This window comes from Schistocerca serialis, chromosome 8, assembly GCF_023864345.2.
Source record: "Schistocerca serialis cubense isolate TAMUIC-IGC-003099 chromosome 8, iqSchSeri2.2, whole genome shotgun sequence".
NCBI classification, from domain to species: domain Eukaryota; kingdom Metazoa; phylum Arthropoda; class Insecta; order Orthoptera; family Acrididae; genus Schistocerca; species Schistocerca serialis.
The window spans coordinates 400,745,471-401,033,828 of NC_064645.1; the positions used below are offsets into that span (position 1 = coordinate 400,745,471).

The 288,358-nt window shown below is 42.1% G+C and overlaps 1 protein-coding gene across 1 annotated transcript; it reads right to left on the minus strand.

Annotated features, from left to right (window-relative positions):
* Positions 1-62,333: 62,333 nt before the first annotated feature.
* On the minus strand, positions 62,334-191,572 carry LOC126416234 (endoglucanase A-like). The gene is made up of 8 exons (XM_050083845.1): positions 191,426-191,572; positions 169,174-169,341; positions 166,347-166,625; positions 151,238-151,424; positions 133,761-133,923; positions 110,253-110,417; positions 96,957-97,096; positions 62,334-62,727 (listed from the first exon to the last, which is right to left on the minus strand). The coding sequence occupies exons 1-8, from the start codon at positions 191,481-191,483 to the stop codon at positions 62,514-62,516; spliced, it is 1,374 nt and encodes a 457-aa protein (XP_049939802.1). The 5' UTR covers positions 191,484-191,572; the 3' UTR covers positions 62,334-62,513.
* Positions 191,573-288,358: the final 96,786 nt, after the last annotated feature.

Sequence of the window (288,358 nt, forward strand, 5' to 3'; positions counted from 1 at the left end):
CTATAATGATTTCAGCTTCGGTGCTTTCTATCAGTGCTTGAAGTTCCGGTACTTTACCAACGCAGCTTCGACAGTCTCTCCATACGCAAAGACAAACAACGGCACAGCTACTGCCATTTCGTCGTTGCCATCGATACATTTAAATAAAGTTCTCTTGGCTGTTGCCCATCAATTTACACTATTTTCATTATAATTACAATCAATTATATAAAATCAGGAATAAGTACATTATTACATCGATTACGTATTAAATATAGTTTCTGTAATAAAGCTTACAGACTCAGAATCAGAAATACAGTACAAGCTATGAACGGATATTAAGCAGCGAAACGTTTTGGATGATGCAGAAGGAGTTTTATCTACATTTTTGGAGTTACAATCTGCACCACAAATTGACTATCTACATAACCGACACAAACCAAATAAAAGCGGTCAAAATTAAAATCTATTCAAAACAACAGTTCATTAAAATCCGTGTCGTGACCGCTCAGTTTGTATGATAGGAAACATCATACACATGTATGTCAATTGATGTCGATACAAATTTAGTACAACATACAGCGCGCACAAAATAACTTGGCTCTAGCGCACATAAGCTCCTCGTTCTGAGAGCTGAGCGCTTCCATCCGCTTGTTCCAAAGCAGCAGCCGCCTCAGCTGGCTGTCACTTAGTGATCTGTGCACTGAAAATCTTATCGTTGCTGCCTCTTCACTATGTAGCATGGCACCGCAGTCTTCACGCACCACAGATGCACGAAAAGTTCTCCATAATGAAGTGAGTGCGATTATACGCAGTGTCAACAAATTTATGTCAGAAGAGGCAAGAGAGGAAGGAAAACTCATTAAACAGTTTGCTTATGGGTGTTGAAGGATCTATAACTAAATCCCCTTCATTCTTTTGTTAAATGATATGGGTTTATCTCCTTTCATGCAACGATAGCTGTTAATAATTACTCACTCTGATGTTATTTTGCCATTTGATGGGATTAATTTTCAGAACGTTAAATTTCGTTTCAGTAAAAGGACATGGTTTTGAGACTCAGTGAGGAGATAATCACTAATCTTTTCTGAATTAGAGTAATGTAACGCGGGTCGTTGCTGAATAAAATACACTTGAACACGACGAGGTAAATTTTGTAACCACCCTACTTACGCATTGCTACCAGCGTCTATGGTTGTATACATAGTGCATGCATGTATTATATGAGGCAATTAATGCAGACAAAATTTATTTATATAAGTGGTTAGAATTTTGTGTTTGGGCAAGAATACGAACAACGTCACCAAAAGAACAAAAAAAAATGGTTCAAATGGCTCTAAGCACTATGGAACTTAACAGCTGAGGTCATCGGCCCCCTAAACTTAGAACTACTTAAACTTAACGACATCACACACATCCATGCAGGATTCGAACCTGCGACCGTAGCAACAGCGCGGTTCCGGACTGAAGCGCCTAGAACCGCTCGGCCACCACGGCTGGCTCACCAAACAACAGAAGGCTCGACGTGACTCAAAACATCTTTAATAATAGAGCCGCAATAACCCTCGATCATTTGGACATATAACTTACCATATAAGAAGTAAAAAAAAATTTCGTCATATCGTCTGATTAATTATTTCTGAAAGTAATAACAATTACATAGCTAAGTGATAGGCTATCGGTGTAGCGCATTTATTTCACCGGAATTTGGTAAACATTTTTCTAAATCCATTGTCGCATAAGCATGACTTCATTTCGAACGACCGTTTTCGACACATTTCAGGTCTTGAAAATTTTTGTTAAAAAACTTGTTCATTGCGAGTTGGAACCTCACGCTAGTTGTCACGTTAGTGGATAAAATATCGCAACTTATTCAAAGGTTTGTCAGTAGGTTTGTATAATCCGCTACACGTTACCCGCTAAAGTTACAGGTCGTCGTCAGGTTCCATCTCACAATGAACACGTATTTCTTACACAAAATTTCAAAAACCTGAAGATGGCAGCAAAATTTGTTGGAACCGGTTTTCAAAGTAAAGAAATATCTTTGCTATTTTCGGTTTAGAATTCTATTTAACGAGTAAGACAGTCGCTTCTTCTCATTTCTAAATGAGAGAAAATTCGATTCATAGAAATTACAAATGGCGCTGATGTGGGCGGTAAAAATATCTGAATTACAGTTAGCTAAAAATAACGAAAAGAAGATGGGAGGATGCAGTTTATTCCGTGTTTACAGAGTGTTACAAAAAGGTATGGCCAAACTTTAGGAAACCTTTCTCACACACAAAGAAAGAAAATATGTTATGTGGACATGTATCCGGAAACCATTACTTTCCATGTTAGAGCTCATTTTATTACTTCTCTTCAAATCACATTAATCATGGAATGGAAACACACAGCGACAGAACGTACCAGCGTGACTTCAAACACTTTGTTACAGGGAATGTTCAAAATGTCCTCCGTTAGCGAGGATACATGCATCCACCCTCCGTCGCATGGAATCCCTGATGTGCTGATGCAGCCCTGGAGAATGCCGTATTGTATCACAGCCGTCCACAATACGAGCACGAAGAGTCTCTACTTTTGGTACCGGGGTTGCGTAGACAAGAGCTTTCAAATGCTCCCATAAATGAAAGTCAAGAGGGTTGAGGTCAGGAGAGCGTGGAGGCCATGGAATTGGTCCGCTTCTACCAATCCATCGGTCACCGAATCTGTTGTTGAGAAGCGTACGAACACTTCGACTGAAATGTGCAGGAGCTCCATCGTGCATGAACCACATGTTGTGTCGTACTTGTAAAGGCACATGTTCTAGCAGCACAGGTAGTATGAAATCATGATAACGTGTTCCATTGAGCGTAGGTGGAAGAACATGGGGCCCAATCAAGACATCACCAACAATGCCTGCCCAAACGTTCACAGTAAATCTGTTTTGATGACGTGATTGCACAATTGCGTGCGGATTCTCGTCAGCCCACACATGTTGATTGTGAAAATTTACAATTTGATCACGTTGGAATGAAGCCTCATCCGTAAAGAGAACATTTGTACTGAAATGAGGATTGACACATTGTTGGATGAACCATTCACAGAAGTGTACCCGTGGAGGCCAAGCAGCTGCTGATAGTGCCTGCACACGCTGTACATGGTACGGAAACAACTGGTTCTCCCGTAGCACTCTCCATACAGTGACGTGGTCAACGTTACCTTGTACAGCAGCAACTTCTCTGACGCTGACATTAGGGTTATCGTCAACTGCACGAAGAATTGCCTCGTCCATTGCAGGTGTCCTCGTCGTTCTAGGTCTTCCCCAGTCGCGAGTCATAAGCTGTAATGTTCCGTGCTCCCTAAGACGCCGATCAATTGCTTCGAACGTCTTCCTGTCGGGAGACCTTCGTTCTAGAAATCTGTCTTGATACAAACGTACCGCGCCACGGCTATTGCCACGTGCTAATCCATACATCAAATGGGCATCTGCCAACTCCATATTTGTAAACATTGCAGTGACTGCAAAACCACGTTCGTAATGAACACTAACCTGTTGATGCTACGTACTGATGTGCTTGATGCTAGTACTGTAGAGCAATGAGTCGCATGTCAACACAAGCTCCGAAGTCAACATTACCTTCCTTCAATTGGGCCAACTGGCGGTGATTCGAGGAAGTAAAGTACATACTGACGAAACTAAAATGAGCTCTAACATGGAAATTAAGCGCTTCCGGACACATGTCCACATTACATCTTTTCTTTATTTGTGTGTGAGGAATGTTTCCTGAAAGTTTGGCCGTACCTTTTTGTAACACCCTGTATACGACAAAGTGATAGATACAGATGTTTCATACTATACGACTGTACTTATAAACTGGTACGGATAAAGTACGAGAAATGTAGCTACGACAATCATTTTTCATATATACGTTCTGAGAAAGAAAGAAACGACGTACCACGTGCCACGATCGAATTATCCGAGTGGGGCGGAAATCGGTAGACGTGATGTGCATGTGCATAGAAAGCAATCGTTATGACTTTAGAAAAACTGGGTGATTCATTCAAGAGAAAGAGCTTCACAAACTGAGCTGGTCAATAATGCGTTGGTCCACCTTCTGGCCGTTACGCGGGCAGCTTGGCATTGACTGATAGAGTTGTTGTATGACCTCCAGAGGGATATCGTGCCAAATCCTGTTTAGCGGGTGCGTTACATCGTCAAAATCCCGAGCTGCACGGAGGAGTTTGCCCAAAATGCATCAAACGTTCTCAATTAGGGAGAGATCCGGCGACCTTGCTGGCCAAGGTAGAGTTTGCCAAGCACGAAGAAGCAGCGAGAACGCACGCAGTGTGAGGATGGTCATTATCTTGCTGAAATGTGAACTCAGTATACCTTGCAACGAAGGGCAACGAAACGGAGCGTAGAATATCGTCGATGTGCGCTGTATCGCTGATGGCAACCAAGGGAGTCCTGCGATGAAAATAAATCCTTGTTATCAGGCCGTATAGCGGGCGACTGAATGATATCACACCGGGGAGTCTCCAGACACTTCTTCGGCTTGGAATCTAATTAGCTAGAGTAGAATTGTCTTCAGTTATGAGTCCCGACTTTATATTTGCCTCGATGACCAACGATGGGATACCAAATTGACTGACGCCCGCCATATGGCGCGACAACCAGCAGTGATGTTCTGAGGAGCCATATCCTTTCATAGTAGGACTCCTTTGGTGATATCAGCGCCACCCTTACGGCACAGCGGTACGTCGACGATATTCTACGCCCCCTTTGATACTCTTCATGACAAGCCATCCTGGGTTTACATTTCAATAATACAATGCACGCACGTGTGCAAAGGGTGTCTCCGTTGCTTGTCTTCGTGCTTACCAAACCTGACCTTGGCCAACAACGTTGACGGATCTCTCCATAATTTGGAAAGTTTGGAGCATTATGAACAGAGCCTTCCAATCTTTTCAGGGTTCCGACGATCTAACGCACCAACCGATCAGAATCTGGTACAATAAATTTCAGAAGGACATCCAACAACTCTGTCAACCAATTACAAACCGAATAAGTGCTTGTACAAGGGCCAGAGGTGGACGAACGAGTCGCTGACTTGCACAACTGTTGAATCTCTTTCTCCTCTATGTTTTCTGAAATTGTTATCATTTGTTTGTCAAATGGCTCTGAGCACTATGCGACTCAACTTCTGAGGTCTTCAGTCGCCTACAACTTAGAACTACTTAAACCTAACTAACCTAAGGACATCACACACATCCATGCCCGAGGCAGGATTCGAACCTGCGACCGTAGCGATCGCTCGGTTCCAGACTGCAGCGCCTAGACCCGCACGGCCACTCCGGCCGGCCATTTGTTTCGCATCCATGGATTTCCGTTCCATTTGTACTATTCCCTCTTGCTGTTTGAGAGAGCATATTAGATCATCTGATAGTTTTTGAAAATCAGTTTCAACTGCCAGTTATTCCACATGCACAATAAAGAAAGAGGGAACATTCCGCACAACGATTCTCTGCCTCAGATATGACGCAGAAGAAGGTGAATAAAATTTTGTTTTTAGACGACACTGACAGACAGCCTGTCAGGCTCATTAGCAGTAGCTTACAAGTTATGCGATACACACGCACAGGCTTCAGCTATCGAACTGCATCTTCCATACCTCGCGGCTCCCTAATTGAGCCCCCAGCACTAACTTCGTCCGCTCCTCTACTGCGCCCTCTGCGCAGTTACGTGCCGACTTACTTTGTATGTAATCTGAGACTGTGAAAATATTTTTTTTTTATTTAACCGCGGCCTACCCTAAGAGAATTTTTTTCCTTTCCATTTTTATCATCCATACGTGTTTCAAAGTGTAGGTGGCATCTTCCGTGGAATGCGTTCCTATTTCTGTAAATGCATCATATAAATTTCAGCCCACAAACTGCAACATATGCGTTTATTCTGTAATGATGGTCCGCTTGTTGATAACTCATTTAAGACTTGGGTTTGCAGAATTATTTTCTTTTACGCACATTATTCCTTGATCTACATCCGCATCTGCATGGTTACTCTGCAATTCACACTTAAGTGCCTGGCAGAGGGTTATTCGAACCATTTTCATACTACTTCTCTACCATTCCACTCTCGAATGGCGCGTGGGAAAAAGGAACACCTAAATCTTTCCGTTAGATCTCTGATTTCTCTTGTTTTATTATGACGATTATTTCTCCCTACGTATGTGGGTGTCAACAACTATTTTCGCATTCGTAAGAGAAAGTTGGTGATTGAAATTTCGTAAACAGGTCTCGCCGCAAAGAAAACCGGCTTTGTTTTAGTGTCTGCCACCCCAACTCGCGTATCAGTGACGCTCTCACCCCTGTTGCGGGATAACACGAAACTAGCTGCCCTTCTTTGCACTTTTTCGATGTCCTCCGTCAGTCTTACCTGGTAGGGATCCAACACCGCGCAGCGATATTTCGTGTCATCTGAAATGTAATTAGAAATCTTAAGTTTCTATGTTCAAAGAATAATTTTTCTATAAAGTTCCTGAGAGTAACTGTAGGGCCCGTAGTCACATTGTTCGTCATATTGTGCGTCATTGGTAGGCTTACCCACGTAAATTTAGACAGTGTTATGGCTATGTTGTTGCCTAGAACAGCAAGTCTCAGTAACAAAACAAATTAGAAAAAAATTACAGCGCCACACTTATCGAAATATGTCACGTCAATGTCAGCTTTTCACTTCGTCTTCAGGTTCGTGTACAACATGAGTTTCTACAATGTGGGGATCAGAAATTATCATATTTGGTGTTTTGTGTGTGTGTGTGTGTGTGTGTGTGTGTGTGTGTGTGTGTGTGTGTGTGTGTTGGAGAGAGAGAAAGAGAGAGAGAGAGAGAGAGAGAGAGAGAGAGAGAGAGAGAGCAAGCAGACAGTTTGAATAGTTACAAAAGTCACTTGTGATTCGGAAACGTGGAAGAACCGTACCAAAAACTCTGAATGTTACGAAGATACTTACTTGAAATGAGAGCCGCTTTACTGAAGTGTTATATTCCGTTTTTTGGGTTACGTCTGTTGACATATATAGCTTGAAATTTTGTTATCGTTGACTTTTTTCTCGATTTGCGATACAGTTTGTTGTGTAGCCGAAATTTTTATATAACTTCTCTTCCGTTTCGCCGTTGATGTTTCGCCATTGTTGTTTAGTCATCAGGAAGAATTCATAATACAAGATGAGAAGCAACATGTCAAATTCAGAACTGTGTACTCCTAACCAGAGTTAAGCTTTTCATCACAGCAGAATATAATTATTTACGAACCCAGGGCGCGCTTGCCGTACATTGCCAGTGGTGCGCATGTAACTGTGGAGCATTTGTTATTTGCTCGAGCGCTCCATACTTTCGAGAATCTACATCACTGTTGATGAGAAAACCGCCATTAAAACGTCAGAATTCTGTCTCTCATTCGCAAAAAAGCTTCAGCAACCTCTAAAATTCACGGGCTGTGCTTAGTTCCTGTGGCAGCAAAACACTGCACCGCCAGGCTTCCCCACCGCTAGTAGTCACCGCGAATGTATATTGTACGCTGCCAGCGGACTCGTAACTTTAGTAAGAGCACATGACGTTGCCGAGTTTCATTTCCGGGCCGCATTCGAGTATGTGTGTGTGTGTGTGTGTGTGTGTGTTTGTTTGTGTGTGTGTGTGTGTGCTAGTGAGTGTTTGGCCATGGGTGACCGCCGGCGGCGTATATAAGCCGAATTCCTTTTTTATAATGAAACATGTCCGATTTCGTAATGAAATATTTAATTATATCTCGGGAAACGTTGTTATAAAATGTACCGTAGTGTTGGATGACAGGAACACAACTCAGTTCGCACTGGCGTCGTGTCTGCTGCAAGAATCACAGCAGTGCAAAGAGCACAGGACCAAATTACCAAAATTACCAACCACACTCTAACTCAGCGTCAGTTTCGGAGAAAACTGCAGAAGAGGCGTGTAGAGGCGTAGTAAAGAGGGATCGGTATCTGAGCACCCAGTAATATTAATTCCAACACCAGCATCGAATATACGGCAGATACTTGGTTTGTTTACTTAGTGTATAGTGTAGCAGCGGAGCTCACGGAAACTCTTCTCGTATCGCGTTGGCGATACTGGACTATTAAGATCTGCCACACAACATTATAGGTGCATATCTTTTTCATGAACTTTGCATTGCGTTTCACTTTCTGAGAACAACGGTTTTGGATGTTGTATTGCCTTTAATGACATGATAGTAGTCGACTGAAACTCATTGCGTGGCTTTCTGACAAGCACTCTACTACTTGGCGAAAAGTGGATGATAAATAGCTTAGACAAGATGAGAATTAAAGCTCTTAAAGTGTGGTACTGCAGATAATTGCCGAACATTACTTCCTAATATTAATGAGAAGATGTAATTGGAAGAAGTAACATTTATGGCACAACATCACTAACAGATGAAGCGGTTGATAGGACACTTCTTGAGGCATCATGGATCGTGAAATTTGCTGTCGATGGAAGTGGACGGGGTGGGAAATGAGTTGAGGGACCAAGTCTGTAGATCGAGACCGGGGCTCGGACAATCCAGATGACGATGTTAGATGTGTGATTGCCACAGATGAATGCTGTTTGTCTCTGTAAGACTCTGAGACCAATGAGGGAATCAAGCATAGGAAAGATGTAGATTGATCAACACTGAAAATGGTGAAAGTCCGACCATCGTCAGGCAAGGTGATGCTGAGAGTGTTTTGGGACTGATGTAGGTGCAGTACCGAAATATTATGTTCGTAAGGTGTGAAAAGTCGCAGGAGAGCACTATCGAAATATTCTGATATGGCTGAGGAAGGGAAGCTGTCCAACAGGTGGTTTTTGCTCAACGACTATACACTGGACAAAGTCACACATGTTGGTTATAAATTTTGCATTATCTCTTCCCCTCCCCCCCCTCTTCATATTGTTTCAACATAGCACTAAATGGCTTCTTTCACATTAATCACGTGAATAAACTACGGTATGGCAGGCATCTCCGGAGTGATGACCAAATAATTTTCCAGGCGGTATGTTTCCTCAGCAACCAGAATGTAGCCTTCTATAACCGAGGTATCCTTCAAGTCATCCGTCTCTGGGAAAACTATAGCGCATTGAAGGGAAAATATTAGAGATGGACTGACACCATCACCAATTTTCAGGGTTGCAGCTTGATTTTTTTGGTGGTGATAATTAAAACCTTATGAAAACGTCCCACCTAATCTCATCCCCAGCGATCCTCCAAGACCGCAAGAGTTCAAACACACGGCCACCAATCCCACAGTTTCGTAGTCGGTACCTAATACACGGGCAGTATCCACCAGCCGTGCTCATGCTCAGTACCAACTGCAGCCACGAACTGTGGTCACTTAGTGTTAATGCTCTCCTGACCGCAAGAAACTTTCAAAAGTGGCAGACCAGTCTCAAGATAACGTTGTTTGTGTTCGTAGCTACTCCCTTTCTTATTCTGATTGTCTACTGCCCATAGAGCTGTGCTACATCTTTGGTCTGCACTTTGGGTTAACCTTGCGAACCTTTCTGCCGTGCTACAATCAAATTACATTTCCTTACGACGAACTTGTAGTCTGCTTCGGGGACTGTCATTGACACTTGATTAATTAGGTTTGTCTTATATTATAGTTCAATTAAAGTTCAAAAAAGTTCAAAAACAGTTCAAAGGCTACTTATCACAGTTCTCATGCATTTCTCTAGTCATTTACAGTTCACTCGAATCACAGTCCTTACACAGTTCGCTGGTCACTTACAATTCACAGTTCTCACTAGTAAAATCCAGCCTCATGATTCCAAAGCACTTCGACTTCAAACATTATCTTCATGAAATGTTACTGATCTTACTTGTACTAAGATTGCACTAGATGTGAGGTGCCTATTTGCTTCCACTTCTCTGAGTGGAATGCATAAGTTCTAATTAATGTTCACCAACCTGCAGTCTTCTACAGTTTTTGTCCCCTGCACAGAAAATAGCATGTAGGTGATGAATCCGTTATCTTTAGGCTGTAAGAAACTCTTAGCGAAGAATTGACATTACGTGAATTATTAAATTTCCAATTAGTCTTTGTATTTGCGATGCCACTCGCTTTTTATTGGCAGAACACGAGAAAGTGCACAATTACATTCCACTTCAGAATCACAAATAATTTCCATTCCGTAACAAAATAATGAACTGCATATTTTCGTAATTACTATCACACTGTTCTCAGTTAAGTGTTCTTTTAACCATACATTGCTAATTAAGTCTTGACGGATACCGACCACAGCAGACAACACGTCTGTCCTCCAAGACTGTTGAACCAGCTATATTTTACGAACAAGACATTGAAAATTCAGTCTTAACTGATAGTGCAGCAGACAACGTGTCCGTCCACCGAGACTGCCGAACCAGTTCTGATCTTACAGCTGAGCCACTTTCGCCCGCCATCCAAGTTAAGCGTGATCCGAAGATGGTTCAAATGGCTCTGAGCACTATGGGACTCAACATCTGAGGTCATCAGTCCCCTAGAACTTAGAACTACTTAAACCTAACTAACCTAAGGACAGCCACACATCCACGCCCGGGGCAGGATTCGAACCTGCGACCGTAGCGGTCAGGCGGTTCCAAACTGAAGCGCCTAGAACCTCACGGCCACCCCGCCCGGCGATCCGAAGATCTCCGAAGTGCTTTGCTGCCTTTTCATTTAGCAGTTGTTTATGACTCTGTTGGTTACTAATATTTGTGAAATAATGGAATTTTAGCATGCTTTTGAGAAGTGCTTTAATTTGAAATGTAAGTAAATATACTGCTTAGTTTGTCTAATATTAATAACAGAAGATTATAATTTTGGCACGCAACTTTCGAATGCAGCAACCAATCGCAGAGAAAGACCACAATGTAGGTGATTTTTCTCATGGTATCCATACCAAACAAACCACCTGTCATCAGTATCTCACACCACATTACATCATCTTGCCACTGCTGCTGTAGTATGTCAAACACATAACACACCTTACACTGAATCCTTGAAACAATTCCAGCTAGCTAAATATGTCACAGAACAGAGTTACGTGAAAATGTACGAATTTTATTGATAGGGAAGGCGACCAACAAACCAACATCTCATGAAGATAAACCTCTAAGCCTCACCCTAGTACCTGCATGGAAGTAATTTCCCAGACACAAGCTACGATACGAGTTCTGGGGGATGGAGAATACTTATGGTGGCAACGCCTGTACCATACAAGTCAGCAGATCCAGAGGACTGCATAGACTGCTGCCAAAAGCAGCCCTTGTCCCTGCTTTTAACGATGATCCTTCGGAAAGCATTTTTACAGGAGTGTGGCGGGAGATTCCGGATAAAACTTCCAGAGAAACCCAACTGAAAACATTGGTGGCTCACTGTAGCCACCTGTGTTAAAATTCGCATGGAAGAAAAAGTTGTTGCCTTAGTATTACATAGCAAAAGTTAAACACTGTTATGCGAAAGAAACGACGCCTGTGATAGGCTGCAAAAACTCCAGTGGGTGGAGTTAAAACAAGTACGAATTCTCTGATATAGGCAAATTGCAGACAGAGTAATTCACCTCTTCTCTTGCAGGAAATTGTCGAGTGTTTGAGCAAGGTGAGCCGCGAGGGATTAGCCGAGCGGTCTAAGGCGCTGCAGTCATGGACTGTGCAGCTGGTCCCGGTGGAGGTTCGAGTCCTCCCTCGGGCATGGGTGTGTGTGTTTGTCCTTAGGATAATTTAGGTTAAGTAGTGTGTAAGCTTAGGGACTGATGACCTTGGCAGTTAAGTCCCATAAGATTCCACACACATTTGAACATTTGAGCAAGGTGACTCACGCCATGCTGAGACGATTGTGAGAGTCATTATGGGAACACTTGTTCACATGCTAGTCTTAACACTTAAGGAATTAAAGTGCAAAGTCCCCTAGTATGGAGAATCACACCGAGCACTGACAGTTAGCACTTGCAAGTGATTTGAAGGCCACAATGTGCGCACTATTCGAGCCAAATAGCGCTTACCATGCCAGTTAACTTAGCTAGGGAATAACTAGGAGTCTCAGGTTCACCAAACATGTAGGAAATGTATTAGACTGGTGTTTAACAGTCGAGAGAGTTTTTGAATAGATTGTCAGGTTCACAGCTCGCGCCAACAGCCGCCTCTGCCGCCGCCGACGCAAGCTAAAAACGCATGCTCATGCTATGCCAGCAAGTGATATTCAATTGACACTCAGAACTGTGGTTGTCTCCATCACTCCCAATTTTTTTATATTTAGCCATGACCTGTAGTTAAATATGTTCACGATTGTTGGGCTTAATTGAAGCAGAAGCGGGAGATATTTGTTCTAACGGAAAGGCTTGATCAGCCACTGCAGGTTGCTTTAGACTCTGTAATTACTGAACTGTTCTAATTGTGCAATTATCTTTTCAGTGTTAGTTACGTATCCTATACAGACACCATTCGGTTTGGGTATTTTCATTGTGCATTTTAGCGTAATTGATATCTCTGGCCCTAATTGCATTTAATTTTTTTGTATTTTTATCGACCCCCAGACATGGTCATCAACCACCTTACCATTAAAGAACCTTACGATGTTCAGGAATTTCGCTTCATAGTTATAAACACACAGTACCGATACTTTAACCAGTATTTTACCATCCTGTAAGTAATTCTGCTAACATTACTATATCAAGTGAAACTTAGAGAAAAATAAACCATAATAACGAAAATCTAAGATTTTCATTTTTGCTAACATGTAGTTACGCCTGAACCCATACACTAATTTCTGTTAACAATAATGTCCCCTTACAGGGAGTGTAATGAAACTGTCATTGAGATCATTGTCTGATTACATCACTGTCTGTACTGCTGCACTTTTCTGAGCCCTGCATATGTGAAATGGTATCTTCCTACCTTGCAGGCTGTAGGTTCGACACCAAATTACTAAAACACTCACAGAGCATCATTGCACAACTTTGGTACGAAGATAGACCAGAACCAGTCTCACAAGTGTTACACTGCCCTCGCAACTGCTCTAAGAAGAGCTACTTGTGAAAGGTTCCCTCTACTACTTCAGTTTAACACTACATGCAACGGATTTATTTGCGGAACCTTTGCATAAATGCCCTAACTTGAAAGCTATGTCAACTCTTCTTGGCCCAATAACTGACATTCAAAAACATAGTAAAATCATTAAACTAAATTTCTTTTTTCAACAGATAATAAAATAAAATAATGAAAGCTTTGTCCACTCTTGCGGAAAGCATGTTCCGACTCAAATTTGAATTTTATATAACAAATGTTTTATTCCTTAAGCATTTCAGACAATCATAAGAAGAAAAAAATCCACTTCTTTAACTAAATCTTATCGCATCTGATCTTCACACAGCATGAAATTTGCATCAGATTCCACAATGTAAATTAAACGCATCTGACTTTCTTATTAACAATGTAAAATTTAACGCATCTGACTTTGTATTTAAATTTATCGTTAACGCATCTGACTTTTTTTACTAAAACTATGGTCTCGTACAGAATGGTATCTCTTATTACCACAAATGCAGACTTTTGGATCGGAAGAAAAGGATCTTCCACAAATGCATGCATTAATCAACAAGCACACACAATAACTGCACCGACATATGCACAGGAGACTCGTAAAGTTCGAGCCGTTAGGAGTTCCTATATTCACCATTCAGTAACTATCTCTACTCAAAATCATATCACCGAAAACCAAAATTATCACATATAAATTCCACGCCTATTTCACAATTCACTTTAATAGCCACTATTGTGCTCCTGCCTACTCCCGACACAAATTCACTCACTGAAATAAGAAATCCCTTCCAAAATTACACATTCAAAATACACACACTGAAGTTGAACTACTTACTTTGTTGTAGCCATAGTTCACAGCTACGTTGTCCGTCTACTAATCTCTTTCCTCGCTTTGCAGTATTAATTATTCCTAAAATTTCCACACATGACTCTACATCCAAATAAACATGAATAAGCAAGCATTATCTTCACTTGGTTTGCTAAAATTTGACACACGCTTTCACTTGAGATATCCCATGTCGCTAGCAAAGGATCCACGATACTAAATTTTTCAAGAGTGCAGACATGTAAGAAAATTGAAAAATTATAACAGTACCTAATTTCACACGCATATTTAATGTAATAGCACACTTCCTACTTACATGCTTCAGGTCCCTAGCACTCGTGCCTCCACTAGCTATAAGATTCTTGATCAGGACCACGTGGTGAGTGCCAGGTGTAAGACTAGGTAAACTGTCACACGCACTTAAATATTTCATTTTTCCTAATGAACTTGCTTGCTCAACAAATTAAGATTAAATTATTCATCGCAAAATTGTTATAAAACCCCAAAACTGCGAATTACTATCACAAAGCAAAGCAACATTTCTACATCACCGACTTTTACACATTACCTACCTAAATAAATTTCGTTCCCCCAAAATATTAATATTACTTTACGTCTAGCTGCAAGAAAAGGATTGCTCACGTAATGTGAAACCATTAGTCATAAATATAGCACATTTTCCACACTGAAATAGAGCATCGCTCGGCCCATCTCAGAAAAGTGTCCTCTCTCGTCCAAGTCTTCAGCAGCAGCTTCTCGACTCGGACCCACGCTACTGTTCTGCTCGCCTGACCGCTCATGGTGGGGGTGGCTCCCAACCAATCATCAGCTCAGAATTTCCCCGGCTTAAAGTTGCCGGTCAAGCCTCCCTCCTACACAATGGGAAAGATCCCGCGGTTTGCCTCCCAAAGGCTGAAACGTAAGTTCTGCAGACTATCCAACTTTCCAACACCTCGCTACAGCTAAAAAGCTGAAGTTTCAGAGGTTCCATAATCGCTGCCTATCGACTAGTTGTTTTCTTTCATACATCTACAATTGCTAAATGTCGTTCGATCTTTATTCTATGCCCAAACATTCTTCCTGCAATTATTTTCATACATTCATTTCTCTCTCCCTCCTGCTGTGGACTCAATAGAACAAGGAAATATTGGAAACAGAGGACGTTCTTAACTTATTCAGTCAATAAAAACAGTTCGATTACTCTGGTCATTCTTTTATAACTTAGTGTTGGTATGCAGACACCGACTAAGTCTGTGCTAAGTAAATTAAATGATATTATGACGATCAAAAAACGACATTATTACGATCAAACTCGTGTTTTCAGAAGAACACGACCATCAATTCTATTAAATATTATTACATTATTAACCATATAAGGGAGAGTTGCCATTGCCGAAGACAATGGCCACCTCTTACCTGTACCTGAATATGACAGCTGCAAAGCCAGATATACAGGGTGATTCAAAAAGAATACCACAACTTTAAAAATGTGTATTTAATGAAAGAAACATAATATAACCTTCTGTTATACATCATTACAAAGAGTTTAAAAGGTTTTTTTTCACTCAAAAACAAGTTCAGAGATGTTCAATATGGCCCCCTCCAGACACTCGAGCATTATCAACCCGATACTCCAACTCGTTCCACACTTTCTGTAGCATATCAGGCGTAACAGTTTGGATAGCTGCTGTTATTTCTCGTTTCAAATCATCAATGGTGGCTGGGAGAGGTGGCCGAAACACCATACCCTTAACATACCCCCATGAGAAAAAATCGCAGGGGGTAAGATCAGGGCTTCTTGGAGGCTAGTGATGAAGTGCTCTGTCACGGGCTGCCTGGCGGCCGATTCATCGCCTCGGGTAGTTGACGTTCAGGTTTCATAACTAACCTTTTTCGTAGGACTCTCCATACAGTTGATTGTGGAATTTGCAGCTCTCTGCTAGCTCTGCGAGTTGATTTTCCTGGGCTGCGAAGAAATGCTTGCTGGATGCGTGCTACATTTTCATCACTCGTTCTCGGCCGTCCAGAACTTTGCCCTTTGCACAAACACCCATTCTCTGTGAACTGTTTATACCAACGTTTAATACACCACCTATCAGGAGGATTAACACCATACTTCGTTCGAAATGCACGCTGAACAACTGTCGTCGATTCACTTCTGCCGTACTCAATAACACAAAAAGCTTTCTGTTGAGCGGTCGCCATCTTAGCATCAACTGACGCTGACGCCTAGTCAACAGCGCCTCAAGCGAACAAATGTACAACTAAATGAAACTTTATAGCTCCCTTAATTCGCCGACAGATAGTGCTTAGCTCTGCCTTTTGTCGTTGCAGAGTTTTAAATTCCTAAAGTTGTGGTATTCTTTTTGAATCACCCTGTATTACAGCAGTACCACCTACAGTCACCAAAAAATAAGAATTTCAAAGCAGGTCCCTCTGCTGGGAAAGATGACAATCTTTTGGGATAGTGATGGTATCATTCTTATAGGTGTGTTGCAAGAAGAGTCAATCATTAATTCGGGGAACCGTCTGTGAGCTGTTCAGCCTGACATGAATCCAAAATAAATCTTGATCCTACATGACAATGTACGACCAGAGACAAGTCCCAGAATCTGGAAATACACAGTCAAACTGAGTTGGACATCTTTGCCTCATACACCAAATGAGCCAAATCTGGCACTCTCGGAATTCCATCAGTTTGGACCACTTAAGGCTTCTCTAGATGTTATCGGACTTGAAGATGACGAGAGTGTTATACATGCAGTAAGAACACAGTTACGAGCATAAGACAAAAGTAATGAATTAATAAGGTTTTGTTGGCCACTTGTTGACAAACTGCCTGTTGGCTGCTGTTTATCAACAGGGATTAAGTGCTCTTATACAACACCATCATGAGACCGATGCACTCGTGTTCAAAAACACCTTGAATCTTGAATGAGTGGAGATGGGATGTTTATTTTGACAGGACGTGTATATTAGTACTGCAGAAATGATTAGCATTAGCATTTGAACAACGTCGACACATGGGTTCAAGGTCAACATTATATCGAGGACCCTCGTGTTCCCGTTGTCGCTATAAACCGAAGGTAATGCATCTGTGTAACTTCAGCAGATATGCAGGATGGCCGGCCGTGGTGGCTGAGCGGTTCTAGGCGCATCAGTCTGGAACCACTCGACCGTTACGGTCGCAGGTTCGAATCCTGCCTCGGGTATGGATGTGTGTGATGTCCTTAGGTTTAAGTAGTTCTAGGGGCCTGATGACCTCAGGTGTTAAGTCCCATAGTGCTCAGAGCCATTTGAACCACTTATGCAGGATGTCTTGCAGACATAAGCGTGAACTATACCGTCAAATCAGTGCGCTTAAAAGAGGTCGGATTATTGGAATGAGAGGATGTGACGCATCCATCCAGGAAATTACTGCTCTTGTTGGACGAAGTGTTTTGGCAGTTTGAGATGTGTGTGCTGAATGGTTCACAGAAGGCCGTAGAACACAATGAGATGGGTCGGGTCGCACCATCCAGACTGCTCCCCGAGAAGATTGACACCTCGTCCGAATGACATTGCAGGGCAGATCTACGTCCGTCTCAGCTTTGGCGCGATAGCGATACAGTGTAACGCATTATACACTATCAGGAATAACAACCCATCGCCGTTTATTATGGCATGGGTTACGTGCGCATCGTCCTCTTCTCTGCCTACCTTTGATGAATGTGCAGGAACATAGAATGACGTTACTGGGGACAGGAATGGCATCACATAGTGTTTTCGGACGGATCCAGGTTCTGTTTATTTGAAAATGATCGCTACACTTTGGTTCACCGCAGACAGGAAGAGCAGTATCACAGTTACTGCATTCTCACAAGACATACAGCGCCAGCTCAAGGCCTTCTGGTGTTGTGTGCTAATGGGTACAACAAAAATCGCAGTTGGCGTGTGTCCAGGGCACTGTGAGCAGTGTAATCTACTTGGATGACCTTCTGCGACCCCTAGCCATATCCTTTTTGCACAACACCCCAGACGCCATTTTTCAGCAAGACAACACGCGTCCACATACAGCTGCACAAACAGCACAGTGTGTCAGATTTTTGCACTGGCCTACCAGATCGCCACACTTGTCACCAATCTAAATTGTGTGGGATATGGTGAAACAACACGTGCAATGCTGTGACCCAATGTCAATCACCACAGATGAACTTTGAAACCAGGGAATGCAGAATAGATGGCTATACCACAGGACACGTTGAAGCCATCACGCATGGACCCTGCGCATACTAGGCAACAGGAAAAATGCTGAACCAGAGTAAGTGAAACGATAATCGTTTCTGTAGAACGTACCAGTGTACATTTCCTTTGAATATGAACGTCCTATCTCTAATCGTTCAAGGTGCTTTTTTTCTGAATGGGAGTGTGTTACAAGTAGAAGAAATAATGACTGATATTGTCACCAAATTCTAGCGCTTAAGAACAAACATCTTCTGAGAAAAAAATTGTGGGTCAATATTTACTGAACCACTTTCGTATATAACTTGTGATAAAAGTAAGCTTTAATAGGGTTTTTACTTATTCAAAGTCTCCGTGTGACGGTTGAGAAAGAGAGAGAGAGTAGTCCATATTTACCTGTGAATTACAGGGAAATTTCCAGATTATAACAGCTCAGAGGTATCATTACATACGCGCAAGTAGATTTAGATGTATAGTTTTACTGGTAATATGGAAAGCGTTTTGTGAAACTGAACGATATACTGTACAAAGGCCGAGGTTATATTAATCTGGTTCAGTCTTTTGTGTGCGGTCAACAGCGTAAGACCTCTGCGGATGTGAAGCACATCAGACCCTTCTGTAAGTGTTTAAAATTTTCCGTGTGAAAGGTCTATGGACTTCGTCTATTTGCGGATTTAGAAAATTTTCCTACAGGCGTTGAACTGCAATGTGGTGTTCAAGACAATAAATAATATAAAGAAGTCGCACATTCGTAACAATTTCCGCTGTCAGATTAAAGGATTTACGATGATTTTCATAGAACACTACCGGTGAGGAGAACGTTAAATATTTTTGCTGACAGTTCGTTCCTCAGTGAAGACATCATGGCCTCGTTCCAGGGATACCTTAGCCCTGTTTCACTGGAAGAAGCAGTATCGTTTTTCATATTCAGTGAGTTGAGCACAAAAGTATCAAAAACTTCTGGTGCACACTACTGGCGTTATATTGAACATAATTCTCATGAAGATTTTTATCAACACTTGTCGGCCAAATAACTTTATCAGTTAGGTCAACAGGGCCTTAGATAATAAGACAAAACTTTTAAATTTGATAAAATTATTTCTAAACAGTTATAGATATTCGATCAACAGATTTATCAAATATTACAATGAGATCAAATAACAAAAGGTTATAGTGTTAATTCAAATACTTGCTCTCGAATCTCCAAAAGTCTTTCACGGGGCCATAAAGTATGAAAATTTAAATTTACAACAAAAGTTATTGTCTTTCCAGAAATGTACCATTTTATATGCCACTGGATACTACTGTTGAAATATTTACAGCGAATTCCAATAAGAAAAGCAAGATGATATTTCGCCAATTGAAGTATCATAACAATCTCCTCAAAGGTTCGAAGAAAACAGTCTTCAAATACGAAGACCACAAACATCTTTAGATTGAGGTTTGACTAAAATACAACAAATAATCCATGTTTCCCTGAAAAGAAGTTTATTAAAAGGAAACAGTCACAGCTGTTTGACATGAAACCACCACACATCGGGCAATGTGCTGAAGATGAATGGACCCGAAATTACATAGGGAAGGACTGATACGTTGTTCACCACATTCCTCCTTTTCTAAGCAACCAGTGGGGACACGCCCCAAAGCACAAACATACAGTGACAGCCTGATGAACAGAGAAGGAATTTTTAAGTAAGACGAGTAAAATTTAAGTCATAAGATTACATGCTGGCTCTGTAGACAAAAAAATTCTGCAAAGTAGCTAAAAGATAATAAGGTAACTGGCCAATCCAAACCCCTCCCCCTTTACACCTGATAATAAAAATGTTCAGCGACCAACCTTGACTAAGCTTCAAATCACGCCACGAGGCGGAAACGTAAATACTTAACCGCTGCGTGGATCAGAAAACATGTGGCAGGAATAAACACAAACTTGACTTCGAAGTATAATCCATCAAAATATAAGCTACAAATTTTGCCACGGTGATGGGCATAAGTCTGCAGACCACAAACAACTGAAGAAAGCGACTTGGCGATTTATTACACAAGGTACTAGGCAAGAGAAATCTTTTTGGATGTCATAATTAATGATATTAAACATAAAGTAAATTTACAAAACCCCAATAATTTAAAACACACAAACAAATTAATAAATGGAAGCTATTACGTTTTGATAGAGCAGCACGTACACAAAACACCTGATCAGACACAGGACATCTACATCTACATCTACGGTGTGTGGCGGAGGGTTCCTTGAGTACCTCTATCGGTTCTCCCTTGTATTCGAGTATCATATTGTTCGTGGAAAGAAGGATTGTCGGTGTGCCTCTGTGTGGGCTCTAATCTCTCGGGTTTTATCCTCATGGTCTCTTAGCGAGATATACGTAGGAGGGAGCAATATACTGCTTGACTCCTCGGTGAAGGTATGTTCTCGAAACTTCAACAAAAGCCCGTACCGCGCTACTGAGTGTCTCTCCTGCAGAGTCTTCCACATCTATCATCTCCGTAACGCTTTCGCGATTACTAAATGATCCTGTAACGAAGCGCGCTGCTCTCCGTTGGATCTTCTCTATCTCTTCTATCAACCCTATCTGGTACGGATAGTGGGCAAACAAGTGTACTATAATCTACTTCCTTTGTTTGCGGATTGCATTTCCTTAGGATTCTTCCAATGAATCTCAGTCTGGCATCTGCTTTACCAACGATCAACTTTATATGATCATTCCATTTTAAATCACTCCTAATACGTACTCCCAGATAATTTATGGAATTAACTGCTTCCAGTTGCTGACCTGCTATATTGTAGCTAAATGATAAGGGATATTTCTTTCTATGTATTCGCAGCACATTACCCAGGACCAGGGAACATCAAGAACATGAGGATGAAGACGAGCCCAATACAGGAACAGCAGGATATAAAAGTGCTCAGGAAGCGAACTAATCACAATTATCACGTTCACAGGGGGGACGAAGCTGATTCTTTACGAATACTGCGTCGTTTCTACACCCAAGCACCGAACTAAAAGCAGCTCACGGAGCATACAAAGCCACTATGGGCGGGCAAAAAGTGGAAGACGTAGAGCCTCCAGGAGATATGTGGATCTACATATACATCTACATGGATACTCTGCAAATCACGTTTAAGTGCCTGGCAGAGGGTACATCGAACCACCTTCACAATTTTCTATTATTCCAATATCGTATAGTGCGAGAAAAATAATGCACATATTGTAAGTAGGCTGTTTAGGTTTCTATATTGGTAACGCCACGTAGCGCTCTGTATGAAAATCACTGGCTGTGCTGTGTGCAGTCTATGGCTAGTTTGCATTGTTGTCTGCCATTGTAGTGTTGGGCAGCTGGATGTTAACAGCGCGTAGCGTGGCACAGTTGGAGGTGAGCCGCCAGCAGTGGTAGATGTGGGGAGAAAGATGGCGGAGTTTTGAAATTTGTAAGACTGGATGTCATGAACTGCTTTATATATTATGACTGTTAAGGTAAATACATCATTTGTTCTCTATCAAAACCTTTCATTTGCTAACTATGCCTATCAGTAGTTAGTGCCTTCCGTAGTTTGAATCTTTTATTTAGCTGGCAGTAGTGGCGCTCGCTGTATTGCAGTAGTTCGAGTAACCAAGATTTTTGTGAGGTAAGCGATTTGTGAAACACATAGGTTAATGTTAGTCAAGGCCATTTTTTTTGTAGGGATTTTTGAAAGTCAGATTGCGTTGCGCTAAAAATATTGTGTGTCAGTTTAAGCACAGTCTTGTACAATTTTTCAAAGGGGACTTTTCATATGTCGACCCTTAGCCGAGGATACCTCATTGGAAACTTCTGATTTTTTCTTCTAGTTTGTGTAATTAGAGTAGCTTTTGTTTACTGCTAGCGCGTAATTATAGAGAGAATTTCCTTTTTAGTTGTAGTTTTTCATTGTTGTATAGTAAAACAGTTGTGGCATGCATGTAGATTTGCAGCAAGTATTTCGCAGCTGCGCTTGCAATTAATGAGATATTATTTTCAGCGCTACGTTAATTTGTTCTCTTATTTTTGCTCTTCAAATTGGGCTTTTCTGTGTTATCGTGTGAAATATTGTGACAATAATGGCGTGTGAAAAACGTAACACTAGGCTCCAAAGTAGACAGAGAAATAATAGTGACGACGAGCGTAGCTTACCAGCACCGCTGTGTAATGAATTAACAGACATTCAAAGTAGTAATTTGGTAACTGTGCATAGGGAAATGGAGCGGGCGTCAAATAATGGTGTAGACAGTGAAACAGGTAGTGAACAGGGAAGCATTATCGATCGATCGGTCGGCAACAGCTCGCCTCAGGAATCGGGAATGACAGAACACAATATTGCAAATACTGTAGACTCAGGTTTTGGGTTCTCACCGTTTTCTCAAATGAGTCAAGACACATTTTCTGCTTATCAAAATGTGAATGTTGCCGGTGCAAATTCACTGCCGAGAAGCATTGAGGAACATGTTTCAGACACCAGTGCATTGTTATTACAATTAATGCAACAAATGGGACAAAAGCTTCAAAAGTTAGACACAATGGAACTAAATCTTCAAAAGTTAGACACAATGGAACAACACCAGAGACAAACACAGAAACAGTTAGACGGAATGGAACAAAATCTTCACACCACGCTTGAACAAACACGTGAAGATGTAACTACTGAGTTACATAAAATCGAATCGAAATGTCAAAAAGTCTGTAACGACGTAAAAACACAAATTTGTGAGCATTTTCAACCTATTTTTTCGCGGCATGAAAATGCATTACAGAATCACGAAGCAGCCATAGAAAACTGCGAATTATTGTTCACGAAAATCATGAGACCTTGCAAGCTAAAATTGACTCAGTTGCATCTACCGATTTGCTTACGCAACTTGCAAAAACTCAGGAAAACTTAAGGGACACAGTAGAAAGACACATGGAGGAAATTAGTTCATTATCAGAGAAAGTAGTTGAACTTTCGGATCAGCTAAATAATTTATCTACGAAGGTAGATGATAATCTGAATGACACAAAACCGGTAGTCTTTAATGACACAGAAGAGTGCGAACAAATTAGGAAATTCTGAAACGTCCCCTTTTGAACAATTATACAAGACTGTGCTTAAACTGACACACAATATTTTTAGCGCAGCGCAATCTGACTTTCAAAAAATCCCTACGAAAGAATGGCCCTGACTAACATTAACCTATACCTTTCACAAATCACTTACCTCACAAAAATCTTCATTACTCGAACTACTGCAATACAGCGAGCGCCACTACTGCCAGCTAAATAAAAGATTCAAACTACGGAAGTCACTAACTACTGATAGGCATTGTTAGCAAATGAAAGATTTTAATAGAGAACAAACAATGTATTTACCTTAATAGTCATAATATATATAGCAGTTCATGACAAATTACAAAACTCCGACATCTCTCTTCCCACATCCACCACTGCTGGCGGCTCACCTCCAACTACGCAACGCTACGCGCTGTTCACATCCAGCTGCCGCTGCCCAACACTACAATGGCAGACAACAATGCAAACTAGACACAGACTGCACACAGCACAGCCGGTGATTCTCACACAGAGCGCTACGTGGCGTTACCAATAAGAAAACCTAAACAGCCCACTAACATAGCCCCATGCTCCCCACAAAAAATTTTACAAATTGTTTTGGGCAGTGGCCAATAATGATTTGATAAAATTTTTCATAATTGAAATAACAAAGATATCAAATGCACACACTTATTGATACATTGTTGGTCAAAAGCTAAAATTTTCTCACAGTCCATAAAGACAGTCCTGATCATTCATCACAGTAACGTTGCAGTGTTTTTCCCAAAGTCTGAGCAGTAAAAGAAAATGCACACGGAAGTAGTGGATTTCCATGCGGTCTTGAAGCAGTAGTCTTGTCCTTCCAACGGAAAGACAGTGTTGACTCTTGACATGCAGACAGCTAATGGGCCACAACAGAGCAAACCCACAACAGAGTCAGTCGAAGTTTTGAAGAATATTGGTAAGTAGGTCATCACAGAGCAGACCCACTGTAGTCCTGGTAGAGATTACGGTATTGGTGGGTTCTCCAGAGACGCAGACCCACTGCAGTCCTTGTAGGAATAATGGTATTGGTGGGTCATGAAAGGTGTAGACCCACTGTAGTCCTTGTAGAGACGGCCAGCAGCCATCTGTTGCGACTGTGCAGGTGCACAATCACCATCGAAGAGTCTTGCGGAGAATATAGCAAGTCCATAAACCACCACATGTCCACTCACAAAAATTTGTTTGAAATGTCCTTAGAACCAGCAATGCTGTTATCCAGTCCCTTGCTGAATTATTAACACACGTGCAAACACTAACAGTCCCAACTTCTCACATATTGTGCATTACTATGACCAACAGAAATGTGTGCAGTGAAATGAATGCTTACAAGTTACTTAATTTGATGAACTGGTGTCAATTGCAATATTATAACATAAGAACACAATAATAAAGGTACAAAATACATCATTAAAGAACAAAACAATACAAATAACATTTGTAGTACAGGCTTTACAAAAGAATCGAACTAACTTATACATCAGTGTTACAGGAATTATGACATAAGTACATACATAAAAGATCAGAATAAATATTGAAACATTGACTTCACACATGAGCATTAAAACAGAACAGAATTAATAATGTCTAGCATCTTTACAAAGTAAATAACATATTATTAATGCAAATTATATTTGAGGATAACAGTATTCCTCATCATAGTGAATGTACCTTAGTACTAAAAAAATTCCACAACATAAATCGTATTAGCTAAACACATAAAGACAGGAAGAACACAAATATACCAGAGTACACAAACACATAGCGGAATAACAGAAAGGGAAAGGACTGGGTTTGTTTTACTGCAGTATCTTGCAAGCAAAACTTTCTTTGTTCTTGGAGATCTCCCTTCGTTCATCATTATTCCCAAAAAGTCCTATCTATACCTCTTTTCTGTATTCTTTTTTCGTAAAACTTCTCAGTGCATTTCTTCCAATTCATCGCAACTCATTCTCTTATACAGTCTACCCCCTCTTAAGCCAACTTAAATCTACTGAGCTCAGATGCTAAACTAAGGGACGAGGCAATGCAGCAGCACAAAACAATTAACACATACAGCAATGATCAAAAATACAAATGGCGAAGCAAGCAGCATAAATTACAACTAATATAAGGCAGTGAGCAGCAAACAAGAAAAATAAATCAGTAGTAAAACTGGCTTAACAGAGTAATGTATAGTGAAATTTAGTAGCACTGTGCCTGGCAAACAGCAGCAGTAAATGTTATAACATATACCTAAGCATGACAAAGCTCAAGCAGAAAAAATAGTACACTAGAGACAACAGTGCAGATAAGGGATATGTATATTCACATCTTAATGTCTATGTAATTAAAGTGGTGCACCACAAGAAGTTATTCTACCAAAAAAGTTACCAAGTACTTGAAAAGAAAATTATGAATGCAGTTCCTGTGAAGGTAAATGTCATTTTGTGCTCCCTCATTTTTTTTGAAAAAATTATTATTTACTCGATCTGTAGACAGAAAATATTTATATTAGTACATCTAAAAAATTTTATTTTAACCAATGCTGCAGTGCAGCTAGAAACTAGATATCAAATGAAATAAGCAACTATGTACAAAGTAAAGCATAAGAACATCATTCAGTAGTCATTAGGCATTTCATAAGTTAGTAGAAAAATCTCTCAACTAGAGAGGCAGTAGTCATAATCAGGTGTATAGACATAAAAATATTTCTCGTCATTTCATTAGGCAGTTCAGTAAATCATAAATTAAGAGCTCCACAGTGTAATCATATGTTATCAAGTTCGACCGTGTCGTTTTTCCGATGCTTTCTACAAAGGAACGTCAATAGCGAGGATAATGGCCTCCCTTTTTTTTCCACCCGTGCCTCTGGAAGGCACACGCTAATGGCTTTTTTCAAGGCGACTGTCGCCCAGCTGGGTGCCCATGACGCATTACGTGCAGGTGGTCACTTAACTTTCTTACCGAAATATTTACGACACCAGTTTCCGCTACAGTGACAGTCTCATATAAAAATCACAGGTCGAAAATTTGCGTTACAAATGTGTAGAAACAAAATCTTATGAATATAACAGTGTCCACAAAATTTTCGCTGGCAGTGTGATACATTCACGCATTTACACACATTTCATAACTCTTAAAGTACGATTCTCGGTTTCCAACATCATTTTTCACAAACCGGGGTCCCTAACCACTACTCATTTTCCTTACCTTATTCGTCGACACTTCTTCAATATTTCATGATAACAGATACATAACATAATCAAATAACTCATATAGCATCAGCTTACTGATTATAAACATACCTCAACAGCATAATATACATCGTCATCGTAATAATATCATAACACCTCAGTCAACTCTCAAAATCGTCGTAGCTTCCTCCAATAATTTCAAAACTTAAAAAAATTCTCTGCTCATGTAAAAAGTGTCATCTGCCTCAAACGCACTTTAAAAATCATGATCCCATACCAAATACATCATTCAAAGCTCTCATAGTATCACAATGGTTCCAAAAAAATATGAACAGTTTACAAAGTACAGACAAAATACAGTTTCATAAGTGTGAAGTTATCCAACTGTGTAATTGCGTAAACATCTGTCACTGACGTAGTAAAAAAAGTTTATCTCTCAGTTAAATGATCAGATAGCTGTGTAATTATATGTTAGAGAAATATGGTACCGATGTGTAAAGTTGTATAAGCAAATACCATATTAGCTAGGGCTCCTTGTGCTTGCCAAACACATGGTACACAAAGTAGGCGTGTACCCCCCTGAGGATTAATGTAATTATACCCTCAGGTGTTACAGATTACAGCAATGGAATGAAATATATCACGGAAAACCCTTGTATCATTGTACTTCAAATATCTTAAACAAATAAATGTTTTAAGTGCGAAATTAATCACTCAAATACATGTTCTGTAGCGCTAAATGTGCGTCTTGCTGTAAGATAATCTCTGTGGAAGTGTCGTAGTTATCGTCCTCCGAAAGCTAAGTTCTGCAGAAACCAATGTACTTACCTCATGATACACCAAATTTCAAGTAAACCAAAATGTTGCATTAAAATCTCATTAGCAGTACTGGTAAATGTTCTAAGTATGTGAGCCTTATAGTCGTTACGTAATCGTGCAACTAACAAGCAAGAATGCACACACACAATAACATTATGTCGTCTCTTCACAATAACAATGCATTCGTAATTTCTGTTTAAATAAGTTCTCTTGGTTCTTGACTGGATATTTAACTTCAAACATTGTTGCATGTTAACAATTCTAAGTCAGACAAAGTATACTAGAAATGTGAAGCGAAAAATTTTATGGCAAGACTAAGTTAAAAAGCAGATATATCTCAATAAACGGTTTTACATGTGAAATGTTGTGCAAGCCTTTACTCTTCCTACTATGCAAAGCTCGAGCTTCAACGGAATTATCATGTCGTATACGTTGGTAAAGAATACTGGAATTTTTCTCAAGGTTAGCTATGTTATTTTTCTCCCAGCCAAACGGCGAACGTGGCTGCCTGCGGTGCAAGTCATTGTCTGTCCCTTTGTTGTCACGTGTCGTTATTGGGATTAGGAGACCTAACTTCTACAAATTCGCCTTGCCGAGAGGGCCCAGCTCTGTTAGAATCCCGCCAGTTCTGATGAAATTCACGTCTATCGTTATGATTATATCGTCTGTCGTCATGTCGGTAGTTCCTGTCGTTTCTTTCTTGTCGGTCATGTGGTGGAGAATTTCTTCCTGAATCGTACCTGCGCGCTGAACTGTTGCGTCTGAAGATATTCTGTCTCCCTTGATAATAATTGTTTTGGTTCCCATTTTGTCTGTTTCTAAGGTAATCTCCGTCATATTCATTACTACGGAAATGCGATCTTTCTCTGTAACTATTATTACTCTGCCAGTGGTTGTCATATGGCTGGTGTCTGTTTCGGTCACGATTTGCGTTGAAAGAATAGCCTTGTCGTGTCCAGTTATTGTTTCTGTCGTCACAGAATTGTGACGTATGTGAACTGTAGTGATTATTTACCTGTTCTCGCATCCGGCGACTGTCTGTGTCAATTTCTAATTCTTGTAGGAGTCCCTGAAAAGCTTCAATGTCATCTTTGCAACGTCCTGCCAAAATAATATGTCGTAAATGTTCAGGCAATTTGATTAAGCAAATGCGGATGAGTTCTGAGGGGCTGTATGGGTTTCACAGGTACTGATTCTTGTGCAACATGTCTTCAAAATATTTCACAAGACTGGAAAATTCAGATTGTTCGAAATGTTTCATCATTATGATGCCATGTTTTACTCGGTCTTGTGTGGCCTGAGACCAATATGCTGAGAGGAAGGCATGGTAAAACTCTCCTTCACTGTGACAATCGTGAATGACCGATCGCATTCTTACAGCTGGTTCATTCACTAAGTAGCCACACATAAATTCTAATCTGTGCTCTAATGACCAGTTGGGAGGAAAACAATGAGAGAATTGATGGAGCCACGCTTGTGGATGAATGTCATTGCCAGAATTCTTAAATGTTTTGAATTTACGTGTAGTAATGAACAGCTTATAGTCAAAGTCATCATGTCGGCGAGTCGCATATCGGTCACTGTTACGTCGTTTCGGCGGTTCCATTTCAAAATTCGGTGCACCTTGCCAATTTCTTTCATAATTACCGAAATGCGCTGTGTTATTATTTTGTGGCTGTTCCGTATTTCTATGTCCCTCTTCCTGTATTGGGGCGCGAGTGTCCTCTGAAATACGTAATTCTTGTATACCTGTGTCAGCTGATCTTGTACTTCCCGGATTTCTCTTTGGTGTTGCGTATTAATTTGATTCTGATTTTGTTTGAATTTCCTAATTTGTTTGCGCTCTTCTGTGTCATTCAGATTATCATCTACCTTCGTAGGATAAATTAGTGACCTGATCCGAAAGTTCGGCTACTTTCTCCGATAGTGAACACATTTCCTCAGTGTGTTTTTCTGAGCCAAGTTTCAGAGTGTCCATTTGTATTGAAATCGAATCTACTGTGTCCTTTAAGATTACTTGAGTTTTTGCAAGTTGCGTAACCGAATCGGTAGATGCAACTGAGTCAATTTTAGCTTGCAAGGTGTCGTGATTTTCATGAACAATAGTTTGCAGTTCTTTTATGGCTGCTTCGTGATTCTGTAATGCATTTCCATGACGCGAAAAAATTGGTTGGAAATGCTCACAAATTTGTGTTTTTACGTCATTACAGACTTTTTGACATTTCGATTCGATGTTATGTAACTCAGTAGTTAAATCTTCACGTGTTTGTTCAAGTGTGGTGTCTAACTTTTGAAGATTTTCTTCCATTGTGTCTAACTTTTTAAGATTTTGTTCCACTGTGTCTAACTTTTGAAGATTTTGTTCCACTGTGTCTAACTTTTAAAGCTTTTGCTGTGTTCGTCTCTGATTTTGTTCCATTATGTCTAACTGTTGCTGTGTTTGTCTCTGATTTTGTTCCATTGTGTCTAACTTTTGAAGATTTTGTTCCATTGTGTCTAATTTTTGTAGCCTTTGTCCCATTTGTTGCATTAATTGTAATAACAATGCACTGGTGTCTGAAACATGTTCCTCAGTGCTTTTCGGCAGTGAAGTTGCACCGGCAACATTCACATTTTGACAAGCAGAAAATGTTTCTTGACTCATTTGAGAAAACGGTGAGAACCCAAAACCTGAGTCTACAGTATTTGCAATATTGTGTTCTGTCATTCCCGATTCCTGAGGCGAGCTGTTGCTGACCGATCGATCGATAATGCTTCCCTGTTCACTAATTGTTTCACTGCCTACGCCATTGTTTGCCGCCCGCTCCATTTCCCTATGCACAATTAGCAAGTTACTATGTTGAACATTAGTTAATTAATTACACAGCGGCGCTAACACACTGCTTTCGTCTTCGCTGTCATTTGTCAGTTTACTTTGGAGTCTAGTGTTACGTTTTTCACACGCCATTATTGTCACAATATTTCACACGACAACAGAGAAAAACACAATTTGAAGAGCAAAAGTAGGGGAACACATTAACATAGCACTGAAAATAATATCTCGTTATTTGCAAGCGCAGCAGCGATTTACTTGGTGCAAATCTACATGCATGCCACAACTGTTTTACTGTACAACAATGAAAGGCTGCAACTATAAAGGAGATTCTCTCTACAATTACGCGCTAGCAATAAACAATAGCTACACCAATTACACAAACTACAAGAAAAAAATCAGAAGATTCCAGTGAGGTATCCTCGGCTAAGGGTCGACATATGAAACGTCCCCTTTTGAGCAATTATACAAGACTGTGCTTAAACTGACACACAATATTTTTAGCGCAACGCAATCTGACTTTCAAAAAATCCCTACGAAAGAATGGCCCTGACTAACATTAACCTATACCTTTCACAAATCACTTACCTCACAAAAATCTTCGTTACTCGAACTACTGCAATACAGCGAGCGCCACTGCTGCCAGCTAAATAAAAGATTCAAACTGCGGAAGTCACTAACTACTGATAGGCATAGTTAGCAAATGAAAGATTTTAATAGAGAACAAACAATGTATTTATCTTAATAGTCATAATATACACTCCTGAAAATTGAAATAAGAACACCGTGAATTCATTGTACCAGGAAGGGGAAACTTTATTGACACATTCCTGGGGTCAGATACATCACATGATCACACTGACAGAACCACAGGCACATAGACACAGGCAACAGAGCATGCACAATGTCGGCACTAGTACAGTGTATATCCACCTTTCGCAGCAATGCAGGCTGCTATTCTCCCATGGAGACGATCGTAGAGATGCTGGATGTCGTCCTGTGGAACGGCTTGCCATGCCATTTCCACCTGGCGCCTCAGTTGGACCAGCGTTCGTGCTGGACGTGCAGACCACGTGAGACGACACTTCAACCAGTCCCAAACATGCTCAATCGGGGACAGATCCGGAGATCTTGCTGGCCAGGGTAGTTGACTTACACCTCCTAGAGCACGTTGGGTGGCACGGGATACATGCGGACGTGCATTGTCCTGTTGGAACAGCAAGTTCCCTTGCCGGTCTAGGAATGGTAGAACGATGGGTTCGATGACGGTTTGGATGTACCGTGCACTATTCAGTGTCCCCTCGACGATCACCAGTGGTGTACGGCCAGTGTAGGAGATCGCTACCCACACCATGATGCCGGGTGTTGGCCCTGTGTGCCTCGGTCGTATGCAGTCCTGATTGTGGCGCTCACCTGCACGGCGCCAAACACGCATACGACCATCATTGGCACCAAGGCAGAAGCGACTCTCATCGCTGAAGACGACACGTCTCCATTCGTCCCTCCATTCACGCCTGTCGCGACACCACTGGAGGCGGGCTGCACGATGTTGGGGCGTGAGCGGAAGACGGCCTAACGGTGTGCGGGACCGTAGCCCAGCTTCATGGAGACAGTTGCGAATGGTCCTCGCCGATACCCCAGGAGCAACAGTGTCCCTAATTTGCTGGGAAGTGGCGGTGCGGTCCCCTACGGCACTGCGTAGGATCCTACGGTCTTGGCGTGCATCCGTGCGTCGCTGCGGTCCGGTCCCAGGTCGACGGGCACGTGCACCTTCCGCCGACCACTGGCGACAACATCGATGTACTGTGGAGACCTCACGCCCCACGTGTTGAGCAATTCGGCGGTACGTCCACCCGGCCTCCCGCATGCCCTCTATACGCCCTCGCTCAAAGTCCGTCAACTGCACATACGGTTCACGTCCACGCTGTCGCGGCATGCTACCAGTGTTAAAGACTGCGATGGAGCTCCGTATGCCACGGCAAACTGGCTGACACTGACGGCGGCGGTGCACAAATGCTGCGCAGCTAGCGCCATTCGACGGCCAACACCGCGGTTCCTGGTGTGTCCGCTGTGCCGTGCGTGTGATCATTGCTTGTACAGCCCTCTCGCAGTGTCCGGAGCAAGTATGGTGGGTCTGACACACCGGTGTCAATGAGTTCTTTTTTCCATTTCCAGGAGTGTATATAGCAGTTCATGACAAATTACAAAACTCCGCCATCTCTCTCCACACATCCACAACTGCTGGCGGCTCACCTCCAACTGCGCAACGCTACGCGCTGTTCACATCCAGCTGCCGCTGCCCGACACTACAATGGCAGACAACAATGCAAACTAGACACAGACTGCACACAGCACAGCCAGTGATTCTCACACAGAGCGCTACGTGGCGTTACCAATAAGAAAACCTAAACAGCCCACTTACAATTCAAACAAAATCAGAATCAACTTAATACGCAACACCAAAGAGAAATCCGGGATGTACAAGATCAACTGACACAGGTAATACAAGAATTACGTATTTCAGAGGACATTCGCGCTCCAATAAGGGATGAGGGACATAGAAATACAGAACAGCCACAAAATAATAACGCAGGGCACTTCGGAAATTATGAAAGAAATTGGCAAGGTACACCGAATTTTGAGACGGAACCGCCGAAACGACGTAACAATGACCGACATGCGACTCGCCGACACGATAATTTTGACTATAAGCTGTTCATGACTACACGTAAATTCAAAACATTTAAGAATTCTGGCAAAGACGTTCATCCACAAGCATGGCTCCATCAGTTCTCTCATTGTTTTCTTCCCAACTGGTCGTTAGAACACAGATTAGAATTTATGTGTGGCTACTTAGAGAATGAACTAGCTGTAAGAATGCGATCGGTCATTCACGATTGTTACAGTGAGGGAGAATTTTATCATGCCTTCCTCTCAGCATATTGGTCTCAAGCTACACAAGACCAAGTAAAACATAGCATCATAATGATGAAACATTTCGAACAATCTGAATTTTCCAGTCTTGCGAAATATTTTGAAGACATGTTGCACAAGAATCAGTACCTGTGAAACCCATACAGCCGCTCAGAACTCATCTGCATTTTCTTAATCAAATTACCTGAACATTTACGACATATTATTTTGGCAAGACGTTGCAAAGACGACATTGAAGCTTTTCAGGGACTCTTACAAGAATTAGAAATTGACACTGATAATCGCAGAATGCGAAAACAGGAACACAACAATTACAGGTCACATCCATCGCAATTCCGCGATGAAAGAAATAATAACTGGACGCGACAAGGCTATTATCACAACACAAATCGTGACCAAAACAGACACCACCCGTATGACAACCGTTGGCAGAGTAGTAATAACTACAGGGAAAGATCACCTCTCTGCGGTAATGACTATCACAGAGACAATCAGAGAAACAGACAAGATGGGAACCAAAATAAATATTATCAAGGGAGACAGAATAACTTTAGACGCAACGGACCAGCGCGCAGTTACGGTTCAGGGAGAAGTTCTCCACCACTTGACGGACAAGAAAGAAACTATGGAATCTACCGACATGACGACAGACGATATGATCGTAACGACAGACCTGAATTCCATCAGAACTGGAGGGATTCAAACAGAGCAGGGCTCTCTCCACAAGGTGAATTTGTAGAAGTTAAGTCTCCAAATCCCAATAACGACGCGCGCCAACAAAGAGACAATAGGGAATGACTCATACCGCTGGCAGCCACGAAACGTACGTATGAAATTGACGAAGCAGCTGCCGTAGCTAGTAATTACGTACAAATGGAAGACATTACTCCAGGAACACGACGTAAAACATAACAACATTGCATATCCTGTGTTTCACATTACAGTAAATGTCGTAAAATTTACGGCAGTACTTGACTCTGCCAGTCCCATTTCAGTAATTAGTGATACAGCCTTCAGCAAATGTAACAAATCGAACGATTGCCCCACACTTCCGTTATGTAAGATTAAATTATAAGGTGCAATCTTTGGAAAAAGTATAGATGTACGCCAACAAACAAACTTAGAATTCTTTTGTCAAAGCCACAGCTTCTCTATGAGCTTTCTCATTGTTCCATTATTGTCGACGGAAATTATATTGGGAGTAGACTTTTTGAATGAATACAAAGCAATCTTAAACTTTCACGATGCTGAAATAAGTTTAGAGAAAGAAGGTAAGTCAATAGCTTTGAAATTTGAAGATTGGCTCTCAAACCATGACAAAGAAATTAATCGGCTTTACCTCCTGTTAGACAACACTTCGGAATTTTCTACGGAACTAGACACTAACAATCACTCTGCAAGTACTGACAGGGATGACATCGACGACATATTTGATACTAATGGGTTAATTCAGAATAAAATTCGAACATTGAGAATTGTAATGACACTGATAGGCAAGACCTTTTTGAGATTTTACAAGCACATTCCACAGTTTTTACTCACAAAACAGGAACAATCAAGGGATTTCAATACCAATTTCGTGTTCGTGAGCATACTAAATTTTGTGTTAGACCATACGTAATTCCAGCACATTATAGGGACCGTGTTAGAACAGAAATACAATCTATGCTTAATGAGGGCATTATTGAGCCTGCAGTAAGCTCATACAACAATCCATTACATGTTGTTGAGAAAAAAAACGGATCGATCAGACTTGTCTTAGATTCGAGACAAATCAATATTATCATTATTCCTGAAACAGACAGGCCGCAAACAATGGAAGAACTTCTTCAAAATTTTAATGGTGTAAAAGTGTTGTCTTCTATTGATCTCAGACCCAGCTTTTATCAGATCGAACTTCATCCAGAATGTAGAAAATACACAGCTTTCCTTTGTTTCGGCGTTTGTTACCAGTTTCGGAAACTTCCTTTTGGTTTGAACATTTCTTCGGCAGCATTCATTCACGGGCTAAATTCCATATTACCTGAGTTCTTAAAACGTCACATCACCTTATATGTGGACGATATTCTGATAGCAGAAGCCTCATGGGAACACCACAATCGCATCCTCAACAGTGTGTTACATATTTTTGCAGATTCTGGAATGACAGTTAACTTGGAAAAGTCTGAATTTGGTACAACAAAGGTGAAGTTTTTGGGACATATTATTTCTTCTGAAGGTATTCAACCGGATCCTGAAAAGTTAGAAGCAGAAAGAGCCATTACAGTTCCATCCACAAAAAAACAAGTCCGCCGTTTTCTAGGTCTCGTAAATTTTTACCGCCGTTTTCTGAATATGCAAATTCTAGTTGCACCAAAACTTTGTTCTCTCACTGGAAAAAATACTATTTGGAACTGGGACGAACAAGCACAGTTGGAATTCAATTCTTTGAAAGAATCGCTACTTAACGCTCCAATACTAGCTCATCCAGATCTGTCACAAGATTTCTGCCTTAGCACGGATTCTTCTAAAGTCGGTCTTGGTGCCCATTTATTTCAAGAAGCCATAGAAAATGACACTACTGTTCAGAAAACCATTGCTTTTGCTAGGCGAGCGCTAAAGAAATCTGATAAAAATTATTCCGTTACTGAATTAGAAGCTTTAGCTATCGTTTGGGCACTTAACAAATTCCGTTTCTTTCTTTCTGGCAAGCACGTAAAAGTATACAGTGATCATCGTGCATTACAATTTCTTATGTCTTCAAAATTAAATCATGACAGGTTAAAACGTTGGGCATTGTTATGCAAGAATTCCATTTCACAATAGTCTACATTCCCGGCAAGGAGAACATTGTTGCGGACGCACTGTCACGCGCACTAGCTGTGCTTGAGAAAAGTAACACAGGACGCAACTTCGAGAAAAATTTCAGTATTCTTTACATTCAGAAAGTCGCCTTTGAAAACTTCATCACCACATCTTTAAAGAACATTGCTCATGAACAAGATAAAGACCCGATTTGGAAAGACATCAAGGGCAAATGGCATGAAAAGACACACACACAGATTCGGCATTATTACCTGGTTAGAAACAACATACTCTTCAAACGCTGCACTGTCCATGACAAGCTATGGGTACTTTGCATTCCAGACGATTTTGTTAATAAGCTCATTTGGTACATTCATTTCAGCTACGCACATTTTGGTCCACGAAAATGTTATCATATTCTTCGAACGACTTGTTATTTTAACAATACGGAAAAGAGAATTCGAAGAGTCTTATCTATTTGTAAACTTTGTCAAAAGGCGAAACCATCTACTGTCTCACATCGTGCTCTGTTGTTTCCTATTATTCCTTCTAAATTAAAAGAATTTGCTGCTGTTGATCTCTTGGGACCGCTTGTCAGAACATCTAATGGATTTTCGTACGTTCTAGTCGCTGTTGAACTTACTTCAAAATTTGTTTCTTTCACTCCATTACATAAAGCCACTGGACAGTGTGTATCCAACGCCTTTGTTAAAAATTTCTTACGTGAAGCTGGACACGTTAGTAAAGTCATTTCAGGTAACGGACCGCAATTCAGATCTGCTGTTTGGTCACGCATGCTTCGGAATCATAAAATCAAACCTGTTTTTATTTCATTGTACTCACCACATTGTAACCCGTCTGAACGGATTATGAAAGAAATCAATAAGCTTTGCAGACTTTATTGTCACAGAAAGCATCAGCATTGGGACAGATATTTACACTTATTTCAAAACATGCTGAATGAAATGCCTCACAACTCCACTGCTTTACCACCTACTCTTGTACTAAAGAATGAAGAACCACCGATCAGAATCAGAGAGCTTGTACCTTTCCCGAATACACGTAAACTTCGACACAAAGACATAATTGATTTGGCTATTATAAATATAAAATCTGCAGCAGACAAAAGGAGAAAACTACACGGTAAAGCAAATGCAAAGAAATTATATATTGGTCAGAAAGTTCTCATTAAAGCTCATTCATTGTCACATAAGAAGAAACACTTGAGTCACAAATTCTTTCTAGTTTACAATGGACCTTACAGAATCCGACGTATACCACATGGTAATTGCGTTGAAGTTGAAACTGCGTACTAGGAAGAGTAAAGATTTACACCACATTTCACATGTAAAACCGTTTATTGAAAGATAATCTGCTTTTTAACTTTGTCTTTGTCATAAAACTTTTCACTTCACATTTTTAGTATGCTTTGTCAGACTTAAGAAACTGTTAACATGCAACAATGTTTGAAGTTAAATATCCAGTCTAGAACCTAGGGAAAATTTTTAAACAGAAATTACGAATGCATTGTTATAGTGAACAGACGACACAGTGTCGTATTTGTGCATTCTTGCTTGTTAGTTGCACGATTACGTAATGACTCTCAGGCTTATATACTTAGGACATATACTGGTACTGCTAATGAGATTTTAATGCGACATTTTGGTTTACTTCAAAATACATTCTGGATTTAAAGTACTTTCAGTGAGATACCAGATGACATAGTGGTTAGTTTATGTGACAGCTACACGATTTTATCACGACGCTACTAACGAGTGACAATTTACAATGTTGCTTTTGCAGTGTTTCTGTTTTATATCTGCACAGTTTTCTGTTTTATTCTGGAAAGTAAAACATGTTTTAGTAGTAACTTTTGTGGTATAGCAACAATGAGACAGCCTTTTCCATAGCACAACAATATGTTACAGTACAGTACTTTCTTCATCACAACAATAAGCGTAACAACTATGATATCTATACACAAAGCATTTCACTTTTGTTTATCATGAGGTAAGTACATTGACTTCTGCAGAACTTAGCTTTCGGAGGACGATAACTACGAGACTTCCACACAGATTATCTTACAACATGAGGCACAGTTTAGCGCTACAGTACACGTATTTGAGTGATTAATTTCGGACTTAAAACATTTATTTTTTTAAGATATTTGAAGTACAATGAAACAAGGGTTTTCCGTGATACATTTCATTCCATTGCTGTAATCTGTAGCACCTGAGGGTATAATTACATTAATCCTCAGGGGGTACACGCTTACTTTGTGTACCATGTGTGTGGCAAGCACAAGGATCTCTAGCTAATATGGTATTTGCTTATACAACCTTACACATCGGTACCATATTTCTCCAACACAGAATTACACTGCTATCTGATTATTTAACAGAGGAAAAAAATTTTTTCTTATGTCAGTGACACATGTTTACGCAATTACACAGTTGGATAATTTCACACTTATGAAATTGTATTTTGTCTGTACTTTGTGAACTGTTCATATATTTTTGGAACTATTGTGATACTATGAGAGCTTTGAATGATGTATTTGGTATGGGATCATGATTTTAAAGTACGTTTGAGGTAGATGACGCTATTGAAATGAGCAGAGAATTTTTTTTAGGTTTTGAAATTATTGGAGGAAGCTACGACGATTTTGAGAGTTGACTGAGGTGTTATGATGTTATTATTACGATGACTATGTGTATTATGCTGTTGCGGCATGTTTATGATCAATAAGCTGATGCTATATGAGTTATTTGGGTATGCTACGTATCTGTTATGATGAAATATTAAAGAAGTGTCGACGAATAAGGTAAGGAATAATGAGTAGTGGTTAGGGACTCTGGTTTGTGAAAAAGGTTGTTAGAAACCAAGAATCGTACTTTAAGAGTTATGAAACGTATGTAAATGCGTGAATGTATTACAATGCTGACGAAAATTTTTTTGGACACTGTTATGTCAATAGGATTTTGTTTCTACAGATTTGTAACGCAAATTCTTGACCTGTGAAATATTTTTATATGAGATTGCCACTGTAGCGGAAACTGCTGTCGTAAATATTTCCGTAAGAAAGTTAAGTGACCACCTGCACGTAATGCGTCGTGGGCACCCAGCTGTGTCAGACGCCTGGAGAAAAAGCAATTAGTGTGTGCCTTTTGAGAGGTACAGGTAGAAAAAAAGGGGAGGCCATCATCCTCGCTATTGACATTCCTATGTAGAAAGCATCGCAAATACGACACGCTCAAACTTGAAAACTGATTATACTGTGGAGCTCTTAATTTATGATATTTTCTAAAATGCCTAATGAAACGATGAGAAACGTTTCATGGCTATTGTCTTGCTAGTTGAGAGAAATGCCATATGGCTTGCTTTATGTATTTATTTACTCATTTTGTTTAATATCTAGTTTCTAGCTGCACTGCAGCATTGGTTAAAATAAAATTTAATAGATGTACTAATATAAATATTTTATGCCTATAGATCCAGTAAATAATTTTATGATCTATTAAAAAAAAACGAAGGAGCATAAAAAGAAATTTCCCTTCACAGGAATTGCATGTGGAATTTTCTTTTCAATTACTTGGTAATTTTTTTGGTAGAATAACTTCTTGTGGTGCACCACTTTAATTACATAGACATTAAGATGTGAATATACATTTCCCTTATCTGCATTGTTGTCTTTAATGTAATATTTTTTCTGCTTGAGCTATGTCATGTTTAGATATAAGTTATTTCATTTGCTGCTGCTGTTTGCCAGGCATAGTATTACTGAATTTGACTTTGTGTTACTCTACTAAGCCAGTTTACTACTGATTTATTTTTCTTGTTTGCTGCTTATTGCCTTATATTAGTTGTAATATTGTTGCTTACTTTGCCAATTTGTATTTTTTTTGACCTTGCTGTTTGTGTTAATTTGTTATGTGCTGCTGCATTGCCTCGTCCCTTGGTATATATATCTGAGCTCAGTAGATTTAAGTTAGCTTAAGAGGGGGTAGACTATATAAGAAACTAACTATGATGAATCGGAAGAAATGCATTGAGAAGCTATAAGAAAATTGTTTGGCCAAAAAAGTAGTGCACAGTGGAGAAAAACTATTTTTGGAAGAGGATGTGAACAGAATACAAAAAGTATGCTTGGATAGGAATTTTTTTTTTGGCTGGAGCAAATGTTGAAATAATAGGGACGATATATGGAATGAAGTTTTGTGTTGGACTGCAGTACCAAATGTTCTACTGAAAACGAACCCTGTCCTTTCCATTGTGTTATCCCCCTATGTGTTTGTGTACTCTTGTATATTTGTGTTTTTCCTGTCTTTATGTGTTTAGCTAATAAAAGTTATGTTGTAGAATTTTTCTAATAATATGTTATTTACTTTTTAAAGATGTTTAGACATTATTTATTCTGTTTTGTTTTATTGCTCATGTGTAAAGTTGATGTTTCAAAAGTTATACTGATCTTTTATGTATTTACTTATGTCATAATTCCTATAACACTGATGTATATGTTAGTTCGATTCTTTTGTAAAGCCCATATTACTACTAATGTTATCTGTATTGTTATGTTCTTTAATGATATATTTTGTACCTTTGTCATTGTATTCTCATGTTATAATATTGTAATTGACACCAGTTCAGCAAATTAAGTAACTTGTAAGCATTCATTTCACTGCACACATTTCTGTTGGTCATAGTATATGGACAATATATGAGAAGTAGGGACTGATAGTGTTTGCAAGTGTGTTGATAATTCAGCAAGGGACTGGTTAACAGCATTGCTGATTCTAAGGATATTCCAAAAAGTTTTGTGAGTACACAAATGGTGGTTTAAGGACTTGCTATATTCTCTGCAACACTCTTCGATGGTGGTTGTGCACATGCACAGTCGCAACAGATGGCTGCTGGCCGTCTCTACATGGACTACAGTGGGTCTGCATCTTTGATGGCCCACCAATACCATTATTTCTACAAGGACTGTACTGGGTCTGCACCTCTGGTGGCCCACCAATACCGTAATCTCTACCAGGACTACAATTGGTCAGCTCTGTGATGACCTACTTACCAATATTTTTCAAAACGTCGAATGACTCTGCTGTGGGGTTCCTCTGTTGTGGCCCATTACCTGTCTGCATGTCAAGAGTCAGCACTGTCTTCCTGTTGGAAGGACAACACTACCTCAAGACTGCATGGAAATCCACTACTTCAGTGTGCATTTACTTTTACTGCTCAGACTTTGAGAAAAACACTGCAATTTTACTGTGATGAATGATCAGGACTGTCTTTATGGGCTGTGGGAAAGTTTTAGCTTTTGACCAACACTGTATCAATAAGTGTGTGCATTTGATATCTTTCTTACTGTAATTATGAAAAATTTTTTCAAATCTGTATTGGCCAGTGCCCAAAACGATTTGTAAAATTTTTTATGGGGAGCATGGGGGCTATGTAAGTAGGCTGTTTAGTATTTTATATTGGTAACGCCAAGTAGCGCTCTGTATGAAAATCACTGGCTGTGCTGTGTGCAGTCTGTGGCTAGTTTGCATTGTTGTATGCCATTGCAGTGTTGGACAGCTGGATGTTAACAGCGCATAGCGTGGCACAGTTGGAGGTGCGCTGCCAGCAGTGGTGGATGTGGGGAGAGAAATGGCGGAGTTTTGAAATTTGTAAGACTGGATGTAATGAACTGCTTTATATATTATGACTGTTAAGGTAAATACATCATTTGTTCTCTATCAAAATCTTTCATTTGCTAACAATGCCTATCAGTAGTTAGTGCCTTCCGTAGTTTGAATCTTTTATTTAGCTGGCAGTAGTGGCGCTCGCTGTATTGCAGTAGTTCGAGTAACTAAGATTTTTGTGAGGTAAGCGATTTGTGAAACGCTTAGGTTAATGTTAGTCAGGGCCATTTTTTTTTTGTAGGGATTTTTGAAAATCAGATTGCGTTGCGCTAAAAATATTGTGTGTCAGTTTAAGCACAGTCTTGTACAATTTTTCAAAAGGGGACTTTTCAATATATATCTTTCCGTAAGAGCTCTGAATTCCCTTATTTTATAGGTGTGATCGTTCCTCCCTATGTAGGTCCGTGTCAACTAAATATTTTCGCATTCGGAGGAGAAAGTTGGTGACTGGTATTTCGTGAGAAGATTCTGTCGCAACGAAAAACGCCTTTCTTTTAATGATGTCCAGCCCAAATCCTGTATCATTTCTGTGACACTCTTTCGCGTTAACACAAAACGTGCTGCCTTTCTTTGAACTTTTTCGATATACTCCGTCAGTCCTATCTGGTAAGGATCCAACTCCGCGCAGCAGTATTCTAATAGAGGACGAACAAGCGTAGTGTAGGCAGTCTCCTTAGTAGTTCTGTTACATTTTCTAAGTGTCCTGCCAATAAAACGCAGTCTTTGGTTAGCCATCCCCACAACGTTTTCTGTGTGTTCCTTCCAATTTACGTTGTTCATAATACCTAGGTATTTAGTTGAATTTACGGCTTTTAAATTAGACTGATTTATCGTGCAACCGAATTTTAACGAGTTCCTTTTAGCACTCATGTGAATGACCTCACACTTTTAATTATTTAGGGTCATCTGCCAATTTTCGCACCATTCAGATTTTTTAAAAAATCGTTTTTCAGTTTTTGATCTGATGACTTTATTAGTCGATAAACGACAGCGTCATCTGCAAACAACCGAAGGCGGCTGCTCAGATCGTCTCCCAAATCGAATACACAGGTAAGGAACAGAAAAGGGCGTATAACACTACCTTGGAGAACGCCAGAAATCGCTTCTGTCTTACTAGATGACTTTCCATCAATTACTACGAACTGTGACCTTTCTGACACGAAATCAGAAATCCAGTCACATAACTGAGACGATATTCCATAAGCACGCATTTCACTACGAGCCGCTTGTGTGGTACAGTGTCAAAAGCCTTCCGGAAATCCAGGAATACGGAATCTATCTGGAATTCCTTGTCAATAGCACTCAACACTTCATGTGAATAAAGAGCTAGTCGTGTTTCACAGGAACGTTGTTTTCTAAACCCATGTTGACTGTGTGTCAATAGACCGTTTTCTTCGAGGTAATTCATAATGTTCGAACACAATGTATGTTCCAAAATCCTGCTGCATATCGACGTTAACGATATGGGCCTGTAATTTAGAGGATTACTCGTACTACCTTTCTTGAATATTGGTATGACCTGTGAAACTTTCCAGTCCTTGGGTACGGATCTTTCGTCGAGCTAGCTGTTGTATATGATTGTTAAGTATGGAGCTAATGCATCAGCATACTCCGAAAGAAACCTAATTAGTATACAGTCTGGACCAAAAGACTTGCTTTCATTGAGTGATTTGAGTTGCTTCATTACTCCGAGGATATTTACTTCTACATTACTCATGTTGGCAGCTGTTCTCGATTCGAATTCTGAAATATTTACTTAGTCTTCTTTTGTGAAGAAATTTCGGAAGGATGTGTTTAGTAACTCTGCTTTGGCAGCACTGTCTTTGATAGTATCTCCATTGCTATCGCGCAGAGAAGGCATTGATTGTTTGTTGCCGCTAACATACTTCACATACGATAAAAATTTCTTTGGATTTTCTGCCAGGTTTCGGGACAAAGTTTCGTTATGGAAACTGTTCTAAGCATCTCGCATTGAAGTCCGCGCTAACTTTAGAGCTTCTGTAATAGATCGCCAATCTTGGAGGTTTTGGGTCTGTTTAAATTTGGCATGTTTGTTTCGTTGTTTCTGCAACAGTGTTCTAAACCATTTTGTTTACCAAGGAGCAGCTCCGTCGTTTGTTACTTTATTTGGTGTACATCTCCAAAATGCTGCCGATATTATTTCATTGAATTAATGCCACATCTGGTCTGCACTTATATTATTAATTTGGAATGAGTGGAGATTGTCTCTCAGGAAGGAATCAAGTGAATTTTTATCGGCTTTTTTGAATAGGTACATTTTCCAGGATTTGGGAATTACAATATTCAATCTCGCTACGACAACCATGTGTTCACTAACACTTGAATCGGTTTTGATGCTCGTTATTAACTCTGGATTATTTGTTGCTAGGAGGTCAAGTGTGTTTTCACAACCGTTTACTGTTCGCGTGGGCTCATGAACTAACCGCTCGAAATAATCTTCAGAGAATGCGTTTAGCACAATTTCGTTGATGTTTTATGCGTATCTCCGGAATTAAACATGTATTTTCGCCAACATATAGAGGGTAAATTAAAGTCACTACCAACTATATCGTATGAGTCGCGTTCGTGTTTGCAATCAAACTGAAGTTTTCTTTGAACCCTTAAGTATCTGTATCATCTGAATTGAGAGGTTAGTAACAGGATCCAATTATTTTATTTCGGTTGCCAACAATGACCTCTGCCCATATTAAATTATAGGAAGTATCTACTTCAATTTCGTGACAAGTTAAACTACTTCTAAAAGCAACAAACACGCCACCGCCAACCGTGTTTAGCCTATCCATTCGGGACACCGTTAGGTTCTAGGCAAAAATTTTGGCTGAGCTTATATCCGGCTTTAGCCAGCTTTCAGTGCATATAACGATTTTAGCATCAGTGCTTTCTATTAGTGCTTGAAGCTCTCGTACTTTCCCAACGAAGCTACGACAGTACACAACTGTTACACCAATGGTTCCTGTATCTACGTTCTTCCTGTGTTCAGCCTGAACCCTTTGGTGATGGCGACCCACCCCTCGCATCCAGACCTGGTCGACCAAATGGATATTGTATCTACTCTCGTTTTCGATTCACGTCTCTCGTGTCCCGAAGATGCTCAGCCAGACCAATCAGGAAGTCACACGGGCGTTACTCGTAGAACAAACAGACGGCCCGTTTCCCCGTAGATGTGCGCTGTCCGTGCTGCTTCGCACACTTCCTCTGCCCGGGAAACCGCCTCTACGGCACTAGTGGCAGAGATTGTGTTCCAAAAGACGTGGCGTGAGCTATCCGTCGCCCAAAGTTTCAGTTTCGTGTAGACATCCGAATTAATGGTACTGCAAAGAAATTTCGGTCCAGTGACACGTGTTTCTGTTACACCGCACCAGACGCGGGTTTTTTAATCTTGCAATGGTTGGTTACACACATTGTTAGGGTTCTCCAATGCCCAGTACATCTACATCTACGTGATTACTCTACTACTTACAATTAAGTACCTGGCAGAGCGTTCAATGAACTACCTTCAAACTTTCTCTCTATCGTTCCACTCTCAAATGGCGCATGGGGAAAACGAGCACTTAAATTTTTCGGTGCGAGCCCTGATTTCTCTTATTTTATCGTGATGATCATATCTCCCTATGTAGGTGGACACTAACAGAATGTTTTCGCAATTGGAGGAGAAAATTGGTGATTGAAATTTCATGAAAAGATCCAGTCGAAACGAAAAACGCCTTTGTTTTAATGATTGCTACTTCAATTCACGTATCATGTCTGTGACACTATCTCCCCTATTTCGCAATAATACAAAAAGAGCTGCCCTTCTTTGAACTTTTTCAGTATCATCCGTCAGTCCCCATCTGATACGGATCCCACACCGCACAGCAATACTCCAGAATAGGGCGAACAAGCGTGGTGTAAACAGTCTCTGTAGTAGACCTGTTGCATCTTCTAAGTGTTCTGCCAGTGAATCGCAGTCTTTGGTTTTCTCTATCCACAATATTATCTATGTGATCGTTCCGACTTAGGTTATTTGTAACAGTAATCCCTAAGTATTTAGTTGAATTTACAGCCTTCAGATTTGTGTGACTTACCAAGTAATCGAAATTTATCTGGTTTCTTTTAGTACTCATGTGAATAACTTCACACTTTTCGTTATTCAGGGTCAATTGCCACTTTTTGTACCTCACAGATATTTTATCTAAATCATTTTGCAGTTTGTTTTGAACATCTGATGACTTTACAAGAGCCAGCCGGAGTGGCCGTGCGGTTCTAGGCGCTACAGTCAGGAACCGCGCGACCGCTACGGTCGCAGGTTGGAATCCCGCCTCGGGCACGGATGTGTGTGATGTCCATAGTTACGTTTAAGTAGTTCTAAATTCTAGGGGACTGATGACCTCAGAAGTTAAGTCCCATAGTGCTCAGAGCCATTTGAATCATTTTCATTGGCGCAATAGGAAAGAGCTATAAACATCAAAATTTATATTCAGATTCCTTTTTCATTGAAATTTAATGGAAACAGCATGCTGTATCTCATAAAGTAATATTTTTGTTGAAATTCATGATTTTCTGTTTTTGTGTCCTAAAAGTTCGGAGGCAAGTTAAGTTCAAAATGGGTCTAAGCACTACGGGACTTAACATCTGAGGTCATCAGTCCCCTAGACTTAGAAACTACTTAAACCTAACTAACCTAAGGACATCACACACATCCATGCCCGAGGCAGGATTCGAACCTGCGACCATAGCAGCAGCGCGGTTCCGGACTGAAGCGCCTAGAACAGCAGAAGTTAAATCTCATAGAGCTCAGAGCCATTTGAACCATTTTTGAACTTTACAGGAGGGTAAATGACAGCATCATCTGCAAATAATCTAAGAGGGCTACTCAGATTGTCTCCTATGTCGTTATTATAGATCAGGGACAATAGAGGGACCATAATACTTCCTAGGGGACCGCCGGATTTTACTTCTGTTTTACTCGATGACTTTCCGTCAGTTAATACGAACTGTGACCTTTCTGACAGGAAATCATGAATCCAGTCGAACAACTGAGGCGATATTCCATAGGCAATCAATTTGGTTATAAGACGCTTGTGAGGAACGGTGAGAAAGTCTTCTGAATATCTAAAAACATGGAGTCAATTTGACATCCCCTTCGACAGCATCCATTACTTCATGAGTATAAAGAGCTAGTTGGGTTCCTCACGAACGATATTTTCTGAATCCGTGCTGACTATGTCTCAGTAAATCGTTTTCTTCGATGTACTTCATAATGTTCGAGTACAGTATATGCTCCAAAACCCTACTGCAAATCGAAGTTAGTGATATAGGCCTGTAATTCAGTGGATTATTCCTATTTCCCTTTTTGGGTATTGGTGTGACCTGAGCAATTTTTCAATCTTTAGGTACGGAACTTTCTGTGAGGGAGCGGTTGTACATAATTCCTAAATATGGAGCTACCTCGCGTTCTGTGAATTCACATGACTGGAAACATAAAACGATGCTTCATAACTCATGATTTAATGGAAAGGGTATAGCAAATCATCGTTAATCTTTTCAAAAGCCACGTGCAGTTATCTACACGTTACTGAACGTCATCCTTAAGACTTTTCCATATACACTGGCTACTCCTCCTATTTACGTGCGCCTGTTGGGACCTCAATAATTCTTCGGCGAATGTCTGTAGTAACTTCTGTTGTGCAAAATCAAGGAATTCTCCGTCGGTTTACATTTTGCACAGATCCGTAAATTTTTAACAGACTCTGTTTTAATCTCTTTGCTGGTAGCGCTCTATCTGGTTCCTTGACCCCGAAAATTTCACGAGTTTCCTTAATCAAACTTGTTTCCACATATTTTTCCACAATTTCAAATCTTTCTTCTATCGAGAAAGTCATTTTGTCTACAAGAAGGAGAAACTTCTAATCTCACTGATGAAATAAACTGAAATGCTGAGAGAAGAGTGCTAAATATCGATTATTGTAATAAAACTGTCTGTTGCTGTAGCTGTGTCTTCTGTTTCGGAATTGGAAATATTGCATTCGCATTGAAAAGGGAGTTGGATTACTTTTAACTGCGACACCCTTTACTTTGCTGTTCTTCGTTTGAACTGCCGACGGTTTCATTCGCATTATAGATAGGATGATCAGGATGAAATTATATTTATTCTACTGTTTTAAGGATATCAAAATCTTGCCTACGTCGACATTGTTAAAAACTTTCCCTCTAACCATTAAGGTAGGCTTTCTAAGATTAATGTTAGGGGCTTCCTTGCCTGCCATAGGCGACTGTTTATTAAAACGATGTGGTATATTGATCCACTCTGCGAACTGAAATACTAATATCCACATGTCGTTCACTGTAAATCCATAAAATTGCTTTCAGATTTCAAAAACATGATGAAGGAGTAATTATTCCTGTTCCTCATTGAACACAATCCATAAGCTTACAATAACCATTTCACAAGCTAGCGCATCGATGTTTTTTCCAGGTCTCTTCTTTTCAAGGTATTACGTGGAACGTGAAATTGCTTTGCTGCTGTACAAGAAGTCACCTTATTACTTTTTGCAGCTTAAGTACCGTTTCTCAACGCAAATGACCCCACGTTTCTTGCTCTGACTTCTGGACGTGTTTTCTAAGCATGTAGATGCAGCAGGCCGCTTTCAATCCATTTTTTGTATTTCGCCAACTATAAGAGAACAGAGATGAATTTAAATATCATTATTTAATTGCTTCAAAATCTTGAATGCTGTAGATTTTTCATTTAAATCTTTATTTGCCAAGATCGCAATGTATAAATCGGTGTATACTATTATTCACCCCATACATAGTGTCTTCAGTTCTGGATATTGTTATTAGAAGTCACAAATTTGAAATACTGTAGAACAATATCGCCTTAACAAGATCAATTATTAAAAAAGCATTATTCATTAGTTTGTTTGTTTTCAAGACGCGCCCATACAACCATCTTAGATTAGATTAGATTAGATTAGTTTTTCGTTCCATAGATCCGTGCTGAGGAGATCCTCGTGGATGTGGAACATGTCAATTTTTTTTAAAGCTGAAATAACAGTATTAATAGTATGAATATATACAACACATCATTTGTTTATATTAAAGCATTCGTCAATGGAGTAGAAGGAGTTGGCCACTAGTAAGTCTTTCAGGCTCCTTTTAAACTGATCTTTATTTGTAACAAAATTTTTTTATGTTTGCTGGCAAATTATTGAAGATGAGTGCTCTGGAGTAGTGGACCCCTTTTTGAATTAAAGTAAGTGCTTTTAAGTCCTTGTGCAGATCATTTTTGTTCCTGGTATTGTATGTACGAACTTGAGCTATTTGTTGGTAAAAGAGATATGTTATTTAGGACAAATTTCATTAAGGAGTAAATATACTGAGAGGCAGTAGTTAGTATACCCAGTTCTTTGAAGAGGTTTCTACAGGACGTCCGTGAATTTACTCCACAAATAATACGCATTACACGCTTTTGGACTCTAAAAACTTTTGTTTGACTTGAAGGGTTCCCAAAAATATGATACCAAATGACATTATGGAATGAAACTAGGCAAAGTATGCAAGCTTTTTCATTTTGATGTCACCTATGTCTGCTAACACTTGAATTGCTAATACAGATTTGTTAAGGCGTTTCTGCAGTTCTGTGGCGTGCTCCTTCCAACTGAATTTATTATCAAGTAGTAATCCCAGGAATTTAAGACTGTCAACCTCTACTATCTTCTCTTCTTCATACTTTATGCATATGGTGTGTGGAAACCTCTTACAGGTTCTGAATTGCATATGGTGAGTCTTTTCGAAGTTTAATGTCAATTAGTTGGCTTTAAACCATTTATTAATATCTTTCTAGAACTACATTCGACATACTATTTATTGCAATACTTGTGTCATCTGCAAACAAAACGAACTTTGCTTCTGGCAGTGTAACTGATGAGAGGTCATTAATGTACACAAGAAGAAGCAATGGCCCTAAGATGGATCCTTGTGGGTAATCACATGTAATTTCTTCCTGATGATGACTGATTACATAATTCACCAGTCCCTTGCACTGACACCCTTTGTTTCCTGTTAGCGAGGTATGACTCCAACCATTTTGCAACACTGCCCATGATACCATAGAATTCTAATTTATTTAAAAGGATGCTGTGGTTCACACAATCGAATGCCTTTGACAAATCACAGAAAATACCTGCTGCTTGTAACTTGTTATTTAATGAATTAAGTACATTTTCACTGTAGGTGTAAATAGCCTTCTCGATATCATAACCCTTCAGAAATCCAAACTGTGTTCTTGATAATATGTTATTTGTGGTCAGATGGTTGAGAAGCTGCCTGTACATTACTTTTTTTAAAATTTTTGAGAATGCTGGCAAAAGAGAAATCGGTCTGTAGTTTGATGGTATCTCTTTATCTCCTTTCTTGAATAGAGGCTTAACATCTGCATATTTTAGCCAGTCAGGAAATGTCCCAGTTACAATTGACTGGTTACACAAGTAACTTAGAATTGTACTAAACTCACAAGAACATGCCTTAATTAACTTTGCTGATATTTCATCATAACCACTAGAATGCTTTGTTTTTAAATATTTTATTATGGAAATTATTTCTTTTAGTGAAGTGAGTGACATATTCATGTACCTGAAGCTATTTGTAAAGGCTAGTTTCAGATATTCAAGAGCATTATTTACTGATCCTGACAACCCCATTCTATCAGTTATGGATATAAATAACCTGTTAAGTAGATTTGCCACACTATGCCCATCGGTTACTAATGTGTCATTTACCCTTAGTGCTATTTGCTCCTCTTCCTTTTTGGTTCTAGCAGTCTCCTCTTTCACCATATCCCATATTGTTTTTATTTTGTTCCCTGACATTGCTATTTTCTTCTCGTAGTGCATTTGTTTGGATGTCTGAATTGCTTTTTTTTTAATATTTTACAGTATTCCTTGTATTTAGCTAAATCATCAGCATTGGAGCTATTCTTGGTCGACAGATACATTTCCCTTTTTGTCTTACAGGAAATCTTTATTCCTTGTGTAATCCATTGTTTTATTATAGACTTCTGTTTAATTTGAGTAACTCAACAGTGGAATGTAATTTATGACGACACAATAGCAAGGACAACACAACACCTAGTACTCAAGCAGAGAAAATCTGCCACATGACGGGGAATCGAAACTGAGCCCCTGTAAAAGCTGTTGGGAGGATACAAACATGTAGTATACACATCATAAAAACAAGTAACACACTTAGTTACATCATCGTTAACATTCTTAAGAAAACGTTAACTCCAGAACAAAATTGGATCAAATTACATAGAAATGAGCCAAAGCCAATGTAAAGAGCAATAAAATTACAGTAAAAACATGCCTTACAGCTATTTTTACAATACATGCAAATGAAACATACTGCGTAAATATCGTTGCAGCAAACTGAATAAGACGTAATGTAAGCCATCGTGCTCATTCACAGTGTCAGAGTTAACCAGACCAAGACTCGCGTTCCATATACGTGCTCACAAATTAGTGAAAGTGACACCAGGTGGCAGTAAAATACAATGAAGTGCAAATATAATGTAGTCTAACAATTAAAAGGTGGAAAATAACCAATAGGTATTTAAAGGCAAGTATTACAACCAACAGCTATAACTATAAAATTATTACAACTGGTGTAATTGAACTGAAGCTGCACGGACAGAAAGGGCGCGATATTACGAAAAACTTATAACGTTACATAAATATAATTGACACTAATAGTATTTTACTTTTTACATTCTTCATCACAAAAAACACTATTATATATCCAGAGGCTAAATGAACGTGCATTCAACTGCACTGTACAATACACCAACCAGGAGAAACAAACTCTACTGATAATAGAGGTTTTATAACTACCAGCCAATGTTGCACATCTAATGTTTTAAGGGACATAGAACAATACATACAACTTTCAGTTACATTTCGTCGTGTGAAATAAAATCGTTTCAATAATTGGCTTGTAGTGGAAGTGTTATGGAGCCTGATGTCTATGTGGGGCATTAAGTGACTTTCACGATATATTCTGGTTGTTCTTGGTAGTGTTGATTACATGAAGGTCATTTCTATATTATGAAACATAGAATAGAGTAACCGTCAAAGCAGGAAACTAAACAGCATTAACAACCCTCAAGTGCTGTCATCTCAGACAACCACTGACAGACCAACTATAAAGGCCTGTTGACCTTAAATTAATAAGTGGTAGCATAAGAAATGTGTTCAATAACAACTCTCGCCAAATACAGTATACAATTTAAAACAACAACCAGGCTCTAGATGTATTCTATTTTGTTCTGCACTTGATATTTCCTTAAGAACGCTAACACTGTTACCCATTCTCTTGATATTGGAACTGCATGGTTGTACCTCGCTACGCACAACAGTTTTCGCATAATTCCTCTCGTTAATGCAATTTCACTCCGGAGAATGCATAATTTGTCGCCTTTATTAACCATTTCCAGATGTGAAGATGATCATTTACTCGATTAAAACTCAAAATCAATGCATTGTGATGCAGGAAAGTAAAGAGTTTGTTAAAACAACTACATAATTCGCTCTCTCCATGCCGAATATGTCAGGTAATCACAATCATTCAAAAATCATTACAAAGGGATAGGCTGACGGATGGTAGTTTCGTATGTAAAAGGATTTAGATGTCAGTCTGTAAAATTATGTGATCAGTGTGGAAGTAGCTCACTCTTATTGGGGTAAACAGATTGAAAATGGACTGTTAGGAAAAGTGTCCACTTTTCCCGGTAGACACAGTATCGGGATTATTGGTTTCTCAGATGAAACTATGAAACTGAAAGAAACAACAAGCAACTACATTTGTAAGGATGCTGTTTAAACAATGATGCTTTAAAACGCTATTACCCTACGTGTATGTGAGGCTAAATAACTTACATCAGAGACTGAAAATAAAAGAACTCTTTATTAATAAAAAGAACTTTTTATTAATGTAACTTCAAGGCAAATAATTTGCTGTGGGTACTTTTCCCACCATGGTCATTTACCCACCTTCCCCTACACCTGATATGTGGTGTAAGGTTCACATCAGTCACATTCATTGCTTCATCTTTAAATGATTGTGTGTAAATAGCTTAGAAACATTGTGCTATGTGCCGTAAGCTTCCATAGTAAAGAGGCTTCCATTCTTACAATATGTAATATGCCAGGGTACAGGATTGGAAACAACGGCTACATATACACCAGAAGATAACCATACGACTTTCTGCCAAAATGCAGATCAGTACTGTGTGTGCTTAGAAGGAGAATAAATTCCAATAACTCGATGATTAAAGAATCTTTCGTACCAGAAGACAGAAAGAAAAACGAGTACGGCACTGTTCCAGCATCTGGGTATGTTGTTCTGTCAGCTGTGTAGTGTGACGTAAAGTGCCATACAATGGATTTTCGACGGTTTGATTGAACACATGTTGACGCAGCTCAAGAGATCGTATATTCTAAAAAAGCACAGGCATAGAACAGAGGAAGGAACCGAAGAAAGAAATAGTTCCCCTCGAGATAGTTTAGATACTTCCGTAGTACTTCAACAGTGCTCTGACGGTGACCAATCAACAGAATAGAAGTGTCTTACAGGAGGTAAGATCCTTAAATTTACAAGGGAAGGGGTTCACACGTACGTAGCCAGTTTACTGTATGGCTGCTTTGGAGCTGAAGCATGCAGAGATGTTCCTGGATGTGACGCCTCTTGTAAATGGCCAGAGTTTTAGCGGTTTATGGAAAATGTTGCATGTTTAGAAGTACTAGCACAACATAAAAGAATTTAGATTCCTCGTATAACTAACGTAGGCCACAGTTTTTCGTACCATATCCTTGCAATACGACTGCTTTAATCAAGCCTCACAAACTCAGAGAAAGTGGATGACAAGAGAAACCACGTCACTGGGGCTCGGGCGCCCACAACACTACTTACTCCCAGATCTCGCCAAGTATCTATGGCCGCAGAAGTTGCGTTGTGTAACAGTAATCCATAACATTCAGCAACCATTCTCATGAATCAGTCTATAAGTAAAAATTTTATCAAAATCTTTATAACGGCTCCTGAGATTAGCCATCAGACAGAAACAGAAAAAACTGCTGGGAAACAATAATTTATAATGTGAAAAGATGCATTTATCAGAGCGTTTTCCTCTGTAACTTACAAAATGGTAAGTGAAAGGAATATTTATAGATAGGTAAACATAAGAAACTTTACTCCTCTTATAGAGAAACGCACACGGTTTTTTTTTAATCTTTTCGCACGGAGTTACAGCAAATAAGTTTTCTAAATAGTATGTATTTGATCTGTCAGATAGCTGATGTATTTGAACCGGCTTTAAAATTAAAATTCAGTTTTTACCATAGTTGGTAAAAGAGACAGAAAAGTACAAAATTTTATGAGTGGATTCTACACGCTGAATTCAATGTTGCTGGTGTCCCGGAGCGACGAGCTTCCGGTATCCACTGTTTGACGTCATGTTGGGTTAGAGTGTAGCAACAGGTACGATGGAATCCGTAAACAAACGAAGTTACGTCTGCCTCATGTATTCACATGGTGAACATGGCGTACATCTCCAAAGACCACATTGACGTGTAGCTGATTCTCGGTGAGTAGCTACACGACGGCAATCTACCGTGAAACATCTTAATCGATGAGCTTCTTGAGTTATTGCGTTCTAACGTTCTGAAGCACGATTTTGAAAAAAAGTTGTTTCCGAAGGCATGGCTGTAACAGACGAAAACCAGCAACTTGTGATGAAATGCAAGTGTTCGTTTAAACTTCAATATACCACGGTCCTTGTGTCAGCTTGCGAGAAGTTCCTACAGTCAGTGGTCAGACCTATATCTGTATGGCGAATGCATGTGGCCCAAAGTTTCGTACGTACCTCCTGTTCCGTACACAAGGGGTGCATGGACACGATTTCAATCAGAGATTTACGCACCTTGAGTAGACCATTAATAACTTCCCTCTGGGTGTCTAAAATATTTTTATATTCTCTAATAAATTTACGTTTACAAATAACAGTGCAGTGAACCGTCATAATATGCATAACTAGGCCAGAGGAAATCCTATTTTATTTTTGGAGTCAATATAGATACACCATCAGTGTATAGACTGGAATGCTTGGCAACGAAATAATCGACTGACACTACTTCACAAGAACTCTGACATTTGAGAAGTGTGGTGTTTAGTTTTCAACACCGATCATTTTTTACATACTATGCACATGGCATTGTAGAGAATGTTTTTTTCGTAATATCGTCGTCGTCGACGTCGGCTGATACTCGTATTCGAGTTTTCATTTCTCTCCTGAGATTTCCTTTGTCACGGTTCAGGCGTGGAAGTGTCGTTGATGGCTTAGCAATCCAATCCTAGCGTGGAACAGGCGGCCACAGACATTACAGCTGATGGAAGTTGGAGGACGTGGCTGAGCCTGGAGGAGTTTACGTCTCCGGCGTTTGTCATCCTCCATTCTTCGACGTTCCAGCTCAAAGTTTTGAAGAGCATTTGAGGCAACTGATCGCCATCGACTTCGGTCTTCTGCTATTGTGGACCAGTTACTCAGATCGATGTTCAAGTTTTTCGGATTTTTCTTGTACTGATCCTTATAACGTTAGAGAGGGGCACCTCGTGGCCTTTTACCTGTGCTCACTTCGCTGTACAGCATTTGGCGTGGAAGTCTGTCATTTTTCATCCGCTGGATATGTCCGACCCATCTGAGTTGATGCCCAATGATAAGAGCTTCCATGCTATACATTTTTGCTTTCTCAAGAACAGCCGTGTTGGATATGAAGTCATCCCATTTCAGGTTCATGATATATCTTAGCTTCTGTTGGTTGAAACGTTCTAGTTTCTTCAGATCACAGCGATATAACGTCCAGGTTTCGCAACCATATAGCACGGTGGAAATGACTACAGCTTTGTACACCATCAGTTTGGTGTACAGTGTTAGGTCTTTATTCAGGAAGACACGCTTTGTAAGACGTCCAAATGCTACATGGGCAGCACGTAATCTATTCTCCAAATCTTTTCCAGATGAGCAGTTAGATGACAGTATGTTTCCCAGGTAGAGGAAATGGTCCACTTGTTCCAAGGGTGTATCATAAATGGATATGCTGTAGTCAGGAACGGAGGAGCCAGGAGTTGGCTGCGCCATCACCTTTGTCTTTGGAATATTGATGGAGAGACCAAATCGTTCGTACGCCCTGCTGAAGGAATCAACTGACAGCAGCAACTCTGCAGGTGAATGAGCTGGAGAAGCATTGTCATCAGCATACTGCAGCTCTGTCACACGAGTGGTACTGGTGAACCTTTTTGAATGGAGTCTGGACTGGTTGAATAATCCTCCATCAAACCTGTACTTTAGTTCTATTCCTGCATTGTTTACGGTTGTCTCGTAAAGCATAGCTGCCAGATACAATGCAAATAATGTTAGTGCAAGAACGCATCCTTGTTTAAGCCCACTTGTTATTGGGAATTCACCAGTCGTTTCATTCTGGCAGAGGACCTGTCCAGTCATATCATCGTGGAGAGCTTCAATCAGGTCAACAAAATGTTCAGGGCAGCCGAAGTGTTTTAAGACTATCCACATGGCTTCTCTGGGAACTGTATCAAAGACCTTTTCTAGATCGTAGAAAACAAATAGTAAAGGCTTTTGCTGTTCTCTGCACTTCTCCTGTAGTTGTCGTGCACAGAAAATCATGTCAATTGTCCCTCTTGAAGGTCGAAACCCGTATTGAGACTCAGGTAGTATTGTCTCTGAAAGTGTCTGGAGGCGATTTAAAAGGATTCTTGCAAAAATTTTGCCAGTGACAGAGAGTAGAGATATTCCCCGGTAGTTATCACAGACGCTTCTGTCGCCCTTCTTGAAGATGGTGACAATTGTGGAGTTCTTCAAGTCAACTGGTACCTTGCGGGTTTCCCACATTAATAGAATGAGTGAGAATAGTCTAGTTTTTAGAGACAAGCCGCCACCCTCAATAAGCTCCATCGGGATGCTGTCAGGTCCAGGAGCCTTCCCAGGTTTCACACTCTTGAGTGCCTTGCAGAATTCTTGAAAAGTTGGAGGATCAGCCATCCAGTGTTTTGGAGGGTGCTGTGGGACATTTTTGAGAAAATCTCTAGCGGCAGTAGAAGGGCGGTTTAACAGTGAGCTAAAGTGCTCTTTCCAACGATTTAAGATGTCCTGTCTTTCAGTAAGAATGGTGGAGTTGTCAGCAGCTTTCAGTGTTCGTGATGAGGAGCGGATAGGTCCATACAGCTCTTTAATACCAGCGTAGAAGCCACGCAGGTTCCTTGCATCGGAAAGATTTTGGAGTTTTGTGGCTTTCTGTTGCCACCATTTGTTCTTGATTACTCGTATTTCACTTTGACATTTCTGCTTGAGTTCTTGAAAGTGTGCTTTCTCTTCTGCGCAGGACGGATCTTTAGCAAGGGATAGGTAAGCATCCCGCTTTGCATTGATGATGGCTTGGATTTCTCCATGGTTGTCATCAAACCAATCACTTCTTTTCCGTGCACCAATACCAACAACATTCTCAGCAGTTTCTTTGATGATGTTCTTTAATGTGGTCCATTCTTTTTCGACGTCATCCGTGGTTGCTGGAGCTTTGTTAAGTTGTTCAGACAGTATGTCTTGGAAGTGTGAGCGAACGTTTTTGTTGTTCAGGTTGCTTATGTTGAATTTTCTGCGTGGTGGGTTTGCAAAGTGGGATCGTGGCCTGCGATACTTTGGTACTCTCAAACGGCTGACTAAAAGTTTATGGTCAGTCCAGCACTCATGGATGTTTAGTGCTGCTTTTTTGATGAGAATGTCTTTCTTGTCACGCTGTCGCGAAATAACGTAGTCTATAAGATGCCAATGTTTGGAGCATGGGTGTTCCATGTGGTCTTATAGCGGTTACGCAAACGGAATTGGGTATTGGAGATGAAAAGCTCGTGATCAGCACATAGACCAAGAAGTAACAATCCATTTGCATTGCAGTTTCCCACCCCTTGTTTATCCATGACCTCTCTCCAAAAACGGTTGTCCCTTCCCACTCTGTCATTGAAATCACCAAGTAAAATTAATTTATCTTGAATGGGTATTTTAGAGAGAGTACTGTTCAGTTGGTGGTAGAACTGATTCTTTGTGTCTTCATCACTGTATAAAGTAGGAGCATATGCAGAGACGAAGGTGATGAATCTGTCTGAACCAATGGGTACTCTAAGAGTCATCAGTCTTTCATTAATTGAGACAGGTGTAAGTCGAAGATCTTTCACTATTTTCGTTTTTACGGCAAATCCTGCACCATGGATGCGTGGTTCTCCTGCAGCCTTTCCCTTCCAGAATATGGTGTACCCTGAACGTATCTCACTATGTGTCTCTCACCTGAGAGTCTTGTCTCACTCAAGGCAGCTATGTCTATATCTGGCCGGGCTTGTTCTTGGGCGATAAGAGCGGTTCTTCTCTCTGGCCTGTAATTGTTCACGTCCAGGAGGGTCCTGACATTCCATGTCCCTGTTGTCATAATCATTTCATTCTTTTGTTTACGTCCGCAGTATAAGGAGTGACCTACTGGGTGCGGATTTCCAGCCCGGTTCAAGTGTGACTTCCGAGGTTTAGCCCACATTTTCTAGGGCCTTCCCCATTCAGGGTGGGCAGCGGCCATCCTAAATAGGCCTGCCCAGTCGCAGATGCAGGACCGGATTCCCGAGTAGTCACACGGGTTCTCAGGAAGGCGACCATCACGCACCTGCCGCCAATGTGCTGGTCCAGACTAGTAGCTTCCAGCCTCACTCGGAGCCTGCTACCATCGTCTTTATCCCATCGCCATTGGTCTTTAGAGAAAATGACAGGAGAAATTGCCATTTGCGTGAATTTGTTTAAGGTGGATTACAGCTTGCGAGGAAGTGACCCACACACTATGATTCTGGAACAATTCATCACGGCACATATGTATGTGACATGTGACTTCCGGTACCAGAACTGCAACGAACTGCCGCGATCTCAATGATGGCTGAGCGGCGCCTTTACAGCCAGTTCGTCTGGCATGACCTCTTCCGCCTCCACGATCGTTGAGAACCTGGGATATAAGATTCTTTTTCCGCTCGCTTCGCCGTTGGATCGAAGGGTAGATAATAGATACTAGAGAGGAAAGTGAAAAGACACCCTTGGGCCTCGGAAACCTAATACCGTTGGGGTCGAAGAAACCAAGAGTTGGCCGAGGGGGCCGGATAGGAAAGGAAACAGGAGAAGCCTGACACAAGTAAGTGGAAGTAATGCCAGGCTTAGCTAAGGGCCCGTGTGGTTGCCACCCACATACTCCCAAGACGGGAGCCCCCTGCACACAGGTCAATATTATTGTCACTACCTTTCATTTTTCTGACTAGTAATTCCAAGCTACGCCAAACTCAAAAAATATCCCAGCAAGGAATACCATGTATAGCGATCCTCCAGTTTCATTTAAACAAGGGTCATCAGTGCGATTCCCTTTTCTAAGTGGCCACAGATGGGACGCATCTGTCTTCATTTGTACTGGAATAACAGGACTTGTAAGAGGCCTAGTTGCATCTTCCTGTGTCAAATCAAAACAACGACTTTCTAATATTTCACCAACATGGCGTCTTTAAGTGACGTCGCCATCCCATCACAGAGGTAACACGCAGATCTTGAGTTTGCTGCTTTTGCTGTGAGGCTATAATGGAAGTACAATGAAACAAGCTAAGTTTCCTTTTCACTGAAATAATGAGTTCCGTAGCTTATAGGGATGTCAACTACTTTTTTTTACTCTACTCGTTCTTCTTTCTCATGAAACAGTAAACTCGACAATAATTTAGCGTAATAATGCGCACACCTATAGAGATCACTCGAAAAGTTAGGAATCATTCTTAACGGGCACAGTACAATTCTTTGTCAGCCTCAAACCAAGTAACAATATTATCGTACCACAAGTCAAATTACGCTTTCCTCAATAATAACTGCTCACGGACTCTTCAACTTAGACGCACCCTGGATTACATCCAACTTAGCAAAAGAACTATACTCTCTTCTGACTTAATACTGAACTGTTTGGCGTGAATGAACTTGCTAGTCACTCCATTGACAAGAAGCTGATGACACATAAGTGATTTGGCTCTTCCTACTTCCTCAGTTGTCTACGGCACGCACCGAGCGAGGTGGCGCAGTGGCTATCACACTGGACTCGCATTAGGGAGGTCGACGGTTCAAACCCGGCCCAGGTCATCCAGATTTAGGTTTTCCGTGATTTCCCAAAATCTCTCCAGGCAAATGCCGGGATAGCTCCTTTGAAAAGGCACAGCCGAGTTCCTTCCCCATTCTTCCCTAAACAGATGGGACCGATGACCTCACTCTTTGGTCCCCTCCCCCAAATTAACCAACAACAATCTACTGCACGCCGTGTGGTTGTTTAGTGGACACAGGAGCGAGAAGCACATACTGTTCATGAACAGAGAATTCCGGCATTAATTTATTCTGTACCTGATAACAAATAATAAAAACAATACATAACTTTGTTACTGTAGTCTGCAGCGTCATATTTGAATGTAGAAGTATATACAGATAGAAATGATTTATAAATCTGTCACCTTTTCTATTCAGAAAATGTCGAGGCCTGACCAGTATGAAGGTCTGTAAATGTTATTCAACTGGCGAACACATAAAATGGACTCAGTGCATGAGCGTTCGAAGTTAATTAAGAACACCCTCCGCTGGAGCTCCGGAGAGGGGCTGTTCGCACATCGTGGGCAGCGGTGTAATCGTTCATGGGAGCTCTCTCGTGCCGCGGTGTCGGCTGTAGGAAACGCGGCATTGTAACTGGCGGCGAGCCTATTTGAAAGTGCGGCCGACTGGATAGCGACCAATACCAGATAAATGTTTGATGAAATCATAGCAGTCGCAGTGTTTCGATGAGTTGCCTACTCGTCATCGTAAGGCGGAGTGACTTGGTCTGAAGATGTTGTGTAGAACGATCTTTGAAACTTTGCGAAAACACAACGCCACCCACGACTTGGTCATAACCTGGAAATATTTCATAAATGAAAATCACCAAGACAGCCTCCGTTCACGTATAATAAAGTGGCGTTTTCATTACTGTATCTTTACTGAACTGAGATGTGATATGTGGGAATGAAGCCATGGCTCCAAGTACCAGATATTTTACAACCTGAGGTTTTAGGAGATCTCAAGATAACTTTAAAGAAGTATAGCCAACAAACAACACTGGCATATTAGAAATATACTGTTTTCAGTAGGATCTGTATCTAATTGGGCTCAAATTTCACACAAGAAATGGCAGAAGCATGATGGGGCAATACATTTTGTTCCTGCTGTGAGACAACTAACGAACCAGTATGATCCAAGGCCGAACACAGCTTTTACCACGCCCACGAAAATCACCTATGTTAATCTTCTGGATTTTCTGGATTGGGTCGCCTGAAAAGTGATTCGTACAGCTCTCTTGTTGGTAGGGAGAGAATATATTTATTCTTTAACAAATTTGTCATTAAAAATATATCGCTTTTTCAAACCAACAGCTCAATTCATGGAATCAATACTAGAAATAAGAGTAATCTTCACAAGGATTTAAAGTCACTTAGTCTAGTACAAAAAAGTGTGCATTATTCAGGAACACACATTTTCAATAACTTGCCAGCAGCCATAAAAAGCTTAACAACCAATGTAATTCAGTTTAAGAGAAGCCTAAAGGATTTATTGATGGCCAACTCCTTCTACTCCATTGATGAATTTCTCAGTAGAACCAACTGATTTGTGTGTGTATATATTAGTACAATATAACTTTTGCAGAATTTCAGTGCAGTAATGTGTTCATTGTAATTAAGTGTGTGTGTGTGCGTGTGTGTGTGTGTGTGTGTGTGTGTGTGTGTGTGTGTGTGTGTGTAAGTACAATCTAACTTCTGCACCATTTCAGTGCAGTCATGTGTTCATTTTAATAAGTATTATAGTAGTTATATTACACGCTTATTATCTTATAAATAAATAAATAAAACTTTTTTATTTTAAATTCAGTGCATTAGTATTTGTGAAATGCTTCTTTCATATAGTGTTCATTAAAAAACGACGATCATTCCACTTGGGACCTGTGGAATGGTGCATTGTTTGAGTTGTAAATATTTGTCATGTATTGTTGTTTTTCTGACATGTTCTACATCCTACTCAGTACGGATCAATTGGAATGAAAGTAAATCTAATCTAATCTAATCTAAACCGGAAATGCGAACTGTACAATTTAGCAACATTTACGAGACGACCTTTGGGTTTTATAAAAATTTCTTATCCTGCTGCAGAGAAGATTGCAGTATTGCATAACAGTACGAGAGTGACACGTGTAAATCTAAGTTAATATGAACAGTTAATGTACTTGTTTACCTTGTTAAGGCTGGCAATGTTTCATATTCGTGCCGAACTTGAAGAGGTCGTAATGGAGGAGATTACGTATCAAATACGTGTATACTGTCTAGGCCAATAGTTAATAATGAAGTCAGTGGCTCCTCCTAATAACATATTCTGAGATTGTGGACACACATTTTAGTAAGTGTGTTTTCAGTCATCTTATTTTTCATTGTTAATTATGATTTCCTGTGTAGATTGTGTCATTCCAGTGATGGTGCTTCAAGGTGTGCACTTTTAGTGGTTAAAAACAGTCTTGGTTGCAATTTTAGTTTTTTATTTTTCAACGACGCGTCCATCTAGAAAAGATAACCTGAAGATGCCTAAATATGGCGAAACGCGTCGTTGAAAAATAAAAAAACTAAAATTGAAACCAACACTGTTTTTAACCGCTACTGTTAAGCACTGGTTTGCTGTATGCCACACATGGATTGGAAGTTCTTAAGTGTGCGCTTTTCACAAGTAGAGCAACAAAATACCATAATAGTGTTTCACAAGAAGATTTATTAATGTTGACACTAGCCTTTTTAAAGAGAGGTGACAAGCTTTTCTTCTGAGATTTAGTTGTTAGCGGTAACACAGCGTGGACGAGGCCCATATTACAAGAAATAACGATGAGTCATTGAGCCGGGCGCCGCTGTCGAGATTGCAGGGCGCCGGCCGCTCAATAGCCCAGCTGCTTGAGGGCGGCCAGGACGCCCATGAAGGGGGCGTTGTAGACGATGCACACCTCGTTGTGGACGTAGTCGGTGCGGTCGTCGTTGTAGTCGTCGTTCTCGCCGGGCCCGCCCACCAGGGCACCGGTCACCTCATGCGGGTTGGGATCCGTGGTGCTGTACTGCGTCCAGTCACAGGTGGCGGGCAAGTCCGGGCACGACCTGTGGATGCGTTTTTCTGCGGTCAGCAAAAGTAGCACGTGCTTGCAGTACGCGTCTTCATAGTTCTCCGAAAGGCACGCGACAGTGTACCGAATTAAGGCATGCGTTCAGTAAGTAATGCAACACACTTTTTTCTCGGCCAGTTTCGACTGAAAAAATGCTGAATTTATTGTGGGACATCGTAGAACATGCCCGCTTCATCCCCTATAGTTTCACGAAGTCCCGACAGGTGGCAGCATTAACGTAGCCTCCAAAGTGGTGTCTGTAACAGCGATGCGTTCCAAGCCGCTAGCTGTCACTGAGTTCCTTTTGGCGGGAAACCAGAGCGTGGCAAATATTAGCAGGAGCTTGCAGAACGTCTATGGAAAGCTGGCAATGAATAAAAGCCCTGTGAGTCGTTGGGCGATGTGTCTGTCATCAATGCAACAATATCACGCAAATCTGATCTCCCGCGTACCGGCCCGCCGCAGGCAGCTGTGAATCCCGCAATGTTGGAACATGCGAACACTCTCATTCGAGGTGATCGATGGATCGCAGTCGAACACCTCACTCCAAAACTTGCGGTCTCTGAGACATTCACCCACGAGTTGGAGAACTGAAAGGTATGTGCCCCCTGGGTTCCTCGGCGCTTTACAGAAGACCATAATGAGCAACGAATGACCATAGGCGCGAAGCAGCTTGCGCTTTACGAGTCTGGTCGTATCAGTTTTTTGTCGAAAGTCGTCACAGAGGATGAAACATGGGTTCATCGCTTTGAACAGGAAACACAATGGCAATAGATGGAGTGGAGCTTAGCCGTGTGCAGCTCACGTTGATACCGTTCATAGCTTGGCATCTTGTAATAGCGATAGTGGCGTCTCGTTTTCTTCGTGTCTTCACTGGCGCCAATACGTTTGCTCGCCTTGTCTGTCCGTGAGTGGCAGCACCAACGCTTATCGATTTGGGTAGCTGCGAGAGCGATGTCTTCGTTGCACACCGAACCCTGGAGGTTTAAGTTGGCTGAAGAGTTAAATGCTGATGCAACCTCGACTATTCTAAAATCTCACCTTTGATCGGCCGGTTGTTGCTCCCAGGGCCGTTGATCCTGGCAGCAACGAGTGAGGTGTTTCGAGGCGGTGAAATATTAAAGCCGTCTTTCTCTATTTGTTATTCATGATTGAATTTAGTATTTTTCTTATTAGTGAAGTGCAACCAGCAGTATCTTCTGCATTGTGGCCGGCTAACGCCCCAGTTACCTGCCCTGGAGGTTAGCGTACTTCTCCACCACTGTACCTTTCCTCATAGTGTTGATGCTGTCTGACACGACGTGTAGTTCGACAGCCTCTTGTATTGTGCTGCGCATATTTTTTGGGAGGTTTACCTTGGTTCTAGTTTTTCCTTCCGCCTTGGGTGTTTTCTGAAGACGTAGTGCTGTCTGTCTTTTCGCCCTTGCCTAAGAATATTCCCTCGTTGTAGCGGTGACAGGACATTAGGCGAATTGGTTAGTCGGTCGCTAGCCGCTTAAGCTGCCCCTAGTTGAGTCGCCATCCTGTTACGTGAGTACAACTCTTGAATGCGTGTCTCACCTTAGCTTATGTATGAGTTATCCCAGGCCGACCCTTGGAACACTTGCTGAGAACCGCTTGTCCTGATTCCTCAGATTGTGATGTTTATTTTAAGGATATTTGTGATATTCTAATTATTGTTGGTGTGTTCTTCAGCCGAGCAATAATTTCAGTTCTTTCGCAATAAGGCCTTCAGCCGTGTTACAGAAAATTTTTTTCCATACAAACTTGTCTTACGGGCAAATTATTTGTTGAAATGTGTGCTATTTGGAATTGTTCTTCTAACTTCTAATTCAAGCCTTCAGCCGTTTGTTGTTTGAAGCTGTTTGTGGCCTTCAGCCGAGCAATTATTTCACTTCTTTAGTGATAAAGCCTACAGCCGTTTTACAATAAGTTTTTTTAAGCAAATTTGTTTTAAAAGCAAGGTATTTATTTTGAAAGTGCTGTTTGGAATTGTTTTCCTGACTTCTAATTGAGGCCTTCAGCCGTTTCTTCTTTGACATTGTAGTGGCCTTCAGCCGAGTAATAATTTCACTTCTTTTATAATGAGGACTTCAGCCGTGTTACAGTTTGTTTTAAAACGAAGTATTTATCTTAATATGAGCTATTTGGAATTGTTCTTCTAATTCAGGCCTTCAGCCGTTTGTTGTTTGAGGTTATTGTTGGTGGCCTTCGGCCGCAAAATAGTCGACCTTTTTCCCTGTGATAAGGCCTTCAGCCGTCATACAGTCAATTGTGTTTTTTAAGACTTCGTTTTAAACTTTTAATTTCTTTAAATAAAGTTTACGTATTTGTTGTGAAACCGAGAGTAACTGATTACGGCCCCGTCCACAATCGTAACCTTATCCTGTCCCATCCTGAGAAACCAGCTCTCAGGCACCACACCACTTCCCCTTCGAAGGAAAAGCTCAAAGCCGCAACATTGCTGGTAAAGTCATGGCGACTGTCTTCTAGGACTCTGAAGGGACTATTCTGTTTCATATTCTCCCTCAAGGCGCAACGATCAAGTCTGAAGTGTGTTTTACTACCCTCAGAAAATCGAAGAAATAACTTCAGCGTGTTCGTCGACGCAAAAATGGAAATGAACTTTACTTCTCCATGAAAACGCAAGGCCTCAACCAAGTCTACGCACCCGAGAGAAGCTCCGAAATCTTCACTGGGGTCATCCACTCTACAGCCCGGATCTCTCACCTTCTGACCTTCATCTGCGTGGCCCAATGAAGGATGCGTTCCGTGATAAGCAGCATGTGAATGATGGGGAGGCTACTGATGCAGCAAGACGTTATCTGCTACGTCGACCAGGAGAATGGTGCCTTACAACCATACATACATACCACTAAGGTGGTGTAAGGCCGTCACGCTGAACGGAGATTAGGTTGACAGCACGAGTCACTAACGTTATTGGTACACGCCCGCTTCCACCGCAATTTCAACCTTGGGTTGTGCTTAGACTGTTCTGATGGATGGCTGCGAAGCACTGCGTTCTAAAGACCGCCCATCTGTATTCATGCGGAGCCATACGTGGCGCACTACTAAGCCCGGACCGTTGTTATCCTCTATACGAGGCTTTCTGGCAAATCTAGGATTGAAGAGGATATTCTCTTGCATCCCATTTACCAGAGGTGCTCTATTTTAATATACTTTTAACCTATTTATCCCCAGTCATACATCCTTTGTAGACTCACATTTTAATATGCACCTGAAGATGGGACGTATGTCCTAAAACCGGGTAGTGAGTTCCCTTTTAGAAATAAATAATTTTTACAACTATAGCGGATTTTATCATTGACAATGTGCAACAGTTGTGGATGTCCCTTGAATAGGAACGTGCGTAAAATAGGAATTTGTAGCCATAAAAGTGGGGAATCACATGGTGCATTGGAATCCTGAATGAAATTAACCTGCTTCAGGAGAAAAGAAAAGTGTGTTACAGTACTTCCTGAACGACCCTCGTACGAGGTGATTTCCAAATTTTCAACTTCACTGTTGTTTAACATTACATGTAAGGATGCACGTTTTCTAGTTGTTTGCGCAATACACGCAGAAATAGTGGGGCATGCTTCCCTCAACCTAGGAGTGACACGTCACTAGCAAATAACGATAGTGTTCGTAATAATAAATACATAAAGCTATAAGCCTCTTTGAGAGAATGTGGAACGAGACACGGAGCAGTAGGGCAAGCACCGCTACATCTGGTGGGAGCCACAACTGCAGCTTAGGGGAGTGTGACTGACTGCAGACACAGACCAAGCGTGTTGGCTTCTCCAATGCTCCAACTGCAGTTACAAGTCAATCTTGCTTGTGATCTGCGGCTACAATAATTAGACAGGAGTCAGTCTAGGAAATAAAGATCGCTGCTGTTTGCAGCAGTGCATAAAGTGAGTATAGCACCACATCTCAGAACACTTCAAAAATTCAGAAACAGTCCGGAAAGCGATTTTTTTTTCAAACGAAAAAAATTGCCCTTCAGTTTGTAGCGATGCTCCGTATGTCTACCCAGATACTTTTCGATCTTTGCAGCACACAATCCAGCATTATATATATATATATATATATATATATATATATATATATATATATATATATATATATATGCAAAACGAGGATAATGGAATGTAGTCGAATGAAGTCGGGTATTGCTGAGGGAATTAGATTAGAAAATGAGACACTTAAAGTAGTAAAGGAGTTTTGCTATTTGGAGAGCAAAATAACTGATGATGGTCGAAGTAGAGAGAATATAAAATGTAGACTGGCAATGGCAAGGAAAGCGTTTCTGAAGAAGAGAAATTTGTTTACATCGAGTATAGATTTAAGTGTCAGGAAGTCGTTTCTGAAAGTATTTGTATGGAGTGTAGCCATGTATAGAAGTGAAACATGGACAATAAATAGTTTGGACAAGAAGAGAATAGAAGCTTTCGAAATGTGGTGCTACAGAAGAATGTTGAAGATTAGGTGGGTAGATCACGTAACTAATGAGGAGATATTGAATAGGATTGGGGAGAAGAGAATTTTGTGGCACTACTTGACTAGAAGAAGGGATCGGTTGGTAGGACATGTCCAGAGGCATCAAGGGATCACAAATTTAGTATTGGAGGGCAGTGTGGGGGGTAAAAATCGTAGAGGGAGACCAAGAGATTCATAAGGATGTAGGTTGCAGTAGGTACTGGTAGATGAAGGAGCTTGCACAGGATAGATTAGCATGGAGAGCTGCATCCAAACAGTCTCACGACTGAAGACCACAACAACAACATATATATATATATATATATATATATATATATATATATATATATATATATATATATATATTGTTGACATATTTCCCAATACCATTGTTAGCATCATATAATTCACTCGTTTCCGAACTTCCTTTCTAAATACAAAAGTAACAGCGAATGGCCAAAGAGCTCCATCGAGCGGGGACCACCGACAACAGTGTGTGACTTAATAGAACTCTACTGCCAGCATTATGTTCTCTCAGTTTAAATGACACTGTCACTTTAACTGTATAAAGCAATACTGGAAGACCAATGATTATTTACAACCAGTTTTGGTTGAGACACTAGTCACTGTTCTAAGTAACTAATGCATGTTATAAGCTGATGAGACAAAATCCTATAACTACTCTTACTAAAACATTCAGTGTTATTATGCAGTTGTCGGATAAACTTCTTTTTGATACCCAACTTACAGTCTGGATCTGTGGAGGACATATTCAGCGGGATTTGCAGATGGACACTCTCGCTCGCTAGTGAAGTCAAATTCCGTTTCGACCCGCTCCCACGCAAAAACGTGACGTCACATGTTTCTAATGCTCAAGCGCAACTGGTCGCTATCAGTTACTATCCGTAGCTATTCTGATCCCATGGTGTAATACTGTTACACATCTTCATCACCGTAACACAAGTACCACTCGGTTTCATACCATTCATTGTATGGCCTTTGGTAATACGAGTCAGGAGGGATACCCGTGGTCTAGGGCTAGCGTCTTTAATTCATAATCAAAACGTCTTCCGTCCCGGGTTCGATACCCGCCACTGCCTAAATTTTGATAAATAATCAGCATTGGCGGCCGAAGACTTTCGGCATAAGAAGTCAGCCTCATTCTGCCAATGGCCTTGGCGGAGGAGCGGATAGAGGTTCAGGACACTCTCTTGTCCTAGGGGTGGGAAATTGCCAATAAAGGCGGAAGAATCAGCAATGATCAATGACATGAGGATGCAGAAGGCAATGGAAACCACTGCATTAAAGACACGTAACGTGTATCCACAGGACATGTGGCCTGTAATTGAAGATTCATTGGCAAAAGATTCCGGAATAATCCCCCATTCGGATCTCCGGGAGGGGACTGCCAAGGGGGAGGTTACCATGAGAAAAAGACTGAATAATCAACGAAAGGATAACGTTCTACGAGTCGGGGCGTGGAATGTCAGAAGCTTGAACGTGGTAGGAAAACTAGAAAATCTGAAAAGGGAAATGCAAAGGCTCAATCTAGATACAGTAGGGGTCAGTGAAGTGAAGTGGAAGGAAGACAAGGATTTCTGGTCAGACGAGTATCGGGTAATATCAACAGCAGCAGAAAATGGTATAACAGGTGTAGGATTCGTTATGAATAGCAAGGTAGGGCAGAGAGTGTGTTACTGTGAACAGTTCAGTGACCGGGTTGTTCTAATCAGAATCGACAGCAGACCAACACCGACAACGATAGTTCAGGTATACATGCCGACGTTGCAAGCTGAAGATGAACAGATAGAGTAAGTGTTTGAGGATATTGAAAGGGTAATGCAGTATGTAAAGGGGGACGAAAATCTAATAGTCATGGGCGACTGGAATGCAGTTGTAGGGGAAGGAGTAGAAGAAAAGGTTACAGGAGAATATGGGCTTGGGACGAGGAATGAAAGAGGAGAAAGACTAATTGAGTTCTGTAACAAGTTTCAGCTAGTAATAGCGAATACCCTGTTCAAGAATCACAAGAGGAGGACGTATTCTTGGAAAAGGCCGGGAGATACGGGAAGATTTCAATTAGATTACATTATGGTCAGACAGAGATTCCGAAATCAGATACTGGATTTTAAGGCGTACCCAGGAGCAGATATAGACTCATATCACAAAATAGTAGTGATGAAGAGTAGGCTGAAGTTCAAGACATTAGTCAGGAAGAATCAATACGCAAAGAAGTGGGATACGGAAGAACTAAGGAATGACGAGATACGTTTGAAGTTCTCTAACGCTATAGATACAGCAGTAAGGAATAGCGCAGTAGGCAGCACAGTTGAAGAGGAATGGACATCTCTAAAAAGGGCCATCGCAGAAATTGGGAAGGAAAACATAGGTACAAAGAAGGTAGCTGCGAAGAAACCATGGGTAACAGAAGAAATACTTCAGTTGTTTGATGAAAGGAGGAAGTACAAACATGTTCCGGGAAAATCAGGAATACAGAAATACAAGTCGCTGAGGAATGAAATAAATAGGAAGTGCAGGGATGCTAAGACGAAATGGCTGCAGGAAAAATGTGAAGACATCGAAAAAGATATGATTGTCGGAAGGACAGACTCAGCATACAGGAAAGTCAAAACAACATTTGGTGACATTAAAAGCAACGGTGCTAACATTAAGAGTGCGACGGGAATTCCACTGTTAAATGCAGAGGAGAGAGCAGATAGGTGGAAAGAATACACTGAAGGCGTCTATGAGGCTGAAGATTTGTCTGATGTGACAGAAGAAAAAACAGGAGTCGATTTAGAAGAGATAGGGGATCCAGTATTAGAATCGGAATTTAAAAGAGCTTTGGAGGACTTACGGTCAAATAAGGCAGAAGGAATAGATAACATTCCATCAGAATTTCTAAAATCATTGGGGGAAGTGGCAACAAAACGACTATTCACGTTGGTGTGTAGAATATATGAGTCTGGCGACATACCATCTGACTTTCGGAAAAGCATCATGCACACAATTCCGAAGACGGCAAGAGCTGACAAGTGCGAGAATTATCGCACAATCAGCTTAACAGCTCATGCTCGAAGCTGCTTACAAGAATAATATACAGAAGAATGCAAAAGAAAATTGAGAATGCGCTAGGTGACGATCAGTTTGGCTTTAGGAAAAGTAAAGGGACGAGAGAGGCAATTCTGACGTTACGGCTAATAATGGAAGCAAGGCTAAAGAAAAATCGAGACACTTTCATAGTATTTGTCGACCTGGAAAAACCGTTCGACAATTTAAAATGGTGCAAGCTGTTCGAGATTCTGAAAAAAGTAGGGGTAAGCTATAGGGAGAGACGGGTCATATACAATATGTACAACAACCAAGATGGAATAATAAGAGTGGACGATCATGAACGAAGTGCTCGTATTAAGAAGGGTGTAAGACAAGGCTATAGCCTTTCGCCCCTACTTTTCAATCTGTACATCGAGGAAGCAATGATGGAAATAAAAGAAAGGTTCAGGAGTGGAATTAAAATACATGGTGAAAGGATATCAATGATACGATTCGCTGATGACTTTGCTACCCTGAGTGAAAGTGAAGAAGAATTAAATGATCTGCTGAACGAAATGAACAGTCTAATGAAGACACAGTATGGTTTGAGAGTAAATCGGAGAAAGACGAAGGTAATGAGAAGTAGTAGAAATGAGAACAGCGAGAAATTTAACATCAGGATTGATGGTCACGAAGTCAATGAAGTTAAGGAATTCAGCTACCTAGGCAGTGAAATAACCAATGACGGACGGAGCAAGGAGGACATCAAAAGCAGACTCGGTATGGCAAAAAAGGCATTTCTGGCCAAGAGAAGTCTACTAATATCAAATACTGGCCTTAATTTGAGGAAGAAATTTCTGAGGATGTACGTCTGGAGTACAGCGTGAAACATGGACTGTGGGAAAACCGGAACAGAAGAGAATCGATGCATTTGAGAAGTGGTGCTATAGACGAATGTTGAAAATTAGGTGGACTGATAAGGTAAGGAATGAGGAGGTTCTACGCAGAATCGGGGAGGAAAGGAATATATGGAAAACACTGATAAGGAGAAGGGACAGGATGATAGGACATCTGCTAAGACATGAGGGAATGACTTCCATGGTACTAGAGGGAGCTGTAGAGGGCAAAAACTGTAGAGGAAGACAGAGATTGGAATACGTCAAGCAAATAATTGTGGTCGTAGGTTAAAAGTGCTACTCTGAGATGAAGCGGTTAGCACAGGAAAGGAATTCGTGGCGGGCCGCATCAAAACAGTCAGTAGACTGATGACCAAAAAAAAAAGTATGAGTGACTGCGTGTACCTTAATCTTACCAACTAAAAGCCGGTAGTCTTCATGCAGCACAACATGTGCTCCAAAAGCTTATTTGTCCGTTTCTCCCCCCTCTATAGTTGCCCTTGTGTTCTTATAGTCGCCGTTCAACCGTTCTTTTAGTAGTACAATCGTACGTCTCCACAACTACTCAGTAGCCTGTAAATTCCTGTTTTTTTTCAGAGTTTTGCGGCTATCCTTGAAGATGATCTCCATAGATGGGAACGAAACGTTGAGTTTCAACAAGGAAGTTGGAAAATATCACATAGGGACGGACCGTTTTTCATATTTTTATTCATTTAAAATTACCTTTTGAGAGCCTTATAGAGCATTAAATCGAGAGGTTGTGCAAACGTTTTATGTTACTAGTGTGCGTAGTCAATGAGTGTGCCTGTATTTTCGCATTCGTATTCTCCTTATCCTTTAATTCAATAACCTTCTTTCTACTTCGTATAATACTGGTAGTTCAGGTTTCAGTTTGATGAGTTTGTTCGTAGCAGAGCAAGAGGAGGCAGGTTTCTCACGGGACTGCCACCAGCGGCAAGTTCTCGGCGAGGTGAGAGCTATGCAGGGCGGCACCATCCAATGAAACATACAGTGCGGTTCTGGAAGGGGCCACAGGTGTGGGCCGCCATGCGTTGAAGGCGACGTTTTGCTCCAAGGCATACAACAGGCTTCAGGTCTGGCGAAACCTCTGAAGAAGCTTTCTCGTCGCCGGTTCACTGCACTGCAGGGGGGAGACAGCGTTCCGCACCCCATTCTGGGGAGGCGGCTCTCCTGGAAGACAAAATCTTAAGAAATCAGGCATAGAGACTGTAAAATTCTTCCCCGACCACTGCTCTTTTGTTTTGCTCCCTTTAGAGAAATGTCGAACTCACCGTGATAACTCTATGACTCTTGTAACATGTAGAAAGAGAAGTGCTGACTGGCATATATGCCATGATGTCAGAGTGCCGGCAGGGAACGCTTCTCTGGTAAGCAGCAAGCGGGATTAGACATACTTCTTTTGTTTCGTTTTGTGATAAAGACTTTCTGCTCTGTGCTGTGATTGTTCGGTGACCTAAGAAATTTTGGTCTTATGTCAAAGCGGTAGGTGGATCAAAACAAAATGTCCAGGCACTCTGTGACCAAAATGGTACTGAAACAGAGGATGGCAGACTAAAGGCCGAAATACTAAATGTGTTTTTCCAAAGCTGTTTCACAGAGGAAGCCTGCACTGTAGTTCCTCCTCTAGATTGTCGCCCAGATGACAAAATGGTAGATATCGAAATAGATGACAGAGGGATAGAAAAACAATTAAAATCGTTCAAAGAGGAAAGGCTTGGACCTGATAGAATACCAGTTCGATTTTACACACAGTACGCGAAGGAACTTGCACCCCTTCTTGCAGCGGTGTACTGTAGGTCTCTAGAAGAGCGTAGCGTTCCAAACGATTGTAAAAGGGCAAAGGTCATACCCGTTTTCAAGAACGGACGTCAAAAAGATGTGCAGAACTATAGACCTATTTCTCTAACGTCGATCAGTTGTAGAATTTGGGAGCACGTATTATGTCCTAGTATAATGACTTTTCTGGAGACTAGAAATCTACTCTACGATCGTGTGAAGCCCAACTCGAGCTATTCGTCCACGAGACTCAGAGGGCCATAGACACGGGTTCCCAGGTAGATGCCGTGTTCCGCAAGGCGTTTGATCCAGTTCCCCACAGTCGTTTAATTAACAAAGTAAGATCATATGGACTATCAGACCAATTGTGTGATTGGATTGAAGAGTTCCTAGATAACAGAACCCTGCATGTCATTCTCAGTGGAGAGTAGTCTTCCGAAGTAAGAGTGATTTCAGGTGTGCCACAGGAGAGTGTCGTAGGACCGTTGCTATTCATAATATACATAATTGACCTTCTGGATAACATCGGAAGTTCACTGACACTTTTTGCGGATGATGCTGTAGTATATGGAGAGGTTGTAACATTGGAAAATTGTACTGAAATGCAGAAGGATCTGCAACGAATTGACGCATGGTGCAGGGAATGGCGCCGGCCGTGGTGGTCTAGCGGTTCTAGGCGATTCAGTCCGGAGCCGCGCGACTGCTACGGTCGCAGGTTCGAATCCTGCCTCAGGCATGGATGTGTGTGATGCCCTTAGGTTAGTCAGGTTTAAGTAGTTCTAAGTTCTAGGGGACTGATGACCATAAATGTTAAGTCCCATAGTGCTCAGAGCCTTTTTTTTTTTTTTTTTTTTTTTTTGCAGGGGATGGCAATTGAGTCTCAATGTAGACAAGTGTAATGCGTTGCGAATACATAGAAAGAAAGATCCTTTATCATTTAGCTACAATATAGCTGATCAGCAACTGGAAGCAGTTAATTCCATAAATTATCTGGGAGTACGCATTAGGAATGATTTAAAATGGACGGTCATATAAAATTAATCATCGGTAAAGCAGATGCCAGACTGTGATTGATTGGAAGGATCCTAAGGAAATGGAATCCGAAAACAAAGGAAGTAGGTTACAGTACACTTGTTCGCCCACTACTTGAATATTGCTCACCAGTGTGGGATCCGTACCAGATAGGGTTGGTAGAAGAGATAGACAAGATCCAACGGAGAGCAGCGCTCTTCGTTACAGGATCATTTAGTTATCGCGAAAGCGTTACGGAGATGATAGATAAACTCCAGCTGAACACTCTGCAGGAGAGACGCTCAATAGCTCGGTACGGGCTTTTGTTTAAGTTTCGAGAACAAACCTTCACTGAGGAGTCAAGCAGTATATTGCTTCTTCCTTCGTATATCTCGCGTAGAGACCATGAGGATAAAATCAGAGAGATTAGAGCCCACACAGAGGCAAACCGACAATCTTTCTTTCCACGAACTATACGAGACTGGAATAGGAGGGAGAACCCTTTAGAGGTACTTAAAGTACCCTCCGCCACACACCGTTAGGTGGCTTGCGGAGTATGGATGTAGATGTAGAGGGGGCGGAGTCGAGGAGGGGGGGAGGCATGCAAATAATTGGTAGAAAGTGCAGGAATGTGAAGTTGCGAAGTTTCATAACTTTCCAACGCGAGAGTCTGGCGTCATTCCGTTGTAACTCTTCCGCATTCTTCTTCTGTTTTCTGAGTCAAGTGGACTGCTTTAAGAAATTAAGAGGTCTTTTCACGTCCAGCTACCCTGGAAAAGGACAGGAAGTACTTGTGCTTGGTAATTAACAAGTGCAGACCGGACAATTGCATTAGCATATAGTCACAGTTTTCTGTTTGATCTTCAATTGTGACGAATGAAGCTCTGTTCATAGCTGCAAGATATGACAGACTGCTGGTTACAAGTACAGAAAATGAAAAGGACTTCGAAAAATTTTCGTTTGCTGATGCACGTTTGGGGAGCTTTGACACTAAGTGTGGGTTCACTCAGGAGCTTCACTCAGAGTTATACGGTCTACTCTCCCGTTAGAAGGTTTTCTTCACTTGTACTGAATTTAGCACAAGTTTAAATATTGTCTTTGCTTTTGCCTTTGACACATATCACCAGCCTCTTTAACTTAAATTGGGATAGGATTTTTTCGGGAAATTATTACTGCGTAGAGCAAGTTTAGCTGTGATTCAACAACTGCCAGACAAGTCTGTAATCACAGACCCTGTACGCCGAATGCACGCCGACCAGCGCAGGTCGTTGCAGCCACGTCGCCACAGTACATTAGAGTCACCCGCTATTGTAAAGAACTGCTCAGCTCCGGCGTGGTAGGGAAGTCAGGTGGCAACACTGAAGGCCATTTCTTTCGATTCATTCCTTTTTCTCTTCTCTTCAAGGCGTGTAGTACTTCGTTAACATCTGTAATGCAGATTCATTATTATACGGGAAGGACAATTTGTCTCGTGAACGAGAAGTAGGAAATCTGTTGGTTTCTACTCCCTTCTTTCCCGTATCCAAACACACGTCAACTACTCACTAAAAATCATTCCTGTTTTTCTAATGGTTGATGTTTATTGTCTCCAATTGCTGAAGTCATTTTCAATGCCCATTTTTATGCGGTGAGTGTAGATGGTATTCACTGAACGTAACATCTCGTTTCAAACAGTAGCACCATTCATCCTCGAAATTTGTGTGTTATGAATGTATGATGAAAGCAGTCCCAAGTTCAGATCACGTAAGTCGGATGCGTAATGAAAAAGAAATATCAAATTCAGTTTAAGTAAGTCAGATGCGTTATTACAAATAGTTAGGAGTAGGGGTGATTTGTGCTAAATTCCAGACCATAAAGTGAATGTCATGGGGTCAAATTCATTCCTTTAGATGCGGTTTTTAGATCTTTGTGCGGGTTCTTCCAGACATTTAACTTTTACATACGCACGCACGAGTCAACCGACAGTTAAAAATATAATCACTCCAACCGGTATTTCAAGTCGTCCGACCAAAATTTAAGAGCCCAAAATACTTCAATGACAGTGTCATTTTTTAAATATTTTAGAAGTATTACCACTGACTACGGCGACAAAGAACGCCACCTTATGGCTTTGCAGGCACTTGACACGGTGGGGAAATTACATATCAGTCTAGATGAGTCGAAAGGGGTATCATTCTACCGGTGATACGGACCGGGAATGGGGAAAGCCACTGACGTAAGTTGCTCTGACAAAGGGCAGATTTTTGTTGGTGAGAGTTGTCTTTAAGTGTTACTGTCGGAAGTGTCGCACCCAGTGCTTAAGTTACGTTTGGACAGTGGTACGAATGTTGCATGTTCTGCTTTGCGACAAACCAGTCTTACGCATGACAGCTAAATTCGGGGCCGTTGTTCAGAAAGCGAGACTGAGGTGGTTTACCGCCCGTCAGTTGCCTAAGGTGGAGAATTTTTGTGCGGGCCACAGCTTAACTGCTGCTAGCAGCAGCAAACTTCAGCAACTAACTGTGAATGCAGGTGTGTGTTTCTCTTGTTCATAACTTTTTGTCCCCACTGCGCCGTCATTATTTTAATGATTAGGCCGCAATGCCATAAACAAGACGTAGTCCGATTGCCGAACTAATCTCGTGACTGTACAAAGGTTTTCTGACATATTATCGGTTGGTAAAGCCTAGGGGCAAGTGAGTCGAATCGCTTTGTTCAATAGATCTGCGACATTAACATAACCAGGCAGTAAGTAGTGTTACACACAAACAAACACGATATGGAGTATTTTCACACATATGACAAGACTATTTGGCTAACAGAAAGCAGTACGTTACACATATCGCGAATGTTCAACTGAAGAGTGTAAGGTAACTTTCTCAATATACATGATAAGAGCAGGAGCTCTAACAAAGTGTTCTCTAATAATGCCGTTGTCTACATGGAATTATCGTCATTGAACGATCTTGGGGAAATGTAAAAAGACTTGCACAAAATTACACTTCGTGTAATGAATGGAACTCCTCGTGTAATGAATGGAACATAATGTCCACAACACAGAGTAATATCAGTCAGTATCGGCTTATAAGATGTGAAATGTGACAGTCATACGAAGAAAATCTTAGGTAAGACGAAGAAGATTTGTTAAAACAGCCAGGGAAAGTGTAGAGCACAATGAAGAAAGTAACTAAGAAGGTGCAGTTTGTATGGTTTACTTCGATAATCTGTTCCCTCATTCGGCACAGAACATCTTCAGATCCATACAAGGAATCACTACAAAGAGCAACTTGTCTGCAGGGTAAAGAATGAGATAAATCATACTAAGTGACCCAAACGGTGTCCTTCTCCATTATAAATACATGTGGTCATAGTTCTCTGAAACTGCATGTCTACAACCCAGTAACGGATATCGCTTGCATCGAACTATTGTGAACAACGTTAGAACACTGCTCCAGCGTTTGTGTTCTTCACTCTAGATGTAAAAATCAGAGGTGCGCTGCTACGATCGTAACACATTGGTATAGTTTATAGGAAAATGAAACAGAGATATTTGTCGAATTTCTGAAAGAAAGGCAACGCTTCTGTCATGCAAACCTGTCGGGTAAATAACGACTCTTATCGTTATTTAACGAAGACTGTACAACGTTGTGCTCCCCTATATCGGGTAGGGATAGGGAGAATAGCATGACAGAGGTTAGGTTAGTATCTGCAGAAGCTATTCAAGCTGCCAATGGAATAGGGCAGGAAATCGCTATTATTGGCAGAAAGCACCTTCTGAAATTCACTGCGGCGTGGCTTGCGAAGTATATTTATGGAGATTTAGGCGTCCGGTCGAGAAAGAGTAGCATTACACAAGGTATGAACGTATTTTGGTTTGTTAGCATTTACTTGTACCCTTGGATGAACTTTTAATATAGCACAATGACGACTGCGTGTTAGGTTGTAAGGGTTTCTCAGAGCAGCTGTGAAAGTAGTCAAAGTGACAACTGAATGTATCGACTGGTTCATCAAACATAGCGCCTGCATGCTGGTTTAAAGGAAGTGATTATAAAATAAAGAAAAACTATGCCTGTGAAAGGTTTGTTCCCAAAAACACTGTTATCTCATAGGTGTGGAGTTAACAGACCGAAAATACAAAGGGTGTACAGAAAATAACTTCCGATTGGTCGCGAAATGGAAACCACGGTGAATATTCGAAGAAATTTTGCCCAGATAAGTTGGATAGTGTATCAAGTATGACCGTCGATCGCGTCACGTTGACTTTGCCGTTCCGAGAGCACAACGAGTACGTAAACAGGCAAAGAGGCCTAGAAAATAGTGTCTCCTGCAAACTACAGGTGCCTGGTGAGAGATTCCCCTCATTTTATGCAAGCCCACATAAAGTAACTGCCATGTATTTCCTTTTCCATTACAATTCTCTACCGTACACTGCAGGAGCAATGAAGACGATTCTGCAGCGCCTGATCACCCACTAAGAAGTCTGGACGTGGCTCCCTCTGATGTTGGTCTCTACTCACACGAGTCGCTGGCTGTGAAGAGAGCATTTTGAAACAGACAACGAAACGCAGACGGCTGCCGTCTGTGACGAGGATATTGGAAATTTGCTTCAAAATGTCTAAGTCGGAGAGCTGACTATGTGGAGAGGTCGGTGGAAGGTTGATTTTCACTGTGGTTTCCATTGCGCGACCCGTCGGAACCTACATTCTGCACAGAGCTCGTAACAAAATGTACGTTGCGACCGCGAGTCGCGCGACGGCAATGTCATTACGAGCTAGCCTTCCCTCCAGCATCATAGGATCCACGGGACAGTCAGACTGCCAGGCGGTGTCAGCCCGCTGGCAATTCGAGCGTCGTACTATAGACGTCGCCAGCATAACGGGAGCTGAGCTGGATGTCAACCCTTACGTACGAAATTTCTTGTTACTGTGCAAATCTGGAAATAAACCGCGTTCCAGTTGCAATTGCAGCTCCAGTTCATCTCAGTACATCTACCGAGGCGCTTCGATCTGTCCGCTGAAGGAGCCGCTACGATTGTCAACGACGAGTCTAACGTTGTATCAACAGCCCAGCGACAACACAAGCTGTCACCATGGAGGAATGTCTACGTCCAGAGGAACACAGTAATGTTCATCGATTTGGTCTTAGTTTCCGAATGGAACTGGCACAGGCTAGGTCGCTTTACTGAAAAAATCAATGTTTGGACGTAGACATTTGTATTTGCTTCAGTAGTTGTGCTTTATGTGTCTGCTACCAGGTGCTGTTTGTTGAGAGTAGCGCCGCCGGTCACATAGGCAAATCACCGGCACTTCGTGGGCTGTCAAAGTACAGATTTCACGGTAGTCACACAGATTAATGCCAAAGTGAAATTGCAATAAAATCTAAACCTCTTTCCTTGACAGAAACACCAGAATAAAGAAAGACTCGCCTTCTATACCAAACCATGTTTCTTCTTACGGAATCTCAACCCTGTCAAGAAGCCTGACCGACTTTCTGATGGGCCGCAACCAATAAGCCACGTTTTTGCATCGAATCAGAACCATGGAAACAAGCAAATGTGTCTGTGGATATGAAGTCGCTCCAAAGCATGCTATCTGGTGATTCCTCCGTATGAGGACGTGACTACTACTTGGTGGTCACAACTTCCTCGGCATGTAGTACCAGGTGCACATCTTGGCACATAATAGACAACACTGCTGACTCACAGTTCAAAAGAGACTGAAAGGCACACAGTAAAAGCGCTTCCCGTGCACTACTTGATCAGCAGCGCCGCTGAGGTACTGGTTTCCGTACCTGAGGAACTCGAGAGACGGGGGTGGAGCAAGCGGCGGCGGTCCACATTACAGATGTCAACCCCATAAGAAGGGCGCACACACACTGGAGTGGACGAAGAATTGACCGTCCTCCACAGTGCCCACATAGCCAGATTTATGCACCTACCAACTGTTGCACGGCAGATTATGAGGAATTTATAACGTCAAAAATGTGTAACTGAAAGTAATGAGCAATTTGATAAGATATTATAGCCAGTTTTCTGTGATCATTAGCTGTAACGGCAGTGGAAATTATAATGATTTAAGTAGTCATAGGTAATTTGATAGTGGTACTATAGAAGATGATTGCAGTAGTATTATAAGTAACTTACTTTACTTCGTCACTTGTATCCACTTATCAGCATGTAACACCATTATCGATTGTGAGTAATCCGTAGAGTGTAATTAATTGTATGTTTCCGTGAAGTGTTTATTCCGTATGAGATAAGTTCTTTGAATTGTTGGCGAGAAGTGGAACTTTATGATGTATAATGTGTTTAACTTAATAGTGTGCTTAAATAATGGAATTTTATAAAATATGTCTGTTTGATAAAACAAAATTGTATGTAAATAACTGGTTCATACTTAGAGAAATTATATGATGTAACTTAAAAGGCGTAGTGAACCCCCTCGACTATGGAAGGGACTTGGCGCGCAAGAAAATGTGGAAGCGGCGGTCATTCTCGGCGGCAAGAGAGAGAGAGCACGTTAGGCTGTCATTGGCCAACAGTCGCATAGACAACACCGCAGGTGCCAAGTGAGGCGTTCTGAAACCAGATCTATGATGCAATGGCCTCTAATGTGGATCTGCTGTAAAATGGTGCTCTCGTATTTGGAATTGCTCTAAAAATGATTAACTTGCCGCCAAGAAGAAATGAAATAGAGCATTAAACGGCCAGAGCAGAGAGCAGGTAGCCGCCACGTGCTTGACACCGCTATTGCGCCACTGCTTCATCTACTTTGGAAAACAGATATGTATACCAGTATGAACCAGTGAGCTTGTGTGTGTTTTTGCAATAATAATTCAAGTGTTGCAGAATTTGTGTTTGACCATTGAAATTGTCCACTTCATGATACCAAGTAGGTTCCTATCCTAAGAGTGCTAAATATCGAATATCCTGTTTGTGAAGAACTAATAATTTGTTTTTAATTTGAGCCGAAGTTTTAGTGCTAAAGAGCATAAATGTTGTTAGTTAAAACTACTTGCTTCACAAGTAGTAAAAGGGGTACATGATATTAAAATTACGAAAAGCATTAATTTGCTGTGGACTGTTTCTACATTGAAAATACCAAAGTTTTAGTACTAATTGTGGTTAGTTAAAATCACTTGCTTCACAAGTGGTGTTATAAGGTATTTAATTTTGATCCTATTTGAAATTTAACTCTAACTTGAAATCATTTTGATGGTTATAAAGCTTTGCAAATAATTAATATCATGTGGGATGGGGAATCAGTATTGTGTTTCTGTAAGATGTGCATAGTTGATGATAAAGGAAGAAACAGTTTAAGGGGCCCCACTTTAATTTTTGACTGCAGGAGAAAGTTAATTAGAATCTGGGTTTTGCTCATGAATCTGAAACAGTACCACTGTGGAATGAATATGAAATGTATTATTGCTTTTAACATGTGTATATGTAAGTTAGTTAAACTTGAACTCTTGTCAGGTATTACTTAATCTTGTGTTGTCTTTGGGAACATTTTTGTCCTGAATTAGTTAAATGCTGAAGTAATGATTATAGCTAACAGGGGTAATGTCTCTTTTACATTTCTGTGATTGCTAACCTACGCTGTTGATAACTACTGCTACCCACTGTGTAGTTCGTCTGGTCGTTGTAGGAGTTTATTGCACTTTAATAAGAAAGAATTAATGAAAGTCCCCTAACAAAAGAGTATATTTAAATTCTTTGAGAATAACGTTCCCACATTATTATGTCTAATTAGGCTGGCGACCGTTTTTTTCTTTCATTTACGTAAATTTTTTACTACTTTAATTATTTTCTAAATTATAGTCTTTCTGCTTTCTACTAATTGCCACCCTTACAAAGTTCTCGTTTGATACCCTCCATCCGCTAGGTTAGTGCTCGGTCAAATTTTTCAAAATTCCTCGCAGAGGGTAACGCTTACTGCACGTTAAGGTCATATTTGGCATTTGTCATTCCGCGGCAATGCTATACTTGGCTTTCCTGGAACAGGACTACAAGTTTGGTTATTACAAAATAGTTAGCACGCGCCACCAATAACGTTATAAGCAGCTGACTGTTCTCAGACGCCATAACCTTCCATCCCGCGATTCTTTTCCAACGGACCTCACATTCCACAGCTCTGGCGATAGTTCTCCTCCGCGTTGTCGTCGGCCTCGCTATTGGCACTATAAGTATAAAAAGCTCAGCTTTCCGGCGCTAGACAGGCCAAGGGGGCTCCACCGACCGCCATGTAATCCTCTGCCAACTGTGTCACCGGATGCTGTATGGAGGTGCTTGTGGTATCACATCGCTCTCATGGTTGTTATCGGACCTCTTGACCTTGGAGCCTCGTCTGATCCGTGAAGTAGCTGCTCAGTTTGCCCACGAGGTTTAGTGCACTCCGTTGCACCAAGGAAAATCTCAAGCAGTATCAGGAACCGGGTCTGTCGTATCGCAGTCAGCCGCGCTGTCCATGCGGACAGCAGTAATCATACGAGTAGTAACACCTGCTCTGTTTCTAAACAGTATTGTTAGTTATTGTTTAGCATAAAGTGAACACAGAAATAGACATTTAGACAGAGAATAACGAGCGTTTTAAAGCTCTAGCTAACTTACTACAATGTAGTAGCTATTGAATCCGTAGGAAACGACGTGACATCTCCCTTACGTCCTACAGAAGGATTACTGCTAAGAATGGATTAGACTGAATTTTCTCTTTTTGATAAGACACAATGAGCGATCTGTTTTATTTGCTAAAAACATATTAAAGCCAAATTGCATAAAATATTTTTTTAAACAACTGGTTTAGACAGACTTTGCTGTCATCTTCAGGTCTTAAATAATATTTTTGTTATGAAAAGTCGTCATTTTAAGTTGGACCTCACGACGAATTGCCATGCGGTTAAAAAACAGCATATTATAAAAGGTTTATTGTTGTGTCTAGACAAGACAGCCTAGACACAATGAGAGGAAGCCGAAAGGCACGCGCTAAGTTAAAGCAGGAGGGCGTGAGGGCTGAAACAGGATACGTAATGAAAGCTATAAAGAATAGTACGTAGCTTCTGCAATACTTGACTTTAATCCATCCTTTTGGTACATCTGGAGATTGTGGCGATACAAGTGAGACTCTTTAGATACATGCAATGTTACTAATGGCGCCTTGCTAGGTCGTAGCCATTGACTTAGCTGAAGGCTATTCTAACTATCGGCTCTGCTAATGAGCAATGCTTCGTCCATGTAGTCGCTAGCAAAGTCGTCCGTACAACTGGGGCGAGTGCTTGTCCGTATCTCGAGACCTGCCTTGTGGTGGCGCTCGGTCTGCGATCACACAGTGGCGACACGCGGGTCCGACAAGTACTAATGGACCGCGGCCGATTTAAAACTACCACCTAGCAAGTGTGGTGTCTGGCGGTGACACCACATTTATCATAACTAAAATATTTAAAAAATATAAAACAAATGTCCAATTTAACAACGTGCTTTATGTTTTTTAAATATTTTCGTCATGACAAACCTTTTATAATGTGCTGTTTTTTTATCCACACGACAACTTGCCGTGAGATCTAATTTAAAACAACTACGTTTCACAACAACAAAAATTTTAAGCTGTGAAGATGATAGCAAAGATTGCCGAAGCCGGTTGTTTTATATAAAGAAACGTTTTATGTAATCTTGGCTTTAGAATGTTTCTAGCAAGAATGAAATACTACAATCTCTTGGCAGTTTATGTCGCGCTCAAGCTGTATTAAATTAAAATTGCTTTTCAGACCGGGACACTAACATGAATCTCTGCCTATTGTGGCCAGTATCCTACTAGTTGCTCAGATCTCGTTTTAACTGCTCACATAACACGCAATGCCAACTATATTCCACAGAGAGTCAGCGACTGCAATATCTGACGATAGGTAACCGGACGCCTATTAGTGGACATTAAAACGGTATATGCCCACCTATCGCTTTTATGATGACTTGAACTGTGCTGATGACAGCAGAATCTAGAGAAAGTTTAGATGTTGGGTGCCAGGATCTGGAGCGAAGTAGACTTTCTAAATCTTTCCTATGGTGCTCTACTGGGTTTATGTCGCAACTATGGACCGGACACCCCACTTCACGAATCTTATTACCCACACACCAATACCTCACAGGTTCCGCTTCAGGACTGGCTGCATTGTTATGAAAATGAAATGATCGGATGGCATTGTTGGCCGGTAGGTCCCATTCGGGCTCGACCGCCAAGTGCAAGTCTTACTTCAGTCGGCACCAGAATAGGCGACTTGCGGCCGATGATGAGGACAATACAACACCCAGTCCCCGAGCGGAGAAAATCTTCAACCCGGACGGGAAGCGAACTCGGACCCAGTGCATGGGAGGCAAGCACATTACCACCGAGCTAAACAGACGGACTGCATTGTCATGATGATACAGACATACTCACAGACCTGTTCCTCCGGTGTGCGCAGAATACACTGCTGTAAAATTCGTTGAGATCCTTCCGAATTTAGTGGTTTCTTCAACACAGTAAGGTACCCATGTAAAGCACCCCCCATACCGTTATACCAGTAATCTGTACTTTAACGTTGGCACTACGCATTATGGCAGGGAATCTTCTCAAGGAATGTCTCAAACACAAATCCTTCCATCGGATGGCCAAAGCGTCTCACCCGTTTCTAGTGTCCTACTGTCCAGTCTCCTTACAGCACTTCAAGCGCCGCTCACCACTGATTTGATACAGTTCCCCACAGTCGTTTAATGAACATAGTGAGAGCATATGGACTATCAGGCGAATCGTGTGATTGGATTGAAGAGTTCCTAGATAACAGAACGCAGCATGTCATTCTCAATGGAGAGAAGTCTTCTGAAGCAAAAGTGATTTCAGCCCGCCCGGTTGGCCGTGCGGTCTAAAGCACGGCTTTCCGGGCGGGAAGGAGCACCTGGTCCCCAGCACGAATCCGCCCGGCGGATTTGTGTCGAGATCCGGTGAACCGGCCAGTCTGTGGATGGTTTTTGGCGGTTTTCCATCTGCCTTGTCGAATGCGGGCTGGTTCCCCTTATTCCGCCTCAGTTACACTATGTCGGCGATTGCTGCGCGGACAAGTTCTCCACGTACGCGTATACCACCATTACTCTAAGACGCAAACATAGGGGTTACACTGGTCTGGTGTGAGACGTTCCCTTGGGGGTACACCGGGGGCCGAACCGCACAATAACCCTGGGTTCGGTGTTGGAGTGGTGAAGTGGACTGCGGTAGTCGTCGTGCGGTTGTGGACCACTGCGGCTGCGGCGGGGACGGAGCCCCCCTTCGTTTCTAGGTCCCCGGTTACCATACAATAAAATACAATACAAGAGTGATTTCAGGTGTGCCGCAGGGGAGTGTCGTAGGACCGTTGCTATTCACAATATATATAATTGACCTTCTGGATAACATCGGAAGTTCACTGAGGCTTTTCGCGGATGATGCTGTAGTATATCGAGAGGTTGTAACAATGGAAAATTGTACTGAAATGCAGGAGGATATGCAACGAATTGACACATGGTGCAGGGAATGGCAATTGAATCTCAATGAAGACAAGTGTTATGTGCTGCGAATACATAGAAAGAAAGATCCTTTATCATTTAGTTACAATATAGCAGGTCAGCAACTGGAAGCAGTTAATTCCATAAACTATCTGGGAGTAATCATTAGGGCTGATTTAAAATAGAATGACTATATAAAATTAATCGTCGGTAAAGCAGATGCCAGACTGACATTCATTGGAAAAATCCTAAGGAAATACAATCCGAAAACAAAGGAAGTACGTTACAGTACACTTATTCGCCCACTGCTTGAATAGTGCTCACCGGTGTGGGATCCGTTCCAGATAGGGTTGATAGAAGAGATAGGGAAGATCCAACGGAGAGCAGCGCGTTTCGTTACAGGATCATTTAGTAATCGCGAAAGCGTTACGGAGATGATAGATAAACTCCAGTGGAAAAATCTGCAAGAGAGACGCTCAGTAGCTTGGTACGCGCTTTTGTTTAAGTTTCGAGAACATACCTTCACCGAGGAGTCAAGCAGATATTGCTCCCTCCTACGTATATCTCGTGAAGAGACCATGAGGATAAAATCAGAGAGATTAGAGCCCACACAGAGGCAAACCGATAATCTGTCTTTCCACGAACAATACCAGACTGGAATAGAAGGGAAAACCGATAGAGGTACTCAAAGTACCCATGGCCACACACCGTCAGGTGGCTTGCGGAGTATGGTTGTAGATGTAGATTACAGAAATTTGTCCCCTATGAGGGGCTACACGACCACTTAACCACGTTCTTTTTATCTCCCTATACACAATCATTCTTCTAGCTGGGCTGGCCGGCCGCGGTGGTCTAGCGGTTCAGGCGCTCAGTCCGGAAGCGCGGAACTGCTACGGTCGCAGGTTCGAATCCTGCCTCGGGCATGGATGTGTGTGGTGTCCTTAGGTTAGTTAGGTTTAAGTAGTTCTAAGTTCTAGGGGACTGATGACCACAGATGTTAAATCCCATAGTGCTCAGAGCCATTTGAACCATTTGAACCATAGCTGGGCTGCTGGTAGCACTTTGAAATTCAAAAGTGACTCCCCCCGCTGATTTCATGCGACTTTAAAAATTTTTATAACCACCATCACCAACGGTGCAACGTCTCTGTCCGTCAGTTAGTGAGATCTACATGGTTTAAATATTGTTGTTCCTTCGCGTCTCCACTTCACTATCACATCTATCGACTTGGCCAGTTTTATAAGCGTTGAAACGTTCCTAATGAATTTGTCAGTTAGAGGACGTCCAGTAAGAACTCCATGTCGAAGTCACTGAATTCTCCCGTCCGACCCTATCTGTTGTTACTACTTCTGCATTGACATGCAATACTCCCCGCTTCTCGTGGCAGCTAGTGGTTAATTCCACGTTGCATAAGGGTGTCCGGATACTTGTGATCAGAGAGTGTACTTTATGCAGGCATTTTCTCTCTGCTTCTAATGTGGAAACACTATAGACTTCTTTTAAATATATTTCTTCCTTCCTATACGTACTTTGCATTTTGATCAGTTCCACTTCGCTCTCCTACTCTCTCTCTGCCTGTTGCTAAACCATTCATCTCCACCTACCAACTGGAACTGAAATCCTCAAACTCCTATATTCTAAATCAGGCACCTTCCTATTCTTTTCTCTTTTACAGTTTTTTGTAGTGCAGTTTAGTACTCAGAAACACGGTAGCATATGTATCACCAGTTCATCTTCTTAATCCGGCCACGGTTTCAAAACTCTTTTCGTGGCATTCTACTCAATCCCTCGATCCGATGGTACACTTTTCATTTCCCTAATGTACTGTGTAAACTTTTGAAAACCCGTCAGTGTAGTTATATGTACGCAGTGTAACACGCTAAAATAAACTTGGCCAATATTAGATAATGAAACGCAGATAGAAGAGGAATGATGATAATTACCTGCTTTTTTTCGAGCTTGATTAAACTTTTGACAACGTAATATACAATAAGATTTTTAGAATGCTTGCCATATAATATCTTGAGTGCGTATTTATTTAGTTACATATTCTATATAGACAATTTGAACCACTCTCTTATGAAAAATATGGAACATGTCAATCTCCAGGATACGTATAAGTTATCAGTATTAAGCTTACTGTAGCTTTGTTTACAGACTAAAATTCATCCATGGCACAGAAGGGTTGTTACGAAGAAACGATTCTAGGTTAGGTTTCAAAAAATGCTTCGCTACTTCCAGACATTTTACGTTATTGGGCAAATTATCATGAAAGAAGGTTATGTACATGGAAGAACCCAAGAGATACTAGAAAATTTCATATAGACTATATAATGGTAAGACAGAGATTTATGAACCAGGTTTTAAATTGTAAGACTTTTCCAGGCGCAGATGTGGACTCTGACCACAATCTGTTGGTTATGAACTGTAGATTAAAACTGAAGAAACTGCAAAAAGGTAGGAATTTAAGGAGATGGGACCGAGATCAATCGAAAGAACCAGAGGTTGTACAGTTTCAGGGAGAGCATAAAGGAACAATTGAAAGGAATGGGGAAAAGAAATGCAGTAAAAGAAGAATGGGTAGCTTTGAAATAATGAAGGCAGCAGAGGCTCAAGAAGGTAAAAAGACGAGAGCTTGGGTAACAGAAGAGATACTGAATTTAATTGAAGAAAGAAGAAAATACAAAAATGCAGTAAGTAAAGCAGGCAATAAGGAATACAAACGTCTCAAAAATGAGATCGACAGGAAGTGCAAAATGGCTAAGCAAGGACGGCTAGAGGACAAATGTAAGGATGTAGAGGCTTACCTCACTAGGGTTAAGATAGATGCTGCCTACAGGAAGATTAAAGAGACCTTTAGAGAAAAGAGAACCACTTGTATGAATATCAAGAGCTCAGATGGAAACACAGTTCTAAGCAAAGAAGGGAAAGCAGGAAGGTGGAAGCAGTATATAGAGGGTCTATACAAGGGAGATGAAATTTAGGACAGTATTATGGAAATGGAAGAGGATGTAGATGAAGACGAAATGGGAGATATGATACTGCGTAAAGAGTTTGACAGAGCACTGATAGACCTAAGTCGACCCTGGGAGTAGATAACATTCCATTAGAACTACATACAGCCTTGGGAGAGCCAGTCCTGACAAAACTCTACCATCTGGTGAGCAAGATGTGTGAGACAAGCGAAATTCCCTGAGACATCAAGAAGACTATAATAATCCCAATCCCAAAGAAAGAAGTTGTTGACAGATGTGAAAATTACCAATTCCTAGAAATGTTGGAACACGTCAGGCAATACTGACCTTAGGGCTTATCTTAGAAGAAAGATTAAGAAAAGGCAAATCTACCTTTCTAGGATTTTTAGACTTAGAGAAAGCTTTTGACAATGTTGACTGGAATACTCTCTTTCAAATTCTGAAGGTGGCAGGGGTAAAATACAGGGAGTGACAGGCTATTTATAATTTGTACAGAAAGCAGATGGCAGTTATAAGAGTCGAGGGGTATGAAAGGGAAGCAGTGGTTGGGAAGGGAGTGAGACTGTGTTGTAGCTTCTCCCCGATGCTATTCAATCTGTATATCGAGCAAGCAGTAAAGGAAACAAAAGAAAAGTTCGGAGTAGGTATTAAAATCCATGGAGAAGAAATAAAAACTTTGAGGTTCGCTGATGACATTGTAATTCTGTCAGAGACAGCAAGGGACTTGGAAGAGCAGTTGAACGGAATGGACAGTGTCTTGAAAGGAGGGTATAAGATGAACAGCAACAAAAGCAAAACGAGGATAATGGAATGTAGTCGAATTAAGTCGGGAGATGCTGAGGGAATTAGATTAGGAAATGAGACACTTAAAGTAGTAAAGGAGTTTTGCTATTTGGGGAGCAAAATAACTGATGATGGTCGAAGTAGAGAGGATTTAAAATGTAGACTGGAAATGGCAAGGAAAGCGTTTCTGAAGAAGAAAAATTTATTAACATCGAGTATTGATTTGAGTGTCAGGAAGTCGTTTCTGAAAGTATTTGTATGGAGTGTAACCATGTATGGAAGTGAAACATGGACGATAAATAGTTTAGACAAGAAGAGAATAGAAGCTTTCGAAATGTGGTGCTACAGAAGAATGCTGAAGATTAGATGTGTAGATCACATAACTAATGAGGAGGTATTGATGAGAGTTGGGGAGAAGAGGAGCTCGTGGCGCAACTTGACTAGAAGAAGGGATCGGATGGTAGGACATGTTCTGGGGCCTCAAGGGATCACCAATTTAGTATTGGAGGGCAGCGTGGAGGGTAAAAATCGTAGAGGGAGGCCAAGAGATGAAACAGATTCAGAAGGATGTAGGCTGCAGTAGGTACTGGGAGATGAAGAAGCTTGCACTGGATAGAGTAGCATGGAGAGCTGCATCAAACCAGTCTCTGGACTGAAGACCACAACAACAGTAACAGCATCAAACTTTTAGTGCTGCACATTGAGCTCCTCTCCGAGCCACTGACAGTTTTAATAATGGGTAACAAAGGTTGTGTTTTCCTCTAGTTCGTGGTTATGGAGATAACTATTCACAAATTGTGATGGGTGGTTTATGATGAATTTGTTGAACAAATGTGTGTATTTAGGTGGATCAGTTATAAAGCCTAACTCCTTGAATGGCTACTGTTACTACGTGGCTACTGCCGGAAAACTCGACAAATTATTCTTACTGTCCGGTTTTCTGCGATCATTACTTTCTTTCTATGTGATGAATTACAGCAGATAATTATTTCATACGATATTATTTTGCAAAATATATGCGAAGGAGATTCGCTTTGGGTACGGGACTGTTTTTCTAAAATTGTTCCATTGCCCTATTGATTAACCATTATTCCGATGAGGAGACCCTATCCATTTAAATTATTGACGGTGTATGAAAGTATACACGCAATTAAATCTAATACCAATGATTTTTCCTTTAACTCTGTATGGTGACAGTCCTTACAGTGTTTTTTGCAGACTTATAATAGCCTGTCGGCTACGAAAACGAACAAGTACTAGGAAGTGGAATGCTGCAGACAGATATTACTAATGTTTCTGCTGAAAGCAAGCAGTGAGTCAGGTACATGCCAGGAATAGAGTGCTGCTTTTTTTCGAAAGACGTGAAAACACCAGGCGTTCATCATGTGGGCAGCAGGCCGAGAGAGAGTGCTCTGCTCATTATAAACTTTCATAAAGCGGGGTGCTTAAGGAATGACCTTTTGAAAAGACAACATCTGTGAAGGTGGGGGAAAAAGACGTGACGCACTGACACAGCCGTTGTGTGGGCTGAAGAAGGTCACAGGTGTAGAAGTTTAAATTTTATAAAGGGGCCGGTTGTTGGCTCATGACAATTAATTTCGTAGTGGTAATGGAAGCTCGCTAGTGAATACGTACAGACGTTTCCATTGGACGGAAAGCGCAAATACACGTACTGTGCGAGAGAATTTCTGCCTGCTGCCCCAGTCTACGAGAAAACTGAGCAGTAATAACTACAGCAGTCTCGTTATGAGAAGGGAAAATGAAGCATTTTTTTTTTTTTAGTGCTGATCACAGATACTGGTACTGAATTTAGGATTTTCAGTCACTACTACAGCCACCTTTTCCGTCTGAATATCGGCAGAGTAGAAAGCATAAGGTTAATTTGCGTTCGTCATGACGAGGAGACCGCGACGTTATTTGATTCAACTCAAAGTACGTTCTTCTGAACTAACTAGCTACACTCAATTAGTTATTAGGCGAGAGAACCGGTGTTTGTTCGCATTTTTCTGGGTCTTTTCTCTAGACTGTCAACTTATTTAGTAAGCATTAATGATGTTAGTGCACTCAATTTTTGTATGGTTCTGTGTCAGACCCACTCACCTGTGCCAAGGTCTTTTGAAGACGTTTTGCAAACTTGTGCCTTTTGTAATTATTTGTATGGCTTATTCCCTGACCATGATCTCATTAACGCATCTAGCAATAAATCTGTGACCTTTAACTTCATTTATCTTCTTGAGGGAAGCTGTTATCAGTAGCCGACCGTTGTGGCTAAGCGGTTCTGGGCGCTCCATTCTGTAACGGCGCGACTGCTACGGTCGCAGATTCGAATCCTGCCTCGGGCATGAATGTTGTGATGTCTTTAGGTTAGTTAGGTTTCAGTAGTTCTAAGTTCTAGGGGACTGATGACTTCAGATGTTAAGTCCCATAGTGCTCAGAGTCATTTGAACGTTATCAGTATGTCTATGTGAGATGTGATGCCCACATTTCATGTTTAATTGGGCCGCCCCTGTTTGATTCAGGTATTCAACTAGTTACCCGTTGGGCGACTTTCCTTTTTAATTCAACTGACCTCTTGGGGAGCGATTAGTTCACTGAACAGTTTTTAGGGTTTCGATCTCGTGGCATCCAAAGGGTATCGTAAATGTTCAACCGCCACCTCACAATTTGATTCATAGACTAGCAGTTACACGAAGAACGAATGTTGTTGGTGCTGTGGTCTTCAGTCCAGAGACTGGTTTGAAAGACCTCTCCGTGCTACTCTATCCTGAGCAAGCCTCTTCATCTCTGAATAACAACTACAACATACATACTTCTGAAACTATACAAGATGTTAACTAATTTCTCTTCTTCAGAAACGCTTTCCTTACCATAGTCAGTCTAAATTTTATATCCTCCCTATTTCGACCATTATGAGTTATTTTGCTCCCCAAGTAGCAAAACTCCTTTACTACTTTAAGCGTCTCATTTCTTAATCTAATTACTTCAGCATCACCCGATTTAATTCGACTACATTCCATTATCCTCGTTTTGCTTTTGTTGACGTTCACCTTCTATCCCCCTTTCAAGACGCTGTCCACACCGTTCAGCTGCTCTTCCAGGTCCTTTTCTCTCTCTGACAGAATTACAGTCTCCTCGACAAACCTCAAAATTTTATTTCTTCTCTATGGGTTTTAATTCCTATTCCAAACTTTTCTTTGTTTCCTTTACTGATTGTTCAATATACAGATTGAATAACATCGAGACAGGCTACAACTCTGTCTCGGTCCGTTCCCAATCACTGCTTGCCTCTCGTGCCCTCCGACTCTTATAACTGCCATTTCATTTCTGCAGAAATTGTACACACCCTTTCGCTTCCTGTATTTTACACCTATCACCTTCAGAATTTGAAACCGAATATTCCAGTCAACATTGTCAAAAGCTTTCTCCAAGTCTACAAATGCTACCAACTTAGGTTTGCCTTTCGTTAACCTATATTCTAAGTCAAGTCGTAGGGTTAGTATTGCCCCGCGTGTTCCAACATTTCTACGGAATCCAAACTGGTCTCCCCCGAGCTCGGCATCTACCAGTTTTTCCATTCGTCTGTAAAGAATTGGTGTTAGTATTTCGCAACCGTGACTTATCAAACTGATAGTTCGGTAATTTTCACACCTGTAAAAACCTGCTTTCTTTGGGAACGGAATCATTACATCCTTCTTGAAGTCCGAGGGTATATCGCCTGTCTCATACATTTTTCTCGCCAGATGGAAGAGTTTTGTCATGACTGGCTCTCCTGAGGCTATCAGTAGTTCTAATGGAATGTTGTCTGCTCCTTGTTTCGACTTCAGTCTTTCAATGCTCTGTCAAATTCTTCGCGCAATATCTTATTTTTTATTTCATCTTCATCGTCAATTTCCATAATACTTCCCTCAATTACATCACCCTTGGATACACCCTCTAAACACCCCTTCCATCTTTCTGCTTTCCCCTCTTTGCTTAGGACTGGTTTCCCATCTGAGCTCTTGATATTCATGCAAGTCGTTCTCTTTTCTCCAAAAATCTCTTTAATTTTCCTGTAGGCAGTATCTATTTTATCCATAGTGATGCATGCTTCTACATTCTTACATTTGTCCCATAGCCATCCCCGCTTACCCATTTAGCACTTCCTGCCGATCTCATTTTTGAGACGTTTGTACTCCTTTTCGCCTTCTTCATTTACTGTTTTATATTTTCTCCTTTCGTGATTAAATCCAATATTTCTGTTACCAAGGATTTCTACTAGCCCTAGTCTGTTTACCTATTTGGTCCTCTGCTTCGTTCACTATTTCATCTCTCAAAGCTACCCATTCTTCCTCAACTGCATTTCTTTCGACTGTTCTTGTCAATCGTTTACTAATGCTCTCTGAAGTGGTCTGCAACCTGTGGTTCTTTCACTTTATCCAGGTTCCATCTCCTTAATTTCCTACCTTTTTGCAGTTGCTTCAGTTTTAATCTACAGTTCATAATCAATAAATTGTTGTCAGAGTCCACTTCTACCCCTGGAAGTGTCTTACAGTGTAAAACTTGGTTCCTAAATATTTGTCTTACCTTTATATAATCAGGCAGCTTCCTCTTTCATTCCTTACCATCAGTCCATATTCACCTACTCCTTTTCCTTATCTTCCTTTCCCTACTATCGAATTCCTGTCCTTCATGACTATTAAATTTTCGTCTCTCTTAACTATCTGAATAATTTCTTTAATCGCGTTATACGTTTCTTCAGTCTCTTCATCATCTGCGGAGCTAGTTGACAAATAAACTTGTGATAGGCGTGGGCTTCTTGTCTATCTTGGCTACAATAATGCAATCACTATGCTGTTTGTAGAAGCTTATCCGCGTTCCTATTTTTTGATTCATTATTAAACCTACTCCTGCATTACCGTTAATTCTGGTCAACTAACCAGAAGTCTTGTTCCTCCTGCCACCGAACTTCACTAATTCCCACTATATCTAGTTTTAACCCATCCATTTCCCTTTCTAAATTTTCTGACCTACCTGCCCGATTAATGGATCTTACAGTCCACGCTCAGATCCGTAGAACGGCAGTTTTGTTTCTCTCGATAACGACATCCTCCTGAGTAGTCCCCACCCTGAGTTCCGAATGGGGGACTATTTTACCTCTGGATTAATTTACCTAAGGGGATGCCATCGTCATTTAATCAAACAGTAAAGCTACATGCATCCGACAAAGATTAAGGCTGTAGTTTTCCCTTGCTTTCAGCCGTCGCAGCAAAAGCACTGCAAGGTCGTTTTGGTTGAAATGTTACAAGTCGAGATCAGTCAATCACCCAGACTGTTGCCGTGCAACTACTGAAAAGTCTGCTGCCCCTCTTCAGGAACCATACGTTTGTCTAACCTCTTAACAGATACTTCAGCATTGTGGTTGCAACTACGGTTTGGCTATCTGTATCGCTGACGCACGCAAAGCTCCCCACCAATGGCAAGGTCCATGGTTCATGGGGGGAGAGCGAATGTAGCTACTGCTGAAAACTTGAACTGGAAGAAGCATGTAAATTAACTGCTCAAAAATTAAGTTCAGAGCGAATTTTTTGAGCAGCTAATTTACAATGCTTCTTCCAGTTCAAGTTTTCAGCAACACGTACATTCCAAAATTTGGAACCTTCTAGCCTGTTCACTGACTTCTGTTAATGTGCTACATGAATTGTCGGTGAGGCTATTTCGTTATAGAGAAACCAGTAGAGTATGTTTCCTCAACATTAAGGCAGATTCCATTTTCAAAGAACCACTTGAAAAATATCTCGAACGACCACTCTCGTTACCCTCTCCATAATGGTAATTGTTATAACATCAGTACCGTTTGCAAAATGTATAGATTCTGCTTGATGAATGTAAGTGGAACGTCACTCACGTGTATAAGGAATAGGAATGGACCCAAAATTGAACCTTTCCTGACCCCCTTCGTGATTTCTCCCCAGTCACAAAATTTTTGTCTATTTCAACATTGTTTGAATTATTGATCTCAACGTTTTTCATTCTGTTTGTTATGTACGGTATAGACTGGTCGTGTGGAAAGCCATTAATTCCATAAAACTTGACTTTTTCTGAGAAAGCAGCACGATCTATGCAGTTAAAGATCTTGGAAAAATTTGAAAAAATACAAACTTGTGATATTTTATTATTTAAGCCTTGTAATATTTGGGCGAGTGACTGTATAAATAGCATTCTCAGTGGACCAAATTTCTGGAATCAGATCTGCTAAAACGTCTTATTTTGGAAGAGCAAAATTAAAGGGGAACAGATACTAAGACTGAGATTCTGATCAGATCTAAGACGTACTTAGATGACCTGTTCAAAAGAATGTTCAATACACTTAATAAAAAATATGGCTTACAATTAAACAGAGGAACAACGTAGCTAACGAAGAGTAGTAGAGGATAAAAATAATGTATTTAACATCAAAATTGAAAACTACTCAGTAGCTGGAGAAATGGAATGATTCTGCCTTCTTGCAAGCAGGGCTACATTGGATGGCCGAAGCGAGAAAGGTATCATGATTAATTCGGCACAGGTGAAGAAAACATTGAAACTGGAAGGGGGAAACAGTCAGTGGTACCAAAGTATCAAAAAATGGTACAAATGGCTCTGAGCACTATGAGACTTAATTTCTGAGGTCATCAGTCCCCTAGAACTTAGAACTACTTAAACCTAACTAGCCTAAGGACATCACACACATCCATGGCCGAGGCAGGATTTGAATCTGCGACCGTAGCGGCCGCGCGGTGCCAGGCTGTAGCGCCTAGAGCCGCTCGGCCACACGGGCCAGCACCAAAGTATCCTCTGCCACACATCGTTAGATGGCTTGCGGAGTATGATGCATATGTGGAAAGGCATGTTGAATGGACAAAGATTCGATGCAGTGAAGGAAGCTGCTATATGACCTAAAACAGAGAGATTCACAGCTTTGCTTTCGTAAGTGGCAGAAACGTGGGATGGTTGTATTTGCTTTGAAGGGAACTACTTTTAAGCTGGTGATAGAGGATGTGGTCTAGGTAAGATATGATAGTTTTAATTAGTGTATTTTGGAAACTTTCAGACGCCACTTCGTAAATAAAGTTTAGTAAGGTAACGCGGTGATGATGTGAAATATACTTTTATGGTGATACAAGTGCGCATCTTGATGCTGTGGAATACTGCTAACTGTGCGTGTGGAATTTTGGAAATGAGGGCTTTGGAGATAATTTTGTGTGAGAAAGAAAGTAACATGTGCATGGGCACAGGCTGAATGCAGGAATTTCTAGATGAGTAACTTTGCAGTTGGGCTGGAGAAAAGATGGGATGAAGTCTTCATTTTGGATGATTTGGAAAATGTACACAGTGTATGTAGACGGAAGCATCTCAGGTGTGATTTTACAGTCTGGAAGAGGAAGGTGGTGAGATTTGCTTTGTGTCAGTATGCGGAGTGTCTGTAGAGGAAAGATATATGGTATACGTTTTTATAGCCGTTGCAGAAATCCATTGTTCTTAAATACAGGGTGTACGATGGACTATTGGGAGTTGTAGGAGAGACGAATTTGGATTTGGTGATGGAGAAGGCGTGGGTTCTTCATGAGCTGGTGCAGGATATCGGCAGAGGAAAGTGACCGGAAACGGAGAGAGAGCCTGCATTTGGAGGGAGTTGGAGAATATGAGGAGGAATGGCCACAGCTGCAAGACGTGGGTGACGGTTTTTGGAGCAGATGAGGCAGGAGAGTACAGTGGGAGAGGGACGGGGCGCAGAGCTACTCACGCGGCGCGGTGGTGGGCCCGCAGCGGCGGGTTCTCGCCGAAGCCCACGACGTAGCTGCGGCCCGTGTCGCCCAGGGCGTAGTCGATCTGCTGCTTGGCGAACGCCTGCAGCGTCTCCTGGTCCAGGCCGAGGTTCGACACCTGCCGCGAACGAAGGAAGGAGGTGAGAAAAGATGACAGTGAAGCGGCTACGTGTGACTGGCGGAGTCTCTCACAGAAATTAGAGCAGTCACCAACAGTGATCCACCAAAACTACGCTACTGGCCACTAAAATTGCTACACCACGAAGATGACGTGCTACAGACGCGAAATTTAACCGACAGCAAGAAGATGCTGTGATATGCAAATGATTAACTTTTAAGAGCATTCACACAAGGTTGGCGCCGGTGGCGACACCTACAACGTGCTGACATGAGGAAAGCTTCCAACCGATTTCTCATACACAAACAGCAGTTGACCGGCGTTGCCTGGTGAAACGTTGTAGTGATGCCTCGTGTAAGGAATAGAAATGCGTACCATCACGTTTCCGAGTGATTGTAGGCTATCGCGATTGCGGTTTATCGTATCGCGACATTGCTGCTCGCGTTTATAGAGATCAAATGACTGTTAGCAGAATATGGAATCGGTGGGTTCAGGAGGGTAATACGGAACGCCGTGCTGGATCCCATCTGCACGTGCAGTTCGACGACGTTTCCAGCAGCTTGGACTATCAGCTAGGAGACCATGGCTGCGGTTACCCTCGACGCTGTATCACAGACAGGAGAGCTTGCGATGGTGTACTCAACGATGAACCTGAGGGCACGAATGGCAAAACGTCATTTTTTTCGGATGAATCCAGATTCTGTTTACAGCATCGTGATGGTCGCATCCGTGTCTGGCGACATTGCGGTGAACGTACATTGGAAGCGTGTATTCGTCATTGCCATACTGGCGTATCACCTGGCGGATGGTACGGGGTGCCATTGGTTACAAGTCTCGGTCACCTCTTGTTCGCATTGACGGCACTTTGAACAGTGGACGTTACATTTCAAATGTGTTACGACCCTTGGCTCTACCCTTCATTCGATCCCTGCGAAACCCTACATTTCAGCAGGATAATGCACGACCGCATGTTGCAGGTCCTGTACGAGCCTTTCTGGATAGAGAAAATGTTCGACTGCTCCCTGGCTAGCACGTTCTCCAGATCTCTAACCAATAGAAAACGTCTGGACAATGGTGGCCGAGCAACTGGCTCGTCACAATACGCCAGTCACTACTCTTGACGAACTGTGGTATCGTGTTGAAGCTGTACCTGTACACGCCATCCATACCCTGTATGACTCAATGCCCAGGCGTATCAAGGCTGTTATTACGGCCAGAGGTGGTTGTTCTGAGTACTGATTTCTCAGGACCTATGTACCCAAAATATAACCACATGTCAGTTCTAGTATAATATATCTGCCCAATGAATACCCGTTTATCTTCTGCATTTCTCCTAGGTGTATCAATTTTAATGGCCAGTAGTGTAAATTGCGTTGCATTTCTTGATGCCAACTGGGGTAATTACTTTGTAGCAACTCACCTCAGGCACAAAGGTCTTTCTGGCCCAAAAGAATGTCATCGGGATAAAAAGTAAAAGGTTTAACATTATTAAAAGTAGTCTTTTTAGGAGAAATGAATAATGAAATGTACACATAATATAAAATATACATAGTATACCTTGCTGGCGGATATTACGATGGTAAAATAAACCAAAGGAAAGGTAGATTTATTCCTCATGTTTCGTGTATTGTTAGTCTGTTTTTCTTATGTAAGGATATCAGTCCACGCGTCATACATGAGAGTGGCGTGAGCTGCTGGACTAGTAGGTGGTCATTTGTTCCATATCCATTCAAAAAATTTGATTTGTGTGTTAATACTCAAAGAACTTGCGGGTTCACTGCCAGTCGTCATGAATTAACTCGCCACATGCCAGTCACCTTCAGGTGAGCCATCGAAGACTGAAGAAGAATCTCCCACACCCTCTATTTATTATTGCTCTCGTGTCTTCCGCATATGCATTAACCCTTTGACTGCCAATTTTATTTTAAAAACATTAATGTATTTTTATTTTAATTAATGTCTTAGTCAAAAGTAACCACACGAAAAGAATATTCCCTCCGTTTCCTTTTCCGAGGAATTTGGGGCGTGCGGAGTAGGACATACTGCATTGTTAGTAAGTACATCCAGAGTTTCAAAAGACAACTGTGCAGAAACTACAAGACATACTGAAGACATACGCACCTCAGTCACAGAGCTTCTCTCCAAGTCTGTACCCCGCACTACAAGTGCTCAGTGTGGGGTTTCGTTGGAGATGTGGCAACCGTCAGTTCGTGGATGCAAGTAGTTGACGCAATGTTTCCGGGAAGGCGCGAAGGTGCCCGCCTTTCGAATCTGGTAATTGGGTAGATAATTGGGCAGCCTGTCAGCAAGAGCGAACTAATGTGATGAGACAATACGGAGACGAGGGTTAACAATGAAACTTGAGGACACACGAACCACTGGTGCAATCTGTGATTATAAGTACCCTTTACCAATGGAACACTGATTCATACCAATAACAAGCAAGAATCGCAGTTGATTCTCTGATAACGGACAGCGCCCGTGCTGATGGAATTGCAGAACTCAGTTCTAAACGGATTCGAATAGTAATGCTGTCCCAAAACGATGTTGATGTGATGAAAAACTACTGTTTTGTCATTCTCCATTAAATTTTCGCTGGAGATACAATGATTAGTAGCAGAATTCGTTGAGTGCAAAAGTCAGTGCAACGTTAATGTTTGGTGCAGGCATACCATATTGGCTTATGTAAGCCATAATGCATAGGAAATGTATTTGGTACATTCAGGCATAAATAATGACTGATCCCAGTGGGTCCGAAATTTTAGCAAATCCCATTAACAGAGGGCAGTAGTTAAATAACATAAACGATATTTTTCGAAGATTTGCCTGACAGAAGCAAGGTATTTAACAGACCCCTGTCCAGGCCTGAAGTACTGCTCTTCAAATTCATTCATGATCAGCACATACAGAAGTAGTACTCAAAATTCACGAAAGATTAAAACTCTGTGCAGGGCCACAACTCACACCTGGCTGGCTTCCTTTTGGGGGCAATTGTCTTACCGAGTAAGTTATCAAAGCCTGACTCGCGACCTCCTTCCTCTCTCGTACCCCACCTCTTTGCCATAGTTCAGATCTATTTTCTTTTATTCCAGAATGCTTCTACTTTTGAAAGATTTCTTGCATAATTTTTCGGAACAGGCACCCCTGACAGTAAGGACATCACAAAGATATAGCTTACTATGCATTAAGTCTTACTCGTAGAATCAATTTTCTGTGTTTCACGGAGTGGTTTTTTTTAAAAAAAAAAAGGTGTGCTGGACAGAGACACGAACCCAGAAATCTGCACCTCCCTGAAGGTAGGATTAGCCGCGCGGTTTGAGGCGCCCTTGTAACACCACAGCTCTTATGCTGTATGGATTCATTTTGCTTTATTTAATGTTACATTGTTGATCGCCTGTGAATGTGTTCAAATCGATAGCATAAAATTGTGTATTCTTTTCTTTGTCAAACCTTTGATGTCGTGATTTGATTCTATGCAAAGTAGTGTATCTGCAATTTGTATTCTTTGTCCCATTTGGAGGGAACAGAACTTATTGTATGTAATTGTAATTTTGTGTGAATAATTTTTTGTAGAAGTGTCAATATGTGAAAATGTTCTGTTTTATTTAATGTATTTGTTTGCTGTTATGTAAATTGCTGATCCTCACTTAGGGTTCTTAGTTAGTTTGTATGTAAATGGTGTAGTGGTTCCCCTCTGGAACGGAAATGCGTAGCACGTGCAAATTGTGGTTGGCATAGGTGGAAAAGGTGGAACTGATAGTCAGTCGGAGGCGAGCTACGAGTCGGAGACGAGCCACCAGTCGGAAAGGAGCTACCAGTCTGTGCACTGTCAATGTAAAGGTGCATATCATGCTGATTCACAGAGAGGCTTTTACTGCTTCTTTCCAATGCCTCGGATGGGTGGATAAATAGCTGGATCTATTCTGGAATTTGTATGAATCGTCGCCATGAAGATACGATAAAGTCCGGCAATTCTACCTGTAATTCCACCTACCAACATGCAGTTGCCACCACATTGCGCAATCACTGTAACGTAATACTATATTGATGTACAGTGAAGGATCAGCCTAATGGATGTGTTAGTGTGCTGAAATATAAGGTAATTCACATCGGAATTTATTTACCTACCTTGATTTTACTCCTCATCATAACACCTCTCAGGGTTCTCTCCGTTTGAAGTAAAGTGATTACCGAGTGTCCTTACTGAAAGTACGTTGAAGCCTAGAGCTTTGTTAAATAATGCCTCTTGAACTTATTAGAAAGATAGTTAAAGCTAATGTGGTAACAGAGTGAGTTAAAGCAAATGTTATTTGTCCAATAATAATTTTCCTATTGAAACTGTTATTTAAAGTGCTGTTACCAACTTCAAACTTTAGGCTGAGTCTTATAAAGTAAATGATCACGTTGTTGTCTGTAGTAAATTCTAAAAAGGAGAGTCAGTTCCTTGCAATTTTGTCAACATTGTGTTTCGTTGTAGTAAAAGTGAGAAAGCTGCAGTTGTGAAACGTTACATTCTCATGTATGCCAAGTGTTTGTCTCTCTTGTGTGCATATTAACTGTATAAAGACCACTCAGTTTGTGTAAACCCTGAAAGTGATAGTGTTTTTCTGTACCTGTTATAATTTTGAAAATAGTTCCTGCTGCTCTAACTGTTGGCTTCAATCCTAAAACATATGTGTGTTAAGAGTTCATTGCACTCGCGTGTTGCTAAGTCTAGGTTGTGTCGGTTGTGTTGTCCATTATAGTTACTTATACCTACTTTCATAAACGAGAATGTTAATCTTTCTCTTGCCTAATTAGGCTGGCGACCGTTTCCCTTATTCTATAAACAGTATAGCTAGGCAAAATTTTGTTTGTCACTATTCCAATATTAACGTAATTCTGACTTTCATTTCCGATAAGCCACTTCCATTAGGAACAATACGGTCAACTTAACAAAATTCCTCTCAGAGGGTAACACTGCTCTGTTGCTTTGTGCCATAGTTACTTTTACAAACTTGTTTTATGTTACAACCTGCTTCTGGCATTGAGGTTATGGTACAGTAGATAGCAGACGGGGAGTGTTATACGTGGCGCCGCGTGACAGGACGTTGTTCAGTTTGCACTTACAGACGGAAAAAATTATAAGTAGTTGGCATTTTACAAACATAGAGTGAACATAAAACGTCCAGCGGCACGAACCTGTACATTACTTGACAGAACTAGTAGTGAAAGTTCAGTTTAAATTAAAAATAAAAGGTATCAGTACTTAATAATAGCTAAAATGGACAGGAAATTAGAAATAAATTTTGACGCGGGAGAGCAGAATGCAACCGAGAGCAGTTCAGGCAGCACACCAACAGATGGCATGACGCGCGAGTTAAATTACGTACGTTATCACGCAGATGTTAATAAACAGATCGAAGCTATGTGTGTAGCGCGTACTAAGCAAGACAATGTAGGCGATATTGTCGAAGACAGTGGCTATGCTGATGAATCGAGGGATATGTTTGAATCACCAAAACCAGAAAGGGGTGTAGGATCTGAACACGAAAAGGCAGTAGAACCTAAAAGTGAAAAGACATTAAATCTGACTGACTTGCTTAAAATACTGTCTGCACAAAATGACAATATTAAGGCACAAATTGCAGCGCAAAACGACAATATTAATGCACAAATTGCAGCACAGGGGCAGTTAATTACCACACAAGGTAGCGATATTAGTAAACAGATTGAGAAAGTTGATGTAAAAGTAGACATTGTGAGTAATGAAATTAAAAACCTCAAAAGCGAAATTACTGTCATCAATGGCAATATTGCCAACATACAAGGACAAATTGATGACATTAACGAAAGATTTGACTCTGAAGTAATTAAAATTCAAGATCAAATTGAACCCTTAGTATGTACTAAGGTTGACGAAAAGGTATTCGGTATTAAATCCGAAATACAAACCGAATGTAACGCGGAATTTGCACAGATTAAACAATCTGTAACAGAAACAAGCAGAGCTCTAACCAAACAGATTCTTACTTGCGAAAAGAAGTGTGAACATAACACTTCACAAATCCAAGGCAAAGTGTATGACTTGGAAAGAAAAATACAAACCGGACCTACACATAATACTGAAAGAATGCCTCTCAGTAAAATATTAGAGGGCGAAGAGAAATTCGACCCTGCAAAGAGGCATAATGGATGGCACCCCCTAGACTTTGTAAAGAATTGCGAAAGAAATTTTCCTGAATATCTGTCTGACCAGGAAAAAATTAATGTTGTAATTAGTGCACTAACGGGAGAAGCAAAAAGGTGGGGGTTGAATCTGGATACAAACCAGATGTCTTTTGAAAATTTTAAGCAAAAGTTTATTGACGAGTACTGGTCAGAACAAAAACAAGACCAGTTGTGGCGTGAGTTTTTAATGGCCAGGGTGTATGATATCAGAGGTAGGCAAACCATGAAAGAATTTTGCGAATCATGGTACAGAAAACTGATACATTTGAAGGCTAGAAGGACTGAAGCCGAGATCGTTTGGGTTCTTTGGCAGAAACTGCCTGAGGATTCTAAACGATATGTTGGGAGTACACACAGTAGTTTTTCTGCGTTCTTGGAAAGGGTAGAAGATGAAGATCATTGGCGAAGAAATCGCGAGGACCGTCCCCATAATAGCAATAATTATTCGCGAGAAAGTAATGACCAAGCTGAACGACAGGAAAACGGTAGATTTCGTGTAAACACGATTCAAAGAGGTCGGGCGAGAGGCAGGGGAAATTACACTACGCGCGGTAGAGGATACATGACGCGGAATTTCCAAAATAGAGAAGAAATGGAAAACTGAAAACCGCGTGTGTTACGGGCCGGATTCACGCGGAAACCGGTTTTGGGCCCAAAGAAAAGATGTCAAATATTAGATTCGAGAAGGAAAAATGTAAACTACGGGGCAGAAAGGTTAAGGACGCACCTATAGCAGACGGGCGCGGAATGATACATAGTGGCGTTCCCAGTGCGAAGTCACGTGACCGTTCGTGCTCGGGCCAGCCGTTGCCGAAGCAGCGTACATTGCACTTGGCAGCAGACACAAATGGCAGACGTCGGAACAAGATGGCTGCCGTAGAGAGAGACAGAAGAGGCGGGATCGGACACTTCCGATGGCCGGTTTCAGTAGTAGATGAATGTAGAGATGAAAATAAAGTTAATATGTCATATGATAATGATAACTCGGTATCGGAATCGTGTGAAAAGACTTTTTTAAAGAATGAAAGGGAGTCAGAAAAGGCGAGTGGAAAGGAGAACATTTGTACTGTTAATGATGTGTATGAAGTAAAAGACGTAAATGTGGGGGAGGTTGTGATGAATAAAGAGGAAAGGGAGGTAGAATATGCCACGCAAAAGACGTGTGCACAATTAATAATAGGCAAAAATGAGGTAGAGGAGGACGTTAGTAATCATGACATTATGAACAGTGCAGATGAAATTGTTGTTGATGGAAAAGTGTTTTATGATTCTAATGCAGAAGGGTCTAGTAAGTATTTCGCACGATTACCTGAGAATGATAACAAAGGGGAAAATGGAATGAAAGTTATCGAAGTACATGACGATTATACTAAATATGAAGTTAAGGCCGAAATCGTTCAAAGTGATATAACAGAAGTGTCTGACTGTCCAAACGAGGTGTATTGTGTAGAAAATGAGTTAAAAAACGAAGTGGCTGAAACATCTAGTGATAATCTGCCTCACTGCTTAAAAGTTGCCTTACTGATCGAATCTGATGAAAATGAGATCAATGATAGTTCAGATAATGAAGGGTATATGAATACAGATAAGAATGAATATACCAACTTTCCTTATTGTTCAAAAGTCGAGTACTTAAGTAATTCTGATGGTGAGGAAAAGAGTAGTGATGACTCCAGTGAAGATGAATTCTCAGGTGTAAATGAAAGTGAATATACTTTTACTGAAAGAGGGTATGAGAAAATTAGTGACATTTTTCCAAAGCAAGATACAGGAAGTAGAACTGGGCCAAAACCGAATGAATTATTTAGTAATGTAACACAGGGGCATAATTTGAAAGAACCTCATGATAACACTATATTGGGGCAAGCTTTAACTAATGTTTTGAGTAAGTGTGAGGCACAGGAACAAAAAGAACCACCTGATAAAATAATAGCAGAGCAGGAGATGTTGTACCTTGCTAAAGTCTTTGAAATTCCAAAACCTAAAAAGCCACCTGATGAAACAAAACGTTGGCAAGATCTGAATAGGTTAGTGAAAGATGTAGAAAGTAGGAGGCCTAAAAAGCCACCAGATTTAAGTGACTGTTTTATGAATCATAAAAGACTGCCTTGTTAATAAAGAGACTGGGGGCAGGATGTATGTATATATACTGTTAATTTAATGCATGACTTTATTCTTATTATTATTATGTCTGAGTGTTACCTGAAAGTGGATTGTTGTTTTGTTGATCTTGAGGCCTGTTGGAGGTTGTTGCTTATTTATTATAGTGTACTGTTTAACTTTGCTTAGGAAATGTTTATTTTCAATTGAACACTTACTGTTGCCAGTCTAATTATGATGAGAGGGTCATGTAGTGTGAGAAGCCTGAATACTTTATGAAAAATGATGATTATGGTAACTTAACGAGAGTGCAAGGAACTCCATAAGGTAATAATTTATTCCTAATATACTTAAAGATCAGAAAGGGCTTATGTTTGCAATATGTGGTTTACTTAAAGATACATGTCCTCAGGTGAGGGTTGTTCAACCCTCAGGGGGCAATGCACTCTTTGCATTGTCAGGTGCCTGACGAGCACCAGGGACCCGAGTCGTTGCTAGCACTACTTCCATTTCTTTTCGTGCTGCCAACCTTCCTCTTCATCATTCAGAACTTTTACTATCTTCTTTCCTTCTTCTCTATCAGAGTGTATTGAATAGTGTGGCAATGATGTAAGATATTGTGTATTGTTTGTGGACTAGTAAATGGAAAAATAATATGGGTACACTAGAAAATGGCAAAGAATAATGAAAATATAGTGGGTACTGTAAAGGAAAAATGAAATTAAAAAGTAATTGGAAAGAGAAATATGGATGAGAAAAGGTAAGAATATTGAAAAGAAAAGGTAAATGAATGCCATAATATAATTAAACGGAAATGTTTTTGAAAAAGAAAGGGGCAAATATGGTGTTGAAAAACTGTATATGTGTTTAAAACTGAGGAGATGAACCTGGCTAAGGTATGTGTAAAGTAGATGTGAGGTATGTGTCTAGTGCCAGCAAAAGAGTTGGCAGAAATCACTTGCAATAGGATATGAAATTATTGTCCTGATCTTGATTTATGTAATGACCTAACTGTGTGTGGAAAAGCAATGATAAAGGAGTAGTAAGAAATACTTTATCCTAACTTGACCCTGAATATGACATTTAATTCTTTCTCGATTAATGTATATGTTACCTGATTGTGTCATTTGAAAAGAAATGGTTTTGTTACCAGTGTCTAATTGCTGTTTCAAAGTTACAGGTTTCATGTTTTATACCACTAATGCAAATTTTACCAAAAGTGTGTCAGAATGATAAAAAACCTGGAAATTATGACAATAAACTGCTCAAAAATATGTTGATGGGCAGTAAAACAAGACAAAAGAATAAAAATGCTGTGGTCCTGATGCTAAGGACTACAAAACATACGATGTGAGCAGTAACCAAAGGACTTGCCATTGTGGGGCAAGGAGCTGATAAGTAGTCATGAACTGCCAAACCTCGAGGATGGGGCAGTGTGTCAATTTAAAAATGTGTTTTTTTGTGTATTCTTAATCTAAATTGTGTTTTTGTGTCTAAATGTGTATGTAAAAAGACTGCTAAACCAATAATGGGTAGAATGTGTAACATGGACTGCTAGTGCTGAGGCAAGCAGTGAATTAAGTTAGGTTTTTTTTTTTTTGAGCAATATGTTATAAACTGACTATTCTTATTGAAGTCAGTGAAAAGTTATTATAAAATGTATAAGGAATCTTATTTAAATGGATGTAGATGTTTTTGATACTAGGTTTTTTGAAATAACGTAAAGTTTTGGACTGCCTTGTTTTGAAACACAGCAGTGATGATTAAAGATAGGCTCTGAATATGTTAGTGTGTTTATGTGTAACAAATATTTTGGACTGCTATTAATGAAGAGCAGCTTTAAAGTTAATTATTTTGAAACAACCTTGCAAAGTTACTTTGGTATTTAAGGAGTCAGTTGCAAAAGGTTTCTCATAGTTGTTTGTATAAATAATTGTGCATATCCGGATGCAAACTGAAATTTTCAATATTTCATTAATTGCTGAACCTTGTAAAATATACTGTGATCATTAATATGCTTGTGTGTCTGTGAAATTTTACATTCCTCTATAATTATTGAGAGACAAAATTCTGTTTTGCTAACTTAGAATGTCCTGTGTTATTGTATATGTGTTTAAATTTTTTTCATATTATTTAAAGGCTTTTCCTATTCTACTTATATGTAGATGAGTTTGTGTACTGATTGCCTATTAATTGAACTGTGTGTGTATGAAAAGAACATGCTTAAAGATATCTTGTGTAATGGTGTAAAATTAGTTTCCTTAAACCAGTGTGAAATTGAAAATTGCTTTAGATATTTTACTTTGAAAAAATTTTGGAAGAAATACATGCAATTTCTTAGTGTATATACTGTATATTTGTAATGTGTGTGTTTTTTTTTCCTCCCAACTGAAGTTGGATGGAATAAATTTTTTTTGCAGCCAGCACCACTTAGGTGTTATGGATGTTTCCTTGAAGTATCCCTGATGGGAAACTTCAACGAAACATGGGGCATGTGTAACACCACAGCTCTTATGCTGTATGGATTCATTTTGCTTTATTTAATGTTACATTGTTGATCGCCTGTGAATGTGTTCAAATCGATAGCATAAAATTGTGTATTCTTTTCTTTGTCAAACCTTTGATGTCGTGATTTGATTCTATGCAAAGTAGTGTATCTGCAATTTGTATTCTTTGTCCCATTTGGAGGGAACAGAACTTATTGTATGTAATTGTAATTTTGTGTGAATAATTTTTTGTAGAAGTGTCAGTATGTGAAAATGTTCTGTTTTATTTAATGTATTTGTTTGCTGTTATGTAAATTGCTGATCCTCACTTAGGGTTCTTAGTTAGTTTGTATGTAAATGGTGTAGTGGTTCCCCTCTGGAACGGAAATGCGTAGCACGTGCAAATTGTGGTTGGCATAGGTGGAAAAGGTGGAACTGATAGTCAGTCGGAGGCGAGCTACGAGTCGGAGACGAGCCACCAGTCGGAAAGGAGCTACCAGTCTGTGCACTGTCAATGTAAAGGTGCATATCATGCTGATTCACAGAGAGGCTTTTACTGCTTCTTTCCAATGCCTCGGATGGGTGGATAAATAGCTGGATCTATTCTGGAATTTGTATGAATCGTCGCCATGAAGATACGATAAAGTCCGGCAATTCTACCTGTAATTCCACCTACCAACATGCAGTTGCCACCACATTGCGCAATCACTGTAACGTAATACTATATTGATGTACAGTGAAGGATCAGCCTAATGGATGTGTTAGTGTGCTGAAATATAAGGTAATTCACATCGGAATTTATTTACCTACCTTGATTTTACTCCTCATCATAACACCTCTCAGGGTTCTCTCCGTTTGAAGTAAAGTGATTACCGAGTGTCCTTACTGAAAGTACGTTGAAGCCTAGAGCTTTGTTAAATAATGCCTCTTGAACTTATTAGAAAGATAGTTAAAGCTAATGTGGTAACAGAGTGAGTTAAAGCAAATGTTATTTGTCCAATAATAATTTTCCTATTGAAACTGTTATTTAAAGTGCTGTTACCAACTTCAAACTTTAGGCTGAGTCTTATAAAGTAAATGATCACGTTGTTGTCTGTAGTAAATTCTAAAAAGGAGAGTCAGTTCCTTGCAATTTTGTCAACATTGTGTTTCGTTGTAGTAAAAGTGAGAAAGCTGCAGTTGTGAAACGTTACATTCTCATGTATGCCAAGTGTTTGTCTCTCTTGTGTGCATATTAACTGTATAAAGACCACTCAGTTTGTGTAAACCCTGAAAGTGATAGTGTTTTTCTGTACCTGTTATAATTTTGAAAATAGTTCCTGCTGCTCTAACTGTTGGCTTCAATCCTAAAACATATGTGTGTTAAGAGTTCATTGCACTCGCGTGTTGCTAAGTCTAGGTTGTGTCGGTTGTGTTGTCCATTATAGTTACTTATACCTACTTTCATAAACGAGAATGTTAATCTTTCTCTTGCCTAATTAGGCTGGCGACCGTTTCCCTTATTCTATAAACAGTATAGCTAGGCAAAATTTTGTTTGTCACTATTCCAATATTAACGTAATTCTGACTTTCATTTCCGATAAGCCACTTCCATTAGGAACAATACGGTCAACTTAACAAAATTCCTCTCAGAGGGTAACACTGCTCTGTTGCTTTGTGCCATAGTTACTTTTACAAACTTGTTTTATGTTACAACCTGCTTCTGGCATTGAGGTTATGGTACAGTAGATAGCAGACGGGGAGTGTTATACCCTGTCTGTCACGGATTCGAGTCCTCTCTCGGGCGTGGGTGTGAGTGTGTTGTTGTTCTTAACGTAAGTTAGTTTAAGTAGTGTATAAGTTTATTTCGAAGCTGCTTGTTGGACTGAGACATGAAACCAGGAAGCTTGCCTTTCACGGACAATTATTTACAGACTGAGCTATTCAGGCACTTCTCACTACTCTCCCACACAGCTGGACAGCTCCGTCAGTACCGCCGTTCCCCTCGAAAAGCAAGGAGGCTCGAGTGTCGGACCGTCATATTTAAAGGGAGATCGTAAGGTATCGTACGAAGTCTACTCTAAACCCTTCCCATATGGCGGTGATTATATGTCCACATCGGAGCAACGCCTGGTTCCATACGCGCTGCAGCGACGCCGCCAAACGGGAACTTTCTGATCGCTCCTTACATGTTTAATCTTTCTGGAAGTTGCAGAAACTGCACGTTCTCCGACGAAGATGAATATTTACTTTCGACTGTAGTAACATGTCGGTCAATTTGCATTAATCCCAGTTACGACAGCCGTGGATTACGCTGACCGTACAAGCAAAACCCTCGATGCCGTGTGTAACACAATGCGGACGCCATCGGACGTGCTCACCTCGAGACACATGAGAGCGACGGTGGCGGCGACCTGCAGGGAGCCCCACTCGCTGAGGAAGAGCAGGCCCTTGGGCGTACGCTTCTCGTTGGTGAGCAGGTAGTTGCAGGTGCCGCGCAGGTGCTCCAGGTACTGCCCGTTGCTGGAGATGTTGGCCAGCACCGCCTGCGAAACGAGAATATAGCAGTTCACACACATATCAACAGCGCCTCTAGCGATGTACAAGTAGCTCTCCGATCGGACAAAACGCTACCAAATTTTTAACAGCATGACGGATGGGCAGCCGGAAAGTAATTAAAAGAATTACCAAAGGCTATCCTCATGAATCGATCTGCTGCCGCATGTTCTGGGACACTACAATCGATCACATCCTATAGCTTCCAAACGAAGATGACAGGGTGCCTATTCTGTATCTTTCACGCTATTGAGTCAATCGTTTCGGTACTCAAGAGCATCGAACAGTCTAGTACTCGAATTAGAGTCCCATCTTTATTCAGTATGCATTTCGGTAGCGATATCGTTCGGGTCTAAAGAACCGAAGCGCTGTCGTCGGTTCGCGTCGTCCAAGCCAATCAAATGCAAGCGCTGACAGATCCGCGAATGCGCACAGCGCCACGAACAAAAAGTGGCTGGCAGGCGACACAGGCGTGCTATTCTTCGAAGTCATCTTATTCTCATTCGCACTGTCATCGTGTTTTGGATTTTACGTTTCGGAAAATGAGTTAGAATAGTGTGTAGTACCACTGAAATTGCAAGAAATTGAAGAAATTCCAAAAAGGTGGGAATTTAAGGAGATGGGACCTGGATAAACGGAAAGAACCAGAGGTTGTACAGAGTTGCAGGGAGACCATAAGGGAACAATTCATAGGAATGGGGGAAAGAAATACAGTAGATAAAGAATGGGTAGCTTTGAGGGATGAAATAGTGAAGGCAGCAGAGGATCAAATAGGTAAAAAGACGAGGGCTAGTAGAAACCCTTGGGTAACAGAAGAAATAATTTAAATGATGAAAGGAGAAAATATAAAAATGAGGTATATGAAGCAGGGATAAAGGAATACAAAGGTCTCAAAAATGATATCGAGAGGAAGTGCAAAATGGCTAAGCAGGGATGGCTAGAGGACAAATGTAAGGATGTAGAGGCATATCTCACTTGGGGTAAGAAAGATTCTGCCTACAGGAAAATTAAAGAGACCTTTGGAGAAAAGAGAACCACTTGTGTGAATATCAAGAGCTCAGATGGAAACCCAGTTCTAAGCAAAGAAGGGAAAGCAGAAAGGTGGAAGGAGTATATAGAGGGTCTATACAAGGGCGATGTACTTGAGGACAATATTATGGAAATGGAACAGGATGTAGATGAAGATGAAATGGGAGATATGGTACTGCGTGAAGAGTTTGACAGAGCACTGAAAGACCTGAGTCGAAACAAGGTCCCCGGAGTAGACAACATTCCATTAGAACTACCGACATCCTTGGGAGAGCCAGTCCTGACAAAAGGCTACCGTCTGGTGAGCAAGATGTATGAGACAGGCGAAATACCCTCAGGCTTCAAGAAGAATACAATAATTCCAATCCCGAAGAAAGCAGTTGTTGACAGATGTGAAAATTACCGAAGTATCAGTTTAATAAGTCACAGCTGCAAAATACTAACGCGAATTCTTTACAGACGAATGGAAAAACTGGTAGAAGCCGACCTCGGGGAAGATCAGTTTGGATTCCGTTGGAACACTTGAGGCAATACCGACCCTACGAATTATCTTAGAAGAAAGATTAAGGAAAGGCAAACCTACGTGTCTAGCATTTGTAGACTTAGAGAAGGCTTTTGACAATGTTGATTGGAATAATCTCTTTCAAATTCTGAAGGTGGCAGGGGTAAAATACAGGGAGCAAAAGGCTATTTACAATTTGTATAGAAAGCAGGTGGCAGTTATAAGAGCCGAGGGGTATGAAAGGGAAGCAGTGGTTGGGAACGGAGTGAGACAGGGTTGTAGCCTATCCCTGATGTTATTCAATCTGTATATTGAGCAAGCAGTATAGGAAACAAAAGAAAAGTTCGGAGTAGGTATTAAAATCCATGGAGAAGAAATAAAAACTTTGAGGTTCGCTGATGACATTGTAATTCTGTCAGAGACAGCAAGGGACTTGGAAGAGCAGTTGAACGGAATGGACAGTGTCTTGAAAGGAGGGTATAAGATGAACAGCAACAAAAGCAAAACAAGAGAATTAGATTAGGAAATGAGACAGTTAAAGTAGTAAAGCAGTTTTGCTATTTGGGGAACAAAATAACTGATGTTGGTCGAAGTAGAGAGGATGTAAAATGTCGACTGGAAATGGCAAGGAAAGCGTTTCTGAAGAAGAAAAATTTGTTAACATCGAGTATAGATTTAAATGTCAGGAAGTCGTTCCTTAAAGTATTTGTATGGAGTGTAGCCATGTATGGAAGTGAAACGTGGACGATAAATAGTTTAGACAAGAAGTGAATAGAAGCTTTAGAAATGTGGTGCTACAGAAGAATGCTGAAGATTAGATGGGTAGATCACATAACTAATGAGGAGGTATTGAATAGAATTGGGGAGAAGAGGAGCTTGTGGCACAACTTGACTAGAAGACGGGATCGGTTGGTAGGACATGTTCTGAGACATCGAGGGATCACCAATTTAGTATTGGAGGGCAGCGTGGAGGGTAAAAATCGTAGAGGGAGACCAAGAGATGAATACACTAATCAGATTCAGAAGGATGTAGGCTGCAGTAGGTACTGGGAGATAAAGAAGCTTGCACAGGATAGAGTAGCATGGAGAGCTGCATCAAACCAGTCTCGGGACTGAAGACCACAACAACAACAACAACCACATTGTACTATTACATCTATAAAAACGCCCAAAAATTGATTCTGAGAATTTCAACGAATAAGAAGATAAAAAGAATGTGGTTATAACTCGCTCCAAGAGATCCAAATGATTAAGTAGCCCACATCCCTATAAGATACGTCAACGATTTGGGTATTAAAAACAAAATTGAAAAAACGCATTTTCCAAAGCTCCTGCAGTTTGTCGAAGTTTATAACATGCATCTCATGAATGAAAATGTTTCGTATATGGTGCTACAGTCTAAAAATGTTATGGTGGAAATCTTTCATCTCTGTCTACTGTTGTTGAGGATTTGATCGCAGACAAATACTTGTGACAAGCAAGATTATGAAGATGACTGCTGCTAGTTACATTCCCAGTATTTTAAGTCGTGCTCTTAGATTTCTGTCTAACCGCATACTCGAAAATCTCTACATATTCGGAAAAAATGGTGAACTATTTCTGACAAGAAAATATATAAAGGTCACTGTCGGTTGTTTCACTCACAGCAGTTCTATATTTCGATTTTTAAACACACAGAAATCACGAAATCATTACTGAGGAAGTGCGCTCTTACATGTAAGTAATAACAAACATTGCAGAAAAATCTTCACGTACACGAATAACATTCCACTTCGCCACACCAAACAACAGTAACACAGAGCTCAATTCTTGCACTATTATGGAGAGGAACGTAGGCTGACTTCCTTACCAAACGGTGTTGCGTAAGTCATAAATGCGTGATAGTTAGGATGGTTTCCAATATCAGGCTTCACATAACTATTTTCCATTGTTACTTGAAAGTTGTAAACACGTTTCGATAGTTGCTAACTTAACCATTTGTGGGAAAAAGTACACAAAGTCACTAGTTACATCAGTTCACACTCATGTAATATACGTAAGCAGAGCTGATGTCTTGATATTTAATGGTCTTTAAACTCTTATTTGCATAAAAAGTACCACGTATTTTGAGAGAATATTCACCGAAAAATTTTTTGTATGTAATCATTGACAGTAACAACCTAACCTGAGTATATTTTTAACAAAGGACAATAGTCTATCATGAACTCACTTTCCAACTGGATGCAGCGTCTGGTGATTCTTTAGTAACACAATCACTAAATCCAAAGCTAAAACCGCTAAATATGTTTACAATAACAAATTATAGGTGTAAACATAAACCACAGCTCACCAATCGACAGGACCATACCGAAATCGAAAACCTCTCGGTACAATTGTCGTAAAATCGGTGGGAGGACCGTTCGGTAACAGGTCTCAGAAGCTTATTGAATAGGATATTTCGATAAAGAACAGAAAATGACGACACTACCGAGATTGACCTACTACACCGATCGGTATGAACGATGCAGAATAGGGTCCCAGATCAGACGTAATTGTCGGCTATGCAGACGATCTATTACTTGTATTCACTGCAAACAACAGAGCTCAGCTGTTAGAGAAAGCCAGTAGAATACTACAAACAAATTCGCAATGGTGTCACAACAACAGACTCGGGATAGCCGAAAACAAAACAACATACACTTTACTGAAATGATCACTGCAAAGGAATCTTGCATTTAAAATAGGGGATACAAACATCAAACAAACACATATTTTAGGGTACATATAGATAAGAAATTGAATCTCCACGAACATATAAGGCTAACAACAGCAAATGCCCAAAAAAATTACATAAACTGCTGAGGCTAAATTCAAACCAGTACAGCCAACCTCACCAGTAATACGGACACACCACAGTGCACTCTTCGATTCACCACTCAGTTTGGCAGCTAGCTCGTGGGCACACAGACTGAACCTGGTCACCAACTAAGCATCTGTCAGACCAGGACAGAGAAGTGTCCTGCTGATGCTGCTTGGAGCCTTCGTCGCCGTCACAATGGATGCACACTCTGTGGTTCCCCATAGATATCACAATCAAAAACTGAATTGAAAAGTACTGGTTAAAGATGTGGAGGCTAGATAAGGCTCAAATGGTTCTGAGCACTATGGGACTCAACTGCTGTGGTCATCAGTCCCCTAGAACTTAGAACTACTTAAACCTAACAAACCTAAGGACATCACACACACCCATGCCCGAGGCAGGATTCGAACCTGCGACTGTAGCAGCAGCACGGCTACGGACTGGAGCGCCTAGAACCGCACGGCCACCGCGGCCGTCGCTAGATAAGGTTCACACAATAACTGCTGTACCGATACAGACCGTAAGTCAACTTAGAAGTTGGCGTTTTTGTACATGGCAAGGTGAGTGGGATGTAATTGATAAGGGGCTTAGACTGCACGACTTCCTTCCTCACAGAAGGCAGCGGTTGAGAATGAGACATATCAATCCCAGGCGCGGCATCGTACATTTCTTAAATGGACACGACCTTAACCGACGCACTATATAGAGAAGACGGGTACAGACTTCCAGAGTCTTCTCTGCCAGCTGTGACAGCTTTGCCAAAGGACAGCTCTCGCAGAGCAACAGGCACGCGGTAGGCCACAGCGGTGGAGGGCGCACAGAGCGCTGACGCGGCCCCGTCGATACTAGGCAGTTAGTAAACAGCGCTACGCTGTAGTCGCCACTCAGTCTGCTATTCGCGAACTTCCACCAATGGAAAGAAGTAAAGGAAACTCCAATGAAAAACGTCAATGACAAAACGCAGTGCAAAGACCAATAAAATGAACTCCTAATACCCTTCCTCCTCACCCTCATATAAAATTCCAGCACTCCTTCATAGAATATAAGTGTCCAAACTAGTGCTCATACAGCAGTTAGCAATACACCCTGAGGAAGGCGCATTGCAACAGTCGCCGAAACGTCGGAATTTTACAGATGACAATGTGTCCTCAAACCCAGAAGAATTTTATTGACTGTGACAACGGCCGCGGAAGCTATGTTTACATTTAACGGATCAAATCAAATGGCACTGAGCACTATGGGACTTAACTTCTGAGGTCATCAGTCCCCTAGAGCTTAGAACTACTTAAACCTAAATAACCTAAGGCGCCGTTCCAGACTGTAGCGCCTAGAACCGCTCGGCCACCCCGGCCGGCTTAACGGACCACAAACAGTTTATGTTCCGTCCTAGCCTGCCGCTGTGAGAAAGCGTTGTGCTCTGCAATGGTACCAAGAACATAACAGTGCGCCAGGCGCTGTGACCGTGCGGTTCTAGGCGCTGCAGTCTGGAACCGCGAGACCGCTACGATCGCAGGTTCGAATCCTGCCTCGGGCATGGATGTGTGTTATGTCCTTCGGTTAGTTAGGTTTAACTAGTTCTAAGTTCTAGGGGACTAACGACCTCAGAAGTTGAATCCCATAGTGCTCAGAACCATTTGAACCATTTTTTCGTAACAGTGCGAGACACTGAAAACTGTAATGGTAAAACGGATGACTGGCGCTGAATACTATTTCATTTGTAGGAAATGAGACGCTAAAGAAATTTTATTAATAAAATGCGAACCCAGTGACAATGGAGCAACTATGGTGAAATATGATTGGGCACTACACGTTTATATAAAAAGGTTATTAAGACACACAGGAATTACAGACATTAGCTGGAAGCGGACATTGAATGAAATCTTTTTTTAGTCAAAGACACTACCTTTTTTTTGGAACGTTCCTGGCGCCCAAAGGAAGGAATGGGGGCAACGTGGACAGCGGCCGTAACCCTAGGTCTGACCACAATATCATGCTCTCTACTGCAGGAACTAAGGAAAGCATAGGGAGCACGAAGTAGAGGTACAAAGCATGTGAAGGAGACAAGATTTTTCATTCAGTGTAATTTATATATTTTTTTATTTATCTGTTTTAGGTTGCATTTTATTACCATCGAATACAACAGGAAACCGACGTCGCTGAGAAGAACAGTACAGAGATCAGAGAATAACCAATACGAAGAGTGAAAAATACGTGGATCAACTCCTCATTGCAGTAACACCGCAATGCCAGAGTGATTTAAGAAAGACACTACAAATTAAATTAGAGGAAAATTGTCTGTATATGGGACTGCAGACAACTGCACAATGTCGTTGATTAAGGAAGTGACAAAAACCAAGTACATTTTTCTCGCCGTCAGCAAACAACTGCACGACCACAAAGCCAATCCACGGAGATCGCCGTAGTTTGTATCAAGCAGTCCGGAAAGGGGAGCAGGTGAGGAGGTATCTGTTGGGGAGTCGTACAGGTAATTAAGGCCATCATCTGTCGCATTAAGAACCAGACAATTACCGCCGATCCGTACACTAGGCGACGCTCGTTTGTGTCCAGAAAATAACAGCCATCTGGACACAGTGGCAATTGCAGTTGCACGCAATATCCTAGCACGCAAATTTTCAACTAGTCCACACACTACTAATGTAGTGCCACTTGCTGATTATCCTCATTATTCGCAGAATTTCTACGATTCTCCGATTACCGTAAGAGTTCGATCACTGACGTCTGGCCTTATACAGGGTTATTACAAATGATTGAAGCGATTTCACAGCTCTACAATAACTTTATTATTTGAGATATTTTCACAATGCTTTGCACACACATACAAAAACTCAAAAAGTTTTTTTAGGCATTCACAAATGTTCGATATGTGCCCCTTTAGTGATTCGGCAGACATCAAGCCGATAATCAAGTTCCTTCCACACTCGGCGCAGCATGTCCCCATCAATGAGTTCGAAAGCATTGTTAATGTGAGCTCGCAGTTCTGGCACGTTTCTTGGTAGAGGAGGTTTAAACACTGAATCTTTCACATCACTATGCGTGAAACTTGCCCGCATGCGTTCAACCGTTTCTTCGCTCACTGCAGGCCGACCCGTTGATTTCCACTTACAGAGGCATCCAGAAGCTTTAAACTGCGCATACCATCGCCGAATGGAGTTTGCAGTTGGTGGATCTTTGTTGAAGTTCGTCCTGAAGTGTCGTTGCACTGTTATGACTGACTGATGTGAGTGCATTTCAAGCACGACATACGCTTTCTCGGCTCCTGTCGCCATTTTGTCTCACTGCACTCTCGAGCGCTCTGGCGGCAGAAACCTGAAGTGCGGCTTCAGCCGAACAGAACTTTATGAGTTTTTCTACGTATCTGTAGTGTGTCGTGACCATATGTCAATGAATGGAGCTACAGTGAATTTATGAAATCGCTTCAATCATTTGTAATAGCCTTGTATATACACAGGGTGGTCCATTGATAGTGACCGGGCCAAATATCTCACGAAATAAGCGTCAAACGAAAAAACTACAAAGAACGAAACTTGTCTAGCTTGAAGGGGGAAACCAGATGGCGCCATGGTTGACCCGCTAGATGGCACTGCCACAGGTCAAATCGATATCAACTGCGTTTTTTTTGAAATAGGAACATCCATTTTTATTACATATTCATGTAGTACATAAAGAAATGTGAATGTTTTAGTTGCACCACTTTTTTCGCTTTGTGACAGATGGCGCTGTAATAGTCACAGACATATGGCTCACAATTATAGATGAACAGTTGGTAACAGGGAGGTTTTTTAAATTAAAATACTGAACGTAGGTACGTTTGAACATTTTATTTCGGTGGTTCCAATGTGATACATATACCTTTGTGAACTTATCATTTCTGAGAACGCATGCTGTTACAGCGTGATTACCTGTAAATACCACATTTATGCAATAAATGCTCAAAATGATGTCCGTCAACCTCAATGCATTTGGCAGTATGTGTAACGACATTCCTCTCAACAGCGAGTAGTTCGTCTTCCGTGATGTTCGCACATGCATTGGCAATGCGCTGACGCATGTTGTCAGGCGTTGTCGGTGGATCACGATAGCAAATATCTTTCAACTTTCCCCAAAGAAAGAAATCCGGGAACGTCAGGTCCGGAGAACGTGCATCGACGACCAATCCACCTGTCATGCTATTCAATACCGCTTCAACCGCACGCGAGCTATGTGCCGGACATCCATCATGTTGGAAGTACATCGCCATTCTGTCATGCAGTGAAACATCTTCTAGTAACATCGGTAGATTATTACGTAGCAAATCAGCATACATTGCACCATTTAGACTGCCATCGCTAGAATGGGGGCCAATTATCCTTCCTCCCATAATGCCGCACCATACATTAACCCGCCAAGGTCGCTGATGTTCCATTTGTCGCAGCCACCGTGGATTTTCCGTTGCCCTATAGCGCATATTATGCCGGTTTACGTTACCGTCGTTGGTGAATAACGCTTCGTTGCTAAATAGAAAGCGTGGAAAAAATCTGTCATCGTTCCGTAATTTCTCTTGTGCCCAGTGGCAGAACTGTACATGACGTTCAAAGTCGTTACCATGGAATTCCTGCTGCATAGAAATATGGTACGGGTGCAATCGATGTTGATGTAGCATTCTCAACACCGACGTTTTTGAGATTCCCGATTCTCGCGCAATTTGACTGCTACTGATGTGCGGATTAGCCGCGACAGCAGCTAAATGACCTACTTGGGCATCATCATTTGTTGCAGGTCATGGCTGACGTTTCACATGTGGCCGAACACTTCATATTTCCTTAAATGACGTAACTATCCGGCGAACGGTCTGGACACTTGGATGATGTCATCCAGGATACCGAACAGCATACATAGCACACGCCCGTTGTGCATTTTGATCACAATAGCCATACATCAATACGATATCGACCTTTTCCGCAATTGGTAAACGGTCCATTTTAACACGGCTAGTGTATCACGAAGCAAATACCGTCCGCACTGGCGGAATGTTACGTGATACCACGTACTTATACGTTTGTATCTATTACAGCGCCATCTATCACAAAGTGAAGAAAGTGATGCAACTAAAACATTCTTATTTATTTACGTACTATACGAATATATAATAAAAATGGTGGTTGCTATTTAAAAAAACGCAGTTGATATCCGTTTGACCTATGGCAGCGCCATCTAGGGGGCCAACTACAGCGCCATCTGGTTTTCCCCTTGAAGCTAGACAAGTTTCGTTCTTTGTAGTTTTTTGGTTTGACGCTTATTTCGTGAGATATTTGGGCAGGTCACTATATACGTATACACAGGGTGAAAAGTTTTTAAACCGACAAATTCTGTGACGTTGTAGGGGACATCAAAACAAATATTTTTCCCTAATCTCACTTTTTCCTATGAGGAGTATTTAAACCGTTAGAGGAAGATTCCTCTGGTGGCAAATTAATTAAACCAACAGATACTTTTCCATTTTTTTATGACCAAGAGACAACAGGTTAACACAACCCAATTTCAATTACAGTAGATTTTCAAAAATGCCTCCATTGACAGGTAAGCAAAGGTTATACCGTCGGATCATGTTCTGTCCGACACGGGGAAAATCCCCAGGAGTATCCTGAATTGTTCCTGCTGCTGCTACTATCCGGGCAACCAGATCCTCTTCTGATGCAACAGGAGTTGCGTAAACAAGGTTGCGCATCTCTCCCCACACAAAAAAGTCCACAGGGGACAAATCTGTGGAACGAGCAGGCCATGGTATAGGCCCACCTCTGCCAATCCACGTTTCTGGGAACCGTCGGTCTAGGAATCGACGCATACTACGACTGAAATGTGTCGGCGCCCCGTCATGTTGGAACCACATGCGTTGCCTTGTAGGGAGCGGGACATCGTCCAGAAATTCTGGCAATGTTCTGGAGAGAAAAATGGAAATAGTGCCTGTCATTTAATGGCCTAGGTAGCAGATACAACCCAGTTAAACAATTCCCAACAACACCGACCCACACAGTAACGAAGAACCGCACTTGATGAGCGCTAGTAACTGTGGCATGTGGGTTATCCTCACTCCAAACATACGAATTGTTTCATCGTTAAACAACACACAGGATGGAAATGTAGGAAGCATTTCACACTGTTCCATGTACCACTGCGAAAACTGTGCTCTGGGTGGATAATCAACTGGTTCCAGGTTGTGGACACGGTGTAATTGCTCTCGAAGGACTGTCCTTACATTCATCTGATTCGTCCCCATGTTACGTGCAATTGCACGAGTGCTGATTGAAGGATTCCGCTCCACATGCTGCAAGACAGCGTCCTCAGATTGCAGCATTCTTACCGTGCGACGGCGTCCCTGTCCAGGTAATCTGCTAAATGACCCGGTCTCACGCAGACGTTGGTACTCAGCAGCAAAGCTCGTACGGTATGATGTAGGATACGGCGATTAGGATATTGTTGTTGATAAACCCGCTGTGCAGCTCGTCCGTTGTGGTGCGCTACGTAGTACGCACCAACCCTATCAGTGTACTCACTCAAGGTGTATCGCTCCATTAGTAAACAGAGACAATGCACTACTACACTGGTGGATAGCAGTTGCCTACAACTGAAGAGCGTAATAGGCCCTCTGACAACTGAAGATCGTAATACGACCTCTATCAACTGAAGAGCGTAATACGACCTCCACCGGTTTAAATAATCCTTATAGGAAACAATGACATTAGTGAAAAGTATTTGTTTTGATGTCCCCGACGACCTCCCAGAGTTTGTCGGTTTAAACACTTTTCAAAGTGATATATATGTGTGTGTGTGTGTGTGTGCGTGTGTGTGTGTGTCCTTTTGGCCAGGTCAGAATGAACAGACACCACACAAACAAAAAAACACACACACACATGTATAAACTAGTCTCCTTGAATGAGCAGTAACGTTGCCGTATTCCTTGCAATAGTTGAAATCACACCCGCCATTCACGATAAGAGAGCACCGGAATCGGCGCTTAACGCGGTCGTGTTAGTACGGCCGTAGGCCGCTGCAGCCGCATTAGTGTAACGAGGTCTGCGGTGGGCGCAGCTGTCGCCAAGTGTACACTCCAGCAGGGCCGGAGACCGCAGCGCCACGCCTGCCAGCGGCTGCTAATGAAACACTACGGCGGACCGTAATGGGCAGCGAAACCACGGCACTCGCACGCTAAGCTCCCCTCTTCTGCGGGGAACCGCGGCGTAGCGGCTGAACGCCTCGACAGCTCTGCTGTTCAATGGTCACTTCCGATGCCTTCCAAAAGCGAAAAGAAACCTCGGGCAATCGTCTGCGCAACAGGTAAACGTACTAGAAGGTTCAAGCTAGGCGAAGAGAAACTTACACTTTCTTCTTTCTTTCTTGTGCTGGTGCCTTTTCCCGCGGTTTCGCAGGATCGGCACGGTTAGGAACGGATTTGGCAAAGTTAGTTTTAAGGGGTGGCCGGATGCCCTTCCTGCCGCCACCCCGTACCCCCCCGGGACAGAATTAGTGTACCCCAGCTGTCTGTGTCTAGTTTAATCCATGGAATAGTGCGAACGTGTTCAGATGTCTGCGAGCCATGTAACTGAGGCGGAACGTGGGGACCAGCCCGGTATTCACCTATCGGGATGTGGAAAACCTCGTAAAATCACATCCAGGCTGGCCGACACACTGGCCGACGTCGGTAATCTGCCGGGCGGATTCGGTCCGCAGCCGGCGCGCCTACCCGAGTCTAGGAAGCAGCGCATTAGCGCTCTCGGCTAACGTGGAGGGTGAAGAGAAACTTCTACTGAGATCACAAAAATCATAACCGCCAATTTCTCGTCAAAGCTCCATTTTCCCTGCATAGTGCACACACTCTGCGTAGCATGGACTCAAAAACTCACTGAGAGTCTCCTGAAGAAATATGGAGCCATGCTGCCTGTGCAGCCACCAGTAACTGCGAAAGTATTGCCGGTGCAGGATTTTGGGCACGAACTGACCTCTTGATTATGTCTTGTAAATGTTCCATGGGATTCACGTTGGGAGACATGGGTGGCCAAATCATTCCTTCGACCTGTCCATAACGTCCTTCGAACCAATCGCGAAGCATTGTGGCCCGATCATATGATGCATTGTCAGCCATAAAAATTCCATCGTTGTTCGGCACCACGAAATCTGTTTATGACTGTAGATGATCTCCATGTAGCCGCATACCCTTTTCCAACCAATGATCGTTTGCACGTGATGGCCCAGTCCTTTCCATGTAAACACCACCATCACCGGCACAGAACCACCACCAGCTTACACAATGCCTTGTTGACAACTTGGGTCCATGACTTCGTGGAAGCTGCGGCACATTACAACCCTACCAGCAATTCATACCAACTGAAATCTGGACTCATCTGACCAGGCCATGGTTTTAAGGGGACGCTGTATGTCCTATGCCGCCAATGTTAAATTACTGAATTTTGTGACCCATTATCTTGGAAACTTTTCACGACACCAACTTACAATTTTCCATAATTACTGAATCCACCTTTCTAGATGCACTGAACTAGAATTATCACTAAAATTGTATTGTGGGGCATGTTATCTTTTTTTTTCAAACACTCAATTTTTTGACAGAATTTTGTAAATAAAAGAACATAAAAACAAAACAAATCAGGATATTTTAATTATTCTGGTTCCATATGTGTTGAATCTCACACTTGGCATGGTGTGAAAATTTCATGACTCTGCCATCAGTACTTTTTATACAAAACGGGTCATTTATTGCAAAAAATGTACATCAGAGATATTCAGATTTAAAACCTTTTTATAACATATTCTTATACAGACTTACATTTCTGCGTCTTTTATGCACAAGATTGCCCTGGCCCATAGTCTGTGTCTTCTTCAGTGTCACAATACCCCAGTGTTTGTCTCCTCCTTTTCTTTCTCGCTTTTTTTGTGATTTGCTGACAGCTTACTCTGCTTCGCGTACACGAAACTCATCCAGTTACCGCAGTCCTTTAGCTACATTCTGTCCAAATCTTACCCCTAACATCTCCAGAACTTTAAGTCTTTCATATTTCCCACCATTAAAAGTTATTACAATATCAGACACTGCTAACTTTAGAGTTATAATGCCAACAAATACATTTTTAGGCACAGGGCACCACACAAAATTATTGAAGTACTCAATCACATTCTGGGTCTTCCCATGTAAACACTTCTTTAGTAGGTCAGGATTCGCCAGATCTCTGCAAAGAGGCTTGATTGCCTCCTGTACTGCCAAAGGAAGAGAATGTTTATGTGAAAATTCATGCAGGGTGGCAGAAAATTCAGCTTGCCTATATTTACACCAAGTGTTTGGAGGTGGACACGAAGCATAACATGGCTTTTCATCGGTTGATATTCGATGAAAGAAAGTGCTCCACACAGCTCTTTTCATCTTTTTTGTACTTTCAACATTGCAACATAGTCAGCGATCGTGATAACCTAATATATAAGAAACTATCAGCCTCGATTGCGGTAATGAAACCAACCTTTAGCTGGGTTTCAGCCCAAATAATTGAGCCTTCTTCAGAAGATACACCGGAATCTATAATTTTCCTAAGAGGGCATGTCAAGAAATAAAACTAAAACTGCCTGAACAGGCGAAGTAAAATTTTAAAACCGCGATACATAAGTACTAAGTCAACACCAAGACTTAACGTAAGCTCTGGCGTGCGTCTTGTCTCCATGGACGCTTTGCAGTGGGCCTCGGGAGCTCACGTGAAACTAAGTAGGACTAGATAACGCGCTGCAAATCAACATGGCGGGGAACATTGCAGTTATATCCAAAACCATATACTTATTGAAAGGATGAAAATCTTAAACATGAAGCCTCTGCACCAGGTTATGACTAAAATGTAATAAACTATGCATGGATTTATATAAGTTCGAACACACTACCCCGACTTACACTATTAGAATATGTCGGCCCTTTCACAACGAATGCTGCATAACGCACCCATCGTTATTAAGAAGATGACATAGAACATAAAACAGCGAAACTGTAGTATGTAAACGCCATAATGCAATAATCTCGGTTAACTTGTGCACAGATGGTAGAGTAGGTGTTGTTATCAGATGATGTAGATATACTTCTTATTGATGACACGCACTGAATGAAGAATATTATCAAGATTAATTTTTTATCTTATTACTAAAATTAACGCGTGAGTGAACGAACAACGCCACTTCATCGCCATGTAATAGAAAATGACCAGCATAGGTCAAATTATCTTTTACGCGTAAAAAATATGGTAATTGCGTGAAGGGACGTGCAACGCCCTTTCATCGCCCTTATACTCTATCTACCGACAGAGGTCAATTTCACTACACGCTACAAAAGAGAATTATCGACTCTTATATTAAGGGCTATTGTTAAACAGATATGATGTGATAAAACGTGCTTGACCCGAAAAGACAAATAAGAAAATTTTATGGACACTTCACATGCGAAAACAGCATGTTCTTCACAGGGGAAAATTAAAAAGAAATAAAAGATAGCTACTAATATGCCCATGTGCATGCCATAAACGGACAAGAATGAAGTCGTCTCTGGATTGCAACTACAAATAAATGTAAAGGGAATTATATCCCAAAAGGTCGAGACGGGCCAGCTAAACTTCATCTTGTCACCTGAGGCTCCATTTCACCACTCTTGGGCTACTAACCACTTATATGAATATGACTATCGTCTATGGGATAGATGTGGGCATTTTAATTATTTAAAAACCATGTGTGCCACATTATGTAAGCACCGGATGTGGAAAGACCACATGATGGGAATCTTATATAGCAAAACGTCACGTGCGCAAATGCACACCTGCTAGCCACTACCTTAAGGGATGTCTAAAATAAAGTACATCAAACACCGACAATCTGTGTCACACCGCCACCGAAATACTGACCAGATAATGGTTGGTTATGGGACTTAACATCTGCGGTCATCAGTCCCCTAGAACTTCAACTACTTAAACCTAACTAACCTAAGGACATCACACACATCCATGCCCGAGGCAGGATTCGAACCTGCGACCGTAGCGGTCGCGTGGCTCCAGACTGAAGCGCCTAGAACCGCTCGGCCACATCGGCTGGCTGATGTTTTTCAGTTGTTGTGTGTGTGTGCACGCTCGCACATTTACACACAGCAAAATACACACACACAAACCCATATTTATTATTAATTTGAAAAATTACACACACACACACACACTAACTCATATTAAAAAAAGGGCAGAATACACACATACACCAAACTCATATTACAAAAGGGCAGAATACACACATACATCAGCGTGAGCGCGTGCATACACACACACACACACACACACACACACACACACACACACACACACACACAACAAATGAAAAACATCAAACACAAACACAAGACAGACAAACACACAACAGCAGTTCGCAATATTACACAGCGAAAACATACATATGTAGATCACCAAATGGAAACTGAAAGTGAAACATGCGCTGTGACAAATGTGGATAAGAGAACGCCAGAAATCGTCCAGCTGGAGTATGAAAACCAACTAATACGTCTCCAGGACCACACGCGTGTTAACAGCGTTGGAAATCGTAATATCGAACGATACATTATCTATACGGAACTTGTGCTACAACGGTTGCTTCCATCCTAAAAAGCTAGAGAAAAACACGACAAAATGTAATATAGCAGCATACTATATCTATCACATAATACGTTTATTGTACGTATAAAAAGAAACATGTATTTCAGGCCACCGATGGTGCTTCCCAAGTAAAAGAAGCGAAACACTTATGGCAATAAACCTTCATTTAATTGCATAGACGGTACGTACCTCCACGAATTTAGAGCGACTAAGGGAAAGACGGAAAACAGATAAAAATGACGATACTGCAATATTGTCAGCAAAAGAAAGAAATTTCACTATAGATCTTCATCTTCCTGGTCCTAGATGTATTCCTTCAATGTGTTTCTATTCTAGTTCTTTATCCCACTCTCTCACGACCCTGTTTAAAGCCAGACTGAAGAGAATCGGTGAGAGTCCGTCGCTCTGAGGAATATCTTTGTTAATTCTGAAGGTTCAGAAACTTCTCCTAAGAATTTAATTTTTCAAGTTGTGTCTATGAGTGTCTATTCACTTAACAGTGTGGTGTTTTCGTCGATATCTACTTCTTTCACTGACAGAAATACTGTCTGTCTGTCTACATAAGCATAGGCTTTCTTGAAATCAATGAACGTAACAACTGTGTGAAGGTTCCAGGTTGTTCTTATCCATAGGATTGTTTTCAAGTTAAAAATGTGCTCTGGGCAAGATCGTATTTTCTATGACTCCTGCCTGGTAGCCGCCAGCTGCGTGTTCTGCTTGGTCTTGTGTCTTATTCAATGCAGCTTTGGATATAATTTAGTAGGTGACTGGAAGCAGAAATATGTATCGGTAATTGTTGGTGCCTGCCCTGTTATCTGTCTTCTGCAGCGGATGAATTACGGCTTGTCTCTAGTCGTCCGATATTCTTGCTTTCCGCCAGTAATGTTTAAAAATCTTCATAAATGATGTCAGGACTCGCTTCCCTAATAGTTTACAAATCGCAGCTAATATTCATTTGATGTGTCACAATGTATGTCGGTTTCTCCCACGGAGTTATTTGCAGTCCGCAGCTCGCGGTCGTGCGGTAGCGTTCTCGCTTCCCACGCTCGGGTTCCCGGGTTCGATTCTCGGCGGGGTTAGGGATTTTCTTTGCTTCGTGATGAATGGGTGTTGTGTGATGTCCTTAGGTTAGTTAGGTTTAAGTAGTTCTAAGTTCTAGGGGACTGATATTTGGCGTAAAGGTGGTTCTGAAGTTCCATTTTCCTTTTGAGACCACATATATACAAAGCCTACAAAATAAAAAATACCATCAAATAAAGTGCTGTGATTAAGTCAGTTGTATCTAATGTAGCTGTCTGTAAGACGCCTCTAAATGTCCTATTTACGCAAAAAAATGCTGTATTAGTGAATACATAGTGAGCGGTGTTCATCCTAGCGCACACAGAGTTCCGTTCAGCAGATACGTCCTTTTGAAGTGAAGAGATCAATTCACTGTAACTGAATCCATAAATAAATGTCAAGGTAATGCAGTTATTGCCTTCATGTAACACAGCAATGGACAGCTGCTGTCCTTCAAGCGTCGGTCATCAAAGTCACTCGTTAATCACATAATGCAATTTACAAACAAAGAGCAGCCGTGGAGCGGCAGATAATCTCCCTCCGAGAGTTTACATTCGGTCCTCTGTGAAACATGTGTGCAGCTCGTGTTTGCACAGCCGAACAAAATAAAGTATTCTCTCTCTAAATTAACCGATTCGAGGGCTTAATGAAGTATTTTAATGCACAGCTATTAAAATGATGAATAGCAGGCCCCTAATAGCTTAACAAATTTATTTCTCAATTTCAGTGTTTTATGAGTACGTTATTAGATGCCTGTTAGAGCCTTTATTAATTTAAAATCTTTGCCCTGCAGCACGGTACAAAATTCCACACCGAATCTCGGCAACTGCGCGCGCGGAGTATCTTTGGCATTTATTACGGAACTCTCCTGCATTATAAAATACAGTATCTGTGGTCTCTACATACACAGACTGCTCCTGTAATGTTGTTCACCCTGGATAACTTACAGTAGAGAGGGGCTCGTTCTTTGTACTGTACCAGAAATTATTTCCATTTGTCACAGAAATTCATGTGATGCTAAAATCTGATTTAAACTGTTTGCTAGAAGGAAGTTAAATTGCACATACGTTCTTGCAGTAACGAAATTATACAACGGAGTAATGAGTATGAACCCCAGATAAATCGGGCGTTGATCCAACCTACAAGAGTGCAGTAATGCACGCCATGTTAATACAGGGTGCATTAGACGTCATCAGGGCAGAAGATATTCAGAATTGAACGATTCAGAGACGGAAATTTAGTACTATCAAAACTATTCTCAAACGTCTTACAATAAATTTTAAGAACGATAATATAAGGAAACGGCGCAGGAAGTCGTGTTACTGGAACTCATACAAACCCCAATCGTTCATTTGACCAGACTGTACTGTTTGACTCTGCTGCTGATAAATTTCTTCTGAGAATGAAGGAACTTTGCGAAGTAGGTTCTAGAGTAGGTTGAAAATCTTTTACCAACAGATAACCCACATATCGAAATGGAAGCAATAAATACCAATCATGTAGTCAGAATGCAAATGCTAATATTAGTGGTGCATACGGAAAACTTCAGCAGGTGGACCTAAATTAGTCCAGGTTTTTGTCCATCTCGGCCTTTCTAACCGTGTGTGGAACTCAAACTTCAAAGAGGAAACTTTATTGGCAAACTTCGGCCGCGAATTCCCACGCACCCTGACACAGTTGCGACATTCACATCCTATAACTTGTTGGTATTGAATCTGAAGTTGACGAAAGCAGAGCAATTAGAGACTACTTTCACTTTGATGTAGTGCATGATTTGGTTCCTATAAAAGCCAGTTAGTTAGCCTCATGGTCTTCCCTCGTATAGGGCGGTCCTTTAATAGTGACCGGGCCAAACATCTCACGAAATAAGAATCAAACGAAAAATCTACAAAGAACGAAACTCGTCTAGCTTGAAGGAGGAAACCAGATGGCGTTATGGTTGGCCCGCTAGATGGCGCTGCCATAGGTCAAACGGTTTTCAACTGCGTTTTTTTTTTAAATAGGAACCGCCATTTTTATTACATATTCGTGTAGTACGTAAAGAAATATGAATGTTTTAGTTGGAGCACTTTTTTCACTTTGTGATAGATGGCGCTGTAATAGTCAAAAACGTATAAGTACGTGGTATCACGTTACAATACGCCAGTGTGGACGATATTTGCTGCGTGATACATTACCCGTGTTAAAATGGACCGTTTACCAATTGCGGAAAAGGTCGATATCGTGTTGATGTATGGCTATTGTGATCAAAATGCACAACGAGCGTGTGTTATGTATGCTGCTCGGTATCCTGGACGACATCATCCAAGTGTCCGAACCGTTTGCCGGATAGATACGTTATTTAAGGAAACAGGAAGTGATCAGAAACATGTGAAACGTTAACCACGATCTGCAACAAATGATGATGCCCAAGTAGGTGATTTAACTGCTGTCGTGGCTAATCTGCACATCAGTAGCAGACAAATTGCTCGAGAATCGGGAATCTCAAAAACGTCGGTGTTGAGAATTTTACATCAACATCGATTGCACCCGTACCATATTTCTATGCACCAGGATTTGCATAGTGGCAACTTTGAACGACCTTGAACCCAGTTCTGTCACTGGGCACAAGAGAAATTACGGGAGGATGACGGATTTTTTGCGAGCATACTATTTAGCGACGAAGCGTCATTCACCAACAGTGGTAACGTAAACCGGCCTAATACGCACTACTGGACAACGGAAAATCCACGACGGCTGCGACAAGTGGAACATCAGCTACCTTGGCGGGTTAATGTATGGTGCGGCATTATGGGAAGAAGGATAATTGGCCCCCATTTTATCGATGGCAATCTAAATGGTGCAATGTATGCTGATTTCCTACGTAATGTTCTACCGATGTTACTACAGGGTGTTTCACTGCATGGCAGAATAGCGATGTACTTCAACATGATGGATGTCCGGCACATAACTCGCGTGCGCTTGAAGCGGTATTGAATAGCATATTTCATGACAGGTGGATTGGTCCCCGAAGCACGTTCACCGGATCTGACGTCCCCGGATTTCTTTCTGTGGGGAAAGTTGAAGGACATTTGGTATCGTGATCCACCGACAACGCCTGACAACATGCGTCCGCGCTTTGTAATGCATGTGTGAAAGTACGGAAGGCGAACTACTCGCTGTTGAGAGGAATGTCGTTAAACGTATTGCCAAATGCATTGAGTTTGAAGACATCATTTTGACCATTTATTGCATTAATGTGGTATTTACAGGTAATCCCGCTGTAACAGCATGCGTTCTCAGAAATGATAGGTTCACAAAGGTACATGTATCACGTTGGAACAACCGAAATAAAATGTTCAAACGTACCTACGTTCTGTATTTTAATTTAAAAAACCTACCTGTTACCAACTGTTCGTCTAAAATTGTGAGCCATATGTTTGTGACTATTACAGCGCCATCTATCACAAAGCGAAAAAAGTGGTTGAACTAAAACATTCATATTTGTTTACGTACTACACGATTATGTAATTAAAATAGGGGGTTCCTATTTAAAAAGAACTCAGTTGATATCCGTTTGACCTATGACAGCGCCATCTAGCGGGCTAACCATAGCTCCATCTGGTTTCCCCCGCCGGCCGCGGTAGTCTAGCGGTTCTAGGCGCGCAGTCCGGAACCGCGCGACTGCTACGGTCGCAGGTTCGAATCCTGCCTCGGCATGGATGTGTGTTATGTCTTTAGGTTAGTTAGGTTTAAGTAGTTCTAAGTTCTAGGTGACTGATGACCACAGATGTTAAGTTCCATAGGGCTCAGAGCCATTTGAACCATTTTTGGTTTCCCCCTTCAAGCTAGACAAGTCTCGTTCTTTGTAGTTTTTTCGTTTGACGCGTAATTCGAGAGATATTTGGCCCGTTTACTATCAATGGACCATATATATATATATATATATATATATATATATATATATATATATATATATGTGTGTGTGTGTGTGTGTGTGTGTGTGTGTGTGTGTATGTGTCCCTGTGTTTTGTGTGTTGTGTATGGCCATATGCACACATGTGGAGTTCGTACATTTGATTTTTGAGGCTGCATCCCTCTTATTTCATCAGCAGCAGCCTATTGCTCAGTCCGCCTCTGTAGTTAAGTGGTCAGCGTAGACGGCTGCGATGCGGATGACCGGAGTACTACCAAGGATTTTTGCTTCGTGGGAGGACTGGTACCGGGTGCACTCAGCCTCGTGACTCAACTTCGGGAGCTACTTGACACACTGGCAGCGCCTCCACAGTCCGGAAAGTCTGCGAAAGGCCAGGAGAGCCGTGTGCTGACTGCGTGTCCCCTCCGACGAACCCCCCCCCCCCCGCCCGCCCCACCCACCCACCACCACCCCATTACTGCATCGGCACGACGCAGCAAGACAGAGGACGGCACGGCGGCCGGTACACATCCCTTGGACCTTGTAAGGTGTCTCTTACCTGAGGAAGACATATTTACCAGTTTTAATAAATTATTGTCTCTCATTTATGTATTCACGACAGTTAGGATGTGCTGTAGTCCGTAGCCGGCCATTAATCGGAGAGCATTTCCCACGCTGGCTGGCTAGGTGACGAAGCGATCGTACGTCGCGCGTAGTGGGTTGCGGCTCGGCGCTGGACCGTAGCAACAAGCGTTAGCCTGGGAAATATACATGACGGGAAGTACCGCCATCTTGGCGCCAAAGTCACCGATTTGGTTTATTTATATTTAATAATTAAAGTCATTTATGACAACATGAATACTAGGAGGAGCCTCTCGATGTTTAAAGCTATTTATCATAACTTTGCCTCGTTGAAATTCACACCCGTTCATTAACAAATGCATGTCTTAGTAAGTACGAACTTGATCGGAAATCCACGATCTATGACGAAACTAGTAAGAGATACGGACTGCGCACCAAAGTCTGCAGTCGGCGTTAAGAGCTCTTCCTGTCTTGTTCGATGGTAGTCATGCTCTCGGTTACAAGTAGTTTGTGACATGAGTGTTTCATTATTGATCTAATAGGAATGAAAGTGATACTACGGCATTATGAATTTTAAGTTCGAGTAAATAGATGCCCCAAAGTTGATCGACGGCAATTTCAGATAATTAGCTTCCACCGACGGAGACATCCAATGCGCCAATGGAGAATCTGCACGGTACGACACTTACGAGAGCTGCACCGCGCACAGGTAGGAGGAAATCCGACGACACGACCCACCAAGGCGGATCAAGGAAGGTCCGACTTACACTCGCAAATTTCTGGTGGAAATGCTGACCAGTCATACTGTACGTCACATATACCACCCTCTACGGACTCGCGGATAAGCTGAGTAGTAACAGTATCAGTTCAGAAGCGAGGGGACCTTGCAACCTTCACAGCCTGGCGGGGTGCTCGCAAAAATCTACTCCTCAACATCTCTCCGTACCATGTCCATCAATTTCTCGAGTGGGTGCTAACGAATAACCGCTTTTGCGGCATAGAATTAGCGAAAAGGCAGCGTCAGTGTGCTAGCGTTACTGGCTATTAACTCTGAAATGATAGCTTCGTTTCCCGATGATAACCTCGGATTTTTCTATGATGAAAAGATCTGAAAGAGTATGCACTCATCCTCTTGAGTCAAAGGAGAAACTTCTCGGTAAATTCAGTATCTAGCAATCGACACGTCAGAGTGACATCAGATCGACAGGCATGCATCAGACTGGGAGTTATGTCATTATTTTTTTTATTCGGTTAACTAAAATATTATTTGCTACAAGGGCGTCTACATTGTGACTACTTCAACCCGAGAATGTTTGCTGTCACGTCTTTCAATTCTATTAGGGCTTCATAATGCGTTTCTTCACTCTCCGTCAAATGTCACTTAACAAGTAAATCACATTTAAGTGCCTGGCAGAGGGTTCATCGAACCACCTTCACAAGTCTCTATTATTCCAATCTCGTATAGCGCTCGGAAAGAATGAAATCTGAAAATTTAATATGCAGTTTTATGCCAAATATCCATGCAATACCGACCCAATTACTTCACTTTATGTAGCTTCCAGATAAATTCTGACTATTTGCGAATCATTCCGTGGGGCACTGATGTCGACGTAGGTTGCAACACATAAAATACATGATTGACTGATGAATTTAACAATACTCTCACGTCCACAATGAAGATTGTTATATCTTGGATGTCAAATAATCTTCAGGTAAAACTGATACCAGTGCAGCCACTACCTTCAGCCATGTGATACTTACGTCAACTCCTGATGCCTTCTGCTCCCAGTTCAGGCCACCTCCTATGTTTATGAGTCCGAATTCCTCGTACACCTCCTCTGCCCGCTGCAGATAGGTCTGATCGTTGGTGATTTTCGCCAGCCACGCGTAGCCCCAGGCCAGTTCGTCCCCGTAGCCTTTGGAGCTGAAAAATGTGTCACAGGTGAGAAATAACAGACCGGGTGCCAGTGGGTTACATAAACGGGCGCCTGAAACTCAAATCCATAGACATAGTAGTTAGTTAGTTAGTTACGTGTTCCATTGATCAATAGCACGGAAAAACCGTTATGATGTGGAACGTGTCAAATGCACAAGAAATGCGCACAGGAAACAAGTTTTTCTTTTTTCTTTTTTTTTTTTACATTATAGTGTTACACCTAAATATTTCTATTATCGATCCCATTTCCTCAATGGCACAAAATGCATGTATTATATCTCCAGATTTATTTACTCATATTCAAGAATTCATCTATGGTATAGAAGGAGTTGTCAAGGAGGTATGATTTCAATTTGTTTTTGAATCTATTACTGCTGTCTGTCAGACATTTTATTTCATCTGGTAATTTATCAAAAAGTTTTATAGCAGTATATTTTACCCCTTTCTTTGCCAAAGATAGGTTAAGTAAAGGATAGTGTAGGTAATTATGAATGTCTGTTGATTTTAAACTGGTCCATGTCGTTGAGAAAAAATTTCATTACTGAGTAAATGTACTGGGAAGCAGTTGTAAGAATTCCTAACCTTTTAAACAGATGCCTACAATATGTGCGACTATGAACCCCACACATTATTCTAACTACTTTCTTTTGAACAGTGAGTGCCTTTTGCCTATGTGTTGAGTTGCCCCAGAATATTGTTCCCTATGACATCAGAGAGTGGAAGTATGGAAAGAATGTTAGCTTACTAATTTCTACATCCTCAAAATTGGCAATTATTCTGATTGCAAAAGCTGCAGAAACTAGTCGCTTTAGGAGATCCAAAATATGAATTTTCCAATTAAGATTCCCATCTACATGTACAGTTGTGGACAAAACGAGCGAGACCCCTCGCCTTTTCGTTATGCTGATCCGCACATCTTTAAAGTCTGCTACAGAGCATAACAGGCAAGGCGACGAAGTGTTACCAACATACTATGCAAGTTCGCTCAGCTGATGTGCTGATATAGCTGGAGAAACTGGAGAAACTCGCGCTTCGAAGACGCCACAGCATCGTCTGCCACCACTTCGTGAAAAACGAAATACCTCAAGTATAAGCCAATGTGTGGCATTCGCATATCTGTGACTACGACTTGGATCTAAAGTGTGGTTATGGATAGTACGTATGCTCAGATTGCGAATCTGACATCGAATAAAGACAAGGAGAAATGAATTAGGCTCTTTCCTCTTCCGTAACATCAAATATATTTTAGTTATTCTTTCTTAAATGAACTCCGCAGAAAATCATTCACCAGAAGTGAATAACTTTTTAGTAACATCAGATGATATTAACAGCTTGCCGGTGCGGTTTAGCCGTGCGCTGAGCGGCGTCATATCGCGGACCGCGCGGCTGCTTGCGCCATCAGTTCGAATCCTTCCCCGGGCATGGATGTGTGTGAAGTAGTTCTAGATCTAGGGGACTGATGGCCTAAGCAGTTTGGTGGCATAGTTCTAAGAGTCATTCTTTGACCTTTCGCGTAAATTTTCTTTACATAAACGGCCGTATATTTAGATTGCGTTGACATAACTCACTTTTTTACACCACCAAGGGACCGTATACCGCAGGAAGTGTGACTCACTTCGGCGTATTATGTCTACCCGTACTCGAGGTAAACGGGTTTTAAGGGTTAGGTAGACAGATGGACGGTCAAGAAAGTGAGACTAGTAGAGTTCCATTTTTACCGATCTACGTGACGAAATCCTAACAACGAAAATAGCTGTCACAGTTACTGAAGATGAGGGCCACATAATAATTTCCCCTACTCTTTAATCGAAATGTTCCAGTTGCAGTCGATACATCACCATATTAATCGTAGCTACGCTTTCGATCCAAATCACGTTTACAGGAATTCAAATAAAATCCAGATGCCTATACACGTGGTAATTCAAATCCCATTATTAATGCTATCGCGTTTTAGATGTGCGAGCATTCCCATAGCTAGCTGGCTTAAGGAACACCTCGACTAATGAACGCTTTCTAGCTGTGGCACGTCTAATGGAGTATTCTAAACATTGTAGAATACGTTTGGCAGCTACGTCGCCGTTTATTTCCTGGGGTGGTGCAGAATTATCCTACTAAATTTACTTGCTAATAACAGTTTTTTGTTATTTCGATAAACATCCCGAATGATTGTCACATAAGCGGTGACATAAAGGCAGACAATTCATGTTTTTGAGTCCAGAAAGCTCTGTGCAGCAGAAACTGCAGATAATTTTGCCATTTTGATTGTGAAATTGTTGGTTTATTCATGTCTGGGGTAATAACAGAGGGCTGTTTGCCTAGGTTGTCTGCTAGGGTAGTGAAAGGTGTTTGCTACTGCAAGGGAGGTCTGGTTTGTTTTCGGTTCTAATCTCGATGGAGGCAGATAGACTATCAGTATAGGAATTTTAAGAAATTCTCGCAACCCCAATATATTTTATTCTGTACCGGCGCCCCGTGGATGTCGATATGAAACTCTTGTAGAATTTCATACTTGTTGCTGCCTACTTTCTCCGCTTCTGTCAATAATTGAATTGACTTAAGTGTGGCACTGAATGATTTTTAACAGAATTTCGTTATGAATCATCACGCATTGCTAAATTTGCACACTTTCATGTTAGGTCAGCAACCGTAATCCAGTATGACTGGTCTGAACGTTGACACAAACCATTTCGCGGCCGAATGCGCATAATATTTTGCCAATTCGTAACGGTGTGGGATACTTTGTCTTACTAAAACAGTTATGTTATCTCGATAAGCTGAAATTCATTTTTATTAGTACAGTACATACTAATTAGCGTTTCTTCTTTAATTTATATTTGATATTTAGGTGTTGTGGTTAAGACACTAATCAGCATTGATATAGTCTTATACATGATTGAAAACAGTCTGACGAATTTCGGATAGTTTTTCAATTTCACGCCTGTGTGCAGTATGTTGGTAGCACTTCGTCACCTTGCCTGTTATGCTGTGTAGCAGACTTTAAAGCTGTGCGGATCAGCATAACGAAAAGGCGAGGGGTCTCGCTCGTTTTGTCCACGACTGTACACCCAAAAACTTAGAGTGCTCTACCCTGTCCCACTCAAGCCGTAAAAACGCACATTAACAAGAAAGGTGTTGATATTTGCCTGGGGCAGATTTCCGCAGACTGGTCAACCTCTTTGCACCAAGTACAGTGATGAGCACAATTCGTTCAATTGGACGCATCACAAATTTGCACTGCTCAGGCAGCGACACGGCGTCTTGTCGATTGATATTCGTACAGAAAGTAAAAAATCTCGTACTTTTATTGAAGGAATTATACATTCTGCAGGAGCAAATTTGATGTACTGTGTTTTTTCAAAGTTCAGAGCAAGCCAATTTGCAGAAAACCAATTAATAACTTTTCCAAAGACCTTATTTGTATCATTTTCTATCGGACTTTCTTTTACTGGATTAATAATTATGCTTGTATCATCAGCAAACAGTGTCAATTCAGCATCTTGTTTCACATAAAAAGAGATGTCATTCACATATATCAAGAACAGGAGGGGATGTAATAGTTCAATACACTAAGCGGTACACCATACACCGAAACGCCTAAGGCTAAGAATAGTCCTTTACAGGTATTAGATAATATTGCAACACTGTCGCCATGAACACTGAAGAAGGAAAATAATTTAAGATTAGTTTTTTTTGCCCAATCCGGTAGTGAGGTCATTAGAAACAAAGTAGAAGCTAGAAGTAGGTCAAGGAAGGGGAAGACCATCGGCCTTGTTCTTCTCAAACTGCCAGCTAGCGTTCGCTTTAATCAAGGAAACGAAAGAATAACCTTAATCTGGGTGGTCAAGCGAGAGTGTGAACACCACTCCCTCCTAACGTGAGTCCACTAGAGGAGAACACTGAGGAACGGGTCTCTGGATGCAGATGGCGGTCGGTCAAGTATATTTAAAACTGTGCCGCTTAGCTCCACTCTGACGCTTTCCTTTGGCACACCCCGAGCGGTACCATAACAGAGACATACTGTACCTTGAAACTCAATGGGCATCTCTATTTAACTGCAAGCAACAATTGGTTGTTGGTAGTAATAGTACGCAACGAAAATAAGACCGTCACAGTGAAAACAACCGCTTATGTGTACGACACGTTATATTTGTTTTTGGCGGCTCACCTAACCATGGAAAAGTTGTACGACAATTAAGGAATTTTGAAAAGTGAAGCTTGAATACAACAGACTTTTATAATGCACAAAATTCACATAAATTTGAGAGGCAGAAAGGTCCTATAAAATCTCAGTAAATGTTACACAAAATGATGCTAACACTGTAGGGTTGTACCAAACAATATGGAAGATAGTATGAAGGAGAAGCTGCAAGATTTTCTCCTATGGACAGCTCGCAGATTCAGACAAAAAGCGACCAAAATTGTAATCAAATAGTCAACACAAGTCGGGTGGTAGAGCAAGTAAGCTGCAATTTCTTAGAATATGAATTACTCTACTGTATTTGCGTCAAATTTCCCCAAATATCGGCTAGGGTATACCACTAAGCACCAGACGGCAGCTGGGAGGCGAATAGCGCAGAAACTTCCTTCTTCACCCAGCTGACTACTTTCAAAAAAAACTCCGCATGGAGGGGCAACATAATGCTGTTGGCAATTTGTCGAACAATAATGTCACTTATTTCACAAAAAAAAACAGGAGAATACTCTATAAACCTCCCACTCAAGCCGTAAAAACGCACATTAACAAGAAAGGTGTTGATATTTGCCTGGGGCAGATTTCCGCAGTCAACCTCTTTGCACCAAGTACAGTGATGAGCACAATTCGTTCGATTGGACACATCACAAATTTGCACTGCTCATGCAGCGACACGGCGTCTTGTCGATTGATATTCGTACAGAAAGTAAAAAATCTCGTACTTCATTATTTTCTGGGTATGGCAGTGGCTGCACGGTGGTCTCAGCCCTCAGCGAGGACAGGTCCCGGCTCTAACAAACAAAAGCATGGACTGGGCCATGGCCCCACTGCCGTGAAACTGCTCAGCTGTCCAGGAATGCTGGCCCTTCATAGGGACATTCGCAGAACCCTTCTGTGGACAGAGGAACCAGAGCCCACACCGGCTGCGTATCTTCCCAGCGAGAAAGACGCAGATGTTTACTCCCAAGCAAACATGCCCAGTACCCTCAACAGAATACCCACGAAACATGAAACATTATCGCATAGTGATATGTCACAGTCACGTTACAGTCTAGACGCCCCCTAGCCACAAGATGTGGGAGGTTGCGTTTTTCATATAGAACAAGTTGCCTGGTATTTATTGCCAGGTACAGCAAAATGAAAGACAAAGTGAGACTGCGATCAGCTACCGACCCTTGAAAGTATATCTTCAACGGGCTCGACGCCACTTGTACGATCGACGCAGCCGACAGGAAATCTGTAATACACTAGTACTTCCCTGGTGTCCAAGTGCCTAGATCAGGCTGTCGACATCTGGAAGAACTGCCACGAAAGGACAGTAAATACTTTGCAGTGTATTGCGTGACCCATTTGCCATTTATAGAGAGGTATAACAAATTTATACGGCCCACTGGTCTATTAGTTGGTTATAAAATACAAATAGTATAAATTATTCAGAAAAAATCATTCACACAGGATCATTTAACAACATAGTTTGCGTACTACTGTGCGTTTGGTGCATTCTCCCCTTATTGTACCGAGATATGTGAAAGAAAACATTTAACACATTGAAATAAATTGTATTTTAACCTACTGCAGCGATTCTTGGGCTTCTGCTGTCCTCTCTTCATTAGCAAGCGGGTGGCTTCAGCTGATATTCAAAACTCGGCATTACGTCATTAATGTCATATTATAAGATAAATGGTCCTTACCGTTCTACAGGTACACCCGACTATCACACACGAAGAAACTTCACCTGGATCCCTTGTGTCTTCACCGAATGTTGTTTAGCGACCTAAAAAGACACTGAACAGTCGTATTTGCTTCCCTAGACCTAGAAAAACCTTCGACTGCGCGTGGGATTCTTATTTCCTTTCTGAAGTCAAACCATTCAAGCCATTCCAATGAGCTATATCGGACTAACTGCGTTCTCTCAATGCCCTTCGTCCATTTCTGTCATGCGTATCCCATTCAAAACTATCAATACATCCTTAAAAGTGTCCCAGAGGCTTGTCATATCCACAATACTACAGACATCAAAAAAAGTTTTGCATCACCTCGGTTCCGAGAGTTCCGGAACCAGTACGGAAAATTGGAAAGAGATCAACATAAACATCATTTCCACCCTTTTTATTGCTCATGAAAACCACACATTGCATGTTGTAACACCACATAGTGAAACCTTTAGCGGTGGTGGTCCAGACTGCAGTACACAGCGGTAACTCTAATGCCCAGTAGCCTGTCCTCTTGCATTGGTGCATGCCTGTATTCGTCGTGGCATACTATCCACAAGTTCATCAAGGCACTTTTGGTACAGATTGTCCCACTCCTCAACAGCGACTCGGCGTAGATCCCTCAGAGTGGTTGGTGGCTCACGTCATCCACAAAAAGCCCTTTTCAATCTATTCCAGGCACGTTCGATAGGGTTCATGTCTGCAGAACATGCTGGCCACTGTAGTCGAGCGATGTCGTTATCCTGAAGGAAGTCATTCACAAGATGTGCACGATGAGGGCGTGATTTGTCGCAAAAAGCTGCCGATATGGTTGCACTATCGGTCGGAGGATGGCATTCACATATCGTACAGCCGTTACGGCACCTTCCATGACATCCAGCGGCGTACGTCGGGCCCACATTATGCCACCCCAAAAAACATCAGGGAACCTTCACCTTGCTACATTCGCTGGACAGTGTGTCAAGGCGTTCAGCCTGATCGAGTTGCCTCCAAACACGTCTCCCACAATTGTCTGGTTGAAGGCATATGCGACACTCATCGGTGAAGAGAACGTGATGCCAATACAGAGCGATCCATTCGGCATGTTGTTGGGCCCATCTGTACCGTGCTGCGTGGTGTCGTGGTTGCAAAGATGGACCTCGCCTTGAGCATCATGAAGCCTATTGCGCACAGTTTGAGTCGTAACACGACGTCCTCTGGCTGCACGACAATCATTATTCAACATGGTGGCTTGCTGTCAGCGCTCCTCTGATCCATAATCCGTAGGTAGTGGTCATCCACTACAGTAGGAGGCCTTGGGCGGCCTGAGCGACTGAGCGAGGCATGTCATCGACAGTTCTGTCCGAACAACAACGCTTTGGTTCTCTCCGAGACGCCTGGACACTTCCCTTGTTGAGAGCCCTTCCTGGCACAAAGTAACAATGTGGACGCAATCTAACGGTGGTATTGACCATCTAGGCATGGTTGAACTACAGACAACACGAGCCGTGTACCTCCATCCTGGTGGAATGTCTGGAGCTGATCGCCTTTCGGACCCCCTTCGTCTAATCGGCGCTGGTCATGCATGGTTGTTTACATCTTTGGACGGGTAGAGTGACATCTCTGAACAGTCACAGGGACTGTGTCTGTGATACAATATCCACAGTCAACCTCTATCTTCTGGAGGTCTGGGAACTGGGGTGATGCAAGACTTTTGTTGATGTGTTTGTATCCAATTTACGTAGGTGACATTCCCATTTCGTATACTCAGTACACCTATTTCAGTAAGCCGTCGACTTCGAGTTCCTTTCTTTGACGAAACCCTTCATTCCTTCTGAAGATCCCTTCAGTTGCATCTTAAGAATTTCTCTTCATATGTTAAATCCCACTAAGGCCCAGGCAATAACCATAAGAAGAGACACCTGACAATTCCACCTTTACGACTCACTTTACAAAATCATCCCATCCTACTCACTACGAAATTAAAACCGCTGGGATCGACCTCAACCTAACTTATGAATCAGAGTCACTGTTCACCAGAAAGACCCCGATAGAACGAAGCCAATCACTGATCGTACAAAGGAGTTGCTTTGTGCTGCCGCCATACTGAGCTATACAAGTCTTAAACTGACTTAGTTTTTCCTTTGAAAATGTTCATTGGACTTCTGCTCCTCTGATCTTTCACAATTCTCTAAAAGTCCTTGAACTTTCTGCTCACTGCCTCATTTCTAACATTCATCTACCCGCCACTAGAGGAAGCTATTAACAACTAAATAAGTTTCCACCCTTCCTCAAATTCCTAAGACATCACAACATGACCAGGAGATTCCCAAAGTGGCTCCACACTCACCAGACTTGGACCGCTGCCACTCCCCAGTCAGCACATGCACAGTCTTCTTCCTATCCACATACTGCATATCCTGTCTCCAATTAACCTTAATCAATCCTCAGTTAATGGCTTCAACGTACAAAAATAAATATACAAAGGTATCCTTCATACCAGCTTTACTCCTTCCTTCCCTCAATCCTCCAAACATCAAGACATCGTTACGCATCCCACCAACTTCCATTCTGCAACACTGATTTTCACCCAACAGTTCATACCCCGTACACCCACGTACAAATTCCTTTCCAACCTTCTTTCGAAACTCATGCCAATCCGATGCTTCCCACACCCACTCATTCACACACAAGTACAATTAGCACGACTAGTTATTTATTCATTTTCCAGGGCACAGTCATCCACCCACGTGTATCATCGTATTCACAATAAATTTCACGTGTTTCAATTTTTCGCGCAGCTCTCTTTTTTAATACTGTAAGTGCGTGGGGACTTCAAAAGTAAATTACACATATCGTCGCACGCAAAGACTACTTGGTTGCAAAAGAGGCACATAGTCAGAAAAATGAGAAGAGACATGGTTCTGCAGAGGTACGGATAACAGGGACCACACAGACTGTGAGTGAAATGGCGTGGCAACTGGAAACAAAGTTGAGGCCCTCGATAGTACTGTTCTTGTGAGCAAACTGTCTAAATTTCAAACAGATTCAATGTGATATTATGGCGGTGTTTGGACCAAATGCAATGTTGTGTTCATTTGTAATGAGAATGTGTCATCGATTTGACTAAGGCTGCGCAGAAGTGGGTGATATTGATCGGAAGGAAGGCCATCGAAGCGACCACAGACGACAGTGTCCAGGCAATCGTGAAACTCATTCGTAGCAGCCGCAGCTCTTACAGCGATGAGGACGTTCACTCAGCGGTTGTCTAATGGCTCCGTAACCGAGTAGCGTATTTCTGAAGTCGAAGCAAGATTGGTAGAGCGTTCCGACCGTTGCTTGCAGAGAGCTGGCGATTAAGTTGAAAAATAGTGTCACGTAATTGTGTCACTTTAAGTGCAGTGCAGCGTTCAGTAAATGTTACTTGCCGTGCCATAATAATGTGTTACGTTCTGAAGTTCCCTCGTATAACTGTAAACTGGGGATCAACGCAATAACTCTGAGGACGTCTGCGCTGAGCCTGGCATACTCTGCGGCGGAGTACTATGCACCAGTATGGCTGAACAGTAGTCATGTGAACAGAATAGATGTCGAACTTAACAACACAATGCGCATTATTTCAGGAATCGTTAGGTCTACCCCTAACATATGGCTACCTCTCCTGAGACATATACCACCCCCAAAAATACGACGAGAAGCAGCCCTGGTCAGGGAATACAACAAGATCGAAGCAAACACTGAACTACCGGTACACATCGATATACCTGATCTGAGTACTAAGAGGCTTCTTTCAAGATATCCTCCTCTCGCTCTCGACAGCGTCACTGGACCTGACATCAACTCTTGGAGAAGAGAATGGCTCCAGAATGCCCCTACAACTTGCCACCTAATGCCTTGTATTACCGATGCAGTTCCTGGGTTTGATCAGCCACGCAAGATCTGGTCAACTCTGAACCGACTAAGATGTGAAAGATGTGCTGACTCACTCTTCAAATGGGGACTGCTGTCTTCGCCAGCATGTGACATAGGCGCGCCTAAGCAGACCATCCAACACATCAGATACGTGCTAGAGCGTTCAGTGGGGACCTTGAATAATTCCTCGTGGCATCCCAAAAATCCATCGAATATATACAAGAACTAGTTGTTTGTCTGTGAATATATGTAATTTTATATAATGTGGAATGACGTGACCCAATACTGAAATGTACTTAAATGCCATACGCTAAATAAAAACTGTAACTTTTAAAAATAATGTAAACTGAAGAGCGGGATAACACTAGCTGACAAACTGCGCCACGTCGGGAAAACAAAACGAAAATAAAGAAAAGAAAACGAAAATATCACTTGGTCAAACATGTATAACATCTTCACCTGCAGTACGTCTCCTGGACTCCAACCATTGCATCCACCAAGACTGTTCTTTCATCTTAGGTTGTACTCCTCAAGTTCTCTGATATATTATTATCTATAATAGCCAGGCCAAAGCGTTGCGAAATGTTAATATTGCTGCACGGTTGCGTCATGTTACTGCAAAGGCTGAATTTAAATTTTTTGGAAGACATTTTGTTATACTGATTGTGGAGGAGGGCGACCTATTTAGGAATCATTACGGGCTATAGAAACATTTCAGTTTCTTGAAATTGTATTTCTGTTTGTTACCAGAAGTATTTTGATGTTTAATAAAATAATTGTTAAATAGAGCCATGTCTGCTGTCTACAGCCCGAACTTCTCGCCACCTTAATCCTACCTTACAAACTAAAGTCTCGCCCTATTATGGCGGTATGATCAGGCAACGTCTCCAGAATATATACCAATATTCTCTTGAGCACTATACTGATACGACGAGTTCTTTATGGAACTAAATGTACGGCCGTCATTACCGTATAGCCTATCATATGTAGGGTGTTTCTGTAAGAGAGAGCAACACTGTAACAGGACATAGAGAATGCTCCACTGAACTGTTTGAGGATAGGAATTTCGGGTGGGAGAAGCCAGCTTAGGAAGACGCGGAAGTCAACTTGTCTACCGCTCTGTCTAACACTACTGTTTTCCTAGCTTATTTACAACAAACTCGCATAAAGGTTTACATGTACTGTGCTGTTTATTTACATGTAAATTCTTTATTTCCTGCAAGGAAACAAGGAGGACGAGCCTGATCACTACAAAGTCATGATGCAGGTTTTGTTTACTAGACGGCAGGTGTGGCCAAACGGTTCTAGGCGCTTCAGTCTGGAACGTTCGCAGGTTCGAATCATGCCACGGGCATGGATGTGTGTGTTGACCTTAGGTTAGTTAGGTGTAAGTAGTTCTAAGTTCTAGGGGATTGATGACCTCAGATGTTAAGTCCCATAGTGCTCAGAGCCATTTGAACCATTTTTTTTTGTTTACTATCCTTGTCCATAAAAATGTTCAAATGTGTGTGAAATCTTATGGGACGTAACTGCTAAGTTCATCAGTCCCTAAGCTTACACACTACTTAACCTAAATTATCCTAAGGACAAATACACACACCCATGCTCGTGGTAGGGGCTCTGAGCACTATGGGACTTAACATCTATGGTCATCAGTCCCCTTGAACTTAGAACTACTTAAACCTAACTAACCTAAGGACATCACACAACACCCAGTCATCACATCCCTGACCGCGCCGGGAATCGAACCCGGGAACCCGGGCGCCCCGTGGTAGGACTCGAACCTCCGCCGGGACCAGCTGCACAGTCCATGACTGTAGCGCCTGAGACTTGTCCATAAGGTGGCTCTGTTGCACCATATTTACATTGACCCATGACAGAACGTGCTATGAATGAACGACAAACCCATTCATTATTCAGTGCTGTTCAGAGACGTACAGCACAATACGATGAAGCAATACGGGTACAATATTTCCTCGTCGTTGGGTTGGAAGGGGGGGGGGGGGGGGGTAGTATTCCAAAGCCTGCGACGCCGCTTGAGTTGAATCCCTTTGATTAGTTCCTATGGGTGTATCAAAAAGGACGTGTGTATGAGACACACAATTATGGCTGCCTGTGATGTGGTTCGAAGCACACGAGGGATACTTGTCAGGGTGCGTCAGAATCTTGCTCGTCGATGTCATGCTTGCATTGAGGTTGACAGACGTCAGTTTCAGCATATTTTGTAAGATACAGTACAAATGGTACGTTCATTGTGTCAACGATGGTATTTGCTAATGTAAATAAAAGAGTACACAGTAATCTAATTTTACTCCTATTGTCTCCATAAGCTGGCGTCTCCGAACCTTCGTTCCCTACCTTAAATTGTTCAGTGGAGCATCCTCTATATTCTGTGAAATTTTTGCACGCTCCTACGAAAGCACCTGTGTATATCCCAATCTGAATTAGTATTTTCTTTTCATTAACTTCTGGTTTGAGCGAGTTTTCATTTGCTTACGCTATGGGCATTATATAACTGCGCAAGCTATGCTGACATGATTACCTTTAAGAAAATACAGTAACTCTGAACACTTCTGCAGTTGACTAATATCATTTTACCAATTTCTGCAGAACAATAGTTCTCCTCTGAGTAATGTGACTGATCTCTCTTTGCTTTCGGCAGAAAACTTATTACTGTCCCAAAGGAGGTGTCCTTCTAATCTACAAAGAAAGTCCCCGTACGCCAGCCACAAACATTCTGCTACTCGAGTAGTCGATTTCTGCGCATAGTGCACGTATGACTTATTAAGGGGAACCCTATAATTTTCGAATCGGTAGTGGAGTTCGAGAAATTCGCATTTGAAATCTATGCAGAATCGCCTGACACTCTTATTTAGATGTTCCACTCGACTCGAAAACAATGGACCGCGATCTTTTCTCGGTACGAGTGTGCAAAAAGACGTGTGTCTACCCCTCGGGAGAGACTTGCTGTCTTCAACAGTTTAGCCAACCGTCTAAAGCAACTGGGCTCAGAATCCAGGCGGCAAACGTATTTGGAGCCAGCAGCATCCAGTACGCTCAGTATCCACTGGTATAGCCTCACATATCGGACAACACCTCCCGGCAAGTGGACTGAGCGCGCGCTGGCGTTCTTTCCATATCTGCCTGCTATTCCGCAGAGGTACTCTATTACCAGCCTAGTTTTGGATCTACCAATGGCTGGCCGGCCGCTGTGGTCGAGCGGTTCAAGGCGCTTCAGCCCAGAACCGCGCTGCTGCTACGGTCGCAGGTTCGAATCGTCCCGGGGCAAAGATGTGTGTGATGTCCTTAGGTTAGTTAGATTTAAGTGGTTCTAAGTCTAGGAGACTGATGACCTTAGATGTTAAGTCCCGCAGTGCTTAGAGCCATTTGAACCATTTGAACCAATGTCTGTGATTGCCCAGATATAGCAAGAAAATTGGTAGCTGACGTAACAAGCGAGACGTCACTTGCTGACTGAAATGTGTTATGAAGACCGGACAGCACCTCGTACATGTTGCCAACCAATAATTGTCTGCCAGTCAGGCTCAGGTGATGACCAGCCGGTTACATATTATGTGAAGACGCAGTGACATCGAAATTGCCTGGGGATTAGAACGCCAGCAGAGGTATCGCAGCCTTCGCCACTTATGCCCAAACAGTGCTCAAGTTTTGAGCTGCAGCCAGCAGATCGTGGCCAACGCGGGTTCTCCTTGTTCCCGGTCAGGCGCTAACTCATCTTGCGTTAACGCACAGCAAGCACAATCCCTATACATTTCTAAATGCCAAGTAAGAAAAAAAATTGGCTCTGGTGTCCCTTAGATGGTGCCGAGGGCGTTACTACAAAGCGATGGCACAAAATGAAAAGCGCAGGCTACTATATGAACAACAGCACTCTGACCACACTTGCACAGTATAAAGGCAGCCAATGAAATGGGATACAGGGGATTAAAGAAATGAGATAACTAAAACGAAGGAGAGAAAGTCCAGGATGGACATAATACAGTGAAATAAAAGTTCTGTTTCCGGAGGATGAACTTTGATATTTTGTTGTGGTCTTCAGTCCTGAGACTGGTTTGATGCAGCTCTCCATGCTACCCTATTTTGTGCAAGCTTCTTCATGTCCCAGTACTTACTGCAACCTACATCCTTCTGAATCTGCTTAGTGTATTCAGTTCATGGTCTCCCTCTACGATTTTTACCCTCCACGCTGCCATCCAATGCTAAATTTGTGATCCCTTGATGCCTCAGAACATGTCCTACCAACCCGTCCCTTCTTTTTGTCAAGTTGTGCCAGAAACTCCTCCCCAATTCTATTCAATACTTCATCATTGGTTATGTGATCTACCCATCTAACCTTCAGCATTCTACTGTAGCACCACATTTCGAAAGCTTCTATTCTCTTCTTGTCCAAACTATTAGTCGTCCATTTTTCACTTCCATACATGGCTACGCTCCATACAAATACTTCCAGAAACGACTTCCTGACACTTAAATCTATACTCGATGTTAACAAATTTCTCTTCTTCAGAAACACTTTCCTTGCCATTTCCAGTCTACATTTTATATTCTCTCTACTTCGACAATCATTAGTTATTTTGCTCCCCAAATAGCAAACACATTTACTACTTTAAGTGTCCCATTTCCTAATCTAATTCCCTCAGCATCACCCGACTTAATTCGACTACGTTCTGTTGTGGATTGGCAGGAGCCAACCCACGGAGTTTGGAGGAAGCCGAAAGGCACGCGTTTAAGCTCACGCAGGCGGGCGTGAGGTCTGGAACAAGACAAGAAATTTAGACTTCAGAAAAAACGTGGTACTCGGTGGAATACTTAACTTTAATCCATTAATGTTGAACGTAGCTCTTGTCTGTACATTATTTACAATATCAATAGTAACTGAATAATGGCGCCTTGCTAGGTCGTAGCAAATGACGTAGCTGAAGGCTATGCTAACCATCGTCTCGGCAAATGAGAGCGTATTTTGTCAGTGAACCATCGCTAGCAAAGTCGGTTGTACAACTGGGGCGAGTGCTAGGAAGTCTTTCTAGACCTGCCGTGTGGCGGCGCTCGGCCTGCAATCACTGATAGTGGCGACACGCGGGTCCGACGTATACGAATGGACCGCGACAGATTTAAAGGCTACCACCTAGCAAGTGTGGTGTCTGGCGGTGACACCACACGTTCTATTATCCTCGTTTTGCTTTTGTTGATGTTGATCTTATATCCTCCTTTCAAGATACTGTCCATTCCGTTTAACTGCTCTTCCAAGTCCTTTGCTGTCTCTGACAGAATTACAATGTCATCGGAGAACCTCAAAGTTTTTGTTTCTTCTCCATGGATTTTAATACCTACTACGAATTTTTCTTTTGTTTTCTTTACTGCTTGCTCAATATACAGATTGAATAACATCGGGAAGAGGTTACAACCCTGTCTCCTTCCCTTCCCAACCAATGTTTCTCTTTTATGCCCCTCGACTCTTATAACTGCCATCTGGTTTCTGTACAAATTGTCCTCTTGGGTAAAACATTCCGCAGGTAAAATAGTCCCCCATTCGGATCTCCGGGCGGGGAATACTCAAGAGGACATCGTTATTAGAAGAAAGAAAACTGGCGTTCTACGGATCGGAGCGTGGAATGTCTGATCCCTTAATCGGGCAGGTAGGTTAGGAAATTTAAAAAGGGAAATGGATGGGTTAAAGTTAGATATAGTGGGAATTAGTGAAGTTCGGTGGCAGGAGGAACAAGACTTTAGGTCAGGTGAATACAGGGTTATAAATGCAAAATCAAATAGGGGTAATGCAGGAGTAGGTTTAATAATGAATAAAAAAATAGGAGTGCGGGTAAGGTACAACAAACAGCATAGTGAACGCATTATTGAGGCCAATATAGAAACGAAGCCCACGCCTACTACAGTAGTACAAGTTTATATGCAGATGATGAAGAAATTGATGAAATGTATGATGAAATAAAAGATATTATTCAGGTAGTACTGGGAGACGAAAAGTTAATAGTAATGGGTGACTGGAATTCGAGAGTAGGAAAAGGGAGAGAAGAAAACATATTAGTTGAATATGAATTGGGGGTAAGAAATGAGAGAGGGAGCCGTCTGGTAGAATTTTGCACAGAGCATAACTTAATCATAGCTAACACTTGATTCAAGAATCATAAAAGAAGGTTGAATACATGGAAGAATCCTGGAGATACTAGAAGGTATCAGATAGATTATATAATGGCAAGACAGAGATTTGGGAACCAGGTTTTAAATTTTAAGACATTTCCAGGGGCAGATGTGGACTCCGATCACAATCTATTGGTTATGAACTGTAGATTAAAACTGAAGAAACTGCAAAAAGGTGGGAATTTATGAAGATGGGACTTGGATGAACTGACAGAACCAGAGGTTGCAGAGAGTTTCAGGGAGAGCATTAGGGAACGATTGACAAGAATGGGGGAAAGAAATACAGTAGTAGAAGAATGGGTTGCTCTGAATTTAATTGATGAAATGAGAAAATACAAAAAATGCAGTAAGTGAAGGAGCCAAAAAGGAATACAGACGTCTCAAAAATGAGATCGACAGGAAGTGCAAAATGGCTAAGCAGGGATGGCTAGAGGACAAATGTACAGATGTAGAGGCTTATCTCACTAGGGGTAAGATAGAGACTGCCTACAGGAAAATTAAAGAGACCTTTGGAGAAAAGAGAACCACTTGCATGAACATCAAGAGTTCAGATGGAAGCCCAGTTCTAAGCAGAGAAGGGAAAGTAGAAAGGTGGAAGGAGAACATAGAGGGTCTATACAAGGGCGATGTACTTGAGGGCAATATTATGGAAATGGAAAAGGATGTAGATGAAGATGAAATGGGAGATACGATATGCGTCAAGAGTTTGACAGAGCACTGAAAGACCTAAGTCGAAACAAGGCCCCGGGAGTAGACTACATTCCATTAGAACTACTGACGGCCTTGGGAGAGGCAATCATGACTAAACTCTACCATCTGGTGAGCTAGATCTATGAGACAGCCGAAATACCATAAGACTTCAGGAAGAATATAATAATTCCAATCCCAAAGAAAGCAGGTGTTGACAGATGTGAAAATTACCGAACTATCAGTTTAATAAGTCACAGCTGCAAAATACTAACATGAATTCTTTGCAGACGAATGGAGAAACTGGTAGAAGCCGACCTCGGGGAGGATCAGTTTGGATTCTGTAGAAATATCGGAACACGTGAGGCAATACTGACCTTACGACTTATCTTAGAAGAAAGATTAAGGAAAGGTAAACCTACGTTTCTAGCATATGTAGACTTAGAGAAAGCTTTTGACAATGTTGACTGAATAACTCTTTTTCTAATTCTAAAGGTGGCAGGGCTAAAGTACAGGTAGCGAGAGGCTATTTGCAAATTGAACGTTGATAGCAGTACAGAAAAACAGTAAACACGCACGAGAATGAAGCGTTGCATACATCTGAATGATGAAGTAGGAAGTACCGGCCCGTGCCGTGCCTTACAGGTAAGCCGTGCCGTCGGAGTCTGGTATGGCGCCCGACTCTGTGTAGATGGCTCGGTAGTTGTCCGCGAAGGCGATCAGCTCCTTGGCGTGCTGCAGTAGGGTGTCGGCGTACGTCGCGTCCACCGAGCGGAAGACGCCGGACGCGGCAGCCAGCGCCGCCGCCGTCTCGGCCGCCACGTCGGTTCCTGCCGAGTAGAAAGACCGTTGTGTTATCTGTGTCTCCGACACACCAGGGACTCAGAGCTAGCCACAATTCGCAGTAAGCTGACAGCACTAAATTCCTGTCACCAGTCAAGAGAGGCCTGGAGCGCTGCGGATGCTGGGGAACTGGTGTCAGGCGGTCAACTGATCCTCGACCATTGACTTATCATGCCAATGAAGTGACACATATGTAGCACTAGGTTGTCTGGGACGAGCGCAGTCAGACAGGTCGACGTGTAAATGCGACAGAATAGCAGAAAGGCGCTATCGCGGTTGGACGTGACCATTGGCGAGCCATGGATGTAATTGGAGTATCAATGTGGACCGTCAAACTGTGTTGCAGAAATGGTGTACCACTCCAACACACGTAACATGGACTAAAAGCTGTTGTCGTAAGTAGATCATAGACGACAAAGACTACTTGCGAATGAAGTCTAATGACTACAGACTATGGATTGAAGAAAGACGAAAGTAGCGAGAAGCAGCAGATATTAGAGTAGTGACACGCTTAACACCAAAATTGCAATTACGAAGTAGATGAAATTAAGGAATTCTACTACCTTGTTAGCAAAATGAACCATGACGGACGATGCACGTGGAACGTAAATACATTACTGCCCATTAAAATTGCTGCAGCAAGAAGAAATGCAGATGATAAACGGGTATTCATTGGACAAATATTTTACATTAGATCTGACATGTGATTACATTTTCACGCAATTTGGGTGCATAGACCCTGAGAACTCAGTACCTGAGCAACCACCTCTGGCGGTAATAACGGCCTTAATACGCCTGGGCATTGAGTCAAACAAAGCTTGGAAGGCATCTACAGGTACAGCTGCCCAAGCAGCTTCAACACGATACCACAGTTCATCAAGAATAGTCACTGGCGTATTTTGACGAGACAGTTGCTCGGCCAACATTCACCAGACGTTTACAATTGGTGAGAGATCTGGAGAATGTGATGGCCACGGCAGCAGTCGAACATTTTCTGTATCCAGAAAGGCCCGTACAGGACCTGTAACATGCGGTCGTGCATTATCCTGCTGAAATGTAGGGTTTCGCAGGGATCTAATGAAGGCTAGAGCCACGGGTCGTAACACATCTGAAATGTAACGTCCACTGTTCAAAGTGCCGTCAATGCGAACAAGAGGTGACCGAGACGTGTAACCAATGGCACCCCATACCATCACGCCGGGTGAAACGCCAGTATGGCGACGACGAACACACGCTTCGAATGTGCGTTCACTGTGATGTCGCCAAACACGGATGCGATCATCATGATGCTGTAAACAGAATCTGGATTCATCCGAAAAAATGACGTTTTGCCATTCGTGCACCCAGGTTCGTCGTTGGGTACACCATCGCAGGCCCTTATGTCTGTGATGCAGCGTCAAGGGTAACCGCAGCCATGGTCTCCGAGCTGATAGTCCATGCTGCTGCAAACGTCGTCCAACTGTTCTTGCAGATGGTTGTTATCTTGAAAATGTCCCCATCTGTTGACTCAGGAATCGAGACGTGGTTACACGATCCGTTACAGCCATGCGGATAAGATGCCTGTCATCTCGACTGCTAGTGATACAAGGCTGTTGGGATCCAGGACGGCGTTCCGTATTAGCTCCTGAACCCACCGATTCCATATTCTACCAACATTAGTTCTCGACCAACACGAGCAGCAATTTCGCGATACGATAAACCGCAACTGCGATAGGCTACAATCCGGTCTTTATCAAACTCGGAAACTTGATGGTACACATTTCTCCTCCTTACACAAGGCATCACAACAACATTTCACTAGGAAACGCCGGTCAACTGCTGTTTGTGTATGAGAAATCGGTTGGAAACTTTCTTCATGTCAGAACGTTGTAGGTGTCGACACCGGCGCCAACCTTGTGTGAATGCTCTGAAAAGCTAATTATTTGCATATCACATCATCTTCTTCCTGTCGGTTAAATTTCGTGTCTGTAGCACGTCATCTTCGTGGTGTTACAATTTTAATGGCCAGTAGTGCACTTGATGCATCAATGTGGACTGTCAACCTATGTTCCAGAAATGGTGTACCACTCTAACACACATAAGATGGACTAAAGGCTGTGGTCGTAAGTTGATCATAAACGACAGAGACTGGTTGCGAATGAAGTGTAGTCTCTACAGACTATGGATTTAAGAGAGACGAAAGTAACGAGAAGCGGCAGATATGAGAATAGTGACACACTTACACCAAAATTGCAATCACGAAGTAGATGAAATTAAGGAATTCTACTGCCTTGTTAGCAAAATGACCCGTGACGGACGATGCAGGGGGATCGTAAGTAGCTGACTATCACCGTCAAAGAGGGCATTCTTGGCAAACGGATGTCCACTGGTACCAAACATAAGCCTTTGAGCCAGATTTGTACAGGGTGTTTATAAATTAGTTCCATGAAAATAACCTTTAATTGTAAAAAGGTAAATAACTTGCAGAAATGTTTGATACAGTGTTGAATGCAGTACTAAACTGTTAGTTCGCGACCTTCCTACTGGGTGGCATAAGTTACTCCAACAGTCATCATGGAGTCGTATAACGATACAGCGCATGCGCAGTATTCTTTATGGTTTCTCGCTGCTGGTGTTCGGGAACAATTCGGGCCTCTGGCGCATCAATTGAACAAATTCGACGATCTTACGTTACTAGTGCGGGTAAATCACCGAAACGTACCAGTTTAGAACTGAATATGCCTAGTGGACGATAAATAGTTTAGACATGAAGAGAATAGAACCTTCGAAATGTTGTGCTACAGAAAAATGCTAATGATTAGGTAGGTAGATCACGTAACTAATGAGGAGGTATTGAATAGAATTGGACAGAAGAGGAACAACTTGACTAGAAGAGGGATCGGTTGGTCGGACATATTCTGAGGCATCAAGGGATCACCAACTTAGTATTGGATGGCAGCGTGGAGGGTAAAAATTGTAGAACTAATTTATAAACACTCTGCACTATGGAGCACAGCGTTGTGTGGTACTGAATCGTGGGCAGTCGGAAAACCGGCAGAAGACAATCGGAGCGTCTGAGAAGTGGTGCTATCGAAGAGTGTTGACAATTATAAGGACTGGTAAGTTAAGGAATCTGTAGGTTCTTTGTAGAACTGGGAAGAAAGGAACAAGGAAAACAGTGACAAAAAGAAGGTAAAGGATGATAGGACATGACTTAAGACATCAGGAAATAACTTTCACGACAGTAGATCGAACACTGTGTAGGGTAATGGATGCAAGGACGTCTGGTGTTGGATACATCTAAAATGGGAATTGCCCACACCGGCGCATGAAGGTGTAATTCGTCAATGGACCAAAAAATATGGGAACTGGATGGTGGCCCGACTGGATGCGCTCTGTGTGGTCCGAAGAGTCGCTGTTTCGCCTCTTTCGAATGACGCAGACTGTCAAGTGCACGGGCTCCACAGTGACGTGTTTAATCTGCCGATGGAGAGGATGCAGCTCTGGCCGAGGTGCTTCTGTGGCCTTTTGGAGATGCTTCTTGCACCACGAATTGGACCCACTTGTTCAGGCTACTGTGAACATTCATCAGGATGTTCATATCAACATTTCCGGTGACTAAAACTTCCCCTTCCTTCTACGAGGGTGAGTCAAATGAAAACCTTAAATATTTTTTAAATATTATTTATTGTGCAGAAGTGGTACAAAGCTGTATCAGTTTTCAACATAATCTCCCCCACGCTCAATGCCAGTCCTCCAGCGTTTTCAAAGTGCATAAATTCCTGTAGAAAAAAATTCTTTTGGTAGTCCGCGCAACCAGTCATGCACCGCGTGGCGTATCTCTTCATCATAACGGAACTTCTTTCCTCCCATTGCGTCTTTGGGTGGTCCAAACATATGGAAATCACTTGGGGTAAGGTCTGGTGAGTATGGTGGATGAGGAAGACACTCAAAATGCAGGTCTGTGATTGTTGCAACTGTTGCACGGGCAGCGTGGGGCCTTGCACTGTCGTGTTGCAAAAGGACTCCTGCTGACAGCAATCCACGTCCCTTTGATTTCATTGCAGACCGCAGATGATTTATTAGGAGATCTGTGTTTGATGCACTGGTGACAATGGTCCCTCTAGGAACGTAATGCTCCAAAATGACGCCTTTTTCGTCCCAAAAGGGAGTCAGCATAACCTTCCCTGCTGATGGTTCTGTTCGAAACTTTTTTGGTTTTGGTGATGAGAAATCGCGCCATTCCCTGCTCGCTCTCTTCGCTTACGGTTGGTAGAAGTGAACCCAGGCTTCGTCCCCACTAACGATTCTTGCAAGGAAGCCATCACCTTCGCGTTCAAAGCCCCAAAGAAGTTGTTCACAAGCATCAACACGTCGTTCTCTCATTTCAGGAGTCAGCTGTCGTGGCACCCATCTTGCAGACACTTTGTGAAACTGGAGCACATCATGCACTATGTGGTGTGATGACCCATGACTAATCTGTAAAGATGCTGCAATCTCATTCAGTGTCACTCGGCGGTTTTCCTTCACTATGGCTTCAACTGCGGCAATGTTCTGTGGAGTCACAACTCGTTGTGCCTGACCTGAACGAGGAACATCTTTCACTAAAGTCACACCATTTGCCAACTTCCTACTCCATTCGTATACTTTCTGCAGTGACAAACATGCATCACCGTACAGAACCTTCATTCGCCGATGAATTTCAATAAGTTTCACACCTTCACTGCGCAAAAACCGAATAACAGAACGCTGTTCTTCCCTGGTGCAAGTCGCAAGTGGGGCGGCCATCTTTATACTGACACTGCGACGGTATGTGTACATCTGCACTATGCTGTCACCTACAGGCCATTCTGCACGCTGTTTGTAGCACACTTACCAACTTACAGGATAGCGGCTTGTAATTTCGATTTGTTATTACAAACTTAAGGTTTTCATTTGAGTCACCCTCGTACTTATTCATGATGAGTTTGTTGTTGCCGCTCCCGTCTTTCATGAAGAGAACAGTCATTTTCCCACGTCTGCACGCAAGTTCCTGGTTTGAAGAACACACAGGCGCCCTGTCTCTCCTCGACTGGTTCACTAAATCTCAGATCGTAATTCGACAGAAAATTTCTAGGAGTATTTGTGTAAGCAGCCCTGTAATTTAGTATCTCTAGGGTTTATAACTGCCAATGTGTGGCTTTAGCTGGATATGGCATCCCTGAAGAATCTTGCGTACTCTCGGACTCTCTTCCACACCGAATTACGACTCCTGTTAAGGCCAGATTAAGTGGTATGCCTTATTAGCGTCATGTCTACAGGAAGCGATGACTGCTTTTGTGACCGGTGTGATTTTAAGCTAATGTTAATCACGTGAATCAAAATATCCGATGGAGTTTGATTTGACTGTATTGTGCAAGAGGTGCTTGTACGTTTTTTCTCTTGTCAAATGATGTCAAAACGTTTTCTTTCTTGCGTTTTGGTTTACAATTTTCGGTTGAATTCGATAATTATCCTCTCGATCGAGTTAATTAGCGATACTCTCCATGTAGCAGACAGAGCACTAATGTACAGGACGAACAGTATACTACGAAGTGCCGCGGGCCTAGGATGGGGCCGGCCGCTGTGGCCGAGCGGTTCTAGGCGCATCAGTCCAGAACGGCGCTGCTGCTACGGTCGCAGATTCGAATCCTGCCTCGGGCGTGGATGTCTGTGACGTCCTTAGTTTAGTTAGATTTAAGCAGTTCTAAGTCTAGGCGACTGACGACCTCAGATGTCCCATAGTGCTTAGAGTCATTTGAACCATTTGAACTGGGATGGGGATATGCCCTGCACTGTGCACTATCCGTCCAAATGACAGCCTTGCACACAATGGACAATACCTGTGGCACGAGCGAGTTTCATCGCTTCCAGACAATGTGTGTCCGGCGTATGTCGATGTGGGAGACTAGAGAATTCATTATTAGAGTCACATGTTTAACAGAGCCTTCGAAGGACTGATATCAGAATAAGGGGGAGGACTTACAAAACATTCCTTTGGACTTTCTACAATCATTAGAGGAAACCACCACACAAGTTAGTTTGTAGAATCTATGAGACTGGAGATAACCCATATCACTTTCGCAAAAATACTATGAACACAATCGTGACGACAGCAAACCGCAGGTAAGTGCGAATGCTGTCGTACGGTCACTATAATAACACATGCATCAACGACAAAAAAGTGTACAGAAAAACGGACAAGAAAATATATCATCTATTAGATGATGATAAGTTTTGTATTAGGAAGGCTGGCCAGGGTGGCCGAGCGGTTCTAGGCGCTACAGTTTGGAACCGCGCGACCGCTACGGTTGCAGGTTCGAATCCTGCCTCGGGCATGGATGTGTGTGATGTCCTTAGGTTAGTTAGATTTAAGTAGTTCTAAGTTCTAGGGGACTGATGACCTCAGAAGTTAAGTTCCATAGTGCTCAGAGCCATTTGAACCATTTTTTTTTTTTGCATTAGGAAGGGTAAAGGCACCAGAGAGACAATTCTCACGTTGTACTCGATAATGGAAGCAACAGTTACGAAAAATCAAGAAAAGTTCAGGTGATTAGTAGATCTAGAAAAAGCATTCGGCCACATAAAATTCCGGAAATGCCTTAAATTCCCATAGAAATAGGTGTCAGCTGTAGGGATAGCTGCGTAATACGCAGCTTCTACAAAAATTAAGAAGAAACAATACCAACGAAAGGCCAAGAACGAAGTCCTCGAATTGAACACACAGGAATAATTCTTCTGTCGTTATCGTTCAACCTACACATCGAAAAATCACTGACAGAAATAAACGAAATGTTCAGGAGTGAGAAAAAAACTTAAGGGTGAAATGATGTGAACTATAAGGTCCACTGACGGCATCTCTATCTAAGTGAAATTGAAGAGGAACAACAGGACCTGTAGAATGGAATGCGCTACCTAATAAGTACAGAATGTTGATGGAAGGTATATCAAAGAAAGACGAAAGTAATGAGGAGTAGCAAATCTGATATTAGCGATAAACTTTATATCGAAACTGGGGACAGATGAAACTAAATCATTATGCTACCTTGGAAGCAAAATAAGACGCGATGGACGAAGCAAATAAGATGTTCGGTTGTTTGTGGGAAGAGACCATCGGTCTCATCGGATTAGGGAAGAACGGGGAAGGAAGTCGGCCGTGCCCCTTCGAAGGAACCATCCCAGCATTTCCGTGGAGCGATTTAGCGAAATCACGGAAAACCTAAATCAGGATGGTCGGACGCGGGATTGAACCGTCGTCCTCCCGAATGCGAGTCCAGTGTGCTAACTGTGGTGTCACCGCCACACTTGCTAGGTGGTAGCTTAAATCGGCCGCGGTCCATTTAGTACATGTCGGACCTGCGTGTCGCCACTGTGTGATCGCAGACCGAGCGCCACCACAAGGCAGGTCTGGAGATACGGAATAGTACTCGCCCCAGTTGTACGGACGACATTGCTAGTGACAATACGGACGAAGCCTTCCTCTCATTTGCCGAGAGACAGTTAGAATAGCCTTCTGCTAAGTCCATGGCTACGACCTAGCAAGGCGCCATTAGCCTTATCTAGTTGAGAGTTATCGTATAAATGTCTCCAGAAGAACGTTGTAAACCAACAAAGAAAAAAGTTAAGTATATTCCAAAGCTACGTATTTTATTGATAGCAGTCATAACGTATCCTGTTCCAGACTTGACGCCAGTCGGCGTGTGTGTACGCGTGCCTTACGGCTCCCTTCCCAGTGTGGCGTAGCAAGCTTGTTACGCCACAACAGATTGGCGACGAGAGAAGTGTTCTTTCTGATTGCTTACATTTACTTGTGTCATGGCTTCGCCAGATGTACTGTACGAATTTTATCGCTTGCAGAATCAGCAGACGCAGGCGTTATTGGATGCCCTTGGACAGCTCGTCCATGGTCAACGTGCGCTGCAAACCGATGCGGCAGCCGCCGCTTCACCGCTACCGCAGCCACAACTCGCCGTTGCACCGCCTTTTAGGCACTACGATCCAGCGCAAAAATCGTGGCCAGAATGGTCCCGACAGTTTGGTTTTCAACTAGCCGCCTACAGAATTCAAGGTAATGAGCGGCAGCCGTTTTTGCCTTATTGTGTCGGTGTGTCCACCTACCGTGTGATAGTGAAATTGTTTCCCCGACGCGACGTAGCAACTCTGTCCTACGAGGAAATTTTGTCGGCATTGGACGTCTATTTCAAAGAAACAGTTAATGTAGTTGCAAAAAGGTATACTTTCATTCGTACAAAACGTACAGCCGGTCAAACTAATAGGGAGTGGGTAGCAACATTGCAAGGACTTACTAGGGACTGTGCCTTTGGATGTGACTGTGGCCTTTCTTATTCAGATACAATGGTACGTGATGCAATTGCACAGACCGTTTCTGATGTTCGCATACGGGAGCAAATTTTGAAACTAGTTAATCCCTCCCTTCAACAAGTGATAGACATATTGGATAGGCAAGACACACTTGACAGTGCTCAGGAATCTGTTGAAACTTCACCGGCCATGTGTAACATTAACCGGCCCGCTGGACGCGCTGCGCGGCCCGGTAACCTGCCCTCGCGCACTTCGATGCAGCTGCAGCAGCGCTCTCAACCAGGTGTGCCGTGCCAGCTCACAAATGCAGTGAAATCATGCCCGCGGTGTGCTACTAGACATTCGCGTGAACATTGCCCGTAACGCCGAGCTATTTGCTTTTTCTGTAATAAGAATGTTCAAAGTGTTTGCCAGAAAAAGCTCTGATCAGACAATCACAACCATTCCAGGCCTTTTGCTTCGTGCCGGAATCGAACCAAGGACACTCAGGCTCGTGGACCTTCGCCCATGGACATTCATGTAGTTAATTCCACTCCGCCCAGTGCCACTTTCTCTAACAGTGACTGTGTTCGTCCCACAAAAAGTGTGCGCCGACGTCGCCGGAAATCACGTCAATTAGCAAGTGATTCTGTACCAGTGTCTGTTCCCATTGCACACAACAGTCGCTCTTGTCGTCAGCAGGACAATAAACTTTTTGTAGATTTGGACTTTAATGGCAAGGTCATACCATTCCAGCTCGATACCGGAGCTGCAGTTTCATTGCTCAATCACGACACGTACAAACAACTGGGCAAACCTCCGTTGCGTGTCGCAAATGTTCAGCTCAGTACATATTCAGGACAGAAAATTCCTGTGTTAGGACAGTGCAGCCTTCTTGCAACATACAAGGGACAAACAAAACTTGTGTCATTTTACGTTCTTCGTTCTTCTTCTGCAGTGAACTTGTTTGGTTTAGATTTATTTCAGTTGTTTAACATGTCTATAGTAAATCAGGTCCTATCAGTGAATCAGACTGTGCCTTCAGACAGTGTTTCTCGTCTGTGTGAAGAATTTGCAGACATTTTTGCACCAGGCTTAGGTTGCGCTAAAAACTATGAAGCACACTTGGAACTGAAATTCAACGCGCAACCGCAATTTTTCAGAGCGCGCAATGTTCCCCACGCATTGCGTGATGAGGTCGCAAGACCATTAAACGATTTCGAATCACAAGTTGTGAGTGAATGTGCGCAATGCCTTTTCCATTTCAGCTCCGCTTCATCGCTTACGCCTTGCAGGTGTTCCGTTTCTCTGGACGACGGAGTGCGAACGCGCCTTTCGCCAGTTGAAATCGGCGTTGCTTTCTAATACTTGCCTTACGCCATTCGATCCCCAGAAACCCCTTTTGTTGATGGTAGATGCATCGGATTTCGGGATCGGTGCTGTGCTTGCGCACAAAGTTGGCTCGCATGATCGCCCTATTGCCTTTGCATCAAAATTGCTCTCATCTGCGCAAAGAAATTACTCACAGATAGAGAAAGAAGCTTTAGCTCTCCTGTTTGGTGTTACTAAGTTCCATGATTTCTTGTATGGTCGTCACTTTACCATCATCACAGACCACAAACCTTAGACGTCGCTTTTTCATCCGAACAAGCCTGTACCTCCACGTACAGCGCAGAAATTCATTCGCTGGTCTATTTTCCTCTCGCAGTTCCGCTACGATATCTTGTATCGGTCCACTGCTAAGCATGGAAACGCCGATGCGTTGTCCCGTTTGCCTGTTGCTGAGGATAAAGCATTCGATTCTTCCGAACTTGCTTGCATGTTCATTGATGCGGAAACCGATGAAGTGGTCGAATCGTTTCCGATTGATTTTCGTCGTGTAGCTACAGCCACAGCTGCTGACCCTGTCCTTGCTGCCGTTTTGCGTTTTGTTGCTACGCAATGGCCTTTGTCAACGTCTCAGATCGACGATCCGTTGGTTCGCCGATTTTTTGCTCATAAGGAGAGACTTTTTGTTCGACGTGGTGTTTTGTTGTTGCGTTCTGATAATGATCAGTCCAGAGTCGTGGTCCCACGTTCGTTACAGTCCTCTGTTTTACGGCTTCTTCACCAAGGACATTGGGGTATAGTGCGAACGAAACAACTTGCTCGTCAGCACTGTACTTGGTTCGGAATCGATGCTGCGATTACGAATATGTGTTCTTCTTGCATGACGTGTGCCGAACGACAATCCGCGCCGCCGCGGAAATTCTTTGCATGGCCCAAAGCCACTTCCCCTTGGCAACGCTTGCACATTGATTTTGCTGGTCCATTCTGGAATGCTCGATGGTTGGTTCTGGTCGATGCCTTCAGTAATTTTCCTTTTGTTGTCCGGATGTCTTCCACGACGTCCTCCGCCACCATCCAAGCGTTATCCGCTATCTTTTGCATTGAAGGTCTTCTGCAGACTATTGTTTCCGATAATGGCCCACAATTCATGTCCGCAGAATTTCAGTCATTCTGCCAGGCCAATGGTATTCAACATCTGACATCCGCGCCGTTTTCGCCTCAGTCAACCAGTGCCGCTGAACGATTGGTCCGGACTTTCAAGTCACAGATGTTGAAGTTGAAAGAGTCGCATTCTCGGGAGGACGCCTTGTTGCTCTTTTTGTCTTCGTATCGCTCTCAGCCCCGAGATGGTCGCTCGCCGGCTGAGTTGCTCCACGGTCGTCCTCATCGAACCTTGATGTCTTTGCTGCATCCGCCGCATCAGGTTCCTATGCAGCGGCAGACTTCTGCTTTTGCTCCAGGCGACGTTGTATTCTATCGCAACTATCGCGGTTCACGGCGTTGGCTCGCAGGGCGCATTCTTCGCTGCCTCGGCTGCGCGATGTATATGGTTTTGGGGGCCTCTGGTGAGGTGCGTCGGCATCTCAATCAGCTGCGCCTCTGTCGTCGCACGGGTTCTGCCGCTCCCCGTCTGCTTTCAGCGACGGTGCCGTCCGGTCAACGCCCTGGGCTCGCCTCATCCCCAGGTGTTACCGACGATGCCTTCGATTTTGCCCCATGGCGACGCGCCGCCGCAGCCGCCGCCGCCGCCGCCTGTCCTCCAGCCGGCGCCGCCCGCATTAGACGCTTCGCTGCTGCCGCCGGGCGCCTCCCTGGGTCACGCGCCGCCGATCGCTTCCCGTGACCAGCTGTCCTCCGCCAAGGAACTCTTGCCCGCTCCGGACCACATGACGTCATTGCGCGTCGGGTACCCCGACGCAATGGAGATCGACCCGTCGGCCCCTCCTGTCTCTTTACGGGCGCATACACCGCATGTTGACGTGCACCCTGGACTAGGTTTTCAGGCGTTTCCTAGCTCCCCTCGGACCGAATGGCCGGGTGCGGGTGGCACAGCCTCGCCTGTTGTTAGGCTCCCCACCTCATCGCATACGTCAACATGGGGTCCTCCCCACGGCGGGCGGAAGCCTTATAACACGACCGTTCGCCGATTTGCGGGGGAGGAATGTGGTGTCACCACCAGACACCACACTTGCTAGGTGGTAGCTTAAATCGGCCGCGGTCCATTTAGTACATGTCGGACCCGCGTGTCGCCACTGTGTGATCGCAGACCGAGCGCCACCACAAGGCAGGTCTGGAGATACGGAATAGCACTCGCCCCAGTTGTACGGACGACATTGCTAGCGACAATACGGACGAAGCCTTCCTCTCATTTGCCGAGAGATAGTTAGAATAGCCTTCTGCTAAGTCCATGGCTACGACCTAGCAAGGCGCCATTAGCCTTACCTAGTTGAGAGTTATCGTATAAATGTCTCCAGAAGAACGTTGTAAACCAACAAAGAATAAAGTTAAGTATATTCCAAAGCTACGTATTTTCTTGATAGCAGTCATAACGTATCCTGTTCCAGACTTGACGCCAGTCGGCGTGTGTGTACGCGTGCCTTACGGCTCCCTTCCCAGTGTGGCGTAGCAAGCTTGTTACGCCACAACACTAACCACTGCGCCATCTCGCTTGGCAGCAAATAAACCTAGCAAAGCGTGAAGAGAGCCGGGAAGATAGAATGGCATAAGCCAAAGCGCACTTTTGTTCATGAGAAGTCTGTTAGCACCTAACATAGGGCTTTATCTGAGAAAGAAATTTTTAAGTTTGTACGTTTTCAGCACAGCATCGTATGTTGGTGTATCACGGGCTATGGGAAAAGAGGAAAAGAATAGATTCGAAGTGTCTGACGTTTGGTTCTATAAAAGGATGTTAAAAATTAGGTGGACCACTAAGATAAGGAAAGAGATGGCTCTCCACAGAATAGGCGAAGAAAAAAGCTTAAGGAAAACACTGGGAAGAAGATACAACAAGATGATAAGACACGTATTAAGGCGTCAGAAAAAGAGGTGATCTACTCAAGGTAAAACCTGTAGAGGGAAAGAGAAATTAAAGTATTTGGAACATATAATTGAGCAAGTTGGAAGCAAGTACTATTGTGAGATGAAGAGGTTCGTACAGGAGAGAAAGTAATGGTTGGTCGCATCAAATTATTCAGATGACTGATAACAAAACAAGAACTGGAAGACTGTCTATACGTCTCTCCTTCCGAAACTTTTGGCGAAATTGGATGTTGTATAACAACAGCTCTCAAAAAAGTAACTGCAGACATCCTCCCAAAAGTACAGGACGCCTGTGCGTTTGCCGTAAATCTAGGAAACGGAACACTGATCTTCCGTGAAAAGTAGCTGAAAACTTAATTCCTAAGCGAAATCGTAGCACGCACCATAAAGCTGTCCGCCCCCGGTAGCTGAGTGGTCAGCGCTACAGAATATAGCGGGTTCGATTCCCGGCTGGGTCGGAGATTTTCTCCTCTCAAGACCTGGGTGTTCTGTTGTCCTATTAATCATCGGAAGACCCTAAGTCACACGACATTTACATTTGCAAACATGTAAAACGTAAAGACAGCTTTTTTTCTTAACATAAACGTTGTAGTCCTATGAATGACTTGGCGTGCAGCCCAGATTTCTGTCTTCATATATTTAGAAGATATAGGGTTGTGAAACGGGATGAAACTTTTTGAAATACACTCATACGGATCGCACACAGTAAATCGTGGTGATAAGGTCATCCTTGTTATAACATCCACGATATATATATATATATATATATATATATATATATATATATATATATATATATATATATATATATATATGAGTTGAATATGAACTTGTGGATAATATTCATTCAATTATGTAATTATTTCTTAAAAAGATGATAATTATGTAAAACAGAGACAATATTTGTCTCACATTCTTTGTTAATCTATGTCATTCTTTTCTTTTGTTTTGTACCCTTTTGTCGTCTTCTTCTGATGTACATCGCAAGACGCGAATCGATTTGAGGTCTGTTAAATGAAAAATATTTAATGCAAAATTATTGTACTTTTATGTTCATTTGCTGATAAAAACAAATAGAGCCAGAAACGTTAAAACTATTTATGATTAATTATTGAAAATTTCCTGTTTTAATTATAATTTTGTATTAATTGTTTTATCATAGCTGCAAGAAGCGCTGCCATTTTCATTTGCGATTATATAGCAACTTCGTCTGTACTTCTAGTTGAAAATAGCATGGGTTTGTGTTAAACTAATTTGAAAAATAATTTAATAATTTATTTTTATTGGTAGCATAAATTTTAATGATTTATTGGGAAAAGGAAAATCTTGATTAAAAAAGAAATCCTCTATCTTTTGTTGGCCGCCATCTTAACTTTTATTACATCGGCAAATTTAAATTACTTGAAACTGCAATCTTTCAATAATACGATGTGTAAGAAATAAATGTGCACCGGTGGTACTGAACTCAATTAATAAAAGAAAAAAATAATCGAATCAGACTGCATTTTCTAAGAACAGTGCTGATGGTATTTATTGTTGAACAAGATTTCATTGCTGATGTATGTGGCCAAAATTAAACTACGCACGAATCACGGAGAAAAATATTTCTGGTAGCATACGTCAGTGTTGTGTGCGGGTGGTATTCTGTGGTTCCTTTTCATGATCAATTTGCTAAGAATAATTAAATCCATCGAAGACAAAAAAAAATTATAAAAGCTCTGATGTACGACCTGTAAATTTAGTGATATGATCACAGTTTACAGTCAACATTATTACACGACGTCAGGTGGAATTCTTGTGCAATTTCAACAAAATAATTATGCGGAAGAAGTTGTAGTTTGAATAATGCATTATACATGTTTATAATATTGTCAGTGTCATTTACAAAATCAAAATGCAAAAACTGCTAAAAAAAAAACAGAGTGAATTCAAACCGCAGAATACCATAGAGTATCGTATCATCCATATTCATTGCACTTGTCGATGTTGACGATACACAAAAGCCGCCACAATGTTTCAGAAGTTGGATTAATTCAATAATTTCTCTTTTTGTCAATAACAGAAAAATGTATTAATGAATTTCTCAGAATTCGTAAAAGTAATAACAGAATTTGCAAAATGAGTTTCCTAATGTGCAGTCATCAATAGGCTAGAACATTTGACATGTTTTTTCATGAAGCATGAGGAGAGTAGTGGCTGCTACTTTACTATCATCAGACTGTGGTCAACCCCACTAGTCATACCTGGATGTTCCGTGTCGACCTTGTAGGCAGGCCTCTCGAGGGTCATGTCCTCAGGCCGCCCCCAGTAGTTGTGGTCGGCGGTCGTGTTGCCGACCTGCACGTACAGCTCGTTGGCGGAGACGTGGGCCTTCAGCAGGTAGTCGGTGCCCCACTTGATGGCGTCGCGCACGCCGTCCAAAGCTCCGGCGCTGGAGTAACCCTGCTCGTAGCTGATGGCGCCCCACGACAACAGCGTCATTGTGTAGGCCAGTGTGAAGCCGAACTTCATGTAGTCGCCAGCTATGGAGCGCCAGAAAGTGTCGAGTCAGAGGCTGGTTTCACACTTTGGTTTAACCGCGGTGGTTCAAGGGCACAGTTGAATCTCATGCTAAATTGAGTCTGACGAAGAGCTACCGCTTTCTGCTGTGTTACTGACCACCGACTGCGACGACATCAACGGAGGTACTGTATTCATCCAACAGTTTATAATAATAAAGTAGAGGTCATCAAAATTTGGTAAATAGTTTAGAATGTTGAAAGTATCTTAGATAAAATTGTAACCTTATTTTGTTTGTGAAAGTATCAATGATAAGATTGTTCCAAATTAATTATTCAGCAAACCTGCATCTGACTGTGTCTCTGAACTTGTTTCTTGCACTCCTCCATTTTGCCAGAAATGCAACATGTATTTTACTCAGCAATCAAGTTAAAGAGAATAATGCCATTTGTCCAATGGCATTAAGATGGTACTGAAAAATTAACTTTTGGCCCTGATGTTTACTTAATGAAATTATATCTTGACTTGAATAACGCCAGTTGTATATGGCATAAAATTAGTTTTTAGAAATAACTTTGCTCTGATAATGTTAGTTATACCAAAATTGATTTCAAACCATGAACTGCACATATATATAGCATAGAGGCCTCATTTTCTTTATTTTCTTTCATTGGTTGGTAACTTTACTACTCATTTTCATATTCAATACAAGCAAAGGATGTGGACTGTGATTTAAACACAATTTTGATCTCAATATATATATTGTTAAAATTTTAAGTCATACACAAAACTTACCATTTCCAACATTTTTGTAGCACGAATCACTCTTACAAAAACTTTTACAAAACGCTTACTGTGTCAAACCTTGGACATACAAATCATAACTCTGAACATCAGCTAACGAAAACCATTTTGAAATCATTACATATCTACTCTCATTTATATGCTAAAGTTTTCTTAGGGTAAATGCCCAGCGAGCGCGCCTCCTACCTTAAAGCTGTCCACACACGTCTGCTTCATCCAGGCACCTAGCTGCGACTCACTGGTTTTTGCTGCCCGTGCCCGACACTCTTAACCATCAAAGATCCTCCTACTCAAAGATATTATACTAATTCCACCTTGCGGTTGGCAACTACTGACTTTATTTTCTGGATCTACCCTGATCAAACCTTAACATATATCTTTCAATGTAACTGTCACCTTTTGGTGAGGTATTTGTTCTTTTTTTTCACAGCTCTTCCCAAGCTCAAGTATTATTTGTTATGTTTCACTGAAGTAATCTTCATTTACTTAATCCAAAACTTTGGAGTAATTTTCTACAGGGACATGAAAAGTTTTACAAGGAAAGTCGTGCTGTTACACGAAGTAACAATTCTCATAAAACGCAACAGGAAATGCAAGGTGATAACCAAATAGTTCTACAGCAAGAACAAATGCAGAGCAGGGTGGTGAGGCGAGGGAAAGAGTGCTATGCTGACCACATGGATAAATCGTCATTCTGTGAGGGCTTATGGCAACTGCTTAGTGAATGAAGCACGTTGTTCAGCTGCACGACTAACCTGTCAGTGAAGGAGTCCTTTGGTGGAAATTGTGTTACTGTTTTGTTTGTTCTTCCCACAAAAACGAATATCAGTCGTTAGCTGCACAAAAATTTTATGAAATTCACTTCATCGGTTTTGTATCTGTGACAAAAGACGACTTCATGATCCAGTCCTTCTCTAACTTCGGCTTACCCGTGGTTTATACCTGTATCAAACTTCTGAAGATGACAGATTAATCTGTCGAAACCGGTATAGTGAATTAACAAAAATTTTGTGGAGCTGTCGAATGACTTCTATTTTGATGGAAAGAATACGCATCACAGATGCTGAACTACACCTATAAACAAAATATCGTCTTCTAATTGTGTTTGGAATCAAATCAGATGAAACTTTCGTACATGTGGTGGTTAGGTAATAAGAAAATAATCTAGAAACTATATATCAAATATAATCTATTTGATACAAATAGACAAATGAACATCCAAAATAAAGTTTCAGAGGTTATCAGATTTACTTTCCGATTGTTGTGGTATCAGAACCTAATGATGTCGTCGTTAACATCACACTTGATAGCTACAACAACAATAACACCCTTACAGAGGATGATATTGGTTTTATTTTAACTAATTAAACTGTTTCTCTGAATTAATATAGCTTATTGACTGAGAGAGCTTTATAATGGATTAAAACTCTAATTTGCAACATTCGTTTACTTGGACAAGGAAGGGAATTAGCATCAGTTAATCTAAAAATGTGCACTAGCCTGAGCCTCGGATTCCTAACTTAAACATATTGGGAAAGGTGCATTGCATTAGAAGAATTCCAATAGTGGAAAACTTTCATATGATCCTTCATGCGTGTTCTGATATATCAACAAGTAGAACGTTCTCTGCAAATGGAAAAAAGAGTTCTACTTCTAGTTTTCATCTGCAGTTTTTGTCAATAATCCTTTCATTTTTATGACCTCCTTATTAATTAAAAAACTTAGTGTGTATTTAGCCCATTAATCATGCAAATAAAAGTGACTCACCGTCAAAGTATCCACCAGTGAGATCCTCTCCGTTCTGGCCTTTGTCATCGAGGCAAGAGTCCTTCCTCCAGTACAAAGAAGGATCCATTCCTGATAATTTGCCTGTGCGCTCTGCCTGGTAGAACAGCAATGACTTCTGAATCACTTCCGCATAGTCATAGGTTCCACCTGAAAGAAGATATAACTTGTGTCCATTAAACCAATATCAAGTGGAAAGTACCTCTGCTTTATTCGGATTCTAAGTTAATTTACAAAAGTAGCACTATCATACCATGTGTAATTGATGTCATAAACTAAAACACAATATATTAAAAACAATTTGTATTCTGACACAAGGGAATTTTTCGAGTTGTTTCTCAGTTGCTAAAATATTACATCATTTTCCCCTGCACCTCTTAAATAACGAAGGTGGCAAGAAGTGGATTTAAACTACGGCATAGAATATTGCATGTACTTCAAACGTGAAACAGTATCTTGTCTGTTTATCAATACGATTTTAGGGCAAAATCATAAACAGTGAAATCTTTTGAAAATAAAGTTTCATAACACTCTGTTACTCTGAATGAAATTTGTTTGTCATTCAATGTATCTGCGTCTTTGTCGTTATGTATTCTTATTTATAATCTGTGTTTTGGATTGGATTGGATTGTTTGGGGGAGGAGACCGAACAGCGAGCTCATCGGTCTCATCGTATTAGGGAAGGACAGGGGAGGAAGTTGGCCGTGCCCTTTCAAAGGAACCATCCCAGCATTTGTCTGGAGCGATTTAGGGAAATTACGGAAAACCTAAATGGGGATGGCTGGACGCGGGATTGAACCGTCGTCCTCCCCAAATGCGAGTCCAGTATAATCTATGTTTTTCTGACATTAGAAAGTTAGAACTTAGCCCTAACAGAATAATATATTATTAATGAAGGCAGAAGGTAAATTTCAAGTTGTATCTCTTATGCTTATTTTATTCCACTCTTTTTATGTACAATTCATATAGAATAACTATACTGCATAATGCTGTGTAAATCTTTTCATTGTGCTGAGTCTATCACAATAATTAGAATTGGAAATTCGAACTGGAAAGTAGCTGATGGAATTAAGTAAACGAAACTTAGAATAACAACAATTTGGTTTGAAGATGATAAATTAGCTGTAAAGTAAGTTGAAACAGTAAGTGACTTTTTAACTTGTGTAACATTGACACAAATATTACATTATTTATATTGATTATTGTACACCTAGAATGTAACTGAACATAGAACTCTTTATACTGTATAATCAGAAGCCAAGTATTTATTCAGGAAACTCCAAGTATGTGTGAGAAATATCATGTTGCTTAGGTCTTATTTAACTTTCTTTTATGTTATTTAATGTTCACATTGGAATGGACACTTACGTGGAAGCTCTTGAGGGAAGGTGAAAGTTTTGAGAAATAAAATAGACCTTTCACATGTGTTGCAGCAGCCATAATACATTTTACAACAAAATGTGCCCTAAAATGTCACTCTTCTAAAACTAAGAATTACGGCAGTCTAATTGTTTATACTCAGCTGCCTAATGTATACGAAATAAGACCAACAAAACTACAAATTACGCCGATCAGTTAATCAAGATAATACACATCAAAAGTTACCTCCTGGACTTACCTATACTCAAAATAATACCTCCCCCCCCCCCCCATGAATCATGAACCTTGCCGTTGGTGGGGAGGCTTGCGTGCCTCAGTGATACAGATAGCCATACTATAGGTGCAACCACAACTAAGGGGCACCTGTTGAGAGACCAGATAAACATGAAGTTCCTGAAGAGGGCAGCAACCTTTACAGTAGTTGCAGGGCAACAGTCTTGATGATTGACTGATCTGGCCTTGTAACACTAACCAAAACGGCTTTGCTGTGCTGGTACTGCAAACGGCTGGAAGCAAGGGGAAACTACAGCCGTAATTTTTGCCCACGGCATGCAACTTTACTGTATGGTTAAATGATGATTTTGTCCTCTTGGGTAAAATATTCCGGAGTTAAAATAGTACCCCATTCGGATCTCCGGGCGGGGACTACTCTGTAGAACGTCGTTGGCAGGAGAAATAAAACTGGCGTTCTACGGATCAGAACGTCAGATCCCTTAATCGAGCAGGTAGGTTAGAAAATTTAAAAAAGGAAATGAGTTGCTTAAAGTTAGATATAGTGGGAATTAATAAACTTTGGTGGCAGGAGAATCAAGACTTCTGGACAGATGAGTACAGGGTTATAAGTACAAAGTCAAATAACGGTAATGCAGGACTAGGTTTATATGAATAAAAAATAGCAAAGCGAATAAGCTTTTACGAACAGCAGAGTGATCACATTATTGTAGCCCAGATAGACATGAAGCCCACACCTATCACAAGTTTATATGCCAACTAGCTCTGCAGATGAGGAAGAGATTGATGAAATGTATGATGAGATAAAAGAAATTATTCAGATAGTGATGGGAGATGAAAATTTAATAGTCATGGGTGACTGGAATTCGATGGTAGGAAAAGAAAGAGAAGAAGGTGAATATGGAATGGGGGTAAGGAACCAGAGAGGATGCCGCCTGGTGGAATTTTGCACAGAGCATAACTTAATCGTAGCTAACAATTGGTTCAAGAATCATGAAAGAAGATTGTATGCATGGAAGAGGCCCTGAGATACTGGAAGGTTTCAGATAGATTATATAATGGTAAGTCAGAGATTTGGGAACTAGGTTTTAAATTGTAAGACATTTACAGGGGCAGATGTGGACTCTGACCACAATCTATTGGTTATGAACTGTAGATTAAAACGGAAGAAACTGCAAAAAGGTGGTAATTTACGAAGATGGGACTTGGATAAACTGACAGAACCACAGGCTGCAAAGAGTTTCAGGGAGAGCATTAGGGAACGATTGACAAGAGTGGGGGGAAGAAATAAATGGGTAGCTTTGAGAGATGAAATAGTGAAGGCAGCAGATCAAGTAGGTAAAAAGACGAGAGCTAGTAGAAATTATAGGGTAACAGATGATATATTCAATTTAATTGATGAAAGGAGAAAATATAAAAATGCAGTAAATGAAGCAGGCAAAAAGAAATACAAACGTCGCAAAAATGAAATCAACACGAAGACCAAAATGGCTAAGAAGGAAAGGCTAGAGGGCAAATCTAAGGATCTAGAGGCATATATTACTAGGTTTAAGATAGACATTGATTACAGGAAAATTAAAGAGACATTTGGAGAAAAGAGAACCACTTGTATGAATATCAAGAGCTTATATGGAAACCTAGTTCTAAGCAAAGAAGGGAAAGCAGAAAGGTGGAAGGAGTATACAGGGTGTCACCTAACATTACCGCTGGATATATTTCGTAACCCACATCAAATACTGACGAATCGATTCCACAGACCGAACGTGAGGAGAGGGGCTAGTGTAATTGGTTAATACAAATCATAAAAAAATGCACGGAAGTATGTTTTTTAACACAAACCTACGTTTTTTTAATGGAACCCCGTTAGTTTTGTTAGCACATCTGAACATGTAAACAAATAAGTAATCAGTGCCGTATGTTGCATTGTAAAATGTTAATTACATCCGGAGGAATTGTAACCTAAAGTTGACGCTTGAGTACCACTACTTCGCTGTTCGATCGTGTGTATCGGAGAGCACCGAATTACGTAGGGATCCAAAGGGAACGGTGATGGACCTTAGGTGCAGAAGAGACTGCAACAGCACATTACGTCCACATGCTAACAACTTTTTATTGGTCTTTTTCACTGAGGCAAATGTACATTACCATGAGGGGTGAGGAACACGTACACACGTGGTTTCCGTTTTCAATTACGGAGTGGAATAGAGTGTGTCCCGACACGTCAGGCCAATAGATGTTCAATGTGGTGGCTATCATTTGCTGCATACAATTGCAATCTCTGGCGTAGTGTATGTCGTACACGCCGCAGTACATCTGGTGTAATGTCGCCGCAGGCTGCCACAATACGTTGTTTCATATCCTCTGTGGTTGTAGGCACATCACGGTACACATTCTCCTTTAACGTAACCCACGGAAAGAAGTCCAGAGGTGTAAGATCAGGAGAATGGGCTGGCCAATTTATGCATCCTCCACGTCCTATGGAACGCCCGTCGAATATCCTGTCAAGGGTCAGCCTAGTGTTAATTGCGGAATGTGCAGGTGCATCATCATGCTGATACCACATACGTCGACGCGTTTCCAGTGGGACATTTTCGAGCAACGTTGGCAGATCATTCTGTAGAAACGCGATGTATGTTGCAGCTGTTTGGGCCCCTGCAATGAAGTGAGGACCAATGAGGTGGTCGCCAATGATTCCGCACCATACATTTACAGTCCACAGTCGCTGTCGCTCTACCTGTCTGAGCAGGCGAGGATTGTCCACGGACCAGTAATGCATGTTCCGTAGATTCACTGCCCCGTGGTTTGTGAAACTGCAACGCATTCTCTGTTAATGCCCATTGACAGAATTGTACTCGATGATTAAAGTCATCACCATGCAATTGCTGATGTAGCGACACATGAAACGGGTGAAAGCGGTGTCGATGCGGTATGCGCATGACACTACTTTGACTCAGTCCACTGACTCTCGCAATGTCCCGTGTACTCATATGTGGGTTCATGGCAACAGCAGCTAACACACCAACTGCACCCGCTTCTCCTGTGACGGGCCTGTTACGGATCCGTTTGCGTTCTACGACCATACCTGTTGCATACAGTTGGCGGTAGATGTTTTGCAATGTGCGGCACGTTGGATGCTCTCTGTCCGGGTACCGTTCTGCATACACCCTGCAGGCTTCAGCTGCATTTCGTCGACACTCGCCATAGATGAGTATCATCTCCGCCTTTTCAGAGTTCGAATACACCATGGTCACAGTTCCTACAACACTACACTATCACAGACGTCTGGTAACACGGTGTACTACAGTTGGTCTGCGTGCGGAGACGAATGCAGAATAACAATAGCAGCAAGCGCTACATGCGGACACTGCGACAGCTAGACCAAACCACAACACTGCACTACAGCCACACTCGTAAACACGGTCGTCATCGTAAACATGTCGCTGCAGATGCTGCTCGCCGACCGTGGCCCGTGTTTGTTAGAACACGCAACTGAACGTCGGAGGTTTCAAGCGTCAACTTTAGGTTACAATATCTCCGGATGTAATTAACGTTTTACAATGCAACAAACGGCACTGATTACGTATTTCTTTATATGTTCAGATGTGCTAACAAAACTAACGTGGTTCCATTTAAAAACACGTAGGTTTGTGTTAAAAAACATACTTCTGTGCATTTTTGTGTGGTTTGTATTAAACGATTACACTAGCCCCTCTCCTCACGTTCGGTCTGTGGAATCGGTTAGTCAGTATTTGATGTGGTTTACGAAATATATGCAGCGGTAACGGTAGGTGACTCACCCTGTATAGAGGATCTATACAAGGGCAATGTACTTTAGGACAATCTTATGGCAATGGAAGAGGATGTAGATGAAGATGAAATAGGAGATATAAAATTGTGTGAAGAGTTTGACAGAGCACTGAGAGACCTAAGTCGAACAAGGCACCCGGAGACGACAACGTTCCATTAGAACTACTGGCAGCCTTGGGAGAGTCAGCCCTGACAAAACTCTACCATCTGGTGAGCAAGATGAATGACGCAGGCAAAATGCCCTAAGACATCAAGAAGAATATAATAATTCCAATCCCAAAGGAAGCAGGTGTTGACACATGTGCAAATTATAGAACTATCAGTTTAATAAGTCACGGCTGTAAAATACTAACACGAATTCTTTGCAGACGAATGGAAAAACTGGTAGAAGCCGATCTTGGGGAAGATCAGTTTAGATTCTGTAGAAATGTAGGAACACGTGAGGCAATTCTGACCCTGAAAATTATCTTAGAAGATAGATTAAGGAAGTCAAACATATGTTTTTAGCATTTGTGGACTTAGAGAACGCTTTTGACAATGTTGACTAGAATACTGTCTTTCAAATTCTGAAAGTGATAGGGGTAAAATACAGGGAGCGAAAGGCTATTTACAATTTGTACAAAACCAGATGGCAGTTATAAGAGTCGAGGGGCACGAAAGGGAAGCAGGGGTTGGGAAGGGAGTGGGATAGGGTTGTAGCCTATTCTCGATGTTATTCAATCTGTATACTGAACAAGCACTAAAGAAAACAAAAGAAAAATTCGGAGTAGGTATTAAAATCCACGGAGAAGAAATAAAAACTTTGACGTTCGCCGATGACATTGTAATTCTGTCAGAGACAGCACAGGACTTGGAAGAGCAGTTGATCGGAATGGACAGTGTCTTGAAAGGAGGATATAAGATGAACATCACCAAAAGCAAAACGAGGATAATGTGATGTAGAATTAAATTGGGTGATGCTGAGAGAATTAGATTAGGTAAGGAAACACTTACAGTACTAAATGAGTTTTGCTATTTGAGGGGCAAAATAACTGATGATGATCGAAGTAGAAAGGATATAAAATGTAGACTGGCAATGGCAAGGAAAGCGTTTCTGAAGAAGAGAAATTTGTTAACATCGAGTATAGAGTCAAGTGTCAGGAAGTCGTTTCTGAAAGTATTTGTATGGAGTGTAGCCACGTATGGAAGTGTAACAGAGACGGTAAATAGTTTAGACAAGAACAGAATTGACGCTTTCGAAATGTGGTGCTACAGGAGAATATTGAAGATTAGATGGGTATATCATATAACTAATGAGGAGGTATTGAATAGAACTGGAAAGAAGAGAAATTTGTAGCACAACTTGACTAGAAGAAGGAATCGATTGGTAGTACGTGTTCTGAGGCATCAAGGGACATCCAATTTAGTATTTGAGGGCAGTACGGAGGATAAAAATCGTAGAGGGAGCCCTAGAAATGAATACACTAAGCAGATTCAGGATTATATATGTTGCAGTAGGTACTGGGAGGTGAATAAGCTTGCACAGGATAGAGTAGCATGGAAAGCTGCGTCAAACCAGTCTCTGGACGGAAGACCACAACAACAACAACCTGGGTACTAGACGTTTCAATACACTACTTACAAGAAGAACACGTATCTTATTAAAGAAATTAGAGAATTTCATACAAAGTTAGCTTAAAAATGAATTTCTCAGTATTCAGGAATGCATTAATTGCACAAAATAGGACGTTACATATCGAGTCGTTCTTTGAACATTTGTAGTTTCTCTTATCTTTTCCAAAATTGTATTAATATCTAGGTTGTATTGCTGCCTTTACTAACGTACATTTAGGTTTTTTTCAACCTAGGATGACACCGACAGCGTGTACAATGCTCAGAGGTGGATGAATGTATTGAGAACTGAGTCAGCTAAGCTGTGCCTACAATACTCCGTCTTTGGCAACCAATCATGTGGTGGAAACAGTCGCAAACACCAAAGTGGACACATCACAAATTATTGTGTATTGCTTACAAGATACCGTCACCAGCGTCGTCGCACCAGGTGATAGTTCATTATTAAATGTTTGTGGTTCATAAACTATAGCTCACATACCCTGCTTATTCAAGTGATCCAGGAATATTGCTACTGACCATTGTTTTTTTTTATCTCAGAATACTCATTTTGGGATCTTCTATCGCCTGTTTCACTTTGGTCCTAAAAGTTTGGGCACTATGTAACATTTTTATGTGTTCTTTAGTGCTCTCAATTAATGTCCAACCCTAGATAGCGAATGGACAACCATCCCATCACCTGTACACACCTCAGGTAAAGGAAAACCTTCATGCAATTGGCAACTGCAGAATGTCGGTCTGGGGACTGATGAATTCGGCGCTGTAAAAAGATGCCCTTTGAATATTCATTATTGTCACCCAACAATAAATGAGCAGATGGATTGCATTTACCGTTCGCCAACCTATCTACATCTACGGCTTACGGTGTGTGGAGTAGGGTATGTCTGGTGCCATTATCATATTCTCCTTTCTTTGTTGCAGTTACGAAAGGTACTTGAGAGCCAAGACCGTCGATAAGTCGGCGTACGACCTCCAGTTTCTTTCATTTAGTCGTCGCGATTATTTCGCGAGGTGCCTGAACCAAAACATTGTGCCACCTGCTTAATAGACTGCTGGTCCCAGTTTTGAATGTAATACAGCAGCGGATCTGCTTAACATCGATTTGATAATACTTGGTACCTTTCGGAGATAAGAGGCACTAAATACACACAGGTCACGCAATTCCCGTATATTAAAGGCCGGTGGTTTGTGGGTAAGGAACTGGCGTCTCACATGTACTCCATTGGGTTCAGCTGAGGCGAATTTGGTGGAAAGACTTCAACGTGACTTTAAATGCGAACATTTTAGGTTAGGCTTTACCGTGACTGTTATTGACATTAAATGAAACAACAAGCTTATTGTTACCAGTCACCGTTTTATTTATTTCCACGACGCGTTTCAAAGGTTTAAACCTCAATCATCGGGTGGATTTACATTAGATGGTATAGCATTTGTGTGTGTGTGTGTGGTGTTACGAATTTTTGGAGGAACTTGTGGCACTGCCTAGTGGAGGAACAAGACACTATTTCAGAACATGGTTTTGGAGTTCTTCTGACAAAAAATTAAACTGATATCTAATGGTAAACATAAAATAAGTAAAATAGAATACCTCCAGTGGTCACAGGTTCCTTTCGCTGTCGTAACACATCACATGTATACTGTAACATTTGTAAACGAATATGGCGTCTGGAGTCCGCTGGGTGCAAGGTTTGTATAACAGAATCGTAAATAAAAAAGCCGTGACAGAAATGGGAGACTAGACCGTGCATGAAGGCTGTACATAAATTGAAAGTAATACAGTCACATATAGATCCGGATCTGTAACGTAGCAGATGATGTATCTAATGACAGACTCTCACTCCATAAAGCAGACTGGGACAGACTGTGTGATATCATGTGAGATTATCATCTGCAAAACGTAACAGGAAGCGTGACTTATCAAATCCATGCACTGACTGAACTGTTACTGACGGTACAAAAATCAGCAATAACACACAGAAACAATAAACCAAAAGGAGCACTGAAAGACCCATGGTCACAAGAGCCCACATATCTATGAAAACAAACAAAGCAACCTGGAGAATACTGCCGATGAGAAAACAACGCCAGACGAAGACAAGAAGGACTACAAACATCTAAAGTGTCGAAAAACAGACAGAAAACGTTTCAGACAAAGAAACAACCTTGGGACCACTTTACAGAAACACCATTACAAGTGCATGTTTGGGGATTATCTTATAATTTTTGAAAGGAAAAAGCAACCCCCCCCCCCCCCCCCCCCCCGCTGGTTTTGTCAACGCTGAGAGAAGATGATGGTACGAACAAGCATGGGTGGAGAGGCCCAGCAGAATATTTACTGCGAAACCTCATATAACGCATGCACATCAACATAAGAATAAAACTAGAACTGGCTACAGAACTGAAACCGTCACTTGTTCTCTTGAGCGAGAGGATGTCGCGAGAGCGATAACAAGGAGAAGAAAAACCGCTGAAACAGGAAAGTGCCAGGGCTATGATAAAACACATGAAGTACTGAAGAACTCAATGTAAACTAACGATTATCCGAAGCAAAGCCCTTTTGCCATCTTCTTAAAGCAGCACTGATCAGAAACACATCGGTGAAAATTGAAAAGAGAAACATAGCCCGAGAACATACGACATGATTCCTGGGAATTACAAATAACTACTCTCCTTCAAGATCCATGTACAGAAGAGACAAGGCCGAAGAACTGCTACAAAAGCTAACAAAAATAAACATCATACATTATCCACTAACACACATGAGAACATACCGCCGGCCGGTGTGGCCGTGCGGTTAAAGGCGCTTCAGTCTGGAACCGCGTGACCGCTACGGTCGCAGGTTCGAATCCTGCCTCGGGCATGGATGTGTGTGATGTCCTTAGGTTAGTTAGGTTTAATTAGTTCTAAGTTCTAGGCGACTGATGACCTCAGAAGTTAAGTCGCATAGTGCTCAGAGCCATTTGAACCATTTTTGAGAACATACCAAAGTGCGATCTTTGAATCCGCTTTACTCTTTGCGTCAAGCGCATAAATACATATACTCCGCCTGACGACAATAAGAGCTGTGCGGCGAAGGCAGAAGGGTATTCTCCTACAGTTAGCAGGCTTCTTTAGAGCTATGTCTCTGGGAGACCACCCACATGCTGCTAAGACTGTTGCGAGAACGTTACAGATGTTTTTCTGGGAAGCCCGTACATATTCTCCTCTCAGTTCTGATCTTTTCGTTCCGTATTTTTGGATCTCTGAAGAAAGACATTCGTCGCCTTTGATTTGGTTCGGACGAAGAGATGCAGTCGTGGGTAGAATCACGGTTCCTTAGGCAACCGCAGACATTTTTCCATGAACACATTGATCTTATTGTATCATTGTGAGACAAATGTAGGCTATTAACGGCTATGGCGATTACTTTTGAAATAATGAACAATTTAATTACTTTTTTCATCTGTCTCGTATTCATTTGACTGCCACTTATAGAATAATATCAGAGATAGAAATATGTACAACACAGCTGCATAAAAGCTTGCAAATAAAGAATATACTAGCCATAATTGCATAACACAATTTCGAAATCTGTCTGCCTAAAAAGCACCATTAAGTATTGACAGCAATAACTACGATAATAATCGTCTTTAAACTGTACTTCGTACTAGTATCTAAGCAGTGTTGACTATTGTTGCCTAATCAACACTCATAAACGTAATTAATTTAGGAAATTAGTCAAATTATGTACAAAACTCGTACTGTCAATCGAAAGGAAATGTTCTGACGTAAATTGAATACGTTTCCATCAAATCATTGACAGTGACGAGCATTTATCATTATCTGTCTTCCTCCTTTCCATAATTACTAACAATTTCCCTTAATACCTTCAATTTCCGTCAACTAATTTGCAGTTTCTATTTTGTTTCCTTTATTTTCTTTTCCATACACTATTATTACTTTTTTGCCGAAAGGATATATTTCTTCGTAATGTGGAACTGTGAATGTTAGAATGTTATTACAGGTAAAACATTATAAAATGTACGTTCTGTTTTAAAGCTAGGTAACAGGCCTTTAAATCTGCACTAAATGAAATGAAAAATGATGTCTGTAACGAAATGGTGGAACGATTGGCAACTTGCTTTAAGTGTTCAGAAATGTATAACACCACTCAAGAATGAGGCCTCAGGACTATTACGACTGACCTAGTGTTGCCTAAAAGGGAGTATGAGCAGCCGTCTATGATTGTGGGACATTTGATCTGTACGTCGTACATCTCTCTAGCCGTTACTGCCAGTGGGTGGTGAATCCTAATTTGCCGCCCTTCTTTATTCCTGCAGCTCCTTATTTGGCCCCACGAGGCTGAGCGGACTCTGTTCCAGACCTCCCTTCCTCAGGAAAATTCCGAAGCGGTACTGGAATCGAACCCAGCACCATCAACGCTAAAGGCAGCGACGCTAAACATTCGGCTACAGAGATGGTCTTCAGGAATGTGAAAGTGTACGTTTCACGAAAAGTATACTTAGTGTCCTAAAATGGCAGATAGTTTTCATGTGAAAACTTTTGAAGCTTTTGGAATAAAACAAGGCACTACTGTAACAGACGTCCTGGTGCGTAGAGGATCAAAGCACGAGTGAGAATTTCGGTCCTTTTGAACTTCGTACGAGTGATCGATCGTCACACTATTTAGTAGATCGTCCACTTCACTTTTCACTTATTGTTGTGCGTAATCTGGCGAAACAAAGCCTGATTCCATTGTTTGAGGTAACTGCGTAACACTCGGTCGTCGTGGAGTTGCTAAAGTATAGGTTATCCTCGTCGAAGATCGCAAATCATTGTCCGTTAGCTGCGAAATAACCGACGGCAGAAGGTTGTGTTGGCCTGGTCGTAAGAGCTGGGCCTCCAAATCTTCGTAAAGAATGTTCGCTGATGTAGCCATGGCGTCGGACGTGAAACCTGATGATTCTATACGACCGGCATGAAAGTCGCGAAAGACGTAGAACCTTTTTGTCCGGGGTCACCAATATGGGATTCTGGATACGGATAGTAATATACGTAATAAACAGTTCCCAAGTTTCCAATATACACATATATTTTGCCATAAAGGCTGATATACATGAACACTGCATGAAGTACAAAGACAGATTGAACTGAACATGGTGGCTCGTCAGAGCAGTTAATATTCCAAAGATTGTAATTTGTGTGGTCAATGTGACCTATCAACGCCAAATATCTTTATGCTTGCTACGGAAGATGGCCACACAAACAAACTTGTTAATAATGATGATGATGATGAGGATAATAATAATAAACACATTATGTTCAGGCGCAACAGATTCACCTTCTGGACAGAGACCAGTCGTATCAGTGTCTTATCAAAACAGCTAACCATCAATGTACTTGTGTGATTTAGGCATAATCATTTACAGTGATTAAGAAACATGTGATTTTTGAATTTATGTTGCTGACAGGCACAGTAATTTCCTCCTTCCCCTATCCACCTTCCTCCAGGAGTATTTAGTTTCAGTTGTACTTTGGAAGGAAAAAAATAGGTTCATATTCTATCCAAATTCACAAGCATAGAAAACTATATGAACATAAATATAAAATTCCTTCATGTTTTCGCAAATCTGAATGTATAAAGCACAAGAAAATTTTATTTATAAATCTTGACAAATACTGTGAGTGTGAGCATGCAGATGTTTTCTCGTAAGTATGTATCTGTTGAAAAATAAGAAGAAATATTCTTGATAAGGCTCTTGACAATTTTTAGTGGGGACTAATGTTGAGGAAATAGTGTGATTTCTAGTTGTAAAAGTGACAAAAAATGCTACAATTCGAAGAGCAAAAATTTATTGTAGAATGCATGAATGAATCATTCAGTCACAAACATTCCAAAAGAAAACACTTAAGCATTGAAATATGTCATGAACCACCTCACTGAATACATTGATTAACTTCAGTCTCTCCATCAGAACACTTCTACATCTTTATTCTCCAACTGTACATATTTATTTATCGTCATAGCTACCATGGTGACGAATACATATCTCCCAACGAGAGACCAGTTTGTTGATGCCGTCTTTGTAAAATGTCTGACTTCTTTGATGGAGCAAGAACTCCACCTCTGCTTGCACAGCTTCATCACCGTAAAAGTGAAGTCCTGTAAGATGTTCTTTAAGTTTTAGAAACAAACGAAAAGCGTATCGGACAAAGTCGGGACTGTATGGAGGATGATCGGTAGCACCGAATTCAAAACGTTGATTGTTTCAGGCGTCGCGGCGCTCGTACGTGTTCTGGCATTGTTATGTTGAAGGGGAAGTTGTTCCACGTGTTGATGAACGCTTCAAATTCGAAACTCGATTACAGCACGCTGTTTCTCACACACCGACAGTGTTACGTTACACATCACCGTGTTACAGTTCGGAGACCTCTAGCGGCGGAGGGCTGCAAATATGTCTACGTGAAGAATAAAGATGCAGAATGATAATAACGTTTGTTTAACTTAAAAACCTTTAAGAGATTTTATATAAAAATTTCGGACGCGTTACTGTTCAGCAGGCACTCATATAAGGGAAACAAAAAATATTTTTCAATTCAATAAACTTTGCCAACAGCCGTACACTTTAAGATATTTTATTTTATTTCGAACGCAAAGAGTTTCGGCAATTCATTCTGCAATCTTCAGGCCCCATAAGCTTTTTTTGAATCAAGGAGCTTATCGTTATCTGATTCATACGAAAGCGTGAGTTGCTGTCACGCTTTCGTATGAATCAGCTGCTCAACCATTGGGATTCGCGATATACAGTTTTATGGTGCTATACGATAAGCTTGTTGATTCGAAAAAAGTGTATGGGATCTGAAGATGGCAAAATGAATTGCCGAAACTGGCTGCGTTCAAAATTAAATAAAATATCTTAAAGTGTACGGCTGTTGGTAAAGTTTATTGAATTGAAAAGTATGTACCAGACGATGTCCCCTGGTCATAAAGGACCAACAGATGACAAAAAACTTTTGGTCACGTGTTTGCTCGACCAACGGCAGAGCTTCACTGATGTGCCTAAAAACATAAACTAGCACAGTCTTGAAGACATGCTCAACATATTCCCTGACACCTACTTAGAAAGTTTCAAGAATCAGCTTTAAGTGAGATATGTAGGACTATACTACAACCCGTAATAATTGCTCCCATACGGATCGGGAAGACAAGATTTACTACTGCACGTAAAGAAGCTTTTAACTCATTATTCTGTTCAAGCTTCGATACACCCTCCGTAGCTGAGTGGGATAGTGTCGCCTTGCGCGTCGAGCGAGCAGGTTGTAGTGAACTTCCGCGTGTGCCGCAGCGCCGCTTGTATCGAAGTTACTCAGTCTTGTTGGTGTATCGGACGGAGTCACATCGTAATTGCGTAGAAGAGTTTGTTGTCGTTTTTCTCTAGGCGGCGGTGTTTTCTGCCCGCGCCGTGGTGTCTGTCGAGTCTCCTAAGGCTATTCCTCGTTGAGCTACTGTTCGTTTCGGTTTTGACAAGAGTACGCGTCGTGTTCACCCCGGCTCTTTAGAAATTCACAACTGGTTGGCTGATGTTATCCGCGTTACACCTGATCAGGTGATTCTGATTTGTATGCATTGTTTGTGAAGTCTTATGATCCCTTTCAAGTAGAACGGCTTCTCTCTCGGGTTGGTTCTAAAGTTTAGTTTACACATCGAGATGGTTCCGTTAGTCAAGTCCTCCTTGAAAATGCGGCACTCGACCATACCCCGGTTAGAGTTTATAACCTTCCTCCTGAAGTGGACGATTCATTTCTTAAAACAGCGGTGCTTCCGTTTGGAGTAATGCGGCATATCCGGTGGGAACGCTGGTCAGCACAATATCGCTTCCAGCGTTTTAATGGTATCCGGATTGTCGACATGTGCGTTAAAAAGATTATTCCTTCCCACTTAACTGTTTGTGTATACCGGATCCATGTTACCTATGCAGGGCAAGAAGGAACATGTTTTCTCTGTAACGAAAGCGGTCATGTCAGATCCGATTGTCCGCACCGTACTACTGTTCTGACGTCGTCTTATCGAAAACGTCTTCCTTTAACATTAGCAGATATGGTGTCTTCGCAGTCTACTGACTGTCAATCTCCAGCCTTAAGAGATGATGGAGTAATATTATCCCCTAATCCTCGCGAATTTACACCGTTATCGGTGGGTACCGGTGCGGCTTCTAACCACGAGGGGACGACGGCTCCTGCAGCTCAAGTCAAACGCTCGCGGACTGAGGACGGTACATATTTCGAGGACGCCCCACTCCAGTCTCGTTCTTCTGACACGGCGTTAACAGAGGGTGCACCTTCTGGCGGTAATGCGTTGTCTACTGACGTTAATTGTGATTCCAGCATTACCAGAGAGGATGTAGCTGCTTCTGTTGATGTTGAAATGTGCGTTCAATCTGCGTCCCCCACTTCACCCGTCGACGTGACGGTTCCTGTGGGTTCCGTTGTTCCCGCAGAGACGTCGCCTGCTGGCCAGCCTTTACAGTGTTCCAGTGCAGTACCACCCCTCCTCCACGCTGAGACGGTCGAGCAACAGGATTCTACGGGTTCTCTTCCTGCTGTTCAGGAGATGCCACCCGACACCGGTACTGCATTACCTGTCTCTTCTGTACCTGATGTTGCTGTTGGTCGTTCTGAGTTGTGCTCCCCGATTTCCGATGAGTGCAGTGGGGATGGCTCCTTTATCAAATCGGAGTTTGACGTGCCTCCAACCCTTCCACATCAAGAGTGTATGTTTTCAAGGAGTGATGTGAAACAGCGTTTTCAACCTGCACGTGCAGCGGCGCGTCGTAAAAATAAAAAGGAAGATTCATCAGCTTCCGGTGGGGAGGATTAGAATTATACCTTCTTTCCACCGCCTCCGGACGTTGGGGAGAGAAGGGTATGATGAGTGCATTTTCCTTAGTGTTCTTTCATTGACCTTACATGTCCTGACGGATGCTGGCATATACATTTCTAATCCTCAATGTTAATAGGATATGTTTCTTGCTGCGTTACGCCAGTTTATTTACGATTCCCAAGCTGATATCGTGTGTTTACAAGAGGTTTTATTTGATGTGTTTTGTGTTCCTGGATACTCTATGTTTTCCTATGTCGCGCCTGAAAATTCTACCGGTATAGCTTTGCTTTATCGAGATGGAATCCCTCTGACGGACTTCGAAACGCTAGATGATGGTCGCGGTATAGTCTGTAGCTTTTATGACCTCACCTTAATTTTTCTTTACGCTCCGTCTGGATCCGGTCGTTCATCCGACTGCGAGCGGTTTTATAAGGAAGAAGTGGTTTATTTACTCCGACGGAACTCGCGAAAGATTTTGCTGGGGTGCGATTTTAACTGAGTCTTACGTCGTGTAGATCAGACCCCCAGTTATACATATTGTCGTGAACTTAATGATTTGGTGACTGTTGTGGGTTGGCAGAAGAGCCAACTCCCTATAAATAGAGGAAGCCGAAAGGCACGCGTTTTAGCTCACGCAGGCTGGCGTGAGGTCTGGAACAGGACAAGGAAATTAGAATTTAGAAAAACGGACGTAGCTGGTGGAATACTTAACTTTAATCCATTAATGGTGAACGTCGGTCTGACGGTACATGAATCACAAGATCAATTCCAAATGATAATGGCGCCTTGCTAGGTCGTAGCAAATGACGTAGCTGAAGGCTATGCTAACTATCGTCTCGGCAAATGAGAGCGTATTTTGTCAGTGAACCATCGCTAGCAAAGTCGGCTGTACAACTGGGGCGAGTGCAAGGAAGTCTCTCTAGACCTGCCGTGAGGCGGCGCTCGGTCTGCAATCACTGATAGTGGCTACACGCGGGTCCGACGTATACTAACGGACCGCGGCCTATTTAAAGGCTACCACCTAGCAAGTGTGGTGTCTGACGGTGACGCCACAGTGACGTCTTTGCATCTCCAAGATGCTTGGGTTTGCAGATATCCTGCATTGGTGCGGTTTACGTTTTTTACAGCTACTTCAAGTAGCCGATTTGACCGCTTTTATTTATCTGCCCCCATCTGTAATCAGCTTCTATCGATTGATGAAATTCCTGCCAGTTTCACTATTCATTGTACTGTTTCAATGACTTTTAGCCACGTCCCGCAGTGGGTCCATCTTTCGCGCCATGAAAGCGAAACACTCTACATCTCACGGACCCCTCTCTGGAAGGCACCATCGCAGACATATGGCGGCGGACAATCCAGTCCCAGGCGTGTAATCCCTCAATTCTAGAAGGGTGGGTTACCTTTGCTAAACCTCGGATTCGAAATCCACTCAAGCATTTTAGTGCTGAAAAAGCGGCTGAAATAAGGCCAACTAGGGAATTTTATTATGCTGACCTTCGGAATCTTTACGATAATGCTCGTGATGCCCCCTTGAGAGTCGTAGACGTCCACCGTGTGAAGGCAAAACTTCTACAACTCAAACGTAGGCTAATGGATGGTGTCCGCTTGCGTTCCCAGCCTCGTTCAATCGTACAAGATGTGTTGGCCTCTCTCCGTCATCTTCTTTGTCGTCACAAACGATCTTAAAGGACGTGTCTCACTACCATTCGTTCTCTAGATGGGCGTGAGTGGTCCTCCCAACACGATAGCATGCGTGAACTTTACCTGTACTTTTCCGAACTTTATACTGAAGTGGATTCAGACGGTCCACCGTCTGTTGATTTTACCTCCCTCCTTAATAGTGTTGTTACGCCAGCTCTCCAGGACGAGTTTTTCTCTGTATTCCATCGCGATGATATACTTGATATCGTGGCTCGTTCGCCCTAGCACAAATCGCCTGGCTTCAATGACCTTCCCAAAGAATTTTATACTCGATTTTGGCCCCTGATAGGAGATACGATAACTTCTATGCCGAATAAAGTATTCCACGGAGGCCTTCTCCCGCCCTGCTTTAAGGTTGCTAAAATTGTTCTGATCCCCGAAAAGCCGGGACGTCTGCGTGTGGATCAGGTCCGCCAGATAACCCTCTTCAACTATGATTATAAAATAGTGGCGCGAGAGGCCAATAGCCGACTATCGCTATTGTTGGCTACCATCATCGCGAGCAAACAAAGTTGTCGTCCGTGACGTACTCTCCTGACTCCCGTTGCTGAATGTTGTGATTTAATTTCGATTGCTTCCACCAGTCCCGTGCCAAGCGCTTTGCTTTTCATTGATTTTCACGAAGCGTTCGACCTCGTTAATCATGGATTCCTTATGCGAGCATTGACGACTGTTGGTTTTAACGATGCTGCGCGACGGCTGTTTAGCTCTCTAATTACTGGTATTCTGGCGTCTATTGACGTAAATGGCCGTCTTAATTGCCCCATCGCGGTGTGTCAGGGCATCCTTCAAGGGAGTCCATTATCTATGTCGCTCTACGTGCTGTTTCTGGAACGCTTATTGTCATCTATAGCTGCTCGTTTGGGAGGCTGGTCGCTGTTGGGAGAAACGTTTACCGTTCGTGCATATGCTGATGATGTTATGGTTCTTCTCCGTACCCATGATGATATACCACTGCTGAAGGAAGTTTTGGATGCCTTTTGTCGTCTTACGGGAGCGCGGTTTATGACCAGAAATGCCGCTTACTCAGTTTGCGACGATTTGACGCTGTTGAAATTCCATGGGCTTTGAAGGTCACCCGTTATCGATCGTTACTTGTTATAATTGACAGTGGTCCGCTAAAGATGGCTATGATAAACTGGAAGTATGTGTTAAGTAAGGCTTATATTGTTGCACAAATCTTTCAACTTCCTGCGAAGGTGTACCGCAAGTTGCAAAGTTTAACTGGCAGGTTTATCTGGCGCAACTCTATATTTCGCGTGCGTTACGAGGTAGTGGAGTGCCCCCGTCTGCTGGGAGATTTGGGCCTCCCTGACATTCGAGTTCAGGCTTCTGCCTTATTCATCCGTCGCACCGTTTTAACATGTATACGAGCCCCCCCCCCCCCCCCCACTCACTTACAGCTCGTCTTCATGACTGTATCCAGTCGGCGAGTTTAACACCCCCAGTAGATACTGATAGGGTTAGTTACAAACTAAGGCGCTTTAAGGAATTTTTCCTTGAAGTCCGTTATTTAGGAGTAAATTCCTTTCCCAGGCGAATTTCCCTCTAAAAATGTTGTTATGCCGTTGGTCAATTCCTCATAGCATACCCTCTGTGGAAGCCCTGTTGCCAGAAACGAATTGGAGGATTGTTTGGTCTAACCTTAGCCTCCCGATTTTCCGGATGGAAGTGGCGTCCTCGTGGTACCAAGTTGTTCACGATATTGTACCTACCAACGTGCGACTTTTTCGTATTGGCCTCTGTGTAACGGATCGCTGCAATCCTTGCCATGAAACTGACACATTATATCACCGGTTGATCTCCTGCGGTCATAGCTACTGGAGATGGTTTCGCCGACAACCGGCTTTTCTTCTCAGGACGTCGGAGGTGGCTATCTTGCGGGGATATCCTCGTGCGTCCTGATGCAACCTTCTTTCCCCGATCGAAGAACAATGCCATGTTGTGGCTTGTTGGACATTATGTCCACTACGTGGTGGTGAGTGGATATGACGCCAGATCCGAGTGGCTTTTCCCAGTATATGGCCACAGCCCGTTGGACGTGGCTCAGGATGCCACGTTATCGAGAGCTTTTTTCTAATATGCTGTACCTTGTTTTTCATCGACAAGGAGTCGGATGAGTTGCAATCCCACCCCTCTTTTTTGTGGACACTCTTGTTTGGATTTAAATGCTACATAATATAGAAATGATGGGGGAAAAAAGGTGTATGCACGTTAAAATTAAAGGCGTTTTCCTGGTTTACCCCTTTTGTTTTTGTCGAAATGGCTTCATTTGTTTTATTTTTAATTGATTGCCTTAAATAAGTGCTTTGGAGGGGAAAAAAAGAAAAAGGCAGTGGATAATGTTTTGGGTTGGCGTGCGGGAGGCCGAGGGTTCGATCCTGGGTTGAGGCAGATGGTTTTCATTTGGCTGGGTCGGAGATTTTCTCGAAAAAAAGAAAAAAGTGGGCAGCACTGCTGAGTGCCATGTGGGGGATCCGGGTCCAGTTCTCGGTACTGCGAGGAATTTGTCCTTGTTGGGCGACTGATACGGGGTGCACTCAACCTCGTGAGGCCAACTGACGAGCTACTCGTTCGATTTGTGGCGGCTCCAAAGTCAAAAACAAGACTAAGACCGGGAGAGCGTTGTGGTGACCACATGCCCATACCAATGACGCCGGTAGCAAAGGATGACACGACGGTCGGTCGGGGCCGATTGATCCGTCTAGCAGCTGGACTTCACCTTTCCACCATCCACACGTGAATGGCGTAAGTGGTACGAGGTGAAGCATCCGCAGCCTCTGCAGAGTACAGGTGTAGATGTAGAGTAAAGGTGCCAAGCATCTGGAAGTCTACAAACGTCTTTAATATATATTAGCGAAGAACCTTCTCTGAAGATTAATTGTTGTAGCAGTAACTTACAGATATTTTAAGGGGACCACACCCTGACCACACTTGACCAGAAGAAGGGATCGGTTGGTAGGACATGTTCTGAGGCATCAAGGGATCACCAGTTTAGTATTGGAGGGCAGCGTGGAGGGTAAAAATCGTAGAGGGAGACCAAGAGATGAATACACTAAGCAGATTCAGAAGGATGTAGGTTGCAGTAGGTACTGGGAGATGAAAAAGCTTCCACAGGATAGAGTAGCATGGAGAGCTGCATCAAACCAGTCTCAGGACTGAAGACCACAACGACAACAAGAACACCCTGGCTATGTAACCCATGTTAATGTAGGCAAGTATTTGACCCATTTCTGAAAAAACTATTTGATGCAGGACTTTAATATCTTTACTCTATGTTACATGATGCTAATAGAGTCAACTGTACTAAAATCTATTTCATCCATTTTATAGTTTTTAAGAAATAGTTTTCTAAATTTATTAACAAAAAATATTAAGCTTTTTCTGCAGAAAATATTTTTTTGTGAACTATCTAATGGGGGAATATTAATGAATGTGGTACCGGAGGTGGCTTTTTATGTTATGCAGAATCTCTGAAAATTTCATTCATTTATCTTTCATAGTTTTTGATACGTACTGAAAATTTTAGTTTTCGGGAAATTTGCTATAAAGAAGAAACGTTTGAAATTTGTTACTTACAGATAATTAAAATTGTCCTGCTGCATATGATGGCCCTTCTTTGGCGTCTAGCAAGTCTTCCAGATTCTTTTCCACCTTTCTGAAAGTTTGTCTTGCTTTCTTTTCCAAGTTAGGTGCAGATCTGTTTGCATCGGATATCCTCATTCTATCACAAAGTTGCAGCGCAGTGATCATATTTTTACCAGGATTAGTTCCCAGCTTTTTCGGTACCCAACACTTTCCCGTATTACGACAATTGAATGTAGTAACAGCATCATGAACTCCTAGTTTCATTGTATGCATGCCTACAAATACAGTTTTAGGAAGGCAGTTCCAAATTATACTGCTGAAACATTCATTTGGGTTCTGTGTCTGCCCATGCAGACATTTCCTTAGAAAGTCAGGATGAGCCAGGTCTCTGAAAATAGGTTTAACTGTTGTAATAACAGCAGCAGGAAGAGAATGCTGGTGAGAATAAGATTCTCCAGTTGTCTGAGCCCTATTGTATTTGCACCACGAATTTTCTCCTGATCTACACAATCCATGACATGGCTTATCAACAGTAGAGGACGTTAGATATAGGAGCTTCTCTATAAATGGCTGTGAAAGAGGTGAGTACATTTGTAAACAGGCACTACAAACGTAAGTATAACAACTACTCGCAATCACGCTTGAACAAAACTAACCGCGTGTTTGAAAGCGTGTTGTTTACAAACAGCAGAAACAAAATAATACTGACCATTAAATTCCAAGGATAGCCAACTCACTCAGGAGTAAAAAAAATCCCTAATGCGCAATGTAGGGGATATAAAGATCAAAAATATATGCAGAAAAGTGGGTGACAGAAAAGTGGGAGTGGCACATAAACACACGTGGTAGGAAAATGCTCTTTAAATGCTCGAAAAAAATGGTTTCAGCAAAATCTTTTTGAGAGTACTGAAATAAATCCTTAATCCATCGAAATAAGATGAAAACCGAAAATCGGTTTGTTCGACCTGAACCACTGTGTGGTCCCCTTAAGGTGAGTCTACAGAGGTTCGTGTTTTTACCACACTTCACAGTTGACAGCCTACCTCCCCCACTTACCGAGACAGGCAACAGCCGCGCTCAGCAGCAGCAGGAGGATCGAACGCAGCGACGCCATGACGGATGCACACGGCACTCTGCGGCGCCCCGCACGCCATTTATAGCTGCAGGTAGCCGTGTGTCGCGGGTCTGCCGCGCAGCCCCTGCCACCTGCGATAACAGCCGACGTCTGCGGCGGGCCGCGCGACACGCCTTTGTGCTCGAGCCGCGACAACAAGACCAATGGCGGCGGTCGCGCGCGTCACGCGACCGACTGTGCCTGATCAAAGCCCGCACGGCATACTGGCCGAGACAATGGACCGTGTGGCGAAGCTAATGAGCCAAAGAGAAGGTGACCTTCACATACTGAGCAACAGTTACCACTTTATACGCTTTGTCAATAAGGAGATATGAAAACAATTACCGATACTTCTAGTTCACGAACAGATCATTCTTGTTTATACGATAGGTGAAAGAACAAATCAACACACCATATGCTGCATGCATGCCAAGAACCTTACAATACAGATCTTGAAGTATATCTGCTACAAGAACATAACAGCAAGCTGTATCTGAAAATAAATAAAGAAACAAATAACAAATACAAAATTTTGGACTACACAGCTTAAGAGAAGGAAAAAAAACAGCGGAAAGAAGGAAACTGACAATGACAGGCTTCATGATTGATCTCTATTATGCTCGACCGTCTGTCTCTTTGCCCTCCGCATAAGAGTCGAAGGCGTCCATCTTCGTACGCTTCAACAGTATTGAGCCATATTTTATAATCTTCGAGAAAAAAATATTATGTGAAAATGTAGTAGAGCCGTTACATACTGAAGCTGCCGTAAGACTCTCGTTGGTCATGTTACAGATATTTTTCCATCGTATTAAAACATTCTGAAGTGTAAACCTAGAATACCAGTAAGTATATAGTAAATAAAACATTATAAATTCAACATCTTCATAGTTATATATTCCGCAACCCATACTGTAGTGTGTGGCAGTGGATTTCTCGTACGAATATTAGCAAATTCCCGCCCATCTGAGTACTGAGGGAGACAAAAATAGCTGTATATATGCCTTTAAATTCTTTTACAATTTTCTCACGATATGTACGTGATACATACGATAGTAATAGCATAACCGTCGCTGAGTCTACGTTGAACACCGATTCTCTACAGTTATCCAACAGAATCTTTCCGGAACAACATCACTTTTCTGACACAGAATGCCATTACCTTCCCCGAGAGTGTCTGTTACAAAAATGGTTCAAATGGCTCTGAGCACTATGCGACTTAACTTCTGAGGTCATCAGTCGCCTAGAACTTAGAACTAATTAAACCCAAGGGACCTAAGGACATCACACACATCCATGCCCGAGGCAGGACTCCAACCTGCGACCGTAGCGGTTGCTCGGCTCCAGACTGTAGCGCCTAGAACCGTACGGCCACTCCGCGTCTGTTACACTTCTGTACGTCCTTCATCGATCTGTTATTACATCTGCGTGTGTTTGGACTTTTCCCACGTCTGCTATCATGTCTATTTGATAAGGACTCCAAATTCAATATATTTTCCCAAACACTGGTTATTGCATGTTGATCCCATTTTTATTGCATCTTCGTATTACCTCTACGTATTTGACGTATGGAACGCTTGAGTCAGTGTCTGTCTAAGGAATCATTAGTAATGACGTAGAGGGTTGTTCGCTATCTTTTTGGAATCAACGATCATTTACATCGGCATTGAACCTCTGGAGCTGCGGAATCGATCAGTCACATAATATGGCGAGGTAAGATTGCTGGTTCAAAGAGTCCACAAAGAAAAGGATCCCATCAGTTATTTAAATCATACCCAGTAGAGGCTTATACTGCACTTCATGTGGATTATCTTTCCTTGTCCTCGTGGTAAATTCGCATACATCGGAGACAAAACAGCTCGCCCCATTGTGGCTCAAACTTTCCTTGCCACGACGCTGTATTCTCAGCCACTTTAGCAGTTCGAGTATTACTTCCCAGTTCAGTAACAAAGGAAAAATCTTAACACTTATTACCCTCGTTAATACCAAGCGGTGTGAGAGGAGGGGGGTACTTTATTACCAATTCTTCAAAATATTTTGACCTAGTCATGTGCTATACATTTTAAAATTTTGAAAATCTATTTACTTTTTTTAATTATTCCTTTCACCAGATTCCGTAACTGTTTTAATCTTTTCAGTGAAGCTTAACCCAAAACTTCGAGTGTTAGCACCGTATGTGACTTTCCAGAGCGCAATAGCCTATTCATATTTTCTGGGTCAGAAACCTTCTTACACATCTGTATATCTTCAAAAAGTATCTTGCGAACAAAAGTCTACGCCTATTAATGAAATCCATGTTATTAAAATACTACCCCCCAAGGTGTAGAAATTATAAAAAATGCTCTGATATTGTTGCTATTGCTAAGACTGTGCTAAAGGATATTTTCAGGCTCAGAACCCTACCTGTGCATCTACACCTATTTAAAAAGTATGTTGTTAATTAAAATGGGTTAACAACAATCAACGATCTTCTTTAATTTTTGTGATGGACTTACAGAACCCCCACACCCCTGGTATTAGATGGATGGAAGATCCATTGTTCTTGATAGGGTTAATAGCAAACGGCTGGTAATAGAAATTACATGTGGATAAAGGTAGCATAAGATATCGTAAAATTGTCACTATTGATATTTCAGCGGAATCACACGAAGTGCTCAAAGGGACAACATCTAAATTCTGTATCTAAGGGAAGAGTGCGCAGTTCAGAAATCGAGTTCGAATGTTGATTGGTAGTGAGAAGGTCGTGTAACAGTTTGTGGAGTGAGTTCGTGGTCGATTAATCAGTAGAAAGATGTATTTGACAAAAAACTAACACATAAACATACATCGCTATGAACGAAAGAAGAATGCAGTTACAATTAATAATTCATCCAGTCACCTGCAGCGTCGATAGTTGCTTGGTATGGCCGAGGTATGCTTGAAATCAGGTTTTCCGCATATTCACGTGAAAGAGACATCCAAACGCGTCGAATTAGGGTTGAAAGCTGTTCCAATGCGAAGATCTTTTTTCCTGGTAACTTTTTTTCATGTAAGACAGTACATTTTTAATAGGATTAATGTCAGACAACTGTGACGGCCAGTGCAGTACCTGCATACTTTCCTCCTTCTTCCATTCGCTGCAAAGCCTTCTGCGTTGTTACGTATCACTGTCCTGCAGTATCGAGTCTTCATTTTTGTCGATGAAATAACGTATGGCAGTCTGCATCAACTATCTCTAATAATCGCCACACGTAAGCTGCACTCGTGTCTCTTCTTGTGCATCTCAGTCAAGAATTCAAAGTAAATTAACGCTTTATGGACACTGCATGAAGGACAAAGGTTTTTTCTGTTAGACCTGTGAAAAAAACCAAGCCAGTATGTTTTACCATCTGTGTCTAATGCCGACCTAACTGCTATTTAACAGACTGTACGTAAGGAGGATAACTATTACCAGAGTGTGTAGGAACTCGACAGCAGCAAGGTGGTGTCCTGTTGAGGCTGCGCATTTCCATTCCGCAATATTACTGCCGCCTTTGGCAAGAACCAACGACTACAATGCGATTCTTTCCGTAGAGAAAATTCAGTCGTGTTTGCCATAAAGTCAAATGCATAAAACTACACCCAGGCAAGAGTGGGTCAAATGCATGTATAACGCTAAAATACGGAACAATGCTGATAGTCATAATTTTTGCCTTGTGAAGGTTTACAGTAGTGTGGTGACACAACACAAGTCAGTAATGGTAATAAAGGAGAAATTTCATATGGTAAGATGAAAGTGACTTTTTAAAAATACATGTTCTGTCAATGGCATAAAAAATCGTCATAAGGAGACGACGTCTCTTAGACACAAAATAGGGCTGGTTACCTCTGACCTGTTTACAGCTATCATACATGCACAATCTTACGTGCTAGTACAGGTCCGACTAGACGAGAACTGAAAACTTCTTTCCAGTATGCCAACAGGCCGTGAGGACGAACACGCTGTTGACTCTTGCGAGAAGAATCGTACAGCCACATCAGCTACCTTGATTCAGGAAATTGGCCAATTTACAGAGTCCACACTAAAAATACGACGAACAACGCCAGCATGGAGCCATAACTTTGGCTGCCCTTGGCGGGGCAGTAGAAAGAGACACTCCTACAGTAGTACGCCGAAAGACTACACAGGTCAGAAGAGTGGTACCACGTCATCCTTTCAAGCGGGTTCACGTATTCATGAAGAAGCACATATCCATTATAGGAGTCTGCGAGCAGAGCGTTACCAGACTGTTTCCAGCGCCTGGCATGTTGGCAGGGGGTGCCAATGGACTGCAGCCGCTGTATTTCTGATGCGTTAAGGCCGCTGGATGTGCTTTATCGTCTAGGTGTCTGTTACGTCATCTTTTAAAAAGATAATGGAAGACCGCTTGTTCTCCTTGTTGTCCTGACCTGGTTCAAAATGGTTCAAATGGTTCTGAGCACTATGCGACTTAACTTCTGAGGTCATGAGTCGCCTAGAACTTAGAACTAATTAAACCTAACTAACCTAACGACATCACACACATCCATGCCCGAGGCAGGATTCGAGCCTGCGACCGTAGCGGTCGCTCGGCTCCAGACTGTAGCGCCCAGAACCGCACGGCCACTCCAGCCGGCTGTCCTGACCTGCTTCGATACAAAGTAGTTCGACTATAGCCCTGTCCAACATTTTCTCCGTATCTCCCAGTCAGTGAAAACTGTTGACCGTGGGCTGCCGAGAGAATAACACGACGCCACTCTCTAGCCACAGAGATTGATGAACACTGACACATCATTTACTGACATACCCGGATCTGTCGTCCTAACTCAGTTCGACTCGATGTCCAGCCGGCCTAAAAGCTTATGTTGCTACCAGAGGTTGCAGCCTCGTATAGTAAATTTCACATCCTATTTATTCGAGATCACCAATTAGTGGGCCTATTACGCTGTATATGCATAACAAGCAAAATTTCGTTATTAGCTGTCCATTATTTTTCTGCGATTATAATGACCAACAATGTTCTTTCTAAGAAATGAAAACTAGCAAAAAATAAATATTTTGGAGCAACGCCAGAATATATTTCATCAACATATTGTAAATGCTGTTTACTTCTAACAGAAATATACTGATGATGGCATTTAACAAATACGTAAATACTAAAGTGGTAGTAGTAATGCTACTAATTACTTATGCAATATTTTCAAGGATGATGTACAGGAAATAATTAATAAGTAGAGTACATTACATATGGAATACGTTTTCATTTGCATAACCGTGTTATAATAGGCCTCTCCAACGATCGTAGGAAAGGGAATACTTCTGATCGTATAGGATCAGGAACACCTATTCACCGGCCGCTGTGGCCGAGCGGTTCTAGGCGCTTCAGTCCGGAACCTTGCTGCTGCTACGGTCTCAAGTTCGAATCCTGCCTCGGGCATGGATGTGTGTGATGTCCTTAGGTTAGTTAGGTTTAAGTAGTTCTTAGTCTAGGGGACTGATGACCTCAGATGTTAAGTCCCATAGTGCTTAGAGCCATTTGAACCATTTGAACACGTATTCATAGACTCAGCGATACCAAACAAAACCTCGCGGGGTGGACCATTCCATTATTTTAAATAATTTTTTTAGTAATTAAAGATGTTCGTTATCCGTTGCAGAGACCCTTCGGTGTTACCATCAAGTATTTGGAAACAAAGAAGTCCTTCAAACCTAACTCCTAGATGATTAATGTCAAGTATACAGCGAAAATTATCAAGATTTTGAATGTATCATCTTACAGTGGAACATAAGCTGTTATGACACTTTTACTTTTAAACTGGCATCTGAGAATCTCCTGCCAAGCACTGAAAAATACGCGTAAAAGTCAAGGCTGTTGACAAAAGAAGTGTTACTGAGCTATAAAACAAATAGAGTAAGAAACTTGTTCTATTCATTAAAAATGTGTGAAATCTTATGGTACTTAACTGCTAAGGTCATCATCCCTAAGCTTACACACTACTTAACCTAAATTATCCTAAGGACAAACACACACACCCATGCCCGAGGGTCTATCCATTAACTAGAGACCGGTGACTACTTCTTGAAAATTAATGAGGCATAGATAACTGACGCTTAAAGCTCTAAATGCTATCTGTACTATGAGGGCAAGGACGAAATTCGTCCAACTGGTCAGATGTGCAAGTTATGTTGATAAATGTATCACATTTACCCTTTTTTTGTGCGTTAACAGTACTGAGTCGTCTCATGGCGGAGAGACAAATTAGTTCCTTTCCTTCTCCGTGTAAAGTGCAAGTCTTAACTCATTTACATTTCCGTGGTTTAATTTTTTTCATGCGTATAGCCAATGTTAGCAAATAATCAACAAAAGCAACTACATGGTGATTCACAATGTTTTGACGACTTCAAATTTAAATAACACACAAAGTAATCGTGAAACAAAGTTCAACATTTTGCAACAGGTACAGCGTTTACTTAAATTTACTTACAAAACACTACATCGGACAAATGGCGAACATTCGGACTCCATAATACTCGAATCGTTTCACACAGTTTTTGAACCAATTTTTCGTTGTTGCTGGTGGAATTCTGGAAATTTCATCGTGCATTCGATCTTTTAACTGTTGCAAACATTGGGCAAGTTTTCGTAACTAACGACGAGGGTTCGCCTGTAAACTGCTACCTACGTGTTCCATGTTCTCCGAGTTCAGACAGTTTTCCGAGGGCTGGTTTTCCGATTCGATGCGCTGGCCGTTGCACGGAAGTTTCGCACCCACGAAGAGGAACTGGATATTGCTGTTGAATCTTGAAATTTGTACAAATTTCACGTTGCTCAAGTTCTCAATAACGAAATTAGCACTCCACCGCAAAACGAATGACGTAGCTTTGAGCCGTACAATATGATTACTGACCTGGACAGAGAATGAAACATGGCACTCCACACTTCTAATAGACGGCACCACCTTCCCTGTGCCTTGTGGTCAACGCGCGTTGTTAAACACCCTGTTGTGGAACACCCTGTTGCAGGGCTTCTTAAGGGAAAGAGGATGTAAGATAGGCAACACAAGCGATCTGCCATTTGTACGTCATAGGCAGCTGACGAACGCGTATAAAGTGGTACTGAAAAACCAAGGACAGATAAATCACGCCTACAAAGGCACATTCAGCGAGAGAATAGAAAGCCCAGAAGCGATTAATAGAGGCGTAAAAGTAATTAGAAAAATAAAAGTGAAGAAAATGACAAAATGAAAGGTTTAGGCATTAATTCTCAATCGATATCAAGATTTCTTTCCTCACTTATAGCTGTTTCTACCTCTGGGGATGACGAGCAGATGTGAAAATGACGTATTTCACGGCTTCATTTGAATCTGCAGGTCTCATTAGAACTGGCTGGCCATGGGGAAGCAACAGGACACCACCGGCCATGAGAGTGTGCGTAGTAGGGCACCGCAGTACTACAGTTTTCTCACGAAGCTACGTGTTAAGGACTGATGTGCCTTTGCCACGTAGTTCATCTGATTTGGAGCCCTCCAACTTCCATGTACCCCACATCGGAGGCAGTTCGTAGGCAGCATATGTTCTGAATGCAAAGAACATAGTTTGGCAGCAGTATGCGGGTGTATTTCAGCTCTCGACCTACAGCCGATAATAGACTGGAAGCAGGAAGGGAGATCAGGATTTAACGTTGCGTCGACGACGAGATCACTAGAGACAGACTATAAGCTCGCAACAGAAAATATCGGGGAAGAAATTCGACCCTGCTCTCCCTCAAAGGAACCACTCAGCATTCGCACTGATCTTTTAGAGAAGCCACGGAAGCTCAAATCTGGATGCCCAGACGGGGATTTTAGTCGAGTTTCTCTCACAAGCGAGTCTAGTCTCTTAACTGTGGCTACTCCAAGCTTAATGCAATCTCTGGAGAAAAATATCGTGTTCGCAGGAGGAAGTAGATCAAAAGTAGATATATTTTTTTTACTCAATATTTTTACCCGATCATTTTTAAATGCCAGTCCCTGTACTTGGTTTTGATCTCGTAGAAGACACAATTGCTTTAGCTTTCACAACTAAATCTTATGCAACATGTTCAACAGCGACTTCTGGTTGTTTAGATCCTAATTTCCATATTTATTTATACCAGTCCACTTTCGTTACATACAAAATTACATTTACTTGACACTTCATGGTGATCTTCAATTTTTTCATCTATTTTGGATCCTGACCAAAAAAAGGAAGACTGGGGTTTAACGTTCCGTCGACATTGACGTCATCAGAGACTGAGCAAAAATTCGGATTGTTTGAAGAATTGGGAAGAAAATCGGCTGTGCCCTTTCAAAGGAACCATCCCAGCATTTACCTACACCGCTTTACGGAAATCAGGGAAAAAAATCTGGATGGACGGACGCGAATTTGAAGCGTTGTCCTCCTGAATGCGAGAGCCGCGTGCTAAACATATCGCCACCGAGCTCAATTTCATTACAGAACTATGTTAGCAGTATCTCTCATACACTACTGGCCGTTAAAATTGCTACACCACAAAGATGACGCACTACAGACGCGAAATTTAACCGACAGGGAGAAGATGCTGTGATATGCAAATGATTAACTTATCAGAGCATTCTCACAAGGTTGGCGCCGGTGACGACACCTACAACGTGTTGACATGAGGAAAGTTTCCAACCGATTTCTCATAGACAAACTGTAGTTGACCTGCGTTGCTTGGTCAAACGTTGTTGTGATGCCTCGTGTAAGGAGGAGAAATGCACACCATCACGTTTACGACTTTGATAAAGGACGGATTGTAGCCTATCGTGATTGCAGTTCATCGTATCGCGACGCTGCTGCTCACGTTGGTCGAGATCCAATGACTGTTAGCAGAATATGGAATCTGTGGGTTCAGGAGGGTAATACGGAATGCCGTGCTGGATCCCAACGGCCTCGTATCACCAGCAGTCGAGATGACAGGCATCTTATCCGCATGGCTGTACCGGATCGTGTAGCCACGTCTAGATCCCTGAGTCAACAGACGGGGACGTTTGCAAGACATCAACCATCTGCACGAACAGTTCGACGACGTTTGCAGCAGCACGGACTATCAGCTCGGAGACCATGGCTGCGGGTACCCTCGACGCTGCATCACAGACAGGAGCGCCTGCGATGATGTGCTCAACGACGAACCTGAGTGCACGAATGGCAAAACGTCATTTTTTTCGGGTGAATTCAGGTTCTGCTTACAGCATCATGATGGTCGCATCCGTGTTTGGCGCGGTGAACGCACATTGGAAGCGTGTATTCGTCATCGCCATACTGGAGTATCACCCGGCGAGATGGTACGGGATGCCATTGGTTACACGTCTCGGTCACCTTTTGTTCGCATTGATGGCACTTTGAACAGTGGACGTTACGTTTCATATGTGTTACGACCCGTGGCTCTACCCTTCATTCGATCCCCGCGAAAACCTACATTTCAGCAGGACAATGCACGACCGCATCTTGCAGGTATTGTACGGGCCTTTCTGGATACAGAAAATGTTCGACTACTGCCCTGGCCAGCACATTCTCCAGATCTCTCCCCAATTGAAAACGTCTGGTGAATGGTGGCCGAGCAACTGGCTCGTCACAATACGCCAGTCACTACTCTTGATGAACTGTGGTATCGTGTTGAAGCTGCATGGACAGCTGTATCTGTACACGCCATCCAAGCTCTGTTTGACTCAATGCCCAGACGTATCAAGCCCGTTATTACGGCCAGAGGTGGTTGTTCTGGGTACTGATTTCCCAAGATCTATGCACCCAAATTGGGTGAAAATGTAATCACATGTCAGTTGTAGTGTAATATATTTGTCCATTGAATACCCGTTTATTATGTGCATTTCTTCTTGGTGTAGCAATTTTAATGGCCAGTAGTTTAACAAAAACAGTGATCTAAATCACTGCGACAAATATGTTAAAAACAAAATACAAATTTGAATCAGCTGACGAGAATGGAACTCCCGAACGACTGCACAGAAAGGCCCGACCTTAAGCACTTCTTTTTGTATTTAAAAAAAAAATCAAAGCAACAAAGACGAAACATTCAACAGGAAAGGGATTGTACACATCATCCAAGTTCAAATGGCTCTGAGCACTATGGGACTTAACATCTGTGGTCATCAGTCCCCTAGAACTGAGAACTACTTAAACCTAACTCACCTAAGGACATCACACACATCCATGCCCGAGGCAGGATTCGAACCTGCGACCGTAGCAGTCGTGCGGTTCCGGACTGAGCGCCTAGAACCGCATGGCCACCACGGCCTGCCATCATCCAAGTTCTTGAAGATTAAATACGAGATACAGCATATTCGCAAAAAGCGCACGCTACTGTGGCATGTTTCACCATGTCCAGTGGGTCATAATCATACACTAGCACAAGGCAGAAGAGTCCGGGTCATACTCACTCCCAACCACCTAATACGTAACGAACATAATGCCGAGTAAGCCATATAATTCTGTTGTTCTTCTTTCTGGAAAAGAATGTTGAATCGGGACGCAGGGGAATCTCACCGTCTTCCTGGTAAGGAAGGCCAATTGTCGGCGAAGCCAAATCCAATGTCTGTGGTTGCAGGTGACCAGCTTCTGATGCAACGTATCCATTTCATGGCAACGACTGCATCGGTCTGTCTCACTAAGACCAATGCGGGAAGGTCGAACGTCAGTGGAGACAAGGTTACCAACGACTTTGTACCATGAGGACGCCACTTCCATCGGAGTGGACCAAACAGTCTTCCAGTCTGTCTCTGGTGAAGGAACTCCACAGAGGAAACGCGATTTGAAAACGTCCTACAACGTTAACTCATTTTCTGCAGAGAGATGCGACTGGGAAAGAATACCAACCCCCACATAGCTGACGTTAATAAAAAAATTCCCGAATGTGCCTCAGTTTATTATTTATCCTACCAACATCTATTGGAGGGCTTATGCTCGCAGGTCGGAGAGAAACAAAAAGGCTAGCTGCAAGTGACTGGGAGACGAGGAGACACGTTAAAACAGTGCGTCTAAGAAAAAAAGCGAGCCCAACATCAGAGAGGCCAAAAGCTCCCATCAACCCACATCTCTCCATAACCTCATATTGCACCCGAAAAACTGAGTTTCAACAGATTAACTGGTCTGCAGGTCGTGGTCTAGTGACTAGCGTTGCTGCCTATGGGTCATGGGATTCTCGATTCGATTCCTGGGCGGGTTGGGGATTTTCTCTACCAGGGACTGGTTGCTTGTGTTGTTCTCATCATTTCATCATCATCATCGTAACACAGGGTAGACTGGATTGTGTAAAAATTGAACTGTGTAAAAACTGAACTGTGCAAAAATAGGGGCTTTGTTTGGCGCTGATGACCGCGCAGTTGAGCGCCCCCAAACCAAACATCAACACCAGATAAACTCGCCAGATAATCGTTGTAACTTTCGGAACATCGTCGCCGGAAGAGGAAAAATTTTTGCAAAAAAATAGGCTTCACTCAACACGTAAGTATCCAAGGCCTTATGATACAAAAGAGAAAGCGACGGTCGTATTCGAGCACCACCTCTTGATTCCTTTCGTTGACAGACTTCCAGTTTAATGCAGCTATCTTCATCACACAACAATCAATAATACCACCATTCAGTCGATTGTGGGCGACAAAAAGACTATTAGAAAGAAATAAACAAATGACAGGCGACTACGCGACTTCACACGTCACAGATATTAAAATGCAAATCTGCCCCTGCTAAATACGAAACTACATAACGATTTGACGGATTTAACTAAATAAGTGCGCTAAGAAGACTCAAACAAATTTTCAACTTGAATACAACACTTATATGAACGCTAAATAAGCCACTTGCTGCTACTTGCGCACTGCTGACACACTGCTCGGCGGCAGAAGGCTAACTGTATTTTCAGCTCTTCGCATCTATATTGCTGCAGAATGTTTTACAATTTCATCTACCATCTATTAGGTCGTTGTTGCAGTCTTTGTATATCTCTTGGGATCTAGCATAGAACTTCATTGGTCGCTCTGCCAACCATCTGCCATCTACTCAAGCCCAACTCCATTTAATTTTCACTACGTCTTCAACTCCTGTGTGTGGCTGGTACATTTGTTTATCGTCCTGTTTCTCCTAGCTATTCTCAACAGTTACACAACCTTCAGTTTTTGAATGGTTTTCCGGTTTGAAGTCCAAGTGCACCCAACGTAAGTAATAAATATTACCAAATACTGACTATAAAGGCGTAAGAAACTTTGTTTAAAAAACGTACTTTGGTTCAACACAAGGAATTTATGACAGTTTGGTCCTCTTTTTTTATCTTCCTATTTAACCAGTCATTTCTTCATCTATTCTAAATACAAGAACCTCATCAACTGCCTACCTAACTTCAGCTATATTGGTTATTTCTTGTTTTAGTCTCATTATATTTAGTTTTGAAGCCTATTTACAAACTTTCTGCCCTAAATATTTCATTTGTTGTTGTCCTTTGTCTACACTGCACGCAAATACTTCCCTTCATCAGCAAGCAAGAGATGGGACAAATTTTTTCCATTAAACCGAATTTCTTATTCAGTTTCACATTATCTGGAAAAGTCTTTGAATATTTTTGGGGAAATTTAATTTCCTTACAAGACTCCTCTTTCAATTTTGAATTTCTCGTTATCGTAATGAGGTCAAAAGCATGCTACATCATTTATGTATATATTTTTGAGTTTACCATTTGTATCTGCTCGTCCAAAACATACCATATTAGTCATGCACTGTATTATTCTCTTTTAAGGTCACAAATAAGCGGTTTAGTGATAGATTCCTTAGGAAAATTGTCCTTGGCTTTGTGATTATGGTTTTTTTGGTTCAGGGGGGACACTTCCGCTTAAATACTGTGGTATATATAGTAACGAAACTTTATTGGCCATTCACTTTTTGCTTCGTAGAAGCTATGTCACGTTTGTTTCTGTTCTCTCTTGTCAGGCTTAGGAATTTTCGTTCCTTAAACTGAAACGTTAAGCCAAATCAAACTGATCTGCTTTCCGTTGTGTACATTCTCTGCATTACAGTAACTTCATAAAAACAACTGTTTCTTTGTGAACTTCTGCCATTGCTCGGTTTGATAGTCTAATGCCCAGGGAATTACTTTATTTTGCAACAGGTAGAGAGACAACTACTTACCATTGAATACTGGTTTGTACAAATTACTCATCCTTTTGCTGTAAAGTATCACCAGTATACCAAAATTATTTGTATGTCTATCAGTGCTTTTGGATGCATAGTGTCGGTTAACTTCATCTGACCATCTCATCCTCTGTCTTTGTTTTCCTTCTAGAGTGGTTGCAGGAAGCATATCCTGCAAAACACCTCTATTTGGTTTTAAATCGTTTTCCATGTGACTAGCAGTGTCGTTACCATTGTGGACAGGCACAGGGTTCAAGCGTCGTCCCCGATCATGACAGCGCTTGTCCGAGGCTTCATTAGTTCTGTCCTGAACCAACTAATCACACTAAAAGGGGGGTTAGCCCTATTAGTGGTTTGTTCTTTTCGTCGCCTTTTACGACTGGCAGAACATACCGGAGGCGTATTCTTTTCCCGGGCCTCAACGGGATTTATTATTATTATTATTAATACCTTCGCATGTGTGATGCAATTGTTTCTGTTTTCTGTTCTGACTGTATATTCTGTGAAACTACAAACGTACTCCATAGGTTCACTACTTTCGAGGAAACAAATCGAAACCAGACTGCCAAGAGAACATTGCTGTAAACTCCAAACACCCCTTTCGCAGTTCATGGACATGTTGTCACCTACAACACTTTCATGCCTAATACAGTAAAAAAAGTTGTCATCTTTGGCGTTTGGACCCACCGCCCTCAGTAAGATGACCTAATGTTCCACCAACTTCCCCAGAGGAATATGAGTTACTCAGAGTTACGCTCTTCCTGTGCTACATAGTTCTGGTGTAACTTGTAAATAACGTTTACGCCTGTTCGGCGGGATGACAGCAGATAGTGCGAACTCAATCGAAGTTTTGCTCAATACTCTATTAACTACAATGTTTGGTACCGGTCTAAGTGTCTCACAGTTGCAAGTTTGTGGGTCATTGACTGTGCTGGGGTGTATATCTGACAAGCACTTATTGGTACTAACTGACCAACGTTATTAACCCAAATGTATAAATTAAAAAAATATAATCCCACACACATGTACTTCAAAATAAAACCGTAATCAAGTTCGATTACTTACCATTACTAGTCATATATTTTTTGTCTTACCTTATCACAGCTCTTTAACTGTGTAATACTGATTGTCTTAAATTATTGAGACTGATATGATAATCTATACAGTAAAATTATTTTTGTTTAATATATAAAGAATAGAAAGGAATTAATATTCACTTCAGCTACAAATGTTACACATGTACAGAATGAAATATTATTCTTAATCATATAGTAACAACACAGGTCAGCCTGGTTTTGTTAGCACCAAGTAAATCCTTGTATTACGCAAAACAAACAGGTCAGTCATGTAATATGAGAAGGTAAATAAAAAAATGTTTGGATAAACAAGTCAGTCAGGATTTTAAATACCAGCCTGCTTAAATAGTTCTAATTCGATAACTTTTCAGAGTACAACAACTTTTATTTTCATTTGGGAAGCAACAGACTGTATGGGCATGAATGTGGATTTTGCCCACAGAAGGTCCACACCATTAGAAAATTATCTGAGATCATTACTCATACAGGATGACTTTTCTTGAGATATTAATTCCTTTTCCGCAGCTCGTGGTCGTGCGGTAGCGTTCTCGCTTCCCGCGCCCGGGTGCCCGGGTTCGATTCCCGGCGGGGCCAGGGATTTTCTCTGCCTCGTGATGACTGGGTGTTGTGTGATATCCTTAGCTTAGTTATGTTTAAGTAATTCTAAGTTCTAGGGGACTGATGACCATAGCTGTTGAGCCCCATAGTGCTCAGAGCCATTTATTAATTCCTTATCCCCTACTTTAAAATAATTAGCTCCTCTTCTTCTTAGTTATGCCTCCTTATCATGATATTATCCTGCTTTATAACAGTCTCACACACTACTGATTCACTTTCTTCCGTTGGTGAAGCATAGCATGGTGAAAATTATTTATCAAATAAAATTCCTTGGTTTCTTATTAAACATTATCTTAAATGGAGAGATTCCCATGGAAATAAGCTGGAAACTATTCATTAAGTGCTCAAAACAGGGTTGTATTCTACTCAAGTGGCATGTTTTGGAACAGTATGTTCAGTATAAGTGTCCAGTTTCTATCATGTACCTCCCTGCAAGGTTACTTGCAGAGTTAGTACGTATCTGACAAAATTCTGTCAGTGAAAACTTTCCAAGTTTCGAATACAAACTGGCATCCGTTATCTGACATCACTGCTTCTGTATTTCCTATGTAGGTAAAACAGTCTCGCTAATTTTGAAATTATGATTTTACTGGTAACTTTTTGTAAAGGGTACAATTAAGTGAATTTAGTCAACCGTGACTAAAATAGAGAGAACCCCAACTAGACCTGGGTAGATTGATTGATAGCAAGTCTCAAAGACTGATATAGATTGATATAGATTGATTGCAGCAAGTGTCAAAGATTTTTCTGGCATGATACTCTGCATGTATTCTTTGCTGTTTGTCTTAGATACGTGGGCAATCTGACACCACTCACCTGTAGCTGTTTGCAGTTTTTCTTTGCCATGTTACGAAAATACATATTTTATTGCAGTTTCTACAAGCACTTCTCTGCCCCACTGTACCCATAACTTTCATGGACATAGTTTATTAATTTTGTTCCCTGCTGTTTATGGAAGCCTAATTTCTATTTTTTCAGAATTCAGATATTTTCTTCTAATCGAAATTCCTTTGAAAACATTGCAATATTTGTTTAATTTCTCATAACCCTTGGTACCTATTAGTCTCTCCAGTAGTTTCCAGTTTCAATCTTCATTCTGATGCCTCTTGAGATTCTTGTATAATTCAACCTTTACCCCTAGCATAAGCATCATTTTAAATTCCTATTACTTTCTGTATAGTGAACAGCTTTCTCTACCCGGTTGTGATATAAATATGGCATCAGGAAGGATTTCTGAATGAATTTTGATGCAAGGACATATTTTTCGCCTGTTTGGAAAAAAAAAAACTTGTCGGAAGGGTTCAGTGTGAGGCCCTGCCCACTCGTCTCGTGTAGGGTGCCTAAAGAATGCTTCGTTCTCGGAATGCTATACAACAATTCAAGCAAATTTCATTAATTGTTTTATTTCAATAAAGCAGATTGACGATACTTAACTTTATCTTTACTTCAAGTGTCGCAAAAGATGGGCGACAGGCAAACACTAATGTTCTTCGCTATAGACAATGTCCATACAAGCAATTGATATGAATGACTAATAACTGTTCTGCGAGTACCGGCCTGCAACTGTGCTAATACTGTACTATACTGTCCGAATACTGAGTCGATACTGAACGGCCGAGGCTGGCAGGAGCGGCGGTTATATTCTTCTCTTTCAGAGGCCGCTTTTGTCGAAGTGCGGTCCTAATCAGCTCACCATTGGCTGACGTCGTTTCACCGCCTTCTCTTCTCTTGCGTTCTTCATCTTCGTTCCACCGCTTATGGTTAATCTAGGACATTCAGGTTTAGACGTCCAGCTGCAAAACTTTCCAATTAGTGTGACGCAACTGACCTAGAATGTCTTCAGCAGACATTGTGGATCTCACAATAAAACTGATACAAGGTTAGACTATTTCTTGGGCAAGCCCACCATGTAAGTGAACTAAACAGAGCACTGTCAGTTGGCGCAAGTACTGCAATCCATGTTGCGTAATTAGAGATGGCAAGGAGAAACTCACCTGTGCCCTATTACAAGCAGTTCTTCGGCGAAAGGAAATGACACCTCTGAACCGAACACAAGGTCAGCTGTTTCACTGAAAACTGGAAAACTCCTGGGTGATTTATCGTCATATAGACCAACAGCACTTCAGTCATGTTCCTTTAAGATGTTAGAAAGAATAATAACAACTTGGATAGAAGGGGGTACGAACATACCATTCTGTAATACATTACCGCAACTTACTACAGATATCAAGCTTCGCCTCAGCAACGAGAGTTTTGTAATTGCAGTTTTTTCGGATACTGGGAATTCCTGTGCCTGTGATGCAGTTAATCTGTAGTTATTAACCAAGAATCTGGAGCAATACAGTACCACTTTTAGTTTTATTGTCGACCTACGTAAGGACCAAACTTGTATGAAATTTATTAATAACAGCGCACGACAAATGAGGACGAGTAAAGGTGTCCTGTAAGGATCAGTTCTCACACACTGTTTAAGATCTACAACGCAGATATGAACTCCATTTTCGATAGCCAAAATAATATACTACAAATCGATGATGATTTGTGCATATACAAAACAAGTGATAGACTGTAGGACATACAATAAGAAATGGATTCAGCGATGAGAGCTCTCATCTACTCCCTGGAGGAAAACTGAAAACTGCCTAATCATATCGCAGAAAAAGTATGTTGTAACCAACTACATCACATATCGGATGCCAGAAATACGGTCTCTGACGCTAAGAGCATGTGTTCTTCCGGTGAAACCAGTGGTGATCCACTATGGCCTACACATCGATTGTTAAGTATGAGATACAGTATATGAATCAATAAGTAGTAATATGGGAGAGACACCTTAATGTGTGAAGTGGCAGACATTAGATGGGGTCAGACTACGATACCCGTATGACCATATATCGTGGCCGAGTGTAGTCAACATTTGGCTACGGAAGTGTATAATATGGATCGGCGACGGATACCTTGCTTCTGAAACTTAATGAGGTAGAGTACAAAGAGCTAGTAGTATGTCTTGATGCCACGAAGTCAACACCAACAAATACGTTACTTGTGGAAAGTAACAAACCAACCACACGCTTAAGGCGGAAATACTTAAGCACATAATTTTCAATGAAAAGGGCTCAATTTTAAAAGAAACTTTGTCATCACGCATTTAGAAACGTTTTGTAATATATTAGATGTTTAATTATTGATACCGTAGTGGTCTACTTCCACTAGTAATCTAGGCGCGCCGTCCGGAACCGCGGGACTGCTACGGTCGCAGGTTCAAATCCTGCCTCGGGCATGGATGTGTGTGATGTCTTTAGATTAGTTAGGTTTAAGTAGTTCTCAGTTCTAGGGGACTTATGACCACAGCAGTTGAGTCCCATAGTGCTCAGAGCCATTTGAACCATTTTTCTTCTCGGACTCTGTGCTCACTCTCCTAACATATTTAAATTGAGGACATAAAAGGCACTCGATAACGCAAGAGATAGTAACCATACGTAAACCAAATAGAAAGGAATCGCCACTGTGTCTCCATGTACTGGATTAAAGCACACAACGTACTGGAAAACCGCTACCTCTCATCTAAGGAAACAGAGACCTCAGGTATAGAAGACCGTAGGTATGTTCCAAAGGAGGGTATATTACCCGTTTTACAGGAAGAGGATTCATAGCGAGTGAGATTAAGAATGGCAAGTATCTCTGACAGTCAAAGGAAATACGACGTGCTGATAACAGCATTGCTACCAACCACACTTTCGTACCGTGGAATCAAGTGTACATGACAATTTGCAACTAGCATAGAGTGGTTAATGTTCAACCACAGCTACTTTTCAAAACACCTTCAGAGCATAAGCATAGCACCATTTTCACCCTGTGACTGCAGCGAAGTGGTAGACACAGTAGTAGTCTGTGGATCCTCACACCGAATATGCTAGAGAATGTTGTGAGTAAGAAGTATTGTTGAGTGGTACTTAAGACAGATAAATAAATTAGTGAAATCAATGTGAAGTGAAGTATAAATTAAAAAAAAAATGAAAAACTTAGTTTAGTTTAGAAGAATTACACACTGGCAAACAGCGGGCAGATCAGCAGTGACAGAAGAGCCAAATTCAGGAGAAGCCATCGCCCTCCCCACATAAGCGGAAGCTGTCGATTCAGCCGTCAGGGTATCGCCCGACCGGCTCACGTGTTTCTTAGTTCTCACATGTGATCAAAGGCCCTCGCCTACATTCCAAGAGCTGTCAATTCAGCCGTCAGGGCATCGCCCGACCGGCTCACGTGTTTCTCAGTTGTCACATGTGATCAAAGGCCCTCGCCTACATTCCAAGAGCCAATGACCGACGTTAAGAAGATTCTTCGAGAAGCTTTTCAACGTGACGGAAGAGACAATGACCGTGAAGTCGTACACCTCCAGTGAACTGAAGTGAATAAATACGCGAGACGCAGTGGGCCCGACAAGAAGACTGGTTTTCAGTTCAGTTTCGGAGCTGAAGACCGTCATGCAGGAAGAGACTACATCGTACACAGAAGCACCAAGTCCGCCGCTGTAATGGAATAGCAAGCAGCAGCCTCGCCGCCAGAAGACCGAAGTTAAAAAGTATTTGAAGACTGATTTTTACGTACCCGGGTGGCTCGTGAGTACGGGAAGGAGACGGCCTCACATCAGCAGTCACCTGTGAGCTGGGATGAAGATCTGACAGCTGAAGACTGGCAAGCAGGTGTCCGTTGTTCGAGTCCGGGACACTGGCCTTCCCCCGCCGCGCCGCTCCGCTGGCCGACGCACAACACACGCGGCCGCTTAGAGAAGAGAAACACTTGGACGCCACATCCAAGGTATCACCATCCGATGCACAACTTTGCTCTCAATAATTAAACGGGCCACCGTACGAGGCGCGTCTCCAGTCAACTGGGCGAAACGGCGACACGAGATAAACACCGCCACGCGTAATCAGACGCCGCCGCTGCCGCAGCAGAAGGCTTCGCAAACGACACAGCTGCCGCTCACCCAGCCAGAACATCAAAGTAAGGAAACAGTTGTACAAAACTTTCAATAAAAGTTATCTTATGTAAAAATGCTGTTTCATTCTACCTCATACCCGAGCCGAGGAAGAACCCACCCTGCCCACATGTTGTTAAGAGAGAAAAATTAATTTATTTATTATTTTCACCCTGACATAATGATTTAGAATTAAATGCCCATTGCAGTAATGCTCATCCTGACAATTGACTAGCATCAAAAGAGAAAACCCAGTTACATGTAGTAGCATAAGTGTTACAGTGTCAGTTACCAGCAATTGTGCAAACATTATTTGCAGCCACAGACATTGCAGTGTATAAAGAACTCTACTTTATGGAAGCTAAAAGACAGATATGAACTGACGTAAGGTAAGTAACTTGGTGTTATTGCAGTATGTTATTACAAGTGGTTTTGCCTTTGTTTTATATCACCGTAATTAGTGGCAGTTTTACCAGTTTGATTTCTTATCCACACCAGTTGTCAATTATTCAGATTTTTTCATTAATTGTTGTATGTGGTATCCTAAAAGCCAAATAAAAACTCTACAAAAACAAGCTGCAGCTCTAAATTAAATCAATTTCTCCATTCTCTGCTTTGGCACTTAATTATTATCAGTACAAGACATTCCCTTCAAAAAATCCAACTGCTACCCAAGTATTATCTTTTCAAATAGTTTCTAGTGTTTTCTTATTGAAATAGTGGAAATGGTTCAGCTGGTAAATGAGCATTTCAAGATTTAGCACAACGGTAAGCTACCGACCCTTTGTTGAACATCTCTCTTCCGTCTCTTCATTTATTCGTTGGAGTGTAGCAGAACCTTCAACACCAATAATGATGGAACAGCGGCTCCTCCGGAATGTTCATTTCCTAGTGCGTGGATAGCGGCGCCGCGCAGCTATTTCGCGAGTTCCACTCGAGTACGCGGTTTACGCCAGGGCGGGGTCTGCACCGTTGTGGTCATTTCGGAGCGTAGTGTTTCATTAGTATTGCGGTCTCTGGGAGGATGGGAATGTACACGGCCGGCTTACAGCCACGTCTGCTGCGGAGACCTCATTACACTAATGAAACTGCACCGATGTCAGCAGCGAGGTCTGCAGGTGCTGCGATGAAATTAATCCAAGATACACAGCCAGTCACTTATATACTGGGGACAGATCTAACCTACAGAAGAAGATCCCTATGCTGCATAACATTGCCACAAACTGCATCACTAAAGTAATATTCTTTAAAACAAAATAAATTCTAATATACTTAGATCATAAGTATCCCCTGTCAATAACCAGACTTCACTTAAAACTTCCGGGCTGATAGGCCGCGGTCGATTTATAAAACTGTCCCCTGACGTTTCGTCTCCGACTGTGGGAGACAGCCTCCGAGGTACAGCGGCGAACTGCGAAGATAACTCGAGGAAGCGCCGATTATACAGGGTGTTACAAAAAGGTACGGCCAAACTTTCAGGAAACATTCCTCACACACAAAGAAAGAAAATATGTTATGTGGACATGTGTCCGGAAACGCTTACTTTCCATGTTAGAGCTCATTTTATTACTTCTCTTCAAATCATATTAATCATGGAATGGAAACACACAGCAACAGAACGTACCAGCGTGACTTCAAACACTTTGTTACAGGAAATGTTCAATATGTCCTCCGTTAGCGAGGATACATGCATCCACCCTCCGTCGCATGGAATCCCTGATGCACTGATGCAGCCCTGGAGAATGCCGTATTGTAGCACAGCCGTCCACAATACGAGCACGAAGAGTTTCTACATTTAGTACCGGGGCCGCGTAGACAAGAGCTTTCAAATGCCCCCATAAATCAAAGTCAAGAGAGTTGTGGTCAGGAGAGCGTGGAGGCCATGGAATTGGTGCGCCTCTGCCAATCCATCGGTCACCGAATCTGTTGTTCAGAAGCGTACGAACACTTCGACTGAAATGCGCAGGAGCTCCATCGTGCATGAACCACATGTTGTGTCGAACTTGTAAAGGCACATGTTCTAGCAGCACAGGTAGAGTATCCCGTATGAAATCATAATAACGTGCTCCACTGAGCGTAGGTGGAAGAACATGGGGCCCAATCAAGACATCACCAACAATGCCTGCCCAAACGTTCACAGAAGATCTGTGTTGATGACGTGATTGCACAATTGCGTGCGGATTCTCGTCAGCCCACACATGTTTATTGTGAAAATTTACAATTTGATCACGTTGGAATGAAGCCTCATCAGTAAAGAGAACATTTGCACTGAAAAGAGGATTGACACATTGTTGGATGAACCATTCGCAGAAGTGTACCCGTGGAGGCCAATCAGCTGCTAATAGTGCCTGCACACGCTGTACATGGTACGGAAACAACTGGTTCTTCCGTAGCACTCTCCATACTGTGACGTGGTCAACGTTACCTTGTACAGAAGCAGCTTCTCTGACGCTGACATTAGGTTTATCGTCAACTGCACGAAGAATTGCCTCGTCCATTGCAGGTGTCCTCGTCGTTCTAGGTCTTCCCCAGTCGCAAGTCATAGGCTGGAATGTTCCGTGCTCTCTAAGACGCCGATGAATTGCTTCGAACGTCTTCCTGTCGGGACACCTTCGTTCTGGAAATCTGTCTCGATACAAACGTACCGCGCCACGGCTATTGCCCCGTGCAAGTCCATACGTCAAATGGGCATCTGCCAACTCCGCATTTGTAAACATTGCACTGACTGCAAAACCACGTTCGTGATGAACACTAACCGCTTGATGCTACGTACTGATGTGCTTGATGCTAATACTGTAGAGCAATGAGTCGCATGTCAACACAAGCACCGAAGTCAACATTACCTTCCTTCAATTGGGCCAACTGGCGATGAATCGAGGGAGTACAGTACATACTGACGAAACTAAAATGAGCTCTAACATGGAAATTAAGCATTTCCGGACACATGTCCACATAACATCTTTTCTTTATTTGTGTGTGAGGAATGTTTCCTGAAAGTTTGGCCGTACCTTTTTGTAACACCCTGTATAGGCAGTGTAGGGGGCGCCAATGTTCATTACGCGTCGTCGGGTATGAGACTGTCTCTGGTAATGCCAACATTCTCGACTGAAAGTAGTCGATCGTCACACTTGCGGTGCAACGCTGACATCCAAATTTTATCCAGTTTAACACCTTCCTCTTTACTGTTAAAATTATTACGGTGTTTATCAACCTCGATTGCCTCTCTATACATGGGTGCATAATAATGCGAGGTTCTAGATATGACGCTCTTCTCGCTGAATTTTATTTCATGATCACCTTCCTGATAAAAATGTTCGGCTACGGCCGATTTATCCGTGTGACCCAGGTGGCAATTCCTCTTATGTTCAACAAGATGGGTGTTTACAGTTCTCATTGTGGTACCGATATAAACCTGTCCACAACTACAAGGAATTTTATAAACCACCGGTGTAGCCAGAGGGTGTCGTGCATCTTTTGCCGATCTTAAATATTCTTTTATTTTCCTGGTGGGTCTGAAAATATTTTCCACTCCATACTTGCTTAAAACTTTCCCAATGCGATCTGTATGTGCATATCGACTAGTCTGTCACGGCATTTGGAGTCTTTAACTTCTCTGCCCTCAATCAGTACTCTGGATCTACATCTACGGGTATGTCTGTTCTCTGAGAATCACTGGGAAGTACCTAGCAGAGGACGACTTTTGTTACTAAATGGTTCAAATGGCTCTGAGCACTATGGGTTTCAACTGCTGAGATCATTAGTCACCTAGAACTTAGAACTAGTTAAACCTAACTAACCTAAGGACATCACACACATCCATGCCCGACGCAGGATTCGAACCTGCGACCGTAGCGGTCTCGCGGTTCCAGACTGCAGCGCCTAGAACCGCACGGTCACTTCGGCCGGCGACTTTTGTTACTGTTTCTTCCGTTTCATTCACGGCTGGAGAGTGAGGATACTGTTTATCAACTCTGTGGGAGCTGTCACTTATCTACGAAAGTCTAGCCGTGCTATCTGTATAGGAGCAGCTGTAGGAGTTTTATAAGCAGGTTCTCGCGACATGTACCGCGTCTTTCTCGAGGTCCTGCCACTTAAGATATTGCAAGATTTCTGCTACAGTCTCTCGCCAGTCAAATTATCCCATGACAATTCACAAAACGTTTCTTTATATACGCTTGATATTCCCTGATAGACCAGCTTCATACTGAAAGGCGACACCTTTGGCGCAAACATCCTCCGTACGGCGAATTCATTCACCATATGACAATCACTTGTTACCCTCATAGATCAGCAGTCACCTAAATCTCTTCTAGAGCGATGCATCTCTGGGCAAAAGCTGCAAGATATATCTTGACAAGACGAACGAGTTTTGACATAATGCAGCCAGTCCGAACGCAAGGTTGGATGTTAAAGCCGTGTGGTCAGTGCACAAAAGGATATTTCCTTTCCTGCTTTCAAGACGACTGGACATGCCGGCCTGCCCCTTAGTACAAACGCTATGAGTTGCGATAGTGAGATGGGCGCTTCCTACTTACCACCTGTCACAGCTGCACTGCGAATACGAGATTGTTAATTACTTTGGCTCGAAAATCATAAGGAATTAGGTTTCCTTTCGGCAGTATACTCTGCAGTCGTAGTCGGACTCGTGACGTTATGTCTTTGTTCAAGTTATCCACTTCTCCAGCACATACAGATATCTGTATCAATTGACACTCATGTTCAGAAAAAAACAGAATACGTTGAACGACTAGAGATAGGACCTTCATATTCACAGAGCATGTACATTAGTATGTTCTGAAGAAATCACTAGCATTTGAACCATGCTGACCGCGAGTTCAAGGTCAACATCGATATCGCGGTGCAACATCACGTACTGGTAATATACGGTTCTCGTTGTCGCTGTAAACCGCAGGTATTGGGTTTGTGTGACTTAAGCAGACGTGCAGGATGCCGCGCAGACGTTTGCGCGAACCATACCGTCAAATCAGTGAGTCTGAAAGAGTGTGCATTATTGACATGAGAGAATGTGATGCATCCATCCGAGAAATTGCTGCTCGTATGGGTCAAAGTGTTCCGGCAGTGCAACGGGTGTGTGCAGAATGATTCTCGGGTGGCGGCAGAACACGACGAAACGAGTCAGGCCGCACGACCGAGACTATCGCCCGAGAATATCGACACTTTATACTGTGAGGTAATGGGCGAGTTGTGCCCCCCTGAAAATATTCTAAGTTCGGAGTTGGGGTGGCCGCACGGGCCGCTCGCCAAGCCGGGGCTCGTCAGAGACCGCGTGGTGCCGTACATTAGCCGGAGAAAGAGGGGCAGCCCCAGCGCGTGGGCCAGGCCGACCGTGTGGCTGGGAATTCCATGTTAACGCTGTGTCACAGAAGGTGCTCTGTGTCTATGAAGGATATTTGTAAGCTGGAAGTGTCAGAGATGGCGGACTTTGTGAAAACGTAATGGCAGACGTTTCACAGTCTATGTAGAAATTAATAATAGCCAGAGGAATCAAGATACCTCAAAAAGAAACATGTACATTACCATTATTTGCACGATTCTGATGGTGTAATCAGATTTTCATTATCCTTATTAGTTTAAAGTTTAGTATCTGACTGTAAATTATGCAAGTAACACCGAGCAACGAATTTCCAAAATCTAAACGCTTCATCCGATTTCGTCGATCGACATGTCTTTAGAAAGCTATTAGTGAGAACCTAAATTGGTATCAATTACAGGCATGTAACTTGAATAGTGTATGAGTTATTGGAGGTCAAAGTGTCCGATTACTATTAATCGCGTCAGGCCATAAGTACTCCACAGTTACACGAAAGCACGGTAGCAGCATGCTTATAAATATATTACCCATCTATGTCTTTGTTTATATCCGATATATATACTACTCATGAAGAAATTGGTTAAATATTTACTTTGTTTTAGAAACCACAGAGACGTTAGGCTACTGGCCTACCTTTTGTTTCTGTTCCTTTGATATACGTTTATTTGATGGGTTTATGTATTTAATAATGTGTGTTAGAGCGTGTTTGTGGTCCATCCGTAGGAATATTTATTTATTTTCAAGTTATTTAAATGTAAATCCAGTATTTTCTACGTTTTTCAATAAGTTTGTGAGTGTCCGTTGGCTTGAAGAAATGGCGGGAGTGCTCTAACCAATCACAGTGTTCGTTAGTGGGGAGACTGGATTGAAGTGGGGTAGGAGCATCGAGTGGCAGAGAGAGAGAAGTACTGTACGGGAAAACGTGACAGGAGTCGCGGGAATGACCTGGAGTGTGGAGCAGTTTGCGAGTGGTCGCGGGAGATAGAAATATTTCGTAGTGCCGACTTTTGCACTTGTCAGATTTCCGTGGCTTCTGCAGTGAAGACGTTGTATGCGTTTAGAATTAGAAGTGAATATCTCGCTAGCTATGTTGTTCTTCATAACTAATTATGTGAAGTAGGAATCTATTGTTTCCCTGTTATTGAACTTATATTTTATTTAACTGCTGGACCGTCGACATCAGTGAGTGTTTTACTGTAATAAATGGCATTCTTAAAGGTACTTCTGCTATCATACTCATTATTTAAGCCGGCCGCTGTGACTGAGCGGTTCTAGGCGCTTAGTCCGGAACCGCGCTGCTGCTACGGTCGCAGGTTCGAATCTTGCCTCAGGCATGGATGTGTGTGATGTCCTTAGGTTAGTTAGGTTTAAGTAGTTGTAAGTTCTAGAGGACTGATGACCTCAGATGTTAAGTACCATAGTGCTTAGAGCCATTATTTAAAGTTGTTAAAATAGTAGATGCAGATTTAATTTAATTACAATAATTCATTTATGAATTTCTATGTCACATTTAAAATTCGCAACTTACGAGTGATAGGAACCTTCGACCATTCGATTCATGTGTATATTTATATTGTATACCGCAGACTCAGCAGTATTTGGTTTGTAATGCGGCAACTACATATCCCAGCCCCTAGGCAACGAAACAAGCCAAAACTCTTAATATTTCAACTTTGAGTCTGAGGGAACGTAGTTGAGGGCCACCACTCATAACATCATTTTATTTGAAAGCCTGCAATACGAATGGAATTGCAGGACAGATCTGTGTCCTCCTTTTCCCTGGCGCAACAGTGGAACAGTGTAACACATTGAACACCATCAGGAGTGACAGCCGTCACCGTTTATTGCGGCATGGGTTACGTGCACATCGTCCACTTCTCTGCCTAGCTTTGACGAATATGCAGGAACAAGCTAGGCGGCAATGGTGTATGGGATGACGTCACTGGGGACAGGAATGCCATCAGATAGTTTTTTTTTTTTTTTTTCAGACGAATCCAGGTTCTATTTGTTTGAAAATTACAATCGCCTTTTGGTTCGCCGCAGACATAGGGAGCGGCATCACAGTGACAGCATTCGCACAGGACATACAGCGCCAGCTCAAGGCCTTGTTTTGTAGAGTCCTACTGGGTACAACCACAAATCAAACATTGGACCCTGTGACCAGTGTGACCTATGCGAAAGAAATCCTGCGATCCGCGCAACCAAACCCTTTCTGCATTTAGGACAATTCGCTCTATTATCAGGTGCCCGAAGTACGCAACTCTGTTCCTACGTTTTTGTACATCTGTTTGTAATACAACATGGAAATCGTCTCAGGCCATTGAATACTCCTGAGCAGATCAAACGACCATTTTACAAGTAATGTATTTCATTTGTAAGTTACACTTCCTTATGGCTTTTCCAATCAGTCTGGGTCTGTCATCTCCATTTTCCTCGTACAGATCTACATTGTTGTTTGATCCTAAGCTGGTAGCGATCGTCACTCCAAAATACTTGATAATATCTACCCGCTCATTTATGTATATCGTGACTAGTAGCCGTTCAATAACACTACCTTGAGGTTCCAAAATGTAGACTTTCACAGCCGGAAGTGTCATGTCCATTATGATTATCCGGGCTGTTATGCCGTGGTCGGTTGATGAATTTTGTCTCAATTCCCAACGTTTCGTCTCCATCTGCGGGAGACATCTTCAAGGGGGTCTGTAGCTCGAAGGCACGTCCAACACACCCGCTGGCTCGCTACTGACTGCCGCTAAATTCCGTGTCTGCGCGCTCCCACGCCGCGGCGTGACGTCACGTGTTTTGAAAACGTCAGTGCAATTGGCCGCTGTCCGCTGCCGTTGCTATCACCCAGTAGTGGACGAGTGGTACGCATCTTCTTTAACACCGGCGTCCATATATCGTTTAATTTCACGCCCTCCTCCTTTCAATTGAAATTATTAGGGTGTTTAGCGATTTCGATTGCCTCCACGTAGAGCCTTTCGTAAAATCCGCTTGTGGCAGCTAGTACTTGCGTCTCCTGGAAACGAATATGGTGGTTCCCTGGCTGGAAAGCATGCTCCGAAACAGCTGATCGTTCCGTTTCTCCTCTTCTACAATTGCCCTTGTGCTCTTACAAACGTTTTGAAACAGTTATTTTAGTGGTACCCACATAAACATCTCCAAAGCTGCATGGGATCCTATACACTCCAGTTTTTTTCCAATGGTTTGCGTGCGTCCTTGGCAGGCTTAAGGTATTCCTGTATCTTCCTGGTGGACTTGTGAATTACGGTAATATTCCGATTCGTCAAGATCCTCCCTATTCTTTCCGTTACATTTTTAACAAACGCCAGGAAAACCTTAGATTTTGCAGTAGCCTGTACGTCACTCTGATTTCTGCATGGCTGTCTCAACGCACGTTTTATTTCGGGGGACAAATATCCGTTCTTCATTAGTGCATTGTGGAGATGTTCCATCTCCGCGTCGAGCAACTCAGGTTCACAAATATTTCTAGCTCTGTCCGCTAACGTCTTGATAACACCCTGCTTCTGTTGTGGTTGGTGGTTCGAATCCCGGTACAAATAACGGTCTGTGTGCGTGGGTTTACGGTATACTGAATGGCCCAAACTACCATTTTCGTTTCTAAAAACCAGCACATCGAGGAAATGTAATTTGCCGTCTACCTCCTCCTCCATTGTAAACTGAATTCTCGAGTTTATACTATTCAGATGTTCGTGGAACCGGCTTAGTTCCTCCCTGACATGTCTCCACAGCACAAACGTGTCATCCACGTATCGGAACCACATATTTGGTTTTTTCCTGGCAGTACCTAAGGCCTGTTCTTCCAGTTTCTCCATAAAGAAGTTTGCAATTACAGGACTTAGGGGGTTTCCCATAGCCACACCGCCCGTTTGCTCATAAAACTGTTCATTCCACTTGAAGTATGTGGTCGTCAAACAACACTTAAACAGTTCTGAAATATCGGCAGGAAAAATTCGATCTAGCTGTTCCAACACATCATTAAGTGGAACCATGGTAAACAGCGATACCACATTGAAGCTGACCAATATGTCCTCTGGCTGGACCACTATCCCATTCAATCTGCTGATGAAATGTGTCGAATTCTTTATATAAGAGCCCGAACGGCCCACATGTGGTTTTAACAGCGTAGTCAAAAACTTAGATAACGAGTAGGTGGGCGAACCAATGGCACTTAGTATCGGTCTTAACTGTACATTTTCTTATGAATATTGGGCAATCCATAAAGCCTCGGTGGTAGCGCAACCGAATTGCAGAGACCTTTCTGTACACTCTCCTCAAAGGAGGACTTTTTTATTAACCGCGGCACAGTTCTAAGAACGTTGTTAGTGGGGTGCTTATTCAGCTTCCTATATGCTTGTGGATCCAGTAGATCAGTAATTTTACTCTGATAGTCGGCCACATCCATAACCACCGTTGCGCTTCCTTTGTCAGGTGGGAGAATCAAAATACTATCGGCGTCATTCAGGAGTTTTAAAGTTCTTCTGGGTGGTGTCAACGGCGACCGACGGCAGCGGACAGCGGCCAATTGCACTGACGTTTTCAAAACACACGACGTCACGCCGCGGCGCGGGAGCGCACAGACACGGAATTTAGCAGCAGTCAGTAGCGAGCCAACGGGTGTGTTGGACGTTCCTTCGAGTTACAGACCCCCTTGAAGATGTCTCCCGCAGACGGGGACGAAACGTTGGGAAGTGAGACAAAATTCATCAACCGACCACGGCATAACAGCCCGAATAATCATAATGGACTACCTTGAGGTACACCATACACTACCTTGGTTTCTGATGATATCTCCCACTACATTATGTTTGCTAAGAAGTCTACAGTCCACTAGCTTTCCATTTCGAAAATTGGTGTAGTCAGGGCAAGATCCAAGATGCAAAGTGATAGATAAAATTTTGCAAGATTGCTTCACACAGGGGTTATTGCAGCATATCCAGAGTTCACAGTGCTAGGCCCCTTTGCGAATCCCCAGCTGCGGAAACCCAAGAGGGTCAGAGCCGTATCCAGTGACTAGCCGAGTTCTCTGTGGTCCTTGCCGGTTGCAACACATCGTGGTATCTCTTTCGATTGATACAGACGTGTTTAACATCACCCTCAAACTCCACTAACACGCGTGACGTCAACGGCAGAGTTCATTGTGATCGAAGTCTTGCTGTTAAGCTGAACAGCCACCGAAAAACCAAAAGGGAAATGACCATTGAAGTACTGCAGAAACATGACCGTCATGATCTTCAACGATTATATGCTACAGTATTTTTCGACAAAGTGGCTGATATTTTTTTGGCATTTTTTGGCATTAATCACAGATCATACCGCAAAATCTTACTGTTTCTACTTGAACTACATGTTTTCTGTTCATTACAGTTGTCTTTTAAATGCATGTATAATGAGTTTTGTTCCAATCAGTGAGTGACTAACCGTCTTACTGCGATGATTCAAGTCTTCACTGATCAGAAATTAATGTTTAGCTTCAAGAGGCTCAAATAACGGTTCCTTATTGAAATTATGTTCTAATGTTAGGAATATAGGCCTGTATAAATGCTAAAGCTGTTCAAGGTAAGTTCCAGATGGTCAGATAACCCAAACATTTCTTCGTTATTCTGTAGCTAATAATACGTCACTTCGAGACGAATTGAGTATTTATAAACTCACCTGACAAAATGTTATTCCCCTGCAAAAAACATACTGATGGTCTTCTAGCACTGCAGGTCGTTTGGAACAGCTGTCAAGGGGTCATCTGACTGCAGCCGACAAGAGTCAAGAAAGTGCAGTGGTGCGTACGTATCAGTCGACTGTATGAGATCAGCGCAGGATAAACGTCACAATATGGCAGAAATTAGCTATCATAATGGATATGCCTGTGACCAAACTGTGAATGAAATTGTCCATTTTTTGATATATCAACAGGAACTGCTGTCCAACTTGTTGACAAGGAATGCTGTGCCACCCGCAGCCAGGAATCACTGTGTAACAGCAGTTGTCGTAAAAGTATGACAATCGACAGAGTCTGGAGACGAGTGTCACGCTACCTCAATGTCAGTAGGTCTAAGAATCGACAGGAATAGTGCCATCAGAAAATGCTGGTCCGTCTCTCGCATTTCCGATCGAAATGCTTGCAGTTGACATTTCGGATCAGGCACCGCGAATCCTCATGAACAACTGACTTTGCCCTTATGGCTTGCGTGCCTCAGCGATACAGATATCCGTACCGCAGATACAACCGCAATTGAGAGGTATCTACTGTGTGGCCATAAAAACGTGTGGTTTCTAAAGAGGAGCAGCAGCCTTTTTAGTAGCTGCAGTCTGGATGATTAACTGATCTAGCCTTGGAAAATTAACCAAAACGGCCTTCTCTGTACTTGTACTGCGAACAGCTGAAATCAAGGGAACACTACAGCCGTAAATTTCGCGAGGGCATGCAGCTCTACTATGGCATCGTTATCGGTAAAATATACCGGAGGTACACATTCGGATCTGCGGCAGGTTGTCGTCACCAGGAGAAACATAACTGGCATAGTACGTATCGGTGCATAGAACGTTAGGTCCCTTAGTTGTGTAGGTACGTTAGAAAATTTTAAACGGGAAGTGGATAGGTTGAATCTAGATATAGTAGGAATTACTGAAGTTCGATGGCAACAGGAACAGGATTTCCGGTCAGGTGAAAACTGGGTTAGAAATACAAATTCAAATAGTGGTAATGCAGCTGTAGGTTTAATGATAAATAGGAAAACGGATTCGGTAATCTACTTCAACCAGCATAGTGAGCGCATTATCGTATGTAGAAAGACAAAATCCAACACTCGTCACAGCCGTAAAAGATTATATGCCACCTGATTCCGCAGCTGATGAAGAGATTGAACAGATATATAATGACTTTAAAAAATCATTCAGACTCTTAAGGGAGACAAAAATGTTATAGCGATGGGGGGCTGGAATTCGGTCGTAGGTGAAGGAAGAGAAGGGAATATTGTAGGTGAATGTGTACTGGGGGAAAGGAATGAAAGAGGAAGCCACCTGGGAATTCTGCACAGAGCATAATTTAGTCATCGATAGCACTTGATCTAAGAATCATGAAAGAAGGTTGTACATATGGAAGAGAACTGAAGACCCAGGAATGTTTCAAGTTGATTGCATAACAATAGGACAGAGAGTTCGCAACCAAGTTTTAAACTGTAAGACACTTGCAGGGCAGATTAGCACTCTGACCACAATTTATTGATTATAAACTGTAGGTTAAAACTAAAGAAATCGTAAAAACATAGGGAAATGAGACTTGGATAGGAAGAAAGAACCAGAGGTTGTTGAGAGTTTCAGAAGGAGCATTAGGCAACGACTGGCTACAACAACGAAAAGGAATACAGTGTATGACGAATGGGTGGTTGGAGAGATAAAATAGTGAAGAAAGATAAAATAGGTAAAAGGACAAAGCCTAGTACAAATCCTTGAATAACACAGGAAATATTGAATTTAACTGATGAAAAAAGGAAATATAAAAATGCAGCAAACGAAACAAGCGAAAGGGAATACAAATGGCTACAAAATGGGACTGATAGCAAGCTTAAAATGGCTAAGCAGGAATGACTAGAAGGCAAATGTTACCTTGAAGTCTACTCTCGGGGCTTTGTTTCGACTGAGGTCTTTCAGTGGTCTATCAAATTCTTCTCTCTGTATCGCATCTCCCAAGCCTTCTTCAAGTTCTATCATCTTACCTTCAAATTTATCTCGATTGTGTAGACCCTCTATACACCCTTTCACCTTTCAGCTTCCCTTTCTTTACTTAGGACTGGTTTCGAACGCGATTTCTTGACATTCGTACAGCTGCTTCTCTTTTTCCTTTAGTCGGTATCTATCTCTCCTCTACCTCTAGTGATGTGTGTTTCCTATACCAAAGAAAGCAGGTGCTGACAGATGTGCATATTAACGAATTATCAGTTTACTGAGTCATGGTTGCAAAGTACTTTACATAAGAATGAAAAAACTGATAGAAGCCGACCTCTGGAAGATCACTGGGATTCTGAAGAAATGTAGGAACCAACGAGGGAATACTGGCCCTATGAATTACCTTATAAGATAGGGTACGGAAAGGCAAACCTACGTTTATGGCACTTGCAGACTTAGAGTAAACCTTGGACAATAATGACTAGAATACACTCTTTGAAATTCTGATTGTAGCAGGGGTAAAATACAGAGAGCGAAAGGCTATTTGCAACTTGTACAGAAACCAGGCGGCAGTTGTAAGAGTGGCATCAAAGGGAAGCAATGGTTGAGATGGGAGTGGGGCAGAGTTGTAGCCTATCCCCGACGTTGTTCATTTTGTACGTTGATCAATAAGAAAAGGAAACAAAAGAAAAATCTGGAGTAGGAATTAACGTTCAGGGAGAAGAAATAAAACTGTGAGATTTGCCGTGGCATTATAATTCTGTCAGAGACAGCAAAGGACTTCGAAAAGCAGTTGAATAGAACGGACGTCATCAAGAAAGGATATAAGATAAACATCAACAAAAGCAAAACTGGGATAATGGAATTTAGTCTTGTTGAATCATATGACCCTCATGGCATTATGTTAGGAAACAAGACACTTAAATCAGTAGCTGAATTTTGTTATCCGGGCAGCAACATAACTGATGATGGCAAGAGTAAAGATGATCTTAAATGTCAACTGGGAATGGCAAGAAAAGCATTTCTGAAGAAGAGACTTTTGTTAACATCGAATATAGATCTAAGTGTTAGCAAGTATATGACGAAATAATAAGCGACCAGCCGCATAAAAAAATTTAATTTCTTGACCAGTTAATGCACTTCTTCAGAATGTTTTACGTGTAGCATTATTTGCGAATGTAAAAAATCAGCATACAGGAAAATACCGTGGTCCCAAAAAATATGGAAGCAATAAACAGTACCGTAGGAAGTCTTCTCTGAAAGTGTTGTATGGAGTGCAGGCATGTGGAGAAGTGAAACACGGACGATAAACAGTTTAGACAATAAGAGAACAGTAGCTTTTGAAATGTGGTGCTACAGAAGAATGCTGAAGATTATATGGGTAGATCACATAACTCATGAGGAACTACTGAATCGAACTGGGGAGAAAAGAAATTTTTGGCGCAACCCGACTAGAAGAAAAGATCGGTTGATAAGACACAATCTGAGACAAGAAGAGGTCACCAACTTAGTACTGGAGGGAAGCATGGGGGTAAAAATCGTAAACGGAGACCAAGAGATGAATTCATTGAACAGATTCAGAAAGATGTAAGTTGCAGAAGTTGTTTGGAGATGAAGAGGCTTCCACAGCAAAGAGTAGCATAGAAAACGCAACAAGACAACCGCACAAAACGCTGCAAGATTGCAATGATTCAAACTGTACCCAAACTGGACAGTACCTGTCTAGAAGCGTGTAGGATGGTGCACAGGGTCAATTGGTGACTTTTCAAACGATCAAAGGCGTCGAGTGCACTGCGTGCCGAAGAGGCGTCTACCCTGCAATGTGTTGAGAGCGTATTCCGGTGGTTCTGTGACATTTCAAGGATGCTTTTCGTACCATGATTAGGACCCACTCGACAGTTTACCGTCAACATGAACTAGGATGTACATATGAAAAATTGGTGCAGTTGAGCGCAGATCCAGGATCTACAGTGAGGCACAATTACACCCCGCAAATTTCGTCCCAACATGTCCGGTATTTTCTGTACTAGTGGCTTACACGATTATCTAGGAGAGTCAAACTTCTACCCATAGTTGGAAGGTAGGAAATGAGGTACTGGGGAAGTAAGGCAGTACGGATTGGAAGTGCTTGGGTAGCTCAGGTGGTAGAGCACTTGCCTGTGAAAGCTAAAAGTCTCCGGTTTGGGTCCTTGTGTGGTACACGAGGTATTTCATATACCCTACTGGCCATTAACATTGCTACACCACGACGATGACGTGCTACAGACGCGAAATTTAACCGACAGGAAGAAAATGCTGTGATATGCAAATGATTAGTTTTTCAGAGCATTCACACAAGGTTGGCGCAGGTGGCGACACTACAACGTGCTGACATGAGGAAAGTTTCCAACCGATTTCTCATACGCAAACAGCAATTGACCGGCGTTGCCTGGTGAAACGTTGTTGTGATGCGTACTATCACGTTTCCGACTTTGATAAAGGTCGGATTGTAGCCTATCGCGAATGCGGTTTATCATATCGCAACAATGCTGCTCGCGTTGATTGAGATCCATTAGCAGATAATGGAATCGGTGGGTTCAGGAGGATAATACGGAATGCCGAGCTGGATCCCAACGGCCTCGTATCACTAGCAGTCGAGATGACAATCATCTTATTCGCATGGCTGTAATGGATCGTGCAGCCACGTCTCGATCCCTGAGTGAACAGACGGGGACGTTTACAAGACATCAACCATCTGCACGAACAGTCCGACGACGTTTTCAGCAGCAAGGACTATCAGCTCGGAGACTATGGCTGCGGTTACCCTTGACGCTGCACCACAGACAGGAGCGCCTGCGATGGTGTCCTCAACGACGTACATGTGGGCACGAATGGCAAAACGTCATTTTTTCGAATGAATCCAGGTTCTGTTTACAGCATAATGATGGTCGCAAACGTGTTTGGCGACATCGCGGTGAACGCACATTGGAAGCGTGTATTCGTCATCGCCAAACTGGCGTATCATTCGGTGTGATGGTATGGGGTGCTATTGGTTACACGTCTCGGTCACCTCTTGTTCTCATTGACGGCACTTTGAACAGTGGACGTTACATTTCATATGTGTTACGACCCGTGCCTCTAACCTTCACTCGATTCCTGCAAAACCCTACATTTCAGCAGGATAATGCACGACCTCATGTTGCAGGTACAGTACAGGCCTTTCTGGATACAGAAAATGTTCGACTGCTGCCCTGGCCAGCACATTCTCCAGATCTCTCACCAATTGAAAACGTCAATGGTAGCCGAGCAACTGGCTCGTCGCAATACACCAGTCACTACTCTTGATGAACGGTGGTATCGCGTTGAAGCTGCATGGGCAGCTGTACCTGTACACGCCATCCAAGCTCTGTTTGACTCAATGCCCAGGCGTATCAAAGCCGTTATTACGGCTAGAGGTGGTTGTTCTGGGTACTGATTTCTCAGGATCTATGTACCCAAATTGCGTGAAAATTTATTCACATGTCAGTTCTAGTATAATATATTTGTCTAATGGACACCCGTTTATCATCTGCATTTCTTCTTGGTGTAACAATTTTAATGGCCAGTTGTGTATATACAAGCTGTACCTCATTTCCATTGGTCACAGATTAAATCCATAAGAAAATTGTAAACTTGTAAAATTTGTGTTATTAATGTTAAATGTCTCATTTCATGTTAATGTTTTGGCCAGTGTCTCTGGTATGCCAGTCGATCGCGTCATGTCACTCTTTTTAGTTCTGAGTTCACAGCGATTACGTGAAGATGCCTACAACATTAGTGACTCCCGCCTAGTATGGGTTATTGCCGGAAGCTGATTCCATGCAGCCCACATAATGTAACTGTCACGATTTCCTTCTTCATGACAATTCTCGGCAGCGTACTGCAGGGGCAACGAAGATACGACATTAGCGTTTTCGGCGGGAAGCCTCTGATCACCCACCATACAGCCCGGACGTGGCTCCCCCTGACGTTCATCATTGCTCACATGAACCGCTGACTATGAAGACAACCATCTGGACCTAACAACGAGCTGCAAACCAGGGCTGAGAACTGGAGGAAAGCACAGGCGGCTGTCTTCTGTGATGGTGGTATTGGAAAGTTGGTACAACGCTACAAAAATGTCTAACTCGGAGCGGCGAGAAAGTAAAGAAATAGCTGGAAGGTATAGCTAACTGTTGCAAATAAAAAACATTGATTTACACAGTGGTTTCCATTTTACGACCGACTGGACCTTACATTCCCAATAGCTCTCATATATATTTCTTAAGTGCGCGCGCGCGCGCGCGTGTGTGTGTGTGTGTCTACATAATATATTTATTAGAGTATCACGTAAAAATTTGAAGTAAATAAGTCAAGACCTTTTAGATATTTTTCTAACATCATTTCCACTTTATATAGATAGATATAACAAATATCCAGCTATCACAGGCCCTGCAGACCACGCGCTGCTTCCACAAACTGCCTCCATTCCTTCCTGTTTTGTGCCCGGTCCCTCCAGATGTCTTCAATCCCCCTGGCTGTTAGATCCTTCGTCAAGTCGTCCATCCAGCGCTGCCTTGGTCGTCCAATGGGGTGTTTGGTGTTTGGTTTCCCCTCTAGTGCGATCTTCGCCTGTCTTCAATCTGGTATACAGGCTACATGGCCCACCAATTGTATTCTTTTGCTGTTTATCTTATGTAGGATAGTTGGTTTATAACACTACAATAGCATTTACTTAGCTTATGCAGTCAAATACCAAATTTGGTTTGTTAAGTACTATGACCGAACAGAACAAATAGTCCTGTCACGGAAAAGCCACGCATAACACTTACGTCCGCTACTGCTATACCATAGCCCTAAAGTTGGAAGCAGATCGTAAAATGGAACTATCTAGTTAAAGTAATTATGGTATAAAGCAACAGAGCAGTGTTACCCTCTGAGAGGAATTTTGTTATGTTGACCGTGTTGTACCTAACGGAGGTGGCTTATCGGAAGTGAAAGTCAGAATTACGTAAATATTTAAACCGTAACAAACAATATTTTACCTATCTACACTGCTCAAAGAGTAAAGAAAACGGTCGTCAGCCTAATTAGGCGTAAGAATGAGTAACATTGTTGTTCAAGAAAACAGATTTGAGTAACTTAAATGGACAAACACTGCCTACACATTTGTCACTCGAGAGTGCAATGAACTCTGACACCTGCATATGTTCACAGTAAGGTTGGAGCTGGCAGAGCAGAACTAACTATTTGCATAAATATAGCAGATAACAATACACACTATTTCTTTCAGGGCTTATTCAAACTGAATGGTCTTTATAACATTACTATTAATATTCACTGTAGAATTATAAATTGGACATAGGTTCAGTAGTACTTTTCAAACATTTTCCTATCTGACAAAAAATTCTAAATGTTGATCACTGCGAAATTATGAACTGGTCATAGGTTAAGTTTCTCTCATCTAAATACTTTGCTATTTAGAAAATTTAAATGGAATTCACTAACAGCTTACTTCTGCCTTTTGAATAAAGAAATTGTTGTTTTCATAAATAGTGGTCTTTCTATTAATCATTATCTAGCATGAACACAATAGACAAACTGTTTGCCCTGTTACGCTATTAATATGCACTTTTAATACACAAGAGGAGCCAAATATTGTATAGAATTTCACTTGAATAGCAAGAGTAATTGTAACTTGCTATAATTAAGTAACTTTGTGCATTTGAACTACTTTCAACGGAGGGGGGCCCCTTAATCTTGACCACTGTAGCAGAGCAAACTAAACACACTTCCAATACACTAGAGAAACAAGTGCTTAGCAAACATGAACATTTAACTCTCAACAGGTGCAGTTCTGAACTTTTACTGCAGTGAAACACAAATTTGAGATATTTGTAACATCCTTTCAACAAACAATATTAATTTTAGCGCACTCTAATGCCATATTAATTTTAATATGCCTTCAATAAAGAACACTCGGTAAACACTTTACTGTGGGAGGGACCCTAAGTGGATACGTGACTGAGGATAAATCACGGTAGGTACAAGAGTTCAGTCAAATTTTACCTTATATTTGCGCACACTAAAACATCCAATGAGCTGATCCTTCATTGTACATTACTATAGTGTGCCATTGCAGTGATTGCGCAGTGTGGTGGCGATTGCATGTTGGTTGGTGGATTTTCAGGTAGAATTGCTGGACTCCGTCATTTCTTGTTGTCGATGATAGATACCAATTCCAGAATAGTTCCAGCTCTTTATCCATCCATCCGAGGCATTGGAAAGCGTCAGGAAAAGCCTCTCTCGGAACCAGCACAATACACAACTTTTACATTAGCAGTTGATAGTTTGGTAGCTCGTCCACGACTGACTCTTGGTTCCACCTTTTCTACCTAGGCCAATCACAATTTGCGCCTGTTACACAGTTCCATTCCCAAGGGGAACCACAACACCTTTTACATACAAAATAACTAAGAACCCTAAGTGGAAGTCAGCAGTTTACACAACAGGAAACAAACATTTTAAATAAAACAGAACATTTGCATATATTGGTAGTTCTACACAAAATTATTTAAATAAAATTATTTAAATTTAAAGATACCCAAAGAAATTATATGACAAAGACAAAACATATAATTTCTTTAATTAATCATACACTAATTACAGAAGGTCAACAATGGGATGTTGAACAAAACAGAAATCAACAAAAGGTATTAAAAGTATCTAACCAAAATTGTATCCTTTTATTCTGTGAGAGTATCAGTGATAAGATTGTTCTAAATTAATTATTCAGCAAACCTGCATCTGACTGCGTCTGTGAATTTGTTTCTTGCACTCCTCCATTTTGCCAGAAATGCAACATGTATTTGACTCAGCAGTCAAGTTTAAGAGAATAATGCCGTTTGTGCATTGGCATTAAGTTGGTACTGGAAAATTAACTTTTGGCCCTGATGTTTACTTGGTTCTTTCATTGGTGGGTAAATGTAGTTTACTACTCATTTTCATATTCAGTACAAGCAAAGGATGTGGATTATGATTCATGCTGTTAGATTTAAACACAATGTTGATGTCTATATATATATATATTGTTAAAATTTTAAGTCATACACAAAACCTACCATTTCAAACATTTTCGTGGCACAAATCACTCTTACAAAAAATTTTACAAAAAGCTTACTGCGTCAAACCTTGGACATACAATTCCTAACTCTGAACATTATCTAACAAAATCCAATTTGAAATGATTATATATCTTCTCTCATTTACATGCTAAAGTTTGGTCAGGGGCAGCAACCTACCTTAAAACTGTCACCACACATCTGCTTCCTCGAGGCACCTAGCTGCGACTCCTGCCTTAAAGCTGTTTGCACACGTCTGCTTCCTCTGGGCACCTACCTGCGACTCCCCGGTTTTTTTACTGTGTGTGCCTGGATCTCTTAACCATCAAAGATCCTCCTACTCAAAGATATTATACTCATTCCACCTTGCAGTTGGCAACTGGACCAGAATTTTGTGGGGGGATCTGTGCAGTTAGCACAGATCTCCCCAGAAATTCGTGAAAAAATACAATTTAAGATACACTACAAAACGTATACAGTATTCTAATTAAAAGAGTATTACACAGCAATAAAATTCACCAATAGAAACATAGAATGTGAAGTAAAATTCATAATATCATTAAATTGTCAAATTGCAGTGAATCAAAGAACATCAAAATGTACAAAACAGAAACACATAAATTTAGGGCAAAGACATCAGACACTACATATTTAATAAAAGTGTATCAAATACCATCAAAATTTACAAAACAGAGGAAAACAATGTCAGGTAAAATCGATGAGGTATTTAGATTTTGAATTGTCTCAAATAACAGAAAAAAATTTTAATACAAAAATGTAGAATGTGGGTAAAATGCAGAATATACTTAAATTTGTAAAGAGAAGTGTATCAAATAGTATTAAAAGTTACAAAATCGTATAAAAGACATAAAGACTCTATATAGAAGCATAGTAATGAGGGGTAAAATACCTCAAATAACATCAACTTTATCAAACAGAAATGTAGAACATGAGGTAAAATAAATAAAATAGTTAAATATCCATTAGAAGTAACAGCAAATTTGCATAAATGTCGCATAGAGAACTCTTAATGCCAGTGAAATAATGTAATAAGATACTTTAAGACATAGCAGCATTAAATATAAAATATGTGTCACATCAGGTGCCAGCAGATATTGACTTTCAGTTACAATCATTATCTTGTAGTAGATCTAGAGTACATTGCAAGTTTCCTTGACAATAGTAAATGAAGATGACATGTCATGTTAGGTGACAGTTTACAATGAGTCTAATTGTAAACCACAGTAAAATGTGGGGCATCAGGTGAAGAAACACACTGAGCCACAACTAGTGTCGATTGTACAACCCATGTCACGTCAGGTGACAGTTTACACAGATTCTACTTGTAAACCATAGTAAAATATTGGGCCTCAGGTGATGAAACACACTGAGCCACAAATAATGTCGATTGTACAATAGATGTCATATCAGGTGATAGGACACACTGACTTTAATAGTGATCTGTAGTGCAATAAGGTTGAAGAAGAGTGGGCATCAGGTAATGGAACACACTGAGCCACCTTATTGTAACTGTAGAATACCTGTTACGTCAGGGGATAACTCACCCTCTTTTGGTTACCAAAATGAAAATTTATATTGTGTACAAACAGGAGTCTCAGGTGATGAAACACTCTGAGCCACAAATAATGTCCGTTGTACAGTACCTGTCACATCAGGTGATAGGACACACTGACTTTAATAGTGATCAGTAGTACAATAAGACTGAAGAAGTATGGGCATCAGGTGATGGGACACACTGAGCCATGGTGGTATCGATTGTAAAGTATATGTCAAGTCAGGTGACAACACACACTGACATTCAGTTACAATTATGATATTCTGTCAGTCATAGAACACATATTATGTCAGGTGGTAGCTCACACTGACATACCCTTAAAGTCATGATATTCAATTTGTTATAGGACACATTTTACATGAGAAGGTAGCTCAACTGACTTTCATTTTATTCTCATAGACTCAGACCAGTTATTATGTCACCTGACAGTTCAGTCTGAGTATCACTTATATTTATGTAGACTCAGGCTACTCGTTATGTCAGGTGGTAGACCACTCTGACTCTTAAACACAATCATGAGATTCTCGCAGATGCAGAACATATGTCCTGTCAGGCGACAGCTTAGTGTGACATTAAGTTAAAAACATTTACAAAATCGTTTGTCATAGTGACAGAAATGTAATCTTAGTTACATTGATATTATCATTGTTCATGAAATTAATATGAAAAGTAATATACAATAACTGTATGAAGTGGACATTTGTTAAAAAAATTTTGTATGCAGTGGACATTTGATGCAAAATTTTTATATATCTTGATGGTAACAATAACAGTAATTAGTTTTATGGAATCTATGTACAAGAAAAATATCTACTAAGGGTAGTATATCATAATAATAACACTATTCAGTGGACATTTGTTACAAAATAAATGTTTGTATGTATTTAAGGTGAATAGAATCTCATATGGTCAGTAACAATGCTGTATTGAAATTATCATTAAGACTCTATTTACAAATGAATATTAATGATTACAATAACCTGCACAATCGCAGTAGTCATTTTAGAACTTCATAAACTCAATAACAGTGTTGTATTGAAATCGTCATAAAGACTCTATTTACAAATGATTCATAGTCATATATATAATATTAATGATTACAATAACCTGCACAATTGCAGTATACATTTTAGAACTTCACATACACAGTAACAATGCTGTATTGAAATCGTCATAAAGACTCTATTTACAAGTGATTCATAGTCATATATACAATATTAATGATTACAATAACCTGCACAAACGCAGTATTCATTTTAGTGTTAACTTTACATTAAGTATTAACAGGTAATGCCGTAACAAAATTTATACAACCTCCTTAAATAAGAGTTTTGCTAAAGTCTGAGTAAGTATTTTAACTTCACAGTGTAAATATTATTTCTTTTCAGTACAATTATTAAAAAAAGTTGTTTACCTATCAGAGGACGGTTACACAGATATTTTAGAAAAATAATAAATATATTTAGAATGGAAAGAACAGTAGACTGAGAACTCAGAAAGGAAGAATGAGTTCTACAGAGCTCAAGGATACGGGGCACCAACTCCACATGGTGTGTCAGTTAAAGAATAACCAACCTCTACCACACTAGTTTTTTTTGTGTAGACCACAAGGATAATCTGTTATCAAGTGTTGAAATAATGTCAGTTATGGAAATTATTTGTCAGGAAAAGAGTAAAAAAATTTACTTAAATAAATGATAGAGACAATAAAGAGGATACTAATTACTGTAGCTGAAACTGATGGTAGTTATGGTACACCAGAAACATAATTATCATGGAAACAAAACATAATAATATTATATTAATGTAGAATGAAAATTCTATCACACTTAAGGAACAGGCATTAGGAATGGACAAAACGCTGAGCTCAGCCAAGAAGAGGTACTGTCATGTCTCGGAAAATAATAGTGTGACAAATCAGAAGTGTGCATAAATAGAACAATATATGTATAGTAAGTGGCAACATAATTAGCATCACAAAGTACAAAGGCAATAACATTGGTTAAAAGATCCATAACCAGTCTAGCACAAACAAAAAATAATAAGCATTCAGAGAAAGTCTGGAAGTAACTGTAACAAAAAGTAATATGTCAACTTCAGGTAATAAAAAAAATAGCATGCCAACACAAAACAAAACTTTTAAATGAGAGCATAGACCATAACATTACCTTAATCCTGAAATAGGTAACACTACCACAAAATAAAAGTGTAGAGACACATAAAGCAAAGCATAGCACAAGTGATAAACAACGAAATACTAACTGATGATTGTATCTTTTACTTGAAAAACACATGAAAAGAGAAAAAGGCAACATAGAAGGTAGCACAGAGACATCATAAAAGGTAAGAAGTATGATACTTGTGGTGCTGTAGGTATAAGAAAAATAATGATTAGAGAATGCTTGTAGTAAGTCACGAAGTAAATCCTGAGTGGATCCTCAACAATGAGTCCGAAAACAATCCCAATTGGACTCTAGTAATCCCAAGTCATCATATTATTTCATTAATGGCATTTTAACACTGTCACCACACGTCTGCGTCCTCTGGGCACCTACCTGTGACTCCTCCCTTAAAGCCGTCTGCACACGTCTGCTTCCTCCGGGCACCTACCTGCGACTTCCCGGTTTTTTTACTGCGCCCGCCCGGCTCTCTTAACCATCAAAGATCCTCCTACTCAAAGATATTATACTCTTTCCACCTTGCGGTTGGCAACTACCGACTATTTTCTGGAGCTACCTTGATCAGACATTAGCACATACCTTTCAGCACGTAGTGTCTAAGCTATGGTGTTACAGGTTGTCGCATCAGAACGTAGATTTCCTCGTTTTTTTCTCCTCCTCCATTATCGGTTATATAAAACTGGTCCCCATATCTTCTTCATTACTCTTCTTTCAAATATTAATAGTTTTTCCTTCTCTCGCTTGGTCATGCTCCATGTTGCTGAACCGTACATTACTACTGGGCATATCACTGTGTTGTAAATTTTCATCTTAGTGTTCACTGAGATCGATTTAGAGCCAAGCGTCTCTCTCAGGGAATGCATGCATTTCATTCACAATGCTATTCTTTCCTTGATGTCCATTTCCATGTTGTTGTCCGTGGTAATCCAAGATCCCAAGCATATGAATCGGCGTACTATTTTGAACCACTTGCCATCTATCTCAAGAAATTCATCCTGCTCTTGTCTTCTTCCTAATTGTATGAACTCTGTTTTGTCTTGATTCACTTTGACCCCTACCCTCTGTGCATATTTGTCCATTTTCTGGTACACTGCTCTCAACTCATGCTTTGATTCACTTAGTAGTACTATGTCATCTGCATATGCGAGATAATTGAAGCTACTCTCTATCTGTACTCCAGCCCACTACTGTTGCCTATACTCTTTTATTACTTTCTCTAAGATGACATTGAACAGAACAGAACACATGAGAGAGCATTCCCTTGTCTGAGGCCTGTCTCAATCTCGAATGTTTATGATGTGGCTCCTCGGAAACATACTGCTGCCTTCGACCCTTCCATACAAGCTTGCACCATACCCAATAGTTCTCAGAGATTCTAAAGTCACGCATTTCATTGTATAGGCTATTCCTGGCTGTCATAAGCAAATTGAAAATGGACGAACAGGCTGTAGATATCTTTGTCATATTCCCAGTGTTTTTCAAAAAATTGTCTTAGTACAGAAGTGAGATCTGTTGTCGATCAGTTTGGTCGAAAGCCAGCTTGGTAGTCCTGTATGTTGTTCTCTGTGAATGGTTGCAATTTTACTGAGGATAATGATGGACAGTACCGTATATTTTACATTCAACAAGATGATGCATGTTTAGTTACCAAATTCCATTTTGCTTCCCTTCATAGCCAATTTCCATTCTTCTGGCAGTGTCTCCTTCTCCCATATCAAGTTGATTAGTTTATATATCTCTAAGTGTAAGCTCTACCTCCTTCCTTGATTAATTCTGATGTTATTCTGTTCTCCCCTGGGGCTTTATTGTTTCTGATTCCTTTGATTTCGATCTTCACGTCTTCTTCACTACCTTCCCATTCTTCTTCATCTTTGCTTTCCTCTGTAGTGTCTGCACGTAACATCTCATCTGGGTCTGGGCGATTTAACGGTTCTGAGAAGTATTCTTTCCAGCTTTCTACAATTCTTTTCTTCTCCTTTATCAAGTTTCCGTTCTTATCGCTGATGAAAAAAGTTGGGCTTTGAAATCTACGTTTCCGATTTTTTATGTATTGGAAGAATTGCCTTGAATTCTTGTTTTGGCTGTCTGCCTCAACTTGTTCTAGCAAACTGGTTTGATATATTCTCTTCTCTGCTCTTAGATTCGCTTTACTCTCTTCTGACGTTGACACAATGTCCCCTTTTCTGCTCATAATACCTGTCAGCTAGCCACTTCTCCCTCATCTTCCTTTTCTTTTCTGTAGCCTTCTGGCACGTCTCGCTGAACCATTTCCTCTTCTTCATTATCTTCTTTCTTCCCAGTATATCCTCTGCTACACTTAGTACCCTGGACTTTACTTATTTCCACTTTCCCTCCACGTTCTCTCTTGCTTCCAGTGTCTCTAGGACCTCAAAAAGATTTTTAATTTCTATATCACATTGTTATTTAATGACACTTTCTCGTAGTTTCTCAACATTCAAAGCTAGCTCTAGTGTCCCCTTCTTCTTATGCATGTAGGAGAACATGAGTTTAAGCCTGCACACAATGACTAAATGGTCTGACGCACAGTAGCCTCCTCTATACGACCTGACGTGCATGACAATGGCTATAGCGCTGGTCCACCAAAATTTGATTTATCTGGTTGGTGGTTCTTCCATCCAGTGAGCACCATGTTCTCTTATGTATTTTCTTGTGTTTGAAGTAACTCAAACTTACTCTCAGGTTCTTTGAGATAGCTAAGCTGAACATCCTCTGACCATTCCAGTTGGTCTCATCATGCAAACTGTGCCTTCCTATAGTTGGTATGTAGAATTCTTCTTTCCTGCTTTTCTATTAAAATCTCCCAGCGCTATCCTGATATTTCTAGTTGGTGTGCTCTCAATTGCTTGTACTAGTTAGTCATATAAGTCTTGCTTTTCCTCATCTGTTTTATCCTCAGTCTGGCCATGAACATTGATGAATGTGATATCTGATACTTGGTTTCCAGGTACTATGTAGGATATTTCCTTGTAAACAGCTTTGAATTCCTTAACGTAATTTGCTACTTTGTTGTTTATCACAAAACCAGTGCCGAATTCGTTTTTATCTACACATCCGCCGTAGAATAATGTGTATCCATCCTTTTTGTGAGTTCCTGCTCCTAGCCGTCTTGTCTCTTGTACCGCCATGAGGTCCAGTTTATATCGGTTAATTTCTGAGACCATGGTCTGGATGGTTCCTGATCTATACAGGCTCTGAACATTCCAAGATCCAAAATTAAAATGTCTAAATCGTACACCGTTTTTCCTTTGCAGTTTTCGTATTCTATTGTATCCATCCATGTCTGAGGCAAGTTTGTGTTTCGTAACAAAGAGTTTATTTTACAGGATTTGGTTGCTAGCCCTATGCCCAACCCTCTTCCCTTTGTCCGGGCTTTGGGTCGGCAGTGGCTGTTGCAAAACAACTGACCCCAGGCAGGGTTTTCCATTTTATGTAGTGTATATATTTCTTATGCCACACATATTAAATAAATGTGTGGCCTGTGTCTGTCCAAACGTTTATTAGAGTATTATATAAGAATTTTCAGTAAATCTGAGAGGTGTGTAGCTTTCGTCCATCCCCACATTTGTTAGGGTACTACGTAAAAATTTCTAATAAATATATTATGAATTTTTCGATAATTTTTACTGACAATATTTTCCTTAGTTTAAAGATACAGATCGTATGTCCATGAAAATGTTTATCAGAGCATAGGGTAAGAGATTTGAAGTAGTTTGGTCATAAGTTTCAGACTTTTGCTGACAACATTTACGCTTTATATAGTACATATATGTTTGCATACCATATTTATTAAGAAAATGCGTACCTATGTGTGTGTATATATATATATATATATATATATATATATATATATATATATATATATATATATTCACTCCTGGAAATGGAAAAAAGAACACATTGACACCGGTGTGTCAGACCCACCATACTTGTTCCGGACACTGCGAGAGGGCTGTACAAGCAATGATCACACGCACGGCACAGCGGACGCACCAGGAACCGCGGTGTTGGCCGTCGAATGGCGCTAGCTGCGCAGCATTTGTGCACCGCCGCCGTCAGTGTCAGCCAGTTTGCCGTGGCATACGGAGCTCCATCGCAGTCTTTAACTGGTAGCATGCCGCGACAGCGTGGACATGAACCGTATGTGCAGTTGACGGACTTTGAGCGAGGGCGTATAGTGGGCATGCGGGAGGCCGGGTGGACGTACCGCCGAATTGCTCAACGCGTGGGGCGTGAGGTCTCCACAGTACATCGATGTTGTCGCCAGTGGTCGGCGGAAGGTGCACGTGCCCGTCGACCTGCGACCGGACCGCAGCGACGCACGGATGCACGCCAAGACCGTAGGATCCTACGCAGTGCCGTAGGGGACCGCACCGCCACTTCCCAGCAAATTAGGGACACTGTTGCTCCTGGGGTATCGGCGAGGACCATTCGCAACCGTCTCCATGAAGCTGGGCTACGGTCCCGCACACCGTTAGGCCGTCTTCCGCTCACGCCCCAACATCGTGCAGCCCGCCTCCAGTGGTGTTGCGACAGGCGTGAATGGAGGGACGAATGGAGACGTGTCGTCTTCAGCGATGAGAGTCGCTTCTGCCTTGGTGCCAATGATGGTCGTATTCGTGTTTGGCGCCGTGCAGGTGAGCGCCACAATCAGGACTGCATACGACCGAGGCACACAGGGCCAACACCCGGCATCATGGTGTGGGGAGCGATCTCCTACACTGGCTGTACACCACTGGTGATCGTCGAGGGGACACTGAATAGTGCACGGTACATCCAAACCGTCATCGAACCCATCGTTCTACCATTCCTAGACCGGCAAGGGAACTTGCTGTTTCAACAGGACAATGCACGTCCGCATGTATCGCTTGCCACCCAACGTGCTCTAGAAGGTGTAAGTCAACTACCCTGGCCAGCAAGATCTCCGGATCTGTCCCCCATTGAGCATGTTTGGGACTGGATGAAGCGTCGTCTCACGCGGTCTGCACGTCCAGCACGAACGCTGGTCCAACTGAGGCGCCAGGTGGAAATGGCATGGCAAGCCGTTCCACAGGACTACATCCAGCATCTCTACGATCGTCTCCATGGGAGAATAGCAGCCTGCATTGCTGCGAAAGGTGGATATACACTGTACTAGTGCCGACATTGTGCATGCTCTGTTGCCTGTGTCTATGTGCCTGTGGTTCTGTCAGTGTGATCATGTGATGTATCTGACCCAAGGAATGTGTCAATAAAGTTTCCCCTTCCTGGGACAATGAATTCACGGTGTTCTTATTTCAATTTCCAGGAGTGTATGTATATATATATATTATTATTGTTGGCGAATTTTCCCTAAAAGGAAATCGTTAAGCTTATGACTTGGAAGGCTTGTTCTTCTTGTCCTTCCAGTACTCCTTCACTCTCTTGGAGAGGGCCTCTTTTCTCTCCTCAGACCATTCTTGTTTGGTCCGCTGTTTTAGCGCTTCCGACTTTACTTCCCAATTGTCTATGTGTTTTCGGAAGGTGCTTCTGTCTGTGGTGTTTGTGGTGCCAATTGCTTGTAGGTCTTTTACGGACTCCTTCCAGCCAGGGTGTCGAGACTTTAAGTGTCTTGATGTGTTCTAGAATTTTCTTGGTGAGTCTTGTTTCAGGGAGTCTATCTAAATGTCCGTAGAATTTAAGGCGCCTTTTTCTCATATCATTCTCGATGTTCGAATATGCTTCTACTGTTGAGTTCTTCTGTAGTCTGTAGCCATCTGGTGTGGGTCTTCCTCCTAAAATTTTCCTCATGATTTTGCGTTCTTCTTTTTTGATTTCTTCAATTTTGATTTTCCTGTTGAGTGCCAGTGTTTCGCTGGCATACAGTACGGCGGGTTTGATCACTGTGTTATAGTGTCTGATCTTGGTGTTTCTGGAAATGCATTGTTTGTTGTAGACGTTTCGTACCATGCCTAGTGATTTCCGTGTCTTCTGTTGTCTGTCTTCGTAAGCCAGTTTCTCTGTTCCGGTCGGTTCGATGATTTCGCCTAGGTATCTGAAGTGTGTGACCCCTTTAATTTTGCCGTACTTGGTTGTGATGTCGTCGCCTTCTCTTGTTAGGACTTGCGTTTTTTCAAAAGAGATTTGTAGGCCGACAAATATGTTTTATATATATATATATATATATAACGTTGTTATCAAAAACCTCGAGGTTTTTTGATAACAACGTTAAATGATAACTGGTTTGTATATAGTAGTATAGATTTAAGTAGAAAGTAACTGATGTCAATAAAAAATTAAGTGTCGTGATCCACAGCAGTGTAATAAATTGCCCCCTTCTCCTATTGATCTGCTTTCTGTGATTAGGTACATGCTTAATGTTATTAACGGCGGACGAGCAGTCGCGTCAGCGTTAGCTGCTAGCTGCTCCATGGTGCGCGATAGAAAGAGAGAGACAAGAAGAGAGAGACAGAGTGGAAGAGGAAGTTTGCTGCCGAGTCAGCCGCACTGCTCGTCTGGCGTCGAGTCTGCAGATTTCGTAGAGACTGCAGGCTGTGGCGGGCTTCCCATTGTGAGAGCCTGAGGGATGGCAAAGGTCGACGGCTGCGTCTCGAGGTGCCGCCACCAGCACCCTGCTAAGTCCGTATTCTCGAATGGCAACCGGATGTGGCCCCTGACAGCAATGATATTTCAGAAATATACTCTGAGACAGAAAAAGACGATCCACGAAGGAATTATCCGAATGGGACGGAAATCAGCAGATGTGATGTACATGTACAGACAAACAAATGATTACGAAATATGCATCATTTTGATTTGCAGCTCCTTGTATTGGCCATGTTTGTAGTTAAAACTGTCGGATGTGAGGTCCGCCAGTTATGCAAAACACCGTTTTTCTCAGTACCCAAACATGTTTCGGCAACACTGTGCCATCATCAGTGGGTTTTCGTTTTTATTTATTCTTCAATGTGAACATTTTTGTTAAATGATTATAAAACTATGTGCATTTTTAGTTCAAACAACAGATCGATCCTTTTTGTAAATACCTTTACATTTGGTGTGCATGAATTTTCTGGATCACAGAACAACACAAAACACAAACAATGACCACACACAAGACACAACAGAGCAGCAACACACATACACAAAACGAAATGGCACAAACTCACCTACAATAACAAGATTGTTCACAGAATAGGCAACATATTAAAGAAACAGGGACTCCAAATAGCATACAGGACGGAGAACACAACACAGAAAAAGATCAGAACACAATAAACACCCGTGGATAAATTTAACAGATCAGGAATCTATGAACTCACATGCAACACTGGCCAGTCAGTGTACATAGGACAAACAAGCATAAATTTCAAAATAAGATATTTAGAACACCTCAGAGCTTTAAAAAGCAACAGCTCCCATGGCACATTTGCTGACCATCTTGTAGCCAACAATAACCACCCAGTCACAATAGAAACAGAACTAAGAATACTAAAACACAGCCACAGCCACTACAGCATACTGAACATTGAGGAAAACTTCCAGAAGGCAGTAGCAGAAGGAGAACAGGTCTTAAACGAATACAATACACTCTGCAAGGGCACACTATGTAACACATTAAAGGAACTTTACGAATAAAAACAGCACAAACGGATAAAGTCTACACACACACACACACACACACACACACACACACACACACATAGATAAAATGCAAAAAAATATTCAAAATTTGGCGCCGAAATCTGTGGTAAAGAAATGAACACTGACTGGGCTGGGACACATAACAAACCACAATCACACTGTGTTCTGGTGAAGTGAAAAGTGTTTTACTACGTTATTTGTGAAAAATACTTCTTATAGTTACGTGTGCATCACAACACCTCAGCATTATGCGGAGAATGGAAGTACTTTCCACACGAAATCGTAACTAAAAACGAATATAGGCACGAAAACATCGCGAAAAACTAAATTACATCCTACAAGATAGGTTAACTCCCAGCAAAATAAAATAATAAAAAATTCTCATCAACATCGTTTGGTTGCAGATGACAAGCTACGTGTAGTAATTAACACACAACTGATCCAGAAAATTCATGCACACCAAATGTAAAGGTATTTACAAAAAAAAAAAACGATCGGTTATTTGAACTAAAAATGCACATAATTTTATACTCATTTAACAAAAATGTTCACATTGAAGAATAAATAAAATCGATAACCCACTGATGATGGCACAGTGGTGCCGAAACATGTTTGGGTACTGAGAAAAACGTTGTTTTGAATAACTGGCGGACCTCACATCCAACAAATGATTACGAATTAAAAAAATGAGTAATTTATTCAAGAGAAGGAGCTTCACAAATTGAGCAGGTCAGTAATGCGTTGGTCCATCTCTGGCCCTTACACGAGCTGTTATTGGTCTTGGCATTGGCAAAGTTGTTGACTGAGCTCCTGAGGGATATCGTATCAAATTTTGTCCAATTGGCGTGTTAGATCGTCAAAATCACGAGCTGGTGGGAAGGCTCTGCCCATGACGCTCCAAACTTTCTCAATTTGGGAGAGATCCGGCGAACTTGTCTGCCAAGGGTGGCTTTGGCAACTACGAAGACAAGCACTACAAATTCTCGCCGTGTGCAGGTAGGCACTATCTTGCTGAAATGCGAGCCCAGGGTAGCTTGGCAAGAAGAGAAACCACACGAGGCGCAGATTATCCTCTATGCACCGCTGCGCTGTAACAGTGCAGCGGATAACATCCAAAGACTTAGTGCTACAAAAATAAATGACACCCTATACCATCTGTACTGGTTGTTTGGCCGTATGGTGGGCGACACTCAGCATCTCACCATGGTATTCCACCGCCGTCTGGGATGTTCTGAGAAGTTTTCGGCCTGGAATCTCATCTACTAGAGCAGAATTGTCTTCAGCGATGTGTCCCGCTTCGAAGTGAACTCTGATGACCAGTCCTGCTTTGGCCATCAAGTTCACTGGAGCCCTCCACAACTGAAAACGTCTGGCGCATTATGAGCAGCTAACGGTTTTGACGAACTGAAGTGCCAATTGGACAGAATTTGGCACGCTATCCATCAGGAGCACATCCAAGAACTCTGTTAATCAATGCCAAGCCGAATGACTGCTCGCATAAGGGGAAGTGGTGGACCAACGCGTTATTGGCTTGCTCAACTTGTGAAGGTCTTTCGCTTAAAAAAATTGTCCAAATTTCCTGAAATTGTAGTCACTTGCTTGTACATGTACATCACATCTATCGATTTCCGTCTCATTATCGAGGTGCGTCCTTGTTCGTGTATGTAGTAGAGAGTATAGCATGATAACAGTTAGTGTGCTCCCTGCCGCCGTTGGATAAGCAGCTGCAGCAGCAAGTCGTATACTCCTAGCTCACTCATTTGTTACATAGTTTAATTCTTAATTTCTTTGCGTGTTTTTGGTACTTGCATTGTTTAATTCATAAATTTCGGGCGTATTATAGTATTTGAGAGTTGTAGCATCGCGTTTTAGTACCTGAATAGTGTAAATTCGCGTAGTCGTTTGTCTTCTGTTTTTGTTTTGAACGGCCAGTGTCGGTTGGTCACAGTTAGTGTGCTCCCTGCCGCCGTTGGATAAGCAGCTGCAGCAGCAAGTCGTATACTCCTAGCTCACTCATTTGTTACATAGTTTAATTCTTAATTTCTTTGCGTGTTTTTGGTACTTGCATAGTTTAATTCATAAATTTCGGGCGTATTATAGTATTTGAGAGTTGTAGCATCGCGTTTTACTACCTGAATAGTGTAAATTCGCGTAGTCTCCTTCCGCCGCCGAACAGTGTGTCAGCAGTGCGCGAAGTAGCAGCATTACTGCATTTACTAGGCAATCTTGTATTTTAATAACCGTTTAAATTTTGTCGATTTGTTTGCGCTCTCTGTAGATTAGTTCAGACGTTCTTTGCAAAACAGTTTTTAGCATGGATAGGGACTGCAACTGCTGTGTTCGGATGCAGGCTGAGTTGGCATCCCTTCGCTCCCAGCTTCAGGCAGTGTTGGCTTCGGTCACACAGCTTGAGGCTGTTGCCAATGGGCATCACTGTGGGGGTCCGGATGGGGGTTTGTCGGGGACGGCCAGCTCGTCCCATGCATCCCCCGATCGGACTACGACTGTGGTTGCCCGGGATACTGCCCACATTGAGGCTGATCCCTCACCTGTGGTAGAGTGGGAGGTCATCTCAAGGTGTGGCAGGGGGCGAAAGACATTCCGGAGGGCTGAACGGAAGGCCTCTCCAGTTTGTCTGACGAATCGGTTTCAGGCTCTGTCTCAGGCTGATACTGATCTTCGGCCTGACATGGCTGCTTGTCCTGTTCCAGAGGTTGCCCCTCAGTCTGCAAGATCCGGACGGTCGCAGAGGGTGGGCTTACTGGTAGTTGGGAGCTCCAACGTCAGGCGCGTAATGGGGCCCCTTAGGGAAATGGCAGCAAGAGAGGGGAAGAAAACCAATGTGCACTCCGTGTGCATACCGGGGGGAGTCATTCCAGATGTGGAAAGGGTCCTTCCGGATGCCATGAAGGGTACAGGGTGCACCCATCTGCAGGTGGTCGCTCATGTCGGCACCAATGATGTGTGTCGCTATGGATCGGAGGAAATCCTCTCTGGCTTCCGGCGGCTATCTGATTTGGTGAAGACTGCCAGTCTCGCTAGCGGGATGAAAGCAGAGCTCACCATCTGCAGCATCGTCGACAGGACTGACTGCGGACCTAGGGTCTGAATCAGAGGCTGAGACGGTTCTGCGACCGTGTGGGCTGCAGATTCCTCGACTTGCGCCATAGGGTGGTGGGGTTTCGGATTCCGTTGGATAGGTCAGGAGTCCACTACACGAAACATGCGGCTACACGGGTAGCAGGGGTTGTGTGGCGTGGGCTGGGCGGTTTTTTAGGTTAGATGGCCTTGGGCAAGTACAGAAAGGGCAACAGCCTCAAAGGGTGTGGGGCAAAGTCAGGACATGCGGGGACCAAGCAGCAATCGATATTGTAATTGTCAACTGTCGAAGCTGCGTTGGTAAAGTACCAGAACTTCAAGCGCTGATAGAAAGCACCGAAGCTGAAATCGTTATAGGTATAGAAAGCTGGCTTAAGCCAGAGATAAATTCTGCCGAAATTTTTACAAAGGTACAGACGGTGTTTAGAAAGGATAGATTGCATGCAACCGGTGGTGGAGTGTTCGTCGCTGTTAGTAGTAGTTTATCCTGTAGTGAAGTAGAAGTGGATAGTTCCTGTGAATTATCATGGGTGGAGGCTACACTCAACAACCGAGCTAGATTAATAATTGGCTCCTTTTACCGACCTCCCGACTCAGCAGCATTAGTGGCAGAACAACTGAGAGAAAATTTGGAATACATTTCACATAAATTTTCTCAGCATGTTATAGTCTTAGGTGGAGATTTCAATTTACCAGATATAGAGTGGGACACTCAGATGTTTAGGACGGGTGGTAGGGACAGAGCATCGAGTGACATTATACTGAGTGCACTATCCGAAAATTACCTCGAGCAATTAAACAGAGAACCGACTCGTGGAGATAACATCTTGGACCTACTGATAACAAACAGACCCGAACTTTTCGACTCTTTAAGTGCAGAACAGGGAATCAGTGATCATAAGGCCGTTGCAGCATCCCTGAATATGGAAGTTAATAGGAATATAAAAAAAAGGGAGGAAGGTTTATCTGTTTAGCAAGAGTAATAGAAGGCAGATTTCAGACTACCTAACAGATCAAAACGAAAATTTCTGTTCCGACACTGACAATGTTGAGTGTTTATGGAAAAAGTTCAAGGCAATCGTAAAATGCGTTTTAGACAGGTATGTGCCGAGTAAAACTGTGAGGGACGGGAAAAACCTACCGTGGTACAACAACAAAGTTAGGAAACTACTGCGAAAGCAAAGAGAGCTTCACTCCAAGTTTAAACGCAGCCAAAACCTCTCAGACAAACAGAAGCTAAACGATGTCAAAGTTAGCGTAAGGAGGGCTATGCGTGAAGCGTTGAGTGTATTCGAAAGTAAAATTTAATGTACCGACTTGATAGAAAATCCTAGGAAGTTCTGGTCTTACGTTAAATCAGTAAGTGGCTCGAAACAGCATATCCAGACACTCCGGGATGATGATGGCATTGAAACAGAGGATGACACGCGTAAAGCTGAAATACTAAACACCTTTTTCCAAAGCTGTTTCACAGAGGAAGACTGCACTGCAGTTCCTTCTCTAAATCCTCGCACAAACGAAAAAATGGCTGACATCGAAATAAGTGTCCAAGGAATAGAAAAGCAACTGGAATCACTCAATAGAGGAAAATCCACTGGACCTGACGGGATACCAATTCGATTCTACACAGAGTACGCGAAAGAACTTGCCCCCCTTCTAACAGCCGTGTACCGCAAGTCTCTACAGGAACGGAGGGTTCCAAATGATTGGAAAAGAGCACAGGTAGTCCCAGTCTTCAAGAAGGGTCGTCGAGCAGATGCGCAAAACTATAGACCTATATCTCTGACGTCGATCTGTTGTAGAATTATAGAACATGTTTTTTGCTCGAGTATCATGTCGTTTTTGGAAACCCAGAATCTACTATGTAGGAATCAACATGGATTTCGGAAACAGCGATCGTGTGAGACCCAACTCGCTTTATTTGTTCATGAGTCCCAGAAAATATTAGATACAGGGTCCCAGGTAGATGCTATTTTTCTTGACTTCCGGAAGGCGTTCGATACAGTTCCGCACTGTCGCCTGATAAACAAAGTAAGAGCCTACGGAATATCAGACCAGCTGTGTGGCTGGATTCAAGAGTTTTTAGCAAACAGAACACAGCATGTTGTTATCAATGGAGAGACGTCTACAGACGTTAAAGTAACCTCTGGCGTGTCACAGGGGAGTGTTATGGGACCATTGCTTTTCACAATATATATAAATGACCTAGTAGATAGTGTCGGAAGTTCCATGAGGCTTTTCGCGGATGATGCTGTAGTATACAGAGAAGTTGCAGCATTAGAAAATTGTAGCGAAATGCAGGAAGATCTGCAGCGGATAGGCACTTGTTGCAGGGAGTGGCAACTGTCCCTTAACATAGACAAACGTAATGTATTGCGAATACATAGAAAGAAGGATCCTTTATTGTATGATTACATGAAAGCGGAACAAACACTGGTAGCAGTTACTTCTGTAAAATATCTGGGAGTATGCGTGCGGGGCGATTTGAAGTGGAATGATCATATAAAATTAATTGTTGGTAAGGCGGGTACCAGGTTGAGGTTCATTGGCACAGTGCTTGGAAAATGTGGTCCATCAACAAAGGAGGTGGCTTACAAAACACTCGTTCGACCTATACTTGAGTATTGCTCATCAGTGTGGGATCCGTACCAGATCGGTTTGACGGAGGAGATAGAGGAGATCCAAAGAAGAGCGGCGCGTTTCGTCACAGGGTTATTTGGTAACCGTGATAGCGTTACGGAGATGTTTAATAAACTCAAGTGGCAGACTCTGCAAGAGAGGCGCTCTGCATCGCGGTGTAGATTGCTAGCCAGGTTTCGAGAGGGTGCGTTTCTGGATGATGTATAGAATATATTGCTTCCCCCTACTTATACCTCCCGAGGAGATCACGAATGTAAAATTAGAGAGATTCGAGCGCGCACGGAGGCTTTCCGGCAGTCGTTCTTCCCGCGAACCATACGCGACTGGAACAGGAAAGGGAGGTAATGAGAGTGGCACGTAAAGTGCCATCCGCCACACACCGTTGGGTAGCTTGCGGAGTATAAATGTAGATGTAGATAACAGGGGAAAATAACTATTTAATAAGAGTGCAACATTACCGCAAACAGTCATGCTTAGGTGGAATGGTGTTGCTGTCATTATCCTTCTTTCGACCGCCGCTCGACGGCAGTGAGTGCTGGACGTTGTCGTATCACGGAACGACAGTGGAGGCAGTTGTAAGTTTATTGCGTGATCAGGCTGGAAGATGCTATCAGGCTGGAAGATACAATCAACGATTTCCGCTGTGTACGGTCGACGTACGAGAAAATTACGTAATCAGAGTGCCCAGTTTAATGGAGATGTTTGCTTTTGATGAGGTTTAGTTTTCCGCTGAAGGGTAGTAGGAGAATCATTGTGAGCTAGGTATAGAGACAAATTTATTGGAAGTATGTGAGATTTCGTCGAACCACGTGGTCCCAACGGTAAATGGGTCATTGGGCGTAGTTTGAAAATCTATACTCAAATTTTACAATTAAGGTAGAGCTATTTAAAGATCGAACTTTAGGAGAGGTACTTTTAATTATCATCTCGAAATAATGGGAGTCACGATATTAATTTGTTGTTTTGATTTTGTTTGCAGACACTTACCTACAGTTCTGGTACACACTGAAATCCACAGAACTGTAGCAAGCCGCTAGAAGGGAAAACCAAGAACCGCAGCTCGTTGATGAGTTGGTGTGTATTGCGGTAGTCTGTTTTCTGCACTTGCGTGGTCACAACGCTACAGCAATCCAGACTGATTTCCTAGAAGTATACGGCAACTTTTTACCGTCGTGTGACAGTGTTTCTGTGGCGCAAGCGCTCCCAGTGTGGTCAAACAAGAACGAAGTGGCAGACCGCCGCTTTGACAAGAACCTAAAATCACAAAAGAAGTTGAGACCTTCGCGCTCCGAGATGGGCGCATCATAACCGAAGCGTTAATCGAAAGACCGAAAATCACGGGTCAGTTTTCAGCACCTTGAACAACAATTTGAAATGACAATTGTCGACTTTCGCTAGGTTCTGCAGCTGCTACACCCATTCGGAAAAGTCCAGAAAGGTTCTTCAGTAACCTAACCACCACGGATAACGGCTATGTTCATCAAAATTACTCCAACCCAAAGGAGAAAAATAAACAGTGGAAACTAGCCCAGTCTAGATACAGTGAAGTGAAGTAGAAGGTAGACAAGGATTTCTGGCCAGATAAATACAGGATAATATAAACAGTAGCAGAAAATGATATATAGGGAGAAACATTCCTTATGAATAGGAAGGTGGGGCAGAGAGTGAGTTAATGTGAACAATTCAGTTATAGGGTTATTCTAATCAGAATCGACAGCAAACCAACACCGACAACGACAGTTCATGTATACGTGCCGACGTCGCACAGTGAAGAAGAAGAAGAGATAGAGAAAATACGTTTCTATATTTAACATGTAATTCAGTACGCAAAGGGAGACGAAAATCTAATAATTAGGGAGGATAGGAATGCGGTTGTAGGGGAAGGAGTAGAAGAAAAGGTTACGGGAGCATATGGACTTGGTAGAAGGAATGAAAGAGGAGAAAGACTAATTGAGTTCTGCAATAAATTTCAGTCAGTAGTAGAGAATACTCTGTACAGGAATCATAAGAGGAGGATGTATACTTGGAAAAGGCTTGGAGATAAGGGAATATGTCAGTCAGATTACATCATGATCAGTTAGAGATTGCGAAATCAGATACTGGATTGCAAGGCATACCCAGGAGCAGATACAGACTCAGATCTCAATTTAGTAGTGATATGGAATAGGATAAACGTTAAGAGACTATTCAGGAAGAATCAGTGAGCAAAGAAGTGGCATACGGGAGTACTAAACAATGAACAGAGACCCTTGAAGTTCTCTGAGGCTGTAGATACTGCGATAAGGAATAGCTCAGTAGATAGTTCACTTAGAGAGGAATGGACATCTCTAATAGGACAATCACAAAAGTTGGAACGAAAAACATGGGTACAAAAAAACCCGTAGTAATAGAAGAAATACTTCAGCTGGTCGACGAAGGAGGAAGCACAAAAATGTTCAGGGAAATTCAGGAATGCGGAAACACAAGTCATGAAATAGGTAGGAAGTGCAGGGAAGCTATGGTGAAACGGCTGTATGGAAAACGTGAAAAAATCGAAAAAGAAAATAGTTAGAAAGATTGACTCAGCATATAGAAACGTCAAGCAAGGGTGGTAACATTAAGAGTGCAACGGGAATAACACTGTTAAAAGCAGAGGAGAGGACAGATAGGTGGAAAGAGTACACTGAAACCTTCTATGAGGTGGAGGACCTTTCTGATCACTTGGTGGAAGAAGAAACATATCGCTGATATAGAAGACATAGGAGGTGCAGTATTAGAATTAGAATTTAAAATAGGAGACTTAAGATCGAATAAAGCAGAACGGATAGATCATTCCATAAGAATTTCCAAAATTATTGGAGGAAGTGGCAGCAACACCATTATTCACATCGGTGTGTAGAAAGTATGAGTCTGGCGCTATACCGTCTGACCTACGGAAAAACATCACCCACACAAACCCGAAGGTTCCAAGAGCCGACAAATGCGAAAATTATCTCACAATCAGCTTAACAACTTATGCATCCAAGTTAATGACAAGAATAGTGTACAGAAGACTGGAAAAGAAAATTGAGGACGTGTTACGTGATGATCAGTTTGGCTTTAGCAAAGGTAGGGTCACCACAGAGGCAATGCTGATATTGTGCTTGGCAATGGAAGCAAAACTACAGACAATTAAGATTTGTTCATACTATCATACTATTGGTCGACCTGAAAAAAGCATTCGACAATGTCAAATGGTGCAAGATATTCAAAATTCTGTGAAAAAGTGGGATAAGCTGTAGGGGAAAGGGGTAGTATAAATTTTTGGATAAGAGCCACGAGGGAACAGTAAGAGTGGAAGTGCTCTGATTAAAAAAGGTGTAAGATAGGGTGTAGTCTTTCGCCCCTATTGTTCACTCGCTACGTCGAAGAAGCAATGACGGAAATAAAAACCGACAGAGGATCGTACTACAAAAAGCTCTTTACGTGGTTAAGTGGAGGTTCCGGTCGACAGGTACGAAAAGTAGGTGAAGTTCAGAATTTTGTTCCTACAAGCACTGTTTTTATTAAACGGGACTTTTACCACTCTACCACGCATGTATTCAAGAATGAAAACCTTTTTCTATCTCATAAAAAATTAAAAATGACAGCTGCAGCTCTTTCGAAGTATGTGTTTCGTGGCGCGTCCTTGTTTGTGCAAATCGTTGCACAGATCAGCAACTGCTTCTCGAAGCCATAAAAATACAAGTTTCTTAAATTAAAATGAATAAGTTGGGGGGGGGGGGGGGGCGAGGTTGGATCCATCAAAATGAGGGTTTGAAAAGTACCTCTAAATGAAAATAGTGGCTATTTGAAAAACATGTCAATTTCTTGGTATGCTTTTCTTTTTTCAAATATTTAAAAAATATTTAAAATTCGAATAAAGAAAAATTCTCGCTAAAGTCACCTAAATTTAATTAAGTTTCATAAAAAAATCTAATGAAATGGTTAATCTGTCGAAATTGTATTGCGCTTTGTGCACTGAAAAATGTTTCGAGAAAAACATGTTTAAAGATCGAAATAAAAAAAGGTAACATTGTTTCAAAACATACTGTTAATCTGCGATTCGTGGAGCGTAGAGACCCTCTTCCTCTTCTACAGACTCGCGCTGACTCTCGATCTTTTTCATCTCAGGCTCTTTTAACAAAGTGGGTCGGTGGATACGCGTTTCCCGTCGACTAACGCCGCGAAGTGTGCGCTGTTCGCCACTATAACGATTCTTAATACGTTCATCCACTTCAGAATAGGGGAATTAACTTTGTTGAGTATACCTCCAGCTACATATGTTGCTATTTCAGCGATTTTTGTCCCACGATGAAGATGTTTCGATACCAGTTTCCAAAAGCACGCACTGTAGCTTTCGTTGTCATTTTGCGTATTATCATCAATGCATCTTTTAAGTAATTCTTCATTGGACGGAAATTCGTTTACTGGTCGAATCTTACCTTGAGCCTATTCATCGAACGACTACAGCTGCCTATATTTCGGTAGGTGCTGTTCCATGGTCGCAGGTTAATTGCAGAAGAGGATGAGGTCATTTACGTGGTGAAACGGTTTCTGATCATCCAAGGTAATACAGTCACCAAGATTTATCTGCCGTTGCGACAAATCTGTTGTTTTGAAGTATATATATATATATATATATATATATATATATATATATATATATATATATATATATATATATATAAGGACTATCACCGTTACCGTATTTCGTGGTATACATTGATGCTTTTCGTGTTGATCACGATAACGATGTGAGTTATGTATATCATTCAATCCGGACTAAAAACCACACTTAGATCTCTAGTACACTCTGAGTCAAGAAAATGATACACCACGAAGGAAGTATCTGGGTGGGACGGAAATCCATACATACTGTTGTGTCTAGACAAGACAGCCTAGACGCAATGAGAGGAAGCCGAAAGGCACGCGCTAAGCCAAAGCAGGGTGCGTGAGGTCTGAAACAGGATACGTAATGAAGGCTATAAAGAAAAGTACGTAGCTTCTGGAATACTTAACTTCAATCCATCCTTTTGGTACATCTGGAGATTGTGGCGATATAAGTGAGACTCTTTAGATACATGCAATGTTACTAATGGCGCCTTGCTAGGTCGTAGCCATGGACTTAGCTGAAGGCTATTCTAACTATCTGCTCTGCAAATGAGCGAGGCTTCGTCAGTGTAGTCGCTAGCTACGTCGTCCGTACAACTGGGGCGAGTGCTAGTCCGTATCTCGAGACCTGCCTTGTGGTGGCGCTCGGTCTGCGATCCCTGACAGTGGCGACATGCGGGTCCGACATGTACTAATGGACCGCGGCCGATTTAAAGCTACCACCTAGCAAGTGTCGTGTCTGGCGGTGACACCACACATACAATGCACACATGCAGACAGACAAATGATTACAAATTCAAGAACACTGAATTATTTATGCAAGAGAAAGAGCTTTACCAACTGAGCAAGTCAAAACGCGTTGGTGCTACACTGCCCATTGTGTAAGCAATTACTGGGCTTGACATTGGTGATTTAATTGGCTCTGAGAACTATGGAACTCAACATCTGAGTTCATGAGTCCCCTAGACTTAGAACGACTTAAACCTAGCTAACCTAAGAACATCACACACACCCATGACCGAGGCAGGATTCGAACCTGCGACCATATCAGCAGCGCGGTTCCGGACTGAAGCGCTTAGAACCGCTCGGCCACAACGACCGGCGCTTGACATTGATTAATTCAGTTTTTGGATGTCCTCCTCCTGAGGAGTATCCCAAGCTGGTTGGAGAGCCCTTGGCGTAATTCTCCAAACGTTCTCAATTGGGGAGAGATCCGGCGACCTTGAAGGCCAAGGACGAAGACAAGCAGTAGAAACTCTCGCCCATCTTGCTGAAATGAAGGCCATGGTTGCTTGCCATGAATGGCAAAGTAATGGGAAGTATAATATCGTTAGCACAGCGCTGTGCTTTAAGGGTATCGAGGACGACAACCGAAGGTGTGCCGCTACGGCACCCTAGACCATGTTCCTTGGTTGTCGGTCGTCTGACGGGCGCAGTCCCACCGCTGTCTGCCGTACACATCTGCCCTGGTCATCAGGGCTCGATTCAAAATGGGACTTATCACTGAAGACAATGTTACAGTGAGGTTCTACGCCCAAGACGTGTCTGTGCTTCTTCACTTTCAAAGCAGTAAGAGTGCCGCTGATATTCTGGACCCCATTTGGTGCCCTTCATCGCATTTCAAAAATATAATGCCCTCCCGCACACGGCAAGAGTTTCGTCCGCTTATCTTCGTGCCGGCAAAACCCTGTCTTGCCCTGAGAGGTCGCTGAATCTCTTTCGAATTGAGAAAGTTTGGAGCATAATCGGCTTGGCCTTGATACCAACTCGGGATTTCTCAATCTTACACGCCAATTTGACAGTATTTGGCACTACATCCCTCAGGAGGAAACCCTACAACTCTCTCGATCAATGGCAAGCCGAATAACTGCTTGCATAAGCGCCAGAGGCTGACCGACACGTTACTGGCTCGCTCATCTTGTGAAACTCTTTCTCTTGAATCAACCATCCAGTCTTTCTGAAATTACAATGATTTGTTTGTCTATACATGCACTCCACATCTACTTATTTGCGGTCTTTCTTGTCTTAGAGTGTAACAGAACATTTCAAGTGAAAACCAAGGTCTATAATTTCCAAGTCAGGTGTATGTCACTTCAAACAGGAATGTTCAGCTGCGCAAAAAGATTCACGGTTGTCACTTTTTTGATCAGTTAATCTTACGATGCTTATACACTCCTGGAAATTGAAATAAGAACACCGTGAATTCATTGTCCCAGGAAGGGGAAACTTTATTGACACATTCCTGGGGTCAGATACATCACATGATCACACTGACAGAACCACAGGCACATAGACACAGGCAACAGAGCATGCACAATGTCGGCACTAGTACAGTGTATATCCACCTTTCGCAGCAATGCAGGCTGCTATTCTCCCATGGAGACGATCGTAGAGATGCTGGATGTAGTCCTGTGGAACGGCTTGCCATGCCATTTCCACCTGGCGCCTCAGTTGGACCAGCGTTCGTGCTGGACGTGCAGACCGCGTGAGACGACGCTTCATCCAGTCCCAAACATGCTCAATGGGGGACAGATCCGGAGATCTTGCTGGCCAGGGTAGTTGACTTACACCTTCTAGAGCACGTTGGGTGGCAAGCGATACATGCGGACGTGCATTGTCCTGTTGAAACAGCAAGTTCCCTTGCCGGTCTAGGAATGGTAGAACGATGGGTTCGATGACGGTTTGGATGTACCGTGCACTATTCAGTGTCCCCTCGACGATCACCAGTGGTGTACAGCCAGTGTAGGAGATCGCTCCCCACACCATGATGCCGGGTGTTGGCCCTGTGTGCCTCGGTCGTATGCAGTCCTGATTGTGGCGCTCACCTGCACGGCGCCAAACACGAATACGACCATCATTGGCACCAAGGCAGAAGCGACTCTCATCGCTGAAGACGACACGTCTCCATTCGTCCCTCCATTCACGCCTGTCGCAACACCACTGGAGGCGGGCTGCACGATGTTGGGGCGTGAGCGGAAGACGGCCTAACGGTGTGCGGGACCGTAGCCCAGCTTCATGGAGACGGTTGCGAATGGTCCTCGCCGATACCCCAGGAGCAACAGTGTCCCTAATTTGCTGGGAAGTGGCGGTGCGGTCCCCTACGGCACTGCGTAGGATCCTACGGTCTTGGCGTGCATCCGTGCGTCGCTGCGGTCCGGTCCCTGGCGACGGGCACGTGCACCTTCCGCCGACCACTGGCGACAACATCGACGTACTGTGGAGACCCCACGCCCCACGTGTTGAGCAATTCGGCGGTACGTCCACCCGGCCTCCCGCATGCCCACTATACGCCCTCGCTCAAAGTCCGTCAACTGCACATACGGTTCACGTCCACGCTGTCGCGGCATGCTACCAGTGTTAAAGACTGCGATGGAGCTCCGTATGCCACGGCAAACTGGCTGACACTGACGGCGGCGGTGCACAAATGCTGCGCAGCTACCGCCATTCGACGGCCAACACCGCGGTTCCTGGTGTGTCCGCTGTGCCGTGCGTGTGATCATTGCTTGTACAGCCCTCTCGCAGTGTCCGGAGCAAGTATGGTGGGTCTGACACACCGGTGTCAATGTGTTCTTTTTTCCATTTCCAGGAGTGTATTTATAAACGCTACCACACGTTTAGAGAGACCTTACAAGAGAAAACCCAGTTTTTGGATGTTATGGAACACAGTGTTCGATTTTACACAACGCGCCGTCACATTTGGGAGCCGATTGTGAAGTGGACAGTTCGTGGTTCGCAGCGTAAACATAGGCTACACAAATTATATGTTAATTTATTAGTATTTAATTAAATATGTACACTAGAGAGTGGTAGCTGATTCGTATCCAATCACTTTATGGATAAGCTATTCAGAAATGATGAAATGATTTGAAAGCACAATTGCCTTTTAATATAATTTCTGTTATTAGGAAAAAAGTAAATAAATAGAAGGCAAAAAGGGAATTATATTCCACACTACCCCAGCAGACACCAAATTTCTCTTCATTTGCGTCACGCATGGGATAAAACTTACCTGTATGTCCTGATCTGATTCTGAAATGAAGCTTTTTCACTCACCAATAGGCTACAGACAAATATTCGTTTCTTTGCACAATTCACAATACATTATTATAATAATGCAGCTATGTGCCCACAAGCCTCTAGTTGTTCTCATTATCTGTTAGCCTCGAATTTTTCTATATGTATCCGCATACGCTATCATTCCTCTTATTTCTCTGTCACAACCTTAGTATGCTTTGTCAAGCATCCTTAAACAGGAGCAATCTGTGCCGGAGTGGATGGAATGGAGCCATTTAAAAGAATACAAAGATTATGGACAACAAAAGCAATATCAACCGATCTAAAGTATTTTTTGTACAGAGTAGTTACATGTGGCTCAGTAACGTTGGAATTAATTTGGAAGATCAGAAATAATAATATACAGAAGAATGGAAAAGAAAATTGAGGATGTGTTAGATGCCGATCAGCTTGGCTTTAGGAAAGGTAAAGACACCAGGGACACAATTCTGACTTAGAAGTTGATAATGTAAGCAAGAGTAAAGAAAAATCAGGACACGTTCGTAGGATATGTCCACCTGGAATAAGCGCCCAACAATGTAAAATGGTGCAAGATGTTCGAAATTCTGAGAAAAATAGGGGTAAGCTGTAGAGAGAGACGCGTAGTATAAAATATGTACAAGATCCAAGAGGCAATAATAAGAGTGGACGACCGAGAAAGACGTGCTTCGGTTAAAAAAGGTGTAAGACAGAGATGTAGTCTTTCGCCCCTACAGGTCAATCTGTACATCGAAGAAGCAGTGATGGAAATAAAAAAAAGATTCAGGAGTAGAATTAAAATTCAACGTGAAAGGAAATGAATGATACAATTCTCTGATGACATTGCTATCCTGAGTGAAAGTGAAAAGAACTGAAGGATCTGCTGAATGGAGTCAACAGTCTAATGAGTGTGGAACATGGATTGATAATAAATCGAAGAGAGACGAAAGTAATGACAGGTAGCAGTAATGACCACAGCGAGAAACTTAACATGAGGATTGGTGATCACGTAGTAGATGAAGTTAAGGAATGCCACTGCTTCGGTAATAATACAACCAGTGACGGACGGAGCAAGGAGGACATCAAAAGTAGACTAGCAATGGCGAAAAGGGCATTCCTGACCAAGAGAGGTCTACTACTATCAAACATAGGCCTTAGCCTGAAAAAAAGTTTCTGAGACTGTACGTTTGGAGCACAGCATTGTATGTTAGTGACACATGGACAGTGGAAGACAGGATCAGAAGAGAACTGAAGCAGTTGAGATGTGGTGCTACAGATGAATGTTGAAAATTAGGTTGGCTGATAAGGTAGCCAATGAGGACGTTCTGAGCGGAATCGGAAAGGAAAGGAATATGTGGAAAACACTGATAATTAGAAGGATCGGGATGATAGGACATCTGTTAAGATATGGGGGAATGACTTCCAAGGTACCAGAGGGAGCTGTAGAGGGCAAAAACTGTACAGGAAGAGAAAGATTGGAATGAATCCAGCAAATAATTGAGGACAGATTGCAAGTGCCACTCTGAGATGAAGAGGTGGGCGTGGGAGAGGAATTCGTGGCGGGCCGCATCAAACCAGTCAGAAAATTGATGACTCAAAAAAAAAAAAAAAAGGTTTTGAAATTCGTAATGGTGATCAACAGTATATAGGCCGAGAGAATAAGGAATGGAGAAGTGTATGAACTGTAAACAGGAATCCTTCCGAAATACATTAGAAAGAGGAAAGCGAACTGGGTCAGATACGCTCTAAGGATTCGATACAGGTAAAAAAAATTATTAGTGAAGGAAAAATACATGGTAAAAGTGTAAAAGTAGTGGATGTGGAATAAAATACTCACAGGGAAAATTTCAGAGAACTGAAGACAACAGCCAGAAACGGTTCTTAACAGGAGAAAAATCTCTGATGAAACCTCCCTATTGATATATTTATACGTGACAATTATCTACAAGATTATATATAGACACTTGTCAAACATGTGTATACCCTGTCCATTATAATTATCCGGGCAGCGGATAACCGGGAACTGCGGGAGACAGCTTCAAGGGGTTCCGTAGGTCGATGGAAGGTCCAACACACCCACTGGCTCGCTACTGACAGTCGGAGACGAAACGTTGGGAATCGACACAGAATTCATCAACCGACCACGGCATAACAGCCCGGATAATTATAATGGACATGATATTTCCTGCCGTGAAAGTGTACATTTTAGCATGTGTATATCCGTTAAGAGTGAGTAGCTTGTGCGGTTCGTATCATAATGTCTGCATTTAAGTTTCCTCTCGATGTGTTAAACAGCCTCAGAATGCCTGAATGGTTGCTTCCACAAAGCTACATACCATGACGTCCATCTTATGTCTCCAGCTACTGGAAACATTGCATCCAGGTACACAAAAACAAAACAGTTTTTTATTACGGTGTGTCGATAATTATTACTTTGGGGCCGTCAAAACACAACTGAATGAAGCCAGGTAATGACAGATATACATGCTTTCAAGAAACATAAAATCAACATAATGAAAACATCTCTTAACATTAAATTCAACAAAGAGTGTATGTCACTTAAAATAGTTCCGAAATATGTGAAAGTCAAAATTAACTGCAAAACTAAAGCTGCCAGATTTGCTAAGCAAAAATGTGAAAATATAAGGCTAAAAACAGAGATTAAAATGCAATACAAAAAAAAAGAAAACTTAAACAATGTCATGAACAACTTGCATCTGCAGCTAGGACACAGCCTCTCACCTTTACAATTCTCACACATCCTGCAGCACATAGACGATAAAGTAGATAAAGAACAAAAGATTATCTTATCCAAACACAAAAAGAAAACTGAAGCCTTAAAATCTATGAACAGTTCAGAGTTTGATAAAAGCAAACAGCTAATCCAACACAAATTTTTTGATAGATTTATTAATACAACTGACATCCAATTTAGCAACAGTGAACTCACTTTATTAAATAAAGGTCTGAAACATAATATTAGAATAAATCTCAATAATCACAGTGTTAAAAATCTCATAGCCTGCACAAAACTTGCTTGTGACACAGCAAAACTAGACACATATGAGAAAAATGCAGTTGCATACAAGACAAATAAACTGATAATGAAACAACTTCAAACAAATAATACCCGCAAAAACACTGAACTTAAAGATTTGAAAAATATTAACAGCAAATTGTCTGAAAGTAAAGCACTGATAGTAAAAGCTAACAAAGCAAATTCTTTAATCGTAATCCATGAAAGAGAATATGTAGAGAAAACCTTGCAATTTTTCCATAGCAACAGAATTACTGAAATAAAGACAGATCCTACAGTAAAATTCCAAACTAAACTTCGAAAGCTACTACAAAACTAACTTTTTACTGAACAAATATGAAATACGTAACTGCATAGCAATGAATCCCTCAGCACCAAAACTGCGTGCACAGCCAAAGTTCATAAGGAAAATTGTCCCATTCGCCCGATTATTAACTCACGAAACAGCCCTGCATACTTCATAAGCCGCAAATTAAAAGACCTCATTACCAAATACTATACATTTGAAAATAACTACACCATACATAACCCACATGAACTCATAAGCTTAATTGAAGACATCCAAATCCCACTAACACCTAAATTAGCATCAATAGACATAGTCAACCTGTACACAAACATCCCTGTCAAAGAGACTATTAACATTATAAGAAACAATCTGCTTAAATATAAGAAAATTAGTGTTGCAGAGATCTGTGATCTGATAGAAATACTTTCACTTGTTCTAGAGCATAATTACTTTAGCTTCAACAACAAACTGTACCAACAACACGATGGTTTGGCAATGGGAAGTAGTTTAGTTGGGATACTCGCTGACCATATAGAACAAAAACTCTTCTCAACCAACCAGCACATCTCAAACAAAATAATGTACTACAGAAGATATGTTGACGATACAATCTTGCTTTTTAATGGTGCAAGCAATGAAATAGATACATCAGCAGCAGATCTAAGCAAAATGCACAAAAATATTAAATTCACAGTTGAACATGAAACTAATAAAAGCATTAACTTTGTTGACCTGAAAATTTGCAATAGTAATAATAAACATCAATGTAGTATTTACGGGAAAGCTACCACCACAGATGTCAGCATTGGCAACTCATCTTGCCACCCCTGCCAACAAAAAATGTCATATTTCAGAACAATGCTACACTGAATTAAAAAAGTACCAATGAGTGACACAGATCAACAAAATTAAATCAATATAATTAAAACAGTTGCTCATAATAATGGATATAAGCCCACAATAATAGAAAAACTGCACAACAAAATACAGACAAAGACCACAGATTCCAAATCAGTGTGCCACTGAAGCCAAACCTAAATATGCTACTCTCCCATACATAGGCCCACTTTCCTACCAAATAGCAAACTTATTTAAAAAGAAAAAAATATCACAATCAGCTTTTCCACAAACAATAAATTACAACAAAAAGTAATCCATGATGTAAATACCTCCAAGAGTCCCTACTGTAAATCAGGAATATACAAACTCAAATGTGATACATGCCCAAAATTCTACATTGGACAGACAGGCAGAAGTTTTGAAATTAGATACAAAGAACATATTGATGCTTTAAGACTTGGTAACTTGAACAAATCAGCATTTGCAGCCCATATTGCTGAAGAAAACCATTCAGTGGGAAACACTGAGGACAACTTAAAAATTTTACATCTAGCAGAAAAAGGAGCCACTATGAATATATTAGAAGAATTAGAAATACACACACGCACAAACAGCACCCCAGACTATATCCTTAACGAACAAACATAGTTAGCTAACACCCCTTTCCTGAAAAATTTCAAGAAATTACTTTCCAGCCTCAAAAGCAAATAATATTAGTACACCAATCTGCAGATCAAGTAGCAAATTTATATGTTACTATAATTCTCATGATGCTAGATGTAATTAAATAATATACTATTTTACCTATACAGTCCTATATAAAAACAAATTTATAATTAATTGAAAACTATCAACTCAAAAATTCAATGTCTCTGTACTAGTGTAAAAGGCATTACAGTTGCGTAAATGAATATATGATCCTTTCCAAACATAGGACATCATCGTCAAATATTACGATATATCATAGCATCTGTGACACTCATATGTTTGTAAGCTCTTTGAATGTATCAAAACATGTGGTGCGTGGTAGAAGTCCTCTCAGTGACAAATCTAAAGTGTTTAGTGAGAACAATTTACGTGTGCAACAATAAGAATGCAGTGGGAATGCATTTACATCTGTTGGACGCATTTTATGGAAACAAACACTCCAAACAGACGTTTCACGTAAGTCACATGCAACGAAAATCTGTAACGCAACCATCTGTGTGTGGCGTGTTTATAATTGTGTATTATTTAAATTTTAGGACAATTAAACTGTAAAAAAACACAACATGTCATAAAAAAAGCTAGTAAACCGTCTGAAGATGAATCACAACGATTCGAAACCGGTACGGTGCCCTTTGAATAAAGGATCTGAAAGTAAATTTGTGGCTGGTTGCTGTCCTAACACCATCAACATTATTTCGTCTTTATTGTTAGGAAGGGTCTTCAGTGGCCTGCAGTACGTACATATTATTGTCTATACTATTTAGTTTACATTTAGGACGTTGTATATATAGGTTGTAAACAAGTCTGACCCTTTTTGCTTTTCTATGATGGAGTAATAATTTACAGTTCTGCATAGAGATTTCGTGGATGCTGTTCTACATGTGTACTTGATACTTCGTTACAGATGTTCTTCGTTTGTTTACTGCCATTTGTAATTTCGTTTTCACTTTTCATAGCACTAGGAATTGAATTTTCGTCCTGATGTTACTTTTTGGATAGTGTTGTCAACTGTAGAATGTTATTACCAATAATTAAACGTGTTTTGTGATATCAGTAATCTCTGTCTCCCTTCTCTCTATCTCTGTCTCTCTCTCTCTCTCTCTCTCTCTCTCTCTCTCTCTCTCTCTCTGTCTGTGTGTGTGTGTGTGTGTGTGTGGAGAGAGAGAGAGGAGAGAGAGAGAGAGAGAGAGAGAGAGAGAGAGATTCGTTTCAATACGGTGGTGCACTTATAACACCACAACCATTATGCTACAAACATGGAACAAGGAACGACAATAATCATAATAAACATCCACAAGACATGGCTTATAAGAATGCAAGAAAATTACCGTATGCAGAAAGGCATTGTTGAGAACAAACATGCGATAAACAACCAGCCACACATCAATAAAGATTCTCCACTACACCTAATGAAAGAAGTGATAAGGTACAAAAAATTTTAAAATCCATTTGTACATGAAACAAAACACACACACACGCACACACACACACACACACACACACACACACACACACACACAGATCACATGTATCACAATGCAGAAACGCATTCGATATTCGGTGGTTCGCAGTAACAATTGGCAGTTGACAACACTATCCAAAACGTAACATCAAACCAAGTGTTCATCTCCTAGTGCTGTGAACCGTGAATACGAAATTTCAAATAGCAGTAAGCAGACGAAGAACAGCTGTAACAAAAGAGCAAGAAAACATAGAGACCAACACCCATGATGTCTGTAAGTGGAACTTTAAATTATTGCTGCATCATAGAAAAGCAAGAAGAGTCAAAACTGTTTAGAACCTATGTATATGCAACGAACTAAATGAAAGTGAGTAGTATAAACAAAAACATGTACATACTCCAGGCCATTGAAGAAGCCTTGCAAACAATAAAGGAGAAAAATATACGGTACAAACAATTGTGTTTTAGTGCAATATGATTCGACGGTCTCAAAATAATAATTGTCAGCATACTGTAATATTATACGCAGTATAACAAAAGATTTTTACAGGATCTCTGGTTATTAACATTTAAACTTATTCGACTACGTTTAATATAATACCTGAATCAAAACGAAACATAACAGGGTTTGACCCGTATCTTGACATGGTACCAAGAGGTCGTCAAGATACGGTAACTACACTGCTGGTCATTAAAACTGCTATGCCATAAAGACTGCATACAACAAATGTCTAATTAGCGTGGAGTTTACGACATTCTTAGATACGCAAATCATTACCATGTAACTGCAGCGGCACAATACAGGCAGCAGCTATGGCATCTTAATTCTGTATTCCAGTTACGCAGTGGGTTTCTCATGTAGGAATCACATTAAAGCTTTGGTTGTCAGTGACAAGATCGTATTGTCGTCAATGTCATGCAGGATCTCAGCGGCCCCAAGCTAGTAGCACCTGAGACGACAGGCGCACTATTCCTTCGGCAGATTTGTCCGTAAAATGAGGTTCTCAAGGACTTGCAGTCAAGAAGAACGTTGTTACGCTGGTTCCACCACAATAGCGTGTAGCCTGGTTATACCTCTCCCATTTCCCGCCACGGCGAACTGTCTGCAACGCTCAGTCTTGGCTTGGCAGTCTTTAGAGATGGAGCTCCTACATGCGTCTCAAGCCAGGTGCCAATTACACTATGTGATTCGTTTCTTTCTGCGCAAAAAAGACTGCGCCAATGGACATTCACTCCAGTCTGTGTGTAGTCTACCGAGAATAGTGTATGAGAGTACAACATGTGCGCAAATGGTGCAGAAAATTCAAGGTGACGTGCAGACCAACATGACGAACAGCAGCCAAACGTTGGCGAAAGTTGAAGAAGCAATGCTGAAAGATCGAAGGGTGATGGTTCGGGAGCTCTGCGGGTTGATCTCTGACATAGCACCAAGTGACTTCCTCCTCTTCCCTGAACTGAACCCGAAAGGAGCTGAAAGAAGAGTTTTTAAGCTACCTTCGTGGCGCAGCGGGTGAGTTCTATGATGCAGGTATCCAGTAGGTTTCATATTGTTTATTGTATATGGAACCGGGGACCTAGAAACGACGGAGAGGCTTCGTCCCTGCCGTAGCCCTCAGTGGTAAACAACCCCATAACAGGCCACAGCAGTCCACCCACCCCACGGCCGCCCCACACCGAACCGAGGGTTATGGTGCGGTTCGGTCCCCAGGGACCCTCTGGGAACGTCTCATACCAGACGAGTATAACCCCAAATGTTTGTGTGGTAGAGTAATTATAGCGTACACGTACGTGGAGACAGTGTTTGAGCAGCAATCGCTGACATAGTGTAACTGAGGTGGAATAAGGAGAACCAGCACGCATTCGCCGAGGCAGATGAAAAACAGCCTTAAATACCATCCACAGGCTGGCCTTCACACCGGGCCTCGGCACTAATCCGCCGGATTCGTGCCGGGGACCGGCACGCCTTCCCGCTCGGGAGGCAGAACGTTAGAGCGCGTATACAGAAGATGGTACACCCCATGCAAACGTGCATGTCGAAAAATTAACGGGTGAACAAACCTGGTACCACAGCCACGTCAGGTGAGTTGAGTCAGGAAACCATCTTGTATGGAGAGCTATAAATATCCACCGGCACAATGCGGCCCGGTCTCGAACTCCAGTGATTGATGGCATGGTAATCATTGTTGGGGCGCCCTAGATGCGGCAGCAGAGAGAGAGCGTCGATAGTGGTGCGCTGCCAGTACACAGATGCTTGCTGTGCGTAAGGCATCACGATTGATGTTTGTGTGGATGTTGCCTCAGAAGAAAATGAACGTTGCCACACAGCATTCGTCATCTTCATACGTGCCCAGCAGCCATTTGGACAGCTGCCATCACATTTCTCAGGCGTTCAGATTACTGGCTGTGCCTTACCTTCCTTTTATCTGTGACATTATCTTTCGACAAGATAACGCAAGGCAGCACGTTTTCTTTGTTATCTTCACCTACCAATACATAGAGGGTGTTCGGATGTTGCCCTGGTCAGCACTCAGCACCCATAGTGGTGGTACAGGCTACCACTGGATACACGATACGATGACCTCTGGTTAGCGTACCTGGTACTTTCGACATTAAGCACTACATTTGTTACAGGGAACACTGACGACTGTGTCCCATCTTCTAGATTTCCTTGATATTATCTTCCAATAAGGTAAAAGATAACCCGATACTGCCCCTGCTGTCTTGACCTAAGTGGATGCAAAAGGTTTTTGGCTAATGCCCTCGTATTACAGATCTATTAGCCAATGATAACATCTGGAAATGTGAAAGATTGGCATGCCATTAGTTGCCAGCCACTACGGCTAAACTCCATCAGCGAACTGAAACAGCATGGAATGACGAACCCTGGCCTCTTATCCAATCTCAGTTGGACTCAGTGCTCAACCAAATTAAAGTAACTGCTGTTGCAGGAAGTGGCAACGATATGTGCTCTGTTTTGCATCCTGTATATCTTCAAACATCCTACAAGTACAATCATCTATTCTTTCTTCTGTACTGTATAGGCAATAAAATGATACATTTACTGGTGTTGCAGATTTAATGGCCATCAAAGCACTTTAGCCCAGAAAGGAAAGAAAATTAAGATTTAATGTTGCAAATCGATGAGCTACCTATGGCTACACCAATGTCTGTTTAAATGACTGGTAGTGTAAGACAAGTAATGATGCTCCATCTAAGTGTGACTATTCAGTGTTACAGGTCGCTGACGCACGCTCTTACAATTATACCCACAATTATCCTCTCAGAGAGGTCACAGTTCGTAGTGATAGACGGTAAATCATCGAGTAGAACAGAAGTGATATCAGGCGTTCCGCAAGGTATTGTCATAGGCTCTCTGCTGTACCTGATTTACATAAATGATCTAGGTGATAATCTGAGCAGCCCCCTTAGATTGTTTGCAGATGCTACTGTAATTTACCGTCTAGTAAAATCATCAGACGATCAATTCCAATTACAAATGATCTAGAGAGAATTTCTTTATGGTGCAAAAAGTGACAATTAGCACTAAACAAAGAAAGGTGCGAGGTCATCCACATGGGCACTAAAAGAAATTCGATAAATTTTGAGTATACGATAAATCGCACAAATCTAAGGGCTGTCAATTCGACTAAATACCTAGGAATTACAATTACGAGCAACTTGAATTGGAAAGACTACATAGATAATATTGTGGGGAAGGCGAAACAAAGACTACGCTTTATAGGTAGACCACTTGGAAGATGCAACAAACTCATTAAAGAGACAGTCTACATTACAGTTCTCGTCCTCTGCTGGAATATTGCTGCGCGGTATGGGATCCTACCAGATAGGATTGACGGAGGACATCGAAAACGTGCAAAGAAGGGCAGCTCGTTTCGTGGTATCGTGCAACAGGGGTGTGAGTGTCACTGATATGATACGCGTGTTGGGGTGGTAGTCACTGAAACAAAGGCGGTTTTCTTTGCGGCTAAATCTATTTACGAGATTTCAATCACCAAATTTCTTTTCCGAATGCGTAAATATTTTATTGACACCCACATACGTAGGGAGAAATGATCATCATAATAAAATAAGAGAAACCAGAGCTCTAAGGAAAGATTTAGGTGTTCCTTTTTCCCACGCGCCATTCGAGAGTGGAATGGTAGAGAAGTAGTAAGAAAATGATTCGATGAACCCACTGCCAGGCACTTAACTATAATTTGCAGAGTAACCACGTAGATGTAGATGCAGAAATAATTCGAGTTCCTCAGCCTCAACAGTACAAACATGTCTGGCTGTCTAGTTTTCTAAAAACTGTACCACTCTACAACAAATTATATTTTTCGAATACATGGTAAATATTATAAACTTTGAATACATTACTTAAATGGAATATTAGCCTTACAAAATCCATTTAACTTTAAAACTTGGACGGGCCACTACAAGTTTAGTCCGACTAAATCATCATAAATTCTAAGACCAGTACGCAGTATTCACTCAGCATCATGCACCAGTGCGAAAGAGTTCAAAAACCAGTGGAACAATCGCGAGCTTTGCCCATCAACAGTTCCGAGACCCACCAATGAGCAGACGCTCTGCCGCTCAGAAACTAACGTTCAACTAGCCGATACAGATTCCTTCTTCGAAGATATCGAAACGTGCTTTCACCATCGTGCGGTGGACCTCTCGTATTTGTACCAGCACACTTCATGATGGTTTAGGCCTCTCCTAGCTGCTCCGGTTGAACAGAGAGCGTGGGGTTCTAGACAGACAGCCTCCTGGAGTCTCTCGGATTTTCCATACGCTAAAAATACATTCCGTCTATTCTCACTTTGATATAACGTAATGTATTTTACCGATGATAGCACCACTGAAGAGGAGTAATTAAACGCGGTTTTCGTCACCAAAGAAGACGAAATAAACATTCCGGAATTCCAATCATAAACAGCTTCCAACAACAGTAATTTGGTAGCTGTAAGGTTTCTAGTAGGGAAATTGATGTAAGATTTACATTTTCATTGGATGTGACATATTTCATACTTGTGCGCTAAACATTTTTCAAATACTAATTTTCGATGGTCGATATGTTACACCACCGAGGTTCTGAGCACAAGCCCTATGATCTTTGGTTGTCAGTAGCGTTGTCGTAGGAGGCATTCTAAGTGAAACTAGTGAGGGAGTCGGGGGTTGACTACGATACCGAGCGGATGGAAGTAGGTTATAGAGGCCAGAGATAAAGATACAGAGAAGGATGAAGTGTGAATTACGATATTGTAAACATTAATTGGACAAGTGGAGATCTTTGAAGTAAAGTGTTGCTCCATTGCTTGCTTGGATGTAATTGTAATATGTTTGAAAGACGAAAAGTTTCAGTGAAATTTATCTTTATTGGTTTCGGTTAGTTAGGTCGTTGTTGAGACGAGAGTAAGTACAGTTATCAGTTCACATGGCTTGCTCTCAGAGGTTATAGATATTACCACACCTTTAACATCTTTAGTAATTAAGGATTTGCCAGAGAAATTTTCCTGATAAAAGATTATTTTTATAACGATGATTGTAATGATCACACAGTGAGTTTGTAATACAGTTTTTAAAAGTCAGTTTTACTTCAGTAAAGCTCAAATTCCAGCAGCGTCTCTTTACGAAAGAATCATATTTTCTGATTATGTGTGTGGCGGCATTGCAGAGAACGGAACGCAGTCCGTTAAAAAGTGAAGCGTGATCTTGTTAGAATAGTTGCATATCCTTGCATTGCACTGCTCAAGGCTTTTTCCTTAGCTTCCTTGCTTCTGCGCTGCGTATTTTATGTTCATCACTTCGAGCTGTACCAAACCTCCATTGCCACGGGAAACACATACACAAAAGTTGTTAGGGCCACTTTTGCGTTACAGTCTAGGCAGTTAGATCATTAACAGTTAGATTTGCCTTTCAGAATTATTATCAGGTTTAATCTATGTAAGGTTCAGTTCAGATTAAATTGCCTATGCAGCAGTGTATTGTTACATCTGCGTGTGTATTATGCGGTCTGGAATTTTGTCTATCTGACTGTGTACGTAAATTAGCAAGTCATTTTTATAGAAACATTTTGGTGGTTTAGGTTTTCAAAAATGATTAGTAGTTTTATATAACATTTTCATTCAGCTAGTTTGTATGTTGGAACTGCAAGTCACACATTGTCGCGTTACGTATCGCAGCACTGTATACTGTATCGCACAACACATTTTCACGGGATGGCTTATTTAGTTTACAAGTTTGGTTTTCTAATTAATTTCTCGAAGTTAATTAAAAATGCAGTTATACAATTTCAGTCTTGGCAAATCATTTATAAGACAGCGTTTCCATAACTACACCACTTGCTTTGCTCAACATTACAACACAGCCATATACGAGTATAAAGAATAACAGTTCAGTTTACTCCAGTTTCGGCTCACAAGAAACAAAGTGGGTTAGTGACAAAGTAGGTACCCTCGGAGTAGCGAAGCAGTTCAAGTTACTTAGTAAAGTATAGATGTTATGCCAGTTTATATTTCTCTCGAATCATCCTGATGTAGCAGCTCCATATTATACGCCTGTTTAGCTGAGTGGTAACGTGCTTGCCTCTCATGCACTGGGCCCGGGTTCGACTACCAGCCAGGTTGGAGATTTTCTCCGCTTGTGGACTGGGTGTTGTGTTGTCCTCGTTTTCGGCCGCAAGTCACTCAACGTGGCGCCGACTGAAATAATACTTACACTTGGCGGCCGAACCTGAATCGGACCTCCCAGCCAATAATGCCATGTCATCGTTTCGTTTCAGCTCCATATTTAGTAATATATGGAACCACCCACCCCACGAAAGATTCGTACCTAAGGACTGGAGAGCTGCACAGGTCACACCAACATACAAGAAAGGAAACGGGAGAAGTGTGCTGAGTTATAGACTCATCTCACTGATATCAATGTCCAGCAGGATTTTGAAACATGTAATCTCTTCGAACACTAAGCAATACGTCGAAGGAAATGATATATCGACATACACGTAGCAAAGATTCAGAAAATAGTGTTATTGTGAAACACAACTAGCTCTTTATTCCTGCAAAGTATTCGTCAGCTGTCGGAAAGTCGTTGAGGGAAACAGTGATACCCGCCGTTCCACAAGGAAGTTTTACAGGCCCTCTGCTGCTTCTAATATACATAAACGATTCAGGACACAATATGAGCAGCACTGTCAGATTTTTGTGGATGATTCTGTTGTCTGTGGGCTAGCAAAATCATCGGAAGATGAAAATCAATGGCAAAATTAAAATTACAAAGCAGCTACAAGTCGAATGTAATTTTTCTTTACTGAAATGTTTTACTCGATCAATGCGAGGATCTTCAGAAATTACGTAGCCATTGCCACATATGTACAGTGCCACCGTCATTTATAAACATCTCTCAGAATGGCGCTATACACAGACCGAAATACGTAACATGGCTACGTAATGTCTGAAGATGATCGCGTTGGTCGACTGAAACATGTCAATAAAGGAAAGCTACATCCGCTTAGTGGATGGTCTACAATTTTAATTTCTAATGATCGCTGCTCCCCTAGAGGCCATGTTTGCACACGGCAATTTTGCATTGATTACAGAAAGTATGAGCATTGTTCAAAAAGCTGAAACTGACCTTAAGCATTTGAATACTGGCACAGAAAATCGTTAAATTTCGATTACTCGATAAATTACATAAATTCTACTCAATGTCGGGGAATTATAAATACGAGCAGTTTAAGATGAAACCATCTTATACATAATATTGTGGAGAAAGCGAAGCAAAGGGGGTGTTTTATTGCCAGGTCACTAAGAAGATGCTACAGACTGGTGAACCTTTTGCCAAGCACTTAAGTGTGAATTGCAGAGTGCTCATTTAGATGTAGATAAAACAGTAAAAAGCATGATAACGTAAAATTACTTAGCACCGAGATGCAGGTATCAAATTTCTTTGTTCAGACGAAATAATGTGGTTTTTGTTTCCAAAATAGTAGGTCTTGATGTGTCGTGTTACTCTGTGAGCATTCTCAATAATTACAGGGTTAACCAATTCTTCATTAAGAAAAATTATTCTAACCTAAATACATTGACGAGTAACGCCACTACACTAGATACTTTACAACGAGCACAAATTAAATGAACTTCAGCATATGTTCCAATATGCCCAATCAATGTAGACTTTGATTCCATTATATTTGCTTCAAATCTTCAAAAGGGCAGTAAAAAACTTATTGAGTATCTACCTCGGCGAAGAATTTTATTGCCTGTGCAAGTCTAAAATTCAAGGTGGAATTGCACCCATCTCAAGTACATCACAAAAAACTAGTTTTAAGAAACTTTACAAAATAATGTATTAACGGACCTGCACAAGTGTTGTATCTCTTAATTACGCTCTTAGTTACACGCAGTGAGACAGTTGAGATAGCTCTGTCAAAATATATACAGAACGAGTAAGCATTTGTCCATGTGCTGTTTTCGCGAAGTTTTATCGAGGAATATGGTAAATTTCCTGAACTTCGCAAGTAATTTTCAACTTCGATAGCTACTGAATTACAATACTTTGCTTTTTATTATTAAATCAAAATAAACAGTGTTAATTATGGGATGGAACAGAGCCTTCAAAGGGGATTTAAGTGACGTAACGCATGAGGACGTTGATCATCAGGGAGAGAACCAGGACGCAAACCACTGCCCTGATGTCAGAAGATGTCCCACGAGCGCCTGCCCAGTATACCAAGTGTAAACAAATACGTAGCTCAGGTACGATTCATATATTTATTATTATGACTCTCTTACAAGTGTGAAAGTTGTTGACTTTGAGCTCAGGTACACGCTACAAAGGTAATCTATCAAGCAGTACGCCTAATGGACGTTGAAAATCGTCTGTAATTTTCGAAGTACAGACACGTAGTATACGTCATTTCATATCTTCTGGAGACGTCGGTGTATTCTTGTAGATTTCTTTATTCAATTTATTCACTTGTTTCAGTAAGTCTGAATTTGCATCTGCATGTTCGCTCAAATTGTGAAGATTTATTTGTCAGTGGTTTGTAAAAGATCTTGCTTAGAAAAATTAGACCACTGCTGTTCTCGTAAACACTATTCGAAGAATAACAACAAAAATTGATAGTCAATGCCGTGAAGCTCTTGGTGGGGCAAGTTGTGAAAAGAATGAAATGAGTTAGAAAGCAGTGTTTGCAGAGCACTCCTTTGGTGGGAACCGCTCCCACATTGAAGGCGCCTCGCAGTGACGCGTGTATTGTTTATCACCGCTCGTAAAATTTAGTTGGACTGCTTTCATCAGTTACGTTTCTTTCCTAGGTTGATAATTTTCAGGTTATGTTTGTACGTGTGCAGTTTTATCATGGCATGCCTGTTATGATTTTATTTTTTATTTATGCTTTTAAAAACATAAAGGTAAAACTCGCACAGCACAATAGAGCTGCTTCTATTCAGCTGCACAGAAACGTCCGAACATAACATGAAAATTATCACCATAACAGTACATGCAACCATGGACGACAGGACAAAAAAAATTAAAGGTCGTTTTTGTTGTTGCTGTATTTCATACTTTACACATCCTGTTTCTTGGCATTTTTATACTGCTTGTAAAGACAGTTCGTAAGGGATGAGTATTTATTGTTGAATACGCATACTCAATTACGACTTTATCGGTATATTGGTGTGGGAAAATGCACGACCTAAAACTTTACTAGTCTGGCTCGCTACAAATCAAAGAGTAATGGCCGTCAATCGTTGCTTTTAAGCCCAAATATTTAAGAAATAGATACTTGTCAAATCATTTACAGCAGAAATAATAAGTTTGAGAAATCAAATAAAAAGTTACAAATAATAATCTAACAGAAAAATTCTTGAAAAATACGGATAAACCCACACAAGATAATAATGTGCGCTAAACAAAATACGAGTGCATGCTCAAAAGTCATGCCCGCGATATTTTATGTGGAAACTCTTAACGCTTTTTTAAATGAAACAAACTTTCTTATCTATCTACACCTTCATTCTTCACGGCTACATACTTCCAGCTCTCTACCGCAAGCGGGCTCCGAATTATAGCATGTAACATGCCAGCCTGTAACATGAAAAAGTCGGTGCGCGAGAAACAGCATGCTGTAATCGAGTTTTGAATTCGAAAAGATAGTCCGCGAATTTTGAATCATCTTCTTCAGCATGACGACCCTGATCCACACACCAGCGCTGCTACATCTGCAGCAGTCCGACGCCGTTGGTTCGCTGTCTACCATCGTCCTCCATACAGTCCCGACCTGGCACCATCCGATTTTCATTTGTTTCCATAACTTAAAGAACCCATTCTAGGACTTCGCTTCGATGGTGATGAAGCATCGCAAGCAGATGTAAGGTTGTGGCTCCGGCCCGAACGTAGCTGAGGCCTATGAAACAACTGGCGACATGGTACAGTAATGGAGAAATAGGTGCCACATTGAACGGTGGATTGAGAGAAGCTGGTCGGAGGATATCTAAGAGACTGCGTGTTAAGGACGGGATCGGCCCCTGCCAGTGCCGCAACACAGTGTGGACAAAGAGTGCAGAAGATCGTGCCCGCACGTTGACTATTCCTAGGCCACCTGTTGCAAGAGGCATTGTTAGAGAGTTGTAGCGGACTTTGAAAAGTGCCCCAGCTGACACGAAATATCCAAAGGCTGATTGGTTGCGGCGGCCAAGGAGTAACGGCATTGGGAGGATCTGGGTGACGTGTACCAGTTTAGGGGCGACATACATATGTTGCCGCAGGACAAACGTGGGAGTCGGTTTAAGATAGGGTGCACTTGACCGCGAACATGGTGTCGAATCGACTGCAAAAGCCGCCGGTAAGCGAGGGCCACTGTGTGATGTGTGGAGCTAGAAAATTCGATACCCACGTAACGAAGGGTGATACTGAATGGCAGTGGGGTCGGCACCATAACCGGGAGGCCACGCCCAATGTGCATCATAGTCAATTTGCGGACATTAAGAATGCTACCCGAAATACGTCCATACTGGATGGCGTCGCTGAGTTCCCTGGTGGAGCAGGTGAGAAAGAGGAGGTCGTACGCATAAGCACTGCAGTGAAAGGTGTAGTCACGTAAAGTGAGACCCTGCAGTCTAGAGGTAATATCAGTGATGAAGGGCTCAAATGCAATGGCATACAGTAGACATAGGACATCCTTGACGCACAGAGCGTCGTATAGGAATCGATCCTACAAGCCTCCCATTGACTTGTACCATCGAAACCGCGGGAAGTAGTAACCGGTGAATGGCATCGACAAAGATTAATGGGAACCCCATACGTGTCGCCACCATGAGGAGGAATTAGTGTCGAACTTGATCAAAGGCACTCGTGAAACACTTTGGATACCAGTGCTGCATGAAGGCGACAAACTGCCGCCAGCGCGATGAGTCACGGCATTCTCCTAGGGCTGTTTGCAGGGTGGCCCCACAACCACGTGCAGTCTGCTCCGATAAAAGGACCGTAGGTAAGACGGTGCGTTTGCGCGCTGCTAAGAGGCGTGCATAGATTTTATAGTCTGCATTCATTAATGTAAGGGGGCGATATGCAGAGACATTAGACCATCCCTTCGGATTAGGCACAGATAAAAGAATGCCAGTGATGAATTCAGGTGGAATTGGGAAAGACAGAGTAAAGAGTTCCTGAAACATTTCCGACCAGCGGGGAAGCATAAACGTGGTGAACGCCCGGTAAAACTTCACGGGGAGACCATCCGGTCCTGGTGATTTGTTCTTGGCCCCTTGTTGATCGCATCTACCACCTCTTCTGATGTGATTGCAGACATCATGGACGTTGACTCCGCTACGGTGAGAGTCCGATCAGGGGGAGGATGGAGATCATCAGGAATTGGCGTTGTAATCGGTTCGTCGTCATAAAACTGGCTATAATGTTCAGCAAAGCCAGACATAACTTCCGCCTGTGTTGTGTGGTGAACACCGTCGGACGTCGTAATGTTGGTGACGAAAAGTCGACGTCGACGACGATGATCTGATGCGGCATGGATTATGGATCGCATCTCGTCGTGGAGGAGGTCCTGTCGTCGGAAACGCACCACGTCACCATACAGTCGTGCAAGTTGGAGAGAGAGGAGACGAGCTTTAGTACGCTGTCGTTCCCTATGGGTTTCAGGTGATGGAGGAAGCGCATCAATCTCACGGAGGACGGCGTAGTAAAAATTTGTGGTGTCTCAATCCATGCTGCTTCTTCCTTGCCACATGAAGACCTTTCTGATCGCAGGTTTAGCACATTTGAGCCACCAATGGAACATCGATGTGTATTGCGGGACGCGTCTTTCGCAAGACGCCCATGTGGTGGCAATACATTGTCGGCAGTGTGGATCATTAAGGAGGGAGGAATTAAGCTTCTAGTAACCTTTGCTGCGCCATACTGACTGAGATGGCATAGCCAGCAAGCAAATAACGGCGCAATGGTCCGCAAATTCAAGGGGCCATCGTTCTGCTTGGGAGACTTCGCTGCCAAGGTGGACAGAATCTGCTCACAGAATGTGCTGTATAATGGGTTAAACAGGGGGTATTGCCATTAATTTTCTCCCAAACGTCCACTAGATGAAAATCTTCGATTAAGGTGAGCAGCGGCGGGCATGGCGAATAACCAGGCATTTGGTCCTGAGGATGGAGGACGCAGTTGAAATCGCCTCCCATGTTAAGGCGATCATAGCGCCCAGAAAACAGGGGCGCCACGTCATGTCCGAAAAAATTGGACCGCAGCAAACGGCTCGTGGAGCCAGACGGGGCGTAGATATTGATGACGCGCGTGTCGAAGATGGTAAGAGCCATGTCCCTTCCACAGGGAAGGACTGTCGTGTCCTTGAGTGGGATTCCTCCGTGTATGGAGAAAGCCACTCCACGCCCTGATTGATCACATGTGGACGTGTATGAGTCGTAGCCGTAGACCGGTGATAGTGTGGCAACGCGTACTACCTGAACAAGGGCGACGTCGACGCCAGAGGCCCGAAGCATGTCACATAGGAGCTACAGCTTGGGTGTCGATCATGTTGATGTTCAGTGTGGCGAACCGTTACGTTTGTTTCAGTGGTGGTGGACGTGCATCTACCATCACCAAGGGAAGTATGAGGAGGGCACCGACAGGAAGTCCCGTCCCATCTGCTGCAGTGCCTCCCTTTTGATGTTAACAGGGGAGGCAATTTATCGGGAGGAGGGGGCGTACCTTCCTCAACGTCGTCAGCCCATGCTCCTGTGCCGTGGGTCTGTCCAATGTCCATGGGAACTGTATCGTGGTGAGAGAGATCAGGAGCTGTCGGCGGGGAGACAGGCGTCTCAACCTGCACAGCGATCGTTTCATTGTGCGTGGCGACCTACATGGTGGTCCCGTCCTGCGAAACATCTTGTTCATCGTGAAAGCTGTCCGCCGACCTCTGCGTGGAAATGACGGCTGGATGGGTGTCGTCTTCGTCGTCTTGGCTGGCGGCGCTTTGAGAGCACGTGGGTGAACGGCGGCTTTTGCGCCTACGTGGCGAGCGTTGTTTGCTCACGTGTTCCTTAGTGTCGGACGACGGCAACGAGGAGCGTCGACCTGGTTCGAAGGCGTCGGTGAGTACAATGAAACTGTCAAACAGGTGTTGTGAAGAAGTACTGGTCTCCTCAGAGTCCGGTGCGGGAGCCTGTTCGGCGGAAAGGTTGTCAGGTGGGACGTCTGCACCGTCCGTAGCTGACTGCGACGGTGGGACGTGCCGATCGGAGGGACCTGGCGACGGGCTGGACGGAACTATAGACTTTGCGAGAGCCGGTGCGTAAGTGACCGGTAGGGCGGTCATCATGGATGTGACGGACGCTTCCGACAACGGGAGCTGTGCGACACGTCGTCGAATGCATTCAGACCGTAAATGAGCTTCTTTCCCGCAACCGGAACAGGTGCGAAGTTGACCGTCCTACATTATGATGGCACGGCAGCCTCATATACGTAGATAGGAAGGCACGTGCTTCTGCAATTCGATACGGACCTGTCTGACACCGTTTAAAACGGGATAGGTTTGAAACTGTACCCATCGTTTGGCGACATGTTCCAACACGTTGCCATAGAGACGGAGCGCCGCGATGACGACGTCTGCTTGGTAGTTCGAACGGCAGTTCGAAGATCCTTATCGTTCGTGTGCCGAGACCTGTGTGACCGACGGTAACGGGTCCGACGCTTGCCGTCGGAATGACAGAAACGCAGTCCACGTTTTGCCTCTTGAAGCACCTTGTCGCACGCCTCATCGTTGATCATTTTGACGTACACGGTACTGATAACTATGGATAGGTGGATACCAATTAGATCCGTTGGTGGTATTGTAAATCGTTCAACCTCCAGGGCCTTGGATCGGGCGAAGTCCGACCAAAAGTTGAAACGTAATGTTTTTTTCCGATAGTTGTACGTCGTGGTGATCTAGAAGGAAAATGGCACTTACAGCGGCCGAAGTAAACACAAACACACGTTGCGCGCCTCGCCCGCAGTGCTCTCGCGGGTGACCGCCTCGCAGCACTGCCGGCGGCAGACTGAGCCATCGAGGACACAGACTATAGTGCGACTGCAGGGACTTATTTCTGGCACGCTCCCCGTGAGACCTACCCGTGCCAAATTTTCTGTCCACACACTACATTTGTAGTGCCCCTGCCCACGATACTCAGTATTCGCGACAGTCAATCTGCCGATTCACGTAAGAGTTCGGGCAATGTGAGTGCATCCGCACTGAAGAAGATCACTGGCCGATAAGCCTTATCTATATGAAGCTGGTATCTGCACAGATACACTCCTGGAAATGGAAAAAAGAACACATTGACACCGGTGTGTCAGACCACCATACTTGCTCCGGACACTGCGAGAGGGCTGTACAAGCAATGATCACACGCACGGCACAGCGGACACACCAGGAACCACGGTGTTGGCCGTCGAATGGCGCTAGCTGCGCAGCATTTGTGCACTGCCGCCGTCAGTGTCAGCCAGTTTGCCGTGGCATACGGAGCTCCATCGCAGTCTTTAACACTAGTAGCATGCCGCGACAGCGTGGACGTGAACCGTATGTGCAGTTGACGGACTTTGAGCGAGGGCGTATAGTGGGCATGCGGGAGGCCGGATGGACGTACCGCCGAATTGCTCAACACGTGGGGCGTGAGGTCTCCACAGTACATCGTTGTTGTCGCCAGTAGTCGGCGGAAGGTGCACGTGCCCGTCGACCTGGGACCGGACCGCAGCGACGCACGGATGCACGCCAAGACCGTAGGATCCTACGCAGTGCCGTAGGGGACCGCACCGCCACTTCCCAGCAAATTAGGGACACTGTTGCTCCTGGGGTATCGGCGAGGACCATTCGCAACCGTCTCCATGAAGCTGGGCTATGGTCCCACACGCCGTTAGGCCGTCTTCCGCTCACGCCCCAACATCGTGTAGGCCGCCTCCAGTGGTGTCGCGACAGGCGTGAATGGAGGGACGAATGGAGACGTGTCGTCTTCAGCGATGAGAGTCGCTTCTGCCTTGGTGCCAATGATGGTCGTATGCGTGTTTGGCGCCGTGCAGGTGAGCGCCACAATCAGGACTGCATACGACCGAGGCACACAGGGCCAACACCCGGCATCATGGTGTGGGGAGCGATCTCCTACACTGGCCGTACACCACTGGTGATCGTCGAGGGGACACTGAATAGTGCACGGTACATCCAAACCGTCATCGAACCCATCGTTCTACCATTCCTAGACCGGCAAGGGAACTTGCTGTTCCAACAGGACAATGCACGTCCGCATGTATCCCGTGCCACCCAACGTGCTCTAGAAGGTGTAAGTCAACTACCCTGGCCAGCAAGATCTCCGGATCTGTCCCCCATTGAGCATGTTTGGGACTGGATGAAGCGTCGTCTCACGCGGTCTGCACGTCCAGCACGAACGCTGGTCCAACTGAGGCGCCAGGTGGAAATGGCATGGCAAGCCGTTCCACAGGACTACATCCAGCATCTCTACAATCGTCTCCATGGGAGAATAGCAGCCTGCATTGCTGCGAAAGGTAGATATACACTGTACTAGTGCTGACATTGTGCATGCTCTGTTGCCTGTGTCTATGTGCCTGTGGTTCTGTCAGTGTGATCATGTGATGTATCTGACCCCAGGAATGTGTCAATAAAGTTTCCCCTTCCTGGGACAACGAATTCACGGTGTTCTTATTTCAATTTCCAGGAGTGTATTTATCAACGCCTGTAAGCAGCTGAAGGCCTGAATTTCATTTTAATTTCATTTATGTACAGAGAGAATAGACTGCGATGACAAAACCCACGGGCGGTAGTACCGCGTATACGAGCTATTAAAGGGCAGTGCACTAGCGGAGCTGTGAGATTTTTTCTCAGGTGACTCATGTAAACAGACTTCGGACGTGCTGGTGGCCACATGATAGGAATCAACAGACTTTGAACGTAGAATGGTAGTTGGAGCTAGACGCATCAGACATTCCATTTCGGAAATCGTTAGGGAATTCAATATTCCGATGTCGACAGTATCAAGAGTGTGTCGAGAAAACCAAATTTCAGGCGTTACCTCTCACCACGGATAACTCAAAGGCCTTCACTTAACTTTACAGAGCGGCGTTTGCGTAGATGAGTCAGTGCTAACAGACTGGCAATACTACTTGAAATACCTGTAGAAATCAGTGTGGGACGTACGACGAACTTATCCTTTACGGTAATGCGGTGAAATTTTGCCAATGGTAGCACACGACCGACGCGAGTGCCTTCTTGCAGCGCCTCTCCTGGGGCTCGTGATCATATCAGTTGGATTAGATTAGATTAGTACTTGTTCCATAGATCATGAATACGACACTTCGTAATGATGTGGAACGTGTCAGGTTAATAAAAGGTGTCCATACAAGATATTACATTACACAAAATATTACATGACACTTAATTTTTTATTTTTTATTTTTATTTTATTTTTATTTTTTGTTTTTTTTATTTTTTTATTTTTTGGTGAGGTTGGGGAAATTACCCACTTACTATATACAGAAATTCATCTAATGAGTAGAAGGAGTTACCATTAAGAAATTCTTTGAATTTCCTTTTAAATGGTATATGACTATCTGTCAGACTTTTGATGCTATTAGGTAAGTGACCAAAGACATAGCAGCATAATTTACCCCCTTCTGAGCCAAAGTTAGATTTAACCTTGAGTAGTGAAGATCATCCTTCTTCCTAGTGTTGTAGTCATGTACACTACTATTACTTTTTGAGTTCGTTCGGATTGTTAATAACAAAGTTCGTAAGTGAATATATATGTTGTGAGGCTACAGTTAAGATCTCTAGCTCTTTAAATAAGTGTCTGCAGGATGATCATGGCTGGGTTCCAGCAATTATTCTGATTACACGCTTTTGTTCAATGAAAACTATTTTACTCAATAATGAGTTACCCCAGAATATGATGCCATACGAAAGCAGAGAATGAAAGTAGGTGTGGTAAGCTAATTTACTGAGATGTATATCGCCAAAATTTGCAATGACCCTAGTAGCATAAGTAGCTGAACTCAAACGTTTCAGCAGATCCTCAGTGTGTTTTTTCCAGTTCAACCCCTCATCAATGCATACACCTAGAACTTTTGTAGCGGTTCTAGGCACGCAGTCCGGAACCGCGCGGCTGCTACGGTCGCAGGTTCGAATCCTGCCTCGGGCATGGATGTGTGTGATGTCCTTAGGTTAGTTAGGTTTAAGTAGTTCTAAGTTCTAGGGGACTGATGACCTCAGATGTTAAGTCCCATAGTGCTCAGAGCCATTTTAGAAATTTTGAATATTCTACCCTACCTACCGATTTATGACCGAAGTCTATATTTATTGATGGTGTCATTCCATTTACTGTGTGGAACTGTATATACTGTGTTTTGTCAAAGTTTTATGAGAGCCCATGTGCAGAGAACCACTTAATGATTTTCTGAAAAACATTGTTTACAATTTCTCCAGTTAATTCTTGTCTGTTGGATGTGATAGCTATACTTGTATCATCGGCAAAAAGCACCAGCTTTGCTTCTTCGTGAATATAGAATGGCAAGTCATTAATATATATTAAGAATGGCAGAGGACCCAAGACCGAACCTTGCGGCACCCCATTCTTGATCGTTCCTCAGTTTGAGAAATCACCAGTTTTTTGCATATTATGTGAACTGCTTATTTCAACTTTCTGCACTCTACCAGTTAGGTATGATTTAAACCATTTGACCGCTGTCCCATTCATACCACAGTACTTGAGCTTATCTAGAAGTATTCCATGATCTACACAATCAAAAGCCTTTGAGAGATCACGAAAAATCCCAACGGGTGACTTCCGGTTACTCAGAGCATTTAATATTTCATTAGTGAAAGTATATATAGCATTTTCCGTTGAAAAACCTTGCTGGAAACCAAACTGACATTTTGTTAAAACTTCATTTTTACAAAGGTGTGAAGCTACTCTACAATAGATTACTATTTCAAGAATTTTGGATAAGGCAGACAGAAGAGATTGAGCGGTAGTTGTTGGCATCAGACGTATTCCCTTTTTTATGCTGTGGTTTAACAATGGCATACTTCAGTCTATCTGGGAAAATACCCTGCTTCAGAGAACTATTACATATGTGGCTAATAATCCCACATATCACTTGGGAACAAGCTTTTACTATCCTGCTGGAAACGCCATCAATTCCATGTGAGCTTAAACTACTGGAAAGCCATAGCCTGGTCAAATGAATGCCGGTTTCAGTTCGTAGGAGCTGATCTCAGGGTTCGAATGTGGCGCAGACCCCATGAAGCCATAGAACCAAATTGTCAACACGGCACTGTGTAAGCTTGGGCGTCTCTTTAATGCTGTGAGCTGTGTTTTCAAGGAACAGACTAGGTCCTCTGGTACAACAGAACCGATCATTGACTGTAAATGGTCATGACTGGCTGGTTGGTGACCATTTGAAGCCATTCATGGACATCGTGTCCCCAAACAACGATGGAACTATTGTGGATGACAAGGTGCTATGACACCGGGCGACAGTTGTTCGCGATTGGTTTCAAGAACATGCTGGACAATTTGGGAGAATGATTTGGCCACCAGATCACCTGACATGGATCTCAACGAACATTTATGGGACATAATCGAGAGGTGAGTTAGTGCACAAAATCCTTTGGTAATTACGGACGACTATGGTGGCAGCATGGCTCAATATTTCTTCAGGGGACTTCCAACGAGATGTTGCGTCGATGCAACGTCGAATTGCTGCACTATGCAGGGCAAAAGAAGATCCGACACGATCCATGGCTCTGTCACCTCATTGTAATAGCTGTCCTTGACACTTTCCTGGGACAATCTTGACGATGCCATTATCTCCGATGAAGACTTGCGGTCGAGGTTAACATACTGCGTCCTCTCAAGAATCTTCGAGCCACACACATGTCTGGAAACCTACGTTCGTACATCCGTTGACAGTCTGCAGTGAGGTGCCGTGTCAAACACTTTTCGGAAATCTAGGAATATGAGTCATCGTGAGCAACGGTGGATTAATTAAGTTGCACAAACGAATGTAAAGAATGTAGCGAGTTACGGGGCTCTGTACACTGTCTCCTGAGTGAGTGATAATTAACTTTCTGTTAATTCGACAAATATGGGTGGAATAACTACGAAAGGTAACTCAAGGGGTAAAATATATTCATAATGTATTCTGTGATTGACATGTTAGATATTGGAGGAATTAAACATTCATTGTAAACAGTTCAGTATATGGATGAGATGTGGTTAGCTGGGATGGTTAGCTTCATCTCCAGACACAATGGGTTCCTGAGACAACTATACAGATCTGAAGACGATTCAAGTAGATCCAAACCAGTCATGTATTAAAAGGATGTGCAACAGGTACACAAACATAAATGATATTTTAAATTCGTATTACTTATCACTGCATCTTGCATCACTAGCGACTATCTCGCAATGTCACAACCTCATTGCTCCTTTAACAGTTCGGCTACGTTTCTCGCACACGACATCTGTATCGAGTTTTCCTACTGTCATATGCATTTTGAAAATCTGAATGTATGACATGATCTTATGGGTCTCAATAGTTCAGGAAGAACTCGAATCGTACCTGAATTAAGAGTTTCCTTAAATTTACTAGAATATGTCAGGCATTTTTCGGGCCTCTCTTTCTGACAGTCTTATCTCATTGCTTTTTGAGCAACTTGCACACATATTACGTCGTTGACGTCCTCTTCGAAGACCCTTTCCATTGATATTGAATGGTCTGTTGTAAGGTGTCAGGCAAATCCAACACCTTACATGAAAACCCTGACATGATAGCAAATCCAGAAATATGTCACGTAGCTCCGAATACATCCTGACATTAAATTAACCAAAGTGATATGATCAATGAGTGAGCAAATGGAATACCACAGACCAACACAAGAACGCCTAAATGCACGTCATACCTTCCCACCGTGAAACAGACGCAGTTCCGAGAGGAGAAATAAGAACAGAAGCCGAGAGCAGAGCCATGTAAGCTAGAAGGCCCTACAATAAGAGCGGGACAATGGGACACCCACATCACCGGCCCATGTTGATAGATAGAGCCCTCCAGAAGAACAGTATAGAACTTACGATAACACTAAAAGGTCCACACCATCTGCAAGTTTTAGCGTGAGATTATACGCATCACTGTAACGTAGCAAAGATTTAAAACATTGCCCCACTATGAGAAGTATAATGTTTCTCATTGGACAGACAGAATTTTTGTAGGCGGAGCTAAAGGTTAACATTGAGACGCTGATTGGTCAGTTGAAAACACAGCCAGATACCTTTTTCTTAAACCAACTTCGGTAAACAGTAGTAAGGATAAGTTCGAGAGATTTACTACGGAGACAGCGAGACTTGTGGAGCTACGCCGCCCGCCGCCCCTGAAGCTGCCTAACCACCGACAAGGTAATGAACGCATGTGATGCCGCATAAGAGCGCATAAGGCTTAATTCAGAACTGCAGAAGTCTCATCTGTTATATCCCCTTTTTATGTAATACTAGTGTCGATCGTCAATTAAACTTCGTGGTATTCACATTTGCTACATGAAGTTAAAATCTGAAACGCGATGATTTTTCTGTTATGTAATTATAGAGAAGCCACATCAGCCACTGTAATTTACGACAAGTTAAATAAGTAATTAAAGATAATTGAGGGTCACTGTAGACCATTTTTGATAGTTTTCTCTTTTATGAAACTTAATTTAAACCTATATTATAGATGTGATATGGCATAGGCCATCCTTCGATCCATTATAGAACTTGGAAACCCATTCAGGGAATATTCGTTAACATTTTTGTTGAACGCAGTTGGTTTTTATCATCCTGTATTAAAATATTTCCTTTTATCAATAGTACAATTTATAAACAATGTTTTGTGAGTAGAATAAAAATTCGAATGGTAAACTTAACTGCTTTTTCTACGTTATTTTACCAGCTAACTAAAAATAGGAAAGCCTTGAAACCCTTCCACTAAATTTAGTTAGTATTAAGATTCTTTTACAGGGAGTGCAGTGGAGCTGACGCTGAAATCATTAAGTATTTGATTATATCATCGCTAGTCTCACTGAACTCTTCTGATCTCTACATGTCATGTGTGGTCTGGCGTCTCCTTACCAGCAACAGGTCCCAGGTTCAAACAAGTCAATTCTGTAAAAAACACGCTCAGAGCGTCGTTGTGCGAAAGTGGTAGGGAGGCACGACTTAGAACAAACAGACACAACGCAGAATGTTAACCCCTTCCACTAAATTTAGTTAGTATTAAGATTCTTTTACAGGGAGTGCAGTGGATCTCACGCTGAAATCATTAAGTATTTGATTGTATCATCGCTAGTCTCACTGAACTCTTCTGAACTCTACATGTCCTGTGGTCTGGCGTCTCCCTACCAGCAACAGGTCCCAGGTTAAAACTAGTCAATTCCCTAAAAAACACGCCCATAGCGTCGTTGCGCGAAAGTGGTGGGGAGACACGACTTGGAACAAACAGACACCACGCAGAATGTTAGACTGTTGTAGTTACTTACATAGCTCCATTAAAAAATTAGTCGTCTTCATAATTCGGCGGCCATTAATGTTAAAAATTACGTACGCTCAAAATTTGTCTGTTATAGCTTAGAGAAAATCGCACTCCAATATATTTACTCGTTTCGGATACATTTTGAACAGTATTTATCAGTTTCCTTACCATGGCTATGTAGTCAGTGATAAGCTGTTGAAAACGGCGTGCCAAATCAATTGCTGACGGCTGCGCTGGTGGGGTAAAACTTGCCAGACAGCGAGATTCTGCGGCATGTTTTCCGAGGCTGCCGGCCGGCGTGGAAGTCTACAGCGAAGTACGGGCGGGAGCAAACAGCAGTGCAAGCGTCGCAGAATCTGACGTCTGCAAACAAACAGTAGAGCCCATTAAGAAATGGTTCAAATGGCTCTGAGCACTATGGGACTTAACATCTATGGTCATCAGTCCCCTAGAACTTAGAACTACTTAAACCTAACTAACCTAAGGACATCACACAACACCCAGCCATCACGAGGCAGAGAAAATCCTTGACCCCGCCGGGAATCGAACCCGGGAGCCCATTAAGAAATTGGCAAAGAGTGATCGCGGTGAAGTTTCGCTTGCAGTATTTACTCGAGTTGTGAAATCGCGGCCGACAGTGGCGACAGGCGCTGTTCCCGGACGGGTCCGCTACTCAGTAATTAGAGACCGGCTGCTGGGAAAACTGTGGAAGGATCAGAACGCAAAAGGGAAGGACGATCCAGCACGAGGTCTCCCGCAAAACGTCGCTGCAACAAAGAGCCGTCCGTTCTGATACAGTTGTGCGACCAGTAACGATTTCCGGCTATAAATTTCCGCCATACACTGGTTTCAGAACTGCTTCCACAGAGGTTTGGCATAATTTTTAGTACTTGGTTGACTAAATATACTCAAAAGGCCTGTACAAACAACAGACATGCAGTGCTTTCATCGTTTAAAAACTTCTTTGAAACTGAGAGGAATTTTTCCCAACCTACCCGTGACACCGAAAATTCATATAACAACCGTCTACAATCCGAGTAACAACTTTAAAAGAGGATGTAAAGACAGAAATTTTAAGGTCAAGTTAAAGCTGTACTAAGGGTACCATGATTTGACTTACTATGAGCAGTGTTCGTACTTTATGAAGTGCAAGGAAGTAACTGAGATAGTCGTACGGAAGAAATTTGGTCCGCACTTGACTGTCCAGGATAACGCTCAGCGCATAGTCAAATCTCAGAATGCTGAAGGCCAAATGCAAGAAACTTTGTGGAACTTTCTGACAGATTGAAACTCTGTGCCGGTTTAGAACTCGAACCCGGGACCTTTGCCTTTTGTGAGCAAGTTCTCTATCGACTTTTATTTATTTATTTATTTTACTTCCAGTCCACCTATACAGCCCGTCCTTGGGCTCTCGTATTTTCCTCAGTTAAATAAATAACTCTTTTTAAAATTAACTGAATATTTCCATTTCTTAAACCCAAAGCTTCTTCTTCCGAAGTCACTGTTATTCGTTGACTTGTAAGGCACTTTTTTCCCCAAAAATGGTTCAAATGGCTCTGAGCTCTATGGGACTTAACTTCTGAGGTCATCAGTCCCCTAGAACTTAGAACTACTTAAACGACATCACACACATCCATGCCCGAGGCAGGATTCGAACCTGCGACAGTAGCGGTCGCGAGGTTCCAGACAGTTGCTCCTGGAACCGCTCGGCCACTCTGGCCGGCTTTTGTTTTCCTTTATTACCAAAGGCATCTGTTTATTCTCCGTATAAAAAAGTATTTTTCGAAATTAGAAATGCCTACAGTAACTAGATGGTTAATGACGGGTCCTCTCTCTCAGCAATTCCTTAGCATACATTTGAAGCCCTGTAGCTTCATGTACATAAACATAAACGGTAAAAATGATACTTCTTGCTGTTCTCATAAAGAAATAAATTATGAACTAAAATTGATATTGATGACTCTGTGAACTCCATCCACAATTCGTATGGAACGGAATAAACCCGTCCTTCTTAACGTAACTGAGACTAAAACCATAACCTCCTTTTGTGGTAACACAATTAAAAAACTATAAAAAACTAATCGTGGCGTTTAGGATACTGGGCTATATGCTGGTGACGTTCCAACATGTAAGTTATATTTTCCAGTAGTGTTGGCTCTTCTTTTGTCTGTCGACTGAGCTATCCAAGTACGATCGACGACCTCCCGTTACAGCTATACTTCCTCCAATACCTCATGTCCTAACGTTCCAATCTCTACAGAGCCTCCCCAAGGTATTCAGATGAACATCTATGACGTTTAGAATGTACGAGACGAGGTTGTGGCGGAAGTAAAGCTGTATGGGCGCTTAGAGATTCGTGCATGGATAGCTCAGACAGTCTGCTGCCGGCAATACTGCCGAGCGATCACACGCCAGCACTCCCCTACCGAGGCACGTCTCGCCTGTTATGTTTACTTCGGCAGCTGCTAAGTGCCAAAGAGCCAAAGAAACTGGTACACCTACCTAATATCGTGTAGGGCTCCCGCGAACACGCAGAAGTGCCTCAAAACGACGTGGCATTGACTCGACTAATATCTAAAGTAGTCCTGGAGGGAAATAACACCACAAATCCTGCAGGTCTGTCCCTAAATCCATAAGAATATGAGGGGTGGAGATCTCTTCTGAACAGCACGTTCCAAGGAACCCAAGATATGCTGAATAATGTTTATGTCTTGGGCGTTTGGTGGCCAGCGGAAGTGTTTAAACTCCTAAGAGTGTTCCTGGAAGCACT

Excerpts from the sequence above, each read along its gene's own strand:
- LOC126416234 (XM_050083845.1), bottom strand. The coding sequence starts at position 191,483 with ATGGCGTCGCTGCGTTCGATCCTCCTGCTGCTGCTGAGCGCGGCTGTT. Across the intron at positions 169,342-191,425 it reads CGCGGCTGTTGCCTGTCTCG|GTGGAACCTATGACTATGCG; the intron begins GTAAGTGGGGGA and ends ATCTTCTTTCAG. Across the intron at positions 151,425-166,346 it reads GGTCGACACGGAACATCCAG|GAACCGACGTGGCGGCCGAG; the intron begins GTATGACTAGTG and ends TCTACTCGGCAG.